Genomic DNA, 270,745 nt, shown 5'->3' with positions numbered 1-270,745 from the left:
TGTACGAGACGAGGTAATTATATTAGAACTTGATTCGTTTGAAAAAAATTAACCGTACAGCTATAATTGATTTTAGTTTAATTTACTCCGTCAGTTATGTTAGGTAAAATCAATTAGAGTATGAATCAATTTCGGTAATCTATTATCTCAAAACTTATTTCCACTCTTTTCTTAAGATTATTCAAAGTAAACCGGAACTTCCACTCCAAGCTTTGGCATATGGAATAGAGTCGGTAGCACCAGTTGGTTCTATTAGTTCAAACGTTTTATATAACTCTTAAATTCAGGCAGTGAGTGTGGATAATTTAATCAACGGTTAAGGATACCCAAGAAAATAGATGGGGTATAGCGGAGATGCAGGCTCGATTTCTTTCTTTACAAGATTCCGGATCCTATCTTATTGGAAATAGTAAAATAAATAAGGCTAGCCTTCTTCTGAGCCAAGATTAAACGCAGTATCGGAGACCTTTCCACGGATTTTAGTTTCATAACCAAAGGCAAGGAAGGACAATCCCTAAAATTTTCACTATTCTCTTTTCTCTCTCACGACTTCTTTTTTAACGGTAACACTTCTGCGCATGGTTATCTCCACCAGCGTATTATAGTCGATCTTTTACTATTACTGTTTATTGTTTCGACAAAAATTTATGTTGTACATCATAATCCGCGTTGTCTGTCATATCACGTTGGAAGAACGTTGCTGCAGTTGCCTCCATCAAAGCGTTGTCAGGAGCAAGGTTGTGAGAATCGGACCAGTTAATGAATCAATGAGACAACTAGTTCATTGATTCAGTAGTTCAACCGATATTTAATCGGAGTTCAACCGGTTTAATTAAATATAAATAAAATTATTAAAAATAATATATAATTTTCAATATTTAAATTTAATAATTTCTAAATCTAAAAATTTTAATATGAAAATAATTTTGAAGTTATACTTCAACATGAGACTAAAAGTGTTATACCTCAAAATTAGATATTAACAGGTTTCTCAAAAATACCAACCCTTAATACATTAAAATACTCAGTAAAAACACTAATAGAGATAATACATTCATAATAATTAAGACAAGATCTCCATTATTTAGAAACAAATGGTACCAATAAAAATAAAAAACCCTCTAAACTATATTCTCAATAATTACTTAATTCTAGAAATTTCTACCATACCAAGAATGATTTTACGTAGCCAAGGAGAACACAACATATAAAGAGATTAACAAAAAAATACTTCAATACATACCAAGAATGACTTTATGTAGCCAAAGAGAACACAACATATAAAGAGATTAACAAAAAAATACTTCAATGCAGGAACATGTCCGTGAATGTCATGATTGATTGAATTGGGCGAAGGATTTGTGAATGCCATGATTGATTGAATTGGGCGAGGAATTTGTCATAACTTCAGAAGCGAATCCAAATCCAAGATCTAGAAATCCAAATTACAAATTACATCCAACAATTATAGCAAAATTCAAAATGATAACAATTCAGAACCCAGGAGATTATATCAATTTATACAGCATTCAAAATAAAAAATTATATTCAGCAAACATATTCATCATGAAGCAGCAAACATATTCAGAAGTAGCAAAACATATTCAAAATCATGAGTAAATATATTCAAGCACAGAACTCATAATCAGAAGGCAGCAGAACATATTTAAGTACAGAACTCATAATCAGAAGGTAGCAAGTTCAGAAGGAGGCGAGATCAGAAAATCAAAATCAAGAAGCATAGAACTCATAAATCATCATCAGAATTCAGAAGGAAGCAAGTTGACCCATAGAGCAAGCGAGCTCATAAATCATAATCAGAACCCAGAAGCCCAGAAGGCAGCAAATAAATCAAGAAGCCAAGAAGTCAAGAATAGAGTCTTACCGGTGGCGAGTGAAGACGCGGTGTCGGCGACTTTCGGCGACGAGGAGGCGGGCTCCGCGAGCTTGGCGACGACGAGGCGGGCTCAGCGAGAAGCAGAACGCGGTGGTGGTCGCGGCCGTTGTGGATGGCTGTGGGTGGCTCGGTGGTTTCTCGAATCTGGAGATTGGTGGCAATGGTGGGTGCAGAACGCGTTGGTGGTTGCGGCTGCTGTGGATGGCTGTGGGTGGCTGTGGGTGGCTCGGTGGTTTCTTGAATCTGGAGCTTGGTGTCAATGGTGGGTGCAGAACACAGTGGTGGTCGCGGCTGCTGTGGATGGCTGTAGTTGGCTCGGTGGTTTCTCGAATCTGGAGCTTGGTGTCAATGGTGGGTGCAGAACGCGGTGGTGGTCGCGGCTGCTGTGGATGGCTGTGGGTGGCTCGGTAGTTTCTCGAATCTGGAGCTTGGTGGCAATGGTAGGTGAATGGCTGCTGAATGCACTTGGAAAGGGGAAAGGGAAAACTGATTAGGGTTAGTGGGTGCACTGGGTGTCTGACTGTCTGGGCATAGTTATCAAAACCGAACCGGTGATCGAACCGGTCAAGTTATTGGGTTACTGGGTTACTGGTTCAACCGGTGGGTTACTGGTCGAACCGGTTAACCCGGTCACTAATCAAGCTATTAGGTCACTGGATCATTGTTCCCGTACAGTTGTTTTCATGTGAAGTTGATATTTAAGAATCGTTAGATGATTTGACAAGTTTGACTAAATTATCATTTAACGATTTTCAATTATCAACTTCATATGAAGACAAATGTATGTGAGTCTTTACCTATTATTATATACTATAAATATTTATTGAAAAAATAATATTAATAGATATCGTATAATCATGAAAAAATAAATAAATTGTGATTAATAAAATTTATTTATTTATCTTTTTAATTTATATTAAATATAAAAGTATAGTTAAATAAAATATAAATTATTTAAAAATGAGTGACATTAAAATGAAAATAAATTGAATATAAGTAAACTAAAACATTCTATATGTATTGTAATTTGTACATATAATGACAAGAAGCATTGTAGCCTGGTGGTCATGCTAGTGTCCTTACTATTTTTAGGTAAGGGGTTCGAACCCCAACCATCACATTTTGGATTTTTCCAAAATCAAAGCATGATACTTGGCAGCGAATGAGTATATGGAGCACGGTGGAGTTACGGAACGCTGGTGCGCCGTAGGTTCTCCTTCAATTGCGACCGAGCGGTTCGGTCGAACCGATGCTCACCGGGTTTGACCGGTTTTTGCCGGTTTAGTACGGGTTTGATCGGTTTGTTCCAGTTCTCTACCTTAAGCGGTTAGAAGTTTGGTTAGGTCCGGTTCACCGGTTTTTCGATCGAACCGGCCGGTCCGGTCCGGTTTTGCTAACTATGTGTCTGGGTTACGCATTATGCCTTTCTCCTTTTTTTTTTTAAAAAAAAAGCCAAAACGACGTCGTTTGGCATCTCAGGGTGCAAACCATAAAACCGCCAAAAAATCGGACAGTTCTTCTGGTTCATCGGTTAACCGCCGGTTTGACCGATTTTTTCACCGATTTTCTGCTAATCGGTTTTCGACGTTATCCGGACCGGCTAGGTGACCGGTTCCCGGTTATTCCGATTGAACCGGCCAATCTGGTTCAGTTTTCAGAACAATGGTCAGGAGTATTCTTCTTGTTATTATTATGTTTGTTGATGGTCTTTTTTGTTAAGTTAAGAATAATTTTTTGGTTAGATTTTGAATGTTGTTATTTAGTTTTGGATATTTTTTTATAATAATTTTAGATATTTTCTTTTGTCAAGTTTTAAATATTTCTTTTGATTAGGTTTTGAATGTTCTTTTACAATAATTTTAGCTATTTTTTTTGTTGGATTTTGGATATTTCTTTCCTTCCTCGTCCAGGGTCCTTGTTCCTCACCTAGGATCATCATTCATGGCCAGAACAATGCCGCTGCTGTGGCGCAAGAAACACTCATCTTCGTCGATTACACCGTCCTCGCCTCCGGCCGTAACTTCTTATAAATCTAGATATTTTTTGTCAATAATTTTGAATCTTACTTTTTGTTAGGTTTAGATGTTTTTTTTTCAATATTTTGAATGTATTTTTTATTATAAGGTTAGTTGGTTTGTTAAAAAGTTGGTTGGAAGGAGTGTTACTTACCTAGACGGCTAGACTTTTTCTTACTCTATTAGTCTCTATATTTTACTTTAGAATATTTCATATTTATCTTAAGTCAAATACAAAAGTGAACATACATTTTAAAAAAGTTTTGTATTATTTAACAAAAAATAGTTAGAAGGAACCTAATTGAAAACTTTTATCTAATATAAAACTTAATTACAAATTTTTAAACTATTAGGACTTAATTAAAAATTTGATAAAACTGTAAGGACTGACAGAATAATTTTTTTTTATTAAAGATGGGGAGACTCGAACCCACAACCTCTTAAATGAGTATGGAGAGATTATGTCATTTGAATTATAACTCATTAGCACTGACAGAATAATTAAATCTTTATTTTATATTTATTATATTATATAAAAAATAAAAATAACTAATATTGATTTGTGGTGGTTGTCATGTATTTTATTACAATTGTATATGCTAGTAAGTATTATAGATAGTCAATAATATTAATTATTTAAAATATTTAGTTAACATAATTAATAATATAAATTAGGACAAATTACTTATTTAAATTGTTTAAAAATTATAATTATCAGAATATAATTTTTTAATATTAAAGACGCAAATCAACATTTAAATATAGCATTTGAAAATTAAGATTTTAAATTTTAAATTTTAAATTTAGAAAGTTTGTAGTTTAGAATTTGAAATTTAAGATTTAAATTTTAGATATAGAATTTACGGTTCGTAGTTTATTATTTGAAATTTACGATTTAAATTTTAAACTTTAAATTTTAAATTTTAAAACCTAGGACTTATAAATTTAAAAGTTGAAAATTTTTTACTTGTTCTAAAGTGCATTAACATTTGTTTCATATTTTTATGTAAAAAGTCATATGTATTTCTCTATTTTAATAAAATTAGACTTAAAAATAATGTTAAGAGAACTATATTTAAAATTTTAGTTAAGATTGAATAGATAACTCGTAGTTTTTGTATCAGATTATAGATTGTAGTTTAGACTTGTAATATTAGAATTTAATTTGGGTGTGGTTATTTTTCTCACATTATGCAGTCAAGTAGGTATATTTATAGCGTTTAGACAAAATAGAATATGCCTTTGCATGAAAGGATCATACCTTATTTGGAAAGGGTTAGTTTGTACTACTTGGCTAGGTTGAACACGTGTTAGTTCTGGTTGGATGAGCCCCTGGTCAGTGTATTCATTGAGAGGTGGCGTCTTGAGATGCACACCTTTCATATGCCATTCAGAGAGTGCATCATCACGCTGTAAGATGTGGCATATCAGCTGGAATTGCCCATCAATAAAAAGGCTGTATATGGGTGCCTTACAAAATTTGACCAGTTTATGGAGGATGGCAGACCGGCTTGGGTATGATTTCAGGAGTTATTCAGCGAGCTACCGCCGGCGGATAAGGTCAAGCATTTCACAGTTGTTCATACCCTGGGTCGAGGTGTCCGACCCGGGATGTTCGACAGACAAAGCGACCGACCTCTTCAGGTCAGGACAACCCGACCTCTTCCCAAAGAGCTCGGTCAAGTCCCCAGGAAAGCCCAGAGAATGGCCCAAATAGAGGAACACGCCTCAAATCCTAAGGCGGCCCAAGCCTACAGAGAGAAGGGCGGTTCCCTTGAAAATAAGATGACCTCACTTAAAGATAAGATAAAGATAAGGTAAGATAACTAACTTATCTTATCCACAGAAGGCCACATCTCACCATTATAAATACACTGGAGCACCCAGGTATAACTCATACTCTGATTCTACTCAATACCTGTTTAATACCCTTGCTAACTTAAGCATCGGAGTCCCTTGCAGGTACCCCCCACCCTCCGGGGACGAAGGATCAGCAGCACTTTCAGTCCCACAAGTCGGACACGCCAGCTCCGGCCGCTATACACCTACCGGACACGTCGGCTCCGACCAACACAGAAGATCTCGATCGAGATCGACCTACAGTTTCAGGTAACCCTCGGAACATTGGCGCCGTTGCCGGGGAACCTGGAAGTCATCCCAACACCATGGCGGACAACCATGACAACGGCCACGACTCAGGTTTAGAAGATAGAACGCCACACAAAAACACGGATGCTATACTTAAAGATACTCCGGAATCCAATGGAGATAAAAATTTATCAAATCCCGGGGTGATAGAAGCACTTCAAAATCGATTGAAGCAACTTGAGAAAGAAGCCCAACATCAATGCGAAAAAGAAGAGGATCTACGTCGGGAGATAAGGCGGCGCCGAGAATTAGAAGATAAGCTTATGAAACTCGAAGCCGATCTCAAAACTAAAGCTACACGACCCTCCACAGAGGATAGCTTTCAGAAAGATCAAGATCCATTCACCAGGGAAATTATGAAGAACAAAATCCCAAAAGATTTCAAACTTCCGGATATGACTCTATATGACGGCACCTCGGATCCCAACCACCATCTCAGCAACTTCAGGAGTAGAATGTACCTCACTGACGCCTCAGATGTAGTTCGCTGCAAAGCCTTTCCAACAACTCTTACCAAGACAGCCATTAGATGGTTCGACAACCTACCTCCAAAATCCATCTCGAGTTTCGACGACCTAGCCAAAAAGTTCCTGGCCCAATTTTCCATACAAAAGGACAAAGCTAAACACGCACCCAGCCTACTAGGGATCAAGCAAGGAGATCGGGAGAGTCTTCGCAACTACATGGAAAGATTCAACAAAACATGCATGGATATACAAAGTCTACCAACAGAAGCTGCCATCATGGGTCTCATAAATGGCCTACGAGAAGGACCATTTAGCCAATCTATATCAAAGAGGTACCCCACATCCCTAGACGAAGTACAAGAACGGGCGCAGAAGTACATCAACATGGAGGAGAATTCTCGACTTGGGGAAGCCTCGAGGTTCGGTTCTGCCTACCGAGATAAAGATAAAGAATCCAGGAAAAAAGAAGATCGCTCCGGAGAGAAAATTAAAAAATATCATAACTACACCCCTCTTAGGGTATCCCTGGTAGATATCTACAAAGAAGTCTGCCATACGGAAAAAATACCCCCAGCTCGGCCACTTAAAAGCAAAAGGGGAGGAGGAAATCGGAACGAATAATGTGAGTACCATCGAGTCCGAGGACATTCCACCAACGAATGCTTTGACTTGAAAAATGTCATAGAGAAATTAGTTAGGGAAGGAAAACTAAATCGGTTCCTGGCCAACCGGGACGAAGAACCAAGAAAAAGAAGAAGGGATGAAGATGTCAGACGATCTGAACGATCACCCCGCACGCCGGAAAGACATATCCACATGATACACGGTGAATTTGCTGGAGGAGGAATCTCCAAATCATCCCGCAAGCGACACCTCAAAGAAGTGTATCATGTCGAAGGCAAGAAAGAGGTGCCAGACATCCCAGCAATCACGTTTACCAAAGAAGATGCATCCGGAATCATCTCAGGACACGACGACCCCATGGTCATCACAATCATATTGGAAAACGCCAACCTCCACCGCACATTAATTGACCAAGGAAGCTCCGCCGACATCTTATTCAAAACTGCCTTTGACAAACTCGGCTTAGAAGAAAAAGAGCTAAGAGCATACCCGAACAGCCTGTTCGGACTTGGGGATACCCCAGTACAACCACTGGGATACGTATCGTTACATACAACCTTCGAAAAAGGGAACCAATCCAGAGCACTTAAGATAGATTATATCGTGGTCGACGTAAGCTCAGCCTACAATGCCTTAATAGGTCGGACAACGTTAAATCAACTCGGAGCAATAGTTTCAACTCCATATCTATGTATGAAATTCCCAACTACAGAAGGGATAGCTACAATAAAAGCAGATCAAAAGATGGCGCGTCGCTGTTATAACGAAAGTCTAAATCTCCGAGGCGAAGGAGGAGAGTTCCACACGATCGAACTCGGCGGAGATCAGAGACGAGAAGAACTCCGCCCACGACCCGAAGGAGAAATAGAAAGAGTCCAGATCGGAGATACCTCGGACAAAACAACTAATATTGGCACGATCCTGAAAGGAGACGCAAAAGAATCGCTAATACGGTTTCTACGAGATAATGTTGATCTCTTCGCATGGAAAGCTACCGACATGCCGAGCATAGATCCCGAACTAATGAGCCACAAGCTGGCAGTCTACCCAGGATCTCAGCCGGTACAACAAAGACGAAGAAAACTCGGGCCAGGCCGGTCTCAAGCTGTAGAAGAACAAGTACAAGCACTACTAGAGGCAGGGTTCATAAGAGAAGTTAAATACCCACTATGGCTAGCAAACATCGTCTTGGTGAAAATGTCAAATGGGAAGTGGCGAATGTGCACCGACTACACCGACCTCAACAAAGCCTGCCCAAAAGACCCTTATCCACTCCCAAGCATCAATGCTCTAGTCGATGCCTCATCAGGATATAAGTATCTCTCATTCATGGACGCATACTCAAGCTACAACCAGATTCCAATGTATCCACCGGATCAAGAAAAGACCTCGTTTCTTACACCAAAAGCAAATTATTGCTATATCGTAATGCCTTTCGGCCTTAAGAATGCGGGAGCCACTTATCAAAGGCTAATGAATAAAGTCTTTTCAGACCACATCGGAAAAATCATGGAGGTCTATGTGGACGACATGTTGATAAAGACACAAAGTGAAGAAACATTACTAACCAACTTGGTTCAAGTGTTCAACACCATACGGAAGCACGACATGCGGCTCAACCCGGCTAAATGCACCTTCGCAGTAGAGGCAGGAAAATTCCTGGGCTTCATGCTCACACAAAGAGGAATCGAGGCAAATCCAGATAAATGCTAGGCCATACTCAACATGAAAAGCCCGACCTGCGTTAAAGAAGTCCAACAACTCAATGGGAGACTGGCGGCCTTGTACAAATTCCTAGCAGGGTCAGCAATAAGATCCCTCCCCTTCTACGCTACCTTAAGGAAGGGAAAAAACTTCGAGTGGACAACGGAATGCGAACAAGCCTTCCGAGACTTTAAAGAATTCCTGGGACAGCCCCCCATCCTATCTCGACCACGAAAGGGAGAACCACTCATACTATACCTCGCTGTAGGAAGTCGAGCAATAGCCTCAGCACTAATTAGAGAAGATGAAGGGGGACAACAACCCATCTACTTCATTAGTAAAGCACTACAGGGGTCAGAGCTGAACTACCAGAAAATAGAGAAGTTCGCCTACGCTTTGATACTCATATCCCGACGACTTCGTCCATACTTCCAAGCGCACACCATCATATTTAGGATATCAATAATTCTCAGATTTAATTGTGAAAAGTAGAAGAACATGAAATAAATACTTGTTTTGCAGTAATGGAGAACATGTTGAGGTTTTGGAGATGCTCTATCTTCTGAATCTCTGCTTTCTTACTGGCTTCTTCTTCAAGCACGCAAGGCTCCTTCCATGGCAAGCTGTATGTAGGGTTTCACCGTTGTCAATGGCTACCTCCCATCCTCTCAGTGAAAATGTTCAACGCGCTCTGTCACAGCACGGCTATTCATCTGTCGATTCTCGATCATGTCGGAATAGAATCCAGTGATTCTTTTGCGTCTGTCACTAACGCCCCACAATCGCAAGTTTGAAGTTTGTCACAGTTATTCAATCCCTGAATCCTACTCAGAATACCACAGACAAGGTTTAGACCTTCCGGATTCTCAAGAATGGCCGCCAATATATTCTAGCTTATACCACGAAGATTCTGGTTAAGGAATCCAAGAGATATCTACTCAATCTAAAGTAGAACAGAGGTGGTTGTCAGGCACACGTTCATAGGTGAGAATGATGATGAGTGTCACGGATCATCACATTTATCAAGTTGAGGAACAAGTGATATCTTAGAATGGAAGCAAGCGTAATTGAATGAAAAACAGTAGTAATTGCATTAATCCATCAAGACACAGCAGAGCTCCTCACCCCCAACCATGGGGTTTAGAGACTCATTCCGTAGAAGGTACAATATGAAATGTGTAAAGTGTCATGAGGTAAAGATACAATGTCAAAATGTCCTATTAATAGTGAACTAGTAACCTAGGGTATACAGAAATGAGTAAATGACGTAAAAATCCACTTCCGGGGTCCACTTGGTGTGTGCTTGGGTTGAGCATTGAAGCTTTCATGTGTAGAGACTTTTTCTGGAGTTAAACGCCAGCTTTTGTGCCAGTTTGGGCGTTTAACTCCAATTTTTGTGCCAGTTCCGGCGTTAAACGCCGGGAATTCTGAAGCTGATTTGCAACGCCGGTTTGGGCCATCAAGTCTCGGAAAAAGTATTGACTATTATCCATTGCTGGAAAGCCCAGGATGTCTACTTTCCAACGCAATTGAGAGCGCGCCAGTTGAACTTTTGTAGCTCCAGAAAATCCACTTCGAGTGCAGGGAGGTCAAAATCCAACAGCATCTGTAGTCCTTTTCAGCCTCTGAATCAGATTTTTGCTCAGGTCCCTCAATTTCAGCTAGAAAATACCTGAAATCATAGAAAAATATGCAAACTCATAGTAAAGCCCAAAAAAGTGAATTTTAACTAAAAACTAATAAAAATATAATAAAAACTAACTAAAACATACTAAAAACATACTAAAAACAATGCCAAAAAACGTATATATTATCTGCTCATCAGAAACCGACTTCGTTAGGTTGATCTCTTCTAAGTTGTTTTTGTAATCCTCTTTCTTGGACCTTTGTTAGGTCTCTTTCAGGGATTACTTTTACAACTTGTTTTGTAGGAAACCGACTTCGTTAGGTCGATCTCTTCTAAGTTGTTTTTGTAATCCTCTTTCTTGGACCTTTGTTAGGTCTCTTTCAGGGATTACTTTTATAACTTGTTTTGTAGGAAACCGACTTCGTTAGGTCGATATCTTCTAAGTTATAGCAATTCCTCTTTAATAGGGTTGTCCAGACCTCTTTCCAGGGATTTGCTGATAACTTGGACTGGTTTGATCCAATTTTTTAATATTCGGCCAGTCTTTTTTAAGTTATTATATAGCAATCCATAAGACCTCGTCAGGTTCTTTTTTGGGATCACTTTCGATAACTTCCTGCATTATTCTGGGTTCATCTTTTTCCGATTTGTAGATTGTGGTTTCTGTCCTGGTTTAATCGACCTTTAGGTGAATCGCGTTTTCACCTTTGTCGGTCGATTATTCCTATCAAGATCGTATAGTGAATCTGTTCTTCACTTCTTGTTCGATTTGTTGCTTTATAATCGGACGATGAATGCTTCAGATTAATGCGTCTTGAGCATTTGTAGAATATCTGAAATGTATTTTTATTTAAAGAAAGTGCAAATATATACAGGCGGGAGTTTTTCATACCATTAAGTCGGATTAAATCTCAATCTTGACGCCTCATTAAAAAACCTTTTCAGGAAAAAGAGTGCGTCTTGTGATGAGACCTTTATCTAACTATAGTACCTTCTTAGGTTACAGGCGTGCCATGATCTAGAGAGTTCTCGTCCCTCGAGTTCGGACAGCCTGTAGTAGCCCTTCCCAAGTACTTCTGTGACTCGGTAGGGTCCTTTCCAATTAGCTGCCAGCTTTCCTTCTCCAGGTCGAGTTGTTCCAATATCATTTCGGATTAAGATGAGATCGTTCTCCGTGAAATCTATTGGCACTACCCTCTGATTATACCTGGAAGCCATTCGTCGCTTTAGTGCTTCTTCTCTGATCCGAGCTCTTTCTTGGATTTCTGGAAGTAGGTCGAGCTCTTCTCTTTGGAGTTGAGAATTTGTTTGCTCATTGTAGTGGAGTACTCGGGGAGATCCTTCCTCGATCTGTATTGGAATCATTGCCTCCACTCCGTATGCTAGTCGGAATGGTGATTCGTTCGTGGTAGAATGGGGAGTCGTCCGATATGCACGTAGGACTTGTGGAAGTTCCTCGGCCCAAGCCCCCTTTGCTTCTTGTAGTCTACGTTCAACCCAGCCAATATGACTTTGTTGCCCGCTTCGGCTTGTCTGTTGGCTTGGGGATATTCGACGGAGGTGAACTGGTGTTTTATATTCAAGTCGGCCACTAACTTTCTGAAGCCTGCATCTGTGAATTGGGTGCCATTATCTGTGGTTGGAAGTATAATTTGATTTTTAAAGTGTTCTTGGTGTTCATCTTGACATTCAAAGTTTTCTTGTTTGTTCTCTTTGTTTTGATCTAAAATTTCTAAGTTTAGTGTCGATTTGTTGTTTTTCTCTTCCCTCATTAAATTTTAAAAAATCAAAAAAATATATTTTCCTTATTTTACTCATAATTTTTGAAATTTTGCATTAAATTAGTCAAAGATTTTCAAAATCATATCTTTTTTTTAGTCAAGTCAAAATTCTAATTTCAAAAATTGATCTTTTCAAATTTTTTTCAAAAATCAAATCTTTTTAATTTATTCTCAATCATATCTTTTTCAATATAATTTTCAATCATATCTTTTTAATTGGTAATTCCAAAATCTTTTTAATTAATTAATTAATTTAGTTTTCAATTTGCTTTGATTTTATTTTTTGAAATTTTATTTTATTTTCAATTTATTTTATTTTATTATTTTCGGTCACTTTTAATTAAAATAAAAAAATAAAAATAAAATAATATCCGCATCATCTCCCTTTCTCCATCATGGACCTAAGTGGAATTGAGCAGTCCAGAAGGACTCTGGGGTCATATGCTAACCCTATTACAGCTGCATATGGGAGTAGCATCTGTGTACCTCCCATTAAAGCAAGCAGCTTTGAGCTAAATCCTCAACTCATTATCATGGTGCAGCAAAATTGCCAGTATTTCGGTCTTCCACAGGAAGAACCTACTGAGTTTCTGGCACAGTTCTTACAAATTGCTGACACAGTACGTGATAAAGAGGTGTATCGGGATGTCTACAGATTATTACTGTTTCCATTTGCTGTAAAAGATCAAGCTAAGAGGTGGTTGAATAACAACCCACAGCAAGTATAAAAACATGGAGACAGTTATCAGACAAATTCCTGAACCAATTTTACCCCCCAAAAAGGATTACACAGCTAAGGCTGGACATCCAAGGCTTTAAACAAGAGGATAATGAATCCCTTTATAATGCCTGGGAGAGGTATAGAGGTATGCTAAGGAAATGCCCCTCTGAAATGTTTTCAGAGTGGGTACAGTTAGACATCTTCTACTATGGGATTACAAAAAAAGCTTAGATGTGTCTAGACCACTCAACTGGTGGATCTATACATATGAGGAAGACGATTGAAGAGGCTCAGGAGCTCATAGATACGGTTGCTAGAAATCAACATCTATACTCAAGCAATGAGTCCTCTACAAAAGAAGAAGCTATGGCAGTAGCTACTGATCCTAATCCTCAAGAACAGATTGTTGAGCTTAATCAGCAATTACTCCTGATGACAAAACAGTTAGTAGAATTTAAAGAGATGCTCCAAGAAACCAAAATTGCTAACAAGAATATAGAATCACAGTTGAATCAGACAAAACAACAGCCATCTAAACAGATAATAGAAGAATGTCAAGCAGTTCAACTAAGGAGTGGGAAGACATTGAATAATTCAGCTCAAAGTGGCAAAAAGCCAAGAAAGGAACAACTGTCAAAGGATAACCAAACCACTACCCAAAATCCCTCTGAGGACAGTAAGAGCCCAGAGAGGAATGATTCTGACATTCAAACGCCAGAAAAGGGTAAGAAAGTGGCGTTAAACGCCCAATGGGTAGCCAAGTCTGGCGTTCAAATGCCACAAAGGGGTCAGACACTTGCAAGTACTGATAACAACCCCCTTAAGCAGGCTTCTCCAACCACTTCTATAGGAAATAAACCTGCAGCAACTCAGGTTGAAGAATATAAAGCCAAGATGCCTTATCCTCAGAAACTCCGCCAAGCGGAACAGGATAAACAATTTGCCCGCTTTGCAGATTATCTCAGGACTCTTGAGATAAAAATCCCATTTGCAGAGGCACTTGAGCAAATACCCTCTTATGTTAAGTTCATGAAAGAGATCTTAAGTCATAAGAAGGATTGGAGAGAAACTAAAAAAGTTTTTCTCACTGAAGAATGCAGTGCAGTCATTCTGAAAAGCTTACCAGAGAAGCTTAAAGATCCAGGAAGCTTTCTGATACCATGCACATTAGAAGATGTTTGTACCAAGACAGCTCTATGTGACCTTGGGACAAGTATCAACTTAATCCCTACATCCACTATCAGAAAGCTCGGCTTGACTGAAGAGGTCAAACCAACCCGGATATGTCTTCAACTTGCTGATGGCTCCATTAAATACCCATCAAGCATAATTGAGGACATGATTGTCAAAGTTGGGCCATTCGCCTTTCCCACTGACTTTGTAGTGCTGGAAATGGAGGAGCACAAGAGTGCAACCCTCATTCTAGGAAGACCCTTCCTAGCAACTGGACGAACTCTCATTGATGTCCAAAAAGGGGAAGTAACCCTGAGAGTCAATGAGGATGACTTCAAGTTAAATGTTGTCAAAGCTATGCAGCATCCAGACACATCAAATGACTGCATGAGCGTTGATATTATTGACTCCTTGGTGGAAGAGATCAATATGACTGAGAGTCTCGAATCAGAACTAGAGGACATCTTTAAAGATGTTTAGCCTGATTTGGAGGAACCAGAGGAAATAAAAGAACCTCTGAAAATTCCTCAGGAAGAGGATAAACCTCCTAAACCCGAGCTTAAACCACTACCACCATCCCTGAAATATGCATTTCTGGGAGAAGGTGACACTTTTCTAGTGATCATAAGCTCTGCTTTAAATCCACAGGAAGAGGAAGCACTAATTCAAGTGCTAAGGACACACAAGACAGCTCTTGGGTGGTCCATAAGTGATCTTAAGGGCATTAGCCCAGCAAGATGCATGCACAAAATCCTATTGGAGGATGATGCTAAGCCAGTGGTTCAACCACAGAGGCGGCTAAATCCAGCCATGAAAGAGGTGGTGCAGAAAGAGGTCATTAAGTTACTAGAGGCTGGGATTATTTATCCTATTTCTGATAGCCCTTGGGTGAGTCCTGTCCACGTTGTCCCTAAGAAGGGAGGCATGACAGTGGTTCATAATGAAAAGAATGAACTGGTTCCCACAAGAACAGTTACAGGGTGGCGTATGTGTATTGACTACAGAAGGCTCAATACAGCCACCAGAAAGGATCATTTTCCTTTACCATTCATAGACCAGATGCTAGAGAGACTAGCAGGTCATGAATACTACTGCTTTTTGGACAGCTATTCAGGTTACAACCAAATTACAGTAGATCCTCAGGACCAAGAGAAAACAGCATTTACATGTCCTTCTGGAGTATTTGCCTACAGAAGGATGCCTTTTGGTCTGTGCAATGCACCTGCAACCTTTCAGAGGTGCATGCTCTCTATCTTCTCAGATATGGTAGAGAAATTTCTGGAAGTCTTCATGGATGACTTTTCAGTATTTGGAGACTCATTCAGCTCCTGCCTTAACCATCTAGCACTTATTCTGAAAAGATGCCAAGAGACCAACTTAATTTTAAACTGGGAAAAATGTCACTTTATGGTGACTGAAGGGATTGTCCTTGGGCATAAAATTTCAAACAAGGGAATAGAGGTGGATCAAGCTAAAGTTGAAGTAATTAAAAAATTACCACCACCTACCAATGTTAAGGCAATCAGAAGCTTTTTGGGGCATGCAGGATTCTACAGAAGGTTTATAAAGGATTTTTCAAAAATTGCAAAATCTCTGAGTAATCTGCTAGCTGTAGACACACCATTTATCTTTAATAAGGAGTGTCTGCAGGTGTTTGAGATTCTGAAAGCTAAGCTGGTCACAGCACCAGTCATCTCTGCACCAGACTGGACATTACCATTTGAACTAATGTGTGATGCCAGTGACCATGCCATTGGTGCAGTATTGGGACAAAGGTATGATAAGCTTCTGCACGTCATCTATTATGGCAGCCGTATTCTAAATGATGCACAGAAGAACTACACAACCACAGAAAAGGAGTTACTTGCAGTGGTTTATGCCATTGACAAGTTCAGATCTTATTTAGTAGGATCAAAAGTGATTGTGTACACTGACCATACTGCTCTTAAATACTTACTCACAAAGCAGGATTCAAAATCCAGGCTCATAAGATGGGTGTTGCTTCTGCAAGAGTTTGATATAGAAATAAGAGACAAAAAAGGGACAGAGAACCAGGTAGCTGATCACTTGTCCCAGATAGAATCAGTTGCTGGGACGTCCCTCCCCTCTACTGAGATCTCTGAAACCTTTCCGGATGAGCAATTGTTTCCTATTCAGGAAGCTCCATGGCTTGCAGACATTGCAAACCATAAGACTCAAGGTTCTCCTTCTACCACCATGGAGAGGAAGCATGAAGAGCTTCTCTCAAAACAGAGTCAAACAGAGCCCCCACAGTCAAACTCTAAGTTTGGTGTTGGGAGGCCACAACCAAACTCTAAGTTTGGTGTTGGGAGGTTCCAACATTGCTCTGAACATCTGTGAAGCTCCATGAGAGCCCACTGTCAAGCTACTAACATTAAAGAAGCACTTGTTGGGAGGCAACCCAATGTTATATTTATCTATTCTCCTTTGTTATTTTATGTTTTCTATAGGTTGATGATCATGGGAAGTCACAAAAACAATTGAAAAAGTAAAAACAGAATGAAAAATAGAAAGAAAAATAGCACACCCTGGAGGAAAAGCTTGCTGGCGTTTAAACGCCAGTAAGGGCAGCAAATGGGCGTTTAACGCCCAGTCTGGCACCATTCTGGGCGTTTAACGCCAGAAAGGGGCACCAGACTGGTGTTTAACGCCAGGAATAGGCACCAAGCTGGCGTTAAATGCCAGAAATGGGCACCAGCTCGGTGTTTAACGCCAGGATTGGCAGAAAGAGCATTTTTGCTCACCACTTGGTGCAGGGATGAATTATCCTTGACACCTCCGGATCTGTGGACTCCCAGGATCTCCACCTACCCCACCACTCTCTCTCTTCTTTCTTTTTTTGCTCGAGGACAAGCAAACCTTCTAAGTTTGGTGTGGTAAAAGCGTTGCTTTTTGTTTCTGCATAACCATTTATGGCACCTAAGGTCAGAGAAACCTCTAGAAAGTGGAAAGGGAAGGCAAAAGCTTCCACCTTCGAGTCATGGGGATGGAGAGATTCATCTCAAGGGATGCACTTTCCTCCACAAAACTATTGGGAGCAAATCAACACCTCCCTAGGAGAATTGAGTTCCAACATGGGACAACTAAGGGTGGAGCACCAAGAACATTCCATCCTCCTCCATGAAATTAGAGAAGATCAAAGAATCATGAGAGAGGAGCAACAAAGAAAAGGAAGAGACATATAGGAGCTCAAGCACTCCATAAGATCTTCAAGAGGAAGAACAAGCCGCCATCACTAAGGTGGACCCGTTCTTTTATCTCCTTGTTCTTTGTTTTTCTGTTTTTCGAATTTTTATGCTTATGTTTATCTATGTTTGTGTCTTATAATCATTAGTGTCTTAGTGTCTATGCCTTAAAGTTATAAATGTCCTATGAATCCATCACCTTTCTTAGATGAAAAATGCTTTAATCACAAAAGAACAAGAAGTACAGGATTTCGAATTCATCTCTGAAACTAGTTGAATTAGTTTGATGTGGTGACAATACTTTTTGTTTTCTGAATGAATGATTGAACAGTGCATATGTCTTTTGAATTTGTTGATTAAAGAATGTTAAACTTGTTGGCTCTTGAAAGAATGATGGAAAAGGAGAAATGTTATTGAGAATCTGAAAAATCTGAAAAATCATCAGATTGATTCTTGAAGCAAGAAAAAACAGTGAAAAAAAAGGGAGAGAAAAAATATATTTAATAAAAAGTGATCCAAGGCAAAAAGAGTGTGCTTAAGAACCCTGGACACCTCTAATTGGGGACTCTAGCAAAGCTGAGTCACAATCTGAAAAGGTTCACCCAGTTATGTGTCTGTGGCATGTATGTATCCGGTGGTAATACTGGAAGACAGAGTGCTTTGGGCCACAGCCAAGACTCATAAAGTAGCTGTGTTCAAGAATCATCATACTTAACTAGGAGAATCAATAACACTATCTGAATTCTGAGTCCCTATAGATGCCAATCATTCTAAACTGCAAAGGATAAAGTGAGATGCCAAAACTGTTCAGAGACAAAAAGTTATTAGTCCCACTCATCTAATTGGAGTTAAGTTTCTTTGATATTTTGGAGTCTATAGTATATTCTCTTCTTTTTATCTTATTTGATTTTCAGTTGCTTGGGGACAAGCAATAATTTAAGTTTGGTGTTGTGATGAGCGGATAATTTATACGCTTTTTGGCATTGTTTTTAGTATGTTTTTAGTATGTTTTAGTTAGTTTTTATTATATTTTTATTAGTTTTTAGTTAAAATTCACTTTTCTGGGCTTTACTATGAGTTTGCGTATTTTTCTGTGATTTCAGGTATTTTCTGGCTGAAATTGAGGGACCTGAGCAAAAATATGATTCAGAGGCTGAAAAGGACTGCAGATGCTGTTGGATTCTGACCTCCCTGCACTCGAAGTATATTTTTTGGAGTTACAAAAGGCCAATTGGCGCGCTCTCAATTGCGTTAGAAAGTAGACATCCTGGGCTTTCCAGCAATATATAATAGTTCATACTTTTCTCGAGATTTGATGGCCCAAACCGGCGTTGCAAATCAGCTTCAGAATTCCCAGCGTTTAACACCGAAACTGGCACAAAAATTGGAGTTAAACGCCCAAACTGGCACAAAAGCTGGTGTTTAACTCCAGGAAAAGTCTCTACACATGAAAGCTTCAATGCTCAGCACAAGCAGACACCAAGTGGACCCCGGAAGTGGATTTTTACGTTATTTACTCATTTCTGTATACCCTAGGTTACTAGTTCACTATTAATAGGACCTTTTGACATTGTATCTTTACCTCATGACACTTTACACATTTCATATTGTACCTTCTACGGCATGAGTCTCTAAACCCCATGGTTGGGGGTGAGGAGCTCTGCTGTGTCTTGATGGATTAATGCAATTACTACTGTTTTTCATTCAGTACGCTTCCATTCTAAGACATCACTTGTTCCTCAACTTGATGAATGTGATGATCCGTGACACTCATCATCATTCTCACCTATGAATATGTTCCTGACAACCAACTCCGTTCTACTTTAGATTAAGTGGATATCTCTTGGATTCCTTAACCAGAATCTTCGTGGTATAAGCTAGAATATATTGGCGGCCATTCTTGAGAATCCGGAAGGTCTAAACCTTGTCTGTGGTATTCTGAGTAGGATTCAGGGATTGAATAACTGTGACGAGCTTCAAACTCGCAATTGTGGGGCGTTAGTGACAGACGCAAAAGAATCACTGGATTCTATTCCGACATGATCGAGAACCGACAGATGAATAGCCGTGCTGTGACAGAGCGCGTTGAACATTTTCACTGAGAGGATGGGAGGTAGCCATTGACAACAGTGAAACCCTACATACAGCTTGCCATGGAAGGAGCCTTGCGTGCTTGAAGAAGAAGACAGTAGGAAAGCAGAGATTTAGAAGATAGAGCATCTCCAAAACCTCAACCTGTTCTCCATTACTGCAAAATAATTATTTATTTCATGTTCTTCTACTTTTCACAATTAAATATGAGAATTATTGATATCCTGACTAAGAGTTACAAGATAACCATTGCTTGCTTCAAGCCGACAATCTCCGTGGGATCGACCTTTACTCACATAAGGTATTACTTGGACGACTGGTGCACGAAATTGTGATCAATACTTTTCACAACTCAAATAATCCCCGGTAATGAATCCAAAAACTTGGTGTTCAATACCATGGCATAAACACAACTTCGCACAACTAACCAGCAAGTGCACTGGGTCGTCCAAGTAATAAACCTTACGCGAGTAAGGGTCGATCCCACGGAGATTGTTGGTATGAAGCAAGCTATGGTCGCCTTGTAAATCTTAGTCAGGCAGACTCAAATGGGTAATGGTGATATATGAGTAAAACATAAAGATAAAGATAGAGGTACTTATGTATATCATTGGTGAGAGCTTCAGATAAGCGTATGAAGATGCTTTGTCCCTTCCGTCTCTCTGCTTTCCTACTGTCTTCATCCAATCCTTCTTACTCCTTTCCATGGCAAGCTTATGCAAGGGTTTCACCGTTGTCAGTGGCTACCTCCCATCCTCTCATTGGAAATGTTCAACGCACCCTGTCACGGCACGGCTATCCATCTGTCGGTTCTCAATCAGGCCGGAATAGAATCCAGTGATTCTTTTGCGTCTGTCACTAACGCCCCGCCTTCAGGAGTTTGAAGCACGTCACAGTCATTCAATCATTGAATCCTACTCAGAATACCACAGACAAGGTTAGACCTTCCGGATTCTCTTGAATGCCGCCATCAGTTCTTGCCTATACCACGAAGACTCTGATCTCACGGAATGGCTGGCTCGTTTGTCAGGCGAGCACTCGGTTGTCAGGCGATCAACCATGCATCATGTATCAGGAATCTAAGAGATATTCACCCAATCTAAGGTAGAACGGAGGTGGTTGTCAGTCACACGTTCATAGGTGAGAATGATGATGAGTGTCACGGATCATCACATTCATCAAGTTGAAGAACAAGTGATATCTTGGACAAAGAACAAGCGGAATTGAATAGAAGAACAATAGTAATTGCATTAATACTCGAGGTACAGCAGAGCTCCACACCTTAATCTATGGTGTGTAGAAACTCCACCGTTGAAAATACATAAGAACAAGGTCTAGGCATGGCCGTGAGGCCAGCCCCCAGTGATCAAAAGATTCAAAGATCTCAAGATGATCTAAGATCCAAAGATGAAAATACAATAGTAAAAGGTCCTACTTATAGGGAACTAGTAGCCTAAGGATTACAAAGATGAGTAAATGACATAAAAATCCACTTCCGGGCCCACTTGGTGTGTGCTTGGGCTGAGCAATGAAGCATTTTTCGTGTAGAGACTCTTCTTGGAGTTAAACGCCAGCTTTTGTGCCAGTTTGGGCGTTTAACTCCCATTTTGGTGCCAGTTCCGGCGTTTAACGCTGGGAAATCTGAGGGTGACTTTGAACGCCGGTTTGGGCCATCAAATCTTGGGCAAAGTATGGACTATCATATATTGCTGGAAAGCCCAGGATGTCTACTTTCCAACGCCGTTGAGAGTGCGCCAATTGGGCTTCTATAGCTCCAGAAAATCCACTTCGAGTGCAGGGAGGTCAGAATCCAACAGCATCTGCAGTCCTTTTCAGTCTCTGAATCAGATTTTTGCTCAGGTCCCTCAATTTTAGCCAGAAAATACCTGAAATCACAGAAAGAGGATTACAAAAACAACTAGGAAAAGATTGACCTAACGAAGTCGGTCTCCTACAAAGATAAGTTATAAAAGTAATCCCTTAAAGAGACCTGGCAAAGGCCCAGAAAAGAGGATTACAAAAATAACTTAGAAGGGGACCAACATAAAGAAATCGGTTATCAGGCACCAAAAACACAAAACAAAAGTGAAGAAACCGAAAAACAAGTTGCACCCCCCACAAGTCACGACCTCAAAAGGATCCAAGCTACAAACAAAAGTACGAAAGCAATCTAAAGAGGCCAAACAGCAAGATTCCAACAGACACCCTGCTAAAGCACAATGAAAGCATAGTATGATAAAGCTTCAAAGAGGCCACCAAAATCAACCACAGAAAAACCATTTTGTTTTCAAAATAAAGTTACTAAAAATAGCAACTAGAGTATCAACAGTCAATAAAACATCATTCACAAAAACAAGTTCAAACGCCCACAAATCGGACTATTTACACAAATATTCAGAAAAAAGATCAGCTAAGATCGGGAGCCTTCCTGGCAGCATCAGTACGGGGAGAAGGAGAGCGAGTCTGAAGGGGCACACAATCTACAGTTCCATCATCCCGGTTCAGAATCTGGCAATCCGGATCAGACGTAACGGGAGGAACTGAGGAGGTCGACACCTTAAGAGAAGGCACTGGGGGAGGGTCAGCATCATCATCATCCTGGTCATCAGGGATAATTTTACCATCCCTCACAACATTGTCCAGGCTGACAAGAGTCAAGTCGGCATCAGGGGCAACAATTCGGAACTGCTCTATAAGGTTCTCGGAGGCAGCAGTTACGCTGCCCACAAGGTGACCCTGAAGCTCGCCATAATTAGCCCGAGCAGTTTCTAACTCATCGCGGAGGCGCATTAATTCCCTATAAGCTGAGACATAGCTATCCTTATGCTTCAGGGCCATGTCCTCAGCCAACTTCAAAGAAGCAGCCAAGGCAATTGAGCTGGCCTTCTCACCCTCCAGCTCCTTCTCCACCTTCGCCAACTTCACCTCCAACTCCTCCTTCAGACCCTTGATTCGATCAAATTCCGACTTGGCCTCCTCCATGAAGGATTTTGTGGCATGAATCGGAATCCCCTGAACTGTTCGAAAAATAGCCGCACCCATATGAGCCATCTTCACACTACTTTTGGTGATAAAATCCAGATGCTGAAGAAGAGACACGTCGTCCATGGAAAGCCCACCATAGGGGGCAATTTGCTGGTCAACAAACTCGATAGCATCAAAGTCCGGGGCATCCAGCTTGAAGGGCTCGGATGTCTTTTGCTTTTTTAAGGGAGGGAAACCAGAAGCAACGGCAGAAGTCTGAGGAGGATCGACCTGATGAAACCGAGGACTTGGTCCAACCTTTGATCAAAGTTGACCCTTCTAGTGTAAGGATGTTCATCTCCTTGCATCATAGGCAAGTTGAACGCCAACCTTACATTTTCCGGACTAAAATCCAAGTATTTTCCCCGAACCATAGTAAGCCAATTCTTTGGATCCGGGTTCACACTTTGATCATGGTTCTTGGTGATCCATGCATTGGCATAGAACTCTTGAACCATTAAGATTCCGACTTGTTGAATGGGGTTGGTGAGAACTTCCCAACCTCTTCTTCGGATCTCATGTCGGATCTCCGGATATTCACCCTTTTTGAGTGAAAAAGGGACCTCGGGGATCACCTTCTTCAAGGCCACAACTTCATAGAAGTAGTCTTGATGCACCCTTGAGATGAATCTCTCCATCTCCCATGACTCGGAGGTGGAAGCTTTTGCCTTCCCTTTCCTCTTTCTAGAGGTTTCTCCGGCCTTGGATGCCATAAATGGTTATGGAAAAACAAAAAGCAATGCTTTTACCACACCAAACTTAAAAGGTTTGCTCGTCCTCGAGCAAAAGAAGAAAGAAGAGAGTAGAAGAAGAAGAAAATGGAGGAGACGGAGGAGGCTTATGTTTTGGCCAAAAAGGGAAAGAAGTAGTATTTAGGGTGTGTGAAAATGAAGAAGTGAAGAAGGGTTTATATAGGGGTGAGGGGAGGGGTAGGGTTCGGTCATTATGGGTGGGTATGGGAGGGAAAGTGGTTTGAATTTGAATGGTGAGGTAGGTGGGGTTTTATGAAGGATGGATGTGAGTGGTGAAGAGAAAGATGGGATTTGATAGGTGAAGGGTTTTTGGGGAAGAGGTATTGAGGTGATTGGTGAATGGGTGAAGAAGAGAGAGGGTGGTGGGGTTGGTGGGGATCCTGTGGGGTCCACAGATCCTGAGGTGTCAAGGAAAAGTCATCCCTGCACCAAATGGCATGCAAAATCACGTTTTGAGCCAATTCTGGCGTTAAACGCCGGGTTGATGCCCATTTCTGGCGTTTAACGCCAGGTTCTTGCCCTTTCCTGGCGTTTAACGCCAGTCTGGTGCCCCTTTCTAGCGTTAAACGCCCAGAATGGTGCCAGACTGGGCATTAAACGCCCACCTGCTAGCCTTACTGGCGTTTAAACGCCAGTAGGTTCTTCCTCCAGGGTGTGCTGTTTTTCTTCCTGTTTTTCATTCCTTTTTTTGCTTTTTCAATTGATTTTGTGACTTCTCATGATCATCAACCTACAAAAAACATAAAATAACAAAGAAAAATATATAAAATATAACATTGGGTTGCCTCCCAACAAGCGCTTCTTTAATGTCAGTATCTTGACAGATGGCTCTCATGGAGCCTCACATTTTCTCAGAGCAATGTTGGAACCTCCCAACACCAAACTTAGAGTTTGAATGTGGGGGTTCAACACCAAACTTAGAGTTTGGTTGTGGCCTCCCAACACCAAACTTAGAGTTTGACTGTGGGGGCTCTGTTTGACTCTGATTTGAGAGAAGCTCTTCATGCTTCCTCTCCATGGTGACAGAGGGGTATCCTTTAGCCTTAAACACAAAGGATTCTTCATTCACTTGAATGATCAGTTCACCTCTATCAACATCAATCACAGCCTTTGCTGTGGCTAGGAAGGGTCTGCCAAGGATGATGGTTTCATCCATGCACTTCCCAGTCTCTAGGACTATGAAATCAGCAGGGATGTAATGGTCTTCAATCTTCACCAAAACATCCTCTACAAGTCCATAAGCTTGTTTTCTTGAGTTGTCTGCCATCTCTAGTGAGATTCTTGCAGCTCACACCTCAAAGATCCCTAGCTTCTCCATTACAGAGGGAGGCATGAGGTTTACACTTGACCCTAAGTCACACAGAGCCTTCTTAAAGGTCATGGTGCCTATGGTACAAGGTATGGAGAACTTCCCAGGGTCCTGCCTCTTTTGAGGTAATTTCTGCCCAGACAAATCATCTAATTCTTTGGTGAGCAAAGGGGGTTCATCCTCCCAAGTCTCATTTCCAAATAACTTGTCATTTAGCTTCATGATTGCTCCAAGGTATTTAGCAACTTGCTCTTCAGTGACATACTCATCCTCTTCAGAGGAAGAATACTCATTAGAGCTCATGAAAGGCAGAAGTAAGTCCAATGGAATCTCTATGGTCTCATTTTGAGCCTCAGATTTCCATGGTTCCTCATTGGGGAACTCAGTGGAGGCTAGTGCACGCCCATTGAGGTCTTCCTCAGTGGCGTTCACTTCCTCTCCTTCCTCTCCAAATTCGGCCATGTTGATGGCCTTGCACTCTCCTTTTGGATTTTCTTCTGTATTGCTTGGGAGAGTACTAGGAGGGAGTTCAGTAATTTTCTTGCTCAGCTGTCCCACTTGTGCCTCCAAGTTTCTAATGGAGGATCTTGTTTCAGTCATGAAACTTTGAGTGGTTTTGATTAGATCAGAGACCATAGTTGCTAAGTCAGAGGGGTTCTGCTTAGAATTCTCTGTCTGTTGCTGAGAAGATGATGGAAAAGGCTTGCCATTGCTAAACCTATTTCTTCCACCATTATTGTTGTTGAAACCTTGTTGAGGTCTCTCTTGATTCTTCCATGAGAAATTTGGGTGATTTCTCCATGAAGAATTATAGGTGTTTCCATAGGGTTCTCCTAGGTAATTCACCTCTTCCATTGAAGGGTTCTCAGGATCATAAGCTTCTTCTTCAGATGAAGCATCCTTAGTACTGCTTGGTGCGTTTTGCATTCCAGACAGACTTTGAGAGATCAAATTGACTTGTTGAGTCAATATTTTATTTTGAGCCAGAATGGCATTCAGAGTATCAATCTCAAGAACTCCTTTCTTCTGACTTGTCCCATTGTTTACAGGATTCCTTTCAGAAGTGTACATGAATTGGTTATTTGCAACCATTTCAATTAGTTCTTGAGCTTCTGTAGGCGTCTTCTTCAGATGAAGAGATCCTCCAGTAGAGCTATCCAAAGACATCTTGGATAGTTCAGAGAGACCATCATAGAAAATACCTATGATGCTCCATTCAGAAAGCATGTCAGAAGGACATTTTCTGATCAATTGTTTGTATCTTTCCCAAGCTTCATAGAGGGATTCTCCATCCTTCTGTCTGAAGGTTTGGACTTCCACTCTAAGCTTACTCAATTTTTGAGGTGGAAAGAACTTTGCCAAGAAGGCATTGACTAGCTTTTCCCATGAGTCCAGGCTTTCTTTAGGTTGTGAGTCCAACCATATCCTAGCTCTGTCTCTTACAGCAAAAGGGAATAGCATAAGTCTGTAGACCTCAGGGTCAACCCCATTAGTCTTGACAGTGTCACAGATTTGCAAGAATTCAGCTAAGAACTGATGAAGATCTTTCAATGGAAGTCCATGGAACTTGTAATTCTGTTGCATTAGAGAAACTAATTGAGGCTTAAGCTCAGAGTTGTTTGCTCCAATGGCAGGGATAGAGATGCTTCTCCCATAGAAGTCGGGAGTAGGTGCAGTAAAGTCACCCAGCACCTTCCTTGCATTGTTGGCATTGTTGTTGTTTTCGGCTGCCATGGGTTCTTCTTCTTTGAAGATTTCTGTTAGGTCCTCTACGGAGAGTTGTGCCTTAGCTTCTCTTAGCTTTCGCTTCAAGGTCCTTTCAGGTTCAGGGTCAGCTTCAACAAGAATGCCTTTGTCCTTGTTCCTGCTCATATGAAAGAGAAGAGAACAAGAAAATGTGGAATCCTCTATTTCACAGTATAGAGATTCCTTGAGGTGTCAGAGGAAAAGAAAAATAGAAGGAAGAAGGAGAAGAGTTCGAACTTAGTCAGACAGAGTTCGAATTGTGCATTGAGGAGGAGTGGTACTCCATAAATAGAAGGATGTGAGAAGAGGGGAAGAGCTTTTTCGAAAATTGATTAAAAAGATTTTAAAAACATTTTGAAAAACTTTAATTTGATTTTCGAAAATCAAGAGTGAGAAAGATATCAAGTAATTTTTGAAAAAGATTTTGAAATTAGAAATCAAAATGATATGATTAAAAACTGTTTTGAAAATGATGTGATAAAAAAGATATGATTAAAAAGTTATGGTTTTAAAAAGATATGATTGAAAAGATATGATTTGAAAACAATTTAAAAAAAAAAGATTTGATTTTAAAAATTAATGACTTGCCTAACAAGAAAAGATATGATTCAAACATTAAACCTTCCTCAACAGAAAAGGCAACATACTTTGAAATGTTCAATCAAATCATTAATTGTTAGCAAGTATCTTTGAAAAAGGAAAGAAATTGATTTTGAAAACATTTGATTGAAAAGATATGATTTGAAAAAGATTTGATTTTGAAAAACTTTGAAAACTTGAAAAAAAGAATTGATTTGAAAACAAAATCTTCCCTCTTGTGCCATCCTGGCGTTAAACGCCCAGAATGGTGCACATTCTGGCGTTTAACGCCCAATGCACTACCTTTTTGGGCGTTAAACGCCCAACCAGGTACCCTGGCTGGCGTTTAAACGCCAGTCTGTCCTTCTTCACTGGGCGTTTTGAACGCCCAGCTTTTTCTCTGTGTAATTCCTCTACTGCATGTTCTGAATCTTCAGTTCCCTGTACTATTGACTTGAAAATAGAACCAAGATCAAATAAACAATGCATGCAAGACACCAAACTTAAAATTAGACACTAGACTCAAACAAGAAACATAAAATATTTTTGGTTTTTTTTTTATGATTTTGAAATTTTTTTGTGCTTTTTCGAAAATTATATGGAAATAGAAAATGAAGGTTTCAGAATTCTTAATTTGAATTCCAGGAATCATTGCAATGCTAGTCTAAGACTCCGGTCCAGGAATTAGACATGGCTTCACAGCCAGCCAAGCTTTCAAAGAAAGCTTCGGTCCAAAACACTAGACATGGCCAATGGCCAGCCAAGCCTTAGCAGATCATTGCTCCAATAGCAAGATTGATAGAGATCAACAAGCTCTTGTGATGATCAGTTGAAACCTCGGTCCAATGGGATTAGACATGGCTTCTCAGCCAGCCAGATTTCAGCAGATCATCATGAAACACTAGAATTCATTCTTAAGAACTCTGAAGAAAAATACCTAATCTAAGCAACAAGATGAACCGTCAGTTGTCCATACACAAAACAATCCCCGGTAACGGCGCCAAAAACTTGGTGCGCGAAATTGTGATCAATACTTTTTACAACTCAAATAATCCCCGGTAATGAATCCAAAAACTTGGTGTTCAATACCATGGCATAAACACAACTTCGCACAACTAACCAGCAAGTGCACTGGGTCGTCAAAGTAATAAACCTTACGCGAGTAAGGGTCGATCCCACGGAGATTGTTGGTATGAAGCAAGCTATGGTCGCCTTGTAAATCTTAGTCAGGCAGACTCAAATGGGTAATGGTGATATATGAGTAAAACATAAAGATAAAGATAGAGGTACTTATGTATATCATTGGTGAGAGCTTCAGATAAGCGTATGAAGATGCTTTGTCCTTCCGTCTCTCTGCTTTCCTACTGTCTTCATCAATCCTTCTTACTCCTTTCCATGGCAAGCTTATGCAAGGGTTTCACCGTTGTCAGTGGCTACCTCCCTCCTCTCATTGGAAATGTTCAAACGCACCCTGTCACGGCACGGCTATCCATCTGTCGGTTCTCAATCAGGCCGGAATAGAATCCAGTGATTCTTTTGCGTCTGTCACTAACGCCTCGCCTTCAGGAGTTTGAAGCACGTCACAGTCATTCAATCATTGAATCCTACTCAGAATACCACAGACAAGGTTAGACCTTCCGGATTCTCTTGAATGCCGCATCAGTTCTTGCCTATACACGAAGACTCTGATCTCACGGAATGGCTGGCTCGTTTGTCAGGCGAGCACTCGGTTGTCAGGCGATCAACCATGCATCATGTATCAGGAATCTAAGAGATATTCACCCAATCTAAGGTAGAACGGAGGTGGTTGTCAGTCACACGTTCATAGGTGAGAATGATGATGAGTGTCACGGATCATCACATTCATCAAGTTGAAGAACAAGTGATATCTTGGACAAAGAACAAGCGGAATTGAATAGAAGAACAATAGTAATTGCATAATACTCGAGGTACAGCAGAGCTCACACCTTAATCTATGGTGTGTAGAAACTCCACCGTTGAAAATACATAAGAACAAGGTCTAGGCATGGCCGTGAGGCCAGCCCCCAGTGATCAAAAGATTCAAAGATCTCAAGATGATCTAAGATCCAAAGATGAAAATACAATAGTAAAAGGTCCTACTTATAAGGAACTAGTAGCCTAAGGATTACAAAGATGAGTAAATGACATAAAAATCCACTTCCGGGCCCACTTGGTGTGTGCTTGGGCTGAGCAATGAAGCATTTTCGTGTAGAGACTCTTCTTGGAGTTAAACGCCAGCTTTGTGCCAGTTTGGGCGTTTAACTCCCATTTGGTGCCAGTTCCGGCGTTTAACGCTGGGAAATCTGAGGGTGACTTTGAACGCCGGTTTGGGCCATCAAATCTTGGGCAAAGTATGGACTATATATATTGCTGGAAAGCCCAGGATGTCTACTTTCCAACGCCGTTGAGAGTGCGCCAATTGGGCTCTATAGCTCCAGAAAATCCACTTCGAGTGCAGGGAGGTCAGAATCTAACAGCATCTGCAGTCCTTTCAGTCTCTGAATCAGATTTTTGCTCAGGTCCCTCAATTTAGCCAGAAAATACCTGAAATCACAGAAAGAGGATTACAAAAACAACTAGGAAAAGATTGACCTAACGAAGTCGGTCTCCTACAAAGATAAGTTATAAAAGTAATCCCTTAAGAGACCTGGCAAAGGCCCAGAAAAGAGGATTACAAAAATAACTTAGAAGGGGACCAACATAAAGAAATCGGTTATCAGGCGCCAAAAACACAAAACAAAAGTGAAGAAACCGAAAAACAAGTTGCACCCCCCACAAGTCACGACCTCAAAAGGATCCAAGCTACAAACAAAAGTACGAAAGCAATCTAAAGAGGCCAAACAGCAAGATTCCAACAGACACCCTGCTAAAGCACAATGAAAGCATAGTATGATAAAGCTTCAAAGAGGCCACCAAAATCAACCACAGAAAAACCATTTTGTTTTCAAAATAAAGTTACTAAAAATAGCAACTAGAGTATCAACAGTCAATAAAACATCATTGTTTTTAGTATGTTTTTAGTGTAATCTAGTTAGTTTTTAGTATATTTTTATTAGTTTTTAGTTAAAATTCACTTTTCTGGACTTTACTATGAGTTTGTGTGTTTTTCTGTGATTTCAGGTATTTTCTGGCTGAAATTGAGGGTCCTGAGCAAAAATCTGATTCAGAGACTAAAAAGGACTGCAGATGCTGTTGGATTCTGACCTCCCTGCACTCGAAGTGGATTTTCTGGAGCTACAGAAGCCCAATTGGCGCGCTCTCAACGGCGTGGGAAAGTAGACATCCTGGGCTTTCCAGCAATGTATAATAGTCCATACTTTGCCCAAGATTTGATGACCCAAACTGGCGTGGAAAATCAGCCTTAGAACTTCCAGCGTTTAACGCTGGAACTGGCATAAAACTTGGAGTTAAACGCCCAAACTGGCATGAAAGCTGGCGTTTAACTCCAGAAAAGGTCTCTACACATGAAAGCTTCAATGCTCAGCCCAAGCACACACCAAGTGGACCCGGAAGTGGATTTTTCTGTCATTTACTCATTTCTGTACACCCTAGGTTACTAGTTTACTATTAATAGGATCTTTTGACATTTTATCTGTACCTCATGACACTTTACACGTTTCTTTGTGTACCTTCCATGGCATGAGTCTCTAAACCCATGGTTGGGGGTGAGGAGCTCTGCTGTGTCTTGATGGATTAATGCAATTACTACTGTTTCTCATTCAATCATGCTGCTTCCATTCTAAGATATTACTTGTCTTAAACGGATGAATGTGATGATCCGTGACACTCATCATCATTCTCAACTATGAACGTGTGCTGACAACCACCTCCGTTCTACCTTAGATGAGTAGATATCTCTTGGATTTTTTAACCGGAATCTTCGTGGCATAAGCTAGAACTGATGGCGGCATTCAGAGAATCCGGAAGGTCTAAACCTGTCTGTGGTATTCTAGTAGGATTCAATGATTGAATGACTGTGACGTGCTTCAAACTCTAGCAGGCGGGGCGTTAGTGACAGACGCAAAAGAATCACTGGATCTATTCCGGCCTGACCGAGAACCGACAGAGATAGCCATGCTGTGACAGAGCATAGGAACGTTTTCACTGAGAGGATGGGAGGTAGCCACTGACAACGGTGAAACCCTACATACAGCTTGCCATGGAAGGAGCCTTGCGTGATTGAGGAAGAAGACAGTAGGAAAGCAGAGATTCAGAAGATGGGAGCATCTCCCAAGCCTCAACTATTCTCCATTACTGCATAACAAGTACTTAGTTCATGTTCTTGCTTTTCACAATCAATCCTGATAACTTCTGATATCCTGACTAAGATTACAAGAAACCATAGCTTGCTTCAAGCGACAATCTCCGTGGGATCGACCCTTACTCACGTAAGGATTACTTGAGCCTCAACCTATTCTCCATTACTGCATAACAAGTACTTATTTCATGTTCTTTTGCTTTTCACAATCAATCCTGATAACTTCTGATCCTGACTAAGATTTACAAGATAACCATAGCTTGCTTCAAGCCGACAATCTCCGTGGGATCGACCCTTACTCACGTAAGGTATTACTTGGACGACCCAGTGCACTTGCTGGTTAGTTGTGCGGGGTTGCAAAAGTGTGATTGCAATTTCGTGCACCAAGTTTTTGGCGCCGTTGTCGGGGATTGTTCGAGTTTGGACAACTGACGGCTTATCTTGTTGCTTAGATTAGGACTGTTTTATTTCTGTTGGTTTAGAGTCTTTTAGTTGAGTCTAGTTTCATATTCTAAGTTTGGTGTCAATTGCATGCTTTTGTTTTTCTTCTAATTTTCGAATTTGCATGTCTTTAGTCCCTTTTTGATTCATAAAAATTTTAAGTTTGGTGTCCTCTTTGTGTTTTCCTTTAAAATTTTCGAAAAATTGTGTTTGATTTTCTAAAAATTTTAAGTTTGGTGTCTTTTTGTTGTTTTTCTCTTTCCTCTTTTCAAAAATCAAATCTTTTTCAAAAAAAAAAATTTCAATCATATCTTTTTAATTGCTCTTTTCAAAATCTTTTTAATTGACTAATTGATTCAGTTCTCAATTTGCTTTGATCTTATTTTATTTGTGATTTTCGAATTTTTTGTTTTAATTTTCTTTTGTTTTATTTTTTTTTTCGTTTAACTTAAAAGAAAAGGAAAATATATTTATCTGTTTGCAATCCATATCATTTCCCTTTATCCATTATGGAACTAAGTGGGATTGATCAGTCCAGAAGGACTCTGGGGTCATATGCCAACCCCATTACAGCTGCATATGGGAGTAGCATCTGTACACCTCCCATCAAAGCAAGCAGCTTTGAGCTAAATCCTCAACTCATTATCATAGTGCAGCAAAATTGCCAGTATTCCGGTCTTCCACAGGAAGAACCTACTGAGTTTCTGGCACAGTTCTTACAAATTGCTGACACAGTACATGATAAAGAGGTGGATCAGGATGTCTACAGACTATTACTGTTTCCATTTGCTATAAAAGATCAAGCTAAAAGGTGGTTGAATAACCAACCTACAGCAAGCATAAAGACATGGAAACAGTTATCAGACAATTCCTGAATCATTTTTACCTCCAAAGAGGATGACACAGCTAAGGCTGGACATCCAAGGCTTTAAACAAGAGGATAATGAATCCCTTTATAATGCCTGGGAGAGGTATAGAGGTATGCTAAGAAAATGCCCCTCTGAAATGTTTTCAGAGTGGGTACAGTTAGACATCTTCTACTATGGGCTTACAGAAAAAGCTCAGATGTCTTTAGACCACTCAGCTGGTGGATCTATACACATGAGGAAGACAATTGAAGAAGCTCAAGAGCTTATAGACACTGTTGCTAGAAAACCAATACTTATATTCTAGCAATGAGTTCTCTCCAAGAGAGGATGTCATGGCAGTAGTCACTGATCCTAATCCTCAAGAACAGATGATTGAGCTTAATCAACAGTTACTCCTGATGACAGAACAGTTAGCAGAATTTAAAGATATGCTCCATGAAACTAAAGTTGCTAACAAGAACATAGAACTGCAGTTGAATCAAGCAAAACAGCAGATGTCTAAACAGATAACAGGAGAGTGTCAAGCAGTTCAATTAAGGAGTGGGAAGACACTGAACAACATCACTCCAAAGAGTAAAAAATCAAATAAGGAACAATTGACAGAGGATAACCAAACCACTGTTCAAAATCCCTCTGAGGACAGTAAGAGCCCAGAGGAATGTTATTGGCGTTCAAACGCCAGAAAGGGAAGGAAAGATGGCGTTAAACGCCATTCCTTGCCCAGTTCTGGCGTTCAGACGCCAGAAAAGGGGGAAAAGTTGGCGTTAAACGCCCATTTCACCCAATCCTGGCGTTCAGACGCCAAGGGAGGATCAGACACCTGAGAGTGCTGATAATAACCCCTCTAACAAGGCTTCTTCAACCCCTTCTGTAAGGAATAAACTTGCAGCATCTAAGGTGAAGAATATAAAGCCAAGATGCCTTATCCTCAAAAACTCCGCCAAGCGGAACAGGATAAGCAATTGCCCGCTTTGCCAGGACTATCTAAGGACTCTTGAAATAAAGATTCCGTTTGCAGAGGCACTTGAGCAAATACCTTCTATGCTAAGTTCATGAAGGAAATCTTAAGTCATAAGAAGGATTGGAGAGAAACTGAAAAAAGTGTTTCTCACTGAAGAATGCAGTGCAGTCATTCTGAAAGCTTACCAGAAAAGCTTCAAGATCCTGGAAGCTTTATGATACCATGCACATTAGAAGGTGCTTGCACCAAGACAGCCCTATGTGATCTTGGAGCAAGCATCAATCTAATACCTGCATCCACTATCAGAAAGCTTGGGTTGACTGGAGAAGTCAAACCAACCAGGATATGCCTCCAACTTGCTGATGGCTCCATTAAACATCCATCAGGCATAATAGAGGACATGATTGTCAAGGTTGGACCATTTGCCTTTCCAACTGACTTGTGGTGCTGGAAATGGAGGAGCAAGAGTGCAACTCATTCTAGGAAGACCTTCCTAGCAACTGGACGAACTCTCATTGATGTACACAAAGGGGAAGTAACCTTGAGAGTCAATGAGGATGAGTTCAAGTTGAATGCTGTAAAAGCTATGCAGCATCCAGACACACCAAATGACTGCATGGGTGCTGACATTATTGACTCTCTGGTAGAAGAGATCAATATGACTGAAAGCCTAGAATCAGAGCTTGAGGACATCTTCAAGGATTCTCAGCCTGATCAAGAAGAACCAAAGGAAACAAAGGAATTTTCGAAAATTCCTCAGGAGGAGGATAAGCCTCCCAAACCTGAACTCAAACCACTACCACCATCCCTGAAGTATGCATTTCTGGGAGAGGGTGAAACTTTTCCAGTGATTATAAGCTCTGCTTTAAATCCACAGGAAGAGGAAGCACTGATTCAAGTGCTAAGGACACACAAGACAGCTCTTGGGTGGTCCATAAGTGATCTTAAGGGCAATTAGCCCAGCTAGATGCATGCACAAGATCCTGTTGGAGGGTAATGCCAAACAGTGGTTCAACTACAGAGGAGGCTAAATCAGCATGAAGGAGGTGGTGCAGAAAGAGGTCACTAAATTTAGAGGCTGGGATTATTTATCCTATTTCTGATAGCCCCTGGGTGAGCCCTGTCCAAGTTGTCCCCAAAAAGGGAGGCATGACAGTGGTTCATAATGAAAAAAATGAACTGGTTACAAGAACAGTCACAGGGTGGCGTATGTGTATGACTACAGAAGGCTCAATACAGCCACCAGAAAGGATCATTTTCCTTTACCATTCATAGACCAAATGCTAGAAAGACTAGCTGGTCATGATTATTACTGCTTTTTGGATGGCTATTCAGGCTACAACCAAATTGCAGTAGATCCTCAGGACCAAGAGAAAACAGCATTTACTTGCCCTTCTGGCGTGTTTGCCTACAGAAGGATGCCTTTTGGTTTGTGCAATGCACCTGCAACCTTTCAAAGGTGCATGCTCTCTATCTTCTTAGATATGGTAGAGAAATTTCTGGAAGTCTTCATGGATGACTTCTCAGTATATGGAGACTCATTCAGCTCCTGTCTTAATCACCTATCACTTGTCCTGAAAAGGTGCCAAGAGACTAACCTGGTTTTAAACTGGGAGAAATGTCACTTTATGGTGACTGAGGGAATTGTCCTTGGGCATAAAATTTCAAGCAGGGGAATAGAGGTGGATAAGGCAAAGGTAGAGGTAATTGAAAAATTACCACCACCTGCCAATGTTAAGGCAATCAGAAGCTTTCTGGGGCATGCAGGATTCTATAGAAGGTTTATAAAGGACTTTTCGAAAATTGCAAAACCTTTGAGTAACCTGCTGGCTGCTGACACACCATTTGTGTTTGACACACAGTGTCTGCAGGCGTTTGATACCCTAAAAGCTAAGCTGGTCACAGCACCAGTCATCTCTGCACCAGATTGGACATTGCCATTTGAATTAATGTGTGATGCCAGTGATCATGCCATTGGTGCAGTGTTGGGACAGAGGCATAACAAACTTCTGCACGTCATTATTATGCTAGCCGTGTTCTAAATGATGCACAGAAGAATTACACAACCACAGAAAAAGAATTACTTGCAGTGTTTATGCCATTGACAAGTTTAGATCTTATCTAGTAGGATCCAAAGTGATGTGTACATGACCATGCTGCTCTTAAATACTTACTCATAAAGCAGGATTCAAAACCCAGGCTAATAAGATGGTGTTGCTTCTGCAAGAGTTTGATATAGAAATAGAGATAGAAAAGGGACAGAGAACCAAGTAGCTGATCATCTGTCCCGAATAGAACCAGTAGCTGGGGCGTCCCTCCCTACTACGAGATCTCTGAGACTTTCCCAGATGAGCAACTCTTTGCCATTCAGGAAGCTCTATGGTTTGCGATATTGCAAATTATAAAGCTGTGGTTCATACCCAGGAGTACAGCAAAGTGAGAAAGAAATTAATTTCAATGCCAAGTACTACCTCTGGATGAGCCATATCTCTTCAAGAGATGTGCAGACGGAGTAATCCGCAGATGTGTACCCAGAGAAGAAGCACAAAGAATCCTATGGCATTGCCATGGATCACAGTATGGAGGACATTTGGAAGTGAGCGAACAGCCACTAAAGTCCTCCAATGTGGCTTCTACTGGCCTACTCTCTATAAAGATTCCCGAGAGTTTGTGCGTAACTGTGACAGTTGCCAAAGAGCTGGTAACCTGCCTCACGATATGCCATGCCTCAACAAGGAATATTAGAGATAGAATTGTTTGATGTATGGAAATTGACTTCATGGGGCCATTCCCACCATCATACTCAAACATTTACATTCTGGTGGCAGTGGACTATGTATCTAAGGGGTAGAAGCAATTGCTACACCCACTATGATACCAAGACCGTGCTGAAATTCCTCCAGAAACACATCTTCAGCAGGTTTGGTGTCCCCAGAGTACTAATCAGTGATGGAGGCACTCATTTCTGCAATAGACAGCTATACTCTGCTATGGTTAGATATGGAATTAGCCATAAAGTGGCAACTCCGTATCATCCACAGACAAATGGGCAAGCTGAAGTCTCTAACAGAGAGCTAAAAAGAATCCTAGAACGGACTGTGATAGCCCGAAGAAAGGATTGGGCAAAGAGCTTGGATGATGCTCTGTGGGCATACAGAACAGCATTCAAGACTCCTATAGGAACTTCTCCATACCAACTGGTGTATGGGAAGGCCTGTCATCTGCCCGTGGAACTGGAACATAAAGCCTACTACGCTACCAGATTCCTAAACATGGATGCTCAGTCAGCTGGTGAAAAAAGATTGCTCCAGTTAAATGAGCTAGAGGAGTTCAGACTCAATGCCTTTGAAAATGCAAAATTTATAAGGAAAGGCAAAGAAGTGGCATGACAAGAAATTGTCAACCAGAGTCTTTGAGCCAGGACAAAAAGTTCTGCTCTTCAACTCTAGGCTCAAATTGTTTCCAGGAAAACTCAAATCCCGGTGGAGGGGTCCGTATGTGATCACAGGAGTGTCACCATATGGATATGTTGAGCTTCAGGATAGTGATTCTGACAAAAAGTTCATTGTTAATGGACAGAGAATCAAGCATTATCTTGAAAGCAATTTTGAGCAGGAATGCTCAAAACTGAGACTTGAGTGAGTCTCAGTAGAGGTCCAGCTAAAGACAGTAAAGAAGCGCTTGCTGGGAGGCAACCCAGTCATTAGGAGGTTATTTGATTTGTTTTTACAGAGGCAAGTATCAAAAATGAAGGAATTCACAGAGTTACAGAAGGATTCAGCTCAGAAAGCAGAGAAAAAGAGCTTGCTGGCGAAAAAAACGCCAGTAAAGGGCATTTTGGGCGTTAAACGCCAGAATGGGCACCATTCTGGGCGTTTAACGCCAGGTGTGCAGCATCTTGGGCGTTTAGCAAAACGCCCAGTGATAAAGGAATTCTGGCGTTTAACGCCAGCCAGGGCACCTGGCTGGGCGTTAAACGCCCAAAAGGGGCAACAAATGGGCGTTAAACGCCAGAATGGGTGCCATTCTGGGCGTTTAACGCCAGAAAGGTGGGGGGACCACAATTTTGTTTTCAAATCAATTTTTTCAAACTTTCCTTTTCTTACCCATACTCTTCTACATAAATACACTTCAACCTTTCATCATTTACTTTCAATTCTTCAAAAAATCAAAATCAATCTTCAAAGCTCCCAAATCAATCCCAAATCTTGTTCAAAAACTCACCATTCTCTCAAATTCTTTCCATATCTTCTCAAATCTTCTTTCAAATTTTTCTTTTTTTTGAAATCTCTCCTCCCCACTTTTTAAATACACGTTTGGACCCCTCATTGCCCACACCATTCGAAATTGCTCCTCCTCTCTCTCTCTTCTTTCCTTTCTTTTTGCTTGAGGACAAGCAAACCTCTAAGTTTGGTGTGCTTTTCCGAGATCACTAAGCCAAGATTCATCAAGATCATGGCTCCTAAGGGAAAACAAACCAATTTAAGAGGAAAGAAAGAGAACAATCCAAAGAATCTTTGGAATCAAGAGAAGTTCTTAACCAAAGAACATGAAGACCATTATCACAAAATAATGGGTCTGAGGTCAGTGATCCCGGAAGTAAAATTTGATCTGAAAGAAGATGAATATCCGGGGATCCAAGAGCAAATTCGAAACAGAGGATGGGAAGTTCTAACCAATCCTGAAATAAAGGTTGGAAGGAATATGGTTCAGGAATTCTACTCAAATCTGTGGCTAAGAGATAAGCAGAGAATGACTGGAACTGCTTACCATACCTACAGAACCATGGTCAGAGGGAAAGTTATGTACTTCCATCTGGACAAGATAAGAGAGATCTTCAAATTGCCTCAACTGCAAGATGATCCTGACTCCTTTAATAGGAGAATGGTGAGAGCAGATAAAGGGTTGGATCAAGTTCTAGAGGACATATGCCTCCCTGGAACTAAGTGGATAACCAATTCAAAGGGTGTCCCGAACCAACTCAAGAGGGGAGACCTCAAACCAATTGCAAGAGGTTGGCTAGACTTTATTGGGTGTTCCATATTGCCCACTAGCAACCGTTCTGAGGTCACTATCAAGAGAGCAGTGATGATTCATTGCATTATGCTTGGAAAAGAAGTGGAGGTGCATCATGTGATTGCTTGTGAAATCTACACAATTGCAAATAAGAATTCCACTGAAGCCAAACTGGCTTACCCAAGCTTGATCTCCTTGCTCTGTAAAGAGGCTGGGGTAAAGATGGGAGTAGATGAGTTCATACCCATTGAACATCCAATCACCAAAAAGTCAATGGAAGGACAGACACAAGACAACTCTATCAAAAGGAGGGCGTAGGAGTTCCTCCCTGAATTTCCTGAAATTGGCTACTGGGCCAGCCTAGAAGCATCCATCAACAAGTTGCAAGAGACTATGGAGCAACTTAAGGAAGAACAGCAGAATCAGAACTGCATGCTCTGCAAATTGCTGAAGGAGCAAGAGAAGCAGGGGCGTGAGCTCCAAGAGATGAAACGCCAAAAGCTCTCCCCTCAAGCTGAGGGAGCATCCACTTCTCAAAATCAAGGTTGTTGAGTCCTAACTCTGTGAAAACCTCTATCATTAGGAGCCTAGTTTAAATTTTTGTCTTCTAATTTTTTTTCTCTTTTAGTTTCATTTTATATCTATTTTTTTGAGTCTTGTTCTTAATTCATAATTAATAAAATTTAAAGATTATGCCTTAAAGTTATGAATATCCTATGAATCCATCACCTCTCTTAAATGAAAAATGCTTTAATCACAAAAGAACAAGAAGTACAGGATTTCGAAATTTATCCTTGAAACTAGTTGAATTAGTTTGATGTGGTGACAATACTTTTTGTCTTCTGAATGAATGCTTGAACAGTGCATGTGTCTTTTGAATTTGTTGTTTTGAGAATGTTAAAATTATTGGCTCTTGAAAGAATAAGGAGAAAGAGAACTGTTATTGAGGATCTGAAAAATCATCAAATTGATTCTTGAAGCAAGAAAAAGCAGTAAATACAAAAAAAAAATTTTTTTTCGAAAAAAAAAAGAGAAAAGAGAAGAAAAAGAAAAGGAAAGAAATAAAGTTGTGAACCAAGGCAAAAAGAGTGTGCTTAAGAACCCTGGACACCTCTAATTGGGGACTCTAGCAAAGCTGAGTCACAATCTGAAAAGGTTCACCCAATTATGTGTCTGTGGCATGTATGTATCCGGTGGTAATACTGGAAGACAGAGTGCTTTGGGCCACAGCCAAGACTCATACACTAGCTATGTTCAAGAATCATTATACTTAACTAGGAGAATCAATAACACCATCTGAGTTCTGAGTTCTTATAGATGCCAATCATTCTGAACTTCAAAGGATAGAGTGAGATGCCAAAACTGTTCGGAGGCAAAAAGCTACTAGTCCCGCTCATCTAATTGGAACTATGTTTCTTTGATATTTTGGAGTCTATAGTATATTCTCTTCTTTTTATTTTATTTTGATTTTCAGTTGCTTGGGGACAAGCAACAATTTAAGTTTGGTGTTGTGATGAGCGGATAATTTGTACGCTTTTTGGCATTGTTTTTAGTATGTTTTTAGTGTTATCTAGTTAGTTTTTAGTATATTTTTATTAGTTTTTAGTTAAAATTCACTTTTCTGGACTTTACTATGAGTTTGTGTGTTTTTCTGTGATTTCAGGTATTTTCTGGCTGAAATTGAGGGTCCTGAGCAAAAATCTGATTCAGAGACTAAAAAGGACTGCATATGCTGTTGGATTCTGACCTCCCTGCATTCGAAGTAGATTTTCTGGAGCTACAAAAGCCCAATTGGCGCGCTCTCAACGGCGTTGGAAAGTAGACATTCTGGGCTTTCCAGCAATGTATAATAGTCCATACTTTGCCTAAGATTTGATGGCCCAAACCGGCGTGGCAAATCAGCCTTAGAACTTCCAGCGTTTAACGCTGGAACTGGCATAAAACTTGGAGTTAAACGCCCAAACTGGCATGAAAGCTGGCGTTTAACTCCAGAAAAGGTCTCTACACATGAAAGCTTCAATGCTCAGCCCAAGCACACACCAAGTGGGCCCGGAAGTGGATTTTTCTGTCATTTACTCATTTCTGTACACCCTAGGTTACTAGTTTACTATTAATAGGATCTTTTGACATTTTATCTGTACCTCATGACACTTTACATGTTTCTTTGTGTACCTTCCACGGCATGAGTCTCTAAACCCCATGGTTGGGGGTGAGGAGCTCTGCTGTGTCTTGATGGATTAATGCAATTACTACTGTTTCTCATTCAATCATGCTTGCTTCCATTCTAAGATATTACTTGTTCTTAAACCGGATGAATGTGATGATCCGTGACACTCATCATCATTCTCAACTATGAACGTGTGCCTGACAACCACCTTCGTTCTACCTTAGATTGAGTAGATATCTCTTGGATTCTTTAACCGGAATCTTCGTGGCATAAGCTAGAACTGATGGCGGCATTCAAGAGAATCTGGAAGGTCTAAACCTTGTCTGTGGTATTCTAAGTAGGATTCAATGATTGAATGACTGTGACGTGCTTCAAACTCCTAGCAGGCAGGGCGTTAGTGATAGACGCAAAAGAATCACTGGATTCTATTCCGGCCTGACCGAGAACCGACAGATGATTAGCCATGCTGTGACAGAGCATAGGAACGTTTTCACTGAGAGGATGGGAGGTAGCCACTGACAACGGTGAAACCCTACATACAGCTTGCCATGGAAGGAGCCTTGCGTGATTGAGGAAGAAGACAGTAGGAAAGCAGAAATTCAGAAGATGGAGCATCTCCAAAGCCTTAACCTATTCTCCATTACTGCATAACAAGTACTTATTTCATGTTCTTTTGCTTTTCACAATCAATCCTGATAACTTCTGATATCCTGACTAAGATTTACAAGATAACCATAGCTTGCTTCAAGCCGACAATCTCCGTGGGATTGACCCTTACTCACGTAAGGTATTACTTGGACGACCCAGTGCACTTGCTGGTTAGTTGTGCGGGGTTGCAAAAGTGGGATCAACAGTCAATAAAACATCATTCACAAAAACAAGTTCAAACGCCCACAAATCGGACTATTTACACAAATATTCAGAAAAAAGATCAGCTAAGATCGGGAGCCTTCCCGGCAGCATCAGTACGGGGAGAAGGAGGGCGAGTCTGAAGGGGCACAGCATCTACAGTTCCATCATCCCGGTTCAGAATCTGGCAATCCGGATCAGACGTAACGGGAGGAACTGAGGAGGTCGACACCTTAAGAGAAGGCACTGGGGGAGGGTCAGCATCATCATCATCCTGGTCATCAGGGACAATTTTACCATCCCTCACAACATTGTCCAGGCTGACAAGAGTCAAGTCGGCATCAGGGGCAACAATTCGGAACTGCTCCATAAGGTTCTCGGAGGCAGCAGTTACGCTGCCCACAAGGTGACCCTGAAACTCGCCATAATTAGCCCGAGCAGTTTCTAACTCATCGCGGAGGCGCATTAATTCCCTATAAGCTGAGACATAGCTATCCTTATGCTTCAGGGCCATGTCCTCAACCAACTTCAAAGAAGCAGCCAAGGCAATTGAGCTGGCCTTCTCACCCTCCAGCTCCTTCTCCACCTTCGCCAACTTCACCTCCAACTCCTCCTTCAGACCCTTGATTCGATCAAATTCTGACTTGGCCTCCTCCATGAAGGATTTTGTGGCATGAATCGGAATCCCCTGAACTGTTCGGAAAATAGCCGCACCCATATGAGCCATCTTCACACTACTTTTGGTGATAAAATCCAGATGCTGAAGAAGAGACACGTCGTCCATGGAAAGCCCACCATAGGGGGCAATTTGCTGGTCAACAAACTCGATAGCATCAAAGTCCGGGGCATCCAGCTTGAAGGGCTCGGATGTCTTTTGCTTTTTTAAGGGAGGGAAACCAGAAGCAACGGCAGAAGTCTGAGGAGGATCGACCTGATGAAACCGAGGAGTAGGAATTACTTTCCTCGGCCCAAGGGAACTCGGCACAGGAGGCTTCACTGGGACCTGTGACGATCCCTCGCCGGCCACCTTGACCGAGATGTTCAGAGCAGCAGTTGCCTTCTTTGCCCTTTTGAAGGCCTTCATGGAGTCGTTGTTCTTTGACATCTCTACAAATACAGAATTAGCCACAGCAAAGCGTTACGGTCACAAACAAGAGGAGAAAAAATTAAGAAGCAAATATAAAAGACAAGTCAGACAAATACCCAAAACAGTTCGAACCAAGGACGGGTCATTCAAAAACCTTTTGGTATTAAGATGGGGTGGTTTTCCCCACAGATCCTCAAGAACAACAACAAAAGCACGCTCAACATCATCAAGCATCTCCCAGGTATAGCGAGACACTCTCTGGTGCACGAAATTGTGATCATCAATGGCGCCATCAACATGGTACGCTCAATTGCAATCTCAACTCTTTATCACAACTTCGCACAACTAACCAGCAAGTGTACTGGGTCGTCCAAGTAATAAACCTTACGCGAGTAAGGGTCGATCCCACGGAGATTGTTGGTATGAAGCAAGCTATGGTCACCTTGTAAATCTTAGTCAGGCAAACTCAAATGGTTATGGATGATGTATGAATAAAACATAAAGATAGAGATAGAGATACTTATGTAATTCATTGGTGAGAATTTCAGATAAGCGTATGGAGATGCTTTATCCCTTCTGTCTCTCTGCTTTCCTACTGTCTTCATCCAATCCTTCTTACTCCTTTCCATGGCAAGCTGTATGTAGGGTTTCACCGTTGTCAGTGGCAACCTCCCATCCTCTCAGTGAAAATGTTCAACGCACCCTGTCACGGCACGGCTATTCAGCTGTCGGTTCTCGATCATGTCGAAATAGAATCCAGTGATTCTTTTGCGTTTGTCACTAACGCCCCACAATCGCGAGTTTGAAGTTCGTCACAGTCATTCAATCATTGAATCCTACTCAGAATACCACAGACAAGGTTTAGACCTTCCGGATTCTCTTGAATGCCGCCATCAGTTCTAGCTTATACCACGAAGATTCCGATTAAGGGATCTAAGAGATAAACATTCAAGCCTTGTTTGCTTGTAGAACAGAAGTGGTTGTCAGGCACTCGTTCATAAGTGAGAATGATGATGAGTGTCACATAATCATCACATTCATCATGTTCTTGGGTGCAAATGAATATCTTGGAATAAGAACAAGCTGAATTGAATAAAAGAACAATAGTAATTGCATTAATACTCGAGGTACAGCAGAGCTCCACACCTTAATCTATGGTGCGTAGAAACTCCACCATTGAAAATACATAAGAACAAGGTCTAGGCATGGCCGTGAGGCCAGCCTCCCAATGATCTAAGAACTAGATGTCCAAAGATGAAAATACAATAGTAAAAGGTCCTACTTATAGAGAACTAGTAGCCTAGGGTTTATAAAGATGAGTAAATTACATAAAAATCCACTTCCGGGCCCACTTGGTGTGTGTTTGGGCTAAGCATTGAAGCATTTTCGTGTAGAGACTCTTCTTGGAGTTAAACGCCAGCTTTTGTGCCAGTTTGGGCGTTTAACTCCCATTCTTGTGCCAGTTCCAGCGTTTAATGCCGGGCAGTTTTGAGCTGATTTGGAACGCCAGTTTGTGCCATCAAATCTCGGGCAAAGTATAGACTATTATATATTGCTGGAAAGCCCAGGATGTCTACTTTCCAACGCCGTTGAGAGCTTGCCAATTGGGCTTCTGTAGCTCCAGAAAATTCACTTTGAGTGCAGGGAGGTCAGAATCCAACAGCATCTGCAGTCCTTTTCAGCCTCTGAATCAGATTTTTGCTCAGGTCCCTCAATTTCAGCTAGAAAATACCTGAAATCACAGAAAAACACACAAACTCATAGTAAAGTCCAGAAAAGTGAATTTTAACTAAAAACTAATAAAAATATAATAAAAACTAACTAAAACATACTAAAAACATACTAAAAACAATGCCAAAAAGCGTATAAATTATCCACTCATCACAACACCAAACTTAAATTGTTGCTTGTTCTCAAGCAACTGAAAATCAAATAAGATAAAAAGAAGAGAATATACAATGAATTCCAAAAACATCTATGAAGATCAGTATTAATTAGATGAGCGTGGCTTTTAGCTTTTTGCCTCTGAACAGTTTTGGCATCTCACTCTATCCTTTGAAATTCAGAATGATTGGCTTCTTTGGGAACTCATAATCCAGATAGTGTCATTGATTCTCCTAGTTAAGTATGATGATTCTTGAACACAGCTACTTATTGAGTCTTGGCCGTGGCCCAAAGCACTCTGTCTTCCAGTATTACCACCGGATACATACATGCCACAGACACATAATTGGGTGAACCTTTTCAGATTGTGACTCAGCTTTGCTAGAGTCCCCAATTAGAGGTGTCCAGGGTTCTTAAGCACACTCTTTTTGCCTTGGATCACAACTTTATTTCTTTCTTTTTCTCTTTTTTTTCGCATATACTCTCCCTTTTTTTGTATTCACTGCTTTTTCTTGCTTCAAGAATCATTTTTATGATTTTTCAGATCCTCAGTAACATGTCTCCTTTTTCATCATTCTTTTAAGAGCCAACATTCATGAACCACAAATTCAAAAGACATATGCACTGTTCAAGCATACATTCAGAAAACAAAAGTATTGCCACCACATCAAAATAATTAATCTGTTATAAAATTCAAAATTCATGCAATTCTTCTCTTTTTCAATTAAGAACATTTTTCATTTAAGAAAGGTGATGGATTCATAGGACATTCATAACTTTAAGGCATAGACACTAAGACACTAATGATCATAAGACACAAACATAGATAAACATAAGCATGATTTTTTGAAAAACAGAAAAATAAAGAACAAGGAGATTAAAGAACGGGTCCACCTTAGTGATGGCGGCTTGGTCTTTCTCTTGAAGATCTTATGGAGTGCTTGAGCTCCTCAATGTCTCTTCCTTGCCTTTGTTGCTCCTCTCTTATGATTCTTTGATCTTCTCTAATTTTATGGAGGAGAATGGAATGTTCTTGGTGCTCCACCCTTAGTTGTCCCATGTTGGAACTCAATTCTCCTAGGGAGGTGTTCAGTTGCTCCCAATAGTTTTGTGGAGGAAAGTGCATCCCTTGAGGCATCTCAGGGATTTCATGATGAGTGGGATCTCTTGTTTGCTCCATCCTTTTCTTAGTGATGGGCTTGTCCTCATCAATGGGGATGTCTCCCTCTATGTCAATTCCAACTGAATAACAAAGATGATAAATGAGATGAGGAAAGGCTAACCTTGCCAAGGTAGAGGACTTGTCCGCCACCTTATAAAGTTCTTGGGCTATAACCTCATGAACTTCTACTTCCTCTCCAATCATGATGCTATGAATCATGATGGCCCGGTCTATAGTAACTTCGGACCGGTTGCTAGTGGGAATGATTGAGTGTTGGATAAACTCCAACCATCCCCTAGCCACGGGCTTGAGGTCATGCCTTCTCAGTTGAACCGGCTTCCCTCTTGAATCTCTCTTCCATTGGGCGCCCTCTTCACAGATGTCTATGAGGACTTGGTCCAACCTTTGATCAAAGTTGACCCTTCTAGTGTAAGGGTGTTCATCTCCTTGCATCATGGGCAAGTTGAATGCCAACCTTACATTTTCCGGACTAAAATCTAAGTATTTCCCCCGAACCATTGTAAGCCAATTCTTTGGGTCCGGGTTCACACTTTGATCATGGTTCTTGGTGATCCATGCATTGGCATAGAACTCTTGAACCATTAAGATTCCGACTTGTTGAATGGGGTTGGTAAGAACTTCCCAACCTCTTCTTCGGATCTCATGTCGGATCTCCGGATATTCACTCTTTTTGAGTTTGAAAGGGACCTCGGGGATCACCTTCTTCAAGGCCACAACTTCATAGAAGTGGTCTTGATGCACCCTTGAGATGAATCTCTCCATCTCCCATTACTCGGAGGTGAAAGCTTTTGCCTTCCCTTTCCTCTTTTTAGAGGTTTCTCCGGCCTTGGATGCCATAAATGGTTATGGAAAAACAAAAAGCAATGCTTTTACCACACCAAACTTAAAAGGTTTGCTCGTCCTCGAGCAAAAGAAGGAAGAAGAGAGTAGAAAAAGAAGAAATGAAGGAGATGGAAATGGCCTTGTGGTTCGGCCAAAGGGGGAGAAGTAGTGTTTAGGTTGTGTGAAAATGAAGGAGTGAAGATGGGTTTATATAAGAGTGGAGAGAGGGGTAGGGTTCGGTCATGTATGGGTGGGTTTGGGAGGGAAAGTGGTTTGAATTTGAATGGTTAGGTAGGTGGGGTTTTATGAAGGATGGATGTGAGTGGTGAAGAGAAAGATGGGATTTGATAGGTGAGGGGTTTTTGGGGAAGAGGTGTTGAGGTGATTGGTGAATGGGTGAAGAAGAGAGAGAGTGGTGGGGTAGGTGGGGATCCTGTGGGGTCCACAGATCCTGAGGTGTCAAGGAAAAGTCATCCTTACACCAAGCGGCGAGCAAAATTGCTCCCTTTGCCAATTCTGGCGTTAAACACCGGGCTGGTGCCCATTTCTGGCATTTAACGCCAAGTTCTTGCCCTTTCCTGGCGTTTAACGCCAGTCTGGTGCCCCTTTCTGGCGTTAAACGCCCAGAATGGTGCCAGACTGGGCGTTAAACGCCCATTTGCTAGCTTCACTGGCGTTTAAACGCCAGCAAGTTCTCCTCCAGGGTGTGCTGTTTTTCTTTCTATTTTTCATTCTGTTTTTGCTTTTTCAACTGATTTTGTGACTTCTCATGATCATCAACCTACGGAAAACATAAAATAACAAAGGAAAATAGATAAAATATAACATTGGGTTGCCTCCCAACAAGCGCTTCTTTAATGTCAGTAGCTTGACAGAGGGCTCTCATGGAGCCTCACAGATACTCAGAGCAATGTTCAAACCTCCCAACACCAAACTTAGAGTTTGAATGTGGGGGTTCAATACCAAACTTAGAATTTGGTTGTGGCCTCCCAACACCAAACTTAAAGTTTGACTGTGAGGGCTCTATTTGACTCTGTTTTGAGAGAAGCTCTTCATGCTTCCTCTCCATGGTTACAGAGGGATATCCTTGAGCCTTAAACACAAGGGATTCTTCATTCACTTGAATGATCAATTATCCTCTGTCCACATCAATCACAGCCTTTGCTGTGGCTAGGAAGGGTCTGCCAAGGATGATGGATTCATCCATGCACTTCCCAGTCTCTAGGACTATGAAATCAGCAGGGATGTAATGGTCTTCAACTTTTACCAGAACATCCTCTACAAGTCCATAAGCTTGTTTTCTTGAGTTGTCTGCCATCTCTAGTGAGATTTTTGCAGCTTGCACCTCAAAGATCCCTAGCTTCTCCATTACAGAGAGAGGCATGAGGTTTATACTTGACCCTAGGTCACACAGAGCCTTCTTAAAGGTCATGGTGCCTATGGTACAAGGTATTGAGAACTTCCCAGGATCTTGTCTCTTTTGAGGTAATTTCTGCCTAGACAAGTCATCCAGTTCTTTGGTGAGCAAAGGGGGTTCATCCTCCCAAGTCTCATTACCAAATAACTTGTCATTTAGCTTCATGATTGCTCCAAGGTATTTAGCAACTTGTTCTTCAGTGACATACTCATCCTCTTCAGAGGAAGAATACTCATCAGAGCTCATGAATGGCAGAAGTAAATCCAATGGAATCTCTATGGTCTCAGTGGGAGCCTCAGATTCCCATGGTTCCTCATTAGGGAACTCATTGGAGGCCAGTGGACGTCCATTGAGGTCTTCCTCAGTGGCGTTCACTGCCTCTTCCTCCTCTCCAAGTTCGGCCATGTTGATGGCCTTACACTCTCCTTTTGGATTCTCTTCTGTATTGCTTGGAAGAGTACTAGGAGGGAGTTCAGTAATTTTCTTGCTCAGCTGTCCCACTTGTGCCTCCAGATTCCTAATGGAGGACCTTGTTTCAGTCATGAAACTTTGAGTGGTTTTGATTAGATCAGAGACCATGGTTGCTAAGTCAGAGTGGTTCTGCTTAGAACTCTCTGTCTGTTGCTGAGAAGATGATGGAAAAGGTTTGCCATTGCTAAACCTGTTTCTTCCACCATTATTGTTGTTGAAACCTTGTTGAGGTCTCTATTGATCCTTCCATGAGAGATTTGGATGATTTCTCCATGAAGAATTATAGGTGTTTCCATAGGGTTCTCCCATGTAATTCACCTCTTCCATTGAAGGGTTTTCAGGATCATAAGCTTCTTCTTCAGATGAAGCATCCTTAGTACTGCCTGGTGCATTTTGCATTCCAGACATACTTTAAGAAATAAAATTGACTTGCTGAGTCAATATTTTGTTCTGAGCCAATATGGCATTCAGAGTATCAATCTCAAGAACTCCTTTCTTCTGATTCGTCCCATTGTTCACAGGATTCCTTTCAGAAGTGTACATGAATTAGTTATTTGCAACCATTTCAATTAGTTCTTGAGCTTCTGTAGGCGTCTTCTTCAGATGAAGAGATCCTCCAGCAGAGCTATCCAATGACATCTTGGACAGTTCAGACAGACCATTATAGAAAATACCTATGATGCTCCATTCAGAAAGCATGTCAGAGGGACACTTTCTGATCAATTGTTTGTATCTTTCCCAAGCTTCATAGAGGGATTCTCCTTCCTTCTGTCTGAAGGTTTGGACTTCCACTCTAAGCTTACTTAATTTTTGAGGTGGAAAGAACTTTGCCAAGAAGGCATTGACTAGCTTTTCCCAAGAGTTCAGGCTTTCTTTAGGTTGTGAGTCCAACCATATTCTAGCTCTGTCTCTTACAGCAAAAGGGAATAGCATAAGTCTGTAGACTTCAGGTTCAACCCCATTAGTCTTGACAGTGTCACAGATTTGCAAGAATTCAGCTAAAAACTGATGAGGATCTTCCAATGGAAGTCTATGGAACTTGCAATTCTGTTGCATTAGAGAAACTAATTGAGGCTTAAGCTCAAAGTTGTTTGCTCCAATGGCAGGGATAGAGATGCTTCTCCCATAGAAGTCGGGAGTAGGTGCAGTAAAGTCACCCAGCACCTTCCTTGCATTGTTGGCATTGTTGTTGTTTTTGGCTGCCATGGGTTCTTCTTCTTTGAAGATTTCTGTTAGGTCCTCTACAGAGAATTGTGCCTTAGCTTCTCTTAGCTTTCGCTTCAAGGTCCTTTCAGGTTCAGGGTCAGTCTCAACAAGAATGCTTTTGTCTTTGCTCCTGCTCATATGAAAGAGAAGAGAACAAGAAAGTATGGAATCCTCTATGTCACAGTATAGAGATTCCTTAAGGTGTCAGAGAAAAAGAAAAATAGAAGGAAGAAGTAGAAGAATTCAAACTTATCAAGAGAGATGGAGTTCGAATTGTTCATTGAGGAATAGTGTTAGTCCATAAATAGAAGGATGTGAGAAGAGGGGAAGTAATTTTCGAAAATTAAGTAAAAGATTTTAAAAACATTTTGAAAAATACTAATTGATTTTCGAAAACTAAGAGTGGAAAAGAAATCAAGTGATTTTTGAAAAAGATTTTGAAATTAGAAATAAAAAAATATGATTGAAAACTATTTTGAAAAAGATGTGAGAAAAATATATGATTGAAGAGATATGATTTGAAAATAATTTAAAAAGATTTGATTTTAAAAATTAATGACTTGGCTAACAAGGAAAGATATGATTCAAACATTAAACCTTTCTCAACAGAAAAGGAAACATACTTGAAATATTGAATCAAACCATTAATTGATAGCAAGTATTTTTGAAAAAGGAAAGAAATTGATTTTGAAAAAGATTTGATTGCAAAGATATGATTTGAAAAATATTTGATTTTGAAAAATTTTGAAAACCTGAAAAAAATTTGAAAAAAAAAAGCACAATCTTCCCTCTTGTGCCATCTTGGCGTTAAACGCCCAGAATGGTGCACATTCTGGCGTTTAACGCCCAAAGCACTACCCTTTTGGGCGTTAAACGCCCAACCAGGCACCCTGGCTGGCGTTTAAACGCCAGTTTGCCTTCTTCACTAGGCGTTTTGAATGCCCAGCTTTTTTTTATAATTCCTCTGCTGTATATTCTGAAACTTCAATTCTCTGTATTATTGACTTGAAAAGACACAAATTAAAAATATTTTTGGATTTTTAATAATAAGGAATAATCAAAATACAACTAAAATCAAATAACAATGCATGCAAGACACCAAACTTAGCAGTTTGTATACTACTGGCATTAACAAAATGAGGATGCTTATGAGAAACAACAAAACACTCAAGTCAAGAGAATTTAAAGATTAGAGCAAGGAAATCATCAAGAACAACTTGAAGATTAATGAAGACACATGAATGAATGCAAGAAGAACAGAAACATGCAATTGACACCAAACTTAACATGAGACACTAGACTCAACAAGAAACATAAAATATTTTTGGTTTTTATGATTTTGTAATTTTTTTTTGGATTTTTTGAAAATTAAGTGAAAAGGAAAAATAAAAATATCAAAATTATTAATGAGAATTCCAGGAATCATGCAATGTTAGTCTAAAGCTTCAGTCTAAAGAAATTAGACGTGGCTAAACAAGCTTCAGCAGGACATTGCATTCAAGAGCTAAATTGATGAAAATCAATCAGCTTTGGTGATGATAAGAACATCACCTTGAAACACTAAAATTCATTCTTAAGAACTCTGAAGAAAAATACCTAATCTAAGCAACAAGATGAACCGTCAGTTGTCCAAACTCGAACAATCCCCGGCAACGGCGCCAAAAACTTGGTGCACGAAATTGTGATCATCAATAGCGCCATCAACATGGTACGCTCAATTGCAATCTCAACTCTTTATCACAACTTCGCACAACTAACCAGCAAGTGTACTGGGTCGTCCAAGTAATAAACCTTACGCGAGTAAGGGTCGATCCCACGGAGATTGTTGGTATGAAGCAAGCTATGGTCACCTTGTAAATCTTAGTCAGGCAAACTCAAATGGTTATGGATGATGTATGAATAAAACATAAAGATAGAGATAGAGATACTTATGTAATTCATTGGTGAGAATTTCAGATAAGCGTATGGAGATGCTTTGTCCCTTCTGACTCTCTGCTTTCCTACTGTCTTCATCCAATCCTTCTTACTCCTTTCCATGGCAAGCTGTATGTAGGGTTTCACCGTTGTCAGTGGATACCTCCCATCCTCTCAGTGAAAATGTTCAACGCACCCTGTCACGGCACGACTATTCAGCTGTCGGTTCTCGATCATGTCGGAATAGAATCTAGTGATTCTTTTGCGTCTGTCACTAACGCCCCACAATCGCGAGTTTGAAGCTCGTCACAGTCATTCAATCATTGAATCCTACTCAGAATACCACAGACAAGGTTTAGACCTTCCGGATTCTCTTGAATGCCGCCATCAGTTCTAGCTTATACCACGAAGATTCCGATTAAGGGATCCAAGAGATAAACATTCAAGCCTTGTTTGCTTGTAGAACAGAAGTGGTTGTCAGGCACTCGTTCATAAGTGAGAATGATGATGAGTGTCACATAATCATCACATTCATCATGTTCTTGGGTGCAAATGAATATCTTGGAATAAGAACAAGCTGAATTGAATAAAAGAACAATAGTAATTGCATTAATACTCGAGGTACAGCAGAGCTCCACACCTTAATCTATGGTGCGTAGAAACTCCACCATTGAAAATACATAAGAACAAGGTCTAGGCATGGCCGTGAGGCCAGCCTCCCAATGATCTAAGAACTAGATGTCCAAAGATGAAAATACAATAGTAAAAGGTCCTACTTATAGAGAACTAGTAGCCTAGGGTTTATAAAGATGAGTAAATTACATAAAAATCCACTTCCGGGCCCACTTGGTGTGTGTTTGGGCTGAGCATTGAAGCATTTTCGTATAGAGACTCTTCTTGGAGTTAAACGCCAGCTTTTGTGCCAGTTTGGGCGTTTAACTCCCATTCTTGTGCCAGTTCCGGCGTTTAACGCCGGGCAGTTTTGAGCTGATTTGGAACGCCAGTTTGTGCCATCAAATCTCGGGCAAAGTATAGACTATTATATATTGCTGGAAAGCCCAGGATGTCTACTTTCCAACGCCGTTGAGAGCTCGCCAATTGGGCTTCTGTAGCTCCAGAAAATTCACTTTGAGTGCAGGGAGGTCAGAATCCAACAGCATCTGCAGTCCTTTTCAGCCTCTGAATCAGATTTTTGCTCAGGTCCCTCAATTTCAGCCAGAAAATACCTGAAATCACAGAAAAATACACAAACTCATAGTAATGTCCAGAAAAGTGAATTTTAACTAAAAACTAATAAAAATATAATAAAAACTAACTAAAACATACTAAAAACAATGCCAAAAAGCGTATAAATTATCCGCTCATCACTCTCACATCCCTTTGCCACTCCAGAGGGAAAGAAGGTTCATCATTTTCATCAAGAAAAAAAGGGGCGAGCCCCCTCGACAGCACAAACCTTAAAGAAGTAATTCTTGAAGTCCTTGAAGGACTCATCATACATAGCAAAACTTTGTGGCCCTGGGCGGACCTAAAGGAAACCCAAGAAGCTTTCTTTTTTGAAGAACCGCCAGGCTTGGCAGAAACAAACAAATAAAGGAAAAGAGTCTAGGAAGGTGTTACATCTAATTCACGGCAGAGAAGTTGAAAAATTTTAATAAAACCCCAGGAATTGGGGTGAAGCTGAGATGGAGCAATATTACACGACCACAACAGGTCGGTCTCAAAAGTAGTAAAAGGAAAGGTAACGTTCAACTGGCTGAAGAAGTATTCATAGGCATAGAAGAAGGAACGCTCCTTCTCAATGGAAGTCGAAAAACAAACCCTCTCATCAGAATCAGGAGCAATAAGCTCGTAATCCTCTTCACGAGCATTGATACCACAAATCCTATGGCGCTTCCTCAGCTCTGTGCAAAACTCAGCATCCACAACAGAAACACACAACAAAATAAGGGAGTCCAGCCAATCGGACATCCCCTCGGAAACTCTGAAAGACATCTCTACAATGTTATTGCGAGAAGACATGAGGCCAACTAATCCTACAAGTAAGAAAAGAATATGGGGTTACTAAAAACATCTCGGACAAGGGAGAAAACAACTCAATACGATACAGGCGAAACAAACAGAAAAGGAAAACCCCAAGACTCAAACCAAAAGCCTTGGGGCATCCTTTGGAGGCAATAATCAAGTAAGGTTTCTAGGAAAATCTACAGCTCCTACCCCAGCATTTCTCAAACAAGGAAAAGACTTCAAACAAGCAAGCATTTTCAGAAGCATAAAGTCATCACAGTTTACCAAGCAAAAAGTATTCCCAAATGTCAAAGCACGCCAAGTAGAAATCATTAAAGGTACAAACTTTCTCAAAATCAGAAACAAAAAGCAACCAAGCAAAGCGAGGAACAGATGCAGATTCTCTAGCAACAACAAAACCCTAGAAAGCCTCGACGGAAATGCCAAAAGAACGCAAGTAAGCCAAGGAAAATGCATTTACAGCGACAAACAAACGCAAGATCACGAAAAGGTTCAAGCTTTCAAGCATGCAAAAGTCAAAGCTTCGCCAAAAAACTAAAAGTGAAGCCGCGAAAGAAACAAGAAAGTTAGTACCAACCTGGAAAAAGCAGCAAGCTTCAAAAGAAAACTGAAGATGGAAGACGAAATCTGGGAATGCCTCCTCACAAGCAAAGGAAAGAACGCGAACAAAGGGTAATGTCGCAGGGATAAACGCGAAACTCCAGATGAAAATAGAAAGCTCTAGAAACGCCAAAACGACGCCGTAAAAACAGAAGAGTGGAGAGAGCGGAGAAAAGAAGTTATGAAAAGGCGAAAGAAGAGAAACCGTTTCTGGGCTTTCAAAATCAAAATAAAGAGCCAAAAGGGAAATGGGGCAATTAATGCTAAAATTAAGGAAAGCATTAAACCCTCGCACGTTCCCAAAGCGCCGATATAAAAGCGCGCACTTTTTAGAGGAAACGTTCTACATTCAAAAGCTGCTACAAAGGAATCGACAAAAATGCTTGTGTTCGGCTTCACCAAAAAAGGACCGAAGTCAATGACTCGACCTCAAAAAGAAGACCGAGCTCAAGCAGGGGCACTATTCATACCCTGGGTCGAGGTGTCCGACCTGGGATGTTCGACAGACAAAGCGACCGACCTCTTCAGGTCAGGACAACCTGACCTCTTCCCAAAGAGCTCGGTCAAGTCCCCAGGAAAGCCCAGAGAAGGGCCTAAATAGAGGAACACGCCTTAAATCCTAAGGCGGCCTAAGCCTACAGAGAGAAGGGCGGTTCCCTTGAAAATAAGATGACCTCACTTAAAGATAAGATAAAGATAAGATAAGATAACTAACTTATCTTATCCACAGAAGGTCACATCTCACCATTATAAATACACTGGAGCACCCAGGTATAACTCATACTCTGATTCTACTCAATACCTGTTTAATACCCTTGCTAACTTAAGCATCGGAGTCCCTTGCAGGTACCCCCCACCCTCCGGGGACGAAGGATCAGCAGCACTTTCAGTCCCACAAGTCAGACACGCCAGCTCCGGCCGCTATACACCTGCCGGACACGTTGACTCCGACCAACATAGAAGATCTCGACCAAGATCGACCTACAGTTTCAGGTAACCCTCGGAACAACAGTTTACTTCACATGGTTTCATGAGAGGTTCATGGTGCTACCAGCGGATGCGGGTGAGGATACTGTACGCATATACGCACGTGCATACATATGATGTTTCTATCCAGTCAGCTGTTTGGTGACAAGAGTGCGAATTGGGTGCATATTCGGTGGTTGCCATTTGTGGCGAGGCTTAACGAGATGGGCACTTATAGTTGGGGTTTAGCTGCGTTGGCATGGCTATATCGATGTATGTGTCAGTGGCCAACAAAAATATCACGAACTTGGCAGGCCCCCTACAGCTACTATAGTCTTGGATCTTCTGGCGATTTCTCACTCTCAGGCCACATGAATTTGACGACTTTTCTTTTCCGTTGGCATCCAGGTATCGATCGATGCACTTAGGGTTTCATTATTTGTTTCAAGTTATTAACATTTTAGATCCCAAATTAAAATTCATATCACATTATTATCTCCAGGTGGGCCACTTATTTACCCACATCTGACGGAAAGGAGTAAAGAATTATCCAGTTTTTCCTTGCATTAGACTAGTTGGGTGGTCAAGATGTAAGTTGATTGTATGTGGTTTGAAGTTTCATTACTTGTTCCCTGACATGTCTGTATATAGTGTTCTAATGATAGATTCTGTTGTCATTTTCAGATTGTGTGAGAGCCTTATATTGCGCTTGACGTACTTGCCATTGTTCATCTAGAGATTCTAGCTGAAGAGTACAGTCGGTTATGGGGGGCGTCACTAGCCTGATATATTTTGCCATGATTGAGTGACATCAAGTGGATAGGGTGGTCCCACAGCTCGGCGGCGTATAGCATGTACCTGACCTAGCCCTTAACATAGACTGTCTTAATGACAAGGATGGTAGGGGTGGAGATAGGTGGTTCCCTACTTATTTTCAGACATGGCATTTGCATTTGGATAATAGAGTTGATTCTATCCTGAGTATCCAGAGAGTGGCTGATCTAGGTTCGTCTGCGGAGTTCTTAGACTGGTGGTACCGTGTAGCACATAGATTTCTGTTGTTGGATGCCGCATTGGCCGATCCTAGGGTGGAAGAGATTCCGAATGATGCCCTCCATAGAAGGTTGTCGCAGGCGCCCACTAAGGTACTAGTGCCGGACATGCCTGATAACAGGCGTGTCGAGTGGCGTGACGTATTGGTACATGGACTATTGATTGGGAGTGGCGATGGCTGAATGATATGATACAGGAGCAGAAAGCTGGTGGTGACGGCGGAGAACAGAGTGATCACCGTGTGTGTCGGTCTCGTGCGAGGCGTCAGGGTGCTGGACTTGGGAGTGCAGCAGTTGGGCACAATGATAGCCCCGTCGGCACAATGCATGGTCACCAATTTCATCATGGTGCTGGTGGAAAGATCTTCACAAAAATGACATGACAGTCAAGCTATCGATGATCGCTTGAAATCGAGGTAGCCAAGCAACTATGAGGTCCATTGTACCTTCTAACCTCCCAGGTACTCTTTCGTTGCCGAAGTGTGATGCGAATCAGCCATGTGCAACCTTTATCAAACTCCTTGCATCTTCCATGGTTAAGATGATCTGACACTATCATCATGTACGCAACTCCATGACGGATGTTATAATCCTTTACACTGAACACAACTTTGTCCTTACTTTGGAAAGATTGGCTATTCTGAAAGTCCATAGCAGTATTTCCCTCATGCGATCCTTGACCCCCTAACAATAGGATCTATGTCTGGTTGTTGGCTGATGGCATCCAAGTTCAGGGTTGAGTGTAAAGCACGCGAAATTAATAAATAATTTGTCAATAAATTAATTATTATTCAAAGAAATTAGAAAAATCAATTTTTATAATTTAGAGGAGTAGAAATATTAAAAATACGAATTTTAACACTAATTTTAAAAATTTAAACCCAAAACCAGACTAACGAACCGAATTGATTGGACCGAACCCAAACGGGCCCAAGGCCCACCGTATAAAAGCCTTGCAACTGACCTTCCTCCCCATTTTTGGCATTGGAATCACGTTGCAGAAGAGAGAAGAGAGAAATCGGGGAGAGAACCCTAACGGCTCCAAAAATTCAATCGTTCGTAACTTTCAATCCGGAGCTCCGATTGATGAGCCGTTAGTGACCACGTGTTCATCTCAAAATTCTCTTCAATTATATTTGAACAAAGTGGTAAGAAGTTTGTATTTCTTTCCCAAGTATTCCACTTCTCAATTTCATGGATTTTGAGTTTGGATATTGAGAAATTGAATGATTTTGATGATTTAGGTGAACTCTAGCATTGAAAAATCACTGGATTTTGTCCAATTGATCCGTGGGTAAGGTAATAAATTGTTGAACCCTTGTGAATCATTGAGTTAGTGAATCCTATGATGATTATAGTGATATTGTGTGAATTAGATTGTGTTCTTGTTGATTTAGAGTTTAATTGGGCGGTTTGAAATGAAATCCAGGTAATTAAGCTTAAGGATTTGATGTTTGGATGCTTGGAGCTTGTGAAAGGAGAGGTTTTTGAAGAGTTTCAATCTTAGGAAAGAATCGGCCAAGGTATGGTTTTGTTTTTTTGTAGTTAATATTTAATGTCACGTGAAAACTTAGGCTAGAAGACCTTAAGATAGGAATGAATCGAATGAATTATTAATGGATTGTATAAATGGTATATGATCTGTGATTCAATTTTGTGAACGGTTTGTTACTGGAGTTAGTTAGTTTCTAGAAAAGATTTAATATTAAAAATGAGTTTGATTTTGAAATAATTTGATACTGAAAATGAATCGAATGACTGAGAAGAGTTTGGTTTGGTGGTTGGGACTCTTGAAGGGTGATAGAAGAACGAATTTTAGAGGATATGCTACCGAAAGTTTTATGAAAAATTGGAGGTTTTATTTGAAGTGGTTATTTAGAAAGGTTTGGGTTTATGGATTTTATGATTTGATTTTGAGTTTAATTTATTTTGAACAGAATGGATTCAGTTTTGAGTATGATTTTTTTATGAATGATGATGACATTGAGACTAATTGTTGACTCTCTGTCACAAGATGTAACTAGGCACTTTAACACCCCGGGTTCCCCCATGGGCATGCATATATATATATATATATATATATATATATATATATATATATATGGATTTTGAATATTATATTATTGAGCTTGGAGTTTGACTCAATGGATATTATTTTTGAGCTTGGGGATGCGTGCACAGAAGGACTATCCAATGGTTAACTACCAAGACATGTCGGGTTGGCTATATAATCGACAGATGAGACTCATCAGCCATAGGACAGGCATACATCATATGCATTTTTATGTTTTGCTTGAATGTGTATTGTTTTGGTTTGCTTAATTGCTTAACTTTGCCTATCTGCTACTTGTTCTACTTGCTGTAATTGCACATCTATCTATGTTTCCTTACTTGAATTGTATGTGTTATTTTCTCAGAGATCCCTCTTGGCGGAGGTGAGAAAAGAGGTTGTTCCACCGGTGATTTAGAGGAGACAGAAAGTGAAATGTCAAGTTAAAGTTAGATTAAGATTAGATCGATAGAAGGTGCAGAGTTAGAATAGGGCTGGGACCCTTAGTTAGAATAAATTTTAAGATTAATCTGAGTGTCGAAGTTCTAGGAATGCCTCTGGCTTTTTCGAGACCTTTTATATTAACTATGCGGGTACCTTTACTATGCTGAGAAGCCCCACTTTTAATTCCATACATATTTCTATTGTTTTTCAGATGCATGTCTTGAGGCATCTCGTTGAGCATCTATAGACCTTCCTTACAAGCGAAGAATTGTCGTTTGTGCTATTATATTTTGTTTTAGGCTATGTATATATGTATATAGAATCTCCACATGTATATTTTGTATTTTGTCCCTCCTAGAGTTTGACTTGGAGAAACATGTGTTTATTTTGTAGTTTGAGTTATATTTTGGGTATATATATATATATATATATATGTATGTATGTATGTAATTACATACTCTGGCTGGCCTTAGCTTCGCAGATTGAGTTTGGAGCTTGATATCTGTATTTTGGAACTCTGATTTGTATATTATGTTTTTAGCCTTCTTTCGATCTTACCTATTCGTTTTACGATTAACCTTGCAAGGGTGACACGATTTTCTGTTTTTACTTTTGCTTAACTTTTTCTTCAAGGCTCCTAATTATAAATTCTTTCAACTATATTTATGTACGTATTTTACTTTTAAAGGTCGTAATACCTCACCAACTCTACTTTACGACTTAAGCGTAAGGCTCTATGTGGTAAAGTGTTACATTATGGTATCGGAGTAGTTCGTTTTTGTAGAGTCTGAGGGACGAACTAACTATGCTTCTGAGCATACTCTGAGTCGTGTTTATGAGCTATTTAGGATATTTGACTGATACACTTAGATAAAGTTCACGAGCATGCATTTGGGACTTTGAAGCATTAGACTTGAGATATTGAGACTGGTCACCTTAATATCACTTGTTTGATGTGAGCAGGAACCAAATGGCGCCTCAAGAATGCAGTCGTAGTCGAGTACGTAGAGGTAATGAGGTAACCGTAACTGTAGGTAGTCTGACTAACTTCGTAACTGCGATGATGAACGTGATTGCTGCCGTTAATGCTACTAGTATTGCAACCAACCGAGTAGTGGATAGGATGAGGCAATAAGTTGGAGATGGAAATAAAGGTAATAATGGACATGATGGAGGGAGATAATATTCTGAATACAGTGGTACCAATGAAGATAGTGAGTTTTTCGAAGTTAGTTAACACGGGACAAGTAACGGGAGAAAGCTCAAGAATGACTGTAGTGGCAAGGAGTGATCGCCGGGAATCCTACACAAAGAAGAAGGGAAATAATATCACACCAAGGAGCCGGAATTTCAAAAGGAAAGGTTATGTTTTTTTGCATCTTCAGGACCAGCACAATAACCAAGGGAACGACAACCACCAAAGACCTGGCAAGGAAAAATAGACGAGTACTGAGCCGAATAATTTAAAGTTCCCGAAATGCAAAAGGTATCAGCAAGAAAAGTCGTGCAGGGCCGGGCTAGGTGCATGTTACAAGTGCAGGGAACCAGGGCATATGTTTTGGAATTATCCACATAGGAAAGGTCGGGATGCAGCTAAATCTGATTCTCAGACCCGAGATAATTGTGAACTAGTAGCTGAGTTTTTAACTATCTTGCGTAATATTGGTATGTAGCATTCATTCGTAACGCATGACTAACTTGTGAGAATCGTGATTTCCAAATGAATGATCAACCAATGACTACTAGTTATTGAGACAGACCGATATTTGGTTAACATAGCGGAACTGCTAGGTTCTTGGAGGATTATAATTAGAGTGACCCAGCGGAAGCGGGATGAACTATTTTGAGCATTCAATTTGAGTTATATCTAAGGAATCGAAAGTGTTTAAAGTTGTGCGAGATTATTATTGGAAATCCAGAAATGATGAACTGTGAGGAAGAGGCATGACACTATTTTAACCTTTAGCTACTAATTGGTTAGGTGGCAAGAGAAAATGAGTTTGCGATAGACTTAATGGCGGGAGCTGGATCAGTTTCCATTGCATCGTATAAGATGACATCATTAGAATTGGTAGAACTTAGAATCTAGTTGAAGGGAGTACTGGAAGAGAAATTTGTCCGACCAAGTATTTTTCTGTAGGGAGCGCCGGATATATTGGTAAAGAAGAAAGACAATAGCTGGAAGCTTCAGGTGAGAAAAAGAGTGTGCCAACTGGTAGGCGAATTTGTGATCATCAACAATGGCTCCAAAAACTTGGTGCTCTAGAACGTGAATCACACTTTGTCACAACTCCGCACAACTAACCAGCAAGTGCACTGGGTCGTCCAAGTAATACCTTACGTGAGTAAGGGTCGATCCCACGGAAATTTTTGGTATGAAGCAAGCTATGGTTGTCTTGTAAATCTCAGTCAGGCAGATTCAAATTGGTAAAGGTGGTTTTTGAAAATATAAAGATAAATAAAACATAAGATAAAGATAGAGAGACTTATGTAATTCATTGGTGAGAATTTCAGATAAGTGTATGGAGATGCTGTGTTCCCTTTGAATCTCTGCTTTCCTACTATCTTCATCCAATCATTCCTACTCCTTTCCATGGCAAGCTGTTATGTTGGATTTCACCAGCGTCAATGGCTACCTCCCGTCCTCTCAGTGAAAATGGTCCATGTGCGCTGTCACCGCACGGCTAATCATCTGTCGGTTCTCAATCGTGTTGGAATAGGATCCAGTGATCCTTTTGCGTCTGTCACTACGCCCAGCACTCGTGAGTTTGAAGCTTGTCACAGTCATTCAATCCCTGAATCCTACTCGGAATACCACAGACAAGGTTTAGACTTTTTGGATTCTCAAGAATGCTGCCAATGGATTCTAGCTTATACCACGAAGATTCTAATCTCAAGGAGTTGAAGGCTCTGTTGTCAGGAGAGACAATCAATCACGCATGAGGCAGGAATCCAAGAGATACACGCTCAATCTTAGGTAGAACGGAGGTGGTTGTCAGGCACGCATTCATAGGTGAGAATGATGATGAGTGTCACAGATCATCACATTCATCAAGTTGAAGTGCGAGCGAATATCTTAGAACAAGAATAAGCTTGAACTGAATAGAAAATAGTAGTAATTGCATTGAAACTCGAGGTACAGCAGAGCTCCACACCCTTAATCTATGGTGTGTAGAAACTCCACCGTTGAAAATACATAAGTGATGAAGGTTCAGGCATGGCCGAATGGCCAGCCCCCTAAACGTGCAACATATGATCCAAAGATCTAAGAATGATCAAAAGATTTTAGATACAATTGTAAAAGGTCCTATTTATAATGAAACTAGCTACTAGGGTTTACAGAAATAGATAATTGATGCAGAAATCTACTTCCAGGCCCACTTGGTGTGTGCTTGGGCTGAGCATTGAGCTTTTCATGTGTAGAGGCTTCTCTTGGAGTTAAACGCCAGATTTTACGCCAGTTTGGGCGTTTTAACTTCAGAATATGGTAGAGAAGTGGCGTTTGAATGCCAGCTTGCATCATCAAAACTCGAGAAAAGTATGGACTATTATATATTTCGGAAAAGCCCTGGATGTCTACTTTCCAACACAATTAAGAGTGCGCCATTTAGAGTTATGTAGCTCCAAAAAATCCACTTCGAGTGCAGGAAGGTCAGAATCCAACAACATCAGCAGTCCTTTTTCAGCCTCTGAATTAGATTTGTGCTCAGGTCCCTCAATTTCAACCAGAAAATACTTGAAATCACTGAAAAATACACAAACTCATAGTAAAGTTTAGAAATGTGAATTTTGAATAAAAACTAATAAAAACATCGCAAAAAGTAGCTAGATCCTACTAAAAACTACCTAAAAATAATGCCAAAAAGCGTATAAATTATCCGCTCATCACAACACCAAACTTAAATTGTTGCTTGTCCCCAAGCAACTAAAAATCAAATAGGATAAAAAGAAGAGAATATACTATAAATTCCAAAATATCAATGAAACTTAGCTCCAATTAGATGAGCGGGACTAGTAGCTTTTTGCTTCTGAACTGTTTTGGCATCTCACTTTTTCCTTTGAAGTTTAGAATGATTGGCATCCATAGGAACTCAGAATTCGGATAGTGTTATTGATTCTCCTATTTCAGTATGTTGATTCTTGAACACAGTTACTTTATGAGTCTTGGCCGTGGCCCTAAGCACTTTGTTTTCCAATATTACCACCGGATACATAAATGCCACAGACACATGACTGGGTGAACCTTTTCAGATTGTGACTCAACTTTGCTAAAGTTCCCAGTTAGAGGTGTCCAGAGCTCTTAAGCACACTCTTTTTGCTTTGGATCACGACTTTAACCACTCAGTCTCAAGCTTTTCACTTGGACCTTCATGACACAAGCACATGGTTAGGGACAACTTGATTTAGCCGCTTAGGCCTGGATTCTACTTCCTTGGGCCCTCCTATCCATTAATGCTCAAAGCCTTGGATCCTTTTTACCCTTGCCTTTTGGTTTAAAGGGCTATTGGCTTTTTCTGCTTGCTTTTTCTTTTTCTTTCTTTTTCTCTTTTGTTTTTTTTTTTTTTGCCATTTTTTTTGCAAGCTTCTTCTTTTTCACTGCTTTTTCTTGCTTCAAGAATCAATTTTATGATTTTTCAGATCATCAATAACATTTCTCCTTTTTCCTTATTCTTTCAAGAGCCAACAATTTTAACATTCATAAACAACAAGATAAAAAATATGCATTATTCAAGTATTCATTCAGAAAACAAAAAGTATTGTCACCACATCAATATAATTAAACTAATTAGAACATTCTTTTCATTTAAGAGAGATGATGGATTCATGGAGTTATTCATAGCTTTAAGGCATAGACACTTAGACACTAATGATCATGTAGTAAAGACACAAACATAGATAGAACATTAAGCATGAAAATCGAAAAATAGAAAAATAAACAAACAAGGAGATTAAGGAATGAGTCCACCTTAGTGGGGGTGGCGTCTTCCTCCTCTTGAAGAACCAATGGTGCTTTTGAGCTCCTCTATGTCTCTTCCTTGCCTTTGTTGCTCCTCTCTCATAGCTCTTTGATCTTCTCTAATCTCATGGAGAATGATGGAGTGCTCTTGGTGTTCCACCCTTAATTGGTCCATGTTGTAACTCAAGCTTTCCTAGGAAGTGTTGAGTTGCTCCCAATAGTTGTGTGGAGGAAATTGCATCCCTTGAGGCATCTCAGGGATTTCTTGATGAGGAACTTCCTCATGTTCTTGTTGAGTGCCATGAATGGGCTCTCTAGTTTGCTCCATCCTCTTCTTGGTGATGGGCTTGTCCTCTTCAATGAAGATGTCTCCCTCTATGACAATCCCAGCTGAATAGCAAAGATGACATATGAAATGAGGAAAGGCTAATCTTGCCAAAGGTGAGGACTTGTTAGCCACCTTGTAGAGTTCCAGAGGTATGATCTCATGAACTTCTACTTCTTCTCCAATCATGATACTGTGAATCATGATGGCCTGATCCACAGTTACCTCAGATCGGTTGCTAGTGGGGATGATAGAACGTTGGATGAACTCCAACCATCCTCTAGCCACAGGCTTAAGATCCGATCTTCTCAATTGAACCGGGTTGCCTCTTGAGTCTCTTTTCCATTGAGCTCCTTCTATACATATGTCCATGAGGACTTGGTCCAACCTTTGATCAAAGTTGACCCTTCTAGTGTAGGGGCGTGCGTTTTCTTCCATCATTGGCAAGTTGAACGCCAGCCTCACATTTTCCGAACTGAAATCTAAGTATTTTCCCCGAACCATTGTAAGCCAATTCTTTGGGTTTGGGTTCATACTTTGATCATGGTTCCTAGTGATCCATGCGTTTGCATAGAACTCTTGAACCATTAGGATTCCGACTTGTTGAATGGGGTTGGCAAGAACTTCCCACCCTCTTCTTCGAATCTCTGGATATTCGCTCTTTTTGAGATTAAAAGGGACCTCAGGGATCACCTTCTTCTAGGCCACAACTTCATAGAAGTGGTCTTGATGGACCTTTGAGACGAATCTCTCCATCTCCCATGCCTCAGAGGTGGAAGCTTTTGCTTTCCCTTTCCTCTTTCTAGAGGTTTCTTTGGCCTTAGGTGCCATAAATGGTTATGGAAAAACAAAAAGCAATGCTTTTACCACACCAAACTTAAAATATTTGCTTGTCCTCGAGCAAAAAAAGAAAGAAAGAGGTAGAAGAAGAAGAAAATAGAGAAGATGGAGGGTGTATGTGTTTCGGCCAAGTGGGGAAGGAGGTGTTTGTGATGTGTGAAAATGAAGAAGTGAAGAGGGGTTTTTATAGGGAGAGGGAGTGTAGTGGCCGAATGGTTTGGTTGGGTTTGGGAGGGAAATGATTTTGAATTTTAAAGGTGGGTGGGGTTTTGGGGAAGAGATATGGATGTGATTGGTGAAGGGTATTTGGGGAAGGGTTATAGAGGTGATTGGTGAAGGGTATTTGGGAAAGAGTGTTGTAGAAAGGTGTGAAGAGGAGAGAGAGTGAGTTGAGGTTGGTAGGGATCCTGTGGGATCCACAGATCCTGTGGGGTCAAGGAATTCTCATCCCTGCTCCAATTGGGCATATAAACTCCTTAGAGTGCAATCCTGGCGTTTAAACGCCAGTCTGCTGCCTTACTCTGGCGTTTAAACGCCACCTTTCCTTCCTGTTCTGGCATTTAAACGCCAGCTTCTTGCCCTGTTCTGGCATTTAAACGCCAGTTTTTCTTCCTATTTTGGCATTTTAACGCCAGCTTCCTGCCCTGTTCTGGCGTTTAAACGCCCAGAAAGGTGCCAGGCTGGGCGTTTAAACGCCCATTTTGCTACCCTTACTGGCGTTTAAACGCGAGTAAGTTTTTCCTCCAGGGTCTGCCATTTTTTTATTTTTGATTTATTATTATGAGTGTCTTTTTGACTTCACATGATCATCAACCTAAAAGAAAACATAAAATGACATAGATAAAATAAAATAAAATTAGATAGAATAAAATAAAATTGGGTTGCCTCCCAATAAGCACTTCTTTAATGTCAATAGCTTGACAGTGAGCTCTCATGGAGCCTCACAGATGATCAGAGAATGATTGAGATTTCTCAACACCAAACTTAGAGTTTGGCTGTGGCCTCCCAACACCAAACTTAGAGTTTGAATGTGGGGGCTCTATATGACTCTGTATTAAGAGAAGCTCTTTATGCTTACTCTCTATGGTTACAGAGGGAGAACCTTGAGTCCTTACTACAAGGCATTCTTCATTCACATGAAGGATCAACTCTCCTCTGTCAACATCAATCACAGCTTTTGCTGTGGCTAGAAAAGGTCTCCCAAGGATAATGGATTCATCCTCATCCCTCATAGTGTCCAGGATTATGAAATCAGCAGGGATGTAAAGGCTTTTAATCTTTATCAACACGCCCTTTACTAATCCATAAGGCTTTTTCATAGAGCTGTCTGCCAGCTCTAGTGAGAATTTTGCAGCCTATACCTCAAAGATTCCCAGTTTCTCTATTACAGAGAGGGGCATCATGTTTATCCCTGATCCCAGGTCACACAGAGCTTTCTCAAAGATCATGGTGCCTATGGTACAAGGTAATAAAAATTTACCAGGATCCTTTCTCTTTTGAGGTAAAGTTTACTGAACCAATGCATTCACTTCATTGGTGAGCAAGGGAGGTTCACCTTCCCAAGTCTCATTACCAAATAATTTGGCATTCAGCTTCATGATTGCTCCTAAGTATTGGGCAACTTGTCCTTCAACGATGTCTTCATCTTCTTCAGAAGATGAATAATCATCAGAGCTCATGAATGGTAAAAGGAAGTCCAATGGAATCTCTATGGTCTCTGTATGAGTCACAGATTCCTTTGGTTCCACATTAGGGTACTCCCCACTGTTTAGTGGATGTTCCCTGAGGTCTTCCTCATTGGGATTCACGCCCTCCTCCTCCTTCTCAGGTTCGGCCATTTTGATTACATCAATGGCCTTGCACTCTCCTTTTAGATTTTCTTCTGTATTGCTTGGGAGAGTGCTGGGAGGAGTTTCAGTGACCCTTTTACTCAGCTGGCCCACTTGTACCTCCAAGTTTCTAATAGAGGACCTTATTTCAAACATGAAACTGAAAGTGACCTTAGATAGATCAGAGACTAAGTTTGCTAAGCTAGAAGGATTCTGCTCAAAATGCTCTGTCTGTTGCTGAGATGATGATGGAAAAGGTTTACTATTGCTAAACCTGTTTCTTCCACCATTGTTATTATTGAAGCCTTGCTTCTGTGGACCCTTCCATGAAAAATTTGGATGATTCCTCCATGAAGAATTATAGGTGTTGCCAAAGGCTTCACCCATGTAGTTCACCTCTGCCATTGTAGGGTTCTCAAGATCATATACTTCTTCTTCAGAAGTTGCTTCTTTAGTACTGTTGGATGCATGTTGCAATCCATTTAGACTCTGAGAGATCATATTGACTTGTTGGGTCAATATTTTGTTTTGAGCCAGTATGGCATTCAGAGCATCAATTTCAAGAACTCCTCTCTTCTGGGGCGTCCTATTACTCACAGGATTCCTCTCAGAGGTGTACATGAATTAGTTATTTGCAACCATCTCAATGAGTTCTTGAGCTTCTGCAGGCGTTTTCTTTAGGTGAATGGATCTACCTGCAGAATGGTCCAGTGACATCTTAGAGAAATCAGATAGACCATCATAGAATATATCTAAGGTGGTCCATTTTGAAAGCATGTCAGAAGGACACTTTTTGGTCAACTGCTTGTATCTTTCCCAAGCTTCATAGAGGGATTCACCATCTTTTTGTATGAAAGTCTGAACATCCACTCTAAGCTTACTCAACTTTTGAGGAGGAAAGAACTTGGCCAAGAAGGCCATGACCAGCTTATCCCAAGAGTCCAGGCTATCTTTAGGTTGTGAGTCCAACCATGTTCTAGCTCTGTCTCTTACAGCAAAAGGGAAAAGCATAAGCTTGTAGACTTCAGGATCTACTCCATTAGTTTTAACAGTATCACAGATCTGTAAGAACTCAGTTAAAAACTGATAAGGATCTTCTGATGGAAGTCCATGAAACTTGCAGTTCTGTTGCAGTAGAGAAACTAATTAAGGCTTTAGCTCAAAATTGTTTGCTCCAATGGCAGGGATTGAGATGCTTCTTCCATGGAAGTTGGATTTAGGTGCAGTGAAGTCACCAAGCATCTTCCTTGCATTGTTATTGGGTTCAGCCATAGTTATTTCTTGGGCTGCCTCCTTTTCAAAAATTTCAGTGAGGTCCTCTTCAGAGTTTTATGCTTTAGCTGCTCTTAGCTTTCTCTTCAGAATCCTTTCAGGTTCAGGATCAGCCTCAACAAGTATGCCCTTGTCTTTGTTCCTGCTCATATGAAAGAGAAGAAAACAAAGAAAATATGGAATCTTCTATGTCACAGTATAGAGATTCCTTTAGGTGTCAGAGGAAAATAAAAATAGAAGGATAAGGGAGAAGAAGAATTAAAACACTCAAGGAGAGATGGAGTTCGAATTGAAAATAGAGGAAGAATGTTAGTGTTTAAATAGAAAAAGATAGAAGTGAGAGGATTTTCAAAAATCAAATTAGAATTTAAAATAGTTAGTTAATTAAAAAGAATTTTTGAAAAATGGTTAATGGTTTTCAAAAATTAAAAGTGAGAAGGTAGTTAGGGGGTTTTGAAAAAGATAAGAAATAAATTTGAAAAAGATAAGAAGTTAGAAAAAGATTTTTGAAATTAAAAATTTTTAAAAAAAATGAGATTTAAAAAGATATGACTACAGAAGATATGATTGAACCTTATTTTGAAAAAGATTTGAAAGAAAAATTAAAAAAAATTGATTTTTTAAAATTAATGACTTTATTAACTAGAAACTTAAATATATGATTCTAAATTTCAAGTATTGAACCTTTCTTAACAAGAAAGTAACAAACTTGAAATCTTTGAATCAAGATATGATTGAAAAAATATTTTATTTTTGAAAAAGATATGATTGAAAAGATATGATTTTGAAAAAGATAAGATTTGAAAAAAAAAATGTGATTTTGAAAAATTATGAAGATTTGAAAAAGATTTGATTTGAAAACAACATTCCCCTTCTAGTGTCATCCTGGCGTTAAACGCATAGGAGCTGCACATTTTGGGCATTTAACGCCCACTTGCTGCATGTTTTGGGCATTTAAATGCCCAGCCAGGTACCCTGGCTGGCGTTTAAACGCCAGTTTTCCTTCTTTACTGGGCTTTTTGAACGCCTAGCTTTTCTCTGTAATTCCTCTGCTTTCTGTTCTTGGATCCTCATTTTGCTATATCATTTACTTGAAAGGATATATTTTCAATTTTGAAAAACAACAAAATGAGTCAAAACATATAATTCTTGGATCAAAACGCAAGATATATGCAAGAATATTATGAATGTCAAGATGAACACCAAGAACAATCTTGAAGATCAAGATGAACATCAAGAGTTTAGTTTCCTTAATGAAAGAAAACATGTAAGACACCAAACTTAGAATTTTCTCATATTTGGGCCATATTCTTTGCAAGAATGCACATGTAAAACATCATGCAGTGCAAAACAAGAAATAATAAAGATCAACCAAGGAAATTCATCAAGAACAGCTTGAAGATCATCAAGAACATTATGCATGTTTTATTTTCGAACATTGCAAGACAATTAAATTCATGCAAGTAACACCAAACTTAAAATTTGGCACTAGATTCAAACAAGAATCATGAAATATTTTTGGGATTTTAAAATTTTATGATTTTTTTGTATTTTTTCGAAAATTATATGAAAGAGAATAAAGAAATTCAAAAATTTTTAATAAGGATTTCAGGAATCATGCAATGATAGTCTAAAGCTTCGGTCCAGGAATTAGACATGGCTTACTAGCCAGCCAAGCTTTCAGTGAAAGCTTCAGTCTAAAACACTAGACATGGCCAATGGCCAGCCAAGCTTTAGGATACAAATCAGACATACAACAGCTAAATTGATAGGAACCAACATGCTCTTGTGATGATAGGTTGAAGACTTGGTCCAAGAGATTTAGACATGACTTTACAGCCAGCCAGGCTTCAACATATCATCATGAAACTCTAGAATCCGTTCATAAAAATTTCGAAGAACATAGAATAAATATATTTTTTTTTTGAAAATCTTTTCGAAAAAAAGCTTTAAAATTAAAATAAAATTACCTAATCTGAGCAACAAGATGAATCGTCAGTTGTCCAAACTCGAACAATCCCCGGCAACGGTGTCAAAAACTTTGTAGGCGAATTTGTGATCATCAACAATGGCTCCAAAAACTTGGTGCTCTAGAACGTGAATCACATTTTGTCACAACTCCGCACAACTAACCAGCAAGTGCACTGGGTCGTCCAAGTAATACCTTACGTGAGTAAGGGTCGATCCCACGGAGATTGTTGGTATGAAGCAAGTTATGGTTGTCTTGTAAATCTCAGTCAGGCAGATTCAAATTGGTAAAAGTGGTTTTCGAAAATATAAAGATAAATAAAACATAAGATAAAGATAGAGAGACTTATGTAATTCATTGGTGAAAATTTCAAATAAGTGTATGGAGATGCTGTGTTCCCTTTGAATCTCTGCTTTCCTACTGTCTTCATCCAATCATTCCTACTCCTTTCCATGGCAAGCTGTTATGTTGGGTTTCACCGGCGTCAATGGCTACCTCCCGTCCTCTCAGTGAAAATGGTCCATGTGCGCTGTCACCGCACGGCTAATCATCTGTCGGTTCTCAATCGTGTTGGAATAGGATCCAGTGATCCTTTTGCGTCTGTCACTACGCCCAGCACTCGTGAGTTTGAAGCTTGTCACAGTCATTCAATCCCTGAATCCTACTCGGAATACCACAGACAAGGTTTAGACTTTTCGGATTCTCAAGAATGCTGCCAATGGATTCTAGCTTATACCACGAAGACTCTGATCTCAAGGAGTTGAAGGCTCTGTTGTCAGGAGAGACAATCAATCATGCATGAGGCAGGAATCCAAGAGATACACGCTCAATCTTAGGTAGAACGGAGGTGGTTGTCAGGCACGCGTTCATAGGTGAGAATGATGACGAGTGTAAAAAATCATCACATTCATCAAGTTGAAGTGCGAGCGAATATCTTAGAACAAGAATAAGCTTGAATTGAATAGAAAATAGTAGTAATTGCATTGAAACTTGAGGTATAGCAGAGCTCCACACCCTTAATCTATGGTGTGTAGAAACTCCACCGTTGAAAATATATAAGTGATGAAGGTTCAGGCATGGCCGAATGGCCAGCCCCCTAAACGTGCAACATATGATCCAAAGATCTAAGAATGATCAAAAGATTTTAGATACAATAGTAAAAGGTCCTATTTATAATGAAACTATCTACTAGGATTTACAGAAATAGATACTTGATGCGAAAATCTACTTCCGGGCCCACTTGGTGTGTGTTTGGGCTGAGCATTGAGCTTTTCATGTGTAGAGGCTTCTCTTGAAGTTAAATGCCAGATTTTATACCAGTTTGGGCGTTTTAACTTCAGAATAGGGCAGAGAAGTGGCGTTTGAATGCCAGTTTACATCATCAAAAATCGAACAAAGTATGGACTATTGTATATTTCTGGAAAGCTTTGGATGTCTACTTTCTAACGCATTTGAGAGAGCGCCATTTAAATTTCTGTAGCTCCAGAAAATTCACTTCGAGTGCAGGGAGGTCAGAATCCAACAACATCAGCAGTCCTTTTTCAGCCTCTGAATCAGATTTATGCTCAGGTCCCTCAATTTCAGCCAGAAAATACCTAAAATCACAGAAAAACACACAAACTCATAGTAATGTCCAGAAATGTGAATTTCGCATAAAAACTAATAAAAACATCCCAAAAAGTTGCTGGATCCTACTAAAACTACCTAAAAACAATGCAAAAAAGTGTATAAATTATCCGCTCATCACCAACGCATCTTTGCGAGTCAATCTTACGATCTAGCCTTTCTTTTGCAACTTGCATTAGAATTCTATCTTGAATTTCATCTTGAAAAATGAATTGATCATCTTCCCAATTCTATTCCTTAATTGCATGAATCTTGTCTCTTCCGAGATGAGCCTGAGCTTATCTTTGTATAACTATGTAATCCTTGAATCTTAGGATCTTGCTGTGAATGGAGTTGCTCTCTTTCGTAAAATGTATTCTTCTAAAATCCACTGAATTTTACCTGGTTCGCTATGCCTTGTTCTCTTTATCAAGGTCTTGATTTAAATTTTTTTTTGAGATGTACCTTAGTTCCTCTTCTTGTGCATTTCGTTATTTCTGTACAACCCTGTTTGACGGCATATAATACCTTCTTCTAATCTCTTATGAAAATCGTTCATGTTGCTTGTTCGTCTCTTTAAACCTAACATCTTTTCAAAAATCAACTTGTGTTGGAATTTGTGTCGCGTACAACTCCTAGATGCAACCATTAAGACTTCTGAATACGGGAATAAATATGCGACATCAAGAGGAGTTTTGGAGATTTAATTCTTGCTGACCATATTACCTATGATTAAGTTGACGCACTAGGGTGCACCGCTTGTTTGGATGACTGAATGCGAATAAAGCTTTCATACCTTGAGAGAAAAGATTAACCTCAGTGCCGGTATTCGTGATACCCAAACCTAATAAACTATTGGGAATTATTGCAATGCATTACCAAATGGCTTATGACGCATGGATGCAATATTGTAATATCGAGACAGACGCCCTAAGTAGGAAGCCTCTGAACATTATTTGAATGATGATTAAGAAAGAATAACTATTAAGTAAGTTTGGAGCCTTAAGTGGGCTGTTGAGAAAGTGGATGAAGATATCAGACTGAACCTACTACAAAATTGCAAGAGATTGTAAGGTCGAGAATTTGGAGAGCACAGACAAATGATAAGAAGCTACCAAGGATGTTGAAGTCTGTTGAACAAGGAAATCAAGAAGAAGATCGAGGGAGACAAAGAAGGAGTTGAAGGTACAACAGAGTAATTTGCATGCCAAATGTTGTAAGTGGAGGCGTAAACTGTGGCCTGAAGTTCTCAAAAGCTGATTTTTGAATTCATCCTAAAGTTACTAAGATGCACCAAGAATTAAAGCAGATGTTTTGGTGGCCTGGGGTGGAAGGTGGCGCAACATCACTTGCGACCAAATGGCTGACGTGTCAGAAGGTGAAGACAGAGCATTGGAGATTGTACGTTAAGAAGATAGTAAGGTTCACAAGGTGTTAATCGCTTCTGTGTTAGTGTGAACCCGAAGAATCAAGCGTTTTAGGTCCCGAAACAATAGCTGAGATGACGAAAAACAGATCAAGTAAATTTGAGTTAAGATTCTCATTACGAAAAGTTGACATAATAGTTATGCGGACCTGAAAAGGAAACCTTTTCAAATTGTAAGAAGGAAGTCATGTATACGTGAATGTTATTATAATAAACTGGAACCGATGAGCAATCAAAACTGAAGCCAAAGTGGGATGGGACCTGAGTTAGTGGTAGAAACAGATCGTTTTAAATCCTGAAGAGAATCAGACCGGTGGCGTATCAGATAGCTCTGCCACCGTATCTTTTGAACCTGCACGATGTATTTTACATTTCGCAGTTTCGGAAATACACTTCTGATACTAGCCACATCTTAGAACCTGAATAAGTTCAATTGAAAGAGGATCTGATGCTTCAAGTGACTCTGGTTCGAATTGACGATACTAGTATTAAGGGATTACGCAGAAAGAAAGTCTCATTAGTAAAGGTTGATTGAAGTCGAGCTGGAATTGAGGAATACACTTGGGAACTTGAGTCAAAAATGAGAGAAGACTACCCGCACCTATTTTAACTGAATATGAATTTTGGGGGAAAAATTCTTAATTAGGTGGGCAGGATGTAAACCCTGTGAAATTAATAAATAATTAGCCATAGATTAATTATTATTCAAAGAAATGAGGAAAATCCATTTTTATAATTTAGAGGAGTAGAAATATTCAAAATATGAATTTTGACACTAATTTTAAAGATTTTGACCCAAAACCAGGCTAATGAACCGAATCAGTTGAACCAGACCCAAATCGGCCCAAGGCCCACCGTATAAAAGCCTTGCAACAAACCTTCCTCCCTGTTCATGTCCTGGGTCGAGCTGTATGACCCGGGCTGATTGACGACAAGTCAACCGACCTCTTCAGGTCAGGACTATCCGACCTCTTCTCAAAGAACTCGGCCTAATCACCAGGAACGCCCAAAAAGGGCCCAAACAGAGGAACACGACCCAAGTCCAAGGGCAGCCCAAAGCCTAGAGAGATAAGGGCGGTTTCCTCAAAAGATAGGATAACTTAACTCAAAAGATAAGATAAGATAACTATCTTATCCCATAGGAAGATCACCCCACATCATTATAAATACACTGGAGCACCCAAGTATAACACATACTCTGATTCTACTAAAAACCTACATAATACCCTTGCTAACTTAAGCATCGGAGTCCCTTGCAAGTACCACCACCCTCCGGTAACAAAGGATCAGCACCACCACCAAGTCCAACAAGTCGGACACGGCGATTCCGGCCACCATCATCAAGTTGGACACGACAGCGCCGACCAGTACAGAAGATCTCGTCCGAGATCAACCTACTGTTTCAGGTAACCCTTGGAACATTGGCGCCGTTGCCGGGGAACCTGGAAGTCATTCCATCATCATGGCGGACAACCTTGACAACAACCACGACTCTGATCTAGAAAACAGGACGCTGCATAAGAACGCAGACACTACACCAAAGGATACTCCTCAACCAAACAAAGATAAAAGTCCACCAAATACAGAAATCATGGAGGCACTTCAAGCTCAACAAGATTGCCTCAAACAACTCGAAAAAGAGGCTGAGCATCAATGGGAGGCTGAGAAGGACCTTCGAAGGGAAACTAGGCAACATAAAGAGTTAGAAAACAAGCTCTTAAGGCTTGAAGCCGATCTAAAAACCAAGGCTACTCGATCCAGTCATGAAGATAACCCCTGCAAAGAGCAAGACCCATTCACCAAAGAGATTATGAAAGCCAAAATCCCTAAGGACTTCAAGGCTCTCGACATGACCTCGTACGACGGCACATCAGATCCAAGCCATCATCTCAATAATTTCAGAAGCAGAATGTATCTCATCGATGCCTCAGATGCAGTCCGGTGCAAAGCCTTCATGACTACCTTAACAAAGACAGCAATTAAATGGTTCGACAATCTGCCCCCAAGGTCCATCGCAAGCTTTGACGACTTAGCGGGAAAGTTTCTTGCCAGATTCTCCATCCAGAAGGACAAAACCAAGCACGCCCCTAGTCTATTAGGAATCAAGTAAGGGGATCGGGAAAGTCTTCGCAACTACATGGAAAGATTTAACAAAGCATGTCTGGACATACAAAGTCTGCCAACTGAAGCAGCCATTATGGATCTCATCAATGGCCTACGAGAGGGACCTTTTAGTCACTCTATATCAAAGAAACACCCCATATCTCTGAATGAAGTGCAAGAACGAGCAGAGAAGTACATCAACATGGAAAAAAACTCTCGACTAGGCGAGACCTCAAAATCCGGATTCTCCTACTCCTCCCGAGATAAAGATAAAGACTCCAAGAAAAAAGAAGATCATCATGGAGAGAAGATTAAGAAATACCACAATTACACCCCTCTTTGGGTGTCTCTTGTGGAAGTGTACCGAGAAGTATGCAACACTGAGAAGATTCCACCACCTCGACCAATTAAAAGCAAAAAAGGAGGCATAAATTGGACGGAATACTGTGAATACCATTGAATCTATGGCCATCCCACCAACGAGTGCTTCGACTTGAAGAATGTCATAGAAAAATTGGTGAGAGAGGCGAGACTAGATCGGTACTTAGCCAGTAAGACAGATGAGCCTAGAAAAAGAAGAAGGGATGAAGAGGTCGGACGAACTAAACAACCACCTCGCACCCCGAAGAGACATGTCCACATGATACATGGTGGATTTGCGGGAGGAGGAATCTTCAAATCATCTCGCAAAAGGCGCCTTAAGGAAGTATATCACGTCGAAGGAGGAGCAGGAGCACCCGACCTCCCTACTATTACTTTCACTAAAGAGGATGCAGCTGGCATCATCTCGGGACATGACGATCCCATGGTCATCACTATCATACTGGCCAACGCTAATCTCCACCGCACACTGGTGGACCAAGGAAGCTCGATTGATATCTTGTTTAAAACCGCCTTTGACAAACTCGGCCTAGAGGAAAAAGAACTTAGAGGATATCTGAACAACTTATTTGGATTAGGAAACACTCCAATCCAACCACTTGGATACATCTCACTACACACAACCTTTGGAAAAGGAAACCGGTCAAGGACACTCAACATAGACTACATCGTGGTCGACGTAAGTTCAGCTTATAATGCCCTAATAGGTCGGACAACCTTAAATCAGCTCGCTGCAGTAGTCTCAACTCCACATCTATGCATGAAGTTCCCAACTACAGAAGGGATCGCTACGATAAAAGGATACCAGAGGACAGCACGTCACTGTTACAACGAAAGTCTGAACCTCAGAGGCAAAGGTGAAGAAATCCACACCATCAAACTCGGGGGAACTCGAGGTCGGGAAGAACTTCGTCCACAACCCGAGGGCCAGATAGAAAAGTCCAGATCGGAGATGTCCCAGATAAAACAACCAATATTGGCGCAATCCTAAAAGGAGATGTAAAGGAGTCTCTCATACAGTTCTTAAAAGATAATGTTGACCTCTTCGCGTGGAAGGCCGCAGACATGCCGGGCATAGACCCCAAACTAATGTGCCACAAGCTGGCAGTATACCCAGGATCTCGGCCAATACAACAGAAGTGTCGGAAACTCAGACCTGAAAGATCCCAAGCTGTGGAAGAACAGGTACAAGCTCTACTGGAGGCAGTATTCATAAGAGAAGTAAAATATCTGCTATGGTTAGCCAATGTTGTCTTAGTGAAAAAATCAAATGGGAAGTGGCGGATGTGCACCGACTACACCGATTGACCTCAATAAAGCTTGCCCAAAAGATCCCTATCCACTCCCAAAATTGACGCTCTGGTGGATGCCTTCTCCGGATACAAATACCTCTCGTTTATGGATGCTTATTCGGGATACAATCAAATCCCGATGTATCTACCTGATCAAGAAAAAACCTCATTCTTAACCCCAAAAGCAAACTACTGTTACATCATCATGCCATTCGGACTCAAAAATGCAGGAGCCACCTATCAAAGATTAATGAACAAGGTCTTTGTAGACCATATCGGGAAACTCTTGGAGGTATATGTGGATGACATGTTAGTAAAACACAAAGCAAAGAGTCATTACTGTCCGACCTCGCCCAAGTGTTCAATACCATAAGAAAGCCTGGCATGCGACTTAACCCTGCAAAATGCACCTTCACGGTAGAAGCTGGCAAATTCTTGGGTTTCATGCTCACACAAAGAGGAATCGAAGCAAACCTGGATAAGTGCCGGGCCATACTCGACATGAAAAGCCCGACCTGCGTCAAAGAAGTGCAACAACTCAACGGGCGACTGGCAGCCTTGTCCAGATTTCTAGCCGGATCAGCCATAAGATCTCTCCCCTTCTACGTCACACTAAGGAAGGGAAAGAAGTTCGAATGGACACTAGAGTGTGAGCAAGCCTTCCAAGATTTCAAAAGATTTCTGGGACAACCACCCATTCTTACCCGACTGCGGGAAGGAGAAGCACTCATATTATACCTTGCAGTAGGAAGTCGAGCAGTAGCCTCAGCACTAGTCGGAGAGGACAAAAGTGGACAACAACCTATATACTTCATCAGTAAAGCACTAAAAGAGTACGAGCTAAACTATCAAAAGATAGAAAAGTTTGCATACGCTCTCATATTAACCTCTCGACGACTTCGCCCATACTTTGAAGCTCACACCATCAAAGTTCGGACCAACCAGCCCATGAAAGGCATTCTTATGTTGATTCGTCTAGAAGTTTATTTAAAAAACTAAGATGCTACCTGGTATGGTTCAGCAACAACTCCGATTGAAAACGCCTTGCTTTTTAGATGATCCCTATAGAAAAGGAGTATTTTTACAAATATACGTTTGTTTTTTCTAGTTATTTCGTTCTCTATTAATCCTACATTGGGCAGTCGAGTTGTCCGAATTTGATCTTCAATATGAAGCTTGGACAGCCATCAAATCATAGTATCTGGCCAACTTCATTGCAGAGTACACTGACACTCCAAAAATCCCCACAAATTGAAATCTCTATGTGGACGGCTTTTCAAATAAAACCAGAAGTGGAGCAGGTGTGATAATAGAAAGTAATCAGGGAACCCAAATAGAACTCTCCCTGAAGTTCGAGTTCCCTGCTTCCAATAATTAGGCTGAGTATGAGGCGCTATTGGCTGGTTTAAAGCTGGCTAAATAGGTCGGAGCCCAAAAACTGGTTGTCTTCAGTGATTCATAGGTCGTCACCTCGCAAATAGTAGGAACCTACCAAGCCAAAGATCCTACCATAAAAAAGTACCTGGACAAAACCAGGGAACAACTCGGACAATTCCAGGAATAGGAGATCCGACATATACCGCGGAAACAGAATGCTCGAGCTGACGCACTCTCAAAATTAGCCAGTACCAAACCAGGGGCCAATAATAGGAGCCTCATCCAGGAAATACTGCATAACCCGTCAATCTTAAAAGAAGAAAAAGTTCTAGCCATATCCGGTCAGGATCAAAGATGGATGACTCCCATAATCAGCTACCTCAAATCAGAGATACTCCCTACAGATAAGAAGGAGGCAAAGAGGTTAAAGCGGGAGGCACAGTATTACACCATCATAAACAATATCCTATATAATAGAGGGATTTCGACGCCTCTACTAAAATGTGTACCGACCTCTAACACAAAAGAGGTCTTGGAAGAGATACACAGTGGCACATGCGGCAACCACCTCGGAGCACGAGCTCTTGCCAAGAAAGTACTCCGAGCCGGATTCTTTTGGCCGACTTTGCAAAAAGAAGCCACCGAATTCGTTAAGACATGTCCACCATGTCAAAAACATGCTAACTTCCACATCGCTCCACCAGAGGAACTCATCAGCGTAACATCACCTTGGCCATTTGCAAAGTGGGGACTCGACCTCCTCGGGCCCTTCCCCCACGGATCGGGATAGGTCAAGTTCTTCATTGTAGAGGTAGATTATTTTACAAAATGGATTGAGGCAAAGCCCATAGCCAATGCCACAGCGCAAAGAAGTCAGAAATTCTTATATAGAAACATTGTCACAAGGTTCGGGGTTCCTTACTCCATTACCACGGACAATGGCACTCAATTTACAGACGCGGTCTTTAGAAAGATGGTGGCTAAATTGAAAATAAAGCACCAATTCACATCCGTAGAACACCCACAGGCTAATGGACAAGCAGAAGCTGCCAATAAAGTCATACTAGCTGGGCTAAAACGGAGGCTACAGGACGCAAAGGGAGCCTGGGTTGAAGAGCTCCCACAAATCCTATGGGCCTATCAGACAACTCCACATTCCACCACAAAGAAATCACCTTTCCGATTGGCTTACAGAATGGAGGCAATGATACCGGTAGAGATCGAAGAAGGATCTCCCAGAACGATCCTCTACAGTGAAGAAGCCAACTCCCAACTTCAAAAGGAAGAGCTCAACCTACTCTCAGAAGTCCGAGAAAAAGCTCGGATCAGAGAAGAAGCGTTAAAACGTCGCATGGCCTCAAGGTAGCATCGAAAGCTAGTACAGCGAAGCTTCGCCAACAATGATCTCATCCTAATCCGAAATGATACCGGAACAAGTCGACCCGAAGATGGGAAAGTAACGGTTAACTGGAAAGGACCCTACCGAGTCACAGAAGTACTAGGAAAGGGCTACTACAAAGTGTCCGAACTCGAGGGGCTAGAGCTACTAAGGTCATGGCACGCCTGTAACCTAAGAAGGTATTATAGTTAAAAGGTAATAAAAGATCTTAGGACAAAGGTGCACTCTTTTTCCTGAAAAAGGTTTTTTAATGAGGCACAAAGCCAAGATCTGCAAAATTACCTAAACTTAAAGACAGGTGAGCACTCCCATGTATATATTTGCATATTTTCTATTTTAAATAAAGTTTTTTCAGATTTTTCACAAATTCCCTTTATCAAGACGCATTAATTTGAAACGCAAAAATTCATCACCCGATTATAAAGCTACATATCGGCAAAAGTGAAAACCAAAATCACTGCTCGATCGCGATAAGGCCAACAAAGATGAAAGCCGAATTCATCAAAGGTCGGCCAAAAGAAGATCAAAATCGGCAAAGATGAAAAGCGACCAAAATAGAAATAATGCAAGAAGTTATAAAAAGTGATCCATAGAAAGAGGCCTGACGATGTCTTAGAAAAATGGATTGCTAGAAATAACTTAGAAGGGACCGACATGACAAAGTCGGCCCAAAAAAGCTACAAAAAGTTATAAAAAAGAGACCAGACAAGGTCCAAACAAAATGGATTACTAGAAATAACTTAGAAGGGACCGAGAGGAAGAAGTCGGCCGAAGCCAATTAAAGCGACTGAGTTATAAAAAGTAAACCCAAGGGATTACCAAAAACAAAGACGGTCAGATGAAAGGCGTGCGCTAGAAAGGATACAGCTCAAAAAGCCATGACCTCACCAAAATCAAAGTATTCTATGGGAGTACTAAAAAGAATAAGTCGAACAAAGCTAGCCTCAAAAGCCATTTTGACTAAAGCAGAAAGTAAATAAAGGCCATCAAAAGAGGTCGGACAACAAGAATCCAACACTCTAAAGATTTCTGGAAGTGCTAACAAAGCTGCAGACAAGCATATCACAAAGAAACAAAGCAACTATAATAAAAGACTCAAGAGGCCACCCAAAAAGTCGACCTCAAGAACTTAAGAAACTACTTTGTTTTTCTAAACAGAGTTGCTAAAGAAAAGCAACTAAAATATCCAAAGTCAAAAGACCCACAAGCCGGGCCACTGAGATTCAAAAGCAAAATCAAGAAACTACAAGGGATGCAAAGACTCCCCAGTGGCAGCATCGAAGGACGAGTTACGAGGGGGGACAGCGTCAACAGTCCCATCCGGCCAGTTCAGAATCTGAACATCAGGATCCGACTCAAGACGACTGACCTCAGCTGCGGGAGTTGAAGAAGTCGGAGCAATAGAAGCTTTGGTGGATGGCACAGGAGGTGGATCTACATCTTCATTGTCGTCATCTGAGCCATCAGGGACAATCTTACCATCTTCTACAACATTTTCCAAGCTAAATAGGGTGAGGTCGAGCTCAGGCACGAGAACTCGAACCTGAGCCTTCAAGTTCTCATAGGCAGAAGTCACACTGCCCACAAGATGGCCCTGGAGCTCGGCGTAATCAGAATGAGCAGATTCCAGCCTCTCTCTAAGCTCCACCATCTCACCATAAGTCCGGATATAGCCTTCCTTTTTCTTCTATGCCATCTCCTCAGCCAGATTCGCAGAAGCCACCGCAGCAGTAGCCCGAGTTTTCTCACCTTCCAACTCTTTCTCCAGCTTTGCCACCTTCTTCTCAAGTTCCTCCTTCAACCCCTTAATCCTATCATACTCCGACTTGGCCTCCTCCATGAAAGCCTTTGTTGCATGAACCGGAACATCCTGAGCAGTCCAGAACAAGGCCGCTCCCATATGCGCCATCTTAATGCTATTTCGGGTGATAAAATCCAAATGACGAAGAATGCAAACATCATCCGTAGGTACGACACCATAAGGAGCAATTTGATGATCAACAAACCCACAGTATCAAAGTCGGGGGCATCAAGGTTAAAGGGCTCAACAGTCTTTTGTTTTTTCGGCTGAGGACCAATAGTATGAGAGGAAATAGTAGCAGAACTTTGAGGAGGATCAACTAAATGAACTGGAGGATTATGGACAACCTTTCTCGGCCCAGACATGTCCGAAATGGGTTTCTTAGGAGGGACCTGAGAAGATCCTTCCCCCATAGTCTTGGCCGAAATGTTCAGAGCGGTCGTAGCTTTCCTCGCCTTTTTAAAGACCTTTATGGAGTCATTGTTCTTTACCATCTCTGAAAAACACAGCAAAAACCAAGTTACAAAAGTGGAAAGAAAAAAACGAAATCAACAAAAACAAAACAAAGCAAAATAGAAAGGAAGTCGGTCACTACCCAGCTCAGCTCAGAGAAGTGAGGGATCCCCTAAAAACCTCTTAGTATCAAGATGTGGAGGCTCCCCCTAGTTCTCCTCCAACACATGTACTAGAGCCTGCTCAACCTCATCTAACATCTCCCAAGTATGTCTGGAAACAACTACATTCTTTTGCCAATCTAAAAGAAAGGCGGGCTCGCCATTTTCATCCAAAAAGAAGGGCCGATCTCCTTCAACAGCTTGGACCTTGAAAAAATAGTTCTTGAAATCCCTAAAAGACTCATCATACATGGAAAAAACTTTTTTTTCCCTGGGCGGTGATGAGCGGATAATTTATACGCTTTTTGGCATTGTTTCTTGGTAGTTTTTAGTAAGATCTAGCTACTTTTTAGTATATTTTTATTAGTTTTTAAGAAAAATTCACATTTCTGGACTTTACTATGAGTTTGTGTATTTTTCTATGATTTCAGGTATTTTCTAGCTGAAATTGAGGGACTTGAGCAAAAATCTGATTCAAAGGCTAAAAAAGGACTGCAGATGCTGTTGGATTCTGACCTTCCTGCACTCTAAATGGATTTTCTAGAGCTACAGAAGCCCAATTGGCGCACTCTCAATTGAGTTAGAAAGTAGACATTCTGGGCTTTCCAAAAATATATAATAGTCCATACTTTGCCCGAGTTTTGATAATGAAAACTGGCGTTTAAACACCAACTTTCTACCCTATTCTAGCATTAAACGCCAGAACTGGCGTAAAAGCTGGAGTTAAACGCCCAAAATGGTACCATAACCGGCGTTTAATTCCAAGAAAAGTCTCTACATGTGAAAGCTTCAATGCTCAGCCCAAGCACACACCAAGTGGGCCCGGAAGTGGATTTCTGCATCATTTACTTATTTCTGTAACCCTAGTAACTAGTTTAGTATAAATAGGACTTTTTACTATTGTACTCATATCTTTAGATTATCTTTAGACTTATCTTTAGATCATTTTGCACTTATGGGAGCTGGCCATTTGGCCATGCCTGGACCATTATCACTTATGTATTTTCAACGGTGGAGTTTCTACACCTCATAGATTAAGGTGTGGAGCTCTGCTGTTTCTCATGAATTAATGCAATTACTACTGTTTTCTATTCAATTCAAGCTTATTCTTATTCTAAGATATTCACTTGCACTTCAACCTGATGAATGTGATGATCCGTGACACTCATCACCATTCTCAACTTATGAACGCGTGCCTGACAACCACTTCAGTTCTACCTGCGAAAGCTAGAACGTGTATCTCTTGGGTTTCTAATCAATGATTCACATCGTTTCCCCTCTGACAATGGGGCATCTGAATCTGCGATTAGAACCTTCGTGGTATTGGCTAGAAACAATTAGCAACATTCCTGAGATCCGGAAAGTCTAAACCTTGTTTGTGGTATTCCGAGTAGGATCTGGGAGGGGATGACTGTGACGAGCTTCAAACTTGTAACTGTGGGGCGCAGTGACAGTGCGCAATAGGATCATTGGATCTTATTCTGACACGATCAAGAACTGACAGCTGATTAGCCATGCGGTAGCTGTGCCTGGTATTTTTCATCCGAGACGAGAAATTTGACAGTTGATTAGCCGTACAGAAACCGTAGAGGACCATTTTCACTGAGAGGACGGGAGGTAGCCATTGACAACGGTGATCCCCAACATACAGCTTGCCATGGAAAGGAGTATGAATGATTGAATGAAGGCAGTAGGAAAATAGAGATTTAGAAGGAATAACGCATCTCCATACGCTTATCTGAAATTCCCACCAATGAATTACATAAGTATCTCTATCTTTATTTTATGTTTATTTATCTTTTACTTATCAAAATCCCATAACCATTTGAATTCGCCTGACTGAGATTTACAAGATGACCATAGCTTGCTTCAAGCTGACAATCTTCGTGGGATCGACCCTTACTCACGTAAGGTATTACTTGGATGACCCAGTGCACTTGCTGGTCAGCTGCACGGAGTTGTGAAAAGTGTGAATCACGATTTCGTGTACCATGTTTTTGGCGCCGTTGCCGGGGATTATTCGAGTTTGGACAACTGACAGTTCATCTTGTTGCTTAGATTAGGTATTTTTCTTTTTATTTTGTTTTTCAGAATTTTTAAGAATGAATTCTAGAGTCTCAGATGATGCTTTTATCATCACAGGAGCTAGTTGATTCCCATCAATTTGGCTGTTGTATGTAATGTCCTGCTGAAGCTTGGTTGACCATGTCTAATCTTTTTAGACTGAAGCTTTAGACTAACATTGCATAGTTCTTGGAATTCTTATTAAAAATTTTGAGTTTCTTATTTTCTTTTCCAAAAATAATTTTCGAAAAAAATACAAAAAAATTATAAAATCATAAAATCAAAAATATTTTGTGCTTCTTGTTTGAGTCTAGTGTCAAGTTTTAAGTGTGGTGTCAATTACATGTTCCTATTTTTCTTGCATTTTTCGAAATTTTATGCATCATGTTCTTTATTGATCTTCAAGTTGTTCTTGAGAATTTTTTGTGTTCTGATCTTTAAATTCTCTTGTTTTGTATGATTTGTTATTTTTCATATGCATTCTCAATTTGTTAGTGTCCATAGTATACAAACTTCTAAGTTTGATGTCTTGCATATTTTTCTTTTCTAAAAATTTTTCAAAAATATGTTCTTGATGTTCATCATGATCTTCAAAGTGTTTTTGATATTCATCTTGATATTCAAAGTGTCCTTGCATGCATTATTTGTTTTGATCTTGCATTCTTATGTTTTAATTCATTTTGTTGTTTGTCTCTCTCATCATTAAAAATAAAAAAAAATTCAAAAATATATCTTTTCAAGTCAATAATATAGGGAATTGAAGATTCAGAACATTCAGCAGAGGAATCACAGAGAAAAAGCTGGGCGTTCAGAAAAACGCCCAGTAAGGAAGCATTTCTGGCATTCAACGCCAGCCAGGGTACCTGGCTGGGCGTTAAACGCCCAAAAGGGTAGTATTTTGGGCGTTAAACGCCGGAATGGATATACCATTCTGGGCGTTTAACGCCAGGATGGCACATGAGAGGAGATTTTGTTTTCAATTCAAATATTTTTCAAATTTTCATGTTTTAATTCTTATTTTTGAAATCATATCTTTCAAAATCAAATCTTTTCAATCATATCTTTTTCAAAAATCAAATCTTTTTCATTTTTCTTTTACTATTTTCAAAAACCTTGCTAACAATTAATGTTTTGTTTCTAAAATTTCACGTTTGTTACTTTCTTGTTAAGAAAGGTTCAATATTTGAATTTTAGAATCATATCTTTTAGTTTCTTGTTAGCCAAGCTATCAATTTTAAAAATCAAATCTTTTCAAATTGTTTGCCAATCATATCTTTTTAAACCATATCTTTTTCAAATCACATCTTTTTAAAATTCTAATTTAAAAATCTCTTTCTAATTTCTTATCTTTTCAAATTTATTATTTCTTATCTTTTTCAAAACTACCTAACCACTTTCCCACTTTTGATTTTCGAAAACCATTAACCATTTTTCAAATTTTTTTTTAATTAACTAATTGTTTTAAATTTTGATTTGATTTTTGAAAATTACCTCTCTCTCATTCCTTATATGTTCGAATTCGCCTCTATCTACCTCACCCTTCTATTCTTATTTTTCTCTGACACCTTAAGGAATCTCTATACTGTGACATAGAGGATTTCTCTTCCTATATGTTCTCTTCTTTTTCATATGAACAGGAGCAAGGACAAGAACATTCTTGTTGAAGCTGACCTTGAACCTGAAAGGACTCTGAAGAAGAAGCTAAGAGAAGCTAAAGCACAATAATCCAGAGAAAACCTTACAGAGAATCTCGAAAAAGAAGTAATAGCCGAACCCAACAACAATAACAATGCAAGGAAGATGCTTGGTGACTACACTGTACCAACTTCCAACTTTCATGGAAGAAGCATCTCAATCCCTGCCATTGGAGCAAACAATTTTGAGCTAAAGCCTCAATTAGTTTCTCTGATGCAACAGAATTGCAAGTTTTATGGACTTCTATCAGAAGATCCTTATCAGTTCTTAACTGAATTCTTGCAGATCTGTGATACTGTTAAGACCAATGGAGTTAATCCCGAGGTCTACAAGCTTATACTTTTTCCTTTTGCTGTAAGAGACAGAGCTAGAATATGGTTGGACTCTCAACCTAGAGATAGCCTGAACTCTTGAGATAAGCTGGTCACGGCTTTCTTAGCCAAATTCTTTCTTCCTCAAAAGCTGAGCAAGCTTAGAGTGGATGTTCAAACCTTCAGGCAGAAAGAAGGTGAATCCCTCTATAAAGCTTGGGAAAGATACAAGCAACTGACCAAAAAGTGTCCTTCTGACATACTTTCAGAATGGACCATCCTGGATATATTCTCTGATGGTCTGTCTGAATTATCTAAGACATCATTGGACCATTCTACAGGTAGATCTATTCACCTGAAAAAAATGCCTGCAGAAGCTCAGGAACTCATTTAAATGGTTATAAATAACCAGTTCATGTACACCTCTGAAAGGAATCTTGTGAATAATGAGACGCCTCAGAAAAGGGAGTTCTTGAGATTGATACTTTGAATGCCATATTGGCTCAGAATAAATTATTGACTCAGCAAGTCAATATGATTTCTCAGAGTCTGAATGGATTGCAAGATGCATCCAACAGTACTAAAGAAGCATCTTCTGAAGAAGAAGCTTATGATCCTGAGAACCCTACAATGGCAGATGTGAATTACATGGGTGAAGCCTATGGAAACACCTATAATCCCTCATGGAGAAATCATCCGAATTTCTCTTGGAAGGATCAACAAAAGCCTCAACAAGGCTTCAATAATAATAATGGTGGAAGAAATAGGTTTAGCAATAGCAAACCTTTTCCATCATCTTCTCATCAACAGATAGAGAATTCTGAGCAGAGACCCTCTAGCTTAGCAAACATAGTCTCTGATCTATCTAAGGCCACTCTCAGTTTCATGAATGAGGCACGATCCTCTATAAAAAATCTGGAGGCACAAGTGGGTCAGCTGAGTAAAAGAGTTACTGAAACTCCTCCTAGCACTCTCCCAAGCAATACAGAAGAAAATCCCAAGAGAGAGTGCAAGGCCATAACCTTACTTAGTGTGGCCGAACCTGGAGAGAGTGAAAAGGCAGTGATTCCCAGTGAGAAAGACCTCAGGGAACGTCCACTGGCCATTAAGGAGTACCCCAATGAGGAACCAAAGGAATCTGAGGCTCATACAGAGACTATAGAGATTCCATTGAACTTTCTTTTACCATTCATGAGATCTGATGACTATTCATCTTCTGAAGAAGATGAAGACATTGCTGAAGGGCAAGTTGCCCAGTATTTAGGAGCAATCATGAAGTTGAATGCCAAGCTATTTGGTAATTAGACTTGGGAGGATGAACCTCTATTGCTCATTAATGAACTAAATACTTGGGTTCAGCAAACTTTACCTCAAAAGAAACAGGATCCTGGTAAATTCTTAATACCCTATACGATAGGCACCATGACCTTTGAGAAGGCTCTGTGTGACCTAGGGTCAGGTATTAACCTCATGCCACTCTCTGTAATGGAAAAACTAGGAATCTTTGAGGTACAAGCTGCAAGAATCTCACTGGAGATGGCAGACAAATCAATGAAACAGGCTTATGGACTAGTAGAGGACGTGCTAGTGAAGGTTGAAGGTCTTTACATCCCTGCTGATTTCATAATCCTAGACACTGGGAAGGAAGAGGATGAATCCATCATCCTTGGAAGACCCTTCCTAGCCACAGTAAAAGCTGTGATTGATGTTGACAGAGGAGAGTTGGTCATTCAGATGAATGAGGACTACCTTGTGTTTAAGGCTCAAGGATCTTCTTCTGTAACCATGGAGAGGAAGCATGAAAAGCTTCTCTCAATACAGAGTCAAACAAAGCCCCCACATTCAAACTCTAAGTTTGGTGTTGGGAGGCCACAACCAAACTCTAAGTTTGGTGTTGAGAGGCCACAACCAAACTCTAAGTTTAGTGTTGAGAGGCCACAACCATGCTCTGATTATATATGAGGCTCCATAAGAGCCCACTGTCAAGCTATTGACATTAAAGAAGTGCTTATTGGGAGGCAACCCAATTTTTATTTATCTATGTTAAATTTCCATTTTCCATTATTATTTTATGTTTTCTTTAGGTTGATGATCATGTGGAGTCACAAAAATAACTACAAAAATCAAAGCAAATTCAAAAACAGCACACCCTGGAGGATGAGCTTACTGGCGTTTAAACGCCAGTAAGGGTAGCAGTATGGGCGTTAAACGCCCAGTCTCGCAGCATTTTGGACGTTTAACACCAGAAAAGAGCACCAGACTGGCGTTTAACGCCAGAAAGAAGCACCAGTCTGGCGTTTAACGCCAGAAATAGGCTACAACTTGGTGTTTAACACCAGGAAAGGTATAAAAGCTGGCGTTTAACACCAGTAACAGGCAGCAGTCTGGCGTTAAACGCCAGTATTGCATACAGAGGGCGTTTACACGCCTAAATGGTGTAGGGATGAGAAATTATTGACTCCTCAGGATCTGTAGACCCCACAGGAGCCCCACCTACCTCAACTCGATCTCTTTCTTCTTCACACATTCTAATACCACCCCATCACCTCTTCACCACTCACATCCACCTCCTCTTCCCCAAAAACCCCACCTACCTCTACATTCAAATTCAGATCCTTTCCCTCCCAAACCCAACCCTAACACACGAACCCTACCCCTCTCTCCACTCCTATATAAACCCCTCATCCCTCCTTCATTTTCACACCTTATAAACACTTTTTCTCACCCTTGGCCGAACCACTCACCCCCCTCTATCTCCCCATCTTCTTCTTCTTCTCCTCCCTTCTTTCTTCTTTTGCTCGAGGACGAGCAAACCTTATAAGTTTAGTGTGGAAAAAGCATTGATTTTTGTGTTTCCATAACCATTTATGACACCTAAGGCCAGAGAAACCTCTAGAAAGAGGAAAGAAAAGGCAAAAGCTTCCACCTCCGAGTCATGGGAGATTGAGAGATTCATCTCAAAGGTCCATCAAGACCACTTCTATGAAGTTATGGCCAAGAAAAAGGTGATCCCTATGCAATTCAGCTGGAATTGTCATAGAGGAAGACATCCTCATTGAAGAGGACAAGCCCATCACTAAAAAGAGGATGGAGCAAATAAGAGAGCCCACTCATGGACCTCAACAAGAGCATGAGGAAGTCCCTCATCAAGAAATCCCTGAGATGTCTCAAGGGATGTATTTTTCTCCCCACAACTATTGGGAGCAACTCAACACCTCTTTGGGAGATTTGAGTTCCAATATGGAGCAACTAAAGATGGAGCACCAAGAACACTCTATTATTCTCCATGAAATTAGAGAGGATCAAATAGCCATGAGGGAAGAGCAACAAAGGCAAGGAAGAGACATTGAGGAGCTCAAGCACTCTATAGGATCTTCAAGAAGGAGAACTAGCCGCCATCACTAAGGTGGACCCGTTCTTTAATTTCCTTGTTCTTATTTTTCTGTTTTTCGATTTTTATGCTTTATGTGTTATCCATGTTTGTGTCTTCATTACATGATCATTAGTGTCTAGTGTCTATGTCTTAAAGCTATGAATGTCCTATGAATCCTTCACTTTTTTTAAATGAAAAATGTTCTAAATACAAAAGAACAATAAGTACATGAATTTCGAATTCATCCTTGAAATTAGTTTAATTATTTTGATGTGGTGGCAATACTTTTTGTTTTTCTGAATGAATGCTTGAACAATGCATATTTTTTATAGTGAAGTTTATGAATGTTAAATTTGTTGGCTCTTGAAAGAATGATGAGCAAAGAGAAATGTTATTGATAATATGAAAAATCAGAAAATTAATTCTTGAAGCAAGAAAAAGCAGTGAAAAAGAAAAGGCTTGCGAAAAAAAAAGAGAAAAAATTGGCGGAAAAAAAAGAGAAAAAGAAAGAAAGAAAATAGAAAAGCAAGCAGAAAAAGCCAATAGCCCTTTAAATCAAAAGGCAAGGGTAAAAAGGATCCAAGACTTTGAGCATTAATGGATAGGAGGGCCCAAAGGAATAAAATCCTGGCCTAAGCGGCTAAATCAAGCTGTCCCTAACCATGTGCTTGTGTCATGAAGGTCCAAGTGAAAAGCTTGAGACTGAGTGGTTAAAGTCGTGATCCAAAGCAAAAGAGTGTGCTTAAGAACTCTGGACACCTCTAACTGGGGACTTTAGCAAAGCTGAGTCACAATCTGAAAAGGTTCACCCAGTTATGTGTCTGTGGCATTTATGTATCCGGTGGTAATACTGGAAAACAAATTGCTTAGGGTCACGGCCAAGACTATAAAGTAGCTGTGTTCAAGAATCAACATACTGAACTAGGAGAATCAATAAAACTATCTAAATTCTGAGTTCCTATATATGCCAATCATTCTGAACTTCAAAGGATAAAATGAGATGCCGAAACTGTTCATAAGCAAAAAGCTACTAGCCCCGCTCATCTAATTGGAACTAAGTTCATTGATATTGTGAGATTCATTGTATATTCTCTTCTTTTTATTCTATTTTGATTTTTAGTTGCTTGGGGACAAGCAACAATTTAAGTTTGGTGTTGTGATGAGCGGATAATTTATACGCTTTTTGGCATTGTTTCTAGGTAGTTTTTAGTAAGATCTAGGTACTTTTTAGTATATTTTTATTAGTTTTTAATCAAAATTCACATTTATGGACTTTACTATGAGTTTGTGTGTTTTTCTGTGATTTCAGGTATTTTCTGGCTGAAATTGAGGGATCTGAGCAAAAATCTGATTTAGAGGCTGAAAAAGGACTGCAGATGCTGTTAGATTCTGACCTCTCTGCACTCGAAATGGATTTTCTGGAGCTACAGAAGCCCAATTGGCGCACTCTCAATTGCGTTGGAAAGTAGACATCCTGGACTTTCCAGAAACATATAATAGTTCATACTTTGCCCGAGTTTTGATAATGCAAACTGGCGTTTAAACGCCAACTTTCTACCATATTCTGGCGTTAAACGCTAGAACTGGCATAAAAGCTGGAGTTAAACGCCCAAACTGGCACCAGAACTGGCGTTTAACTCAAATAAAAGTCTCTACATGTGAAAGCTTCAATGCTCAGCCCAAGCACACACCAAGTGGACCCGAAAGTGGATTTCTACATCATTTACTTATTTCTGTAACCCTAGTAACTAGTTTAGTATAAATATGACTTTTTACTATTGTACTCATATCTTTAGATTATCTTTAGACTTATCTTTAGATCATTTTGCACTTATGGGAGCTGGCCATTTGGCCATGCCTGGACCATTATCACTTATGTATTTTCAACGGTGGAGTTTCTACACCTCATAGATTAAGGTGTGGAGCTCTGTTGTTTCTCATGAATTAATGCAATTACTACTGTTTTCTATTCAATTCAAGCTTATTCTTATTCTAAGATATTTACTTGCACTTCAACCTGATGAATGTGATGATCCGTGACACTCATCACCATTCTCAACTTATGAACGTGTGCCTGACAACCACTTCCGTTCTACCTGCGAAAGCTAGAGCGTGTATCTCTTGGGTTTCTAATCAACGATTCACATCATTTCCCCTCTGACAATGGGGCATCTGAATCTGAGATTAGAACCTTTGTGGTATAGGCTAGAAACAATTGGCAGCATTCTTGAGATCCGAAAAGTCTAAACCTTGTCTGTGGTATTTCGAGTAGGATCTGGGAGGGGATGACTGTGAGTCTGTGACGAGCTTCAAACTCACGATTGTGGGGCGCAGTGACAGTGCGCAAAAGGATCATTGGATCTTATTCCGACATGATCGAGAACCGATAGCTGATTAGCCATGTGGTAGTTGTGCCTTGTATTTTTCATCCGAAACGAGAAATTCGACAGTTGATTAGCCGTATAGAAACCTTAGAGGACCATTTTCACTGAGAAGACGGGAGGTAGCCATTGACAACGGTGATCCCTAACATACAGCTTTCCATGGAAAGAAGTATGAATGATTGAATGAAGGCAGTAGGAAAGCAGAGATTCAAAAGGAATAACACATCTCCATACGCTTATCTGAAATTCCCACCAATGAATTACATAAGTATCTCTATCTTTATTTTATGTTTATTTATCTTTTACTTATCAAAATCCCATAACTATTTGAATTCGGCTGTCTGAGATTTACAAGATGACCATAGCTTGCTTCAAGCTGACAATCTCCGTGGGATCGACCCTTACTCACGTAAGGTATTACTTGGACGACCCAATGCATTTGCTGGTCAGCTGCACGGAGTTGTGAAAAGTGTGAATCACGATTTCGTATACTAAGTTTTTGAAGCCATTGCCGGGAATTGTTTGAGTTTGGACAATTGACGGTTCATCTTGTTGCTTAGATTAGGTATTTTTTTATTTTGTTTTTCAGAATTTTTAAGAATGAATTCTAGAGTCTCAGATGATGCTTTTATCATCACAGGAGCTAGTTAATTCCCATCAATTTGGCTGTTGTATGTAATGTCCTGCTGAACCTTGGTTGACCATGTCTAATCTGTTTTATCTATCAGTAAAGGGAACTATCATGCATCAAACATGCCAAAAGGGAAATCATCAAAGACGCAACCTTTTTTCAGAATCAAATAGTTCATCACTCAAAAACTTCAAAGGCGAGGACATAATCAGAAGCAATAGCAACATTTAAAACCCTAGAAGCATAAGCTAGCAGGAAGCGAGAAAAAGTGTACATAAAATTGAAGAAGCCCTAGAACAGCACACATGGCAGAAGCAATCAGATGAAGCAAGGAAAGAAAGATTCAAACTTTCCAACTCTTCCAAGCAAAAGATCAAAACTTTCTCAAAATCAGAAGAACGATATAGGAGAAAGAAGACCAACTTGTAGCAGGGAGATAAATGTTGAAGAGATTGAAGCAACAACAAGGCCACACCAGGCGATCACCTTTTCGAACAACAGAACGAAGCACTAATAGTCACCTCCGAAAGCAAGGAAAAACGCAAAAACGAGAAAACTTGGGAGCAAATGAAATTGAAGAGTCGTAGACGCAAGAACAGAAGGGTAAAAGATGGAAGCAAGAGGAAAAATTAAAAGCAAAGTCTTTTGGAAAATTCAAAATGAAAAGAGGGAAACGGCAAAAAAGAGGAGTTAATGGGCTTTAAAAACCCTCGCGCATTCCCAAAGCAAGAAACACACGTTTTAAACCAAAAGGAGTGAAGGAAAATGCTTCACATTCAAGAAGACCCAGACACCCAAAATGCTCGAGCTCGGCTTCCCCGAAAAGGATCGAAGTCTAAAAGACTCGACCTTACAAAGACCACGCTCAAGCAGGGGCACTGATTAATGACAAGTCGACCGACCTCTTCAGGTCAGGACTATCCGACCTCTTCTCAAAGAGCTCGGCCTAATCACCAGGAAAGCCCAAAAAGGGCCCAAACATAGGAACACGACCCAAGTCCAAGGGCAGCCCAAAGCCTAGAGAGATAAGGGCGGTTCCCTCAAAAGATAAGATAAGATAACTATCTTATCCCAAAGGAAGATCACCCCACACCATTATAAATACACTGGAGCATCCAGGTATAACGTATACTCTGATTCTACTAAAAACCTGCTTAATACCCTTGCTAACTTAAGCATCGGAGTCCCTTGCAGGTACCACCACCCTCCGGTAATGAAGGATCAGCACCACCACCAAGTCTAACAAGTCGGACACGGCGGCCCCGGCCACCATCATCAAGTCGGACACGACAACGCCAACCAGTACAGAAGATCTCGTCCGAGATCGACCTACAATTTTAGGTAACCCTCGTAACACCCCATTTTTGGCATTGGAATCACGTTGCAGAAGAGAGAACTCAGGGGGAGAACCCTAAGGTCTCCAAAAATTTAATCATCCGTAACTTTCAATTCAGAGCTCCGATTGACGAGCCGTCAGCGGTCACGTGTTCATCTCGGAATTCTCTTCAATTATATTTGAACAAAGTGGTAAGACGTTTGTGTTTCTTTCCCAATTATTCCCCTCCTCAATTTCGTGGATTTTGAGTTTGGGTATTGAGAAATTGAATGATTTTGATGGTTTAGGTGAACTCTAGCAGTGGAAAATCACTGGGTTTTGTCCAATTGATCTGTGGATAAGATAAGAAATTATTGAACCCTTGTGAATCATTGAATTAGTGAAGCCTATGATGATTATAGTGATATTGTGTGAATTAGATTGTGTTGATGCCAGGGCATCCAGGCCAGTTTCACTAACCTTTTCTTTACAGTTTTAGGGTAGTTTCATATATTTTCTTAGGAAATAAGCAAGTTTTGGGTAAAAGAACACTTACATCTTGATTTAGGCAAATATTGTGAATTTTACATGATTTCATGAGAATTATGCAAGGATTGAATGACAAATTGGATAATGCATGATCTCATGACTTGGATTAGAGCTTTGATGCACTTTATTTGTTTAATTTCAGGACAAAGAAAGCAAGGAAGAGCCACGTTAGTAGCCACGTTAATCTAATTAACGTGACCACTAACGTGGAATGGGAATGAGCTTGCAACGTTAATGAGAAAAGTGATCGCCAATAACACCCTCGAAGCCATCATAACCCACGTTAATTGCCACGTTAACTACATTAACGTGGTAGTTAACGTGGAGGAAAAGAGAGCTCCAGCGTTAGTGGTAAAAGTGAATACCACTAACGCTCCAAAGTGGCAATTAGCCACGTTAAGAGTCACGTTAACTCAGTTAACGTGAACTCTAATGTGGAAGGGGAAGACAATGCCAACGTTAGTGACACTCACCTTTGTCACTAACGTTGGACTAAGCCAACATTGCCCACATTAGTGGTCACGTTAAGACCACTAACGTTGAAGTTAACGTGGAGCCAAGCATGATGAGCCAACGTTAGTGACACTCACCTTTGTCACTAACATTGGAGATGGCAATCATCACCACGCTTGCGATGGACCAAGAGGCAACGTTAGTGGTCACGTTAGTGCCGCTAACGTTGAAGTTAGCGTGGACCATTTTGGTTAGAACATTAGTGAAAAAGGTGATTGTCACTAACGTTCTCGAACCCACATTTTCACTTAACGTTAACACCACTAACATCCTAGCTAAAGTCCATGCCTACTTCACATTTTCTCTGCAAGTAGAGCTGAGCCCATTGAAGATTCCAAACTGCTTCAACTTAAGATCAAAGGCCCATATCCAAGACTTGCAGAATTGACTAGAAGATCAAGAAGAGTAGTATATATAGGAGTAGTTTTGAACTAGGAAAGAAGCTGGCATATTGGAGAGAACTACACTTTGTATATTTTACTTTTCCTGTAACTTCTAAAGTTAGAATGTATCTTTCTTCTTCTTCATTTCCATTTTCCAGAGCTATAAACAGCTAAACCCCTTTCATTGGGTTAGGGAGCTCTGTTGTAATTTGATGGATCAATTATAGTTTTCATTCTTCTTCCTCTTTCTTTTCTCTTGATTTTACTAGAAAGCTTTCGATCTTCATCTAATTGGTTTGTTATCTTGGGAAAGAAACTCTTTATAATTGGATCTCCTCTGAGCCTTGGAAAAGGGATGAGGAGATCATGCTAGAAATGCTTTCTCATGTTGGACCAAATTGGGGTTTGGATGGGTATAGTGACATATAACCCTACCAACACTTTGATTTGGAAATACATGTGGTATAATCAGTGACCATACTTCATCTCTTCCCATGAGTAATTAAATCAAGGAATTAGGCAATTGTTCAAGCTTAGAGAGATTGGATTGCCAAGGAATTGGGATCCAATCACTTAAGATTGCCAAGGAGATCAATGATGCATTGATTGAGGAAGAGATGAGAATGAACTTGATTCGGAGAATGCAATATCTCCTAAACCCAATGAATTCCTCATTTCTGATCTTACCCATTCTCTTTACTTTCTATTATTTACTTTCATGCTCATCATCCCAAATCTCCATTTAAGATTCTGCAATTTACTTTCTGTCATTTACTTTCCTGCCATTTAATTTTCTACAATTCTCAATTCAATCTCTGCTTAGCTCAACTAGAACACCCCTCCAATTAAAATTTCTTGACCAATCAATCCCTGTGGGATTCGACCTCACTCTATTGTGAGTTTTTACTTGACGACAATTCGGTATACTTGCCGAGGGAAAATTGTTGAGAGACAAGTTTCCTTGCATCAAGTTTATGGTGCCGTTGCCGGGGATTGATTTTGAATCAACAATGATTAAGTTGGAGGATCACTAGATTGAGCATTTTTTTCTTCTGTTTATTTTATTTAGTCATTTACTTTCAGTTTCAGTTACTTCTTTCCCTTCTCCCATGTACCCTCTTATTTTCCTGTGTTATTTATAATTTTATTCACTAATCCACTAACTGTTTGATAAATTGCGTCACTCACACTAACAGTCATTTTAACAAGAATAATTTCTTCGATTTCTTTCTTGCTATGTGCTGTGTTGGGTGTATGACAGGGAGAAGAAGCGGAGCTTCAACACCCTTTGATTCTAAATCTGAGAGGACCTTCCTTAGAAAGAGGAGGGAAGCAAGGTGGAAAAGAATTGTTGGAGCTGAGGAGGAGGAAGAGGAATACTTTGAAACAAATATAAAGGAGAATATGGAAAACAACCATGAAGGAGAGGTTCATAACCATGCCAGAGAGGGCCCTGTGAATCATGCCGGGCCAGAAAGAAGGGTTCTAGGATCTTACATCAATCCAAACCCAGGAAACTATGGAAGTAGTATCCAAAACCCAACCATACATGCCAATAACTTTGAGTTAAAATCCCAGCTCATCACCCTTGTTCAGAATAACTGTTCATTCGGAGGAAGTGCCCAAGAAGACCCAAATCAACATCTAACCACCTTCCTAAGAATATGTGACACTGTGAAGTCTAATGGTGTTCACCCAGATGCCTATAGATTGCTCTTGTTCCCCTTTTCACTCAGGGACAAAGCATCTAAATGGTTAGAGTCCTTTCCGAAGGATAGTTTAATAGCATGGGAAGATGTGGTGAACAAATTCTTGGCAAGGTTCTACCCTCCTCAAAGAATCAACAGGCTGAGAGCTGAGGTACAAACTATCAGGCAACAAGATGGTGAGACTCTCTACGAGGCTTGGGAGAGGTTTAAGGACTTGACAAGAAGGTGCCCGCTGGACATGTTCAATGAATGGGTACAACTGCACATCTTCTATGAGGGACTCTCATATGAATCAAAGAAGGCAGTAGACCACTCATCTGGGGGATCTTTAAACAAGAAAAAGACCATTGAAGAAGCCATAGATGTCATTGAGACTGTAGCTGAGAATGACTACTTCTATGCTTCTGAGAGGAGCAACACTCGAGGTGTGATGGAGCTAAACCATATGGATGCATTGTGGCTCAAAACAAGATGATTGCCAAGCAACTGGCTGACCTTACGAAGCAAATGAAAAAGAATCAAGTTGCAGCAGTCACCACACAATCATCAACCCAAGGAGGAGTGAACACAGACGAAGGAGGTGACTAGGAGCAAGCCAACTATGTTGGTAACTTACCCAGGCAAAACAATGATCCATATTCCAAAACTTACAACCCTGGTTGGAAGAACCACCCTAACTTTGGGTGGGAAAATCAATAAGACCAAGGCCAAGATCAGAGACGTCACAATCACCATCCCAACAACAATGCAATCAACCAACACTCAACACAGAGGCTATATCAACAACCATCCAACCACACTTCTCAACACCCATATCAAAACTAGCATGATCACTCTCATCCTTCTAACCCAAACCCACCATCATACTCTGAGGATAGACTCTCCAGAATTGAAACTCTACTTGAAGGTCTATACAAGGAAGTCCAGGACAACAGAGTGTTCAAGGATGAGGTGCGAACCAATATCAAGAACCAAGGAGATACCATCAAGAGGCTAGAGTCCCAAGTAGGATATCTATCCCAGCAGATTCCTAAGTCTACTGACAGTTTCCCAAGTGACACAGAGAAGAACCCCAGAGGAGAAGTAAAGAAAGTAAGATGGGAAGAATGCAAGGTGATCACTACTAGTGATGAAGGGAGTGTGAAGGAAGTAAACACACAAATAGAATATCTTCAAGACAGTCCAGAATATAAGCATGAAGAGAGAGATCAGGAACCCAACCCTCCACAGAGGGAGAAACTAAAAGAGAAAGAGGTTCTGAACCCATATGCACCTTTCCCCCAAAGACACAAGGGTGGTGAAGCAAGAAGAATATACTCAAGGTTCCTTGACATGTTTGCATCTCTTCATGTAAACATATTATTCATTAAGGCTCTCCAGCAGATGCCTTCATACATTAAGTACATAAAGGAGCTGCTGACCAAAAAGAGTTCACTGAAAGGTGGGCAAACAATACTGATGAACAAGGAGTGCAGTGCTCTCATTCAACCACAGCTGCCAATAAAAAAAAGACCCAGGGAGCTTTCACATCCCTTGTGCTATATGCGAAACAAAGATTGACAAAGGGCTTTGTGACTTGGGAGCAAGCATCAACCTAATGCCTCTCTCCCTCATGAAGAAGCTTCAAATCACTGAGCTAACTCCTACTGATGTGATCATCAAATTGGCTGACAAAACTCAAAAACATCCAATAGGAGTAGTTGAAAATGTGTTGGGAAAGGTTGGGAGCTACTACCTCCCCACAGACTTTGTTATCCTGGAAATAGAAGAAAGTCATCTCTATCCAATCATCCTAGGGAGACCATTCTTAGCCACAGCCAGGGCACTTATAGATGTGGAGCGGGGAGAGCTAATCTTAAGGATACATGATGAACAACTCACCTTCAATGTCTTCAGACCTTCACAAGAAGCGGGTCAAGAAAACAAAGAATCAAGAGGAGAACACAATGAAGCATTGGTGAAAGAAACAAGCACTGAAGCACAAATAACACACTTGGAAACCCTACTGGTTAGCAAGCAATATACTCAGAAGGAATAACATTCAAGGGTAACCCAAGGGGAGCTAGACCCACCAGAATCATACAAAGCTAGCAACAAAGACTCCCTGGAGAAAGAGTCCATAGGAAGCAAGGCAGCATCAAGGGAAACAAGAAATAAAGTGCCCAGAAGATGGAGAAATAAGAAGATCTACATAGAGGATTTCTCTCCAGGAGATGAAGTGATTTCTGCTCATTTTCCACTCATTCTACCTCATCTTCCCACCATCCCATCTCAGCTGCCTCAAGTGTACACCATCAACAAAATTCTATCCTTGGAACATGTGGAGCTTCTTAACAAAGCCACTGGAGACAGATACACTGCAAGAGGGGAAGATTTGAAGCACTATTAACCACCCTGACAAGGGTCAACCGTCAAGCTAATGACGTTAAAGAAGCGCTCCATGGGAGGCAACCCATGATTTATATCCTTTCTTTTAATTCCTTAGTAGTAGTTAATAAAGTAAGATCATGAATTCTAAACCAACTTTGACAAACACTTAGCAGAATCCTTATATGCAACATATAGTGAACAACAAGTTTGGTGGTCAAGGCACACTAAGATGGCATGAACACAACCCATGTCATGTTAATCTTAGAGTCTTGATCAAACCCTTTTACACCACACGATCACAAACTAAGTTTGGTATCACCAATATTGCATATATGAACATTAAATAAGTCAGTTGTTTCGTTTTCATGAAGAGCATTTAGTTAATTAAAAACAAAAATTTAACAGTAGCTACTTCATACTTTGAATCTTCCCACAAAAAAATTCAATTAACTATCTGCATTCCTTTTGTCTTGTATAGGAAATGAAAAGGGGGATTGGAGTAGATTGATGGAACAACCAAAGAAAGAAGGTTCGGCCACTATACCAAGGGAACTACACACTTGTCTTCAAAGAGGAGCACCTAGGGAAGTGTTGCGATGCAACGTTGGGACAAGGATCACCTTGGAGACCGAATCAATCAATTCATAAAAGTGGTGACCCTTGTGCTCATTTCGTGCCAAACCCCAACTGTCAACTATTAAGTTGTACCATCAATCCACACCCTTCAATCACCTACCATTCCCTTATATAAACCACTTCAAACAACACCCTTCTATTTCAATTCTTCACCCTCGAAACATACACCATATACTTCATCCTCCACCAAAAGTTTCATACACACTCTCATAGCCACATCTGGTGAGTCGCAGTCATACCAACCATCACTCATGGCATCGTCGAGCTCTAAAAGAAGAAGAGGGAAGGAGCCTATGGAACAACGTCCCTTCGATGAGAAGAAATTCAGAAGCTTATACCATGCATTACAATACGGGTGGATAGTTGACAAAGAAGTTATATATGAACTAGGCTTCCAAGTGAGGAGAACTGAGTGTCCCGAAATCATGGAGAAGGTAGAGAAGAGAAGATGGGAACTCCTCACTGATCCAGTCACGAAAGTAAGCGCGACCATGGTAAGAGAGTTCTACGCGAATGCAGTCAGGTACGATAAGGCAGATGACTCCTATACGAGTTTCATGAGAGGGGTAATGGTGGATTTTAGTCCCATGAGCATCATGAGGGTGTTAAAGTTGTGAACCATACCCTTTGAAAAAGAGAGCTATCAATCAAGAATAGACAACAGTCCCAACCACGACCAGATTGTGAAGGACATCTGTGTGCAAGGAGTGGATTGGGACAGAGATCCCAATGGAAAACCCAAATTTATAAAAAGAGGAGACCTTCTTCCTGAGGCTAAGGTTTGGTTCAAAATTGTAAGGAGAACCATCCTCTCTACCGGAAACAACTTAGAAGTGAACCTTAAGAGAGCAACAATGGTGCAATGTATAATGAAGGGAGGAGAAATCAAGGTTCATGAACTCATAGCTCAAGGGATTCGGAAGTTTGCTGAGAAGTGTGATTCTGGAGGAAAGTTAGGCTACCCAAGCACCATTTTCCGCCTGTGTGAAAAGGTTGGGGTAGTGTTTGAAGAGGAAGACCCTGAGTGGATAAAAGTTGGCATCCCAATTATAGTTCGATGGATGCATGCTGTTGCAACCCCCTACCTCAACGAAGACCAAGAAAAAGAGCAGCTCATCAAGTTACAGAAGGACAAAACCCGGAGGAACAAGCCCCAACCACTTTGAACATGCACCAATTACAAGAGGCCATAGATAACCTATCCAGGCAATACATGGAGAACCAAGGGGCACAAAAAGAGCTTCAATTACAGATGATGAATCACCAAGAGGAATCATTTTCTAATTGGATGAATCAGCAAGGTGAGTGGCAGAAGTAATTGATGGAGCAGCAGCTAGAACAAGGAAGACAGTGGGGAGAATCTTTCAACTTAATGAACCAAAAGCAAGATCAACAGCAAGAAGCCATCCAAAAGCTAATTAACATCCAAGCACACCAAGGTGCACACATTCATGATATGCACCGAAAACAAAACGAACAGGCAGATATATTTGATGAGTACAGAGCATTCTCAGTAGGAGTGTATATGAGCGAGACGGGATATCACATAAACACTCAAGATAGGCTCGGATACTTAGTCGGACAACTGCCTGTGTTGCACCCTGGAATCACAAGGTATGAGGATGTAAAAGATGAATTAGCACGAGAGAAAAGAGAAAGGGCTGAAAAGAGCCATAAATTAGTAAGAAAGGCACTAGAAGATTGGAAGAAAGCCAGAATGACAAGAATACAGGGAAGCACAAGTGGACACAAAGAAGACAAGGAAGCAAAGGGACATGAGCATCCTCATGAGTAAAAGGTGGTGGAGTTCCCTTTTTGTTCTCTACCTTTTCAATTTTTAAATAAGGAAAATCATATATGAAATAGAACATGCTTCCATGGTAGTTTAGGATTTTCAATTCAGCCTTTGAGTTTTCATCGCTTAGGTCTATGCTTACTAGTCTAGTGTCCCTGGCTTTCATTTTCATCTTGCTTACTTGTATGCTTGTCCTTCAAGTCAAATAAAAAGAGATGTTGTGAAAAACAAGAGTGGCGTTTAATTTGTGAAGTAAGTTCTTAAGCTTGTGGTGTAGTAATTAACTAGCTAAGTTGGTTCACCAACAAGGTAGGAAGGCAACTATCTGTCATGAATCATATGCTTGAAACACACCTCATGAGACTAGTTAAATAACAAGATCCTAATAAGAAAAAGGGAAGGAAAAATGAAAGTTGAGAAATAAAGAAAAAGAATAAGAAATAAGGCTAGGCACCAAGGGTTGAATCCTGAAGCATGTGTCTGTGGTGTTCTTGTGCAAGGGATATGCTTGGATGAATAAGCTCTCAGGGGTGCCTTATCACTTGGTAACTTGGGTTAACTAACTCGGGATTATCAGCTGAAAGTCCACTATCAAGAGTAACCTTTGCTACAAAACACTTAGTAACCCAAAGAGGTGCTGGACACCAAGGTCTCAAGAAAGAAAATAACAAACCATGTGCCTGTGGTGTGTATGCATGGGGAAAAGAGACTTGAGGGAGTAAGTCCTTAGGAGTGTCTTAACGCCTAGCACCTTGAACCAACTGATTCGGGAGTGCTGGCTGAAAGCTTATCTTAAAGAGTCGCCCCCTCACAAAGCACCTAGTCTAAGAACACAAATAAACCTTGAAAAAACAACGGGATCAATGAATAAAAGTCTCATAGAGTGCAATCAAGTGAGTATTCCAGGGCATGATAAAGGCCTGAAAGCCAGTAAAGGAATTAACCTAAGTTGCTATGCATGAAACCCCATAAAACCAAGGACTTGACTTCCACAATAATGACTCATTTCTCTTGTCATTTCATTCATCATTCTCATGTTTCAGTACTTGGTAGGGACAAGCAAGCTTTAAGTTTGGTGTTGTGATGCCAGGGCATCCAGGCCAGTTTCACTAACCTTTTCTTTACTGTTTTAGGGTAGTTTCCTGCATTTTCTTAGGAAATAAGCAAGTTTTGGGTAAAAGAACACTTACATCTTGATTTAGGCAAATATTGTGAATTTTACATGATTTCATGAGAATTATGCAAGGATTGAATGACAAATTGGATAATGCATGATCTCATGACTTGGATTAGAGCTTTGATGCACTTTATTTGTTTAATTTCAGGACAAAGGAAGCAAGGAAGAGCCACGTTAGTAGCCACGTTAATCTAATTAACGTGACCACTAGTGTGGAATGGTAATGAGCTTGCAACGTTAATGAGAAAAGTGATCGCCAATAGCGCCCTCGAAGCCATCATAACCCACGTTAATTGCCACGTTAACTACATTAACGTGGTAGTTAACATGGAGGAAAAGAGAGCTCCAGCGTTAGTGGTAAAAGTGAATACCACAAATACTCCAAAGTGGCAATTGGCCACGTTAAGAGTCATGTTAACTCAGTTAACGTGAACTCTAACGTGGAAGGGGAAGACAATGCCAACGTTAGTGACACTCACCTTTGTCACTAACGTTGGACTAAGCCAACATTGCCCACGTTAGTGGTCACGTTAAGATCACTAACGTTGAAGTTAACGTGGAGCCAAGCATGATGAGCCAACGTTAGTGACACTCACCTTTTTCACTAACGTTGGAGATGGCAATCATCACCACGTTAAGAGCCACGTTAACTCAGTTAACGTGGACTCTAACGTGGGAAGGAGGGGCGTTTAGAGCATTAGTGACAAAGGTAAGTGTCACTAACGCCCTCGAGGCTAAGGCATGCCCACGTTAAGAGCCACGTTAACTCAGTTAACGTGGACTCTAACATGAGAAAAAGGGAGCTTAAGGCAACGTTATTGGCAAAGGTGAATGCCAATAACGCTTGCGATGGACCAAGAGACAACGTTAGTGGTCACGTTAGTGCCACTAACGTTGAAGTTAACGTGGACCATTTTGGTTGGAACGTTAGTGAAAAAGGTGATTGTTACTAACGTTCTCGAACCCACATTTTCACTTAACGTTAACACCACTAACGTCCTAGCTAAAGTCCATGCCTACTTCACATTTTCTCTGCAAGTAGAGCTGAGCCCACTGAAGATTCCAAACTACTTCAACTTAAGATCAAAGGCCCATATCCAAGACTTGCAGAATTGACTAGAAGATCAAGAAGAGTAGTATATATAGGAGTAGTTTTGAACTAGGAAAGAAGCTGGCATATTGGAGAGAACTACACTTTGTATATTTTACTTTTCCTGCAACTTCTAAAGTTAGAATGTATCTTTCTTCTTCTTCATTTCCATTTTCCAGAGCTATAAACAGCTAAACCTCTTTCATTGGGTTAGGGAGCTCTGTTGTAATTTGATGGATCAATCATAGTTTTTATTCTTCTTCCTCTTTCTTTTCTCTTGATTTTACTAGAAAGCTTTCGATCTTCATCTAATTGGTTTGTTATCTTGGGAAAGAAACTCTCCATAATTGGATCTCCTCTGAGCCTTGGAAAAGGGATGAGAAGATCATGCTAGAAATACTTTCTCATGTTGGACCAAATTGGGGTTTGCATGGGTATAGTGACATATAACCCTACCAACACTTTGATTTGGAAATACATGTGGTATAATCAGTGACCATACTTCATCTCTTTCCATGAGTAATTAAATCAAGGAATTAGGCAATTGTTCAAGCTTAGAGAGATTGGATTGCCAAGGAATTGGGATCCAATCACTTAAGATTGCCAAGGAGATCAATGAATGCATTGATTGAGGAAGAGATGAGAATGAACTTGATCCGGAGAATGCAATATCTCCTAAACCCAATGAATTCCCCATTTCTGATCTTACACATTCTCTTTACTTTCTGTTATTTACTTTCATGCTCATCATCCCAAATCCCCATTTAAGATTCTGCAATTTACTTTCTGTCATTTACTTTCCCGCCATTTAATTTTCTGTAATTCTCAATTCAATCTCTGCTTAGCTCAACCCCTCCAATTAAAATTGCTTGACCAATCAATCCCTGTGGGATTCGACCTCACTCTATTGTGAGTTTTTACTTGACGACAATTTGGTATACTTGCCGAGGAAAAATTATTGAGAGACAAGTTTCCATGCATCATGTGTTCTTGTTTATTTAGAGTTCAATTGGGCTGTTTGAAATGAAATCTAGATAATTAAGCTTGAGGATTTGACGTTTGAATGCTTGGAGCTTGTGAAAGGAGAGGTTTTTGCAGAGTTTCAATCTTAGGGAATAATTAGACAAAGTATGGTTTTGGTTTCTCGTAATTAATATTTAATGTCACGTAAAAACTTAGGCTAGAAGACCTTAAGATAGGAATGAACCGAATGAATTATTGATGGATTGTGTAAATGGTATATGATGTGTGATTCGATTTTGTGAACAGTTTGTTACTGGAGTTGGTTTGTTTTTAGAAAAGATTTAATATTAAAAATGAGTTTGATTTTGAAATAATTTGATACTGGAAATTATTCGAATGACTGAGAGGAGTTTGGTTTGGTGGTTGGGACCCTTGAAGGGTGGCAGAACTCCGAGTTTTAAAGGAGATGTTGTCAAAATTTTTATGAAAAAATGGAGGTTTCGTTTGAAGTGGTTATTTAGAAAGGTTTGAGTTTAAGGATTTTATGATTTGATTTTGAGTTTGATTTATTTAGAAAAAATGGATTAAGTTTTGAGTATGAGTTTTTTATGAATGATGATGACATTGAGACTAATTGTTGACCTTCTATCGCAAGATGTGACCGGACACTTTAACTTCCCGAGTTTTCCTATGGCCATGCATATATATATATATATATATATATATATATATATATATATATATATATATATTTTATTGAGCTTGGAGTTTGACTCCATGAAATATTATATTATTGAGCTTGCAGTTTGACTCCATGGATATTATTTTTGAGTTTGGGGATGCGCGCACAGAGGGACTGTCCAATGGTTAACTACCAGGATATGTCGGGTTGGCTATATAATCGACAGATGAGACTCATCATCCATAGGACAGGCATATATAATATGCATTTGTATATTTTGTTTGAGTGTGTATTATTTTGGTTTGCTTAATTGCTTAACTCTGCCTTTCTGCTACTTGTTCTGATTGCTGTAATTGCACATCTATCTGTGTTTTCCTTACTTGAATTGTATGTGTATGTTTTCTAAGAGATCCTTCTTGGCGGAGGTGTGAAGGGAGGTTGTTCCACCGGTGATTTAAAGGGTCTAACAGAAAGTAAAATGTCAAGTTAAAGTTAGATTAAGATTAGATTGACAGAAGGTGCAGAGTTAGAATAGGGCTGGGACCCTTAGTTAGATTACTGATATTATTGATTTAGAATAAACTTTAAGATTAATCTGAGTCTCAAAGTTCTAGAAATGCCTCTGGCTTTCTCGGGACATTTTATATTAAATATGTGGGAACCTTTACCATGCTGAGAACCCCCGCTTCTCATTCCATACATATTTCTGTTGTTTTTCAGATGCAGGTCGAGAGACATCTTGTTGAGCATCTAGAGACCTTCCTTACAAGCGAAGAACTATTGTTTGTGCTGTTATATTTTGTTTTAGGCTATGTATATATGTATATAGAATCTCCGCATGTATATTTTGTATTTTGTCCCTCCTAGAGGTTGACTTAGAGAAACGTGTGTTTATTATGTAATTTGAGTTATATTTTGGGTTATATATATATATATATATATATTTTGCTTTTGCTTAACTTTTTTTTCAAGGCTCCTAATTATAAATTCTTTCAACTAAATTTATGTACGTATTTTACTTTTAAAGGTCGTAATACCTCGCCACCTCTGCTTTACGACTTAAGCGTAAGGCTCTATGTGGTAGGGTGTTACATTGAGAAGTGTGGAGGATGTTACTTGACGGTTCCTGGTGTATTAGTGGGTTAGTCCGGGTATCCTCATCACTATCCCCAACAATGTCAACAGGCTCTTTGTCTGAATCATCCTCTCACATTGCGTTTTTAGCTCGATCCGGTACACATTCACTTGCAATGTTCGAAGTTAGATGGGGTGCCCTAGCTATTCTGACTGCAACAGATGAAGGTTCAGCCAACAAACAACCAGACGCAATGACAGGCATCGAGGTATAAGCACCCTCCACCATAGTCGACTGAGGATTCAGCGTTGATGTCCAGAACTGCCAACGCCATCTTCCAATTTGGCATATAGCTCGTGTATTCTCACTTCCAGAAAATTTCGCCGACAATGAAACAAAACCTGCATATCTTCGTCGGCCCCTATCACAAATGTTTCATAGTTTACACCAGTTGATACAACTGTAATAGGAATCCTGTAGAACAACTTCTTCACCCACTTTGTCCCACACACCTCCACCTTTTGCAATATACTTGTTTTTAGCTCTAACAACGTATTTGATAACAGAATAAAAACACTCACTAGTTCTCTATCAGTAAACTTAAAATCGTGCCTTTTCCTATTTTAAATTTTTTCAGAGCATTGCACTAGAACTAAAAAAACTCTCCTTACTCTTTATTTTTGAAAATGACAATCTACTACTACACCATTGCCAGGATATGGGGTATTTATAGACGTTTCTTATATAAAGAAATTGCTACAGGGTCACATGGTTTCTAAGCAACACATTTGAGAAAAAATCACTAGAGCCTATCGCGTTTTCTTCACGTTCAGCTTCCTTCAGAAACCGCTACACCCTGTAGCAATTTACATTGAATCACTACACCACCATATCCTCCCGCGGTTTTTATAATAATGTAAATGTTGTATTTGCATCTGCAATATTGAAAATTTATATTTTGATAATTATGATTTCTAAACAATTTAAATGAGTAACTTGTCCCATAAATTATGATTTGATTTCTTAAATTTGTAAAAATTAATTTTTAATATTTAAAAAAATACATATTTTTTTGTGATTAGAATTAATTGTAATTAATTAGTGTTAGTCTTATATTTTATTTAAATATTTTAATATGTATTATTTTTTATTATCGTCTATTTTATTACTACTTAGTATATTTAGTGTTGGTTTGAGTGCCATTAAATCAATAAAAAAAGATTTTTTTAATTAATTTTTTTTATTTTTCAGTGTGTTTGACAAATTTTTAATAGTAAAAATAAAATATTAAAAAAATATATTTTTTTGAGAGATTACAATTTATATCTTTTTTTAAAAGATATTTTTTAAAAAAAAAAGATCTTTTTTACATAATAAATAAACAAAAAAATACTTTTATCTTATTTTACTTAAATATAAAATCACTTTTATTTTTATAAAAGATCTTTTAAAAAAATATTATTTAAAAAAATCTTTTTAAAAAATGACGCTCAAATAAGCTTTTAGTCGATAAAATTTAATCAATACAAAAGATATTTTTGGATAGCAATAAAAATTAATAAATACACCTCGTCATTTTTTTTCCTAAATTGTGCTATTACTTATAGTCTATCAAAATCTTTCAAATACAAACGCTTGTTGAATAATTGTTTTGTTTTATGTATCATTGATCCAAACCTACAAGATAAAGCAATAATATGCTTACATATATTGTCATTTAGCTTTTTAAGTTGAGTTAATATTTAAAATAGTTTTTAAATTTGCAGCTAAATTTTAATATTATTTTTAATTTTAAAATTATTTTAAATTTATCTCTAAATTTATCACGGTTATTTCTAAAAATTTTTTAATGACAAAATAATAACATAATTTAAATGGATACCACAATAAAAATCACATTAAATTGATAAAATGTCAGTTTTATTTTTGACACTCAAATAAAACATTAAAATACCCTAAACAGTGTTGTTTATGTTTTATTGAGAACCAAAAATATAATTGTGAATCTGCGATGTTTTATCAATCTAGTGTAACTTCCGTTCATTTTGTCAACGAAAAATGTTTTAAAGACAACAATTATTAAATTTAAAGACAAATTTAAGACAATTTTAAATTAAAAAATAATATTAAAATTTGATTATAAATTTGGAGATTATTTTTTAGAAGGGAAAAGCTCAATATACAAGCGATTAGGGCTTGTAACTATTACAAGTTCATTAACGTCTAATCCACCAAAACGCACTGCAACTCCTACGTCACTTACACGCACTGTATAAAGATCCTGCGTTTGTATAACTACCAAATTTAAAAGATTTGTTTCCTTCTTTGTTTTCTTTCTTTCCGAATTTCATCGTTCTTCTTCTCGCGCGTCTTCCCCTGGTTTTTCGATCGTTCTTTTTCTCTCCTTTCTCATTGGTTTGTTCTTCGTTATTGACGTTAGTTCCTCTCTCTATAGCTCCAGTTTCGTTTCCTTTTCGGTTTTCTGGTTTCTAAAATCAAAGTTTGAACTCGTTTTGAAGATAATGGATGATTCAACCTCATATTGTCAGTTGAATCAGGGCGAAGTGGATTATGAATTTGAATCTAACGAAGTTCCTGAGGTTTGATTTACATACGATTACTCTGAATTTTGTTGCGGTAATTTGTATAGCATTGTGTAGCTGAATAATTCGTGAACATTGACTGTGAAACTTTTTCGTGAACATAAATCTGTGGATTGAATGTAATGTATTAGTTTTGATTGATTATTTGGAATTTATAGTAGACGCTCGGGTGTAGATCAAAACTTTTTTGGGTGTATTTTTTCGGGAGTGTGGGTGTATTTACAGTTTATGGCTTTTTCTGTTATTTTAGCTGAGTTGTTGTCGTTCGGGTGTTTTATATCAGACATGATTGGGTGTGTTTTTAGTTTTTATCATGGTGTATTCTGCAGCTTGTGTATTTACAGCTTATGACTTTTATTGTCATTTTTAGTTGAGTTGGTGCTGTTCAGGTGTATTATATTAGCAATAATTGCGTGTATTTATAGTTTTTGACATGGTGTATTCTGCAGCCTCTCTCTGTTGTTGATGGCCAGTTTGTTCTGAAGGTTGGAATGACCTTTACCACCCTTGAAGATGCTGGAAAATTTTACAGGAACTACGCCAAGGCTGCAGGTTTTTATACAAGAGTTCGGAGCACAAATAGGAAGGGAAACGAGATTAAGAATCAATTGATTACATGTAGTAGAGAGGAAAAATGGAACTCTCATAGCAAAGATTCATTTGATAGGAATTGGAATGATTTTCTGCTAAATTTTGGTCTTGTGGACAACAAGTGGCTTTCAGGTAGTGTTGGGTTAAAATTTGCAGCAGAGGTGTAAATTTAATTTTTATCGGGTGTATTTATAGTCTGTGTTTGGGTTTATTATGCAGATCTCTATGCAGACCGTCATATATGGGTTCCAATCTATCTGGATCACCACTTCTGGGCAGGGATGAGAAGCACACAAAGGAGCGAGAGCATGCATTCATTTTTTAACAAGTTTATTATCCGGAACAGCTCGCTTATTCAAATCGTCAAACAATACGATAATTACCCTAAACCCTAAAATTCAATGATTTGGGTATAGTAGGTTGGGTGGTTTAGGGTTTAGGGTTTAAGGTTTAGTGTTTTAGGGTTGTAGGGTTTAAGGTTTAGGGTTTTATGGTTTTAGGTTTTAGGTTTTAGGGTTTAGGGTTTAATTTTTAGGGTTTAGGGTTTATGGTTTAAGGGTTTAGGGTTTTGGGTGTATAATCAACATTCTTTAGGTGTAAAATGCCAGGTTATGGGTGTATATTTGGTTTGATATTTTCCTTTATATTATAGTACCTGTAAATCAAACATTTTGAATACACCAGAGAGAGTTTAATTATGGAAAAAAAATTTACTTATAATTGGATCAAATATATTTACACCATGTGTTCAATTTCTTACAAGAGTATATAACAGTTACATTAATCAGTGACAATATCATTAGAATCACTTCTCCTCGCTCATATTTCTGAATTTCTCACTCAACAGATGGGTTGCACACTTTAGGTCCTTGATTTGCTGTAAACAAAGCAAATTAGAGTTAGATATATTTCTATTATGAAAAACTGATTTGATCGAAGACATATATTTGTTCTTACATTTTTTTCAGCTTAGTTTTTGCCTTCCATTTTTACTGCAATGAAAAATACACCCATAGATATTAGTCAGATACACCCATAGATCAACCACATACACGCAAACCGATTTTATAAGTATTTAATAAGATCAGTTCAAAATGATGTTCAATTGACTCAAACAACGATAAATATACAAGCTCAAGCAATATTACAATGTCAAGCAATATACACCTAAGGACAAGCAGTATTAGAACATTTGAAACAGTTGACTATATTAAATTATATGAGTTCAGAAATATACACCTAACAAATTACGCCATATACACCCAACAATCAACCATATACACCCAACACATTACACCCTATACACCCGACAAATTACTCAATATACACACAAAAATCAATTAGAAGAAGAACTAGAACAAGAAGAATAGTAAAAGCTAGAGCAAGATGAACGGTAAAAATTTAGATGAGGCACATACACCCAAACCGATTTCATAAGTATTTAATTAGATCAGTTCAAAATTATGTTCAATTCACTGAAACATGGATAAATATACAAGCTCTAGCAATATTACAATGTCAAGCAATATACACCCAAGGACAAGCAATATTAGAACAGTTGCAATAGTTGATTATATTACATGATATGGGTTCAGGAATATACACCCAACAAATTACGCTGTATACACCCAACAATCAACCATATACACCCAACACATTACGCCATATACACCCAACACATTACGTCATATACACCCAACAATCAACCATATACACAAATACAAATTACTCCATATACACCCAATAAATTAAGCAATATACAGCGAAAAATCAGTTACGAGAAGAACTAGAACAAGAAGAACAGTAAAACCTAGAACCACTTTGAAGAACAGTAAAACCTAGAGGAACTTATAAGAAGAGTAAAACCTAGAATAAGAAGAACAGTAAAAACAGTGATATGAGATTTAGAACAAGAAGATCAGTAAAACCTAGAAGAACATAGAAGAACAGTAAAACCTAGTTCTTTGATTTCGAAATCAGAAACAGAAATGTGAAAAATGTACAAGATGAGTAAAACAATAACGCACCTTGAATAATTTTTTGTTGATGGTTTCTGCTATTATTCGCGACGAGTTCGAACGTCTCTTCAGTTTGGAATGTTGCTCGAAACTTGAGGATTTGTGTTATCTTTGAAGGAGAAGAGGAAGATTGAGCTAAAACGGGCGGTTTTTTCGAAGCGTAATCGTTTGAGTGACGCCGTGGAATTGACGCTCCATTTAAAGGGAGAGAGTGCGCGTGGATTAAACCTGGGTTGGACCAACTTGTAAGAATTGTATGCGTTATTTGCATGTATGTGTAGCAGGGCCCTTTTTAGAATTAATTCTTTTAAACTCAACGTATCACAAGGTTTACGCTCTTGTCTCAGTTTATATTTTTATAATTTTACTTTCTTATAAATCATATTTATAATTTTCTTTTTGTTTTATGTATCATGTAGCTGCAGTAGAGTTGTGTGAAACTGTGAATAGAGGGGAAGCTATTGGGTAAGTGGATAGACTCCACAGGTAGAGCTGGCAATTCGGGTAGGGTAGGGTACGAGTTTAGAGTGTATCTTACTCTACCCTACACGCACCTCATATATAACACATATTTTATCAAAATATCTTTATATTAGTGAAAAAAGTGAAAGTTGAACCCACAACCTCTCTTATGTAATGACTTATAATAAGTGAACAATCACTAAACTAGTTAGTTAATTTAGTAATTTAGAGCATTAATTTTTTATTTTTTATGTTATTAATACGTATAAAATTCGAAATAATTGAATTTTATATTTATTTTGAAAAAATTTGATATTTCTGCAGGTAGGGTAGAGTAGAGTAGGGTTTAGAATTTTAGGGTACGAGTAGGGTTAGGGTTGAGAGATTCTCAACCCGCAGATAAGATATGATAGAGTTTTAATAAAATTTTTAACCCGCGGATAGAGTTAGGGTAGGGTCCAAATTCTATCCTACCCTACCCATTGCCAGTCCTATCCACAGGAGACTAAAAATTATAAAAGTCATCTCGTTATCATTGCAAATAAAGCGTGTGAAAATTAATAAATGGCCTACATGTCCAATATGTACTTGGTTTGTGTGGAAACTAAAACACAAATTAACTACTAAAATAATATCCAAAAATTTATATAGTTAATAAAACGAATTTTAAAAAATATTAATAATAAATAAATTTTTAAAAAATTTAAAAAGTTATAAAAAAATTAAATATTAAATATATATTTTAAAAATTAAATTTTGATATAATTTTTTATAATTATAATTAAAAAATAAAATCTTTTTATTCATAAAATTTATTAATTTTTTGCCAAGTGAATTTTTTTAGAAAATTTTTTTATTGTGAATAACTATTTTTTTAAAAAAATAAAAAAAATTAGAAATTAAATTTCGTTCTAAATTTTTTTTTGTATCTTTTAAATATTTATTCAGATGTTACTATAAAAATTTAGATCTAATAGATATTATTTACTAAATATAAAATTTTTTGTTACTTATAAAAAATATAATATTTATTATTTTTTTGTCATATTTTTAAATTATTTAAAAATTATTTTGTCAATAATATTTTTTAAAATATTTTTGTCAACGGTTGGAATACCAATTGGTAGTTAACCTTTAAAATAAAAAGTGAATTGGCTCTTTGCCTAAAAATATTGATGTTTCTCATCTACGAAATTAAAGATTTTGTTGATAAATGTATTTGTGTATATTGGAATTATAAATTACGTATTACCAATAATTATATTGTCTTGTGATATTTAAATATGTGAATTCTATAGTATCTATAATTTGATGTCTAATTTTTGTTTAATTTATTTTTATAATAAATTTTAAATATTTAATAATTATTTATTTTATATTTTAAAATTAAATATTAATTTTTAATCATTTTTATTAAGTTAGACAAATATTTTTAGACATCCTAACATTCACCGTTCAAATAACACAAGTTAAAAAAGAAACTGAAATGCTGGAAATTACTCTAATTGGTTTGTTGCTTTATTTTTTGTAATTTTTAATGATTTTATAAGCCTAATGAAATGTGCATAAAAATTATAGTAAAGGAAGTTTACAGAAAGAGTGGCTTCACCATTGCTACGACAAAAACGCGCTTATCATATACAACCAGAAATTATAGAAAACTGTAGCTGTATGAAACAATACTCTCTATAGAATCCATAGAATACTGACTGCAAAAATGCATTATCATGTTTATATGTTAGTACTATCTTAAATTCATGGAAGAACTGGCAGATACCTTGTTTTGCGTAAGTATATGATCAATGTCTTCTGGTAACCACTACCTACTTCGTTTGCTAGGATCATTTGGAGATTATTGAACCATAATCTCTCTACTCATGTCTTGAAGCAAATTATGCATGGCAAACATACTATTCTCATCTGTTGTTATCAAAGATATTTCCATCATTACACGCTTCGGCATAATAAGTTAATAACCCTGGGTTTTTAATGAATTTGTTACATACTATCCTCTTTTTCCTTTAAAGAAAAAAAAAAACATCTAAAAAATTATTCTTTTTCATGAAATCTAAACTGTCATAAGTTATTTTCAATTTATCAAAATTCTGGCACGTGGGATGCTCTTTACTTTTTCATAGCACTACGCCGAATTTCAATAGGTCTTCTTTACATATACAAATTCAATACTTCAAGTGCCAATGGAAGACCACCAATATATTTGACCTCTTCATTGGATAAACTCAAATACCCTTCGAGTTTTTTTTTTTTTTTTTTTTGGGTTTAAAACCTTTTAAACAAAAGATCAAATTTAAAACCAATAGTCATTAGGTAATCGACCAGTTAGTTTTTCTTTTCTTTAATGTTTCTTCTTTTATTAGATTTTGATGGTAATGAGTAACTAAGAGTAAGTGGATTGAATCTTAACTTCACTTTTTATAGAATATTGCTGATGTCTTTTTCAAAGAAACTTTACGAGATATTTTTATTTTTGTCTCGTAACTAGTTGAGAGACATTTTTCATTTTATCTCCTGAGTGACAGAAACAGAAAAAAGACAGAGAAAAAGAAATAATACCAGATATATCCTGCTTCAGCTACTAGGTGTAATGTAGCTTACATCCAGTCTCCATCATAACAGTGACGAAATTTTACTATCTTTTAACAGATTACAAATACCAATTCTTTTCCCTAGGATCTACCCAATCCTATCTGAGACAAATCCAGATTTTAAATCCAATCTAAATTTGACTAGGACTCAAATCTAGCTTTCAACAGCAAAGTACTAACCCAACTTGTAAAGGACTAGGACTTACTATAGTTTTAAACTGCAAAGTGCTAACCCAACTTATAAGAAAATCCCCTTAAGATCATGACAACAAAACAAAAATACATACAAAGAATTTCTGAGATAACTATGATTTTTTCTTTAACTCTCTGCCATTTTTCACTCATTTGCTTTTTTTTACAAAACCTCATATTTTGCCTTTTACTAATGAAACTCAAACAAACTAAACTGAGAAAAAGAAATATTCAATGATAGCCATGAAGGAGAAGAATATACAGCTCAAAGAGCTATGGGAACCCAAACGTGTGCTCTCACTCCTTACTCCAATCCTTGGCCATTCACCCCGATTATAGAGGAGTGAAGCTTCCAGGGCTTGAAACCTTCTTTAACACATTTTGGTTCTCTTCTCCCAATGAACAGATGCAGCAGCGGCATAATAGAGGAGAGAGAAAGGGTAAAAGCAGTGACATGCAACCTTATCTTTAGTCCTTTCTTTCAACCTTTTTCTTCATGCATCTTAAATCTGAGCCGTTGAACTTGACTTTGTCCCAAAATTTTGATTCTGATCGTTGATGAGCATCTGACCCAAGATGGCTTCACATTTTCTATTTTTGCTTCTTCCATGCTTGAGACTTTAAAGCTTTTCTCTTCTTTGTAGCATCAAAAAGGAAATAAACTTTTTTATGTGCCTTTACCAAGATAGATTTGCTTCTTGATCGAAACCTTTCGTTTTCTTTCTTGAAAAAAATCTTTTAGCCTTTTTCCATAGACCTTCCTTCTGTGGCAAAAATCTTTTTAGCCTTTTTTCATAGACCTTCCTTTTGTGCCTTCCATTTTTCTTCTTTTTTCTTTGAATAAGTGATGTGACCGAAATAAGAGAGAGGAGTAGAGAGAAGAGAAAAATTTTCGGTGGAAGCTTTTCAAGAAAATCAAATTGAATTGAACTAAATTTGGAGTTACAGTTACCAATGCATGGGAAACATATGAAGCTTGGTCTCTTGGGTTTTCTTTCTTTAATTCATCACACTTGGTTTTTGGGCTACTTTACTGCTTGGGTTTGGTTTCTTTTATTTGGCCCTTTTTGTTTTTTCTTTATTCAACCACTTGTTTTCAATCAATTCGGTACAAAGTTGAATTTGTTTATTGATCAAGATGAGCTTGCATTGTTTAATTGGGCCATAATTAATTTGCTTTTCTACTCACAACATGTGGCTTGTTTCCTTTTTGTTCAGCCATTTTCCATTTTGGATCAAGATTTGGAGTATTAGTGTGGGCTTGTTTTTCATATTTTTTGGATCAATGGGAATTAATTAATTTTTTGCACACAAACACAACAAAATCATACAAACAAATAATCCAATAATATTTAGTCATCATTTTAATCATAGTTTAGTTCTCTAAACTCAACAATCTCCCCCTTTGATGACAAACATTATTAAATAAATTGAACTTGAATGGGAGGAATTTTTAAAAACTTCCCTTTGATGTTTTCTTTCGTTTGAAGCTCCCCCTTTCTTTTGATCTCCAAACTCCCCTTAAATATTTGTTTTTCATAACTTGTACAATCATATGTCAAAGTTTACAAGGCTCTTATCAATTCATAAAAATCATCAGCAAGCCTTAAAACAAGTATAAATCAGCGCTCATCCAAATATTAGTTAAATGTTATTTATTCACAAGCTCAGACGCTAAGCTATAAACAAAATTCACAACCAGATCAAATTACAGATTTTTAAACAAAAATTCAAATAATAAACAGCAGCTTCAAACATCATCATCATAGATCAAAATAAAAACAAACAACATTCTTTCAATTCATTTTTTTCTCCCCCTTTTGTCATTAAGGAGGGATACCTGCATGAAGAAACAGTTCAACACATATGCAAAAAGTGTAGAGCAGGTAAAAGTGTAAAAGCTAAGTTACAGTCACCCAACAGAGTTTAACAACTAAAATCCAAAATAGAACAAAAACTAATGATAAACCAATGTTTCAGAAATAGTTTTTCAGCAGCAACATCATGGAGTTGCCTTAACCAAAAACTCAGATACCAAAACAAACAAAAGTTATAAAAAGTATAAGCAATATTCACAATCAGAGCAATATGCATAATCATGGCTGCGTGAAATAATAGTTTAAAACAAAAAAATTGCAGTCAGTCTCAAGCATCATAAATTTAACTGTTTCAAATTATTTTTCACACATTACTTACTCCCCCTTTTGGTTATCAAAAAAAGAAAACCTGTACAAAAAAAGTTCAATATGCAAACCACGAGAGCAAAATGGATAATAGTGTTAGTGTCATTAGAAATTATAAGAAATTGTATCATCCGAAAACATATTCTAAAAAAATTAGCAGCATCAATTAGGCTAAACATCAGATCCCTCATCCTCAGTGGCAAGAGGATCTTCTTTTTTTTTTTCAAAATCGTGTCCTTGGTTGCCTTTGTGTCCTTTTTCTTAGATTACTTTATAGCACCACTACTCTTAAGATATAAAATTCTGTCTTAGATTTCATTACTCAGATTAACACCAAAATACTCAAAAATACATGTTAAAAATATTCCATATATAAGAAAAAATGGGAGTAGTGAAGAAGATGAGAAGTTATCATAATAACTGCTTTAGATACTAAAAAATCCTTTAAAAATACAAACCAATTTAATAAAATAGGATTCAAGAAATTTTGAATTTTAAAAACAATGCAAGCAGTTTTGAAATGACAAGTCAAATAAAAATTGAAAAGAATTTGAAACTGATTTGACTTGAAAAATGTTGAATGCAAATACTCTCCTTTTTTGGTGTATGTAATCAAAACAAGCAATGAAACCCACTTCACAAAACAAACAACTTTCTCTTGGGTATAGTGGTGATTTTAAGGAAACACATTTGACCACCAAGAATTTAGTTCAGATCCAAATTCATTTAAAATTATCAACACATAGTCTGAACTTCATGAAACCTAGAGGAAATCATCATCTGCCTAGTTTTGTCTCCCTGTAATCTGAGAGATAAAAATAACCAGAAAAATCTTTAAACATATTTAATTCAAAAACTCAGCAATCAACAGTCTCTAGAATAGTTCTTAATTTACAAAATCTATCTTCATATAGAGGTTTTGTAAAAATATCAACCAATTGATCCTCAGATTTCACAAATTGTATGTCAATTGTTCCCTTTTGCACATGTTCTTTTTATGAAATAAAATCTTACTTTAATGTGCTTAGTTCTTGAGTATAAAACATGATTTTTTTTAAAAAAATTATTGCACTCAACTTGTCCCAAAACATAATGATACTATTGACTTGCAATTTGTAATGTGCAAGTTATGTTTTAAACCAAGTCAATTGAGAACAAGAGGAAGTTGAGATATATTTGACCTCAGCCATTGACAGAGAAACAGTAGCTTGCTTCTATCTTGACCACACATTCAAGGATTGTCCAAGAAAGCAACAAATCCCTGAAATTCTGCTTCTATTCACACGATCTCAGCAAAATCTGCATCACAATACTCAGCTACACAAAATTCATTAGTTTTAGAATACCATAAACGGAGGTCGGATGTGCCTTTAATATATCTAATAATTCATTTAATAACTGAAAGATGTGATTCCTTTAGGTTGTGATTGAAATCTCTTTAGGTTGTGATTGAAATCTAGAACACACACCCACACTATGAACAATATCTGATCTAGAGGAGGATAAATATATAAGAGATTCTATCATTCCTCTATACCTTGTTTTATCAACATCTTTCCCTTTTTTCATCATTTTCAAGTTTGGAATTTGGATGCATAGGTATACTCATTGGTTTAAAATTTTTTAAATCAAATTTTTTTACTAATTCCTTGGTATATTTACCTTGGTGTACAAAAATTCTACTAGGAATTTGTTTGATTTAGAGTCCTAAAAAAATGTGATTTCTTCCATCATACTCATATCAAACTCACTAGTAATTAATTTTCAAATTCATCACACAGGGCTTCAAGTGCCAATCCAAATGCAATGTCATTGACTTAAACTTGAACAAGTATAAAATGATTATTAGATTCTTTAATGAAAAGAATAATAACTGCAATATCTCTTTGAAAGTCATTTTTCAATAAGAAAAAGATAAGTCTTTTATGCCAAGCTCTTACAGCTTGTTTCAAACCACAAAGAACTTTAAAAGATTTAAAAATATAGTTTGGAAAATCTTTATTTTTAAAAATGGGGGTTGAGCTATGTATACTTTCCTATCAATAAAGTCATTCAAAAAAAAAAGCACACATAACATCCATTTGGATGGAAAAAGTTTAAATTCTTTATGGGCAGTATAGGCAATCAATAATTTATTGCTTCCATTTTAGCTATTAGAGCAAACGACTCATTAAAGTGAAATTTTTCCTCTTGATCAAACCCTTGAGCTACTAATCTAGCTTTATTTCTAATAACACTACCAACCTCACCCAATTTATTTTTAAAGATCCATTTGATACATGTTACCTTCTTACCATTTGGATAATGACTAGAATCCAAATCTCAATTTTCTCAAATTGAACCAGCTCTTCCTCTATTACTTTTATTCAAGAGGGATCTTCAATTATTTTTTTATAGTTTGGGGTTCCACTTATGATGTAAGAGCGAAGTTATTGAGTTTGGCTCTCTTTCTACTTGAAAATCTTATGGTAACTCCATGAGAGGGATCTCCAATGATGAATTCATGTGGATGGTTCTTCAAGAACTTCCATTCTTGATTTTGGAGAGGTGATCTCAGGTTGAGTATGAACATGATCAATTTCATTGAGATTTTTAGAAATCTTTGTGTCAGGAGGAGATAAAACAAAATCGTCTTGTAGATTCTGGTCTGCAGAATTGTGAACAGCATCTTTCATTATAGGTTTAGATTTATATTTTTTTTTTAATTCTATTTGAATTTTGTGCAATCTCAGTTCCTGCATCAATTTTTTAAACAACACTTGAAATGGGGTTAGAATCACAAAAAAAATTATATGTATGAACTCCTCAATTATTCTATGTTCCTTGATGTAAACTCTCTAAGCTTTACTAGTGGTTGAATATCCAACAAAGACACCTTCATAAGATTTTAGATCAAATTTTTTAAGATTTTTTTTAGTGTTTAACACAAAACTTTTGCATCCAAAAGTATGAAAGTACTTAAGATTGGGTGGTACTCCTTTCCAAAGCTCATATGGTGTTTTCTTTAGAACTTTTCTAATGATAGTTTGGTTCAAAATATAGCTTCAACCCAAAGAAATTTTGAAATTTCATTTTTCACAAAGTATAGCCCTAGTCATTTTCTTGAAGGCTTCTATTTCTCCTTTCGACAACCCCATTTTATTGAGGTGTTCTAGGACATGAAAAATTATATGAAATACCAAATTCATCACAAAATATTCAAAGTGTTAATTTTCAAAGTCCTTTTCATGATCACTTCTTATGAAAACAATTTTCAAAAAAATTTCATTTTGGATCTTTTTTCATAGAGTTGTAAAAGCAAGAAAGATATCATTCTTATGAGTTAAAAAAAGAATCTATCCAAACTTAATATAGTCATCAAACACCACTAAGCTATAGTGCTTACCACCAAGACTTTGAGTCATTGTAGGATCAAAAAGATCAATATGTAGCATTTTCAATATTCTTTTGGTTGAGATGTCATCCTTGGGTTTGAAAGAATTTTATTTTTTTTATTTTTTTTAGTTTGTTTATCCAATTGACAAGTATCACAAGTGATGTCTTTGTCAAATTTTATTTTAGGAAGACTTCTAACCAAATTCTTTCACAAGTTTAGAAACTTGAAACATGCTTGCATGTTCAAATTTCTTGTGCCATAACCATTTTTCAGATTCCATGGAAGTAAAATAAGCTATATTTTGTTCTTTTAGTTCCTCTAAAGTTATTCCATACACATTATTGCATCTTTTAGCTTCAAACAATATTTCCACAGATTTTTTTTTCGTACCACCAAACATTCTAATTTCTTGAAAATAATCAAATAACATAAATCACACAATTGGCCAATGCCTAGAAGCTTGTGTTTCAACCCTTCAACCTATGAAGCACGGATTCGCTCATGGTGCCGGCATATCCGTGTCGGATGCGAATCCGATGCCGACACGCGGTGAATACGTCAAACGAGCGTATCGACAGCATGTCTTCTTGCAATGCAGAATTTTGGTGAAGCGGTCACGAATCCGAACGAGTCTGACCCGATTCAGATGTTCATGAGACGAATCTTTCTGCAGGACTGCAAATTGTTTGTCTTTGATGGCTTACTTACTCACTAGCTTAGCTGTTCTTGGTTCTCTGCGTTATATTGAAGAAGAAGAAGAATAGAAGATACAGAGGAATGATGGACTTGAAGCCGTGATGTTTGCGGATGATGGACTTGGAGGAGAAGAAATTGATACATTTTCTCTTAGCGAGATGGCAAGAGTAGATTAAAGTTTTTTATTTTTTTTAATAATTACATAATTTTAAGACTTTTTTATGCAACTATATTTACTTTTTTATTTACAATATGATATTTTATTAATTTAATATATTATTTAAATTTTAATTCACAACGTATCCTAAACGTGTCGTATCCAATTTTTTATAAAAAGAACGTGTCGGCATATCCGTATCGTGTCGCGTCCGTATCGCGTGTCGTATCGGTGCTTCCTAGCCTTCAACTCAAAATACATCATCAATAAAAGTTGAGAAATTCTTACCAACCTTACCTATGGTCACACGTTTTTCTTTACCATTGTCACTGGAAGTCACAAAGCCTCCATCTTATTTATAAGCTTGATGAAAAATATGGACTTTTCAATCCTGTGCCTAGAGCATCTAGTATCACATATCACTATTTATCTTGGATGCTAGGCAAAACTACACAAATCTTGTAAATGACCTTAGGTATCTAAACTAATTTGGATCCTTTGAAGTTAATCCTTCATGGTTGTCCAAGTGTATTAAAATCACAAACAACCTTATATGTTTTGTTTCCTACTTTTCTTTTGTTAATAAAGTATTAAGAAAAAGAGTGACTAGGTTTATTGCAATTAAAACAGAGATTTGTGTGAGTATGTTGCTGAGAACGATATAAGGTATGATGCTGATGGTGATCAAATGACTTGAATTTTCTGGTATTTAAACAAGGGTGCATTTTCTTTAAAAAATTCATTTCTAACATTAGTACCTCCTCTTGTAAAAAAGAAAAAAAAATTCTTAAACTATAATTTCTTAACACAAATGGGTTTCTAGAATGTGAGGCCTTTTTGTGAAAGAAGGGTTTTCTAAAGACGGCCTCATTGTTAGAGATGTAACCCAGACTAGAGTTATTTGAAGCATGTTCAAAATTTGAATAAGATGCATTTTTATCAAAATATAGCTTTTCAAAATCAACATCAAAGTTAGATGAATAGTCAAGACTAGATTTATCAAATGATGATTTTATTTTTGAAGATGATGCTGTGAATTTTGCAAGTGATTTTTCAAAAAATTGCATCATTTTTTTTTTTGTTACATAGCCTAAACCTGATTTTTCAAACAATGATCTTTGATTAGCAAGTAATTTGTCCAAGTTGCTTGAACTATGTGTAAATTTTTCTAAATCATTATTCAAACTTTTGATCATTTTATTTAATCTTTTATTTTCAGCAACAAGTTCTTGAGAATGATCAATAATGTGCTTTCCTTTGAACTTTTCAATTTCAGATTTAAAAATCTATTTTCTTCAATGAGATCAAAAGCACATTCGGTCTCATTCATCTTTTCTTTCAAGAACTTAATTTCAGCTTTACATTTGTTGTATTTATTCAGCAATGTTTCAGAATGGTGAGTGAGATCATCAATAGTTATATGCAAATCATCAAGAGATAAGTCATAGTAATTTACCTCTTCTTGTTGATCTTCATCAGTCATGAAACAGATTTGTGCTCTATCTTTGGAGTCTTCTTCTTCATCTGAGTGAATCTTGAGATCCTCCCAAGAAGTCATAAGTCCCTTCCTTTTCGATTCCTTTGAGTTGTCACCTCTTCTTCTTCCTTTGAGTCTCATCATCCTTCTAAGTTTCATAGTAAAACATACAAACTCGTCATCTTATAAATAGTTACTGGATTCATCATCCAATGATTCAGTGCAATATTTAAGAGCCAGTTCTTTCTCTTTTTTTGTGAGTGATTTCTATATGCTAGTAACTTTCCTCTTAACTCATTATAGGTCATTTGACTTAGGTTACTGCTTTCACAGATAACAATATCCTTAGTTTTCCACTCTATTGTCAAGCTTCTCAAGATTTTTCTCACTAGCATCTGTTCAGAATGAGTAATCTCCATAGCATCCAAGCTGTTAATGATGATAAAGAATCTCTCAAACATGTCATCAATTGATTTTTCTTCCTTCATAGAGAACATCTTATACTCTTTGCTCAGTATGTCACTTCTGGGTTCTTTTACTTATGTGGTGCCCTCATGTGTGACTTGGTGCTTATCCCAAATTTTCTTTACTATTTTGCATCTTGGAACCTTCAGGTATTCCTTGAAGTTGATTGCACAGTTCAACATGTTGACAGCCTTGACATTTAGTTCCACCTCCTTTTTTTTCTCATCTTCATTCCAATCTATTCAATAGTTGTAATTTTTCCTATTGAAGGATGGAGGTCTATTGTTGGATTGTCCTTCTGTTAGAGTATAAGCCATTGTGTTGAAATTCATGTTGTCCACTATCAAGATCTTTCCTCCAAGCTATGAAGCTTGATCTCTTTGAAACCAAGTTCTGATACCAATTGATGAGAATCAGTGGTTAAGAGAAAGGGGGTTGAATCTTAGCTTCCCTTTTTGGTGAATATTGCTTCTACCTATTTCAAAGAAACTTCACGAGATATTTTCACTTTTGTCTCGTAACTAGTTGAGAGACATTTTTCATTTTGTCTCCTGAGTGATAGAAACAGAAAAGAGGCAGAGAAGAAGAAATAACACCAGATATATCCTGGTTCAACTACTAGGTGCAATATAGCCTACATCCAGTCTCCATCATAATAGTGACGGAATTTCACTATCTTTTAACAGATTACAAATACCAATTCTTTTCCCTAAGATCTACTCAATCCTATCTAGGACAAATCCAGATTCTAAACCCAATATGAATTTGACTAGGACTCAAACCTAATTTTCAACAGCAAAGTACTAACCCAACTTGCAAGGGACTAGGACTCACCCTAGCTTTCAACTGCAAAGTGCTAACCCAACTTGCAAGGGAATCCCCTCAGGATCATGACAACAAAACAGAAATACATACAAAGAATTCCTGAGATAACTATGGCTTTTTCTTTAACTCTCTGCCTTTTTTCACTCATTGCCTTTTTCTTACAAAATCTTACACTTTGCCTTTTACCAATAAAACACAGACAGACTAAACTGAGAAAAAGAAATATTCAATGATAGCCATGAAGGACAAGAATAAACAACTCAAAGAGCTATAGAAACTCAAACATGTGCTCTCACTCTTTACTCCAATCCTTGGCCGTTTACCCCTATTATAGAAGAGTGGAGCTTCCAGGGCTTGAAACCTTCTTTAGCACATTTTGGTTCTCTTCTCCCAATGCACAGATGCAGCAGCGGCAGGACAGAGGAGAGAGAGGACAGAGGAGAGAGAGGGTAGAAGCAGTAATATGTAACCTTACCTTTAGTCTTCTCTTTCAACCTTTTTCTTCATGCATCTTAAATCTGAGCCGTTGAACTTTACTTTGCCCCCATGTTTTGATTATGATCGTTGATGAGTATCTGACCCAAGATGTCTTCACGTTTTCCATTTTTGCTTCTTCCATGCTTGAAACTTTGAAGCTTTTCTCTTCTTTGTAGCATCAAAAAGGACATAAACTTTTTTATATGCCTTTACCAAGATAGATTTGCTTCTTGATCGTCGCCTTTCGTTTACTTTCTTGGCAAAAATCTTTTAGCCTTTCTCCATAGACCTTCCTTCTGTGGTAAAAATCTTTTTAGCCTTTTTTTATAGACCTTCCTTCTGTGCCTTCCATGAATGAGTGATGTGACCGAAGCAAGAGAGAGGAGAGAGAAGGGAGAAACTTTCGGTGGAAACTTTCTAAGGAAATTAAATTGAATTAAATTTGAAGTTGCAGTTACCAATGCATCGGAATTTGGTTCTTGGGCTACTTTACCGCTTGGGCTTGGTTTCTTTTATTTGGCCCTTTTTGTTTTTTCTTTATTCAGCCACTGGGTTTTCAGTTAATTTGGTACAAAGCTGAATTTGTTTATTAATCAAGATGAGCTTGTTTAATAGAGCCATAATTAATTTTCTTTTCTACTCACAACATGTGGCTTGTTTCCTTTTTCTTGGTTCAACCATTTGCCAGTTTGAATCAAGATTTGAAGTATTAGTGTGAACTTATTTTTCATGTTTCTTGGGCCAATAGAACTTAATTAATTTTCTGCATACAAACACAATAAAATTATACATACAAATAATTCAATAATATTTAGTCATCATTTTAATCATAATTTAGTTCTCTAAACTCAACAGATTTCTTTATTTTTAATATAGTTTTCCTTCCAAATTCAACAAAAGCAAATGATAAGTGCCACTTACACTGATGCATAGGGAGGAACAAGAGATGCACAAATTCTGTAACTGTATTGCTATGATTATTAAAAATCTTTCAGGAATTAAACTAATGTGACATATTTTTCAGGGGACTAAGTTGGATATATTATAACTTGTAAGGAACTAAACGGGTGACAAACATTATTGAGAAATCAAGTCGATAGTTTGGTTTATAATCTGCTTCTTGAAAAAAAAAATAATGCAATTGATCATCTCAATGGTTGAAGGTCCTTTTGGACCTGTATCAACCAGTTGTCAAAGTTATGCATTTTTTTTAAATGTAAAAGGCTAAGTTTATAATAACAAATTACATCTTCCATTTAAGAAAGTGTTTTTTAAATATTTTAGCACATATATTAAGAAATTATTAAAATTTTCACAACTAAAGGGGAATAAACTAATTAATATCACCTTAAAGCTCTAAAAACATCAGAAATTAATAGAAAATATTATTTATTTATTTGGTTGCTAAAAGGACACTTACTCTATAAATAACATCACTTTTAGCTTATAATATCATGTTCTTTCATAATCTTCATTATCCTAACTAGGATGATTAACCATTACTACATTTTCCCTATTGATCATAACACCAATTAGATATTTTCATGCCCTTTGAAGCCTTGTATCAACATGTTAGTGATATGTGTGTCCATAGGAATGATTGCAAGTGTAGGTGTTCTTTGGAACAAGAAACAAAATGCTAAAAAAGCAAAGAAGGTACAAAATATGGAGGGATCATCTCCATCAGTAACAAATTTCAAAGTTTGCAGTCAAGAATATTTTGGAGCTCATCCAAGCACAAACACCAAGCAGAGGAAGCATAGCTTGGTGACAGAACGAAGACTGTGAACATAGACTCTTCTCTTTGTGGAATCTGATTGGTTAATGAATGTACTATGGCCTAGACTACAGGAAACAAATATGGGACGAACCTTCAACCTTGGCACAAAGACCTTACTTTATTAACTTGTTTCTGTCCACCAAGAGATTTTGTGATATACACGTTAGAAACAATAAAATACTGTAAATGGTTTTTTTGGTTATATACACCATCGATAGAGTTGTTTTTATGCTCTTCATGTTTAATTTCCATCTTTTTTATGCTATTAATTGTAGAGAAAAAAATCTTTATCTTTTTTCATTAACAATCTCACAGAATAACCATCAATCGATTGAATAAGAAAAAATACAAAATTCAATCGATTGAATATGAAAAAACCCAAAAGCAATTCAATTGATTGTGTTACATTTCCAATTGATTGAATACGAAAAAACTCTTATTCTAGTACGAAATTCAATCAATTGTGTTGTATTTTCAATCGATTTTTTGACACCACTTGTTTTTTACCAATTGATTGGTGTCAAATAAATCGATTAAATTAAAAATAAATACGATTTTGCATTGCCAAAATATTTATGGAGGTCATGATTAATGGAAGATCCATTTCGTTATTGTTTTTAATTGTTAATAAACATAAATGATAAATAATAAAATAAAAAATAAATTTTAAAATTAAATAATAGATGAAGGATTAATTTGTAAATAAAATTAAATAAAAACTATTTAGTAATTATTAATAAAATTAAAAAATATGGAACCATTTAATAGTTCAAACTTTATGCACCGTCAAATATTTTGTATAGAGACATGTTTTGGTTTGTAAAAGCTAAAAATTACACTAAGTGGATGTCGCTAATAATAGGCAAAACTCTGCCAAATTTTTTTAAAAATTTAATAATTAAGTTTTGTTATTAGTTGAATCTTAGGTTGTGTAATACCCTAATTATCATAAATCTTATCTCGCGTTGTAAAGCAAAGGTTAATCAAATGTTACGACAGTTCTAAACTCATACATATAATATATAGAAAGAATTAATATAATCTAGAAGTTCGATGAAGGATATAACTCAAAAATAGGATGAAAAAGCGCAAAAACGTACACACGAAGCTACTAACTTAACGCACAAGATATAGATATAATATAACAAAAGATAGGAGTATAATAGTATAAGAATCTAGCCATGGCTCGCGGAGCTTAAGCCGGCTAACTATATATAATCCATAAAGAGATATGAAGGTAAAAACAGCTTGCACAAGTTTTCTCTCTCAAAGATAAGCCTCGAGGCAAAACTACATACAAAAAATGAGAGATATAAACAAAAATCAACAAAAAGACATCCAGAACATCCAGGATCCTCCGCTCTGTCACCATCAGTACAACTCACCGAGGTGGGTTGCGACCTACATCTGAAAAACAACAACAAAAATATGGTATGAGAACTTCCGGTTCTCATTATAGTAACAGTACCCAGTGATGTAAGATATAAGACCCCGGGACGCCAGAGGCAATCCTAGAACTTTATATCCATCACAAGATTTATCTTAAAGCATAACTAAAACATTAAGGAATAAATTAAACTTTAACATAATCAAAGGGGTAGTCTATCTTAAAGGATTTTTTAATCTAACAATTCTCCGCTATCCCACAGCCTTCACCAACCTATCCTCCATGCGATCCCATCGCCACCACCTTCTGAACCTCCTCAATCCCAGTAGAAAGCACAATTAATATTAATGCAAGCAAAACACAAGTATAGGCAGGTTTGGTAAATAATTTAAGAAGGTACTTAGACATGTTATACAATTAGGCAAGCAACTACAAGTCGGAAAAGCAAACAAACAGATAGAAGATGCATATGATGAATGCCTGTCCTATTGGCTGTGATATCGCATTGTCGGTTCAACTGCCAACCCGACACATTTTCATGGAGATGTCGCCTTTCGGAATCATCATTGGGAACGCCCGAGATATGGTGTTCGGAACATCGTCCAGGATTTTGCACCTGCACGCTCTAGTGATCCGAAGGGATGCGAACGAAATACTCTTGCCACGGACCTCACATCTCAACACAAGCAGGACGAACCACCGCCCTTATGCCGCCGCCGCTACCTCAACAGGCGGGATCCAACCTCGTCCCTGCCGGGTGCATAGCGTCTCAACAATATCAGTATAAAACAATAGTTCAGTGGTTTTCAGAAAACATTTTTCAGTATAACATGGATCCATTATATCATTCCGAGTTCTCAACTCATCTCAACCACTGACCATTCAACATTTCCATTCCGAACTCATTAGTTCGTCAATTTCTCAATTCAGGTATCTTTCTCCCTTCTCATTTCACCAGACCCATCCTCAGTACACCAAAATTCTAAACCTCCGTTTTCTAACTTTCAAAAATAATACCAAATCAAATCTCCTAAGACCTTTTTCATGTTTTAATGCCCGATATTAAGCCCAAGAGTCTTAATTAGGTGTCACAGATACAACCTTGTTGAAAAAGAGAAATAGTTTAAAAACAAAGTTTAAGTTGTAAAATAGGGCATGTGCGTACGCACAGGGGTGTGTGCGCACGCCCAAAGAGATTTTTAAAACGTGTGCGTACACACAGATACAAAATTTTGCAATTCTATTCGCTCACACAAGGCGTGCTAGTGCCCTCAACAGAATGCCCTTCCCAACGTGTGCACACACAGGGCTGCGCGTGCGCACAGGTTTAAAAATGCACGGGGTGTGCGTGCGCACATACCAGAAATCACAAAATTCTGCAACATTCACAGAATTCAGATTTTAACACCAAACTTTCAACGATCATATCTTTTTCTACAAAATTCAGATCTCCACAAAATTTAAACAATTTTAAAGCTTGCTAAATTATCTTTCATTTGATATAAAAATCGTTTAATTTCAAAAACTGTAACTCAAGATATGATCCGTCAAAGTTCACTAAAATCCATTTTTATCAAAATTCACTAAGTGCTCAAAACTTCAAAATTTACCACCAAACCAAATCCAAGCCTAGTCCATCTCACCATAAAACACTACTAAATATTATACTCTACCCTTCCATCACATTTTGACCAATTCAACACCTCTATCCATTAATTCCACCTTTATAACCCAACAATTCCATAATTTGCATCTCAATAATCAATAATAACAACTTGGACCAAATCTCACTACTCATAAGCTTCATTTGTCATACCTCATCATAATTTTCCTCTCAACACATCAAAACCATCACAAGCATTAACATCATCACACATTATCAATTTAACAACACCATCATGCATTCTAAAATCCAACAATCATCAATCTCAATCTCAATCTCAATCTCAATCTTCAATACTTTATTATCAACATCAACATTATAATTCATCAAATCATCATACAATAATTCCAACAACCAATTTAATTTAATCCTCTCCTATGGGTCACTAGCTTAAGTGTCCAAAAATATTATATATTACATAGAAGAAACCAAAACCATATCTTAACCGATTCCCAATATGCGCTAAAACACCAAATTGACCTCAACCAAGCTTCCACAAATTCTCAAACTCAATCAAGCCACCAACCAATCTCCAACAAGCATCAACAATCAATAGCCCAAGCTATACACATCAATGTACGACAAATTAATACCTAGGGTTCTTAATTATTCAATTTCACAAGGGATAAGAGTGAGCTTACCTTACCCACAGTTGATTAGGACAAAACTTGCTAAAACCAAGTGCTAGAGTGTACCTAAACACCCAAAACACAAGATTTAACTCAAAACCAAAACCTCAAAATTTGAATTTCACAAGGGTACGAAACTGGGCAGGGAATTTCGAGTTCTTACCTACACAAGTGGGATAGAACTAACGGACTCGTCGAGAGCTTCGGGTAGCCGCTGATGGCACCCAAATCAAAACACTGTAGCTCGAGTTATGGCCGCCGGAAGTTGTGTGTGAACAGTAACCTTACTCTTTTCTCCTCTCAACTCATTTCAGCATGCAAACTTGGGTTTTGTGATGTTATGTTCTGAATAAACTTTATTAATGATCTTATATATAGTTGGGTTTGGCCCCAATTCAACCCGTTAGCGTTTTTAGCCCGTTTGACATAACTTTGAGCCAAACCTTTAAAATTAACGCCCAGTTTTTTACTTTAAATACTTTCCTAAGGTTTTTCACTGTTTTTAATTTTTCGCGCACAGTACCGGACAGAGTTAAACCAGTTCGGCTGCCGATTCGCGGTTTTACTCGATTTTTCGCAGAAAATACATTTTTTGTCTCAAAAAAATCTACTAAGTCCAAAAATCATATTTAAATCCTTTAATTCTCATTCTAAATTTTCAAAACCTAATTTAGACAATATCAATTATTTAATTAAACGGTTAATTAGTCTCGGTTCTTACAGGTTGTTTATGGCAAAATAATTCCAAATCGTTTGTGGATGTATAATAGGGATAACAAACAACGGGAAGAGGGAAAGTCGCTAGAAACTTCTGATATAATATTCCACCTTTATCATAATGGATTCAAAGATGCGTACTGGTACGGACTGATTACGAAGAAGTTAATGAGTAGAGAATCAATCAGTCTGTACCTAATGCAAATTGGGTTGAAAGTTTGGTCAAGGAGGAATAAGTTGGTTAGAAAAACAACTATAGAAGACTTGAATTGGGAAGGTATTTCACTTATTGGCCAACATCAAACCCTCAAATAGAGTTTAGATCTTTAGTAATTCTTTGTCTGTCAAATTAAAAAATACTGTAGACAAAAAAAATAATTAATAAAATTTATTTATAATTTTATACTAAATTTTTTTATATTTTCATTCTCAATTTTTTTAATCATTTGTTTTAATTATCTCCGAAAACATTAACGAAAAACTTCAAAATTATACTATTGAGTATCATGTACTAGAAAAATATCAATAAATTAATATAGTTTATTTCTCAACATTCACATGATTTGTTTATAGAAAACATTCATACCAATAAATAAAGAAGAATTTATCTTCTTAAAATTGATTATATTATATGATAAAATATATAGAAAAATATTCTATTACATACAATGTTAAAAAATACATAAGTTAATATGTAAGAAAAGGGCTAATTTCACAAAGCTTTGTTATTATTGTATATTCTTCTTTATTTCTTTTTTAAATAATGATATTGAATTATATACAAATTATAAATATTTTTTTTACAAACGAATTTTCAAATTCATATATTATCTAATTAATCCCTCAACACTACAACATTGTTAAATCTGTAGTATATATAGTCACCAAAAAAAAAAGTCACCAAAAAAATCTGTAGTATATATAGTATAATAATTAGCTTTCTGCGCAATAAGCAGAACCTAGTCTAGCTATACTATTAAATTTGAAATGAAATTTGTTATACACTTACATGTACTACTTCGACTTTTAGTTAATATTCCCTTCCAAAGTATATTGGACTTACAAAAGTTAAGACTTAAGAATTAATCTACACAAATCAGTTAAGAGCATTTTAGTAAATAATTATTGTTCATCCAAAACAAAATGTACAAATGTAAAATATGCCACCTATTTGAATGGAGATGATAAAAATATATTTTTATAAAAATATTTTATTTAAAAGTGTGACTTATTTATTTAACCACATTTTAAATAAAGATAACACTTTTATAACGTATGAAAATTTAACCCTATAATATATTATCCAAAGTTAAAAAAAAAAATTTCTCCCATAAAAATAATTATAAAATTTTCATTGAAGTATCCACTTTAAAATATATCCAAGCGCTTCACTAGTTCTATTTTTGCAAAAGTATTAACTTTTTTTTTTTTTTAGTTTAGTTTGCTCAAAAGTGGCTTTTGCAAAAGTATGAATTCTTTATCAAGAATTGCAGATCAAAACACTTTGAAAACTTAGAAGAATAACAATTAAATTAACATCGGTGCTCCACAGAGCCAGCAGATTTTACCCTTCCCTCTGTAATGAACATGAATCTAGACTTGTTATGCTGTACAACTCTCACTGATGCAGCAACAAAGTTAAAATAAAAATAAAAAAAATCGTCAATCTCTAACTGCATCTTCTTAACACCCATCTCACTCATAGAAAGCAATTCCCAATTCCCTATAATCTCATTGCAACAAACTACAGCATGAATCCAGTATAAACACCTTTCTAAAAACTTTCAAACCAAAAAGTCAAAAACCACTCACACATGAACATAAACACAGCCTCCAAATGCTCACATTTTCTTCTCCAGAGCAAGTTAGCAACCCAGTTGATTTTATCTTTTTCAGTTTTATACTTTTCATATCCATGGACACTCGCAATACCCACATCACACAAATTCACCTCTATTAAAACCCAACTCGTGTATTTTTTCCCCCATAGAATAAAAAAAATAAAAGAATCAGAAACAAACACCAAATACCTACATTATGTAAACTCAATTTCTCTTCTGCATGAATCATTTCTTCACGCTCAAACATTAACCCAAGCCAAGAGAGAAATGAGCACCTGAATTCTGGGGACAAACTGAAGCCAGTTGAGCTAAATATGAAAGTGGCTTAAATGACAGCTTCAGTAGACAATTCTCCATACAAAAGCTTCATATTTAGAGAACCATTTAGCTCAAGAGGTTTAAACTTGGCTATCATACATGTAATATATGTATAAAGAAAAACCTCCTTCAAGAGCTATAAGAACTAAGACGACGAAGAAGAAGTGTTGTGGGAATGCAAAGGGAAGAGAGGTAATAGTTCAGGTGGGTCAGAGCCAATAGCAACATGTTCTTCCTCTTTCTCCTCCAGCGGAGACAAACACAAAGAAGGGGCAACCATGAGCATCTTTTTCCTAGAATGAGAAGGAGAAGAAGGTGGGATGATGTTCATGTTCATGTAAATATCTTGAATGTCTTGCTTGCACACCCAACGAGCCCCAGAACTCTGTACTTTCATTCGAATACCAGGTGGAAGCGATAGTCATGGCAAAATTGGTCAACAAAATAGTCACTGGTCAAGCAGAGGATGAAATGCTGAGAATGTTTAGTTTGACGCATCTTAGTGAAACTCTTTTTGATAAATTCTTCACCGTTGCAAATCACCGACGGACGTAGAATAGGTGGCATATAATTATGTCAAGTTGGGCATAATCGGAAATAGAGAGCAAGTGCCATGTTTTCATGATGTGGCAATGTGATTGATACTCCATTACCCTGTTCCTGATGCACAAACCACGATGGAATTACCTCCCCTTTGATCAACCTTACTTGCTTATGTGCGACCCACATTTGCAACAAGTCATCAGGATCATGGTTAGTTGATGTTGCAAAGACAAATCATGCCTTTGATGCAACATTTGAATTCCATGCATCCAGTGATTCACAATCTCGTGCATTTAACTCTCTTATACTTGATGGAAGCTCTAGTAACACTTTCAGATTATGGCACTTATCTAGATTCAGACGTCTAAGCCTGGGGAGTTCATGGATATTTATTGGAACCTTTACAAAATTGTTTTTTGATAAGTCCAAATCCGTCAAAGAAGGTAAGTGGCCAAGATTGTAAGGCGATGACTCTTGAGATGTGAGAAAACACATGGATAATATCAGAGTACCCAATGAGGCCAGAGTAGACAGAGAATGCAAAGATTGAAGGACATTTTGGCAGTAAGAAAGATTCAAATATGTGAGGGATGTTAACTCTTGAATGTTGTTTGGAAGGAAAGTAAGTCTTTTGCATTTGTCTAAAAGTACAACTTGTTTAGGCCAACTAGACATCCAACCGTTGTGGGTAGTTCTTCTATGGCTGTTCCGCACAAAGAAAGAATTGATAAATGTTTCATGCATTCTCCAAATTCTGGAAGTTTCCTCATGCTTGTGCAGCCCCCAAGGAGGAATGCTAGGGGGCCAGCAGAAATTGTGATATGTAGCCATCAGTTAGCCATCATCAATATTTTTAATGGTATGAGATGACATCTAATGATGTAGGATTACTCATTTTTTTTTTATGGTTAAGTGCTAGTCCCCTAAACTTTCTCTTAAGTTTAACAAGGCTCTTGTGGTGTGCGAGATACAGGGAATATCACTCACTTCTTCAAAACTTTCAAGATTAAGTGTTTCCAGATTGAGAGCCTCAGAGAGATCTGGAGCAATTAGACAGATTTAAGTACTTCAGTTTTTCCATAAACTAAACAAAATAAAGAAACATCACAACATTACTATCCTTGCAAATGTTTATCTTGCAGAAAAATTTAATAGAGCTCTGGATGAAAAGGTTCACCTTTTTTCCATGCCATACTTGTACAATGCTGGAGCTACAAGACAAATCAATTTCAACAAGTTCATAGTTCTGACTTCTGATCTATAAAGGGCAGAGTTTCCAATGGACAATATGTCCAGCGCAAAACTCTTAATGAACAAGGAATGTTGCTAATAATGGGAGCTTTAACACCATTTAAAATGAGGAGCTTTAGCTGACATATATTTGAAAAAGACAAATCTCTCCAAGACTCCAACGCGCTATATATTTTTCTTGATAGATATCCTTATTGCCTAACAAAACAATGCTATGAGTTGCTTCTATTCCCTACACAACAAATCAATGAGAAGTCATTCAGTTATACTGAATTGATATCTTTTTTTAATTACAATGATAGAATACTAAATGCTTATTTTTATTTTTATTTTACAGCCTTATAATTGTGAAAATTTTTTCAATTACCTTGTTTTGTGTAAGAATAATGTTGACGTCCTTGTAGCTCTGTAACCTGCTATGCTTGCTAGGATCATTTGGAGATTCTTGAATTAAAATATGTTTGCCCATTTTTTCAAGCAAATCATGCATCTCCAATCCACCATTCTTATTTATAGTGAGTAGATATCTATCAATCAAAGTAGCCATACCAATCTCAAGATGATAACCGCACCATTTTAATATATTTATTATAGAATCTTCATTCCATCCTTTAAAAAAATAAGCAATATCTATAAAGATATCCCATTTCCATGGAATCTAAACCATCATAACTTATTTTCAATGTATATGAAATATCGACATGTGGAAAGCTCTTTATTTTTTCAAGAGCACTATGCCAAGCATTGATGGGTCTATCATTGATGGACAGATCCAAATATTCTTCTGTAAGATTTTGTTGTTTAAAATCCTTGAGACAAAAGAGGTCAAAATTCACATATATACATTCTTTGTTTACGCTGATATATTCTATGACGTTCTTCTTGCAGGTGCAACACTTCTGCTATTCATTTTTCCAATATTGTTCATAGCTGTTTTGGGAAGTATCTACCTCCATATAGCAAAGAAATACAATTCATTCAAAATGGAAAGGTGAAATATTTTTTCTTATTCTTGAATCCCAATTGATTTTAATTTTCTTATTCTTCTAAGTTCTAGCCATATCTACTTCTGCTAAGTAATAAGTATTTTAAGGTACTCTGTCCATCCATTTTTTCAAGTACATTCATAAATTGATATATTTCGGTGTAATTTGTTTCTTGATAAAATAATTGAAGAATGTATCAGAAAAATAAAAACGTCTTATCAATGGATGTAGTATTCTTATAACATAATTAGAGTATTCCCAGTTCTGATGATTGGTTTAAAATTCCTTGAATTCTTTGCACCACTCCAGGAACAAGAATGGGAAGAAATGTGAGGGAGTATTCATAGGGAAGCGTCCAATGCTTGTGAGAGGCCCTTTTGGCATTGTTTCTGGCACAGAACTTGCCTTGTTGTTCATGTTCATTGTGCTACTAGTTTGGTCCTTTTCAAATTATCTAAACAACAGCTTTGCCAAAATTTCTCTGAAATCAGCAGCAGAAGATGGAGTAAAAGTGTAAGAATATATATATTCCTATCAAACTCAGAAATTTTGTATATGAATTAATTTTCATAAGAGCATACAGTCATTTAGTGTGCTATTCATATAGGAGAATGATGGCGAACACGTGGAATTTAAGTGCAACTCTCTATATACAAATAAACATTCTAAGTTGCTATATGTAATATGTATGTATTAAGCCTTTAATGAATTGTAATTGCAGTTGCATCAATTGAATATTTGTTGAATATTTTGCAATTAAATTAAAATCATAATACAATTACATACACAATGAATTGAGTTTTACACATATTTGCTCTATGATATGGATATATATTCTAAGTTATTTAAGGATTATAGTTTTGATTATGGTCTCAATCATGAATTTTGTTCATTAGTGTGCAATTAAAGGTAATAATAATATAACTTTTATGCGATCTCAATCGCAATTTGGAACATTTTTCTAAATGTTATTTCTGTTTTAATAACTAGGATTGGTGGTGAAGGAAGTGATTTTTGTGTTTTCGCAGATGGCAGAAGAAACTAGATAAATCAGCACTAATGTTGGGGAAAGTTGGGAACATATGCTTGGCAATGTTGTTTTTCCCAGTGACACGTGGCTCCTCATTGTTGCCACTGGTTGGTCTAAAATCAGAGAGTTGCATAAAGTACCATATTTGGCTTGGAAATATGCTCATGACAATCTTCACTGCTCATGGCGTTTGCTACATCATTTATTGGGCAGTGACTAATCAACTTTCAAAGGTTCGTCAAAATAGTCCCCTACTTTTTCTCTCCCCTTTTCAGACTTGAAAAATGGTAGATTCTCAACTCATGGAGTCAATTCATGGTGCATTTTGAAATTTGATGGAGTAAAATATAGGGTTGTTGACTGATAAATGTGAAAAATAAATCAAGTTTGCAAACTAATGATATGTAGTCTAAAACTTGAATCACACTGTATTCATGAAACTTTCAAAACTTGGATTCAAAAGAAAAGAAGAAAGTACCAATTCTAAGGGCATGTTTAATTCTTGTTTATCTTTTTCTTTTTAATGTATTATTGGATTTTAGGATCTTGTGAAATAAAATTAATTAAATAAAAGAAACTATACTGACTAACTAACTATTTGTAGCACAAACAAGTTAATTTACTACTATTGTGCTCTATGCTAGTCACTTGGATATTTTTTAATCATTTTGTTATCTACTATAACATAGAACTATAGATTCATGATACTATTACTATTATTCTCAATGCAGATGCTAGAATGGAAAAAAACAGGGATATCAAATGTAGCAGGAGAGTTAACTTTGCTAATTGGTCTTTTAATGTGGCTTACAACATTCCCTCGCATTTTCTACACACACCACCTCCACATCCTTTTCATTGTGTTGTTCATCTTTCATGTGGGAATCTCCTATGCTTGTATTATGCTCCCTGGTTTCTACCTCTTCTTGGTTGATCGTTATCTAAGGTTCTTGCAATCAAGACAGCGAGCTCGGTTGGTTTCTGCTCGTGTTTTGTCATGTGAAGCGGTAGAACTTAACTTCTCTAAGACCCATGGTAAGATAAAATAAACTAGATGTTTAGTCCCTTAGATTTTGTCTCTTAATTGTTTAAAGATACAGAATACTAATTACAGACACCAAAATCATAGAGGGTGTGAGAGAGATGGGAAAAAAAAAATCAGTTTTTCCTATTCTTGGGACTCGGGTAGGTTTAAAAAACAGTGTGTGCAAATACATTATCACTTTCTGCAAACAAATTTATATAAAATAAAAGATCAAGTTGAGGTTGCATGCTTTTTTAAGAACCAGAGTATTATCACATATATTTTCTAAGGACTAAACTAATAAAAAATCTTTCAGGAATTTGACTAATGTGATGTATAATTTTCAGGGGACTAAGTTAATATATTATAAATTTGTAAGGAACCAAACCAATGTCAAATATTTTTGAGGGATCAAGTAGATAATTTGGTTTATGACTTGCTTCTTGAAAAAAAAAAGCTCAAATTTCAATGATAAGAATTTTTATATATTGTTTTTAGTGCTGATGTGGCTATGTATATTTTTTTGGCAGGGTTGACATATAATCCCACAAGTATTGTGTTCATAAACATACCATTTATTTCTGATAGTAACTTGGAGCCTGAAATTCTAAGTGTTGTCATTAAGAGTGAGGGAGCTTGGTCCCAGAAACTCTATCAGATGCTTTCAATACCATCTGCAATTGATCATCTCAATGTCCATGTTGAAGGTCCTTATGGATCTGTATCTACCGATTATCTAAGGTTTGCATTTTTTTTAATATTATTAGAACAATAATAAATAGTTGTGTTAGAGTAATAATAAGTAGTTGAGAGTTAGTAGTTAGTAGCTAAATATTTATGAGGTTAGTTTGAAAAATGCTTATAAATAGCATGCCTCTTTATCATGTAAACCACAACTTTAATATATATCTTTTATTTTTTTATCTCTATTTTTCTTGTTATGGTATCGCAAAAAGAGCTCTGTTGGTACCTATGGTGAAAACTTCAAACCCAAATAATCAGCCTTCATTGTCTTCTTCTCCTCTAATGGCAGAATCATCTTCTAATATAGCAAAAGATCCTACTAGCCCTTTCTATATTCATCTTAGTGAAAATCCAACATCTGTCATTATTACTCCTGTCTTTACTGGCAGTAACTATCATTCTTGGTGTCGATCCTTTTCTATAGCCATCATCTCCAAAAATAAATATGGCTTTCTCACTGGTTCTATTCCTTCTCCTCTAACTGATGATCCTCTGTTTCCAATATGGGAGCGTTGTAATAATCTAGTGTTATTTTGGCTATTTCATTCTCTCTCCCTCTATTACCCAAAGTGTTGTTTATTTTTCTACTACCTCTTCTGTATGGACTGACCTTAAAGAGCGTTGTTCCCAAAGTGATCTTCTTCGTATTGCAGAATTACAAGAAGAAATTTATGCTCTTAGACAAGGAAATCAGTCAGTAACAGAATTTTATACCTCTTTGAAGACATTGTGGGAAGAGCTTGATAACTCACGTCTTCTTCCTGTCTGTAATTGTCCAGCCAAAACACATTGATAGCAAGATTTTATTATTCGATTCCTTAAAGGTCTTGATGAGCGTTTTTCTATAGTTCGATCACAAGTTCTTCTTCTTGATCCTCTTCCGCCTGCCACCAGGGTTCACTCTTGTCGTTCAACACGAACGTAAACTTCAAAACGCATTGGAATTTTGGACGATCAATGAACCATTGCTACTGCCGTAGAAGCTCGTCGTCCTCTTGGCCGTGATCGTGGGTATGCCTCTTTAAACCCAGGACGCGGCACCGGCGGTTCCTCGAAGATCTGCTCTTACGGTGGTAAAGGGGGGCACACCGTGGATGTTTGTTACAGCAAACGTGGCTACCCTCCCGGCCACCCGCATCATCCAAGGAGACCACGATTCCTTGATCGTGCCTCTGCCTCACTTAATGCCAATGTTGTGCGGACACCGCCTCCTGACTTTCCCACGCCGCCAGTTTCCTCTCATTAGTCTCATGCCCTAGTTCATGAAGAAATGACTCCTCAGAGAACACATACAGAGCAAACTTTGGGCCTTACTCCAGTCCAACACAACATCCTTCTAGCATTTTTGAAAAAGGCTGATTGGTTTGAGTAGCATGAGAGAAGGGTTGTATGTTCTTGAAACCTCCATCATAACAAATAATTCTTTTCCTACTTATACAATAAACAACACTCATTCAACACCCATTACACCTTTCAATTTATGGCACTTTCGTTTAGGATATCTTTCTGGACAAAGATTAAAATTTTTACACAGACAATTTTCCTTTATTTTTATGCCTCATGATGAGCCTTGTGATGTTTGTCATTTTTCCAAGCAAAAGAAACTTTCATTCTCTCCAAATTTTAATAAAGCTAATGTAATTTTTGAATTATTGCATTTTGATATATGGGGACCGTTTTGACAAAATTCAATCCATAATCATAAATATTTTTTAAATATTGTTGATGATTTCAGCCGTTTTACTTGGGTAGTTTTATTGCAATCAAAAAGTGAAGTACAAAATCATGTCAAGAATTTTATTGCATTGGTTGAAACGCAATTTAACTCCAAAGTTAAGTATATACGTTCCGACAATGGACCGGAATTTCTCTTACATGATTTATTTTCTTCAAAGGGCATAATTCATCAACGTAGTTGTGTTGAAACACCCGAATAAAATGGGATAGTGGAACGTAAGCACCAACACATTTTAAATGTGGCCCGTACTCTCATGTTTCAATCTAATTTACCTCTATCATTTTGGTCCTATGCTATCAGTCATGCAGTTTATCTAATTAATCGAGTCCCTTCTTCTATAAATAATTTTAAAACTCCTTTTGAAATTTCATTTAATAAATCTCCTAATTATAATGATATAAAGGTTTTTGGTTGCTTATGTTATGTATCAACTCTCATGGCTAATCGTTCTAAATTTGATCCAAGGGCAAAGAAAGCTGTTTTTCTTGGTTTTAAAAATGGGATTAAAGGGTACGTTGTTTACACTTTGGAAAATAAAAAGTTTGAAATGTCCAGAAACATTGTTTTCTATGTAATGCTAATACCTTTTCCTACTAGTACTAAATCTGTTTTAAACATACCAAACCCACACATGTCCGAAACAAAACAATTCCATGAAACACCAACTGAACAACTCATTTCCCTTCCCATTGGGCCTGAACCATTACCCATTGACCCACCCATACTTCATCATCAACTTAATACACCTCAGTTCATCTCTTCTCCTCTTTCACAATCCTTAACCTTGTCTTCTGCTTCCCAATCAGACATAATCTCTCCTAAACCGTCCTCAACCATTCATCCTATCATCCGTCATAGTCTCCGTCAAAGACATCCCCCCAATCGTCTCGCTGACTATATTTGCGGCTCTTCTCTCACTACCCCAACTCCATCATCTTCAACTTGTAGGTATCCTATTTCTTCTGTTCTGTCTCTGACCTCTCTTTCCCCTTCTCATCAGAAATTCATTTTATCCTTGCATTCTGAAATTGAGCCAAAGTCTTTTCAAGACGCCAATAAATATTCTTATTGGCGCAGTGCTATGAAAAATGAACTTGTTGCTCTAGATTTGAACCAAACTTGGTCTGTTGTGGATTGTCCTCCTGGTGTAAAACCCATTGGCTGTAGATGGGTATATCGGATCAAGCGTTGCCCTGATGGTTCTGTGGAATGCTATAAGGCTCGTCTTGTAGCAAAAGGATTCACACAAACAGAAGGGGTAGATTTCTTGGAGGCTTTTTCTCCGGTAGTAAAACCAGCTACAATCCGACTTGTATTAGCTCTGGCTTCCATGAAGAGGTGGCCTATCCATCAACTAGATGTTAACAATGCTTTCTTGCACAGAGGTTTATCTGAAGATGTATACATTACCTTATCTCCTGGAATCAGTTCTAGTCATCCAAATCAGTGTTGTAAACTGCTGAAATCACTGTATGGTTTGCGCCAATTAAGTTGTATGTGGTATGAAAAATTATCCAAACTTTTAATTTCTTGTGGGTACCAGCAGACTCTATCTGATTACAGTCTTTTTGTCAAATTTATTGGTGCTGAAGTTTCTATCTTATTGGTGTATGTTGATGACATTGTTCTCACTGGAAATTCTATTTCTGAGATGGCTACCATTAAATCTATTTTAAATCAGCATTTCAAAATCAAAGATTTGGATACTCTTAAATATTTTTTGGGTATTGAAGTTGCTCATTCTGCTCAAGGAATTTTTTTGTCTCAAAGAAAATATTGTGTTGATTTATTGGAAGATTCTGGCTTGTTGGGTGCTAAACCAACATCTGTTCCCATGGACAGTTCTTCAAAGTTACATCAAGACAATAATCCTTTGCTTCCCGATCCTTTAATTTATCGTCATCTTGTTGGCCGCCTCCTCTACCTTACTACTACCCGGCCTGACATTACATACGCTACACATCAGCTTAGCCAATTCATGGTTTCTCCTACTGAATCCCATTTTCGTGCAGCAAATCAGATTTTGAGATACTTGAAGTCTAATCCAGGCAGAGGTCTTTTCTTTCTCCGTGACTCTTCTGTTCATATATGTGGATTCAGTGATTCTGACTGGGCGGGTTGTCCAGATACTCGTCGTTCTTTAACTGGTTATTGTTTCTTTTTGGGAAAGTCTTTGATCTCTTAGAAAATAAAAAAGCAATCCACTGTTGCTAGGTCTTCAACAGAAGCAGAATATAGCGCTCTTGCAAACACCACCTGTGAGCTCCAATGGTTGATTAATATGCTGCATTTTCTTCAAATTCCAACTGATCGCACTCCTATTCTTTTTTGTGATAATCAGAGTGCTCTACACATTGCAGCAAATCCTATTTTTCATGAGCGAACTAAATACTTGGAAGTTGATTGTCATGTGGTCCGTCAAAAGGCTCAAGCTGGAATGGTGAAATTTCTTCCTGTCTCTTCTTCAGGACAATTGGCTGACATCTTTACTAAGTCATTTTCCCCTCATCTCTTTCATCTTAATCTCTCAAAACTAGGAGTTCTTGATATTTTTCATCCTCCAACTTGTGGGAGCGTATTAGAACAATAATAAATAGTTGTGTTAGAGTAATAATAAGTAGTTGAAAGTTAGTAGTTAGTAGCTAAATATTTATGAGGTTAGTTTGAAAGATGCTTATAAATAACATGACTCTTTATCATGTAAACCACAACTTTTATACATATCTTTTATTTTCTTATCTCTATTTTTCTTGTTAAATATAAAGCCCAAGTTTATATTAACAAATTACACATCCATTCATGAATAAGTTTTTTTTTCCGCATATATATATATATATATATATATATATATATATATATATACTTTTCACAACTAAATAGGAAAAAACTAGTTATTATCACCTTAAAGCTCTAAAAACCTCAGAAATTTATGGAAAAGTGTTTTTCAGTTGCTAGCAAGAAAGTTACTCTCTAAATAACATCACTTCTGGCTTAGTCTAAAATGATTGTTTATAATTTCTTACAACTAGAATGAGACCCGCGCGATGCGCAGGACGATAAATTAATGATAGTATATAATAAATATTAAAAATTGGTATATTTTGTAGAAATAAATTTAATATGTGTAAATTGAAGTTAAATTTAAAAGGTGTTTTATTTTAAATAATTTGTAGTACAAAGGATTTAAATGTTGGAGTTGTACAAAGTAACATTTTTATTTGGTGGTTTGATTTTTGTATTTGTTTTAGTTGATGGACTTAGTCATCTTATGTGGCGCTCGTCCTCCTTTTTTTAGTTGGTAGTTATAGTTGGTGCTTTCTTCTTTTTGTCGTAGGTTCTTGTGAAGACATGTTCTTTATGAATTGTTGAGTTTGATGCACTTTCTATTGTGTTATTTGGTTCCATCTTTATATGTATGTTCTTCTTCTGAAGATGTGTCTTGAATTTGTATGGTTTTCTTTCTCCTTAATCTCTTGACGGGGTGGTGCTTCAATGTCATTATTTTTCTGAAATGTCATTAGATTTAAAGCAGTTGTGTCCAATAAGTTTTTTGTGTCGCCATCAAATAGTACAAAAGTTGTTGTAACACTTTGATCTAAAACCTTTAATTGAATTTTGAATCTAAAATAAGTATTGGGCTAACAACTAATAATTTGATAAATGAGATTATGAAAAATATATAGAGTTACCTTATTGTTGGATATTGTGGTATTTGATTACATGTGCCACGCAAATGTAGTTGTTTCTTTTTTATATATACTTTCTTCTGACACTTTTTACATTTAACACAATTTCATCCTAATTTGTCATCAATTTCGTTTATAGTTGCTAAAATTGTGAAGATCTTTTCCTATTTCAATATTCAATTTATGTTATCATTAGGTATATGGTATTTGAGTAAGTATGAATGTATGATGCATGTTGTAATTTTTTTTTTGTCATACCTGATCATCAGATTCTCATTACATGGCCATTAGATCTAATCGTTATGCTCTTGAAAGAATGATGCTCTATTGAGTAAGTTTGAGATATGCAGTTCGAAAATAAATTTTTTGTGCTAAATTTGTTGTTATGTGAAGAAATAGTGATAAGAGACTTATATATGTAGTTTAAATGGTATGGAATTTAAATACTTATAACGTAAAATTTATTATGATTAATAATATTATGACATTTGTAATATGGATGTTTGTTACCGTGAGTTATTTATAAAAAATTAATAAATTAATTGTTACGGTTATAAATTTATTGTATTGTTTATAACGGTAAGATATAATAAATATAGGAATATGAATTCAATGTATTTGGAGGTTACAAATTTATTAGATTCTATTTTTTAGTTTTTTATTTGTATATTTTATTTTTTTGCTGATTTGAAAATAATAGTTGATTTGGCAAGAATTGAGTCATTGATTTTAAAATTGTGCCAAATAATAATTATTCTAAAGTTGGCAATGCAATTGACGTAGTTAATGACCTAAACTTATGGAGTTGCGGTCAACATAATTATTGTAATAATTATATATTTAGATTTATATCCATGCATGATACATCTTATATGTACAAATATACTCAATAAAAGCTAAAAGTTAAATATTTTTAGTAAAAAAAAAGAAAATAGTTAATTAGTGTTTTGAGGTAAACATGCATGCATGATGCATCTTATATACTACAAATGTATCTAATATGAAAATGTATGTCTAATATCATATATTTTTTAGTTTCGTTTTTATACTCTTTTAATAATTTGTTTTTTTTTTAGTTTTTAAATATTCTTTTCAAAATTTATATTGGTAAAATAAAATAGAATTTGTTAATAATAAGTAAAAACTACAATAATAGTTCTTTGTACCTAGTGTTACTTCTAAAAATTAAAATAATTTTTTTTACCAAACATACAGAGACTCGAACTGGCGACCAATATGAAAGACTATGCTATTTGAGATATAACTCATTGGCAAAAATTAAAATGATTATAATAAACATAATTATAATAATAAAATATAATTTTTATTTTTTAAACTTTTAATTTATAAATTAATTGTTGCGGTTATAAATTTATTGTATTGTTTATAACGGTAAGATATAATAAATATAGGAATATGAATTCAATGTATTTGGAGGTTACAAATTTATTGTATTCTATTTTTTAGTTTTTTATTTGTATATTTTTTTTTTTGCTGATTTGGAAATAGTAGTTGATTTGGCAAGAATTGAGTGGTTGATTCTAAAGTTGTGCCAAGTAAACAATATTGCTGACATGACATTAGTAGGAAAAAAGAAATGTTTCAAAAGTAATGTGGTACATTCTTATGTATCTACTTTTATATATTAAGAATAGAAGTAATAACTCTGCTTTCTATTCACCAGGCACGAAACTCTTGTGATGATTAGTGGAGGCAGTGGCATCACCCCTTTTGTGTCTATCATCAGAGAGCTAATATATCTAAACATAACATTGAGATACAGAACTCCAAAACTTACCTTAATTTGTGCATTTAAGAAGACCTCTTGTCTCTCAATGTTAGATATGATCCTCCCAAGTTATGGAATCAACGGTGACATTTCTAGTTTGCAACTACAAATTGAGGCTTACATCACAAGAGAGGAAGACCTTAAACAGAATAATAATCCAATTCCCCTTCAATCCATATGGTTCAAGCCTAACCAAAAAGACTCGCCTATTTCTACTATTTTAGGACCAAATAGTTGGGATTGGGTTGGTGCTATAATATCATCTTCTTTTATAATCTTCATTATCCTAATTGGGATGATTAACCATTACCACATTTTTCCTGTTGATCATAACACCAATAAAATATTTTCATACCCTTTGAAGTCTTCTATCAACATGTTAGTTATATGTGTGTCAATAGCAATGGGTGCAAGTGTATCTGTTCTTTGGAACAAGAAACAAAATGCCAAAGAAGCAAAGAAGGTACAGAATATGGAGGGGTCATCTCCATAAGTAGGATCAACAAATTTCAAAGTTTGTGACATAGAAAGAGAATTGGAAAGCCTACCAAACCAAATCCTTGCCAATGCTACAAATGTGCATTATGGTAGAAGACCTGACCTAAGAAGTAAGTCACTTCACTTTTTTTTTTTTGGGCAAATTACTATGTAGTTTGTAAACTGTAACACTAATTACTTTATAAATATAAAACTAACCTCAATTTAAGGGAATCTTTATTTTAAACTATAGCCTAGAGACATATCAAGGGTATGAAATTGCTCCCTTTTCTTTTTTTCTGTCTTTTATTTGCTTTTATTTTTTCTTTTCTGAAGGATTACTGTTGGAACTGAAAGGGTCAAATGCGGGGGTTCTTGTTTCTGGACCCAAGGAAATGAGGCAGGAGGTAGCAGCTATTTGTTCATCTAATTTGGCTGAAAATCTGCACTTTGAGTCATTTAGCTTTAATTGGTGATTTTACTTGAATTGTTAGAAGATATAAAACGTTTAGCTATTAGCGAGAATTGATCTTAGCTAGCTTATTTTGAGTTAGAATCTTTGTTATTTTTTGATAGTGTAAATTGGTTATGTAACAAATGTTAGATCCTAGTTCCGAGCTACCACCAATGACAGTACTTCTAAATTCTAATAGTCTCTTCTGCTTTTTAGAAAATAAAATCTGTCATAAGGAGCATAACAAAAAAGGTAAAAGGGTTTTAGTTTCATATCATTTTTCTAGACCCATACATGGTTACATCAAACTCAAATTTACACAACACCAGATGGATATTGACATGGACTGAATTTTTGCCTTGCTAAGGTTTCCACAACCTTTGAAAATTGATGTTTCAAGTTTCCAGACCCGAAAATTGAGATCACTTTAGTTCCAGGGGAAACTAATAGTGATGTACTCTAGCTCCTTCAAAAACCAATTGAAAAAATGTGAATGTTATGAGCTCTCAAGATACATTCTTCTAACAAAATTAAATTGAGCTCCTGGCAAATGGACATAACTTTTTTCTCTACCAAAGTTGTTCACTTCAATCACATCATCTGCAAATATATTTGTCAAACACTTTTCCCTTCACGCCTTTGCCTTTCAATCTCACTTTTGCTCAAATCTACGATATCCTCAATAGGCACCCAGCCAGTGCTTAATATTTTGGTATGAAAAAAAGGATAATCAGAAAAATCTTCAGGTTCACCTTGGCTGATTCCTGGGCCTGGGGCTGAATCAAAAGTTTAAAGTTTAAAACCCGAGATCTCAGCGACATTCATCATTGAAGTAATCATTGGTCAAGCAGAGAATGTAAATGTGATAACCTTTGCACATTCTATATTTTCTCCAAGGGATGATGCATCAATTACCATGTCTAACAGATAAATTAAACAGCACTGATTTATCAAATCCCCCAAGACACTGTATAAAACAAGAAACATAATGCAATACCCATTAACCTTTGATTCATATGGCAATCAAACATTAGTAATCAAAGTTCTGATGAGGTACATCAAAGCCATAACCCACAGAAGTAGGAAACATATAGGTTATTCTTTATCAATAATGGCAGATCAAAACAGCTCGAAACTTACAAGAATGGCAACTAAGTTGACATTGGTACCCTCCATGGCCTGCAGATTTTCTCTTTCCCTCTGTAATGAATCTCAATCTGGGTTGTCAAACAAGTTCTATGCTGCAGCAACAAAAAATTCAAACCATCCTCAATATCAAGCGCCATCTTCTTAAAAATCCTCAAACCCAATAAAAAAATTTATTGTAACCTCATTGGAGCAATTTACACATGAAACCAAGATTAAAATATTTGTCCCAAGACATTCAAAAAAAAAAAAAAGCTGTCACACATGAATTCAAATAAATCCCCAAATGCTCAATTCATATTCCTCCCCACCCATCTTTTTCCATATTCACAATTTGAAACACGTAATTTAACACAAAAACACATTCCCAGTAATCAGATAACAAACTCTCCTCTATCCGAAACCAACATATTATTTGTCCTAAAAATTGAAAGAAAAGAATTGCAAACTAAAAGGCAAAGTTCAAATAGCAATATTGATATAAAAAAGATTTACATTTCTTTCTAGATGGATGCAATGAGCTGTGTCAAAAGCTTCAGATCTGGGGAACCATTTAGCTGAGGAGATCTAAGCTTGGCAATGATACATGTAATATATTGAGAAAGCTGCGTCATGAGCTATGAGAACTGGGATGCAAAGGGAAGACCGGTAAGAGTTGAGGTGGGTCAGAGCTTTTGCGAAATGCCAAATGGCGAATAGCGCCCTCCGCTATGGCGGCTCGCTCTATCTCTTCTTCGTACACTGGAGGGCCAACCACCAACATCTTATTCCTAGAAGTTGAAGAATGTGAGATCATGTCCATGTTCCATTCAAGAGTTTCTTTTTCTTTTCCCTGTTTGGGATTTTGTTTTCTTGAAATCTTGAATGTCTTGCTTGCACACCCAACGTGCTCCACATCTCTTTACTCGGATATCAGCTGGAAATAACATTTGGAAGCGATTGTGTTGGCATAACAGCTTACTAAAATAGTAACCGTTCACGCACACAATGAACAAATTAACTCGACGAGACCGCACGTATAAACTCGCGTTGATGAATTCTTTACCGTTGCAGATCACCGATGGCTTTGCTGCGTCAATATTTTTTTTTTCAAATAGGAAACAGAGAGCAAGTGCGATGGTTTCAATTGAAGGGCAATTCTGCGGGAATGACACTGATACAATTCTACCTTCTTCCTGATGCTCAAACCATGCTGGAATTTCCTTCCTAGGGATCAACATTTGCAAGAAGTCTTGACGATCTTGGCTAGCTGATTCGGCAAAGCCACAACACGCCTTTGATATAACATCATCAACATTCGATGCATCCAGTGAATAACAACCCTCTGCGTCTAATTCTCTTAGACTTGATGGAAGCTCTGGTAAAACCTCCAATTCGGAGCAATCCCATAGCCACAGACGTGTAAGTCTGGGAAGTTGATGGATACTTATTGGAACTCTTAAAAACCTGCTCCAAGATAAATCCAAATCCGTCAACGAGGCTAAGTGGGCAATATCATAGGAAAGGGTCGACTCTTGTCTAGATGAGGTGTCAGAATCATCATAATCAGCTCTGACTGTGAGGGACTCTAACCCACCTAACACCAACTTTTTAAGGCCAACGAAACATCCTAGTGAAAGTGATAAGCGAAGACCAGTAATCTTGCTGCATCCAGTTAAGTCCAACTCAGACACGCCAGCCAAATTTCCAAGCGTCGGGGGTAGCTCTTCTATACCTGTATCTTCCAGAATAAGAATCGATAACTGTTTCATGCATTCCCCAAATTCTGGCAGTCTCCTCAAACTACTGCAGGAGTATAGATCTAGTCTCTCGAGTGAACTCATCTCCAATTTATCTCCAAGTGTTTCAAGACTCCCACATATCCCTAAATTCAATTCAACAAGGCTCTTGTGGTGTGCGAGAGATGGATGAAAATAATTCAGCTTCTCACAACTATTAAGATCAAGCGTTTTAAGATTGGGAGCCCCAGAAAGATCTGGCATTCTCCTCAAACTACTGCAGGAGTATATATTTAGTTTCTCGAGTGAACTCATCTCCAATTTATCTCCAAGTGTTTCAAGTCTCTCACAATATCCTAAATTCAATTCAACAAGCCTTTTGTGGTGTGTGAGAGACGGGTGAATATAATCCAGCTCCTCGCATCCCCAAAGATCAAGTTTTTTAAGATCGGGAGCCCCAGAAAGATCTGGCGTTTGCTTCAGCCGGAGGCACCATGACAGATCTAAGTGCTCTAACTTTTCTAGAACCTGAAAAAACATTAAAAAAAAAAACTCATATGGTTAATATTTTAGCTGGAAATGTTTATGCAATAAAATTTGATAGAACTGTTGATGAAAAGGTCTACCTTCTTTCCATCCCATAACTCTACAATTTTGCTATAAGACAGATCAATTTCAACAAGCTCATAGCGTTGATGATCTGTAAGGGGCAGAGTTTTCAGTGGACAAAATCTCCAGCGAAATACCTTTAATGTACAAGGAAATGAGGAATATCGCAGAGAATGGGAGCTGTCACGCCATCTAAAATGAGAAGCTTTAACTGGCACATTTTTGAGAACGATAAATCTCTCTGATTCACTTCAGTCTCGCTATACTTCTTACGTAGAACGATGCCATGAGTTGCTTTAGTTTTCTACACATACAGGTAAATAAATAAATAAACAATTAAAAAAACCAATGAAAAAACTATACTGATTGAGATAACAACAAAAACAAAAAATAGTTTTTAGTTACCTAGATATAATATCAAATACATTGTCGAATTCTTATTTTAATTCTATGCATCCTATAGTTGAGAAAAAAATCGACACTTACCTTCTTTTGAGTAAGTACAAAATCAACATCCTCGTAACACCACAATCTGCTACGCTTACTAGCATCATTTGGAGATTCTTGAATTACAATTTGTTTGCCCATTTCTTCAAGTAGATCATGCATCCCCAGAGTAACCTTCCCGTATATATTCTTCTCTAATGTGACCAATGATCTGCTAATCAAAATATGAAGACCAATTTCAGCCTGATAACCACATCCTTCTAATATCATTGTTACATAATCTTTCTCATCTCCTTTAAAGAAACAAGCAATATCTAGAAAAATATTCTTTTCCATATCATCTAAACCCTCGTAGCTTATTTTCAAAGCACCAATAATTTCAGAATGTGAAGACTTCTTTATTTTTTCGATAGCACTATGCCAAACCGCCATAGGTCTACCACTAAGATAGGAACCCAATACTTTAAGTGCCAATGGAAGACCACCACTGTACTTGACCACTTCTTCAGACAAATCCAAAAACCCCTCTGTAGGCTCCTGCTGTTTAAAGGCTTTCAGACAAAAGAGGTTAAAGGCTTCACTTTCCACTAACCCTTCAACCTTATAAGTTTCAAGCACCTCTTGTTCCTTTAGCACCTCTAAGTCTCTAGTGGTAATCATTATTCTACTTCCCGGACCAAACCAATCTTGCTCCCCAGCCAAATCTTCTAATTGTTTTTCATGATTTACATCATCAAGAACAAGAAGTACCTTTTTGAGACGTAAAGAGTTTTGAATTATTGTCCTCCCATCATACTTGTTATGAACGGCATTTGAACTTATATTCATTTGATCAAGAAGTTGCTTTTGAATGTGAGTAATATCTTTTTTCTCGCATTGCTCCCTTACATCGGCAAGAAAGCAAGTAACTTCAAATCTACTTCGAATGGTTTCAAAGACAGCTCTAGCAATAGTGGTCTTACCCATGCCGCCCATTCCCCATATACCTATAAAGCGAACATCATTCAATTCAAGGCCAATTAGAGTAATCACTTGTTCCACTCTTGATTCAATCCCCACAAGATTCTTCATTGAAGATGGCAACTTAGGAATCAATATTTCAAATATATGTTGAGCAATATTTTCCACAAGTACTGCTTCGTCCCTGTTTAGGGAAAGAGAATTTCTTTGTAAGTCTAGCAACACAAAAAAAATAAAGCAACAACTTTTATTATATAAAAGAAATTTTGTAATAAGATAAAGGAAGACAATACAACACAAAACAACCGAAGTTTAGAAAAACAATTTTCTTTTACAAAAGTTATTTGTAATAAGCTATATATATTTTTCAGGTAATTTATTCATTTGATATAGATTTTTGTAAATTTATTTTAATTTGATATCTGATTTATTGAATTATTATTAGTTAGGTGGCATACTAACAAACCGTATTATACGAAAGAATTTCAAGTTATATAAATCATCATAAAATTAAAAACTCTTGATATCTATTATTGAATTTGGAAAACTTTAAATTATTGTGATGATCAAACATTATTAAAAATATTAATTAAAAATTATTAATTAAATTTTGGCTTTAAAATTATTTGTTTAATAATTTCTATTTTGTGTGCAGAATTTTGATCATTGGACATAAGCAACATAAAGTCCAATATGTTAAAAAAATATTCAGCCTTTAGTCCAAAAATATTTCAAGCATTGTAGCTGAATTATTCTTGTATTGCAAATGTTAATTGAGCTAGGAAAACGAATGAGAAACCCAAAAACTTTTATTGAGAAACCAACATCATCGTGGTCCGATTTTGAAAAGAAAGGAAAAGAAGAGAAGTGGTTCAGTTACCCACTCTCTCCTTTGATGGATTTCAAAGTTAATTAAATTGATTTCCTAACTCTCTCCTAGTCTCCTTTGATGGATTTCAAAGTTAATTAAATTGATTTCATACATAGGTAACAGAAAAGAGAAAATTCAAATTGATTTGATTGTTTTTAATACTTCACACATTACTATACATAGAGAAATGGAAGTAGAATTTAAGTTGATTTAATTTCATTCATTGCTTCTAAAAGTTTTTTCTTTATTCTTTCTCTTCTCTCTCTTGTTTTTAGTTGTCACTTCTATCAGTGAAAGAAGATGGTAGAAGCTATCAGAAAAAATCACAGAGAAGCTAGGAAGAAGCAAAAGGCTAAGGTGATGATGGCCTTTGTAAAAAAAAGATCCAAAGCATGGCATGGCTGAGATCTTTTCCACTAAAGACAAGATGTGGAGAAGAAGCTTCAAGATCTCAATGCCTAAAGTAGAAGCAATTCGTTTCGGTCGAAGAAGATCTCTGAGGTGAAACTCGTTTCCACTTTTGTTCATCCATCACATAAGGTAGCTACTGTAGCTATGTGAAGAAAGAAGCAAAAATGGAATAGATAGAGCTGTCAAAGATCAATAGTTCATCAAGGATCAGAATTTTTTCTTGGGGACAAAGTCAAGTTGGAAGGCTCAGATTGATGGAGTTTGATGAGAAAGGATGAGAGAGAGGTACATGCATGTTGATTTGAGAAAAAAAAAATGTTTCTTGACTAGTTATGAGACAAAAAACAAAAATATCTCTTGAAGCATTCTTAAAAGGCAGAAAGTGATACTCAACAAAAAAGAGCTAAGGTTCAACTTTCCTTCTCTTAGCCACTGATAACCATCATCTATTTATGCCTTTTAAGAAACCAAAAAGGATAATGCAATATATATTTTTGAGAAATACTCCAAATTAGTTCTTAAAATTTTTTTAATAAGACATTTTAATTCTAAAAAATTTTTAATTTCTAAATTAGTGTTTAATTTTTATTTTGATAGACAAATCAATTTTCACATAACATTATTTGTCTCTATAAAAAAAACTAATCTTAGAATTTTAAAAATTTTTAGGAATCATTATGTTTGTTATTAAATAACGATATGTATTGTTTTGTTTAACTTTTTAACTAAAATTTAATATGAGAATTAATGTCTAATAAAATATAAAGTTAGAAACTGATTTAATAGTTAAAATTTGTTAAAAATTAATTTTTTTACAAAAAATATTTTTTGGAATTAATTTGGATTATTACGCTGTATTTTTAGCATTTATTATAATATCATTCTATCTATTTTTATCATATGAAAATTGATACAAATCTATTATATAAAATGAGCTTATGACATATTGGTTTTTATGATTGTGTCACGCCAATAATTTTATATAGATGATAATTTTATAATTTTACAAAATAAAAATAAAAAATTTCCATATAATAATGATACAAAAATAATTAAATTTAACAGCTATTATTAATATTATTCTATTAAATTAAAAAAATAATGATTAAATATAATTAATATCTATATTAAAACTATAATAATAATAATTTTCACATTAATTACAAATATTAAACTATATACAAATTAAAAATATTTTTATAAATGAGTCAAAAAATTTAACATTAATCTACATATTATCTCATTAATTTTTAAATAATATAATATTTTTAAATTTATATTATATAATATAATTAATTTCATAATATTAATATTATTTAAATTAATTCCATTGTGGTATCATATTATTTTATTACGAGATCTTTATTTAATATGTAATTTCAAGAAAAAAAAATTGTGGTAGACGAAAATAACCATAATTATTATTCTATCATTATTATATTTAAACTCAAATTTATAATAATTCGTTCATAATGTGACTGTATCTACGTTGAAGAAGAAAAGAAATTATTCCATGTATTACTATAAACTTTAATTCAAATATTTATTTTCAAAAAAAAAATCTATTAAAGATTGATTTGTCTAACTGAATGAAAAGAAATAAAAAGCTAATTTGACAATAAATTTTTTCTAAGAACGAAAATTATGAATGTAGGGTAGATATGGTTTAAATCTATTTTGCAAAACAAATCATATGAACCAGAATATAATTTGTTATTATTTAATTTTATTTTTTCAATTAAAAATTAATATGTATATGAAAAAAATTTAAACATTATGGCTAATTTTTAGTATACTGTTACCATTGTTGTTTAAACATTGCATTCTATTTGCTTTAGAAAAATATTTAAAGAAAAAATTTCACTCTCATCCTCTACGAGATGTTAAAATGACACTTTCTTTCCCTCTATTTATAAAATATATATTTTGCTCCCTTATGACTTTTAAAAAATTTTTTCTTTAATCCATTTTAAATTTTTTGTGTTAACTAATGTTAATTTTATCCATTTTTCAAAAAAAATAAATTATTTTTTACAAAAATATTCTTTAGCAAAAATTTTATTTTTTTGTCATTAATTTTTCTTACCAAAATATTTTTAATAAATTATTTTTTTATTGATTAAATTATATTTTTACCAAAATATTTTTAAAAAAATTTAATAATTAAATTATTTTTTTCTAAGAGATCCTTCAATAATTTTTTTAATTATTAAATTATCATTTTACCAAAATTTTTGTTAACAATTTTCTGGTATTTTACTATTAATTTTTTGATATCAATGTATATTATTTAAACATTAAATAAAAAAGTCTTACCATTGTTAATATGTATAACAATTAATATATATTGATATTAAAAAATAATTTTACTAAGATTTTTTTTAATATTAAAATAATATATTGATATCAAAAAATTAATAGTAAAATATAAAAAAAATTATTAACAAAAATTTTGGTAAAATCATAATTTAATAATTAAAAAATTATTGAAGGGTATCTTAGAAAAAATTATTTAATTATTAAATTTTTTTAAAAATATTTTGATAAAAATATAATTTAATCAATAAAAAAATAATTTATTAAAAGGTATTTTGGTAAGTAAAATTTAATACAAAAATAAAATTTTTGTTAAAGGATATTTTGTAAAAAATAATTTATTTTTTCTTAAAAAATGAATAAAATTAATCTTAGTTAACATAAAAAATTTAAAATAGATTAAATATGAGATTTTTTAAAAGTTATAAGAGAGAAAAATGTATATTTTATAAATAAAAGAGAGGAGAGTATCATTTTAACATAAGGAAGGAAAGTGAAATTTTCTCATATTTAAAATGTAGCATTACAAAATAATAATACTATAGCAGATAAATTGTAGTAATAAGATGAGTAATAAGTTAATTAGTTTAGCTTACTCATTTTTGGAGGTCCAACCGAGATAAGTCTCAAAGTGGTCCCTGAAGTTGCACTCGAGCCTTATAGTAGTCCCTGAACTTAAAAGTTACTCATATTCATCCCTGAAGTTGCACTCCGGGACTCAAACTCGTCCTTCCGGCAATTTCTGCCCACCTGGCGCTACCGAAAAGCTGAGTTGGCCTCTTTCCTGACACGTCGGCATAACAGAAACGACGTAGTATTTGCTGTGGTGCCAAAATGACATGAAACGACGTCGTTTCACGCTAAAAAGCCCCCTTCCTCAACATTACCCTAACGAATTGTCTCTCCCCTCTCAAATCACAACACAAACACAGAGGTCTCTTCTTCTCCACTACACTCATCAATGGCGTCTGTGCAATTGTCGTTCACGCCACCTTCCTCTCTTTCGGCTACCTTCTCACCGCCACGGCCCCTAAACCCTCTTCGATGACGCCCTCTCACATTCCTCCACTGGTAACACTTTCACTAATTTTCCGTTTTGTTCTCTCTTTTTTCTTTAACAAAATCATTTAATTTCGATATATTTTATCTGAATTATCCAAATATCATTAATTATTACTCTTCTTTAGTGAAAGCAATTGAAAATTCTGTTTTCTATTTTCACTTCTTTCTTTGTGAGAACTAGAAAACATAGAAAGTAAAAAGGGAAACCAAACGTGCCCTAAGTTTGTAGCACTACTATGTAGAACAATTTTTATCTAATCGGTGTAAGAGAGTTTTATAGGATTATTTGTTCTTGAGTTGATGATTTATTGAAAATCATCAAATACTGATATGTGATTGATTGAGTGAATCATAGAGGTTCATTATTTAGATTATAAAGTAAATTTGAACTTTCTAAGGTGGTAGCTGTTAATAAACATGATAACCACAAATAATGGCAATTCATGCCGAAAAATTGCACTATCCTTAGACTTCTATACTAAACGAAGGATTAGGCTATGCAATCTAATATGAGGATCAAGTCAATTAAGCTGAAGTTAGAAGATATCTTGTGGTATCAAGAGAAGATGTAGCAAATTGATATATACATCCTGAAGCTTATAATTAGCATTTATTGATAATTTTTAATAGTGATTTGTGATTGTGTGTAGAGGAGGTGTCTGTAGAGAATTGGAACCAACTTGACCAAGAATATGTCTTTGTTTATGTCAATCCAAAAAAGATTTCAAATAAAGTGCTGGTAAAGTGCCTCGTCATGAATGAGAAGTTACTCATTGATGCCTTGAAGGAAGGGTCTTCTGACCCTGCACACCTTGAGATTTGGTAAGCCTTTTTTTCCCCTACAAGCTATAAATTCTTCAAGAGTTTTCTTTCATTTGCTGCATTGCAAAATTAAAATTTTTGTAACTGACCAACCTGGTTTTCTTTGTTCGTGTTGAATTGGGTTGCGTTGGAGTTTGGAGCTTCTATTTGTAGATGACTTATTTTATTACTCTTTTTAATTAAATAGAATTTCCATTCTTGATAGAGGAAGACCAGAAACTAAAATATAATGGCTATGGTGGGGGCAAAAAATCATACATGATTTGTAGTAAAAACTGAAGTATTGAATTGTGATTTGAAAACCTTTTGAAATTAGAGTTTGTATTCTGTATTGTCAACTTTTACTCTTTTTTCCATTCCTTTCTTTGTCACATCAAATATTAAGACAGAATAGTTAAGGGAATAAAAAAATCACAATAAATATTTTGTATATTCGTTCTATGCTACAAATTTTAAGCTTGTGTGTATTAAGTTTTGTTGCTCAAAGGTTATCAGCTTTTTTTTCTGGGTGAAGTCGGATATGTTGTGAAAATTAAAATCTTTTATGGTTAATCGTACTTCTTGTGAATTTATGGTTATGTCATGATCTGGTGCTTTGATTTTTCTACATACAGTGTTAGGGATTATACTATAGCAAATGAAAGCAGCAATTATTCTGAGCAGTTCAAGAATTTAGAGCAGCTACTGAGAAGACTAAATCAGGATATCTTAGCCAAATTAGCCAATTGTTTTGTTATGTTTTATTTAATAAGCCTTCTTCTTTTGACTTTTTTGTGTGCATTGTGCTAAGTTGTGTAGTACTTTCTCTTTTATTTTTGTTTTTCAATCGCCTTCAATACCTGCTTTCTTGAAATAACTAATGGAGTCATTGTTTCATAGATATACTGTTTTCAATACCTTCAATAGGCTGCTGTTTATATGTGCTAAATTATTTCTGGACTATTGGTGGTTATACATGCTGCATAATGTCCTGTTTGTATGTAACAGTGCTGTTTAGGGACTAGTCTGATGTCACTTACATAAGTTTATGGACTAGTTTGATGTCACTTATAAAAGTGTATGAACTATTTTGGTGCTCGAAAATAATTGTCTGACAACTTTTTATAAAAGTGTAGGAATAAAAAAGTGGGGTCCCGATGTGGTCTGGTGACCCAGACTATGAGAAGTTCGAAGTTCATGGCTGGCCAACCAACATAGTTGTCGAAGTTCATGATGTGGTCCCTCTAAAAAGAAAGTTCTCCAAACATGATGAAAAAATAATTTCAGGAAGTAGCAATCCAACAGGAAGCAGTCAACCAGCAAGGAATCCCTCACCTAACCCTATGCAAGGTGCAACACAGAGGAATGTTACAAGGCTTGCAAACTTCATGAAGTTTGTGTCCACCCCTGGATTCAAGGAACCCAAGCACAAAAAATGAAGATTAGGATGATCATGTTTAGGGACAGGGGACACATGGTGTCTTTGTGTATCTATTTTGCTGAAGTTTTTTTTTACCATGTATGCTTTCTTAAACATTGTCCTAGTGTTTGAGATTTTAGTATCTGAAACTTATGAGATCAAAATGTTAACAACTTTGATATACTTGGTGTTTTAGCTCTATAATGCCTTTTCTGGATGAAACATTACCAATATGAATTATGATTTTCTTGAATTGAGTTTTGTTAGCTTTTTGGTTAAATTTTGTCCTGTGTTAGAGAATTAAGAGTAATTCAGACCCTGTCCGTTTCCATTTCATTGAACAGAAGTATGCATATAATCAAACACTTTAATTTGCATTTCTTTCAAACAAAAGGACAGGAACAAGTACATGAACAACATATGCATATAACATGCATGTCATTTGTTTTTGGCTAGATACAGTTGACCCTGTTGTCTATCCAATTTTAATACAAAAACACCAACTACAATCAGCAGCATGAACACAAACATCAAACCCCCCCAATTTTAGAACCCTAATTTCAGCCTCTAATCTACCAAATTTTCAAGCAATCTTCATCTTCTATTTTTTATTGTCAACTGAATGCCTTATTTAATCATCACATGCTATGACATCTTCTTCCAAAACTTTATCAACCCACAAAAACAATCCACACCATTTCTTATCCACAATCTGCACAGCCAAAAAAATTCAGTTAGCAAATTTTATATCCATGAATATAGCAATCAACAATAATAATACTTACATTGTAGTTTGGGCAACCCAGGAACGGTCTCCCTGGATTAGAATCCATCCCTGACAATCACAGCACTGGTCTCGACCCACAGCCACACCATTCTGGCAAACGCGATTCTCTGTTTCTATTCATTCTCCTCATGATGCTTCCAAATGATCGTGGGTTGTTCGAGCTTCCAGTTGCATTGCTCGCGCTTGCCATAATAGTCGGGCTTCAAATATGAGGAAGACAAGAACAGAGAAACGAAGAGAAGAGAAGACAGAGCGATGTGGGCTTCAAAATTGGGGATTAGGGTTTTAACTTGATTTGAGGGACCAAATTGATTCCGAACAGTTTACTTTGCCACATCAGCTAACCGTTGTAATGCCCACTTGTCACGAAGCCTGCCAACTCAGCTTTTCGGTAGCGCCAGGTGGGCAGAAATTACCGGAAGGACAAGTTTGAGTCCCGGAGTGCAACTTCAGGGATGAATATGAGTAACTTTTAAGTTCAGGGACTATTATGAGGCTCGAGTGCAACTTCAGGGACTACATTGAGGCTTATCTCAGGTCCAACCAGAATGAGCAGCTACTTGTGTTAGCGCATCTCTCCATCTCTTGACTTTCTTACGGTCATGTCTCTGTTGGTGTTTCTTGAAAGCTTCTTTAAAGATTCCTCTTTGATGCCTCACATCACAAGGCTCCACACCGTAAAACACCGGCACGATGTGTTGCCCCAGCTTGCTGTTGCACTCCATGATCTTTAGGAGCTCATCCAAGCACCAAGTGGAGGAAGCGTAGTCCGGTGAGAAAACGATGACTGCAAACATCGACTCTTCAATTGCTTTGAGGAGTTCTTTTGAAATAACATGGCCTTTGCGAAGGTTTTTGTCATCTTTGTAGGTTGTGATTCCCTTTCTGTTGAGGGCCGCATAGAGATGGCCAGTGAAGCTTTTGCGAGTGTCTTTCCCCCTAAAACTCAAGAACACGTGATAGGTGCATGATCGTGGTGGTGGGATTGAAGCGGAAGAAGAGGCGGATGCCATAGTTTAAAGCTTGAAGAGAAGTGGACTGTGGTGTATGTGCGTTTGTATGTGGTTAACACTAAACTGTTAATTAATTAATAACAAATTGTTTGTGAAGAGAGAAAGGAAAGTAAGCGGAAGCTGCTGGGTGCGAATACATGCCCAAAAATGTAAATGAATTTCATTTATTTATTTATTTCGAATAAAAAAAATAATAATTAACTATATAGTCATCTCTTTTTTATCAGTCCAAATAAAGCGCGTAGAAATTAATAAATGAAGCGAATAAATTATTATGAGCAATGCTAGGAAATCAAAAGGGTATTAGTCAAAAAACAGCCAAAATATTTTTGGTGAATTTAAAATTTTTACGAATTAATATATATGGATGTTTTTTCTGTTAAGTATCAGAATGTTTCTTTTTCATACTAAATGGATGTTCTTTTATATATTTTTTCGAATTTTTTTGTATTGTAGATGTAAATGCCTCTATTTCTTTAAAAATTTCATTTTTTTTAAATTTTATAGATATTTAATTATTTTTGCTAAAATATAATTAGATATTTCTTTAAAAGTATTATGATGTTTTTTTTCATATTAAATGAATGTTTCTTTTATATTTTTGTTTAAATGCTTGTAACATCCACGAAAAATTTTGTTTATAACCTGGTTGGTGACATTTAAATCTAAGATTACAAAGGAAGAGAAGTTTGTTGTCCCTAACAAATCATCTACATAGGATGATAATGATATTTATGTGGTAACAGAAATCAATTAGTGAGAAGGTGGATCTAGATTGAACTTGACAGATTCCCTCTATATGAGCTCCTTGACATCCTCTTTTTTGCATGTTAGATGCTCAAAGTCAAAACTGAATGGCCTCGGACAAACCGGCTCATCATTGATGGCCTCCGTCGCCTCCTTAGATAGCACAATCGGCCTCAGGCTTATGCCGGAGCTACTCGGTCTCGACGCGTCTGTTCCTGTCGCTGTTGACGCCGGCTCCGAGGGGGAAGTCACGTGCGCTGACGCGCGAAAACTCCGAGACTCGAACCCGAGTCCGAACATAAGGTTCACAATCTCCCGATATGGCAAAGACAGTTTCGACTAGAAGCGGAAGCAATTGAAGGAGTGGGTTGCGGTGGGGAGGCGGAGAGGGCTTGACGGTGAGAGAGAGATCTGTGTATGTGATTATTAGAGTTAGGTAGATTAATGTGAGAAAGAAAATGAAGGTTTTTATAGGTTTTAATTATGTTTAGTTAACCAATTTTTAATTTTTTAAATTTTGAATTTAAAAAATTTAAAATTAATTATTAATATAAATTAATGTGGTTTTGTTTAGTTTTTGGCTGGTAACCTTTTGGTTCTATATATTTTTTCAATTATTATTTGTATCTATAAAAGATATAGACGCTGATAAATGTACTCATATAAAAATAAAACGATAATTATAATTACGGAAGATGGTTTCTTTATGCTAAGAGTATCTTAACCGATCAATAGAAAATATTAATTGTCATTTTCGTGATACTCTTGGCACATAGAAAATATTTTTCGTGATTATAATTGTCATTTTATTTTTATATGAATACATTTATTAGCGTCTATATTTTTAATGGATACAAATAATAATTTACTCTAAATAAAGACTACATGTCAAAAAAAAGTTAATTGGTTTTTTGCCTAAAGTATTATTTCTCATATACGAAATCAAATGTTTTGTTGATATATTATATGTATTTCTGTGTATTGGAATAATGAATTGACGTATTGCCAATGATTTTATTGTTTTATATGTGATATTTTTTATAGAAAATGATCTTTCATAGAAATTAGTACCGAAACTACTTAAATAAGATGCTTCAATTGGAATAGTCTATCTTGTATTTCCTTTTGTAACTTAAAATAGTACTATTATTATTATTTAATTTTTTGGAAACTGCATGAGAAGATTTCTTTTCCTATTTTCTTCTATTTTCCTTTTCTTCGTTTATTTATTTTGTAAAATTAGTTCCTTTCTAATTAACTCGTAACGAAGTTAACAAAAAACTCACCTAAGTTAACTGTCACATAGCATTAAATCATTAGACAAGCTTACGTGACAGAAAAATGTTCAATCAATTTGGCATTTTCAATGGAGGACCAATTTGATTATGGGATAAAACTTGACGAACCAATTTGATTATTGTTTCTATTTAGAGATCAATTTAAAAAACTATTTGTACTATTAAATTTAAAAGTTATGTTATGATAACTGGAAGCTACAGCTTAAGCGACTTGATATGAAAAAATTTACTTTAACAATGAAATCTATTTAGAGTAAGTAAAAATTTGTCTAATTTATGGCTTATCATACGATCTGATATATAAATATGTAAAGAATTTTTTAAATAAATAAATAAAGTTGATTTTAAGAAAACATTTTAAAAGAAATTGAATTTGAAGGATTGCTTTTGAAACTAAAAGGGTTAAATATGGGGGTTCTTGTTTCTAGACCCAAGGAAATGAGGCAGGAGGTAGCGGCTGTTTGCTCATTTAATTTGGCTAAAAATCTGCACTTTGAGTCTTTTAGCTTTTAACTGGTGATTTTACTTGTATTACTAGAAAATGTGAAATGCTTAGCTATTAGCCAGAGTTGATCTTAGTTAGCTTATTTTGAGTTAGAATTTTGTTATTTTTTGAGCTAGAAAATGTAACTCTGTCATAAGGAACACAATGTTAGATCCTAATTCCTAACTACCACCAATGACAATGTGTCTAAATTCTAATAGTCTCTTTTGCTTCTAGAAAATAAAATCTGTCATAAAGAACACAATAAAAAAAAAAGATAAAAAGGTCTTTTAGTTTCATATCTTTTTTTAGAATATTAACATACAAACAGTTTAATATTTTATAAATCTAAATCATTTCATACATGGTTACATCAAACTCAAATTTATATAACACAAGATACAGATTGAGATGGATTAAATTTGTGCATTGTTAAGGTTTCTATAGCTTTTAAGCACTCCTATTTTAAGTTTCTAGACCCAGAAAAACGAGATCACTTCAGTTCTTGGCCAAACTCATATTTGTATACTTTATTTCTTCAAAAACTAATCAAAATCGAAAAAGAAAAAGCGAAAATATTATTAGCTTTAAAAGTTATCTTTCTGACAAATTTAAATATAGGATTAATGCAATGCTGCTTCAATAGAGGAATTTTTTATTGGTATAAGATTATACCAGAAATCATCCTTAAATCCATACCTTTTTACATTAGTCTTAGAAGTACTCACAGAGCATATCTAAGAGCCTGTACCATAGTGCATAATTTTTGCCGATGATATTATCCTTATGGGAGAGTCAAGGGAAGACTTAAATAAGAAGTTAATTTTCGGAGAGAAACTCTAAAAGTGTATGGTTTGCATACGCGCATATGACGTAGCAAGACGAAATATATGAAATGTAAGTTCGGTAGTCGAAGGAAAAATCCTAATATAGAGGTGAAGATTGGAGAAAACATCCTATGAAAAGTTAAAAGTTTTAAGTATCTTGGATGCATCATATAGGATAATGGAGAGATTGAACATGATGTAAATCGAGTTAAGCCCTATTTTGGTCTCTGAGATTGGTGAGTTGCACTAATTTAGTCCTCCAGATCCCGATTACACTAAATTAGTCCCCTAGATTCGAAAAAATGCACCACGTTAGTCCTTATCGTATTTTCCGTCACCGGAGCACTGACGCCGTTAGTGACGTGGCCAAATCTTGCCACGCTGGACACACTAACGGTTAGATGACGTGGCTTAAAATTTGATTAGCTCCAATGTAGTCCTTATCCCCTTTTTAAAACCTAAATTCATCCTGTGACTTCATCATCTTCTTCTTCCCATTTCTTTCTGGTTCTTCATCTCCTACTCCCTTCCAAGTTTAGCATTATGATTGCAAGTGGGAGCCAGAGTTCCATGCGGTCCAACACAAGGAGTTCCAGTCGAAGTAGAGCATCGAGTGTTCCACAGTGGTGTGGGTGTGGGTGCCGCCCTGTTCTTCGGTGGTCCACAACAGAAGCTAACCCTAACAAACCATTCTTTGGGTGCCCTAACTACAATGTTAATGGTAAAAGGTGGTGTGGTTTGTTTGTCTGGGCTGACATTGGAGAAGAAGACCTCGGAAGAAGGGTAATTTCTACTGTAGATGGTGACCAAGTTAGGCTGAATTTGGCTTGGAGAATTGAAAAATTAGAGGCTGAAGTTAGAACTAAAAAAATGTACATTTTATTTTTGGCTTTGTTTATAGTATTTGTTGCTGGTTTCATGTTGGTAGTTAAAGCTTGAAGATGATTTTGTTTTACTGTGGTCACGGTTTGTGTAGTAGAAGAAAAAAAAAGTTTCATTCTCAAATTTTCAAGTTGTTAGTCATTGCATAAATGTGAAGCAAGTTGTTTTCTGTCATCCAATGAAATTGTTGAAAACAATTGCAAAAAAGAGATCTGAAGTTGGAACAAATTGTCATAATAATAATAATAATAATAATAATATGTTACCATATCAATAAGTTTCAACAAAAGTAACAATACCCCTGCCATATTAATGACAACTCTCCCAGAAAAGTAAAGACTAGTCCGAAATCCAAAATACACCCATGCTAAAGGACAGAGAGTGCCATCATTGTTATATTGTATCCAAATATATAAACAGTCTACTACCATAAATACAGGCAACAAAACAAAAAATATGATTCACAAAAAGATTCGCAGTTTCATCCAAAATAGGCTGCACAGATCAAGTACATCTTCATTTCTTCTTCCTCGGTGGCTTGAAGCCAGGGGTTGGGACAAATTTCAGGAAGTTGGCCAGTCTGAAAGATGTGGCTGAGCTTGCTCCTTGTAGTGGATCCATAATGACCGATCCTGATGGTGGTGGTGAGGACCTCCTCCTTCTGGTCTGCAACTTGGATGGCCTCGCAGGAGGATCCTGTTTCATTTAAATAGGACATAAATTTAGTTGAATGTGCACAGCAATATTAACTATGATTTGTGAAACTAAATGCAACTACCTCTTGACTATGTTGGGACTATTGTGCATCCGAGTAGTTTGGTTAGGAGAGGTCGATCTCAACTACCTGGGCATCAACCGGTGCAGGTGCTTGAGCAGGGGCTTCTGGAGGTGCCTGAGTAGGGGCTTCTAGAGGAGCTTGAGCAGGTGCTTGGGCATTGGGTTTTGTCTTATTAGCAGCGACAGCTGCAGCTGCAGCAGCAAGAGCTTGAGCAACATCAGCTGCTCTTTTTTTTGGACAACCCCTCTTTGTATGCCCTTTCTGTAGGCAGTAACTGCAAGTAAAGGGTTTAAGCTGTCTCTTTAGAGTCCTATTCATCTTAGATTTCTTGCTTCCTCCATTGCCCCCGTCTGCATCCTTTCTCCTTTTCTTTGTGAGTGGTCCAGTCTTCTTCTTTGTCTTTGGAGCTTGTGGTCTATTCTGTTCAGATTTCTCCCAAAGAGATTGTCCAGGTAATGGATTTATATAATGTGCATAAGTGTCTCTATATGCGTCCATGGTGAGCCACTTATGACAGAAATTTTCAGGTCTCTTATTCACCCTTACGAGAGCCGCACATGCATGCACACAGGGCATTCCTGAAGTAATTAACAAAGTAATGTGTTATTAAAGTATTCAATTATTTGCAAATAAAAAAGATCTAAAGGCTGGTTAATTACCCATTAACATCCAAAATTGACATGTGCACAGTCGCTTGCCCAAACCACTACCATGTTAGTTGGATGACCATGCACTTCAAACTTCTCATACTCATCATCTCCAGTTCAGATTGGCATCCAACTTTTAGACTCCTTCCTGATCTTGTCCAACCTACTTTGAACCACTGGTGGTAGCTTTCCCACATGGTTGGCTAGCTTAACTTTGTTTTTAGCGTTTGTTCTCATGACAAACATTCTGACCTCCTCAAGTAGCGAGATGATTGGCTTGGCCCTTGCTTCTTTAATTCTTGCATTTAATACCTCGCATGCGTTATTGCAGATGTTATCAAGTTTAGGAGCATGACTAAATGCTGACTTTGTCCACGAGTCCCTAAGCCACTTGTTCAGGTAATTCCAGGCCTCTTCGTTAATTTTCTTAATCTTCTTCATGTTGTCAGAGAAATCTTGATAAGTGGTTGATCTTGCGCATTCCCAAAGTAACCCCCTTAACTCTAAATCTTTTCACTGCTTGTTAAAATTCTTTTATAAGTGCCACATGCAGAACCTATGGTGGACATGAGGCATAACCTCCTGGACTGCAGAAAGAAGGCCCTGCACGTAAACACAGTATATGTCGTGATACATAATAGTCCTTGAGATTTGGCCAATGAACCCATAATAGTCCCTAACATTTGTTTAATGAACCTGAAATGGTCCCCCACATTTAAATCGTTCCCTATTTCTGTCCCTATGTCACATTATCCATAAAGAATACTATAAACAAATATTCCCCTCAGTCAATACACAGCTTTTCAGGCCAACATGTCAACAAATTAACGAACAATTTACATTAACTAGCAATAGGATATACTTTATTAACTTTTTGTAATAATATAGTATATTAGGAAAGGGCAAGGTTTATCTTTTGCATGTCGCTCATGAAGCACCATTTGTTTTCTTTATAGTCTCCGAGGTCCTCATAGAGTAGCTCTAGAAAACACCTCCAATTCTCCGTATTCTCCACATCCACAATTGCCCATGATAATAACATATATGTGATGATTTGCGTCTTGATCCACTGCTGATAGAACCTAACCTCCAGTTTGTGTTTTAAGAAATGCCCCATCTAAACCAATCAATCTCCTAAAGCCTGCCTTAAAATCATTCTTGCACCCACTAAGACATACATACATCCTCTGAAAGATCACCTCTCCATCTGGTTGTGGGATGGTGTTAATTCTAACTGTATGTGGTAGTGGGATTATCTTTTTAGGGTGTTGGGTTATTAGCACCAGGATCTGTTGGTTCTGTGCTCTTGGGTGGTGAAGTATTATGCTTTGGTTCATTGTTGTTGGAGAATGGAGTCTCATTAGCAGGGGTAGTAGGTATATTAGTTTGGTTTGGGATCTTGTCGGGTTCATCACTAACCACTCTGAGCTCATCATGGTCACCCTCAACATAAACAACAATCTCATTCCCCTCAAGAATTTCTGGTGATAAAACTGCATGCTCAAGGTAAACATAAACCAGCCCTTCATTCTTTTCAGCCATGGAACACATCTCTCTCAACTCATCATCAGAATTCAGAGCTCTTAAACCATTGTCTAAACTCTTCCCGGAAACATGCCACCAACATTCTCCTAGCTTATCATATCCTAGTTCTTTATAATAATTTCTTACCCAAAATACATCTAAAGTATCTACATCAATGTCATCAACGCATGCCTTCTTATCAGGAGAATATATAGTCATCCATTTTTCATCTTTCTGAAACTTTTCCTTCCCCGATGGTGGAACATAATATCTAACTGCACATCCATCTGCATGATTCAAATTTTTTTTTCATCACCTGTTCCACACAATGATCACTTTAAGATAGTTTTCATCAACTACATTCATACATGGCATAGAGATATATCAAAATAAAACACAGTTATCCACCATCGGAACAGAGCATGAAGACAAACCCCTAACAGTGCCACACAACATCGAAATAAAATCCTAGCACAAAATTCACTACAAACTTTAGGGAATAACAATATACAAAGCAATAAACCATGATCAACAACCATCAAAGCATTCCCTAAAATTAAAAAAAATAAAATTTTAATCTCTCCACTAACCTCGGTGACGGAACAGAAGCTCCTTGTAGCGGTAAACCAACTCTTCAAACAATCGTACAATGTTCACTCGTGTTCCAACAGTCTCCAGAAATTCTATTGCAGTTACCCATTCCTATTTTGAGTCACTCATGGAAGAGAAACGTTTTTCCACTGCGTTACTCATGGAGGAGTTGAAGACGAAGACTGGAGACAAAAGAGGGATATGCAAACATTTTGTTTTCCATCACATACAAACGACGAACCTCAAAGGAGTTTTTTAGTGCCAAATCAGAAATGACGCCGTTTCAGTGTGTCCAGCGTGGCAAGATTTGGCCATGTCACTAACGGCGTCAGTGCTCGGGTGACGGAAAATACAATAAGGACTAACGTGGTGCATTTTTTCGAATCTAGGAGACTAATTTAGTGCAATCGAGATCTGGAGGACTAAATCAATGCAACTCGCTAATCTCAGGGAACAAAATAGGGCTTAACTCGATGTAAATCATAGGATCCAAACAAGTTGGTCAAAATGGCGGAGTGCGTCTGACTTTATATGTGACAAAAAAGTGCCTCTAAAACTTAAAGGTAAATTCTATCGCACTGCTATTAGACCGATTATGCTTTATGGTACAGAGTGTTGGGAGGCCAAAGGAGAGCACGAACATAAGTTAAATATGGCAGAGATGAAAATGTTAAGATGGATGAGTGGTCATACGCGATTAGATAGAATAAGAAATGAAAATATAAGAGAGAGAATTGAAGTAGCACATATTGTGGAAAAGATGGTAGAATTGTGTTTTAGGTGGTTTGGATATGTGAGAAGAAAATCGACAAAATACCCGGTCAGGAGAGTGGATGAGATGAAAGATGGATAAGGGGTGAAAGGCAGAAAAAGACTTAGGAAGATCATTTGTGAGGTGATCAAACGATATCTACATATAAATAATTTCTCTATAGATATGATACATGATAGAACTTAATGACGTCATTTGATTCATGTAGTCGATCCCACCTAATAGGACAAGAATTTGTTATTGTTATTGTATAACCTTCAATTAATTATAGGATGAGACGGTAATAATATCATTTAATATACATATTAATTGTTATGATCGTGAATATTAATAATAATAATCACTTAAATTATTTTTAAAAAAAATTTCATAACTTTTTTTTATTTCGTAACCTTTAATTAATTATAGGATGAGACGTTAATAATATTATTTTTATTTGTACCCAATAAAAAAGTCTGATGATAATATTTTTTTGTCGAAATTTTTTTTATAGAAATTTATCCAAAAAAAATCAGACAATAACAAGCATATTTTTTTCGATAACTAACTCAAAATTATCATTCTCTCTTTTCATCTCTTTAGCGTCATCTCATTCTCATAATTTAATTTATTTATCTTCTTTCTGGTCACTTTCATTCTCTTGATTTCTATGTTGCTAAACTCAAAAATTTAGGGAAAAAATTCACAACCTACTCTTATTTTCTTAATTTTTCCTTTTACTAAACATAAAAATTCTAAGAGTTAAGTATGTTTTGATCCCTAAGATAAGGTTTAAAATTTTTTTTATTTTTAATTTTTTTTTTACATACAAAATTGTCCCTAAAATTCAACTTAATTTTAAAATTATCCTTCGAATAATTATACCCTCACCTCCTATCACAATTTTGTCATCTCTTCTCTTATTCTGCTTCTTCATCTTCTTCATCTCTACTCAGTAATTTCTATAAATTTATTTCTATGGTAATTTCTCAAACTCGAATCGGGATTAAATTCAAATTCGTTTACAAAACTTGAATTCAGATTATAAAAAATGGACTAAAATATTTAAAAAAATTCAAGCAATTTACATTAAAATTTATGCAATCTTAATAAACAAATTCAGCAACATCCAATATTCCAAATTCAAACTAAATCAAAAATAAAGATTCATCCGATCAATAGAACATGCATTGCCGCAACATGAACACATCTAAGATCCATATCATTAATAGATAAACTCGATCTTTTTTTTAACACATAATTTTTTTTCATTTTTCTTTTTAACGCGTTTCTCTCTCGGAAGACCATGACTAATCAACAACCTCATATATACTTTTCCTATATATATAAAGAGAGAGAGAGTCGTAAGACCATGACTAATCAACTAACCCTAGAAATATATACACCAACTTTATTAGTACGAATGCAATAAGCCAATAATAACGGTCTTCCCATTCAATAATGAACGGCTGCATAGATAATTTTAGGGTCAAAAAACAAGTTGCATAGATAAATGTTGGGTTGCCACGAGTATAATGATCATCGGAAAAGTTCTGCATGGCTTGTATGCTCTACAAGTACATTAAACAAATACGCGTTGCTCCACGTACGTTGATTACACGCGCTATATAATATCCCGCGTATATCTAACTACCAAATTTAAAATATTTGTTTTCTTCTTCGTTTTCGATATTTTGAGATTTGGTTGTTCTTCTTCCCGCGCGTCTTCCCTCCTTCTTCTCCATCGTTCTTTTGCTGTCCTTTTCTCACTGGTATGTTCTTCGTTTACGTTACCTTTTTCTCTCTCTGCAACTCGACCTTCGTTTTCTATTTTGATTTGTTGTTTTCTGAAATCAAAGTTTGAACTCGTTTTGAAGATAATGGATCATTCAACCTCTGATTGTCAGCTGAATCCAGGCGAAGTGGATTATGAGTTTGAATTTAACGAATTTCCTGAGGTTTGATTTACATAAGATTAGTATGATTTTTCTTTCAGTAATTGGTATAGCATTGTGTAGTTGAAAAATTGCTGAACATTGACTGTGAAAGTAACACGTTAACATGAATCTGTCCATTCAATGTATTAGTTGTGACTAATTACCTGGAATTTATAGCAGACGCTCGGGTGTAGATCAATTCTTCTTTAGGTGTATTTTAGCTAGAAGTGTGGGCATGGACGGATCCAGAAATGATATTATGGGGGGCCAAAAACACATATAATATTAAAAATTATGTAAAAAAATTATATAATATAAGATGTATTACAAAAATATACCGACAGAGAATATATTTTAAAGTAAAAAAAATATGTGTATACTTTTTATTAACAAAGTGGTCGAATTTTCGTATCATAAAATTCACCAATAATAGAATTTGTGTCAAATTTTTCAATAATTTTCTTTTCAATATAACTAAAAGATAATTAGCAAGAAACTTATCTTTTATTTTATTTCTAAGTTATTTTTCACAATATTCATAGTTGAAAAAGATCTCTTAATTGTAGCAATTGAAACAGAGAAAATTAATACCAAATAAATAAAAAAAGACGGCCACAAGAAGAAAAAGAATTCACTTGATGAGATTTGAAAATTTTTATTTAATTAAAAAATATTAGTAATAATATCTTTTTCAGATTTCTTTAATATTGTTACTTACTTTGTAGATATTAAAAATTATTAATATTTAAATTAGACTGAACTTTTATTTATACTAGACAAAATAATAAATAATTTTTTAAAAAATTAAATTATACATAATAACTTATTACTATTAAAAAAAGTTGGGGTGGCCGAGGCCGCCACTCGCCCCCCCTATGTCCGTCCCTGAGTGTGGGTGTATCTACACTTTACTGGTTTTTTGTTATTTTAATTGAGTTGTTGTTGTTCAGGTGTATTATATCAGACACGATTGGGTGTGTTTTTAGTTTTTGACATGGTATATTCTGCAGCCTGAGTATTTACAGTTTATGGCTTTAAAGGTCATTCTGTAGTTGAGTTGTTGCGGCTCGGGTGTATCATATTAGACATAATTGGGTGTATTTGAATCATATCTATGGGTGTATTTACAGTCTGACACGGTGTATTGTGCAGCCTCTCTCGGTTGTTGATGACGAGCTTGTTCCGAAGGTCGGAATGACCTTTACCACCCTTGAAGATGCTGGAAAATTTTACAGGGACTACGCCAAGGCTGCAGGTTTCTCTACAAGAGTTCGGTGCACAAATAGGAAGGGAAACGAGATTAAGAATCAACTGATTACATGTAGCAGAGAGGAAAAATGGAAATCTAAAATATCTCCAACCGAGAAGACCAATCTGACAGCCGGTCTAAACTGTCCTGCAAGAATTTATATACACACATTGAAGGATGTCGGTGCTTGGATCATTTCAAAGGTTGTGCTGGATCATTCACACCCCTGCTGTCCAAGCAAAGCAGAGATGCTCAAACAGCACAGGGAACTAAGCATGTCCATTCGTCGTTCGATAGAGAATAACGAGGAGGCTGGTATCAGACCAAGCAAAACCTACCAATCATTTGTTGCTGCTGCCGGGGGTCACCGCGAGTTAAACTTTATCGAAAAGGACGTGAGGAATTACATTACCAGGGAAGTGCGGAATGTTTCCGAACAAGAAGATGCAAAGGAATTTGGGAAATATTTCTTAAGAATGAAAGATAAGAATCCGAATTTCTTTTTTGAGCTCGAACTTGAGGAGGATCAATCGATTAAGCTGGCTTTTTGGACCGATGCCAGAAGCAGAGCCGCCTTTGACTATTTCGGAGACGTCATTTCATTCGACACCACCTACAATACAAACAGGTAACAAACTGTCCCTGTTTATGATGCTAAATTAATTTATTTTTACGAATCCGCAGCAGAGGTGTATATTGGCTGTTTCATTGGGTGTATTCGAAGCATTTGTTAGGGTGTACCTAATGATTTTGCATTCTGGACCATGGTAATTTGTTTCAGGTATAATTTGGTCTGTGGTTCTTTTGTCGGGGTGAATCACCACGGTCAGTCAACACTTCTCGGATGCTCTTTGATGAAGAACGAAGAAATTGAATCATTCAAATGGTTATTTCAATGCTGGCTTCGTTGCATGGGAGGAAACGCTCCGAAAGGGTTTCTCACCGATCAGTGCGCATCAATGAAAAGGGCTTTAGAGGCCTGTATGCCAACAACAGTTCACTGCTGGTGTATTTGGCACATCATGAAGAAGATTCCAAGCAAATTAAACGGGTACAAGGGACATGCGGATATCGAACAAGAAATGAGCCATGTTGTTTGGAACTCTCATAGCAAAGACTCATTCGATAGGAATTGAAACGATTTTCTGCTAAATTTTGGTCTTGCGGACAACAAGTGGCTTTCAGGTAATGTGTTTTTAAAATCTGCAGCAGAGGTGTAAATTGTATGTTCTCTCGGGTGTATTTTACAGTTTGTGTTTGGGTGTTTTATGCAGATCTGTACGAAGACCGTCACATATGGGTTCCTATCTATCTGGATCACCACTTCTGGGCAGGGATGAGAAGCACACAAATGAGCGAGAGCATGCATTCATTTTTTAACAAGTACATCACCCGGAACAGCTCACTTATTCAGTTCGTCAAACAATACGATAATTGCCTCGGAAGCAGGGAGCAAGCAGAGAGAGAATCAGACGCTGCAGATTTTCATACGGTCATACCGTGTGCAACCAAATCCTCCATTGAAGCTCAGTTTCAAGATGCGTATACTCATGCAAAGTTTAGGGAAGTTCAAGCGCAATTCAAAGGAAAGGCGAATTGCATCACCAGATTAAAGAATTCCGCTCTAGGCTATTCAATATACGAAGTCGGAGAACAAGTTTCCAGCTCAATATTCAACAAGTTCGCTGTTACCTACGACTCAGTCGCAGCCGAGGTAAAATGCCAATGCTTATTATTCGAGTCAAGAGGGATACTGTGCCGTCACGCACTAAGCGTGTTAAGCTTCGAACAAGTAAGCCAAGTGTCCCCTAGATATATACTGGAACGATGGAGCAAGAAGGTAAAGAGGTGACACACACACATCAAGAGCAGCCACGACGAGCCACTAATGGAGCCAAGAAGCAAGAGGTTCGACCAATTGGTTTTTCGTTCGCAAAATATTTTCGAATTTGCCTCCGAATCGGAGGAGCTGACTGCAATTCTACACCGTACGTACGATAACGTCATGGCCGAGATGGAAGCATTAAAAGCCAAAAGGAAGGGGAGATCTTCTTTATCCCACGAAGATGCCAACTTGGAATCCGTTAACGAGCTTCAAAGCCCGCCAAGGATTCGAACAAGAGGACGTCCAAAAAACAGGCTAGGTTCAAAGCTAGAGAAACAGATTGCAAATGCCACAAAGAAGAAGAAGACGAAAGTTTTAAGCGAGGTACAAGGAAATGTTCTTTAAATTTGTGGCAATTGAGTTTATTTTTGTCGTTAATAGTTTAGCTAATGTGTGAGTGTTATATTCAGATAAACGTGTTTGATGCTGCATCAGCGGCGCATTCAAATTCCAACCAATATCAAGGACACGTTATGAATTATCAGCTCAGGGTACCAGCGGCAGGGGATAATTCTTTGGGTGTATAGTTTTATAGAATATGGGTGTAAAAGCTCTGTTTCTTTTGGGTGTATTTTTGTTAATTCACAATTTACATATAGACACATATATAGATACATATAGAACAAAAGCTGTAAAAATTCGCAGGTTATGGGTGTATATTTCATTTGATGTTTTTCTTCATATTTTAGTACATGTAATTCATACATTTTGAGTACAGCGCAGACAGTTGGCTGTATAGTTTACGCAATCTTGGGTGTATTATTAGACTTGCGTTGGGTGTAACAGTTTATAATTTGCGTTCACCACCTGTAATACAGTTTTTAAATACATCACAGACAGTTTACCAGCACAGATAGTTTAACTATGGGAAAAAATATACATGGAATAGAAGTTGTTGATAATTGGCAAATATTTACATCATTTGTTTAAATTACAAACTATGCAGCAGTTGGATTACCCAGTTTCTATATCAGCAGAATTAATCTGACAAAACGGACTCAATAATACAGAGGATGGCTTCGACGGCCTTATAGCACTACTCTCTCTAATTGCCCGATCTCTCTGTTTATTCATCTCACTGAATAGTATCCGGGAAGCATACTCCACTCTATAGTGGTCCACCTCCTCCTACAATTAAAAAGTATATTCTCTTTAAACAGCAATATTAATTCAGTAAAGTAATACAGAGTTATATAGTTCTAAAGACAGTTACCTGTGGCCAATTATCCCATTCATACTTCCCCTTTTTGATGTTTTCCGGCTCAATTAACTCAAGCCACTTCATAACGTAGATAGCGCAGTCATAGCTGAAAACGAAGAAAATAAATTACAAGTCTCATTTAGGAAAGTTTAATGTTCAGACTCACAAATTTATACCTTGTTTTTTGCCCTGATATTTTAACATATGATGCTTTAATTTCCTTTTCCTTCTCGCCTTTCTCCAGAGGTTTTCCGCCGGCATATGTTATCAATCTTGAAAATACATATCCCTTAAATACCAAAACAAATCAGTAATACACCCGAATGAATGCACAGGATACACCCAACTGAATATGAAATATACACCCAACACAACCTTCGAAATAGACCTATCTATTAAAGTAAAGAAGACAGAGGCAACTTACAGTGAATTTATTAATGTCCTTTCTCTCATCGCTTGGAGCTTTTTTGTGTAGCGGGTCAAGTATTTGACATTTCCGCTTTGTTGTATTTATTAGCCATAACCACCAATGTCCCGAGTGGCAAACAGGAGCAAAAATCTGAAGGATTGCCACATTTCAACAGTGTGTTATTTTATTTGGCATATAATTAAATAAATAAGCGTACTAACAAATTTAGCAAACGAAAACTTACATATGGATGCGAACTTAATTTTTTTCTATCTATGAAGTGAATGAAACTCGGGTAGGCTTCCACCCTGAATTCCTTTTCCGTTTTCGGGGATATGAATTCCCCCTTTGAGTGATCCGAAAGTGCCATGCTCTGCAAGAATTGCGAAACAAGAAATGAAATACTGAAAATACACAACTTACACCCAATCGAACCCAAAAAATACACCCAAATCATTGCAGAAAATACACCCAAAGTTCGTAGAAGTAACACTTACCACAATATCGGGGGGGAGACAGTATATTTGTTCCTGAAACCTCTTTTCATTTTTCTGGTTTAGGATGAGGCAGATGGCAGATACAATCTAGAAATATATGCCGAAATCAATTTTACATTAATAAACATTGCAGTTTACTTTGGTGTAAAAACATTAATGTTAGTCTAATATTACTTGAGATTCTATATCACTTTTTGCCTGGAGGGATGCAAGGTGCGATCTGATCAAAATGTATTCTCCTTTGCCAATCAGATTGCAAATCTCCTCATACTCGTCAGTATTGCCATTTGCGTCTTCCTTCAGTCTCGTCCCCCAGATGTAGCACTTTTGTTTCATATCATCTGTAATTTGATTTATTCCTCCTGGAGTTTCAAACTTTGCAGAACTTTCTCCCCCAGTCTCCCTCTGAATTTGTGGACTTTCGTTTGTTCCCTTCGCCGCATTGCTTGCTAATTTTTGGACCAAAGTGTCTAATTGTTCTAGCATACTTGCAGTTTCTGGAGATTTTTCCCTTTCTGTCTCCTGCGTTGACGCCCCCTCCTGGCTTGAATCAGTCAGTCCAAGGCTGAATGATGGCATCCCTGAATCTGTTTTAGGAACATAGGTTACTGTCCGTGCCATCATCAACAGGGCAGCAGCGTCTTCTGCGGCTGGATGACTGTGTCATGATGTATAAGAATAAGAGTAAGAATAATAATATACGGATGATAAGCAAAGATTGATTTTAGTCTGATGAACTTACATTTTAGTTGGAGCTGGAGGAAGCGTGGGTGTGGTTTCTTGAAGTTTCTTGGGGGATTCAGGAGTGCTGCACAGTAACACAAAATTAATCATGGCGTAAAGAAAAAATTGATCAGGAACAATATACACCCAAACTGTATGCAAACATACACCCAAACCCTAAACAAATATACACCCAATACTATTTCTTACTTTTCTGTAGTCCCTTCAATCCGTAGCATAGGGGTTGGTTCGAAATCTGTCTCAGGGGTTGTTTGGGATGCCGGCACAAAAACCTGGATCGGGACTCTAAACAAGAAGAAAAATGAAAGGTTAACAACGCCTTTGAAAATAATAAGGTTATAAGGTTGAAATATTCTTGGAAAACTCACATTGCAAGCGCTTCCGACGGTATTTGTTCCCTCACAACCATCATATTCGAGTCAGTCGGACTCAACCTAAAATAACCCAAAAAAGGTAAAAAATACACCCGAACAATTCAAAAATAAGACAGGCTTTGGTTTTTGAGAACTTACATAGTTGCAGTTTTTGCTTTTTTTTGCTGTCTTTTTTTTCTTGAATAAAATAATAAAGGGCTTTTTTTTCTAAAAAAAATATATACAGAATTAGAAGTAGAAGGTAATAGAAGAACAAAAGTAACGGTTATTTGAAAGAGAAATTACATGCTCTGCGATGGCTGGTTTACGCTACTCTGTTCTGTGCGTCCTTGAGAGGAAGGATCATCACTTCCCAAGTTCACAGCCGGTAGTCTAAACAGATTTCATGTTATTCAGACAAAATAAGATACAGGTATAAAATACACCTAAATGAATGCACAAGATACAACCAACCGAATGGACAATATACACCCAACAAAACAAACGAAATATCCCTAGTAAACAACATACACCCAACTTGATCCACAAAATAAACCCAAATGTTTCCAGAAAATACATCCAAATCATGATAACAAGATTTTATTAAATAATAAAGGTTCTTACGTTTCAGAGGACACATAGCGACCTTCTGTCGATCGCAGGTCAGCTAGGTTCTCCCTGCGAAACAAGATACAATTATTAGCAAACAAAACAGACAAAAATCTCAAATACACAGCCCCGCAAGACATACCCCTCTGCAGCAGATTTATCAACGTTTCCCCTTAGCCATTCATCGATTTCGTCACTTGATATTTCATATCTCTCACTACATTCATAAAATAAGATGTTAACAAAAATAATTACGATGATAGACCGTAATATAGCTTACGAGGTACTGTACCCGTCAAAGTATTGATCTTCTTCAGGAGGTGAATCCTCCACAACAACTTTTTTCTTTTCTTGTTGTGTTCTGGGTGGAAAAAAAAGAATACCAATCAGAAATAAAAAATTAATTTTATCACAGAATATTAATGAAAGAAGTGCTTACTCTTTTGGTGTTGTTTTTTGTTTTTTCTTTTTCTTCTCCCTCTCCGCAGGTGATGATTCTTCACTCCTATAAGTTAATAATAGACACTTCAATTAATACACGAAATCTTTATAATGAAGCCAAAAGAAAGGAGTAATAATTTCAGGACATTACTCATCACTTGGTTCAGATTCAGATTCTGAATCAGAATCTGACTCCTCTTGCCTCTGCTTTCTTTTTCTGGAGTCCATTCTGGAAGGCAAACAATCATCATTTAGAACATACTAAAAATACACCCAAATGAATTCACAAGATACACCCAACTGAATATTAAATATACACCCAACGCAGCAAACGAAACACACGCTGCTTAATAAACTACATACACCCAACGTGATCAAACAAAATACACCCAACTCGAAAAAGAAATTACACCCAAGTATGGTTCTTACTTTTTCCCCTTTTTGCTGGGGTGTTTTCTTCCTGAATCCTCTGAGTCTTCTTTAGCCTCAGACTCAGAGGTAGAAGTGTCACTGTCAGTAGTTTCTGTCTCCGAAGACGAAGTTGGACTCGCCTTCCTTTTTTTGTTTTTTTTTATTTCTTATTTTTTTTCTTTTTTTTCTTTTTTTTTTCATTTTTTCTCTTGTCTCTGCGATCTTCAGAATCCCCTGAAACATGAGATATTTTAGTTAGCAGCATTCAGGTAAATAAAATACACCCAACTTATTATGTTTACTTACCAAAATTTCCTGTCTTTCTGCAGACATTCTTTCCACCAACTGCTCCTTAGTCCAGTTGGCAATCCAGGGCTTTGGTGGTCTTTGAGTCCTGTTTTTGCCTTTGTTTTTTGAAAGATGAAAGTAGATTATCATGAGGGCGAAGAGGCAGCCATTAATTGATTTCTTCTTCTTCTCCTGGTAGTCTGTGATGCCCTTGACCATGAAGGTCAAAACATGCCCCCCCCCAGTTTCTCTCTGATATGCCGTCCATCTTAAAAATTAGGGCCAGGTGCACGGGCGATATTTTGTTTATCGTCGTTAGCAAAAGGAACGCCATCTGTATGTAGAGGATGAATATCCTCTTGAACATCAGGCATTCCTCTTCGTTGCCAACGCCAATTTCCATCATTTCATCAGTAAGACTTTTGAGGGTCATACCCTGGAATCTTCTATAAATTATTTTGTCATCATCAGAAAGTTTCTTATACTCAACTTTCTCAGGAAATAGATCTCCTACAAAAAGGAAGACAACAAAGTATCCAAGTCGGTTCAAAAACACCCAAGCATCAACTTATATAGACCCAAGCAACAACTTAATATACACCTATAATTTTAAGCTAGTTACCTGTTGCATTGATGCCAAGTGCATGACCTATTTTTCTTGGTGTTATTTGGAAAGAACCATATCCTGTCTTCAGTTTGTTCTCCCCAAGTTTGAAGTTGTTTGCCAGCTCCCTTAAGAGTTGGTGATCCACCCTTAGTGGTGGGATGTGCATCAACCCACCGAATCCAAGATCCCTCACAATTGCCTTCTTCTTCTCAGTCATGTTTCTGAACTTATCACTCAGGAGATGTGTGGCACACTTAAGGTCTTTTGTTTGGTTTCTTGCTGCCATTTTCTCTGAAACGAACAATACACCCAAAGATAACAGTAAGATACACCCATATATATATGAGTCAGATACACCCATTAATAACAATAAGATACACCCATTGATAACAGTAAAATACACCCATATATATGATTCAGATACACCCAAAGATATCAGCAAGATACACCCATTGATAACAGTGAGATACACCCATAGATATTATTCAGATACATGCGTATAGATATTAGTCAGATCACTCAACCATGCTTCAATATCAAGCCACATTACAAGGTTAAGCAGTATACACCCCCGAATCTACGGAATAAACCCCAAAAAATCAACAACAATAACAGGAGAACTTAGAACAACAACGTAGAACGACGTAGAACTTAGAAGAACGACGTAGAACTTAGAACATTGTAACAAAGAAGCAAGAATAATAGTAAACCCTAGAAGAACGACGTAGAAGAAAAGTAAAATATACAGGAATCTTAATGAACTTACGTTGAGTATTGTTGCTTTGTTTTCTGTTCAGATTCTTCACGGAGAGTTTGATGGAGGTTTCGAAGAACGATTTGTATATTTTGAACTTTGATTTTCGCTCGAAAATGGGAGGGTTTCCTTGTTTTCGAAGTGCCTTGAGAAATGGAAGAAGTGGAAGAAGTGGAAGAGTCTGCCATACGTAACCGCTTGAGTGTTGAGCGCGTGACTTTGACGCGCCATGTTATCTCTTTTGGTGCGCGTGATTTCTCTTTGGGCTGGGCCAACTTGTATGCTTGTAGGCTTGTATGTGTAGCAGGCCCGAATGATCATATATCCAGATGAGTCTCGTCATTTTTTTCCACAAAATCTTGTTATTTTTTAATAAAAAATATTTAGAAAATAATAAAAAATAAATTTAATAAAATAATTAAAAAATATTTTATTTATATTTTTTAAATATTATTTATTTTATTTTCTATTCTTTAATTATCATTAAAATAACTAAATAATATTATATATAATAAATATATAATTATAAATGTTATATATATAAAATTATAAATATTAAAATATATAAAATAATTTTATATTATTATTTCTCTAAAATATATTATCGTTTGTTAATATAATTACGAATAGTGCTATTATTATTTAATTTCTTGGAAACTGCATGAGATTTCTTTTTCTATTTTCATCTATTTTTCTTTTTGTAAAATTAATTCCTTTCTAAGACCCATTAACGAAGTTAACGAAAAGCCTCACCTAATTTAACTGTCACATAGCATTAAATCATTAGGCAAGCTTACATGACAGAAAAATGTTCAATCAATTTGGCATTTTCAATGGAGGACCAATTTGATTATGGGATAAAATTTGACGAACCAATTTGATTATTGTTTCTATTTAGAAATCAATTTAAAAAGGAAAATTATAGGTTACCAACATATTATACGCCAACTTCTGCCAACTCTTATTTATATTTGTGTTTCACGAAAGTGTGTTCGTAGATGTGTCTAGTAATTAATATATTTTAAATACATATATAAAGAGACACATCCAAAAAATATATCTATAAAGACACTTCTATTAAACACAGTTATAAAAAAGACATTTTTATTAGACACATCCACGAACACACTTTCATGAAACACAATTATAAATAAGAGTTGGTAGAAGTTGGCAGATATGTTGTTGGTAACGTAGCGGATCCGATTTAAAAAACAATTTATACTATTAAATTCAAAAGTTTTGTTATGGTAACTAGAAGCTACTGCCACTTGATATGAAAAAATCTTAGAATTCAATCAAGATATTTTTTCATCGTGATATGGCTTTTGGCCTACGCGGAAGGAAGAATTTAAGGGAAGATTTTTCTATATTGGCTGCTGGAAATTACTTTAAAGCCTTGCTCTCAAGTACTCAATAGTAATGCTCACGCTTTTTTTTTTTTTGTGTGAGAGAGAGGAGTGTATCCCAGAATTATGAGAGCAGAAAAGTGTTTGATATTGTTATGGGAGCTATAAATCGGTGTCTCCGATTTGTTAAATTTTTTAAATAAACAATCACAAATCGAACGGTTCGATTTGTGATTTCGAAAATAATTTTTTTTTTTGAAATCGGACCGTCCTATTTTTATTTTAAAAAATAAAAAAATATCAAATACAAATCGGACCTTTCGATTTGTAGTTTAATTTTTTCTTCAAGCAAATCGGACCTTTCGATTTGTAATTTATTTTTTTCATCAAACAAATCGGACCGTCCGATTTAAATAAAACACCATATAAAAAAATACCTAATTTTTCAATAACAATGTATTATACATATATTTAACCAATATAAAAAAATTAACCTGATGCTCAATATAATACTCTAATTATTCTATTCCTAAGTCCTAACTACCACTTTGATCAATTTTCCACTGAATTTCGTTTCTGTTTTGTTTTGATATTTTTGGCAATGTCAATTGTCAACAACTAAAAATTGACTACTTAGAAAGCGTTAACCAACCCAACCCCCTTTATTTATGGTTTTATTTATTTATTATATTTTTTTAGTTTTTCATCATATGTGTATTAACTATTAGCTATTAAGTATAATTTGCCCCTTTATTTTTAAGTACACCCTAGAGAAACATCAAAGAATAAAATTGCTCTCTTTATTTATTTAACTGGAAATTTCATAAATTGTTTTTGTATAAAAAAATATAAACATTGGAATAATCTGAATTAGCAGGATTATATTCTCTAATAGGATATAGAATTTGTATAAGATATTAACTAAATTTTTAATATAAAAAAATTATTTTATTTTTAAGTAATCTTATTATTATTAAAAGAACATGAAATTTTATCTTAACGAAGAGACCTATTTAAAGTAAGTAAAAATTCGTCCAATTTATGCCTATCATACAATTTGATATATAAATAGGTAAAGACTTTTTTAAATTAATAAATAAAGTTCATTTTAAGAAAACATTTAAAAAAAAATTGAATTTGAAGGATTGCTTTTGAAACTGAAAGGGTCAAATGTAGGGGTCCTTGTTTCTGAAAGGGTCAAATGTAGCGGCTGTTTGCTCATCTAGTTTGGCCGAAAATCTGGATTTTGAGTCCTTTAGCTTTAACTGGTGATTTTACTTGTATTGCTAGAAAATGTAAAATGCTTAGCTATTAGCCGAGTTGATCTTAGCTAGCTTATTTTGAATTAGAAATTTTGTTATTTTTTGATAGTGTAAATTGGTTATGTAACAAATGTTAGATCCTAGTTCCTAACTACCACTAATGACAATGATTCTAAATTCTAATAGTCTTCTTTGCTTCTAGAAAATAAAATCTGTCATAAGGAACACAACAAAAAAAAAAAACAAAAAAGAAGATAAAGAGGTTTTTTAGTTCCATATCTTTTTCTAGAATATTAACATACAAACAGTTTAATATTTTATAAAATCCAAATCATTTCATACATGGTTACATCAAACTCAAATTTATATGACACCAGATGCAGATTGACATGGACTAAATTTGTGCATTGCTATGGCTTCCACAGCTTTTAAGCACTGATATTTCAAGTTTCCAGACCCAGAAAAATGAGATCACTTCAGTTCTTGGCCAAACTCATATTTATATACTTCATCTTCTTCAAAAACTGATCAAAATTGGAAAGAAAAAGTGAAAATATTATTAGCTTTCAAAGTTGATCGTTTTGACAAATTAAATAGAGCTCTTGGGAAATGACCATACCTTTCTTCCCTGCCAAAGTTGTTCACTTCAATCATATCATCTTCAAATATATTTGTCTCACACAAATCCATTATCTCAGCTCTTTATTCATGTCAAACACTCTCTCTCCTTCACTCCTTTGCCTTTTAATCTCACTCTTGTTCAAATCTTCAATATCCTCAATAGGCACCCAGCCAGAGCTCAATATTTTGACATTGTAAGTAGGATAATCAGAAAAATCTTCAGGCTCACCTTCCTCACACTCAACCTGTGGCCGGATCAAAAGTTTAAACCCGATATCTCGGCGAAATTCGTCATCGAAGAAATCATTGGTCAAGCAGAGAATGTAAAGGTGATAACCTATGCACATTCTATATGTTCTCCAAGGGATGATGCATCGATTACCATGTTTAACAGACAAATCAAACACCACTGATTTATCAAATCCCCAAGACGCTGTATAAAACAAGAAACATAATGCAATACCCATTAACCTTTGATTCATAAGGCTATCACTTGGGTGTTGAACGGTGCTACAACATTTCCATGTTTTTGATGGACAAAAAAAGATGGAATTTTGGTCCCTGGGATTAGCATTTGAAAGAAGGACAAACCAGCACGACCATCTTGATCTTGGAAACTTGAATATTTGAAGGCATTACAAGTGATTGATATAACATCGGATTCAAATATGTTCAGTGATTTACACCCATATGCATCTAATTCTCTAACACTATGTGGAAGTTTTCTCGGCAGAAACTGAATACGATAGCATCCATTTAGCCTAAGGGATCTAAGCTTGGAAAGTTTATGAATGCTTATTGGGATGTTAACAAATGAGTGACCACTTAGATCCAAATGCATCAGTGATGGGAAGTAGCAAAACAAAGTTTGAGAGAAAGATGTTTCACTTAGACAACAGCCACTCAAGTTTAGATTATTCAGGAAAGGGAGGGTTGAGATAAGAGATGGTAATCCACGAAGGCAATAACAAGAGCCAAGATTCAAGTTCTTGAGGGACTCTAACCTATGAATGGTATCAGGAACACAACCAAGATTTCCACAACCCTCTAAGTTCAAATCTTCAAGGCCAACTAAATTTCCAAGTGATGAAGGTAATTTTCTTATAGGAGTTCTACTTAGAGAAAGCCTTGACAATTTTCTCATGCATTCCCCAAACTCTTGGGGATTTTCAAAACTCTCACAACGCTCAATGGTTAGCTCCTTCAAGGAACTCATCTCCAATTTACCTGGAAGAGTTTTAAGCATTTCGCAGTAGCTCAGATTTAAGTGAACAAGGTTCTTGTGGTGAATGAGGGATATGTGAACCTCGGTTAGGCTAACACAACCTTGAAGATCAAGTGTTTCAAGAACGGGAATTCCAGAAAAATCGGGTGTCTGCTTTAGGTTTCTGGAGCTACTCAAATCCAAGTACTTCAACTTTTCCAAAAACTGATAAAAAAAAACACACACACAAATTCCAAAATATTATAGTCTTTCATAATGTCAATGTGGTAAAATTAAATTTGAAGAGCTCTTGATGAAATGATCTAACCTTTTTTCCATGCCAAATTTGTTCAAGCTTGCTATGTTGCAATTTGATTTCAACAGCTTCATATGGTTGATTTAACAAGCGGAGAGTTTCCAAAGGACAAAAATCCCAATGCAGAACTTTTAATGAACTAGGGAAGTGGTTGAGGCCAATGGGACGTCTCATGTATGATAAATTGAGATATCTTAACTGTGTTGTCTTTGAGAAGGCTTCAATGCTCCAATGTGCTGAGAATGGCTTACTCTGAAACCAATAAAATTTATCATGTCCAAAGCTTAGACCCATACTTTGAATTGCTTCTGTTCCCTGAACAAAATAAACATGACAAATAATAAATTTTACAATCAACTGAGATATCTAAAACATGAATAGAAGGAAACTTGGACATTGATACAACTTGAGGAAATAAAAATGTTTATTTTCATAACAGATCAATCAGTTGTAAAGGAAGTTTCACCTACCAGATCATTTGTCAACACTTGATGAATATCATCTTCAGACCACAACCTGCTCCGCTTGCCAGGGTTACTCGGAGATTCTTCATACACAATATGCCTCCCCATTTCTTGAAGCAAATCATGCATTTCTAACTTATTATCCTGATCCAAAGTTACCAAAGCTTTATCAATCAATGTAACAATTCCACTTCTAATATCACTTCCAACTCCAACATAAAAATCACACATTCTTAATATATGTATTGCTTCATCTTTTTTCATTCCTTTGAAGAAACAAGCAATATCAAGAAAAATATTCTTCTCTGTTGGCATCAAATGATTGTAGCTTATTTTCAATGCATTGAGAACTTCAAAATGTGGAAAGTTCATTATTTCCCTAATGGTACTATGTCAAAAGTCAGCATTTCTTCTATATAGATAGGAACCTAAAACCTCAACTGCCAAAGGAAGACCCTTGGTGTATTTCACAACTTCTTTAGATAAAGAAGAATAGCCTTCTTTAGGTTCAAGTTGTTTAAAGGCTTTCCAACAAAATAGACTATAAGCTTCTTCTTGATCTAACCCTTTAACTTCATAAGTTCCATGGACTCCATGTACATCTAGCACGTGCATATCTCTTGCTGTGATTATTATTCTACTTCCCAGTCCAAACCAATCTTGATTCTCGGCTAAATTCTCTAATTGGCTCACCTCACTTACATCATCAAGGACAAGAAGAACCTTCTTATTGCACAAAGCATTTTTTATTATCTTTTTCCCATCTTCTATGTCGTGAAAATGACTAGTTATGTTTAAAGATGCAAGAAGGTCTCTTTGTAAGTGCAGAAAACCATTTTTTGCTGACAACTCTCTAACATTCCTCATGAGGCAACAAATTTTGAATTCTCCTCGGATGGCTTCGTATACTGTTCTAGCGATTGTTGTCTTACCTATGTCACCCATACCCCATATCCCTACAAAGCGAACATCATTCAACCCGATACCTACGAGTTTAATCACTTCCTCCAACCTTGAAGCAATCCCAACATGATTCTTAGTGCAAGATGGCAATTTTGGAATTAGCTTTCTATGTATATGTTCAGCAATGCTTTCCACAAATCTTGCCTCATGTCTGGAAAATCATACTTATTATTTGTCAACCAAGAAACACTAGCAAAATAGTTTAACCAGATTTTTCGTTATCAAAATTAAGCAAAGATAAAATTTTCTAACATAAAACTATGTAATATAAATATTATAACTTCTTGAACAGTCATTTAGAAAAAAAGTGGGAAAAAAGCTCTTCAGGTGTTAGATGGTTATCAACTTATCACTAAGGACAGAAACTTAACTAATAAAATATTTAGATTTAATATTAGTTTTAACTACCATTAAATTCTTGTTTATACAGTGAAAATTACTAGAAAGCATTTAGATTAACATAGTGAGTGATGGTTTCAGTGGCTAAGAGAAGGGGGGTTGAATCTTAGCCCCTTTTTTTGTTTCTGAACACTTGCTGACCTTTGAGACCAATTCAGGAAACTACTTTTCTTTTTATCTCGTGACTAGCCACGAGAATTTTTCTTTTGTCTCGTCCCCAGCCACGAGACTTTTCTTTTTGTCTCGTCCCTTGACACGAGATATTTTCGGTTTTTGCTCCTGAGCAGTAGAGACAGAAATGGAGTAGAGAAGAGAGAACAATACACCCAGATATATCCTGGTTCAGCTGCTAAGTGCAGTGCAGCCTACATCCAGTCTCCATCACAACAATGATGGAATTTCACTATAATCAATTTGATTACAAACTGTAAAGTGCTAACCCAACTTACAAGGGGATTCTCACAGAATCATAAAACACAACATAAATGAACAAAGGAACTCTAAGACATCTATGGCTTTTTCTTTTAATTTTGCACTCTCTGCCTTTTTCCGCTCTATGGCTTTTTTCATACAAATCTCACTGTTTACCTTTTTCCATGAGACTCAAGACATGACAAAATTAAGCAGAAAAATACTAAACAGAATACATTAAAGGAGAAGAAAATCTGTAAGCTTAGGTAGCTATGAGAATCCTGTGCCTTGTACTCTCACTACTTACTTCTAACTCCTTGCTCCAAACAATGGCTGTTCTCTCTTTTTATAGAAGAGGGAAGCTTCCACATTTGAAACAAAAAACCAAGCTTAACTTCTTCTTCCTTCAAGAAACAGATCCGGTTCGGCCACAGAGAGAGAAGAGATAACCATGCAAAACCCAACATGCAATTACCTCTAGTCCTTCCTTGGTCATCACTCTTCATCAATCCGAGCGCTCCATCCTTGGCTTGCTCTCCAAGATGGATTTCTGGCCCTTGATGCTTCATGATGATGATAACTTCTTCTGCTTCAATCTCTGCCTCTTCCATCACTTCGCCACTCTAGCTACTTCCTGTGGTGGTTGAGCAGTATTAAAGACAAGCCATGCCTCCAAGAATCTCTTCTTTACTGGCCGAATCTTCTTCTACCTTTTTTGGTATGAAGGAGCCAAGATCTTGTCACCATATCTTACCACTCATGGTTCAAAATCTTAACCACAGCATACTTTTTTCTTTTTATGTTTTCTTGCCATCATTGTGATGGTCTTGTAGAGTGTTCTTCCTTCTCTTCGGTAGCTCATTTTTGCTTCCATGGTTTCCTGGTTATTGACCGAAAGAAAGAAAGAAAGAAATGAGAGAGAATGAACAACTTGAAAGGAAAGTAATTAAATGAGTTAATCAATTCAATTGAAAAAGTGCTTTTACTTCCCTTAGAGTAGTGTGTAGCTTTGAGCACATCAATCATGTCATTCCTTTTCTCTCTCATAGTTCCCATGCTATTAATGATATTTGAGTGAATTTGAAATCCATCATGTGGCAAGCTTTGAGATCCGTTAGAGGACATATGGCAAATGATAACATTTGCTTTCTTGATGAGTTATTTTCAGATCAAGCATGGGAAACAATTTTGGGCTTGGAGCATTTGAAACTCATTCTGGCCCAAGTAATTTACTTTCCATTCAGTCATAAGAAGCTAACTTCATATTAATGCTGAATTTTAATCATTGGGCTAGCAGCATTTTCTTTTGTTTCGGCCAAAATCAATTCAGCCAAACTCATCATGTATACTTGCATTAGTCAAGGCTGAGTATAATTGGGCTAGCACCAGAATTTTATTTTCGGCCCAATTAAAAATCTGCAACAAAATTATTAATAATCATATGTTAAATGAAAATCAAATTAATAATTTTGTAATTACATATTTAATAATATTTAGTCATCACAAATATTAATTTAGAGTTTTCCAAACTCATCAATCTCCCCCTTGATGACAAACATTATTAAAATTGAAATGGAAAGAGATTTAAAGATTGAGTAAAGAATACTCCCTTTGTATTTGAATTTCTCCCCCTTTCTAATTGTCACATGGCTCCCCCTTAATATATGCCATTTTTACCAAGGGAAGCACTAACCTGTAACAATTTAATCAAGTTTCAAGTAGCAATGTTATTCAACATGTTTATTTTGAAATGTTGAATGCTTGATTTATGAGCAGAGTGTGATGACAATCAAAACTCATTTGTTATCATAAATTGATTTTCTACTCAAACTTTATACACATCAAAAAATTTGTTCAAAAAGATTTTTCAAATATTTCCCAATCAAGATATCATAGCACATTATAAAGGTAAGGAAAATATTTTTGAAACACACATGATCACATCAAAACATGACAGTTAGTTTAAAGGAACTGCCAAAAATATTATCAACCCAGTATGTTCACCAAAACAATCAGAATCTATAGAAGCATGCATATTTTCAGCAAGATAACTCAACAACTAGGCATTTATCAAAACACATGCATTTCAAAACTAAATGCATTTCCAGCAGCAGTGATCATAGTGAATCAATTATTATCAACATAACATGCATAATAACATGTGTTCTTTTAACAAGGGTGATCATGAATTTTCAAACGAAAATTTCATCCCCTATTTTCCACCTCTGTTTTTCAGATTTCAATTTTCAGCTTTTCTCCCCCTTTTGTCATCAAAGGGGCACCTGCAAGAACATAGGAAGCAGAATATGCAAAACGTAACCCAAAATATAATCTAACAGTGTTCACAGTATTTCAGAGTTATGCTACTAGTAGTATCCAACAAAAATACAGAAACAAATTTGAGCCAAATTGTGCCAATATCAAACAGTAATAGAAGTTTAATCATCAGAGAGATTAAAGTCCGAATCCTGAGCCTCTGCCTCACTATCCACTTCATCATCAAGGCTCTCCATCATTAGGCTAACCCTCTCCTTGCATTTCTTCCAGGCTGACTCATTCTCATATGACAGTTTGTGAGCAGACTTGTGAAATTGAACCATGAGTTCGGACATGTTGGAGAATTCTGTGAGAATGCCTCTAAGAGAATGGGTTTCCTTTGAGGATTCTGGCCGGCTCTCAAAGTCATCATCAGAGGCCACAGATTTCTTTCCCTTTTTAACAGCGCCGCCTCCTTTAATCATTGACACTTTGTTTTCCACTGCCTCATTCAAAAGGTCAATCTTAAAAATTCAAAGATACTGGTTAAGAACATACCATAGGGCAGATTTGCCTTTTTGGTGCTCTTTACCGAATCCCACATATGACGGATCATAAGATAACCAAAAGAAATTGGAGTAGATGTAACAAGTGCAAAAATGATTAGGGAATCAGAAAGTGTTACTCTGTTGTGAGAACCGCTCTGAGGGGTCAGAATGTGTGTGATAATCCTGTGAAGCAGAGAGTTGGTTGGTCCGAGAGCTTTATGTGTAGGGGTAGTGCCATCCAAGCCAGAGAGATTCTCACAGATGTGTTGTAAAACAACCTTGTAAGTGACACCGACTTGTGAGTCCCACCTTTCGGCCATGTATGCTCGCGGCCCTTCTTCCTTGTAGCCTAAGGCCGTTCTAATGGTAGCGGTATCAAGAGTAATGTGAACTCGCTTCACATATAAATGTATGGTACCATCTATGAGTCTCATGTTGGCGTAGAATTCTCGGACTAACCCTGGGTAAACTGGCTTCTGGATGTGAAGCAGAGGAGTCCATTGAAGCAGTTCAAAGAGAGGAGACACGTTTATCCCCTTGCTGGTCAGAGAGTCAAGTTTGACGAGGTAAGTGGCACAGAGATGACGCTTTTCTAGGACCTCTTTGTGGAATTCATAGGAAGCATAGGAATTGAATCTGGCAGGGTCAAAATAAGAATGTGTTTTGCCAAACTTGTTCTTGAACTCCAAGGATTCCAAGTTTGAGGGTTCCTTGGTGTCGTGTAGAGCGAAGCCCTTCGTCTTCTGAGCACTCTTCCCGGGTGTGGTTTTCTTTTGTGGTGATGGTGGTGGAGATGGGATAGGTGATGTGTGAGACTCTTCTTCTTCTTCCATGGGAACTTTGTCTTTCTTCTTCCTTGAGGAGGTTTTTGTGGCAAAGACCTTTCTTCTCATGGTGTCGGTTTGCTTTGAGGGAGGTGAAGGAGAGGATTATGAGGTAGAGTGAATATGAATGTGTGTGTGAGATTGTGGTGTGGTCGGTTTTGAAGAGAATAGAAGTCTTTCAATTTTCCTGGGAGCAGTTTTCTTTTTCATGGTAGGGAGAATAGAGAAGTTGAATATGAAAGGGTGAGTAAGGCTGAAAGGAGTGAGGGAGGAGGGAGGTTAGTGGTGCAATAAATGTGGAGTGAAGAGAGAGAGAGGAAGGGGATTAAATGACCATTAAGTGGCGGTTAATAACCAAGGAGGTTTCAAAAACTGAACAAGGGAGTTTCCTTGAATCAAGGGATTAGTTGGGAGGAAAGATTTGATTTGACAACATGCTTCTTCCAACAAGATTTGATAAGACCACCAAGAGATTTAGTGATTTTATTTTTCAAAATGATGAGGAACTTTCAAAACCGTCATGGTGGGATCAAAGAATTTTGGTGGGGCCCATAAAACTTGAATTCTGCGTTGCCTCCCCCTTTAACATAGCTCCTTCATCATTCCTACATTTTTATCTCGTCCAAACCTACGAGACAAAACTGAACAGAATCATCTTTTCACAGATTATCAATGAAACTTAAATCAAACATTCCTAAACTTTTTCTCAATGTACAGAATCTGTCTTCATAGAGGGGTTTTGTAAAAATATCAGCAATTTGATCTTCAGATTTTACAAATTGAATATCAATAGTACCCTTTTGCACATGTTCTCTAATGAAATGATATTTTATCTCAATGTGCTTGGTTCTTGAGTGCAGAACAGGATTTTTTGAAATGTTTATAGCACTCATATTATCACAAAATAAGGATATACTATTGATTTTTAATTTGTAATCTTCCAATTGTGTTTTTAACCAAATTAATTGAGAGCAACATGCAGATGCGGATATGTATTCTGCTTCAGCTGTGGATAGAGCCACTGTGGCTTGCTTTTTGCTTGACCACATATTGAGTGAGCTTCCAAGGAAGCAACACATGTCAGATGTGCTTCGTCTATCCACTCTATCTCCCACATAATCTGCATCACAAAACCCTACTGCACAAAAGTCATCAGATTTAGGATACCATAGCCCATAATTACAAGTTCCCTTAATGTATCTAATGATGCTTTTAACAGCCGTAAGATGGGATTCTTTTGAGTGAGATTGAAACCTTGAGCATACACCCACACTTTGAACAATATCCGGTCTAGAGGAGGTAAGGTACATGAGTGAACCTATCATTCCTCTATACCTTGTTCATCCACATCTTGGCCATCATCATCCTTTTCAAGTTTTGTGTTAGGATGCATTGGTGTACCCATTGATTTGGAATTTTCAAGGCCAAACTTTTTGATAAACTCTTTTGCATACTTTCCTTGGTGAATAAAAGTACCACTAGGAGTTTGTTTAATTTGGAGGCCAAGAAAGAAAGTAAGCTCTCCCATTAAGCTCATCTCAAACTCACTAGTCATGAGTTTTCCAAACTCTTCACACAAGGATACATTGGCCGATCCAAATACAATGTCATCAACATAAAATTGAACAAGGAGTATATCATCATTAGATGCTTTAATAAATAAAGTAGTGTCGGTGGTACCCCTTTGAAATTGATTTTTCAACAAGAAGGCACTAAGTCTTTCATACCAAGCTCTTGGAGCTTGTCTAAGGCCATAAAGATCCTTAGTTAATTTCAAAACATGATTTGGAAACTTTTTATCCTCAAATCCGGGGGGTTGAGCCACATACACTTCTCTATCAATAAATCCATTAAGGAAAGCACATTTAACATCCATTTGAAACATTTTGAAACCCTTATGGGCAGCATAGGCAAGAAGCAACCTAATTGCTTCCATTCTAGCTACCGGAGCAAAAGACTCATCAAAATCTATTCCCTCTTCTTGATCGTAACCTTGGGCCACTAATCTAGCCTTGTTACGAACAACTTGTCCATCCTCACCAAGTTTATTTTTAAATACCCATTTAGTACCCGTTACTTTCTTACCATCCGGATGGGGTACTAGTGTCCAAACCTCATTCTTGTCAAATTGAGCAAGCTCTTCTTGCATTGCTTTAACCCATGATGGGTCTTCAAGAGCTTGTTGAACATTGTTGGGCTCGATTTGTGACAAGAGAGCAAGATTGCTAGGTTTGGTTTGCCTTTTGGTGGAGGATCTTGTGGTTACACCTTGAGAGGGATCACCAATGATGAAGTCATGAGGATAACCCCTCATAGACTTCCATTCTCTAGGTTTTCAGACAGGTGTTGAGCTTTGATGAGCTTCTGTTGGTCTCACTGTTTCAGCTTTTCGTGCCTGCTCAGGAGACAAAATGGAAATGTCTCCTTCAATCTGACGAGACAAAACTGGGCTGCCAGAACCTTCATTCTTGACAGATTTGGGATTTTCTTTGCTTGTTCCAACTTCTTCACCATCTGAATCATTGTCTATCACAGTATTAGAAATTAAGTTAGAATCACAAAAGGTAACATGTATGGATTCCTCTATAGTTCTATGCTCTTTAAGATAAACTCTATATGCCTTGCTTGTGGTGGAATATCCAACAAACATTCCGTCATAGGATTTTGGATCAAACTTTCCAAGGTTTTCCTTATTATTGAGTACAAAGCATTTGCATCCAAAAACATGAAAGTACTTAAGATTTGGAGGGGTTCATTTCCATAGCTCATAAGGGGTTTTCTTTAACCCTTTTCTAATGATTGTTCTATTCAAAATATAACATGCTGTGTTCACAGCTTCAGCCCATAGAAATTTAGGAATCTCATTATCACATAGCATAGCCCTAGTCATCTCTTGAAGGCTTTTATTCCTTCTTTCAACCACCCCATTTTGTTGAGGGGTTCTAGGACATGAAAAATTATGAGAAATTCCTAAGTCATCACAGAATTTTTCAAAATCTTGATTTTCAAATTCTCTTCTGTGATCACTTCTCAAATGGGCAATTTTCAAATCCTTTTCATTTTGAATTTTCTTGAAAAGAGTGGAAAATGCATGAAAAGCATCATTCTTATGAGCAAGGAAGAGTACCCAACCAAATCTAGAGTAATCATCTACCACCACAAGACCATAGTGTTTACCTCCTAAAGTTTGAGTTCTAGTAGGACAAAAAAGATCAATATGTAACATCTCCAATAGCCTTTTGGTTGAGATTCCATCTTTTGATTTAAAAGAGGATTTTACTTGTTTGCCCAATTGGCAAGCATCACAAGTAAGATCCTTATCAAACTTGATGTTTGGAATTCCTCTTACCAAATTCTTTTTGACTAGCTTAGAAATTTGATACATGCTAGCATGTCCCAACTTTCTATGCCAAAGCCATTTTTCAGATTCAAGAGATGTAAAGCATGTTACATTTTGTTCCTTTAAATCCTCAAGAGTTAATCCATATATATTGTTACATCTTTTGGCTTCAAATAAAATATCCCCAATTTTCTCACAAACAACTAAGCAAACAAACTTCTTAAAAATAACTTCAAAACCTAAATCACACAATTGACTAACACTAAGTAAATTATGCTTCAAGCCATGTACAAGAAGGATATCATTTATACAAGATGAGAAATTTTTACCAACTTTCCCAACAACCACTATTTTCCCTTTTGCATCATCACCAAAAGTGACAAGTCCTCCATCATATTCATCCATCTTTATGAAGAAGGTTGTCTTTCCGGTCATATGCCTAGAACATCCGCTGTCCATATACCACATATTCTCCTTTCGTTTGGATGCTAGGCACACCTATAAAACAAGCTTAGGTGACCTTAGGTATCCAAATCTTCTTGGATCCTTTTACGTTAAACCATCTCCTATGTCCTAAGCCATTGTAATCAAAAACAACTTTATAAACCTTTTCACCAATCATTCTTTCACCAAAAAAACATTGAATAGGAAAGTGTCCATTTCGATTGCATAATCTACAAAACCTTGGAGTTGCTGTTTTGTTAAAGTAGGTGGGGTCTTGAAATTTTGTATCATTAGAGGATGAAGCAATGTTTTCAAAATGAGATTTTTCAGATTTATAAAATCCCAACCCAGCTTTATCATAAAGAGGTTTTTGACTAGCCAAAATTTGATTAAGATTTTCAGAACTTTGAGTGAACTTGGCTAGGTCTTCCTTAAGTCTTTTAACCTCTTTAAGCAACTCTTCATTTCTTTTAAAACAGTCTACATATGCAAGAATGGAATGATCACTTTCACAACTCCTGGTTTGGGCTCTTAACTGCTTATTTTCTTCAACAAGATCACAAGCAGTTTCGGCCTCTCTCACTTTTTCTTTAAGAAAACTGTTTTCAGCTTTAAGAATGGTGATTTGTTGTTCAAGTTCTTGATTTTCCAGCAGAAAACATCTTATTTTTTTAGAAAGGTGGTCTATCATAAGATGAAGATCTTCAGTGTTAGGGTTATGAAAGACTACCTGATCAATGTGATCTGCCATAAGACATGGTTGTGACTTGGTCTCGATTTCTTCATCATCATCATCTGAGTCATTTTCCAAGTCTTCCCATGAAGCCATCAGTCCTTTCTTCCTTCCTCTTTTTGGTTTCTCCTCCTTTTTTAATTTTGGACAGTCAGATTTGAAATGCCCCATTTCCTTGCAGTTGTAACAAGTTACTTTGCTAAGGCCTTTGAGCTTCACCATTTTCCTGAATTTTTTTGCAAACAATACAAATTCATTTTCAGATGAGTTATCACTGGATTCATCATCCAGAGGGTTAGTGACAGAAGAAAAAGCTATTCCTTTCTTTTTTGAATCTTTTTTCAAGTAGGTGTTTTCAAAAGCAAGTAAATTTCCTCTCAAATCATCATAGGTCATAGAGTCAAGACCACTACTCTCAGAGATAATTAAAGCTTTTGTTTCCCACTCTTTTGTGAGACATCTCAACACTCTTCTCACTAGCACAGATTCAGGATACTTGATTCCCATAGCATCCAAGCCAACAATGATGGCGTTGAAGCGTTCAAACATCTCATCAATAGATTCTCCTTCCTTCATTGCAAACATTTCGTACTCTCTGTTTAACATATCAATCCTGGTCTTTTTCACAATGGTTGTTCCTTCATGAGTGACTAGGAGTTTATCCCAGATTTCCTTTGCTGTTGTGCAACGTGATACCCGTCGGTACTCCTCAAAGCTGATAGCACAGTTGAGCAGATTGATGGCCTTGGCGTTGAGCTCCACCTTTTTTCTATCTTCATCCGTCCAACTTGCTTCAGGTTTAAGAGAAACAACTCCTTCAGCACTTGTAACAGTTGGATATTGAGGCCCTTCCTGGATGATCTTCCAAAGTCTGTAATCCACTGCTTGTACAAATATCTTCATCCTCTCCTTTCAATAGGTATAATTTTTCCCATTGAAAAGAGGAGGTCTGTTGCTTGATTGTCCCTCGGTCAGGTTGTAGCCCACCACATTCGAGCCACTTTTTTCTGCCATGAGGATCTTTACTCCAAGCTGCAAAGCTTGATCTCTTTGAGACCAAGCTCTGATACCAATTGATGGTTTCAGTGGCTAAGAGAAGGGGGGTTGAATCTTAGCCCCTTTTTTTGCTTCTGAACACTTGCTGACCTTTGAGACCAATTCAGGAAACTTCTTTTCTTTTTATCTCGTGACTAGCCATGAGACTTTTTCTTTTGTCTCGTCTCCAGCCACAAGACTTTTCTTTTTGTCTCGTCCCTTGACACGAGATATTTTTTATTTTTGCTCCTGAGCAGTAGAGACAGAAATGGAGTAGAGAAGAGAGAACAATACACCCAGATATATCTGGTTCAGCTGCTAAGTGCAGTGCAGCCTACATCCAGTCTTTATCACAACAATGATGGAATTTCACTATAATCAATCTGATTACAAACTGTAAAGTGCTAACCCAACTTACAAGGGGATTCCCACAGAATCATTAAACACAACATAGATGAACAAAGGAACTCTAAGACATCTATGGCTTTTTCTTTTAATTTTGCACTCTCTGCCTTTTTCTGCTCTATGGCTTTTTTCATACAAACCTCACTATTTGTCTTTTTTCATGAGACTCAAGACATGACAAAATTAAACAGAAAAATACTAAACAGAATACATTGAAGGAGAAGAAAATCTGTAAGCTTAGGTAGCTATAAGAATCCTGTGCCTTGCACTCTCACTGCTTACTTCTAACTCCTTGCTCCAAACAGTGGCTGTTCTCTCTTTTTATAGAAGAGGGAAGCTTCCACATTTGAAACAAAAAACCAAGCTTAACTTCTTCTTCCTTCAAGAAACAGATCCGGTTCGGCCACACAGAGAGAGAAGAGATAACCATGCAAAACCCAACATGCAATTACCTCTAGTCCTTCCTTGGTCATCACTCTTCATCAATCCGAGCGCTCCATCCTTGGCTTGCTCTCCAAGATGGATTTCTGGCCCTTGATGCTTCATGATGATGATAACTTCTTCTGCTTCAATCTCTGCCTCTTCCATCACTTCGCCACTCTAGCTACTTCCTGTGGTGGTTGAGCAGTATCAAAGACAAGCCATGCCTCCAAGAATCTCTTCTTTACTGGCCGAATCTTCTTCTACCTTTTTTGGTATGAAGGAGCCAAGATCTTGTCACCATATCTTACCACTCATGGTTCAAAATCTTAGCCACAGCATACTTTTTCCTTTTTATGTTTTCTTGCCATCATTGTGATGGTCTTGTAGAGTGTTCTTCCTTCTCTTCGGTAGCTCATTTTTGCTTCCATGGTTTCCTAGTTATTGACCGAAAGAAAGAAAGAAAGAGATGAGAGAGAATGAACAACTTTAAAGGAAAGTAATTAAATGAGTTAATCAATTCAATTGAAAAAGTGCTTTTACTTCCCTTAGAGTAGCTGTAGCTTTGAGCACATCAATCATGTCACTCCTTTTCTCTCTCATAGTTCCCATGCTATTAATGATATTTGAGTGAATTTGAAATCCATCATGTGGCAAGCTTTGAGATCCGTTAGAGGACATATGGCAAATGATAACATTTGCTTTCCTGATGAGTTATTTTCGGATCAAGCATGGGAAACAATTTCGGGCTTGAAGCATTTGAAACTCATTCTGGCCCAAGTAATTTACTTTCCATTCAGCCATAAGAAGCTAACTTCATATTAATGCTGAATTTTAATCATTGGGCTAGCAGCATTTTCTTTTGTTTCGGCCCAAAATCAATTCAGCCAAACTCATCATGTATACTTGCATTAGTCAAGGCTGAGTATAATTGGGCTAGCACCAGAATTTTATTTTCGGCCCAATTAAAAATTTGCAACAAAATTATTAATAATCATATGTTAAATGAAAATCAAATTAATAATTTTGTAATTACATATTTAATAATGTTTAGTTATCACAAATATTAATTTAGAGTTTTCCAAACCCATCAGTCAGCAAAAATAAATGAAGAACTACTTACTGATGTTTGGGGTCGCAACCCGAATAACTAGCAATTTGTGTCATAGCATCTCTCCATCTTCTAACCGTCTCACTGCCTTCACCAAATCTGTGTTCATGTTTTCTGAAAGCTTCAGCAAAAGTTCCTTTTTGGTACCTCACATTAGAAGGCTCAACACCATAGAACACAGGCACAATCTCTAGCCCCAAGTTATGTTTGCATTCAAGAATCTTCAGGAGCTCATCCAAGCACCAGGTGGAGGATGCACAGTTTGGGGAGAGAACAATAATGGCAAACATAGATTCTTCAATAGCTTTGACAAGTTCATGTGAAATAACGTCACCTCTCTCAAGATCTTTGTCATCTCTGAAAGCTGTGATTCCCTTCCTTTCGAGCGAGGCAGATAAATGATCAGTGAAACCTTTGCGAGTGTCTTCACTCCTGAAACTCAAGAACACGTGATACGTCCATGTTCTTGGTGAAAGAGTAGAGGAAGAAGAGATTTCAATGACAGCAGATGCCATATATATGGTGAACTATGCCACTACAAGGTTGCAAATTTGTAATAACATGTTCTGTTGTGGTGTGTGTATAAGTATAGGATTGATGCAATGCTGCTTCAATTCAAGCAGTGTTCTGTGAAAACAGGAAAGTGAGTGGAAGCTGCTTGTGTAACTTGTATCAACATAAGGCTTTGCTTTGTTGACTTGTCTGGAAAAGACAAAAAGGTGAACTGGTCATTGCCTGGAAATGATATAACATTTTACTATTTTCATGTGTGTGTTTTTGAGTAAATGGATGTGTTAATCAATAACTATATGAGACTGATTATAATTTATAGTTAGCGTTAAAGAAAATAAAATATTCTCTGCAGATACTTGGATATTTTGCACTTTGGTTATATTATTTATGAAATTTGTTTATAAACATGAATCATATTTGATTATATAACTTATAAATTAAGTTTGATTATAGATTTGAACATAAGACTACTACTTTCTTATACAAGTGACATGATTTACGGCTGATTTTTGGATCATATGGTTGTAATATAATAATAATAATAATAATTTTAAGATATATTTTCCCCCTATTACTACTATTAAAAGTTGTGTAAAAAAGCAAGAAAACTTCGTATAAAAAGTGTCTTCATCGATGCCATCAGAAGCCAAGTAGAAATTATTATGGTTGGACGCTGATGAACACGAAAATAAAGTAAATGGAGCCTACATGTCCAATATCTAATTGACGAGTGACGTCAAATATAGCATCCTTTTTCCTCTTGGCAAGATCATTGTTGTTTCACATTTCCAACTCCCAACACTTGTGTCTTCAATTACCTAAAAACAATGAGTTGAAGGCCGTGAAGTGAAACGATTTTGCAACCACTGAATGGAAGCACATGCAAAGCAGATATCCTTTGAAGAAAAAATTTAATTGGATCCAAGTAATTATGTTTGTTATCGGTTAGTTAATTATCAGTAGTAGGAAATCTTTTATGAAGTAAGCAGCATGTATATAACCACCCTCCATTTCAGAAATGAATGAGAAAATCATACTCACTTCTCATGATTCACCTTCTCTAGTCTAAGTAACTAGTGCACTAACAACGTAAATGAGAAAGTAGCGATAGCAGAATCAATAAGTTCTACTATGAATGTTGAGCTATCAGAATTCAGAAGCATAACTAATATATACAAATGGATTGCTCATGCTTTTACAATAAAAGACATATTATAAGATGTGTATTAAGAAGTCAAAAGTGACATAAAGAACAACTAATAGCAGCCCAAAACATATATACACCCTTCACTTGCTGTGTTTGTGCTGGAGATTTTTACATTTCTTTCTGGGTTCATATCCCAGCTGGATGGATGCAATGAGGTGTGTCAAAAGCTTCAGATCTGGGGAACCATTTAGCTGAAGAGATCTAGGCTTGGTAATGATACATGTAAGTATGTAACATATTGAGAAACCTGTGCCAAGAACTATGAGAACTAAGTGCCGTGGGAACTGGGACGCAAAGGGAAGAGAGGTAAGAGTTCAAATGGGTCAGAGCTATGAGAAGTTGACAACTAAGTGCTGTGGCAGCACGCTCTTCCTCTTGTTCATAGTGGAGGGGCAACCACTAGCATCTTATTCCTAGAAGCTGGAGAATGTGAGATCATGTCCATATTCAGTTCAAAGAGTTGCTTTTCTTTTCCCTGTTTGGGATTTTCTTTTCTTAAAATCTTGAATGTGTTGCTTGCACACCCAACGTGCACTCCTTTGTCTTTCAATCTCACTTTTGTTCAAATCTACTATATCCTCAATAGGCACCCAGCCAGTGCTCAATATTTTTGGCATGAAAACAAGGATAATCAGAAAATATTCAGGTTCACCTTAGCTGACCTGTTCCTGCAGCCGAATCAAAGGTTTAAACCCCATATATCGGCGATATTTGTTGTCATTGAAGTAATCATTGGTGAAGCAGAGAATGTAAAGGTGATAAGCTTTGCACATTCTATATGTTCTCCAAGGGATGATGCATCAATTACCATGTCTAGCAGAATAAATTAAAAACCACTGATTTATCAAATTCTCAAGACACTGTATAAAACAAGAAACATAATGCAATACCCATAAACCTTTGATTCATATGGCAATTAAACTTTAGTAATCAAAGTTCTAATGAGGTACATCAAAGACATAACCCATAGAACTAGACAACATATAGGTTATTCTTTATCAATAATCACAGATCAAAACAACTCGAAACTTACAATTAAGTTCGCATTGGTACTCTCCATGGCCTGCAGATTTTCTCCTTCCCTCTGTAATGAATCTGAATCTGTGTTGTTATTCTTGCCAAATTTCACCCTATGCTTGCCAAACAAGTTCTATGCTGCAACAATGAAAAATTTAAACCATTGTTAATCTCAAGCGCCATCTTCCTAAACACCCTCCAAAACCCAACAAAAAAATTTTATTATAATTTATAACCTCATTGCAACAATTTACACATGAAACTAAGATTAAAATATTTTTTGCAGGATATTAAAAAAAATAGAAAAGCTATCACACATGAACTCAAATACAACCTCAAAAATAAAACACAACTTCAAATACTAATATTAACACAGTCGCACATATCCAGTAATCACATAACACAAACTCTCCTTTTATTTTTCCTAAATATTGAAAGAGAAAGAATTACAAAATAAAATACAACTTCAAATACTAATATTATATAAACTCCAGATTTTGGGTTCACATGGCTGTTGGATAGATGCAATGAGGTCTCTGAAAAGCTTCAAATCTGGGGAACCATTTAGCTGAAGAGATCTAATGTAATAAAATTTGATAAGGTCTACCTTCTTTCCATCCCATAACTGTACAATTTTGGTATAAGTCAAATCAATTTCAACAAGTTCATATTGTTGATTTGTAAAGGGTAGAGTTTCCATTGGACAACCTTTCCAGTGCAAAACCTTTAATGTACAAGGAATATTGCAGAGAATGGGAACTTTCACGCCATCTAAAATGAGAAGCTTTAGCTTGAACATATTTGAGAAAGATAAATCTCTTATATCCAAATCTGTCCACTTCATGTAAGGTAAAACGATGCCATGAGTTGCTTCAAATTCCTACATAGAATATTTATTCATTATGGGTTCTTATTTTAATTCTATACATCATACAATCCTAAAAATATGGCACATACCTTGTTTTGTGCAAGGACACGATCAACATCTTCATAAGACCACAATCTATTACGCTTGCTTTACAATATGTTTGCCCATATCTTCAAGAAGGTCATGCATCCTGAGTATATCGCCACACTCATCGTCATTTGTTCTGGAGAGCAAAGATTTATCTATTAAAGTAGCAATGCCAATTTCTCAGCATGATAACCACACCCGTTTAATATATTTGTCACATTCTCTAAATATTCTCCTTTGAAAAAGCAAGCAATATCTAAAAAAATATTCTTTTCCAAATGATCTAAACCATCATAACTTATTTTCAATGTATTAAAAATTTTGTTATGTGGACAGCTCTTTATTTTTTCAATAGCGCCAAACATGAATGGTTTGTCCACAAAGGTGAGAACCCAATACTACAAGTGCCAATGGAAGGCCATTACAATAGGTTTTGGCCTTCTAAAAGCATTCAAATAAAAGAGTTCAAGTGCTTCATTTTGCTCCAACCCTTCAACCTTACAAATTCTATTCACGGCTCCATGCACTTCTAGTACATGTGTATCTCTAGTTGTGATTATTATTATGCTTCCAGGACCAAACCAGTCTTGTTCACCAGCCAAATTTTCCAATTGGCCTTCCTCGTCTACATCATCGAGAACTAGAAGGACATTCTTACGGCGTAAAGAGTCACGAATAATCCCTTTTCCCTTAAACTCGTCATTGAAAGTACCTGAATTTATGTTCATGCTAGCAAGAAGTTGCTTCTGTATTTGAACAATACCTCTTTTCTCACGTGTCTCTCTTACATTGACAAGAAAGCAACTAGCTTTAAATTCACTTCGAATGGTTTCATAGACTCTTCTAGCAATAGTTGTCTTAAAACAACAAGCAATATCTAAAAAGACATTCTTTTCCATGAAATCTAAACTGTCATGACTTATTCTCTTCAACACGAATGCTCTTTACTATTTGAATAGCACTATTTCAATACGATGGCAATACTTCAAGTGCCAATGGAAGACCACCAATATATTTGACCACTTCTATGGATAAACTCAAATACCCTTGGACGGGTTTTTATTGTTTCAAAGCTTTTAAACAAAAGAGATCAAATTTAAAACCAATAAAGTCATTAAGTAATCGACCACTTAGTTTTTGTTTTCTTGAATGTTTTTTCTTTATTAAGTAATCGACCACTTACTCTGATGCATAGGTAGGAGGAACCAGGGAATGATGCACAAATTCTGTAACTATACTTGTAAGGAAGTAAATTGATATACTTGTGACATATTTTTCAGGAATTAGACTAATGTGACATATTTTTCAGGGGACTAAATTGATATACTTGTAAGGAAGTAAAGAAGGTACAAAATATAGAGTGGTCATCTCCATCAGTAGGGTCAACAACTTCCAAAGTTTGTGACGTAGAAAGAGAATTGGAAACCCTACCAAGCCAAATCCTTGCCCATGCTACCAATGTACACTATGGTGCAAGACCTGACCTAAGAATGGGCAATTTGCTATTATTTTGTAAAATATAACACTAATTACCTTTATAAATATATCACTAACCTCAAGTGAAGGGCATTTTATTTTAAACTATAGCCTAGAGACACCAAGGGAATGGAATCTAATTTGGTTGAATAGGTTACACACTCACACATACCACACCCAGACACACATGATATCCCCTTTTTTGGTCAAGTTAGCACATGATGAAGCTCGAACCTGAGACCTCTTTAGTAGGAAAGGGAACTTGTGCCACTTGAGCTAAGGCTCATTGGTGCTTTAACTGGTGATTTAACCATTAGCAAGAGTTGATCTTAGCTAGCTTATTTTGAGTTAGAATTTTTGTTATTTTTTGATAGTGTAAATTGGTTATGTAACAAAAGTTAGACCCTAGTCCCTAGCTACCACTAATAACAGTGCTTGCTTCTAAATACTTGTAGTCTCTTGCTTCTAAAAAAATAAAATCTGTCATGAGGAACACACACAAAAAATAAATAAAAAGGTTTTTAGTTCCATATCTTTTTCGAGAACATTAACATACAAATAGTTTAATCTATTCTTAATATATAAAAGTAGATACATAAGTATGCACCACATTACTTTTGAGACATTTCTTTTCTCTTACTAATGCCATGTCAGTAATATTGCTTACTTGGCATAACTTTAGAATCAACCACTCAATTCTTGCCAAATTAACTATTATTTCCAAATCAACAAAAAAATAAAATATACAAATAAAAAACTAAAAAATAGAATCCAATAAATTTGTAACCTCCAAATATATTGAATTCATATTCCTATATTTATTATATTTTACCGTTATAAATAATACAATAAATTTATAACCGCAACAATTAATTTATAAATTAAAAGTTTGAAAAATAAAAATTATATTTTATTATTATAATTATATTTATTATAATCATTTTAATTTTTGCCAATGAGTTATACGGTTATACATCAAATGGCATAGTCTCCCATATTGGTCGCGAGTTCGAGTCTCCCATAGTCTTTGTATTTTTGGTAAAAAAAATCATTTTAATTTTTAGAAGTAACACTAGGTACAAAGAACTATTATTGTAGTTTTTACTTATTATTAAAAACAAATTCTATTTTATTTTACCAATGTAAATTTTGAAAAGAATATTTGAAAACTAAAAAAAAACAAATTTATTAAAAGAGTATCAAAATGAAAACAAAAAATATATGATATTAGACATACATTTTCATATTAGATACATTCGTAGTATATAAGATGCATCATGCATGCATGTTTACCTCAAAACACTAATTAACTATTATTTTTTTTTACTAAAAATGTTTAACTTTTAGCTTTTGTTGCGTATATTTGTACATATAAGATGCATCATGCATGGATACAAATCTAAATATATAATTATTACAATAATTATGTTGACCGCAACTCCATAAATTTAGGCCATTGGCTAAGTCAATTGCATTGCCAACTTTAGAATAATTATTATTTGGTTAGAATCAATCACTCAATTTTTGTCAAATCAACTATTATTTTCAAATCACCAAAAATAATATATATATATAAATAACTAAAAAACAGAATCCAATAAATTTGTAATCTTCAAATACATTGAATTCATATTCCTATATTTATTATATCTTACCGTTATAAACAATACAATAAATTTATAACCGCAACAATTAATTTATTAATTTTTATAAATAACACACTAAAGATAATAAACATCTATATTACAAATGTCATAATAATATTATTAATCATAATAAATTTTACGTTATAAGTATTTAAATTCTATAACGTTTAAACTACATATATAAGTCTCTTATCACTATTCCTTCACATATCATCAAATTCAGCACAAAAAATTTATTTTCGAACTGCACATCTCAAATTTACTCAATAGAGCATCATTCTTTCAGAGCAGAACGATTAAAAATCAAATAACTATCCAAGATCTAATGGCCATGCAATGAGAATCTAATGATCAGGTATGACAAAAAAATCACAACATACATCATACATTCATACTTACTCAAATTCCATATACCTAATGATAACATAAATTGAATATTGGAATAGAAAAAGATCTTCACAATTTTAGCAACTATAAATGAAATTGATGACAAATTAGGATGGAACTATGTTAAATGTAAAAAGTGTCAGAAGAAAGCATATAAAAAAAAAGAAACAACTACATTTGCGGCACATGTAATCAAACACCACAATATCCAACAATAAAGTAATTCTATATACTGTTCATAATCTCATCTATCAAATTATTAGTTGCTAGCCCAATACTTATTTTAGGTTCATAATTTAATTAAAGGTTTTAGATCAAAGTGTTACAACAACTTTTGCACTATTTGATGGCGACGCAAAAAATTTATTGGGCACAACTGCTTCAAATCTAATGACATTTTAGAAAAATAATCACATTGAAGCACCACCCCATCAAGAGATTAAAGAGAAAGAAAACTATACAAATTCAAGACACATCTTCGAAAGAAGAACATAAATACAAAGATGGAACCAAATAACACAATAGAAAGCGCATCAAACTCAACAATTCATGGAGAACATGTCTTCGCAAGAACTTACGACAAAAAGAAGAAAGCACCAACTCTAACAACCAACAAAAAAAGGAGGACGAGCGCCACATGAGATGACTAAGTCCATCAACTAAAACAAATGCAAAAATCAAACCACCAAATAAAAATGTCACTTTATACAACTCCAACATCCAAATCTTTTGTACTACAAATTATTTAAAATAAAACACCTTTTAAATTTAACTTCAATTTATACATATTTAATTTATTTCTACAAAACATAACAATTTTTAATATTTATTATATATTATCATTAATCATTCTAGTATTTTATAAATTCAAATCGTTTCATGCATGGTTACATCAAACTCAAATTTATATAACACAATGCAGATTGACAACAACTGAAGTTGTGCATTGCTAAGGCTTCCACAGCTTTTAAGAACTGATGTTTCATGTTTCCAGACCCGGAAAAATGAGATCACTTTAGTTCTTGGCCAAAATCAAATTTGTATACTCCAGCTTCTTCAAAAACTAATCAAAATTGGAAAAAAAATGTGAAAATGTTATTAGCTTTCAAAATTGATTCTTCTCAAAAAATTAAATAGTGCTCTTGGGAAATGGCCATACCTTTCTTCCCTGCCAAAGTTGTTCAGTTCACTCACATCATCTTCAAATATGTTTGTCTCACATATATCCATTATCTCAATGCTTTTGTTCAAGTCAAACAGACTTTGTCTTTCATTCTTTTGCCTTTCAATCTCACTTTTGTTCAAATCTTCAATATCCTCAATGCATGTCCAGCCAGTGCTCAATACTTTGGCATGATAACAAGGAAGATATTCGAACTCTTCAGAATCAAATTCCCCATACTCAACCTCTGGCCGAAGCAATAGTTTAAACCCCATATCTCGGTGAAATTCTCCCCTGAAGTAATCATTGGTCAAGCAGAGAATGTAAAGGTGATAACCATCACACATTCTATATGTTCTCCAAGGAATGATGCACCTATTACCATTGCTAACAGACAAATTCAACTTCACTGATTTATCAAATCCCCAAAACGTTGTATAAAACAGGAAACATACTGCAATACCCTTTAAATTTTTATTCAGACGGCAATCACTTGGATATGGGACTAGTGCTTGTGCTGCATCATTACCATTCAGTGAATAATTGACAAACAAAGATGGAATTTTGGTACTTGGGATCAGCATTTCCAAGACCACACCTTGATTTTCTTGATCCTGGCTACTAGAAGATTTAAAGGCAGTGCAAATGGTTGACAAAACATTGGATTCAAGTATGTTCAGTGATCTACACCCATATGCTTCTAATTCTCTAATACTAGATGGAAGTTTTGGCAGAAACTGAAGACAACCACATCTATTTAGCTTAAGGGACCTAAGCTTGGAAAGTTCATGAATGCTTATTGGGATATTAGCAAACCAGTGACCACTTAGATCCAAATGCATCAATAATGGGAAGTAGCAAAATAGATCATGAGAGAAAGATATTTCACTCTGATAACATCCACTCAAATTTATATTACTCAACAAGGGGAGGCTTGAAATTGAAGATGGTAATCCATGAAGGTTAAAACAAGAGCCAAGATCCAAGTTCTTGAGGGACTTCAACCTATGAATGGTATCAGGAACAGAATCAAGTTTTCCACAACCCTTTATGCTCAAATCTTCAAGGCCAACTAAATTTCCAAGTGATGAGGGCAACTTTCTAATAGGAGTTCCACTTAGAGAAAGCCTTGACAATTTTCTCATGCATTCTCCAAACTCTGGGGGATTTTCAAAACTCTCACAATGCTCAATGATCAACTCCTTCAAGGAACTCATCTCTAATTTACCTGGAAGAGTTTTAAGCATTTCGCAGTAGCTTAGATTTAAGTGAACAAGGTTCTTGTGGTGTATGAGGGATATGTGAACCTCAGTTAGGCTATCACAACCTTGGAGATCAAGTGTTTCAAGAATGGGAACCCCGGAAATATCAGGTGTCTGCTTTAGGTTGCGGGAGCTACTCAAATCCAGGTACTTCAGCTTTTCCAAAAACTGATTAAAAAGAAAAAAAACACAAATTTCAAAATATTAGTCTTTCATAAGTCAGTATGGTAAAATCAAATTTAAAAGATCTCTTGATGAAATTATCTAACCTTTTTTCCATGCCAAACTTGTTCAAGATTGCTACGTTGCATTTTGATTTCAACAGCTTGATATTGTTGATTTAACAAGGGGAGAGTTTCCAAAGGACAAAAATCCCAATGCAGAACTCTTACTGAACTAGGGAAGTGGTTGAGGCCAAGGGGAAGTTCCATGTATGGTAAACTGAGATATCTTAACTGTGTTGTTTTTGAGAAGGCTTCAATGCTCCAATGTGCTGAGAATGGCTTATTCCGAAACCAATAAAACTTATCTTGTCCAAAGCTTAGAACCATACTTTGAATTGTTTCTGTTCCCTGAACAAAATAAACATGACAAATAATAAATTTTACAATCAACTGAGATACCTAAAACATGAACTTAAGAAATAGAAGGAAACTTGGATATTGATAAAACTTGAGAAAATAAAACAAATAAATGTTTATTTTCATATCAGATCAATCAGTTGTAAAGGAAGTTTCACCTACCAGATCATTTGTCAACACTTGATGAATGTCATCTTTAGACCACAGCCTGCTACGCTTGCCTGGGTTACTTGGAGATTCTTCATACACAATATGCCTCCCCATTTCTTGAAGCAAATCATGCATTTCTAACTTATTATTTTGATCTAAAGTTACCAAAGCTTTATCAATCAATGTAACAATTCCGCTTCCAATATCACTTCCAACTCCAACATAAATATCACACATTCTTAATATATGTATTGCCTCATCTTTTTTCATTCCTTTGAAGAAACAAGCAATATCAAGAAAAATACTCTTCTCTGTTGGCATCAAATGATTGTAGCTTATTTTCAACGCATTGAGAACTTCAAAATGTGGAAAACTCATTATTTCTCTAATGGTACTATGCCAAAAGTCAGCATTTCTTCTATATAGATAGGAACCTAAAACCTCAACTGCCAAAGGAAGACCTTTAGTATATATCACAACTTCTTTAGACAGAGAACAATATCCTTGTTTAGGTTCAAGTTGTTTAAAGGCTTTCAAACAAAACAGATTATAAGCTTCTTCTCGATCTAACCCTTTAACTTCATAAGTTCCATGGACTCCATGTATATCTAGCAAGTGCATATCTCTGGCTGTGATTATTATTCTACTTCCCGGTCCAAACCAATCTTGATTCTCTGCTAAATTCTCTAACTGGTTTAGCTCACTTACATCATCAAGAACAAGAAGAACTTTCTTATTACACAAAGCACTTTTTATCGTTGTTTTTCCATCTTCTATGTCATGAAAAGAGCTACTTATGTTTAGACATGCAAGAAGGTCTCTTTGCAACTGAACAAAACCATTTTTTGCAGACAACTCTCTAACATTCCGCATGAAGCAACAAACTTTGAATTCACCTCGGATGCCTTCATATACTGCTCTAGCTATAGTTGTCTTACCTATGCCACCCATGCCCCATATCCCTACAAAACGAACATCATTCAACCCAATACCTATGAGTTTAATCACTTCCTCCAACCTTGAAGCAATCCCAACACGATTTTTAGTGCAAGATGGCAATTTCGGAATTAGCTTTTTATGTATGTGTTCAGAAATGCTTTCCACAAATCTTGCCTCAAGTCTAAAAAGATCATAAAGTGAAGAAAAGTCATACATCTTGCTTGTCAACCAAGAAACACTAGGAAAATAGTTTAACCGGTGTTTTAGCTTTCAAAATTAATCAAAGATATAATTTTCTAACAAAAATATGTAGTATTGAACAATCATTCAGAAAAAGGAAATAGCACTTCAGCAATTAGATGGTTATGATTTACACCAAAACCCTTTAACTACCAAAATACGTTGATTGTATTTTAATTTTAGTTATATCTAAAATCTAGTTAACAAATGTTATAGTGATAAGTACTAGTATGCATTCAGATTAACATAGTAGAAAATAAATGAATAACTACTTACTGATATTTGGAATCCCAACCAGAATAACTAGCAATTTGTGTGAAAGCATCTCTCCACCTTCTAACCTTGTCACTGCCTTCTCCAAATCTGTGTTCATGTTTTCTGAAAGCTTCAGCAAATGTTCCTTTTTGGTGCCTCACATCAGAGGGATCAACACCATAGAAGACAGGCACAATCTTTTGAAGCTCATCCAAACACCAAGCAGAGGAAGCATAGTTTGGCGAGAGAACAACTACCGCGAACATAGACTCTTGAATTGCTCTGAGAAGTTCAAGAGAGATAACTTGACCTCTCTCAAGGTCCTTGTCATCCTTGAAAGTTGTGATTCCCTTCCTTTCAAGCGAGGCACATAAATGATCAGTGAAGCGTGTGCGAGTGTCTTCACCCCTGAAACTCAAGAACACGTGATAGGTCCATGATCTTGGTGGAGGAGGAGTGGAGAAAGAAGAGGCTTCTGCAGCTAAAGATGCCATGTTGTGTGGTGTGAATTTTTTTTTTTTATGCAATGCTGTGTTTAGCAGTGTTGTGTTTCTTAAGTATTATTAACAAAGATTAAATAAATATCATGGTTTAGTGCGTGTGAATAGAGAGGAAAGTGAGCAGAAGCTGCATGGGTAGCTTCCATGACAGGAAAGGAGAAAGGAGAGGGTGCAGAATAGCTGAATAAGCCTTTACTTTGGTCATTTGTGTGGAAATTCAAATAAAGGTGCATCGCTAATAAATAATTAAAAAGGAAATTGGGTTGTTGCATCTAGATAAAGATCATATTGGTCTTCCATTTGCAATGTCTTCTTTTAACTATAATGGAATAACTCATAACAAGAGTCTTCTTCGTATGTATCCAGAAATTCTAAATTAATGGATAACATTTTATATCAAGAATTTCATCATTCGTATTTAATTTTTACTATTATTTAGTTAGTGTATTTAATATTTCAAAAGTCTAATAATAATAAAAATAATATACTTTAACATGAGTTTGATGTCTACACCACTTTTTTCCTCTTGCTTAAAGTTAAAAATAACGAAGATAAAAAACAAACAGAAAGAAAAATAGAGGGAAAACAAATTGATGTAGATGCCAAATCATAAGTTCAAATTAAATAACATTTGATCTGAACATCTTGAGGACAAGGCCTTATCTTTGTTCTGTGCCAAAGTTGCTTTATATTACTAGATTGTAGTTTTATGTCAACAACTTGATATGAATGATTTGCAAGGGGCAAATTTTCTGAAGGACACTCACTCCAATGGAGGACTTCCAATGATCTTGGAAGGAAGTCGAGGCCAAGGGAAAGAAAGATTCATGATACGTAAACTTTTGATTGCATTATATACAGAGATTTGAGACTCTGACATAATATGCAAGTAAACTAAGTATGATTTTTAATCTCTAGACAATGATTCATTGTTTATACGACCTCCTCATTCTGTATTTATATTATAACTTTGAATGGGAAAAAACGTATTAAGTTTATAGACATTGTTTTGTCAAATTTGATAAGAGATCTGTTCTTTTTCATAAAATAAAATATGTAATATAAATATTAAGTTCTTCTACAGTTAGATAATTAGCATCTAAGCATTATCTACCAATATATAATCTTGCACTATTTGATTCATGCTTCATGGTAGGTCAATGTCACATAAAAATGAGTCAAGAAGTTGCAGCTGTTTGCTCATCTAATTTGACTAAAAATCTACATTTTGAGTTCTTTATATTTTAACTGGCGATATTACTTGTATTGTTAGAAGATGTAAAATGTTTGGCTATTAACAGGAATTGATCTTAGCTAGCTTATTCTGGGCTAGAAATTTTGTTATTTTTTAACAGTGTAAATTGGCTATATAACAAAAGTTAGATCCTAGTCCCCATCTACCACCAATGACAATGCTTTCTAACTAATCTTCTAGGTTTCTTACAAAAGAAAATGAGTCATCAGGAACACTAAACCAAAAGAGATAAAAAGGTTTTTAGTTGCATACTTTTTTCTAGAATGTTAACATACGAACAATTTAGTTTATTATTTTATAAATCCAAATTGTATCTATACATGATACATCGTTACATCAAACTCAAATTAACACAACAACACTAGATGCAGATTGACATGGGCTAAATTTGTGTATTGCTAAGGTTTCCACAACCTTTAAGAACTGACATTTCAAGATTCCAGACCCAAAAAAATTTTATCACTTTAAGTTCATGGGGGAACTCATATTGCTGTACTTCAGCTCCTTCAAACACTAATCAACACTAAAAAATGTGAAAATGTTATTAGCTTTCAAGATTTATTCTTCTAACAAAATTAAATTTAGCTCTTGGCAAATGGCCATACCTTTTTTCTCTACCAAAGTTGTTCACTTCATCAATCACATCATCTTCAACTATATTTGTCTCACATAAATCCATTATCTCGGCTCTTTTGTTCATGTTCACGCAGATAATTTGGTTCATGACCTGCTTCTTGAAAAAAAAATGTTCAAATTTCAATGATAAGAATTTTTATATATTGTTTTTAGTGCTGATGTGGCTAAATATATATATTTTTTTTGCAGGGTTGACATATAATCCCACAAGTATTGTGTTCATAAACATACCAAGCAAGCATATCAAAGTTGCAGTGGCATCCATTAACAGTTACTTCTAATAGTAACTTGGAGCCTGAAATTCTAAGTGTTGTCATTAAGAGTGAGGGAGCTTGGTCCCAGAAACTCTATCAGATGCTTTCAGTACCATCTGCAATTGATCATCTCAATGTCCATGTTGAAGGTCCTTATGGACCTGTATCTACCGATTATCTAAGGTTTGCATTTTTTTTAATATAAAGCCCAAGTTTATATTAACAAATTATACATCCATTCAAGAATAAGTGGTTTTTTTTTTTTTTGCATATATATATATATATATATATATATATATATATATATATATATATATATATATATATTAAGAAATTATTACAATTTTCACAACTAAATGGGAAAAAACTAGTTATTATCACCTTAAAGCTCTAAAAACCTCAGAAATTTATGGAAAAGTGGTTTTGGGTTGCTAGCAAGACAGTTACTCTCTGAATAACATCACTTCTGGCTTAGTCTAAAATGATTGTTTATAATTTCTTCCAAAGTAATAACTCTGCTTTCTATTCACCAGGCACAAAACTCTTGTGATGATTAGTAGAGGCAGTGGCATCACCACTTTTGTGTCTATCATCAGAGAGCTATATATCTAAACATAACATTGAGATACAGAATTCCAAAACTTACCTTAATTTGTGCATTTAAGAAGACCTCTTGTCTCTCAATGTTAGATATGATCCTCCCAAGTTATGGAATCAACAGTGACATTTCTAGTTTGCAACTACAAATTGAGGCTTACATCACAAGAGAGGAAGACCTTAGAATAGTCTCTTTTGCTTCTTAGAAAATAAAATCTCTCATAAGGAACATAACAAAAAAGGTAAAAAGGGTTTTAGTTTGATATCATTTTTCTAGAATATTAACATACAAACAATTTCATAATTTATGAATCCAAATAGTCCCATACATGGTTACATCAAACTCAAATTTACACAACACCAGATGCAGATTGACATGACGCCTTGCTAAGGTTTCCACAGCCTTTAAAAACTGATGTTTCAAGTTTCCAGACCCGAAAAACGAGATCACTTTAATTCCTCAGGGAACTAATATGTAATATCGTTTCAGGTTTCTGGGTTCACATCGCAGTTGGATGGATGCAATGAGCTATGTGAAAAGCTTCAAATCTGGGGAACCATACATGTAATATATGGAGAAACCTGTCATGAGCTATGAGAACTGGGATGCAAAGGGAAGAGAGGTAAGAGTTGAGGTGGGTCAGAGCTTTTGCGAGATGCCAAATGGTGGATAGGGCCCTCCGCTGTGGTGGCTCGCTCTTCCCCTTGTTCATATAGTTGAGGGGCAACCACAAGCATCTTATTCCTTGAAGTTGAAGAATGTGGGATCATGTCCATGTTCAGTTCAAGAGTTGCTTTCCTTTTCCCAGTTTTTGATTTTGTTTTCTTGAAACCTTCAACGTCTTGCTTAGTCACCCAACGTGCTCCACATCTACGTACTATATCAGGATCGAAAAAATCTGGAAACAACAATTGGAAGCGATTGTGTTGGCATAACAGCTTACTAAAATAGTAACCGTTCACGCACACAATGAACAAAGTATCTGAACTATCCACCACGTATAAACTCGCGTTGATGAATTCTTTCCCGTTGCAGATCACCGATGGGTAGGTTTCGTCAATCAAATCTGATACAATTAGGAAACAGAGAGCAAGTGCGATGGTTTCAATTGAAGGGCAATTCTGCGGGAATGACACTGATACAATTCTACCTTCTTCCTGATGCTCAAACCATGCTGGAATTTCCTTCCTAGGGATCCACATTTGCAAGAAGTCTTGACGATCTTGGCTAGCTGATTCTGCAAAGCCACAACACGCCTTTGATATAACATCATCAACATTCGATGCATCCAGTGAATAACAATTCCCTGCGTCTAATTCTCTTAGACTTGATGGAAGCTCTGGTAAAACCTCCAGGGAACGGCAATCCCATAAGTTCAGACGTGTAAGTCTGGGAAGTTGATGGATACTTACTGGAACTCTTAAAAAACTGCCCATACATAAATCCAAATCCGTCAACGAGGCTAAGTGGGCAATATCATAGGAAAGGGTCGACTCTTCTCTAGATGAGCTGTCAGAATCATCATAATCAGCTCTGACTGTGAGTGTGAGGGACTCTAACCCATCAGTTTTCTGTGGAAGACTATATAACACCAACTTTTTAAGGCCAACGAAACATCCAAGTGATAAGAGAAGACCGGTATTCTTGCCAAAACAATTTAAGTGCAACTCAGACACGCCAGCCAAATTTCCAAGCGTTGGGGGTAGCTCTTCTATACCTGTATCTCTCAGACTAAGAATCCATAACTGTTTCATGCATTCCCCAAATTCTGGCAGTCTTCTCAAACTACTGCACCAGCTTAGACCTAGTTTCTCGAGTGAACTCATCTCCAATTTATCAGCAAGTGTTTCAAGACTCTTACAATTCATTAAATTCACTTCAACAAGGCTTTTGTGGTGTGCGAGAGATGGATGAATATAATTCAGCTCCTCACATCTATGAAGATTTAGTGTTTTAAGATTGGGCGCCCCAGAAAGATCTGGCAGTCTTCTCAAACTACTGCAGTTATCTAGATATAGTATCTCGAGTGAACTCATCTCCAATTTATCTCCAAGTGTTTCAAGACTCCTACATTCACATAAATTCAATTCAACAAGCCTCTTGTGGTGTGTGAGAGACGGGTGAATATAATCCAGCTCCTCGCATCTCGAAAGATTAAGCTTTTTAAGATTGGGAGCCCCAGAAAGATCTGGCGTTTGCTTCAGCCGCTTGCACTGTGACAGATTTAAGTGCTCTAACTTTTCTAAAACCTGAAAAAACATAAAAAAGAAAAATCACATGGTTAATATTTATGCTGGAAATGTTTATGTAATAAAATTTGATAGAACTGTTGATGAAAAGGTCTACCTTCTTTTCATCCCATAACTCTACAATTTGGCTATCAGACAGATCAATTTCAACAAGCTCATAGCGTTGATGATCTGTAAGGGGCAGAGTTTTCAGTGGACAACTTTTCCAGTGAAATACCTTTAATGTAAAAGGAATATCGCAGAGAATGGGAGCTTCCACGCCATCTAAAATGAGAAGCTTTAACTGGCACATTTTTGAGAAAGATAAATCTCTCTGATTCACTTCAGTCTCGCTATACCGCTTATGTAGAACGATGCCATGAGTTGCTTTAGTTTTCTGCCAATACACGTAAACAAATAAATAAACAATTAAAAAAAAACCAATGAAAAAACTATACTGATTGAGATAACCACAAAAATAAAAAATAGTTTAGTTACGTAGATATAATATCAAATACATTGTCAAATTCATATTTTAATTCTATGCATCCTATAGTTGAGAAAAAAACGACACTTACCTTCTTTTGAGTAAGTACAAATTCAACATCCTCCAAACACCACAATCTGCTACGGTTACAAGCATCATTCGGAGATTTCTGAATGACAATTTGTTTGCCCATTTCTTCAAGCAGATCATGCATCCCCAGAGTAACCACCACACTGTATTTATTCTTCTCTAATGTGACCAATGATCTGTTAATCAAAATATCAAGACCAATTTCAGCCTGATAACCACATCCTTCTAATATCTTTGTTACATAATCTTTCTTATCTCCTTTAAAGAAACAAGCAATATCTAGAAAAATATTCTTTTCCATATCATCTAAACCCTCATAACTTATTTTCAAAGCATCAATAATTTCAGAATGTAAAGACTTCTTTATTTTTTCGATAGCACTGTGCCAAACCGCAATAGGTCTACCATTAAGATAGGAACCCAATACTTTAAGTGCCAATGGAAGACCACCACTGTACTTGACCACTTCTTCAGACAAATCCAAAAACCCTTCTGTAGGCTCCTCCTGTTTAAAGGCTTTCAAACAAAAGAGGTTAAAGGCTTCACTTTTCACTAACCCTTCAACCTTATAAGTTTCATGCACCTCTGGTCCCTTTAGCACCTCTAGGTCTCTAGTTGTAATTATTATTCTGCTTCCAGGACCAAACCAAGCTTGCTCCCCAGCCAAATTCTCTAGTTGTTTTTCATGATTTACATCATCAAGAACAAGAAGCACCTTTTTGAGATGTAGAGAATTTTGAATCATTCTCCTCCACTCATCCTTATCATGAACAGCATTTGAACTTATCTTCATTTGTTTAAGAAGTTTCTTTTGTACGTGAGTAATATCTTTTTTCTCACATCGCTCCCTAACATCGGCAAGAAAGCAAGTAACTTCAAATCTACTTCGAATGGTATCAAAAACTGCTCTAGCAATAGTTGTCTTACCAATACCGCCCATTCCCCATATGCCTATGTAGCGAACATCATTCAACTCAAGACTTATGAGGCTAATCACTTGTTTCACTTTTGAATCAATCCCTACAAGATTCTTCGTTGAAGGTGGCAACCTTGAAATCAATATTTCAAATATATGTTGAGCAATGTTTTCCACAAGCTCAGCTTCGTCCCTATTATTCATGGAACGAGAATTTCTTTGTAAGTCTAGCAACACAAGAAAAATAAAGCAACAACTTTTATTATAAAAAAGAAACTTTGTAATAAGATAAAGGAAGACAATACAATACAAAACAACTGAAGTTTACAAAAACAATTTTCTTTTACAAAATTTATTTGCAATAAGCTATATATATTTTCCAGGTAATTTATTCATTTGATATAGATTTTTATAAAGTTATTTTAATTTGATACCTGATTCATTGAATTATTATTAGTTAGGTGGCATACTAACAAACCGTATTATACGAAAGTATTTCTGGTTATATAAATCATCATAAAAAATTAATAACTCTTGATATCTATTTATGCCTATTAAGAAACAAAAAAGGTTAATGCAATATATGTTTTTGAGAAAAATAATGCTACACATTCAAGTCTTTTTGTTAACTAAGTTCAATTAAATTGATCTATCATAACAAAAATCAGTTATGACTATTGATTAGTATTATTTCAAATTTTATTCTTTAACTTGGTTGGACTTAGTTCGTAAAAAGATTTAAATATGTAGCATTACTTTTTTGAGAAATACTCTAAATTAGTTTTTAAAATTTTTTAGTCTGACATTTTAGTTATTAACAAATTTTAAATACTAAATAAAGTCTCTAAATTTTTATTCCTAAAGACAAATCGATTCTCATATAAGATTATTTGGGATTTGTATCCTCTAAATTTTTTATTTCACTTTAAAGGATAAAGTGTAATTTCTTATTATCTATTTCATAAGTGGGACTAAAAAAATTATAATAAAAAAAATATTTAAGGGTGAGAGGTCATATTTTACTCTCTCAAATAAAAATCTAAAATTTAGAGAATTCAAATTCATTATTTGTTTATATGGAAGAACTCATCCTAGAATTTTAAAAATTTTTAGTGATCATTATGTCTATACTCTATATTATTAAATAATGATATGCATTGATTTGTCTAATTTTTTTAATCAAAATTTAAGACGAAAATCAATATGTCTAATAAAATATAAAATCAGACTAATTTAATAGTTAAAATTTGTTGAGAATTAAAATTCTTTTTAGGACTAATTTGGGTTATTACGCTGTATTTTTAACATTCATTATCAATATCATTCTATTGTGATTGATTCCATGCCTTCATGGTGTTAACATATTATTTTATTATTAGCTAATTAATTTTATTTCGAGAGTTTTATTTCATATGTAATTCAAGAAGAAAATTGTGGTAGATTAAAATAACCATAATTATTATTCCATGATTATATTTGAAATAAAATTTATAATAATTTGTTCATAGTGTGATTGTATATTACTATAAACTTTAATTCAAATATTTATTTTTTCTAAAAAAAATCCACTAAAGATTGATTTGTCTAACTGAATGAAAAAATAAAAAGCTAATTTGATAATAAATTTTTCTAAGGACTAAAATATTCAACTAAAATTTTTTTAGAAATATTTGATTTGATTAATGTATTATTCTAAAGTCTAAACTATGGATGTAGGGTAGATATGGTTTAAATCTATTTTGACAAAAAAAAAAAGTCATAGGAACCAGAATATAATTTGCTATAATTTAATTTTATTTTTCAATTAAAAATTGATATGTATGTACAAGAAATTTAAACATTGTGGCTAATTTTTAGTATACTGTTATCATCGTTGTTTAAACATTGCACTCTATTTGGTTTCGAAAAATATTTAAAATGTAGTATTATAAAATAATAATATTATATAATATTAAGAGTAATATCTCTTATCGATCTTAAAAAAATTTTAGTGAAAACATTTTAATTATGCCATCTACCGGAGCAATTTTAACAAGCAGATCTATGTTATTTGTTCAAAATGGTATGTATAATGATTGCAGTTTTGTTTACATGGATATGGATCTAAAGGTTTGAACAAGAGTAATGACTAGTTTAACTTACTGATTTTTGGAGGTCCAACCAGAATGAGCAGCAACTTGTGTTAGTGCATTTCTCCATCTTTTGACCTTCTCACTGTCATGTCTCTGTTCGTGTTTCTTGAAAGCTTTTTCAAAGGTTCCTCTTTGATGTCTCACATCACAAGGCTCCACACCGTAGAACACCGGCACGATGTGTTGCCTCACCTTGTTGTTGCAGTCCATGATCTTTTGGAGCTCATCCAAGCACCAACTCGAAGAAGCGTAGTCCGGTGAGAAAACGATGACTGCAAACATCGACTCTTCAATTGCTTTCAGGAGTTCTTTTGAAATAACATGGCCTTTGCTAAGGTTTTGGTCATCTTTGTAGGTTGTGATTCCCTTCCTGTTGAGGGCCGCATAGAGATGGCCAGTGAAACCTGTGCGAGTGTCTTCTCCTCTGAAACTCAAGAACACGTGATAGGTGCATGGTCGTCGTGGTGGGATTGAAGTGGAAGAAGAGGCGGATGCCATATGTTTGAAGTTTGAAGAAGTGTATGTATCTGCTGAACAAGAGTTGTGGTTATGAACACTAAAAAATTAATTAATAACATCAATTAAGAAACTCTTTGTGAAGAGAGAAAGGAAAGTAAGCGGAAGCTGCTGGGTAGTGATGAAGGAGACAAAAGGTTGAGTGGGCAATGAATACTGAAGACGCGTGAATCTGTGATAGCGGTACACCTTTTATGTAAAGGAGGGATTTTATTTATTTATTTCCTCGAGTTTTCATCTATTTCTCAAAGATTTTTACTGATGTCTATTTTATTACATTACTACTTCCTCTGTTTCACTTATTTTTATACTCGGAATGATTTATTATTTCACTGTCATAACTCATAACATAAAGGGTGAATTACAATTACATCCCTATCATGTAAGACATAACTAGTTTGACCATTTTACCGTGCAGGAGATCATTAGATTATGTTTGAATAACACTACAAAATTCTTTCATTTAAATGGAATAAACTATTACATGTATTTATAAGGTTCTTTGTATGAGACGAGGTAATTATATTTAGAACTTGATTCGTTTGAAAAAAATTAACCGTACACCTATAATTGGTTTTAGTTTAATTTACTCTCACTCATGTTAGGTAAATTCAATTAGAGTATGTACTAATTAACAGGACGGAACTAGATAAAATATTAAAAAAAATTAAAAATATTTATATAATAAAATAATATTAAAATAAAATTTTAAAAAAATTAAATTAAAATTTACATATAATTTATATGTAACAAATTAAAATAAAGAGAGACTATTGTCCACCTTCTTTACTACGTAGTTCTGCCCCTGCTAATCAATCAAAGTAACCTATTATCTCAAAACTCAATTTTACTCTCTTTTTTCAATTAAAAAAGAACAACTAAAACCTTCATTATTCCTTTTTCTCTCTTACGACTTATTTTTTGGAGAGATTCTATAGTGCTTACTAAGAAAATCAACATAACATATTATTTTTATGTGTCAATTGTTGATTGGAGACTATTTTTTTAAATGAAAAAGAAAAAAAAGATTAAATTAAAGTAATAAAATAAAAATTTTATTATAATAGTTTATTATAATAATAAAAAATTTGAAAAAAATTTTAAATAAATAAATTAAATATTTTATTTATCAAAATATATTATTACAAGAATATTTATTAATTAATGTAATATTATTTATTCTATTTATATTAAAAACAAGATGTATATACATATATTTTGTTTACACTATAAATAAAATAAATAAAATAATATAAACAAAATATTAAAAAAAGTCTATTAATGTCTGAAATAATAATAAGTATAAAATTAATTAAAATAATAAATATTTAATATTTTTTATTATAAAATTGTTAAAACATAAATTTAGATGAGTTATGTAAATCGATTTTATTTTTTAAAATAATCTAAAATAAACTATAAATACTATCTTTTTAGTTATCCAATAGTCTATCATAAAAATTAAATAGATATATAAGTATCTCATTTACATTTTAAATAAAATTGACTAAAAAAAATTTAATACGTATCTCGTTTACATCCTAAAAAAATTAAATTAAATGTCTTTCTATGACCGTAAGAATTTTTTAGTCAGGTTAGGATTGCTGCATCGTAGCACCATCATGAATAAAAAAGAAATAAATTATTATTTATTAAAATTATATTAATTTAATAAAATTAAAAATTATTTAATAAAATTAAAAATTATTCAATAAAATTATTTATTATATCATTTCAATAATTTTATCAAATTTAATTTTAATGAATATAAAATTAATTTAGATATTTTATGAATTAAAATATCAATGCTTAAATTTTTGTATTAAAATTTATAATAATTAATCAAATTATTTAAGTTTAATTATTTTTTATGATAAAAAAATAAAACGAGGACTCATATTACATTTGTACAAATAACAACGCTTAAAAAATTATACAAGATCAATAGTTTAGAGCCAATTATTAATTTCTTGTAGAGCCTTTTTTTTTTCGTCGTACTTAGGATGTAAACGAGATATATATTAAACTTTTTTTAGTCAATTTTATTTAAAGTTGTAAATGAAATATTTATATATCTATTTAATTTTCATAATAGACTATTGGATAACTAAAAAGACAGTATTTATAGTTTATTTTAGATTATTTTAAAAAATAAAATCGATTTACATAACTCATCTAAATTTATGTTTTAACAATTTTATAATAAAAATATCGAATATTTATTATTTTAATTAATTTTATACTTATTATTATCATTTTAGATATTAATAGATTTTTTTAATATTTTGTTTATATTATTTTATTTATTTTATTTATACTGTAAACAAAATATATGTATATACATCTTATTTTTAATATAAATGAAATAAATAATATTACATTAATTAATAAATATTCTTATAATAATATATTTTGATAAATAAAATATTTAATTTATTTATTTAAAAAATTTCTCAAAATTTTATTATTATAATAAACTATTATAATAAAATTTTTATTATACTACTTTAATTTAATCTTTCTTTTCTTTTTTTCATTTAAAAAAATAGCCTCCAATCAACAATTGACGCCCAAGGACAACATATTATGTTAATTTTCTTGGTAAACACTATAGAATCTCCCTATTTTTTAATGCACTTCTCCGCATGATTGTCTCCACTAGCGCATTATAGATGGTCTTTTGCGATTACTGTTCACTGTCTCGACAAAAATTTGTACCGTACATCTTAATTTGTCTGTGTCGTCTGTCACATCACGTCGGAAGAACGTTGTTATAGTGGTCTCCATCAAAGCGTCGCCATGAGTATTCTTCTTTTTTGTTATTGTTATATTTGTGGATGGTTTTTTGTTAAGTTTGGAATTTTTTTATTAGGTTTTGAATATTCTTTTTTGCAATAATTTTAAATGTTTTCTTTTGTCAGGTTTAGATTTTTCTCTTGTTAAGTTTTGAATGTCTTTTTTCAATTATTTTGACTATTTATTTTTATTAGGTTTTGGATATTTCTTCTCTTCTTTGTTCAGGGTTGTCGTTCCTCACCCAAATTCGTTGTTCATGACCAGAACAATATCGCTACTGTGGCACAGGAAATACCCATTCTCATTGAATACATCGTTCTTGTCTCTGGTCGTAACTTCTCACAAATTTAGACGCTTTTTTTAATGATTTTAAATATTTTTTTTGTTAAATTTCTTAGATGTTTTTTTTAATATTTTAAATTTATCTTTTTGTTATAAAGTTAGTTGGTTTATTAAAAAATTGGGTGAAACTTGAATAAAAGTTAGCTATCTAAACTTTTTCTTACTCTATTGATCTCTATATTTTACTTTTAGAATATTTCATTTTCGTCGAATACAAAAGTGAACATACATTTCAAAAAAGTTTTGTATCATTTAATAAAAAATAGTTAGAAGAAATCTAATTGTAAACTTTTATCTAATATAAAGCTCAATTACAAATTTTTAAACTATTAGAACTTAATTAAAATGAGTAAATAGTCAAATTGGTCCCCGAAAGATAGCCCGATCTCCAAACGAATCCCCGTAAGAAAAAGATAATAAAAATTGTCCCCGAAAAATTTAAAATTGGTAACGTTAGTCCTTCCGTCAAATGTTTGAGTAACGGCATGAACATATGCTGACCTGGCCGTTAGTGTGACACGTCAGCGAAGGCTTAAACGGCGTCGTTTTCGTTGCTCCCCGTTACAACGCTTGGGTTTTCATCCCTGTTTCGTATTCTCACTCTAGTTGCATCCTTTTTTCTGAAAAGAAAGAACCCCTGCAATCCCTTCGTCTTAGTTGTTTTCTCCAGGAAGACGAAGCATTGAACGGCAACGACCAGGCTTGATCGACGACGACAGTGTGCTGGAGTTGTTGGTGACCGATTTGCGACGACGTTGGTCAACCGAAAAGGGCACTCCATCGCCTTGCGTGAGAGGTAGGTTAGCTTTCTTTTCTTATTTTGTGAGAGTGATTGTGGTTTTAGCTCCTGATCAATGTGGTTGTATTATCGTTGAAAATCCATTGTTACTGTTTGCAATGTTAGGGTTTAGGAGAATGTGTTAAGGCTTAGGGCTTTGGTGATTATCCATGATATGACCCTACTTTTGGATTCTTGAGAATGTTGTTTGTGCTCTGTGTAGCTGCATGTGTGTGTGTTAGATTCATTTTGGGAGTTGATGTTGAATATGCTTTCCCTCTCCATGAAAAAAATTTGCATCAGTTGTGTGTGTTGCTATTTTGGTTTCAGATAGAAGGTCCCCCAATGACCTTTGTATTTCACCATGGTGGGAAGTTCCAAACAGATGAATCAGGCTATCTGTGTTATGAACCAGATAATACTGAAGTATTAATGGGTGTAGATTCAGACACTCTAGACGTTTTCTTTGTGAAGGGATACTACAAGGAGCTGGGATATGCTGAGATGAACAATTGCTTATGGAAAGTTTCTGGAATGCTGCTGGATAATGGGTTGAGGAAGCTAGAAAATGACACTGATCTGTTGAAATTGGTTAAGGATTGCAGGAGGAATCATCACCTCATCAACATCTATTTTGAGCATGTAGTGTCTAAGCCACACGTGGTTGACTGTAAGAGCAAGGATGATGATGAAGTACTTTGTTTGCCAACCATCCCTGAAGAAGCAGAGAAACTGAACAAGGACCACAATGATGCAATGTCCCAAGATTACTGTAAGACAACAAAAAAATCACCTAAACCAAAAAGAGCCAAAACTCAGCCCACACCTAAGCCTACTCCTCAGCCCACACCTAAGCCTACTCCTCAGTCCACACCTAACCCTACTTCTTAGTCCACACCTAAACCCACTCCTCCGCCCACACCTAAGCCCACACCTAAAGCCACACCTGAGCCAACTTCTTAGCCCACACATCAGCCCACTCCTGAGCCCACACCTAAGCCTACTTCTCAGCCCAACCCCAACTCACACGTACGCCCACACCTAAGTCCATTCCAAAGCCCAAAACCAAGCCCATGCAAAAGCCCGTCCAGCAGCCCAAACCTTGGACTAAAACCCAGGCTGCTAAAGGGAGTGGCAAGGCTACAGCAGCCGACAAGATCAGCAAGAAGGTGAAAGCCACAACCAGATCTGGAAGGTAGGTTAAGGCAACTCCAGTTGCAGATGATAGTGAATCTCATGATTCATATGATAGTGCTGAAGACAGTTTGTACAAGCCTCCAAAAGTTACAGGAGATTTCATATACAGTAGTGATAGTGATAGTGAAGTTGATAGAGTAGAGTCTCCTAGGGCCAAGAAAGTAGATCACAGAGATAAGCATAGGCCTACTACTGACATAACAAGGGACAAAGCTATTGACACTGATGACTCTAGCTATGAGGACATCGAATCTGATGAATGCTCTGATGGAGGTATTATATAATTATTTCTATATCTGTTATTGAATTTACTTGTTTAATAGATCTGATTCAACTATTTTTTTTTCTACACAAATCTTATGGTATTTTCATGTAATTTCAAAGTCAGATGACAAATTTGATTAGGAAGAATCATCAGATGGAGATGAATGGAAGTCAGAAGATTCTGCCCATGAGTTAGACTCTGAAGATGAAGGGCCAGTTGTGTATCCACATTATAATGACAAGGCCAAATTTGGTGATCTGAAGTTTGAGGTAAGTATGATTTTCAAATCCAAGCAACATTTTATGGCTGCCACTAGAGATTACACTATACAATGGGGTAGGAATATTAGGTTCTGTAAGAATGACAAGGTTAGAGTCAGGGCGGCTTGTAAGTGTGAAGATTGTCCATGGGTAGTATATTGTAGATACAACCCCAGTGATGGTTCCTGGCAGATAAAAACACTAGTTGACAATCACACTTGCGCAAGAAAGCGAAAAAACAGAGCTGCTACATTGGAATGGACTGTGAACAAGTTATACCCAAAACTTAGGAAGCACCCTAAGATGAAGCATAGGGAGGTGTATGAGTGATTTGTTAGGAAGTGCAACGTGAAGCTGAATAGTTCATGCATTACCCGAGCTCTTAAGGCATCTAGGAAGATAGTTGAAGGGGATGAGATTGCTTAATACGGGTTGATATGGGATTATGCACATAAATTGCTCACTGCCAACCTAAGTTCCACAGTTCAAGTGGGTGTGATTCCCATAACTGATAATCCGCCTCAGTTCGAGAGATTTTATGTCTGTCTAGATGCTTGTAAGAAGGATTTCAAGGCAGGCTGTATATATAATCCGCCTCAGTTTATATTTTTATGAGTTTTACTTTCTTATAAATCATATTTATAATTTTCTTTTTGTTTTATGTGTTTGAATTTTTTTTTGTTTTCCATGGTATTCCTCAGTTCGACAGGCCATAAGGACTAATCTGTCGCGGTACTGAGCTTCATTTAAGGGTTTGTCGCTGGCCAATGAGTTACTGCATGCACAAGGCGGAATTTGAACCCCCGACACTTACTTAAATGGACTAGTGAGCTAACCACTAGACCAACTCAACTTGGTTATATGTTCGAACTTAATTTGAACCAATTACAAATATTTAGATTTTTTAAATTTTAAATTTTATTTTAAAAAATAAAATGTAATTTTTTATTTTTATTTCATAGATAAAATAAAAAACATATAATAAAAAAATACATTCAAAAATAAAAAATTATATTTTATCTTTTAAAATAAAAATTTAAAATTTAAAAAATTTAAATTCTAATTACAATCGGCTAGTTGTCCTTTTATAATAATAATAGATAGTTTCATGTATCTGCAGCAGAGTTGTGTGAATAGAGAGAGGAAAGTCAGTGAAACTATGGAAGGGGAAGCTACTGGGTACGGTATGTGGGTTGGCTCCACAGGAGACTAAAAAGTAAAAAGTAAAAAGTAAAAAACTATTAAAGTCATCTCGTTATCATTGAAAATAAAGCGTGTGGAAATTAATAAATGGAGCCTACATGTCCAATATGTCCTTGATTTATGTGAAAATTAAAACACGAATAAATTATTAAAATAATATTAAAAAATTTATATCACTGACAAATTAAATTTTAAAATATATTAATAATAAATAAATCTTAAAAACCTAAAAAAATATATGTTAAATATATATTTTAAAAAATAATTATTTTTAAAAATTTTATTTATAATAAATGATCATATTATTTTAGAACAAAATAAAATGGAGATCAATTTGTTTTGAATTTTTTATATTTTTTAAATATTTATTTAAATATTTTTATAAAAATTTAGTTCTAATTGATAAATTATTTGTTAAACATAAAATTTTTTATTTATAAAAAATATAATATTTATTAATTTTTTATCATATTTTTAAATTATTTATGAATTATTTTATCGATAACATCTTTTAAAATTTTTTTATTAGTGGTTAAATCTTTGAAGTATAACCTTTAAAATAAAAGGTAAATTAGCTCTTTGCCTGAAAATATTTATGTTTCTCATATATGAAATTAAATGTTTTGTTGATAAATGTATTTGTGTATATTGGAGTTATAAATTACGTATTACTAATGACTATATTATCTTGTGATATTTAAATAGGTGAATTTTATAGTGTTTGTAATTTGATATTTATTTTTTTCAACTTATTTTTTATGATAAATTTTAAATATTTAATAATTTTTTATTTTTACATTTTTAAAATTAAATATTAATTTTAAATTTTTTAATAAATTAGACAAATATTTTTAAGCATCATAACATTCACTATTTAAATAACAGAAGTTAAAAAAAAATGCTCTTTCGAAGAAATTAGTTCCGAAATGCTGGAAATTACTAGGAAGCTTTAAAGTCTTGCTCTCAGGTACTAAATAGTAATGTTCAGTAAAATACTTAATAGTTAATACTCTCATTGTTTTGTTGCAGTTATTTTTTGTAATTTTTAATGATTTTATAACCCTAATGAAACGTGCATAAAAATTAGAGTTAAGGCTAGGAAGTTTACGGGAAGAGTGGCTTCACCATTGCTGGGACAAAAACGCGCTTATCATATACATTATCATGTTTCTATGTGAATACTATCTTATATCATGGAAGAACTGGTACATACATTGTTTTGTGTAAGTATATGATCAATGTCTTCTGGTAACTACTACCTACTTCGTTTGCTAGGATCATTTGGAGATTCTTGAACCATAATCTCTCTACCCATGTCTTGAAGCAAATTATTCATGGCAGACATACTATTTAAATCTGTTGTTATCAAAGATCTTTCCGTCATTACACTCTTCACCATAATAAGTTAATAGCCCTGGTTTTTTAATGAATTTGTTACATAGTATCCTCTTTTTCCTTTTAAAAAAAAAAAGCAACATCTAGAAAGATATTTTTTTCCATAAAATCTAAACTGTCGTAAGTTATTTTCAATTTATCAAAAATTCTGGCATGTGGGATGCTCTTTACTTTTTCAATAGCACTATGCCGAATTTCAATAAGTCATCTTTACAGTTTACATATGCAATAATGCAAACTTAATTCTTCAAGTGCCAATGGAAGACCACCAATATATTTGACCTCTTCATTGGATAAACTCAAATACCCTTTGAGGTTTTTCTTGTTTAAAAGCTTTTAAACAAAAGAGATCAAATTTAAAACCAATAGTCATTAAGTAATCGACTAGTTAGTTTTTCTTTTCTTGAATGTTTCTTCTTTACTAGATTTTTTTTATTTTTAAAATATAGTTTTCCTTCCAAATACAACAAAAGCAAATGATGGGTGCCACTTACACTGAGGCATAGGGAGGAACAAGAGATGCACAAATTCTGTAACTGTATTGCTATGGTTATAAAAATCTTTCAGGAATTAAACTAATGTGACATATTTTTCAGGGGACTAAGTTGGATATATTATAACTTGTAAGGAACCAAACTGATGACAAACATTATTGAGAAATCAAGTCGATAGTTTGGTTTATAATTTGCTTCTTGTAAAAAAAAAATGCAATTGATCATCTTAATGGTTGAAGGTCCTTTTGGACCTGTATCAACCAGTTGTTTAAGGTACGCATTTTATTAATGTAAAGGCCAAGTTTATAATAACAAATTACATCTTCCATTCAAGAAAGTGTTTTTTAAATATTTTAGCACATATATTAAGAAATTATTAAAATTTTCACAACCTAAGGGGAATAAACTAATTAATATCACCTTAAAGCTCTAAAAACATCAGAAATTAATGAAAAAGTTTATTTATTTATTTATTTTTTTTGGTTGCTAAAAAGACACTTACTTTCTAAATAACATCAGTTTTAGCTTATAATATCATGTTCTTTCATAATCTTCATTATCCTAATTGGGATGATTAACCATTACTACATTTTCCCTATTGATCATAACACCAATTAGATATTTTCATGCCCTTTGAAGTCTTGTATCAACATGTTAGTGTTATGTGTGTCCATATAGGAATGGTTGCAAGTGTAGCTGTTCTTTGTAACAAGAAACAAAATGCCAAAGAAGCAAAGAAGGTACAAAATATAGAGGGGTCATCTCCATCAGTAACAAATTTCAAAGTTTGCAGTCAAGAATATTTTGGAGCTAGCTCATTCAAGCACCAAGCAGAGGAAGCATGTGCAATAACTTGACCTCTCTCAAGGTTCATGTCATCTCTAAAACCTGTGATTCCCTTTCTTTGCAGCGAAGCATAGACATGATCAGTGAATCCTTTGCGGGTGTCTTGTCCCCCAAAGCTCAAGAACACATGATATGTCCATGATCGTGGTGGTAGGAATGGACTAGAAGAGGCTTTGCCTATAGCTGAAGCCATGTGCAGCTTGTAGCAGTGTGGTTTGTTGGGTGCTTGTAGACTAAGGAACAAGAGATAAGATCATGGCATGCGTGTGTGAAACTGTGAATATAGGAAGTTTGTGGAATCTTATTGGTTAATGAATGCACTATGGCCTACACTACAGGAAACAAATTTCGGAGGAACCTTCAACCTCGGCACAAAGACCTTGCTTTATTGACCTGTTTCTGTCCACCAAGAGATTTTGTGATATACACGTTAGAAAGAATAAAATACTGTAAACATGGTTATATTTTACTAACCTTTTTTTTTATTTATTTTTTGATGAATATTAGATGACAAGTAAAATTTATTTTTTTAATTAATATTTAGTTATTAATATTTAAAAATATAAACATATTATTAATAATATAAATTAAAAATATGTTGTTGAATTACTAAATTAAAAAAATAAAATTAATAGTTAAAAATAAATAAATAATAACAAAAAACAACAAATTCTGCCGGTAAATTTAATTTATGCAAAGAAATGATGACAATAATTAACAAATCAAGTCGACTCCTTTATTTATGATTTTATTTATTTACTTCTTATCACAATAGAAACAAAATAGAGAAGAGAAGAAAAATCTCTTTAGATCACTAAAAGAAACGGTCTTCCAATTCAAAAAGGACTGAGCTAAGTGGCATCTTAACTCCAGCACTAGCAACTCATAAACAGGAAATAGTCCAGCAAAAAGTAGTGAACTAAAAATGAATTGAGCGGTGAAATGCTAAAAGTAAAAAGGGGTGCATAAGAAATAAACTTCACCATGAATGCTGACGTACCAGGAGCATAACCAATATACTATATATAAATGGGTCTGTTCATATTTTATACAAAATCAGCGAAAAAAAAAGGAAAAAAATGTTACACAATTTGGATTGAAAAGTGAAGAGAATAATGTACTCCTAAAAAATATTTGCATACGTCTGGCCGCAAAATTTATGGTATATTCATGAGATTAGCACTAGCAAAATGACTTGTGATGAAAATCGTTATGGTTAACCAGAACACAAACAACGTTTGCTTGTCACCACAATCAAATATAAAGAAATTGAAGTGATGCATGGTCCATATTGTTGAGCTTAGTTTGATTTTAGACTAATATATGATGATAAACATTGATTGAGTTAAAAGTTCAATATTGTTTAATATGTGTTATATTGTGGCTGGTCCATAACTCATCTCACACAGCCAAACAATAAAGCTAGTTTATTCTTTTGATGCTTCAAGCAAATGAACAAGCCCAAAGCATATTAACATAACACCATTCAGCAAAATAGAAGGCCATGTATTTGCTAAGTGAATAATTGGGCAGCTGTTTTCATCATGAGAAAATAAGGACAGCTGGAGCAAAAAAGAAATAACAACACGATAAGAATAGCTGGGACAATCTCGTCACTCCAAGGATAACAGTAAAAAAAATTTTAGTAATAGAAGAACAAAATACAAACTTGCAAAATAACAGAACTAGTGGTGTTACTCCTCAGACAGCAGGGATAATGGAGCAAAAAAAAAAAGCAAAACCAAGAACAACAGAGGTAGTGAACAGGTTCCTCAACCAGTAAAGAAAGTGGAGTAGAATAGAATAAGGACTGCATGCCAGCTGAAACAGCTTCAACGAGTAGCTGAGACAAGGTAAATTGGAGAGCAAGCTAAATATATAAAACCAACATCATTTAAACATTTGAAGAGAAGAAAAAGAGAGCAAATTCAGAGCATCATCTATTTTTACTTGCGCTGAATTCTTTTTCTTCTAATAGTGTTTAATTTCTGATATTCTTTGCTATAGTTTTCTTGTGTCATCTTTTGTATTGAGAAAAGGCTGAATATGTGAGTGAAAAAGTCAAAAGAGAAAAGACAAGAGTGATGCATGTAAAAGCCACTGAAATTCTGTATAATTAAATTGTTGAACTAGGATTAGTTTCCCTTGCCAAGTTGGGTTAGCACTTAGCGATGAGTTTTGAATCTGTGTAAATTCTCCTTCCAAGTTGGAACGTCACTTTAGGTTGCTAAATTTTGGTGAAGAAAACTTAGAGGTAGATACTAGTTGAATTAGGAAGTAATTCAATAGTATTGGTGAATGTAATTAGTGAATTATAGTGAAAATTCCACCAAGGTTTGTGGTGAAAACTGGACGTAGGATTCATTGCACTTAAAATTCGAAGCAGAATACATGCTGGTCTCTTTCTCTTCTTCCCTTCTCTTTTTTTGTTCTGTACATGAGACAAAACAAAAAAAATTCTGCTTCCGTAAAAATAAAACTTGAAAAGCTAATTTTATGCAAATTTGATTCAACCCCTTCTCAAATTCAATCAATACCATCACATATGTTTGAAATAAAACCTATCAGAGCTTTCATGCAGACATATAACTTTGTCAGCAAGAAAACAACATGTATATCAAGCAAAGATGACATGTACATTTACTCTCATTTATCTTCAACCATTGCAAAAGTGTTCTCTTCCAATAATAAATCCTGAATGAGTCTGCAGTGGACATATAATAGGAAGTAATCACATGTTTCGTACATGAGAATGCACATTGTGAGGAGAAAACTAGAAAGAGAATCTGTAATATCTAAAAAGAAGAAAGCACAGGTCAAGAAAATGAAGCCTTTCCATAAAATGGCAAAAGATAAATTAACCACAAAAAATCTATGATACTCTATCTCCAGTAGATACATTTCGCCACCTTTTTAAATGGAAGATTAGATAATTGAAGGAGAAAATAATAAATTAAAAAAAAAAGCCTCTCAACAGGCTCGGAGAGCTCTTCTCTGACATCAGGTAACTAGTACGAATATCTCTGGTCATGAAGTCTGCATCTCCAACCAAAAACTCTAACTAATTCCTATTTATGGTTTCCTGTTCATAAAAAATAATCTTACATCAATTTTATGTCATAAACATTAAATAAGAATTAAAAAGTTTTTCTTTTCTCTAATAAAAGAGATAAACTTTATTTTCTATTGTGGTCGTATTTATTTTAATTAATTAAAATAAAATAAATTAATATAATTATTAAATAATTAAAATTTATAAATTTAAAAACTTCAGTTAAAAATTAATAGTATTAAAAAAAAAATTATAACTTCATAATTATTAACATCAATAAGAAGTCATAAATAATAAAAGGAAAAGTATAGGTAACCAATAATATTGGTGAACAATAGATATATCAGATGTTCATTTCACTAAGTGTATGGATGGTTATTCTAATATTAAGATTTAGGTGGGTAATTTAAAGATACAGTATTTTTATTTTATTGGTGGTTGTTCATATTGTTCAAGAAAGTCATTGGTTACCTAGCATAATCCATAATAAAAACAACAAATAACAATACATCATTTCAGTTTGAGTAATGTTATACATTCAAGTCTTTTCATAAATTAAGTCCAATAAAATTAAATAATAAGACTTAGAATAATGTTAGTTATAACTGATTTTTATTATATTAGATCAATTTGATTGAATTTGGTTTAAAAAAAAATTGAATGTAAATAGCATTATTCTTTGAGTTTAATTAATTAATAATATTGTTTTAATATTTTCTTTAAAAAAAATTTTAGGCATACGACAAAATTTAATTGTTCACTCAAAAAGTCTTGTTTAGAGAGACTTGAGATAAATAACAAATTTTGAGAAGTGTTAGGAGATCAGCAATTTTATCGATTGGTCATTAATAATGTTTTTAATAGTGTGAGATTATATTTAATAATAGGAGATTACTCATTTTTTTTCTTTTTATAATTAAATACTAACCACAAAATACAAAATTGCTTGCACTAAACTTTTTCATAAATTTTGATAATCTACTAACATTTTTTCGATTTAAAAAAAAAGGATCCAACAAATTTCTCCTCCAATGCTAAAAGCAAGTTTCTCTTACTTGTATGTCAGAACAGGAACTCTAATGCTCTCAAGTCTCAATGTCTTCCCCATACACCCAACGGGCCCCACAGTGCTGTACTTGGATATCACGATCACCGGAAAATGACATTTGGAAGCAATTGTCTTGGTGGTCTTGGAATAACAGACTACTAAAACAGTAACGGCGGCAGAGAATAAAATAATGCTGAGAATGTTCAGCCTCCTTCACCGTAATTAAACTGTTGTTCCCGAGGAACTCTCTACCGTTGCAGGTCAGCGAAGGATGCGCGGGAAATGACGAAGTCCAATTGCCGCGAAACCGGAAACAGAGACCAAGTGCGATGGCATTTCTTTCGTTACGTGGGGATGGGACTAATACGCTGTTATCTTTTCCCCGACGATCAAACCATGGCGGTATTTCCTCCCCTGACGTCAGAATTTGCATTTGCATGACGTCATCACCATCTCGCCTCTCTGATGCTGCTTCTGCTACAAAGACACAACACGCCTTTAATATAGATATGCAACTGGATGGATGCAGTGACCCACAATCCCGTGCGTGTAACTCTCTCAGACTTGGTGGAAGCTCTGGCAGAACCTCCAGATTATGGCAGTTATCTAGCTTCACACGTCTTAGCTTGGGAAGATTATATATACTTGTTGGAACCCTAGCAAATTTGTTATAAGATAGATCCAAATCCCTCAATGACTTTAACTCGCCAATATCGAAAGTGGTCAAGTCTCTAGATTTGGGAAAGCATTGGAATAATTGCAGGGTTGTCAAACGGGTTTGACTCTTGAGAGAACGCAAAAGTTCAATGAGATTTGGGCATTCATCAGAAACAGAATCATTCAAGCAGGCAGGGGATTGGCATGAATGGCATCCCCATAACCTCAACGTGGTTAGGCCACCTAGGCAAAGCCTTAGACTACCAGGACAGAGGACCTGATGTCTACACCTCTGGTAAGTGGGACGATACGCTCAATGTTTCTTATTTTGATGCCCTAAGCACTGTCTGCATCAATATCCCTTTCATGGAAGGTAACACTCCTACTCACAAGTCTCTTGGTCCTGTCCGTGCCCAGTTGGATCGGATTGTAAATCACATAATCTTACCTCAGAGCGGCTCTTTTCAACGTGTTTCATTTTGTAACACACTGGTTTTGTATGCATTGCTTTCAAAAACCCCCATTTCCTTTGCTTACTTGCTTGTAAGACATATGTATGCTTGTGTTAGTACCAAAAATGCATTACCTTATGGTATGCTTCTTACAAAAATTTTTCAATATTACAATGTTGATTTTGGGGCTGAAGTTGCAAAAGAGTGTAACTCATATATCAAAGGGGGTGGTGTAGTAAAGAAAACAGCTCCCAAGCGTCGCCGAACTGATGATAGCACTGATGTTCCCTCTGTTGATGAGGATCCTCTGATTCCCCCATCCACCTCAACCACAGTCCGGACCATGACGCGCATCATGAAGAATGTCCTTGAAGAATTCCTCAATCTGACAGATCTTCTTCTCCATCATGGTGCTGAGCGCAAAAGGAATCAAGTTTTGGAGGAAAATGCTCTCAAAAAGATTAAGGGAAGGATTCGGATTCTGAGAGACTTTGTGGAGGACATCGAGGTTGGCCTCACAACTTCTGACAATGAGGGGGAGGACGATGGAACCTCTGATGAATCCAACTCTGATGCCTAGCTTCTTATTATCTCATCTGCGACTGTGACTTGTTTATTTTGAACTTGTTTCTTTTATTTTGGATGACTGTAAAAACTTTAACTACTCTGCTACTTATACTATATGCACCAGCCACTAACCAATTTTGTGCAGGTTTTTCCTTTCCTCCCTTGATGACAAAAGGAGGAGAAAAGAAATGAAATGTTAATTTTGGCTTAGGGGTTAATAGTGATAGTTAAAAACACTGATGCTCTGTGGTGCTAGTTAACCAGTAATGCGCATAATGCTGCCTTGTGTTAATTGTTCTGTGTCATTGTTGCTGTGATATACTGCTTGGGAATATTTGTATTGGCTGCTTTTAAGTTCTTTTCAGGTAAGCCATGATCAAGGGGGAGTAATGCTGGCATTAAGGGGGAGCTACTCACAATTCAAAAGTCATCAAAGGGAAGTGTTCTTAACTCTTTCAAATTAAGTCTTTAAATTTCCCTATTCTATCATGTTTGTCATCAAGGGGGAGATTGTTGAGCCTAGTTTGATTTTGGGTCAATTTATGATGACAAACATTTAGTTGGGTTAAAAGCCCAATATGATTTAATATGTGTTTTAGTGTGGCAGGCCCAAATGCACCAGCTTATGTTGCCTCAGCCCAAGACTAACAAGATTCAGACATTCAAAGAACTACTACTCCTCATAGCACCGTTCAGAAATCAAATGGCTATGTGTTGGCAAAAGAAAAAGGGCAGCTGTCTACATCATGAATAAAACAAGACAGCTGGAAGAAATTGGTGTAAACAACACATCAAGGACAGCCAGTACACTCTCACCTCTCCTAGGACAAACGGTAAAGCAAATTTCAGTAAAGGGAGAGCAAAACACAAACTTGCCAAGCAGCAGTGGTAGTGGGTGAAGCTCCTCATATGGCAGAGATCATGGAACAGGATGCAAAAGAAGAGCATGCCAAGGAAGGAAGAAACACTAAGGACAACAGAGGTAGTGGTCGAGCTCCTCGGACAGCAGAGGTGGTGGAGCAGCATGAAGAAAGGACTGCATGCCAGCAAGGACAGCTCCAACGAACAGATGGTACAAGGAAATGGAAGAGGCAAAAATGAAGGAAAGGTTGAAGATGTATAAGAAGCATCACTTCATCATGTGAAGTCAAGAAAAAGAGAACACACACACACAGAGCACCATCTCATACATTGAGCTGGAATCTTTTTCTTCTACTCAAGCTTAATTCTGATCTTTGTGTTATGGTTGTCTTGCGTTATTTTCTGTTTTGAGAAAAGGCAATTATGTGAGGTTCAAAAGCCAAGAGAGAAAAGGCAAGAGTGATGCAAAATAGCCACTGTTTCTTCTGATGTAATTTGGGTGTATGAACTAGGATTAGTTCCCCTTGCCTAGTTGGGATAGCACTAGGTGAAGTCTGAATCTGTTTGATTCCCCTTCCAAGTTGGGACAGCGCTTTGGGAAGAAAGCTTAGGGGTAGATACTAGTTGAATTAGGAATTAATTCAATAGTATTGGTGTATGTAACCTGAAAATTATAGTGAAAATTCCACCATGGTTTATGGTGGAGACTGGACGTAGGATTCATGGCACTGAAAATCCGAACCAGGATACATGCTGGCCTCCTTTCTCTCTTCTCTGCTCTTTTAATGTTCTGCGTATGAGATATTTTCAAATAATCTCCTGCAACTTAAGCTTCCACTGCAACAGAGTTTGAAACTCTAAAGTTTAAGTTAACTTGATTCAACCCCCCTTCTCAAGTTCATCTAGAACCATCAAAGTTTTATGTGAGTTCCAAGCATGAAGCATCATAATTCACACGTCTCAACAATTTTTGGAAAAATTGGCACGTACCTTGTTCTGTTTGAGTACACGATTGATATCATTGGCAGACCACAACCTGCTAAGCTCGCTACCATCATTTGGAGACTGGCTTACAATGTTGTAGCAAGTCATGCATCTCCAACTTATCAGATACTATAGTAACCAAAGATCTTTCAATCAAAACTTTAATATCAGCCTCTGGATTATAGCCACGACAAGTTACTAATAAATCAGTAACTCTCTTTTTACGCTCTCCCTTAAAGAAGCAGGCAATGTCTAAAACAATTTCTTTTTGTACAGAATCTAAGCCATCATAGCTTATTTTTAGATTATTTTTATAGCTTTCTCCAATATCCGAATCTAGACCATTTTTTAGTTTTTCCAACTCACTACGCCAATAACCGACGTCTCTGCTTCCATTAAAATGTTTACCCAGTACCTTAAGTGCTAATGGTAGACAAGCGGAATGCTCAACAATTTCTTGGGATATTTCCAAATAACCTTCATTAGGTTGGTCCTGATTAAAGGAATTTAAACAAAAGAAACGAAGGGCTTCTTCTTGGACTAAAGTTTGAACCTCATAAGTTGCATGCACTGCATGCCTTTTAAGTAGGTGCATATCTCTAGTTGTAATTATTACTCTACTTCCAGGACCAAACCAACCTCGCTTTCCAGCCAAATTATCCAATTGGCTTATATTACTTGCGTCGTCAAGAACAAGGAGAACTTTCTTTTTGCATAAAGCGTTTTTTATTACTTCTCTCCCCTGATTCTCATTATTTAAAGTACTCTTAATGTGACACTGAGCAAGAAGGTCAATTTGTACTTGGACTAATCCCTTTTTCTTGCAGTTCTCTCTAATATTTTCAAGAAAACAACAAACTGTGAATTCATTGTATTCCATAGATTTATAGACAGCATGAGTGATAGTTGTCTTACCAATGCCACCCATGCCCCATATGCCTATAAAACGGACATCATTCACCCCAATATCTGCAAGTTTAATCACTTCCTCCACCTTTGAAGCAATCCCAACAAGTTTTTCATCACAGCGTGACAATTTTGGGAAGAGCTTTGTATATATGTGTTGGGCAATGCTTTCCACCGTCGTAGCCTCGTCTTGCCTATATAGGAAAGAATGTTTTTTTGTTAAAAAATAATGCTTCCTATGATATATGATGTGTGTTTTATCCACATAATTTGCAACAGAAAACGAAATTAGTGATGAGTTTTGCTTAACTGATTGTTGGAGTCCCATCCAGCGTAACTGGCAACTTGTATTAAGGCTTCTCTCCATCTCTTGACCTTCTCACTGTCTCCTCTGAATCTCCCTTCATGTTTCCTGAAAGCATCCTCAAAGGTTCCTTTTTGGTGCCTCACATCACAAGGGTCCACACCATAGAACACTGGCACAATCTGTAGCCCCAGGTTGTTCTTGCACTCAACAATCTTTTGGAGCTCATTCAAACACCAAGCAGAGGAAGCATAGTTTGGTGACAGAACGACGACTGCAAACATTGACTCTTCTTGCCTCGCCTTGGGGAAGGTTTTTGTCATCTTTATAGATTGTGATTCCCTTTCTGTCTAGTGCGGCATATAGATGGCTAGTGAATCCTGCACGAGTGTCTTCTCCTCTGAAACTTAAGAACACGTGATATGTGTATGATCTTGGTGGAGGAGAAGTAGAAGAAGAAGAGGCTTCACTTACAGCAGCGGATGCCATACGTACCGTCATCAATGCAAGCTTCAAAACTGTATAACTGGATATTTAATTTGTATGTCCGGCAAAGTTGTGGTTGAGGAGGTAAAGGGAAGTGAATGAAAGATGCTCAGAGGAGAGTACGAAAACACAAGCTTTAGAAGGGATATGAGTAATGAAGATCCATCATATGGAGTGCGTGTATATATATATATATATATATATATATATATATATATATATATATATGCACGTGTATGCCTTCGCTACAGGAAATTAATCGACTGAGAAATCATTGTTTTCACCTTTTAAGGTTGAGTATTGGACAACGACCTTGTCAACAGACCCGGTCATATGAATGACCTTGTCTGATCTCTTTCTTGATGCCATTTCGGGAGACAACCATAATAATAGCCAATTATTAGTTGGGCTCCAAACAAATCCAAAAAAAAAACATCTAAAATCAATTAAAAAAATATATAAAATCTAAAAAAAAAATAAAACATTTAAAACTAAAAAAAATATATTTAAAATATAATAAAAAATTCTATAATATTCAAAATCTAAAAAAAAAATTTTTAATAATTTTTAATTATTAATTTTATGTAAAATTTATTGTACGTCTGTACCTAGTTTCTATGTACTTTTTGTTTTACCCAACTAGCGTGATTGCTAATCATTCAACCACATTTATTTCACGGTAACATAATTTATTTTCATCTAAATATAATGGAGCCATGTGGCATGCCAGAGAAAAAGTCTTCATATAGCTCTCATATATATTTACTAAGCTAACATATATAGTATAAGGTGATTGCTAACATATATAGTATATTTACTAAGCTAACATACATGAGTAATGCTAGAGGGACAACAACTTGTATGATTTATAGTCATTAAATAGTTATTAATGATGTTTTTAATAGTGTGAAATTAATATGAAATTTTATTCAATAACTCTTTTTTATTTAATTACATATTAACCAGAATTTAATAAAATTGCTAGCCCCTAGACTTTTTTAGCATATACCGTGTAAATGGTCATTCAATGAACACGGTTGCATGGATATTTAACTTTTAGGGTCAAAAAACAAGTTGCGCTAATAATAAACTCTACTATAAATGTAATACCCAAACATAAAATAAATAAATAAATAAATAAAAATAAAAAGAATAGTTAGTCAAGTGGGATCAAGGTTCAGAAAACCGGACCGGTCATCAAACCGCTCTAGTCACTGGTTCACTGATTTACTGGTCTAATCGGTTAAACCGGTGATTCAACCGAAAAAACCGTTTAGAGTAGAATAATAAATAAATTATAAATACACTTCCTAAAATATAATTATAGTCTGATATAAATCTTAAAATATCTTCGAAATTTAAAACACTACATAAAATATCACCAACCAAATACATATGATCTTATCAAAATCCAAACTCAAAAGTTAAATAGTAATAAAAGCATATGTAAATATTAAATCCCAACATCATGGTTTATCAATCAAAATCCGCAAGAACTTGTTGCAAATCTGCTTCGGTGGGATGATCTTCACCTTCATTCCCACCCTGATCAGCAGAAGAAAGAGATGCAGCATAAAGACCACTACTACAGAGAGAAATTGTTATCAGCAGTTGCTTCTTGATTAATACTATCTTCCATAACTAAAATTAATAAAACATATATGAAATTAAAAACAGCCACAGCAATAAACATTAACAATTCTATCTACACAATGAACATTAACAATTATGCAGAACAAATATGCAAAACCGAGTCAGTTTCTAGCATTAACAAAGTACAAAACATTAACAAATTTGAGCTACAAAACAAAAATTTGAGCAACACACAGAAATTGAACTACAAACACAAATTGAACTACAAACACAAATTGAGCAACACACAGACATTCTGCAGCAAACCAAGTTACCAACAAAGAGAAATTGAGCTGCAAATCAAGTTACCAAGGTTCAGAAATTGAGCTGCAAACCAAGTTACCAAGAAACTCAAACACAAATTGAACTACAAACACAAATTGAGCAACACACAGAAATTCTGCAGCAAACCAAGTTACCAACAAAGAGAAATTGAGCTGCAAATCAAGTTACCAAGGTTCAGAAATTGAGCTGCAAACCAAGTTACCAAGAAACTCAAACACAAATTGAACTACAAACACAAATTGAGCAACACACAGAAATTCTGCAGCAAACCAAGTTACCAACAAAGAGAAATTGAGTTGCAAATCAAGTTACCAACAATCAGAAATTGAGCTGCAAACCAAGTTACTAACAAATAGAAATTGAGCTGCAAACCAGGTTACTAACAAAGAAGTTCACAGAGGCAAAGAACACATATGAGCAGAGGAAGTCAGTTCACAGAGGCAAGTTGAAGTTCACAGAGGCAAGTTGAAGTTCACAGAGGCAAGTCGAAGTTCACAGAGGCAAAGAAGTGAAGAACAAAGATGAGCAGAGACGAGTTACTCACCGCGCGACGATGAAGACGATGGGACGGGGCAGATGAAGACGAGGCAGACGGCTGGCTACTGGGCAGGGAACCGGCGAAGAAGGAGGTTTACTTGGGCTGACGACCAGGCGACGGCAGTTGCGCTGTTGACCGGTGACCGCGGCGACGAAAGAGGGGGCGGTGGCAGGCTAGGGTTCGGGCGTGGAGGCTTCTCTCATTCTCTGTTCTCTTCTCTCACGAAGATGAACAACACACAGAATTAGGGATTCGAGGGAAGAAACGGGGGGTGCTTGGGGTCACCGGGTCAGGGTGCTCTTCGGGTCGGGTCGGGTTAAGGGGTTCTTTTTTTTAATTAGATAATGAAACGACGTCGTTTATGAAGAACCGGCCGGTTACCAGTTCGGTCCAACCGGCCGGTTTTTGGCCAGTTCGCCGGTTCTTTTCAAGACAGTTTCTGCAAGAGGACCGGACCGTTTGCATTGCCGGTTCACGGTTAAACTGGTCGAACCGGCCGATTCGATCCGGTTTTCAGAACATTGAGTGGGATACATCATACATGCCCCAACTATATCTCATTTTCCTAAAGGTAATGCTACACAATGAAAACTGAAAATTTGATGAATAATGAAGATTACATTTTTAATTTAATAAAAGAAAAATCTATCAAAAACAATTTGTTATGTGCAATGTATATATTTTTTTTTCTAAATTTAGTAAAAAAATTTACTCTTTACTTAATTTTATTTTTCACAAAAAAAATCTCTTTTCCTAATACCCATGTCTATTTCTCATTCCTTTATCTTTCATTTATTCTTTTTCCACTCCTTTTCTAAGACCACAAACTCCCTTTCTCTATTTCTCTTCTCTTCTAATTTTTCCTTCTTTGATACTTTATAACATACTTCCACGCACAATCCATCACATACTTTTAATTTAATTAATATTCTTAGAATTTATTTTATTTTAATATATCATTTATATAAAAAGAAAATTTTATTTTTCTCACAATCCATTAATAGAGCTCAAGTTGAATAAGTGCAAAAAATCTCTTAATTTTTAGTTGTCAAAAGAAAAAAATAAAAAATAACAGCTAACCAAATATTATAATCAAAGTTCTAAATTATATCCAGGTACATCAGACGCAGCTTAAAGAATTAGTATGTGTTTGAATTTCAGTTTGCAAATGGGAATTTGTATAAAAGTGATTTTGCAAATTTGCTTTTGATGAAAAGTAAGTTTGTGTTAACGTGATTTATATTTGGCAATCTTTATATCAAAATTGATTATAGTAAAATAAATGTTGTTTGGATTATACTATTCAAAATCACTTTTAGATGAAAAATTACTAAAAGAGACATCAATTAAAAAATAGAATTCATATGAACAAGAAATAATAAGAATACCATAAAAAAATTAATAACATACCTGTGAGAGATGAGAGATTAGAATACTTAAAAAATAATATAAAAAAGGTCAATGATAACAATAAGTAAAAGATATAAAAGAACAAAATCAAATAAAAATAAAAAAGACACCTCACATGTGAAACATAAAGAACAGTAAATGATAAAAAAAAAATTCATATGAACTAAAATACAGTAAAAAATAAAAATATAAAAGAGAGTACTATACATTTTATAATGTCAAACAAAAAGATAATATTTTATAATTTATTTTAGTTCCATGAGTACTCTTTAATTTAGTATATTTTGGAATATAAATTTTTATTATTTATAACTCTTTTGTTACTTATAATTAGTATATAATAAAAATAAAAATAAAATTCAGTAAAAAGTACAATAAAAATAAAAAGCAAAAATAAAAAAATTATGTAAACATAGTATATAATAATTACAACTAACAATATATTATATCATATGAACAAAAAAATTATAATAAAAAAATAAATAAAATTTATATAAATAAAAAATAAAAAATTATATATAACATAAATATAGTACAATAAAAAATAGAAAAAAATAATTTATATAAACAAAAAGTAATAAAAATTAAAAAATAAAATAAAAATATAACAATAAAAAATTAAAAAAATAACATCAGAATACTAAAAAAACATAAAAATCAAAATATGAAAGAAAAACAAAAAAATAATAAAAAAATAAAATCTTTACCTTGGCAGTGATGGAAACAAATATGAAAGAGTTTGATGAAAAAACAAAATCTGTAACGAAGAACATAAAATAAACTTACAAAGAACTACTGTGAAATTATGTGAAATTATGTGGTTATAGGCATCCTTTTTATGGAAGAAATAAAGGGTACAGTTGGTATAGATATGAATTAAATTTTTTACCTAATTCCTCCAAGGATAGTTAATCTTCCCAGCCAGAAGCTTGAATTTTTAGCTTTACCTGAACGTACGTTCAAGAGATGAAAGCGCTTTTGGGTTAGAAATTCCAAAAAATTGTCAAACATAACAATGAAACGTTCAAGACGTTCAAACGAACTTTTTTACTCCTTAACGTGAATCCCAAACACACCCTAAATTAAGTTGGCATTGATACTCTGTACTCTCCATGGCCTGTAAGATTATATCTCCTTGTCAAATCTCACTCTATGCCTGGTCAACAAAATATTGAAAACATATTGTCGGGCTCAAGCGTTAAAAAAACAATTAAATTGGTCTCTTAATTTTTATGTAATGATTAACCTCCCAGTTTGTTTTGAACTATATGAATTAACTTAGTTCCTTTTTAGGTGACCAATCAATGACGTTAAAAAAACTGAGGTACATTAATTGTGTAACATCGTGTCATAGGCAACCACCTTATATTGCCGCATGTAGGAGAGTTTATGTAATGTGAGCATTTGGAGGCTGTGTTTATGTTCATGTGGGGTGCGTTTTCGACTTTTTGGTTTGAAATGTTTTTGGAAAGACTTTTAAACTGGGTTTCATGGTGCAATTTGTTGCACCGAGGTTATAGGGAATTGCTTTTTATGGGTGAGAGAGGTGTTATGAAGATGCAGCTAGAGCTTGACGATGTTTTTTTAACTTTTGTTGCATTATCATGAAGTGAGATTTGGCAAGCATAACAAATCAGATTTATGTTCATTACAGAGAGAAGAGAGAAGGGAAAAATCTGCACGCCAAGTGGAGCATCAATGTTAATTTAATTGCCATTCTACTAAGTTTCCAAGTGTTTTGACATGCGATTACTGATTAAGAATAACCTCCGTGTAAGCAAGGCATTCAAGATTTGAGCAAAATGGAAAAGCAACTAATGAGCAAACTAACTCAGAAAAATGTTAACACTTCAGCAAAAACAAAACTAGTGAAGCGCTTGGACATATTTTAAATCTCAAAAATAGTACACTAATTTATTTATAATATATATTTTGTATTTCAATGTGTATTTTATATTAGTACTTATTTTGGTGTATACCTCTCTTTTAATTGATTTGTGTAGATCGATTCTTAATTTTTGTAAATCCAGGATATTGTAATTTATAAAATTCTTCAAAAGTTATAATTTTTTCTTTTCTATATTACGAATTGAATCATCCTATTAAAGTAGTTTTCTTATTAGTTTCTGCGAAAGATCATTTTCTTAAGTTGTGTTGTTTAAATATCACAAAAGACAACATATTAATATATTATAATCATTGGCAACAGATTAATTAGTTATTTCAATACACATATCAACATCACATTTGATTTCATATATGATACATCGATACTTTCCAGGCAAGTTATGTTTAATTATTTACAAAAATGAACCACATATTCGACATGTAGGCTTCATTTACTTTATTAATTTCTACGCGCTTTATTTGAAAAGTCGAGCGCATTTTTTAGGGAGTGGATCTTTTCTAGTGGAAAAAAAATTAGATGATATCAATTGTTTAATCTTACCCTTTATTGCTCTCTCTCATATTTATTTTTAGTCTTACTTATAAAATTAATTGTGAGAGATCACACTTTATTTCAAATGTTAAAAAAAATTGAGAGAATTCATTTCCCAATCTCTATACAAAATTTCCTTCCTCCTTTTCACAGCATGAACAGTAGAATTTGCGAAGAAAAATAATGTTTAATTTTACAACTCTTTTGTATATCTCTTCCACACTTCCTTTTATGAAAGGTGGTGCATCATGCATGTTTACTTGATAGTTTTTAGTACTCAGCATCGCGTGGACCTAAGCCACAACCGAGTAGCTTCCACTTTCCTTTCTCGATTCACACAAATTCCTATTGAGCGGTCTGCTAATAATAAAACTAAGGGTAATAAAACCATTACTCAACCACCACTCTGCTGTTGCCTTGTTTGAGATACATTTTTTCAAGCTTGAAACGTATGGCGTCCTTTGTAGGCGATGAAGCCTCTTCTAGCTCATTAATGGCACGACCATGCACCTATAAGGTGTTCTTAAGTTTTAGGGGAAAAGACACTCGCAAGGGATTCACTAGCCATCTCTATGCCGCACTCGTCAACAGGGGAATCACAACCTACATCGATGACAAGAACCTTCGAAAAGGCGATCTTATTTCCGATGAACTTCTCAAAGCAATTGAAGAGTCTATGTTTGGTGTGATAGTTTTCTCACCAAACTACGCTTCCTCAACATGGTGCTTGGATGAGCTCCACAAGATTGTTGAGTGCAACAACAACCTGGGGCTACAGATTGTGGCAGTGTTCTATCATGTCAAGCCTTGTGATGTCAGGCATCAAATTGGAGCCTTTGAAGAAGCTTTCAAGAAACATGAACTCAGATTTGGACAAGAAAGTGACAGAGTTAGAAGATGGAGAAATGCGTTAAAACAAGTTGCCAGTTATTCAAATTGGGACTCTGAACAATTCAAGTAATTTAACTCACTATTAAACTCATTTGTTTTGCTGTCCTAAATTACGTGCCATAAATATGAATACAGGCTGTCATCTTTCTTTTATGATGTGAGCAAAATCTAAATCTTGGAGCTGTATAATTTGGATCTGTTCTAAATCAAATATCTTTCAGATTATAGTAGTTTTAAAACTTACACGCATAGTCATATTCCAATCGCCGGTTTTATACTTCTATCAACTAATGAGGTTATATTCGACTTCTATAGCCCTTATCAAAGAAAAAAAAAATCAACTTCTATAGCTAACAATTAACCATTAACCAATGTCGTAATGAATTCGTTTACATTTAAGGTGTGATGCTATCTGTTTACATCTAAGAGACGATGTAACATAATTGTTTAGAGGAGGAAGAATGAGACTGAGTTGGAAAGAATATTAGAATGACAGGTTTACTAATTTGCTATTAACATTATGGAAAATTTAGATATCATCTTAGTTATCAAGAATTTAACTTTAATCAAGAATTTACCTCTCCACAACTTTGATATCAATTTTTTTGTATTCTAATAGATAAATAGATAGATAGATAGATAGATGGATAGATGGTTAAACAGATGTGCAGTGGAAACTATTAAACAATGGAAAAGTCTAGGGGGTCAGCAATTTTATTGAATTTTGGCCAGTATGTAATCAGTAGAGAAAGGTGAGTCATTGGATGAAATCTCACATCAATCTCACACCATTAAATCATTATTGATAGCACAAAAGTTGCTGGCCCCTATCATTGCTCTTAAACAAATTCAGAAAGAATAGAAATTTTGGAACACTTATATTATTCTCCTTAGGATTTGGTTTTCCTATTCTTAGAAGTTCTTTTTCTATAAGAAAGGTTATTGTTACTTTATTTTGGTTTTATTTATTGCCAAACTTGACACAAAAATTGCTTTCTTGTATAGGAACGAGGCCACACTCGTTGAAAGTATTACTCAGCATATACATGAAAGATTGATTATGAAATTACCATCTTCTATGAAGAATCTCGTAGGGATTGATTCAAGGTTGGAACAAGTTGTTAGACACATTGGTCTTGGGGGAAATGATGTTCGCTTCATTGGCATATGTGGAATGGGTGGCATAGGTAAGACAACTATTTCTAGAAGAGTCTATGAAACCATTAGAAGTGAATTTAAAGCTAGTTGCTTTCTTGCCAATGTAAGAGAGACATGTGAGAAAAGAGGTATTGTTCAAATCCAGAAACAACTTCTTGATCGTACGAACATAAATTCTGATACTAGTTTCCACGATGAGTTTGAGGGAAAAGCTATTATTTGTGACTCTTTGTGCCACAAGAAGGTCCTTCTAGTTCTCGATGATGTAGACGATGGAGGCTTATTGGAGAATTTGGCTGGTGAAAAAGATTGGTTTGGTCCTGGAAGCAGAATAATAATCACAACTAGAGATAAACATGTACTAGAAGTGCACGGAGCAGTCAATAGAATTTGTAAGGTAGAAGGGTTAGAGCAAAATGAAGCACTTGAACTCTTTTGTTTGAAAGCTTTTAAAAGGCCAAAACCTGAAGAAGGGTATATGGATTTGTCCAAAGAAGTGGTTGAGTATTGTGATGGTCTTCCGTTGGCACTCGTAGTATTGGGTTCCCATCTTTGTGGACAAACCATTGATGTTTGGCGCAGTGCTATTGAGAAAATAAAGAGCTTTCCTCATGACAAAATTTTTAATACATTGAAAATAAGTTATGATGGTTTAGATCATTCGGAAAAGAATATCTTTTTAGATATTGCTTGCTTTTTCAAAGGACGTGAGAAAGATTATGCAACAAATATATTGAGAAGGTGTGGTTATCATGCTGAAGCTAGCATTTCTGCTTTAATAAATAAATCTTTGCTCAGTATAATAAATGATGATAAGTATGCCGATATGTTGGGGATGCATGATCTGCTTGAAGATATGGGCAAACATATTGTAATTCAAGAGTCTCGTGATGATCCTAGCAGGCGAAGTAGATTGTGGTCTTACACGGATGTTGATCTTGTACTTGCACAAAACAAGGTATTTGCCTTTTTCTTTTTAACAATTGTATGATGTATAGAGTTAAGATAAGAATTTGATACTGAATAAATATTCTATGTAGGAAAATGAAGCAACTCATAGCATCGTTCTATATAATATGTACTCGGAGATTGAAAGAAATTGGGGAGATTTGGATATAAGAGATTTATCTTTCTCAAATATGTTCAAGCTAAAGCTTCTCATTTTAGATGGCGTGAAAGTTCCCATTCTCTGCAATATTCCTTGTACATTAAAGGTTTTGCACTGGAAAGGTTGTCCAATGGAAACTCTGCCCTTTACAGATCGACGATATGAACTTGTTGAAATTGATTTGTCTTATAGCAAAATTGTACAGTTATGGGATGGAAAGAAGGTAGACCTTTTCATGAAAAGCTCTATGAAATTTTATTACATAAACATGTCCAGCAACAAATAGTAACCATGTGGTATTTCTTTTATGTCTGTTTTTTTAGGTTCTAAAACTGTTACAGCACTTGAATCTATCCTTCTGTGACAAGCTGAAGCAAACGCCAGATCTTTCTGGGGCGCCCAATCTTAAAACACTTAATCTTCATAGATGTGAGGAGCTGAATTATATTCATCCATCTCTCGCACACCACAAAAGCCTTGTTGAATTGAATTTAATGAACTGTAAGAGTCTTGAAACACTTGCTGATAAATTGGAGATGAGTTCACTCGAAAAACTATATCTGTTCTCCTGCAGTAGTTTGAGAAGACTGCCAGAATTTGGGAAATGCATGAAACAGTTATCGATTCTTAATCTGACACTTACAGGTATAGAAGAGTTACCGACGACGCCTGGAAGGTTGGGTGGCGTATCTAAGTTGGACTTGAGTGGATGCAGAAAGCTTACTAGTCTTCCCTTATCACTTGCATGTTTCGTTGGCCTAAAGAAGTTAGAGTTAAGTAGATTTGTGGAGCTTAGTTGTGTTCCATACAGCACTCATGGGTTAGAGTCCCTCACAGCTTATGATAAGTCTGACAACCCAAATATAGTTGGACTTTTGTGTTCTCTCTCTCGGCTCACCTCTTTGAGTACCCTGAAATTATACCGATGTTTTCCCACTTCTAGAAAAGAGTGGACCCTTTACTACAATCTTGGCCACTTAACGTCCTTGACGGATTTGGATTTATCACGCAACTATTTTTTAAGAGTTCCAATAAGTATCTATGAACTTCCCAGGCTTACACGTCTGAATCTAAATGATTGTCGTTTTCTGAAGGTTTTACCAGAGCTTCCATCAAGTCTACGAGAATTACAGGCGCAGCGTTGTCATTCACTGGATGCATCCAACGTGAATGATGCGATATCAAAGGCGTGTTGTGGCTTTGCAGAATCAGCTAGCCAAGATCGTGAAGATGTCTTGCAAATGTTGATCCCTGGGAAGGAAATTCCAGCTTGGTTTGAGCATCAGGAACAAGATGATGGAGTATCAGTGTCATTCCCGCATAATTGCCCTTCAACTGAAATCATGACGCTTGCTCTCTGTTTCCTATTAGATGGTTTCACGTTCTTACAAGAACAGCCATCGGTGGTCTGCAACGGTAAAGAATTCATCAACACGAGTTTATTGAAGATGCCGCTGGGGACATCTTCTAAGCAATTGTTCATTGTCTGCCTGAACGGTTTCTGTTTTAGTGAGCAGTTATGCCAAGACAATCGCTTCCAAATGCTAGTTCCTTGTTGTGGTTACTTTAACAATATCCGAGTGCTTAGATCTGGAGCATGTTGGGTGTTTAAGCAAGACATTGAAGGTTTCAAGAAAAGAAAATCCAAAACAGGGAAAAGGAAAGCAACTCTTGAACTGGATATTGACATGATCTCACGTTCTTCACCTTCCAGGAATAAGATGTTGGTGGTTGCTCCTCCACTGTATGAAGAAGAGGAATAGCGTGCCGCCACAGCTGAGGGAGCTATTTGCCGTTTGGCATCTCGCAAAAGCTCTGACCCACCTCAACTCTTATCTCTCTTCCCTTTGCATCCCGCTTCCCACAGCACTTAGTTCTCACAGCTCATCAGCTTAAATCTCTTCAGCTAAATGGTTCCCCAGTTTTGAAACTTTTGATAGGCCTCATTGCATCCATCCAACTGCCATGGGAACCCCAGAAAGAAATATAAATCTTGGGCACAAATGGAACAAGTGAAGGGCGTATATATATTTGGCGGCTGATACTAGTCGTTCTTTAGAGGTCTTGTGCTTACGAAATTTGGGAATTTGTTTCTTATGGAGAATTATATCTACTGAAGCTCTCCTTAATGTCACCTTCAAGGTTGCTTCAGTTAGTCCTCAAAAATCAGGTAATTTATTCTACTTTTTATGTATCTATCTCGCTTGGCTTCAGTTAAGTTGAAATTAAGATTAATTCAGTTTATATAAATCTAAGTTAAGAAACTTATGATTCTCTTGTCATATCACACTTAGGGAAAGGCGAAAGAAGAGTGCAAAAATAATTTATATTGTTGAAAGAAGTAAAAGTAAGAAAGAAGGCTTTTTTTTTGTTACGGAAGTAAAAGTAGTGATATATCTTAATATTGTAATTTTTTGTATTTTTCAAAATTATGGAAAGTACACAAATCGGAGGGTCTGATTTCTGTACCTCAATTTTTTTTAATTTTTTTTAATACAAATCGGACGGTCTGATTTGTGTACCTCTCACAAATCGGATACGGTCCGATTTCTACTTCTCTAATTAAACGATTCCATATTTGAGAATAACACCCCAACAATCCACATTTAAAAAAAATACCATTACAACTCCAATATTAAAAATAAAAAGTTCAAGAAAGAAAAGAAAAGAAAAGAAAGAAAAAAGATTAAAAGAATGGAGAGCAGAGACCAAAGATAAAAAGACTCTAAAAGACCGTATGCTATATGAGAACAAATGAAATATATTGTTTGGGCCTTAGTGCCAAATGTTTAAAGGCGGAAACACCCACGAATTTGCGTATGGGGATAACCCACGAATTATTGTGTGCTGATCTTGGGGATGCCCACGAACTGATGATCGTTGTTTTCCCTTGTGCATATATTAATGGCATTGAGCTTTGCGCCGATTGCCAGTAGTCCTGAACTGATGGTACTCTTAACCATAGACATGTGTGCACAAAGGACACAATGAAAAACCATATCTGAGACTGGTTCTTAAGTAATGTCGGGTTGCAGGGTATAAATTGACACATGAGCTCATGATCTGCACAAGACTAGATATGCATCAGAGAATATTTCTTTGTGATGTGTTTTCTGTGTATATGTGTGGGTGCTTTGTATGTATTTTATGACTGTATGACTTCTATGTTCTTTATATTGAATGTATTCTGTTGTTGTCGCTGTTGGCTAATAATAGTAAAATGAATTTAACTTCTAACTTTGGCACTATTAAGGACTCCCCAATACTTACCCCTTCTTTTCAACCCTTTCAGCTATAGGTGCGAAAGCTTATTGCGAAACTGCAAAAACATAGAAGTGCTTGTTTGCAACTACAGGTGCGAAAGCTTATTGCGAAGCTGCAAAAACATAGAAGTGCTTGTTTGTAAGTTGAGTCGTTAGAATTTATTTTTCCCTCGTTTTGTTAGTTGAACTTTTATTTCAGAGGGGTAGACTTGTATTTGTTGTTCATTGAATAACTATAATGTATTGCTAATAATCATGTGATTATTATTGATTGGAAGTCTTTGATGAATAATTTTTAATGAATAAAAATAAAATTTACTAACTTTTTTCTAAAATTGAGAACATATTAATGTCGTAAAAGCTTATTATTAAATAGATAATAAAAGAAAGGGCAATTTACTTAAATAAATAAAAAGGGGGATTTATTTACGTAAATGTACAAATCTGTTTGTTGTTACGTTTATGTGCAAAACGGATTTATATGTAAACCGTGGCAACCCACCACGGTTTCTAAACATGCATAAACCGTGGGAGGTCACCACGGATTAGGAGCAAAAATTTGTAAGAGTAAACCGTGGGAGGTCACCACGGTTTATGAAGGCAATTTGGCAAGCATAAACCGTGGGGAGTCACCACGGTTTATGAGGAAACATTTAATTACATAAAACCCGGTGGGTCACCACGGTTTATGTGTGGTAAATAATGGCCAGAAAATCTTGTTAATTTTATGTCCAATAGAAAATGAATTTATTAGCACAATAAATTTATTAGCATAATCTTAAATTATGTCTTATCAACAACAGCTTTTTATAATAGAAAGAGTACAATAAAAAAATCAGATAATACTAAGAAAATGATTTTTATAGTGCTTAAAAAATTGATGTCTATTTACTAAAAAATAAATTAATATTTAATTTAAAATGATGAAATTTAATAAATTTAAAATATTTAAAATTTGTTATGTAAAATAAATTAGAAAAAAATTAGACTCCAATAATAAACACCATGAAATTTTTGGATTTTTTTCTATTATAAAATAAAAAAATATTTTTAAAAATAAATTACACTAACATTAATGTTTGGAATCTGTGTTTTTATTTTTTATTTTGAGTTTTTATGAAGTTTTCAAAATCTTAGACGAACTTATAAAAACTACTCAAAAGTTCGTTTAAGCTTAAGGTGACCTCTCTCATTATATTCATCTTTATTTTTCATTTATAAAATAAAGATTTATTACACTATAAACATATTAATGAGTACAATAAATAATTACTTGTTAATATTGGTATTAATATTCATTAACATGCTTTTGATTAAATCTTTATATAGATTTAAATTCATATAAGTGTATATTGATATTAGTATTTGTTAAATTTAAAATAAAAATATTTATTATGTTATAAGAATATTAATGAGTACTCTAAAAATATTAATAAGTAATTATTTATTACGTTCATTAATATTTTTTATAGTATAATAAATATTTAAATATAGTGTAAAATGAAAAATAGGATAAAATGAAAAACTAATTGATAATACATGTAAAAATTTTTATAGTATATTAGTCAATAATACATAAAGAGAACGAAAAAATTTTATTATAAATATTCAATAGAAATAGATGATTTTTTTTTTCTTTATAAAATGTACTATATAGTGTGTATTTATTAGGCTGCCTTTGTTTTCAACAACAAAATAGGATAAGACACTGAAAATAGGACAGGACAAGACACTGATGGATAGAGACACAAATTTTGTATTCTTGTAATTCTGCTTGGTGATAAACTAGAACAAATTATGAAAATCTAATTTATTCTCATTTTTTTCATTTAAAAAATTTGAGATGAAAAAAATAGAATAGAGAAAACGTTTACCCAAATGTGCAAAACTGATTCTTGTTACCTGCATGTGCAAAAAGCTATTTCTATGTAATTCGTGGCAACCCACCACTATAAAAATCATTTTCTTAGTATTATCTGATTTTTTTTATTGTACTCTTTCTATTATAAAAAGCTGTTGTTGATAAGACATAATTTAAGATTCTGCTAATAAATTTATTGTGCTAATAAATTCATTTTCTTTTGGACATAAAATTAACAAGGTTTTCTGGCCATTATTTACCACACATAAACCGTGGTGACCTACTGGGTTTTATGTAATTAAATGTTTCCTCATAAACCGTGGTGACTCCCCACGGTTTATGCTTGCCAAATTGCCTTCATAAACCGTGGTGACCTACCACGGTTTACTCTTACAAATTTTTGCTCCTAATCCGTGGTGACCTCCCACGGTTTATGCATGTTTAGAAACCGTGGTGGGTTGCCACGGTTTACATATAAATCCGTTTTGCACATAAACGTAACAACAAACAGATTTGCACATTTACGTAAATAAATCCCCTTTTTATTTATTTAAGTAAATTGCCCTAAAAGAAAACATGTTAATAAACAATTATGACGTAGTAGAAGTTTGGTCGTTACACCCGCCATAATTTATTTTGAATTTTTTTTTTCAAGTTAACTATGATAAAAAATAAAATTTGAATTTGATAACCAATTAATTATAAAAAATACCTGATAATCAATTGAAGAACAAAAATTATTAGGACACGTGTAAATTATGATCGTTAGCAATTAGTTAATAAGACTGTTATGAAGTAAGCACCATATATATAACTACCTTGCATTTCGGTAATGAATGAGAAAATTCTTCTCACTTCTCCATGATTCACCATGGCTAAGTAAAGTAATTAGTGCACATGAAAAAACAACGTAAATGAGAATGCCTTTCCAATTCAAAATGGATTGAGCTAATTCTATCATCATGGTAGCATACAGGGGAAAAGTAGCAAATATGAAAGCAGCAAAAAAATCCATGGTACTCTTCACCCGATGGAGAAAAGTACCGATTCCAGAATCAATAAATTCCACTATGAATAATTGATTATTGAACTATCAGAAGTTCAGAACTCAGAAGCATAACTAATATATACAAATGGATCTGCTCATGCTTTTACAATAAAAGACATATTACAAGATGTGTATTAGAAAGTTAAAAGAATAATGAAATCCTCAAACGTACACAAGCCTTCCCACAAATACTTGTAAACTCTATCTATATACCCTACTCTTATTCAATGGACAACCACCAATATGATTTGCAATGTTCTCAGGTCTCTACAATCAAGTGATGAAACCCATTCAGCAAATTGCTTCAAACAATCATTAGTATAAACAATATTATCAATAACGGTTCTTTGGAAATTAAAAGCTTTTCCTGCCTTTGTTATAAAGGAAAACATGAGTTATTAATTAAGCCAATAACAAGAAATGACTAGGATTTTATTTTAAGCCACTACCACCAGTACACCGTGTGTTGCTTTGTGATGAGAGGTCCCTGGATATTCTGAAACATACCGCAAAGAACCACTATCACTCTATTTAGCAGGCTTTTACACCATTGCTGTTAAGATCATGTCAACGAATCCAAGCATACCTCAGAACTTCTTAACAGAGTAGGCAGGACAAGTATCCATTCTATAAGCTTAACAAAGCACATGTGAGTAAGGAGAAAGTTAAGCATGCAACCGGCTCTGTGATTTGAAGCTGATAACACAAAATAATGTCGTTAGTGAGCTAAAAAACTAGGCAAAGAAAGCATTAGAATATATGTAGTTATGTACCCAAGTTTCAGCACTAACTATCAAAGTTATTGCACCAGGATATAAATTGGCTTCAGCACTTATGTTAATTATCTGCATTAACCCTTCATAAAACTTCATCATACATATTTAAATTTTTATATCATTTTCCTGATCATGTCACAAGATTTTTATTAGAAAAGAAGTTACAGCAAAGGAGGAAAAATACAATGATTCCTCCAATGCCAAGAAACTTTATAGAGCGTAATTGATCACATTTATTAGATTGAAGCAACAAAATTTTCTAGTACATCCATGCCTTTTCAGTCAATGTATCTTGCCTTCAGAAAATCATATTGTTCAAATCTCTACTTTATAAGATACCTATATCCCATAATTCTATCTGAATTTGCAATTTACTAGCAACTTAATATTGAAGTCTGCAGCATGGTACAATCAATTTATGATTACTACATCAACATTAACATATCTTTTAGAAATTTCACAAAATAAAAGGAAATATCTTACACCAATATTAAGACCACAACTCATTTTCGACAACCATAAGATTAGAAGTTTTCAAATTAAAGAAGGATACAAAATCAAAACTAGAAAGGCACCTGCACTGCTAATCTTTTGATACAATTCAAGATGAACTTGATTGAAAAATGGAAGATATAAAGGTATCTAGGCACAGAGATTTGCTTTTGTCCAATGTGTATTGTTTTCTTTGAAAGCTGGACTTTGACATAGTTGCAAAGGAAAGATGTTTGCAAATTGAAAAAATGCATCTGTTTTAAGACAAGAATCAGCATATTAAAGGCTTAACAAGTAAGAACTTTAAAGAATGTGTGATTAAAAATTAGCTGTTAATCAAACATTAGTAATCAAAGTTCTAACGAGGTATATCAAAGACATACCCCACAGCACTAGACAACATATAGGTTATTCTTTATCAGTAATCGCAGATCAAAACAACCGGGAACTTACAAGAATTGAAACTAAGTTGACATTCGTACTCGCTATGGCCTGCAGATTTTCTCCTTCTATATGTAATGAATCTGACTCTGTCTCATTATTCTTGCTAAATCTCACTCTGCTGCAGCATCAAAAGATTAAAAAATTGTCAATCTCAAGCGATCTTCCTAAAACCGTCCAACATAGTAAAAAAGTCGCCATAACCTCATTGCTACAATTTCCACATAAAACCAAGGTTAATTTTTTTCTCCTCAAGATATTGAAAGAAAAAAGAAAAAAAAAAAAAGAAAAGCCATCTCACATAAACTCAAATACAACAATCCAAATGCTCAATTCATATTCGAAACCTGCAATTTAACACATGCACATTCCCAGTAATCACACAATACAAACTTTCCTCTATCAGAACCTGACACAGTATCTTTTCCAAAAATTGAAAGGAAAAGCATTACAAACTAAACTACGAACTTCAAATACTCATATTTATATAAACTCAACTGATCTTCGGCTTGAATGATTTCAGCTTAACCCAAGCCAGATATATCCATAAAAATAGAACCGATTACCTGATTTTTGAGCACTAACTGAAACAACCTGAAAGGTGACATAAAGAACAACTAATATCAGCCACAAATATATCTACGCCCTTCCCTTGCTCCATTTGTGCCCGAGATTTACATTTCTTTCTGGTATCACATTGCAGTGGATAGATGCAATGAGCTCTGTCAAAAGCTTTGGATCTGGCGAACCATTTAGCTAAAGAGATCTAAGGTTGGCAATCATACATGTAATATATTGAGAAACCTGTGTCATGAGCTATGCGAACTAAGTGCTGTGGGAAGCAAAGCGAAGAGACGCAAGTAATGTGGTAGCACACTCTACCTCTTGTTCATACACTGGAGAGTCAACCACGGCCATCTTATTTCTAGAAGCTGAAGAATGTGAAATCATGTCCATGTTCAGTTCAAGATTTGCTTTTCTTTTCCCTCTTTCATATTTTCTTTTCTTCAAAAGTTGAATGTCTTGCTTGCACACCCAACGTGCTCCAGATCTTTTTACTCGGATTTCACAACAATCACTGGGAAACTGCAGTTGGAAGCGATTATCTTGGCATAACAGGTTACTAAAACTGTAACCATTCAGGCAGAGAATGAGCAAAGTCTTATAATATGATGACATTGACACCTTCAATAATCTCGTGTTGATGAATTCTTTACCGTTGCAGATCACCGATGGCTGTTCTTCAGAGTATTCGTCACCATCTAATAGGAAACAGAGAGCAAGTGCGATGATTTCAGTTGAAGGGGATGAGAGTGATACTCCGTTATGTTCTTCCTGATCCTCAAACCATGCTGGCATTTCCTGATATAACTCAGGCATCAACATTTGCAAGAAGTCTTCACGATCTTGGCTAGCTGATTCTGCAAAGACACAACACGCTTTTGATATAGCATCATATACCTTGGATGCAACCAGTGAACAACAACGGTCTGCTTGTAATACTCTTAGACTTGATGGAATCTCTGGCAAAACCTCCAGAAAACGGCAATGATATAGCTGCAGACGTGTAAGTCTGGGAAGTTCAAGAATACTTATTGGAAGTTGGCAAAAATCATTGTCCGATAAATCCAAATCCGTCAACGACGCTAAATGGCCGAGATTGTAAGAAAGGGTGCCAAAGCATACGTGTAATTTCAGGGTACTCAAAGAGGTGAAGCAAGAGAGAGAACACAAAAGTCCAACAATATTTGGGCTGTCAGAATAATCCTCAACTGTGAGGGACTCTAACCCATGAGTGCTGTATGGAACACAACTAAGCTCCATGAATATACTCAACACCAACTCCTTTAGGCCAACGAAACATCCAAGTGACAAGGGAAGACTAGTAAGCTTGTCACATCCACTTAAGTCCAACTTAGACACACCAGCAAATTTTCCAGGCGTCGTGGGTAGTTCTTCGGGTAGTTCTTCTATACCTGTATCTGTCAGAATAAGAACCGATAATTGTTTCATGCCTTCCCCAAATTCTGGCAGTCTTCTCAATCTACTGCAGCCATATAAATTCAATTCAACAAGGCTTTTGTGGTGTGCCAGAAACGGGTGAATATAATTCAGCGCCTTACATTCACTAAGATCAAGTGTTTTAAGATTGGGAGCCCCACAAAGCTCTGGCGTTTGCTTCAGCTTATGGCAGTTGGACAGATTCAAGTGCTCTAACTTTTTTAGAACCTGAAAAAACATAAAGAAGTATCACATGGTTACTATTTTTGCAGGAAATGTAATAAAATTTGATAGAGCTCCTCATGAAAAGGTCTACCTTCTTTCCATCCCATAACTGTACAATTTTGCTATAAGAAAGATCAATGTCAACAAGTTCATAGCTTTGATCTGTAAAGGGCAGAGTTTTCATTGGACAACGTCTCCAGTGCAAAACCTTTAATGTACAAGGAATATTGCAGAGAATGGGACCTTTCACGTTATCTAAAATGAGAATCTTTAGCTTGCACATATTTGAGAATGATAAATCTCTTATATCCAAAACTCTCTGCTTCCCCTTAAACCCCCACTCCATCTTATTATATAGAACAATGCTATGAGTTGCTTCAATTTCCTATACACACACAAATAAATAAACAATAGAATATTAAATACATTGTCAAATTGTTATTTTAATTCTATGCATCCTATAGTTGAGGAAAACAATACTTACTTTCTTTTGAGTAAGTACAAAATCAACATCCTCATAACACCATACATATAATAGTTACTCATTATCGAATTCTTATCTTAATTCTATACATCATACAATCGTTTAGAAAAAAAAGGAAGCATACCTTGTTTTGTGCAAGTACAAGATCAACATCCTTGTAAGACCACAATCTGCTTTGCTTGCTAGGATCGTCGCGACATTCTTTTATTACAATATATTTTCCCATATCTTCGAGCAGATCATGCATCTCCAATGTCTCCTTGTAGTACTCACCAATAGCGAGCAAAGATTTATTTATTAAAGCAGCAATGCTAGCTTCTACATGATAACCACACCTTTTCCATATATTTGTTGCATAATCTTTCTCACGTCCTTTGAAAAAGCAAGCAATATCTAAAAAGATATTCTTTTCCGAATGATCTAAACCATCATAACTTATTTTCAATGTATTAAAAATTTTGTCATGAGGAAAACTCTTTATTTTCTCAATAGCACTACGCCAAACATCAATGGTTTGTCCACAAAGATGGGAACCCAATACTACAAGTGCCAATGGAAGACCATCACAATACTTAACCACTTCTTGGGACAAATCCATATACCCTTCTTCAGGTTTTGACCTTTTAAAAGCTCTCAAACAAAAGAGTTCAAGTGCTTCGTCTTGTTCTAACCCTTCAACCTTACAAATTCTATACGCTGCTCCATGCACTTCTAGTACATGCGTATCTCTAGTTGTGATTATTATTCTGCTTCCAGGACCAAACCAGTCTTGTTCACCAGCCAAATTCTCCAACAAGCCTCCATCGTCTACATCATCAAGAACAAGAAGAACCTTCTTATGGCATAAAGAGTGACAAATTATCCCCTTTCCCTCAAACTCATCATCGAATCTAGTATCTGAATTTATGTTCATACAATCCAGAAGTTGCTTCTGTAGTTGAACAATACCTCTTTTCTCAGATCTCTCTCTTACATCCGCAAGAAAGCAACTAACTTTAAATTCGCTTCGAATGGTTTCATAGACTCTTCTAGCAATAGTTGTCTTACCTATGCCACCCATTCCACATATGCCAATGAAGCGAACATCATTCCCCCCAAGACCAATGTGTCTGACAACTTCTTCCAACCTTGAATCAATCCCTACGAGATTCTTCATAGAAGATGGTAATTTCATAATCAATCTTTCATGTATATGTTGAGTAATGCTTTCCACGAGTATGGCCTCGTTCCTATACAAGAAAGCAATTTTTGTGTCAAGTTTGGCAATAATGAAAAACAAAATAGAGTAACAATAACCTTTCTTATATAAAAAGAACTTCTATTAGAACTTAGAAGAGGACAACAAAATCCTAAGGAGAATAATATAAGTGTTCCAAAATTTCTATTCTTTCTCAATTTTTGTATTTTGACTATTTTCTAATGCACATATATTTAACTCTCTCTCTCTCTCTCTCTCTATCCGATTTATAATACACAAATTTTGATACCAAAGTTGTGGAAAGTTAAATTCTTGAAAAAAGTTAAATACTTGATAACTAAGATGATCTCAAAATTTGCCATAATGTCGATAGCAAATTAGTAAACTATTCTAATATTCTTTCCAACAAAATCTCATTCTTCCTCCTCTTTAAACAATTACGTTACATAGTTTCTTAGATGTAAACGGGTAACATCACACCTTATATGTAAATGAATTCTTTACGTTACTGACCCACTGATTAATAGTTAATTGTTAGCTATAGAAGTTGATACCTCATAAGTTGATAAAACTATAAAACCAGCGACTGCTTTAATTTGGAATATGACCATATGTGTAAGGTTTGAATCTATCATAAATAATAGTTGGTAACTTCAATGATGACAGATGATTTTGTGAACAGTTAAATAGTTTGATATGTTTAACTAAACACCATCGGTGAAACATGAAAATGTCATCATTGATCACCTAAATAATATTGTTTAGATCTGAAAGAAATTTCATTGAGAACTGATCCAAATTATACAGCAAACACATCCTGATAAGATTTAGATTTTGCTCACGTTATAAAGGAAAAAAAGACAGTCTATATTCATATATATGGCAAATAATTTAGGACAACAAAACAAATGAGTTTAATGGTAAGTTAGCTTACTCGAATCGTTCAGAGTCCCAATTAGAATAACTGACAACTTGTGTTAAGGCATTTCTCCATCTTCTAACTCTGCCACCTTCTTTTCCGAATCTGAGTTCATGTTTCTTGAAAGCTTCCTCAAAGGCTCCAATTTGATGCCTGACGTCACAAGGCTTAACATGATAGAACACTGCCACAATCTGTAGGCCCAGGTTGTTGTTGCACTCAACAATCTTGTGGAGCTCATCTAAGCACCATGTGGAGGAAGCATAGTTGGGTGAGAGAACTATCACACCAAACATAGACTCTTCAATTGCTGTGAGGAGTTCATCCGAAATAAGATCGCCTTTGCGAAGGTTCTTGTCATCAATGTAGGTTGTGATTCCCCTATTGACAAGTGCAGTATAGAGATGGCTAGTGAATCCTTTGCGGGTGTCTTCTCCCCTGAAACTCAAGAACACCTTATAGGTGCACGGTCGTGCCATTAATGAGCTAGAAGACGCTTCAAGCTTGAAAGGCTGTATCTCAAACAAGTCAACAGCAGAATTGTGGTTGAATACTGATTTTATGACCCTTAGTATTATTATTAGCAGACCGCTCTAAAGGGATTTGTGTGAATCGACAAAGGAAAGTCAATGGAAGCTACTGGATGGTAGGTAGGTTTCACGCTGAGTACTAAACAAGTGGACATGAGAGTGTAAGTTTTGCAGAGTTAAGAAACGGAGTTAACTTGTTTCTTTACTCTCTCTCTTAGGGAATCATTATTTTTTTCAATTTCTCAAATCTCAATCTCTTTCCTAGCGGGTAGTGTCTAGTGTGACCAGCCACTCTTACAGCCAAAACTTCCATAGCTTCTCCTTCCTTTCTTTGCAGACAACATTTCAATCTGTGCTTCTCCGTTGCTTTCATTCACAGTCATGACCCTTCCTTCACTCCTCCATTGGAAGTAGATCTGAAGACCCACGAAACGAGGTGTGACATCTTCCTTCATCACTGAGTTGGTGTTGCAGTTGCCATGACTTTGCGTCCCTTGCTGTCGTCGACAATCACATTGTGCCCCTCCTCCCACACCTCCTCCATACGCCACTTTCCTTTTATTTCTGAGGTAAGATTTGGGATTTTTTTTTTTTCCAATTCCTTAGTTTTTTTTTTTCTTCTGATGAGTTTTCTTATTGTGTTGCTGTTGTTATGTTCAACATTTTTTTGGAGGGATTTTGTTCAATGTTAAGGTTCGTTCAGTGTTATTACATATTAACATTTATGCTTAGTGGGAAAATAGATGAAAAAAACAACTGAATGAAGTGTTGCTGTGTTGGAGAGACATCTCCTGACCAGAAATTAAAAGAATTAAAGCTTACTTAAGATCAAATTGAGATGCTATGAGGTGTAGAGGTGTCGCCGTCTAAAATGAGTTGTGACTACAGGAAAATTGTTTTCTAACAAGTCTAATCGATTCAAATATAAGTTAAATAAAAGAGCATAAATATTTTTAATAATTTGATAAGTACTAGAATGAATAGTTATATATTATTTTAAAAAGGGTTAACCATTAAAAATGTCTCAGAATAATTCAAACGCTAACAAAAATGCACCGAATTTTATTATCGACAAAAATACATTTAAATAATTTAAAAACACAATAATAATACCAAACAGTAAATATATATTTTCAAAAAATACCTTAGAGATTTAATTTTGATGTAATTTTTTGCAAGAATGATTACAAAAATAAGATATTATTATATGTAAAAATTGGTGATATTTTGTTAAGTATATATTTTTTTATAATTTCTTTTGTTAACAACTAATAATACTTTTAAAAAATTATAAAACAATATATACATAATAAAAAATCACCAAATTTTAAGAATAATAATATCTCATTTTTATAATCATGCTTGCAAAAAATTACATCAAAATTCAATCTCTAATATATTTTTAAAAATACATATTTAATGTTAGTTTTTTTTTGCAAGATTATCTAACATTAAATATGTATTTCTCAAAAAATACATTAGAGATTGAATTTTGATGTAATTTTTTGCAAGCATGATTAAAAAAAAAGATATTATTATCCTTAAAATTTGGTGATTTTTCGTAGAGTATATATTTTTTTTGTAATTTTTTTATTAACAACTAATAATACTTTTAAAAAATCATAAAAAAATATGTATTTAAAAAAAATCACCAAATTTTAAGAATAATAATACCTCATTTTTTTAATTATGCATGTAAAAAATCACATAAAAATTCAATCTCTAAGATATTTTTTAAAAATATATATTTATTGTTGGGTATTGTTGTTGTATTTTTAAATTATTTAAAAACATTTTTGTCGATAGTAAAATTCAGATGCTTTTTTGTCGGCGTTTGAAAAAATTGGGGGCGTTTTTTGTGGTTAACCCTTTAAAAAAAACATAAAATAGATCAATATGATTGAATTCTGTCGGTAACATATGTTTTTTTGAAACATACAACATCCAGGAACTCAAGAAGTAATAGATACTCATTATAGATTACTACTCTTGAATTATGTATTCAAGCATTTATTCTTGAAAAATATTTTTAAAAAAACCGAATGAATTTTGCAATCCAATGACTAGACAATACATTTATAATCCACATGCGACAATATAAACATTATTATTTTATTCTTTGTTTCATCCATTATTTGTATTGGTTCCACTAAAATATATATGTAATAATCCAAATGCAACTCTTATTTTTGCTATTCAAATTTATGGGTTTTTGATTCTTAATATCAATCCCGGTATCATATAAAAAAATTGAGTAATATTTTTAGCATTTCCAAGAAGTAATTAATTAAATAGTTGGAATAACTAATAAGTGAATCAATAAGGAGTTTTCACCATACTTGGTTTGATTTCTATACTTCCAGAAATCAAACCAAGTGCTGAAGATAGTTCAAATCCAAGAAACTTCACTCTTCTATAATAAGAGTGAACGGTCAAGGATTGAAGTGAGAGGAAAAGAGCACTAGTTTCGGTCTTCATAGTTTCCTGAGCTATTTTTGTTCTTCTCCTTCATAGTTTTCATCTTGTTATTTTTTTCTCAGTTTAGTCTGTCTGAGTTTTATTGGTAAAAGACAAACATAGTGCGGTTTGTAAAAAAAAAACAGTGAGTGAAAAAGGCAGTGAGCTAGACTTGGAGAAAAAAACTTAAGTTATTTCAGAAATCCTTTCTAAGTGTTTCTATTTTGTGTTATGATCTTGAGTGGATTCTTTTGCATGTTGAGTTCGCACTTTGCTATTAAAAGTTAGGGTGAGTCACAGTCAAGTTCAGGTTGAGTTAGAATCTGGACTTGTCTCAGATAAGATTGGGGTAAATTTTAAAGAAAATTGCTGATTGTAATCAGTTGAAAAGATAGTAAAATTTCATCATTGTTATGATGAAAATTGGATGTAGGCTATATATATTACATTGGATAGCCAAACTGAATACATTCGTGTGTCATTCTCTACTCTTTTCTCCGTAAGAGACAAAAATAAAGTGTCTCCTGATTTTTCTACTCAGCAATGTTTCACTATAACAATTCTTACAAACAACTCGGTTCTGTCTCCTATTGTGTAAGGAGACAAAATCAAAGTATCTCCTATGTTTTTTCTACAAAAAGTATAGTTACAAACAAAATTTAAAAAGAGGCCAAAATTCAACTTCTTTCTCTTAACCACTAATAATCATGCAGATCACTTTTTATTTCATTAATAGAATCATGCCAGAAATCATCATTTCTTCCACATAGGTCGGAACCTAATACCTCAATTGCCAATGGAAGAGCTTTAGTATAGTTGACCACTTGTTATATATTTGTTCAACAATGCTTTCCAGGAGTTTTGGTTCATGGCAGCCAAGGAGGAAACTATGATTTTTAATCTCTAGATAATGATTCAGAGTTTATACGACCTCCTCAATTTGTATTTATATTATAACTTTGAATTGAAAAAAGGGTAATAATTTTATACAATTTTTTTATCATATTTTCAAATCTTTTAAAATTTTATTTGTTGTTAGTATCTTTTAAATTTTGTTTTGTCCGTACTACGAACTTTCAGATATTACTTTAATAGTTTACTCTAACTTTTTTTTAAATAAAAAACGCGACTAACTAACATCTAACAAAATTAAAGAACAATTCTAGAATGAAAAAGCAGAAAAGAAAGTCAAAGAAGTACAAAAAGTTTTTCACAAAACAAATAAAAAATACATTATATACTCAAATTCATCCTTTTTTATTTTGTTGAAGGGAAATGGGAGTATCCCCACCTGATGTTGGTGCAAGTCGGGGGCACAACCCGACATATAGTTCTATGTTCTGTATGCAAAAACTATTGCAGATTCAGGGGACTAGCACCGATAGCAGCGATTTGTGAAGAAATTCATGTTTTGCTTGTTGCCACAATCAAATCCAAAGAAAGATGATGCATGGTACTTATATTTGAGACAATCCATCTGAATTTCCAAAGGAAGCTGTTCGCTTGAATCAGTGGACAGATACATGTTTTGTTATAATTTATAAAAGTATGCATATCTTGACCCAGCAAGTAAAGAGAATCTGTAATCTCAACAAAAGATCCATGAACCACAAAAATATGCCACATTCTTTCTTTTATTAGATAAGCTTGGCCGCCTCCTCAAATGGAAAATTATATAATTTTATTTTAGGGAAGAAATTACGTTTATCATGAGTGCATTTCATCTTAGGTGCTAACCTTTTACAAAATAAATAACAGGAGGAGAAGGTGAGATGTTCATGTTGCTGTTTCAGTTCCAGCTTTCATCAAATCTTGAATGTCTTGCTTACATACCCAGCGGGCTCCTGAACTCTCTACTGTGATATCTCCATAATAATCATTAGGAAATAACATTTGGAAGAGATAATCTTGGCAAGATTGGTCAACAAAACAGTCACTTCTCAAGCATAGAAGGAAAAAATGCGGAGAATATCCAATCACCGGCATTGCAAGTAAAGTCTCGGTGATGAATTCTTCGCCATTGCAGATAACCGAAGGCTCTCCTCTGATGCGCCTTGATGTTGATCTCAATCGGAAACAGATAGCAAGTGCAATGGTTTCAGTATGTGGAAATGTGGCTGTTATTCCGTTACCTTCTTCCCTATGGACAAACCATGATGGTATTTCCTCCCCTGAAACCAACATTTGCATGACGTCATCACCATCTTGGCTAGCTGATGCGGCGAAGGCACAGCACGCCTTTGATATAACATCATTGACATCGGATGCATCCAGTGACTTACAACGCGATGCCTGCAATTCTCTCAGACTTGATGGAAGCTCCGGCAAAAACTCCAGATTACGGCAATCATTTAGGTCCAGATGCCTGAGCCTGGGAAATTCATGGATGCTTATTGGAACCTCCACACATTTGTTCCACGATAAAAGCAATGAGGTTAGAGTAGACAGAGAATCCAAAGATTGAAGGAGAAGATTTGGGCAGTCAGAAACATCCAAAGCCGTGAGGGACTTTAATCCAGATATGGTGTCTGGAAGGCAAGTAAGCCTTTTGCATCCTTGTAAGTCCAACTCAGATAGGCCAACCAAATTTCCAATCGTCGTGGGTAGCTCTGTTATGCCTGTACAACTCAAAGTAAGAATGGATAACTGTTCCATGCATTCCCCAAATTCTGGCAGTTTTCTCAAACTATTGCACTCATATAGATCTAGTTTTTTGAGTGAACTCATCTCTAATTTATCTCCAAGCGTTTCGAGACTTCCACACTTGATTAAATTCAATTCAAGAAGGTTTTTGTGGTGTATGAGAGATTGGTGAATGTCATTCAGCTCTGAACAGCATGAAAGATCAAGTGTTTCAAGATTGGGAGCCCCAGAAAGATCAGGCGTTTGCTTCAGGTTGTGGCTGTTTGACAGATTTAAGTACTTCAACTTTTCTAGAAACTGAACAAAAGAAATATCAGAGCATTACTATCTTTGCTGTAACTGTTAATGTAATAAAACTTGATAGTGCTTTTTGATGAAAAGGTTTACCTTTTTTCCATGCCACACGTGTACAATTTTGCTAAGATACAGATCAATTTCAACAAGTTCATAGTGTTCATCTGTAAGGGGTAGAGTTTCCATTGGACAACCACTCCAATGCAAAACTCTTAATGTACAGGGAATATTGCAGAGAATGGGAGATTTCACGCCGTCTAAAATGAGGAGCTTTAGCTGACATATGTTTGAGAAAGCTAAATCATTCCAATACAGTTCATCCCGCTTGTCGTATAGAATAATGCTACGTGTTGCTTTAGTTTCCTACATCAAAGAAACAGTTGAAAAGTCTATGCTGATTGAAACAAAATAATAATAATAACAACTAAATAAATTGTGTCCTTAGTTACTTAGGTAGTATATTAATTCTATACATTTTATAATTGTGAAAAAGAGTGGGCACCTACCTTGTTTTGTCTAAGTACAAGATCGATATCGTCTTCACACCACAGCCTGCTTCGCTTACTAGCATCATCTGGAGATTCTTGATTTACAATAAGTTTGCCCATTTCTTCAATCAGATCATGCATTCTCAGAGTATCCTCCCCGTACTTATCCTGCTCTAATGTGACCAATGATCTATTAATCAAAATATCAATACCAATTTCCGCATGATGACCACATAATTTTAATATCTTTGTTGCATAATCTCTTGATCTTCCTTTGAAGAAACATGAAATATCTAGAAAAATGTTCTTTTCCATAGAATCTAAACCATCATAGCTTATTTTCAATACATCAATAATATCGGAATGGGAAGAATTCTTTATTTTTCCAATAGCACTATGCCAAACTTCAATGGATCTGCAATAAAGATAGGACCCCAACACTTTAAGTGCCAAAGGAAGACCGCCACTATAATTGACTACTTCTTTGGACAAATCCAAAAACCCTTCTGTAGGTTCTGGCAGTTTAAAAGCTTTTGAACAAAAGAGATTAAAGGCTTCAATTTCCACTAATCCTTCAACCTCATAAGTTTCATGCACCCCTTGTTCCTGTAGCAAATGTTGGTCTCTGGTTGTAATTATTATTCTGCTGCCAGAACCAAACCAATCTTGCTCTCCAGCTAAATTCTCTAATTGCTTTTCAAGATTTATATCATCAAGAACAAGAAGAACTTTTTTGAGACGTAACGAGTTTTGAAGTATTGCTCTCCCATCATACTCGCTATAAAGAGCAGTTGAACTAATACCCATTTGATCAAGAAGTTGTTTTTGTATGTGAGTAATATCTTTTTTCTCACATCGCTCCCTTACGTCAGCAAGAAAGCAAGCAACTTCAAATCTACTTCGAATAGTTTCAAAGACAGCTCTAGCAATAGTTGTCTTACCTATGCCGCCCATTCCCCATATGCCTATATAGCGAACATCATTCAATTCAAGGCCTATGAGAGTAATCACTTGTCCCACTCTTGAATCAATCCCTATAAGATTCTTCATTGAAGATGGCAACTTTGGAATCAGTATTTCATGTATATGTTTAGAAATGCTTTCCACAAGTGCTGCCTCATTGAAAGATATTTCTTTGTAAATCTAGTTAGACAGAGAAGGTGAATAAAGAAACAACTTTTTCTTTAGAAAAAAAAAATTATAATAAGAGAAAGATAAACAATGCAAACTACAAAAAAAAAAATCTTTTTTTTATCCACGTACTAGAAACTTGTGAATCACACCAGTCCAGTCCAGTTACAATATGGTAGCGTTTGTTTTCAAGTACTGAGATAGAGACAGAGATTGGTACTAATTTTTTTTTCTCTGTTTCCAAAATTTCAGTATTTCAGTATTTCCAAAACTTAGGGACGCAGGGGACTGAAATTTTTAGAGATGAAGACTGAAACTTTAATAACATTTTATACATAAAATACTTTCATTTCAATTAATTAATTACAATTTTACTCTTTGTGCAAATTAAATTAGAGTTTCATTCTTATTTCAATTCCTGTCTCCCATTTTGCACCAAACAGAATACTGAGATTTGTTTCAATCCCTGTCTCTTAGTCTCTGTCTCTCAGTCTCAGTCTTTCTGTCTCTGTCTCTCCACCAAACGATAGTGTTATCCTTCGCTCATATTGCCAAACTGAGTCTCACTCTCACCTTAATGTCTAAAATTCCCTCATGAGTTTTAGTCTCAAGAAAATCAGTTATAACGAAAGCTGTATTTAAATTGAATTATTACTTGAAAATAGTTAATATCATAATTCTATGTATATTATATTGTTAAACATTTTTAGTTATTTATACTTGATATTCCTTAATACCCTCAATTAGATGCCATATTATTAAACTTTTATATTATGTTCTCAAATCCTTAGATCAAAATATTCTATCAAACCTTGAAAATAAAAAACACAAAAACACAGGCAACAGGTTTTAGGCTAACATATAATTAGTATTTTTATTTTTGTTTACGTGAAAGTTAAGTGAAACAGATACTCAAGAAGAAAAGTAGACTGTCAGTTAAAATAAGATTGTTGCCTATATGTTTAGATAAAAAAAAAAAAAAAAAAAAAAGCTGAAAAAGAGTAAAACAACTAAGCCATTTAGTTTCAACTTTCAACTATCTCTGAGCTTTTGAATCTAATAATATAATTAAATTAATTTTTTACTAAGTCACCTCCCATCAATTTAATTTAACTTTTATAATTAAAATCTCTCTAATTATCTTATTTTAAAATCTAGTCTCTTATTTTATAGGAAAAGTACACCCACCTAAATTTTGGTGCCGCTAGGTATCCTATCAAAATTTATCCCTTAATTAGTTATTATATATAAAAATTTAATAAAATAATTATAATAATTATTTCTATATATTATATCTCAAATATTCTTAATTTAAATTTTAAACTTCAAAATCATATTCCCTTAAATTTAGAATATTTAAATTTAAATTTAAACCTAATAAAAAAAATAACAAACTAAAATTAAATTCTAACTAAATTAAAATTAAAATAATACTATCAAAATTATTTTTTTCGGTTCTAAGTGTGGTATATAATTATTTAACAAGAATAATAAACACAATTATTTTTGGATAAATTTTGGATGTATTAAAAATTTATTTAGAAATCTTATAATTTTAAATGTGTTAAAAAATTATTTATGTTAAAAAAATATAAGCATGAATTTAAACAAATTTTGAATGTGTATCAAAAGTATTTTGTATGTGTTATCTTATTATTTTGAATCTATCAAAAAATTATTTATATTAAAAAATTATAAACACGAATTTTAGATATGTACCAAAAATATTTTGTGTATTATTATCTTATTATTTTGGATGTTATAAATATAAGTAAAATAATAAAAAGAATACCAACAAAATAATCAGTGAGACAAAGTAATGTTGAAGCATAATAATATAGCTTTTCAAAATAACAATATTACTGGATATAAATAATAAATTTTTTTAGTGACATTTTTTCTTAACTTATTATTTCCTTGGATAAATCTTTCACTGTTTCACAATTAAACAAACATATATAATTATTTACATTATCTGTAGCGGATTAACTAAATTAGCAAACTAAATATATTTACAAATTTTTATAATTCAGTTAAAAATATAATTATATTATTTCTAATTTTGAAATTGAAAACAAATTGTGAAAATGGCTAAAACAACCATATTTTCGATGTTTTTTCTATTTAAAAACAAGACACAGTTCTCAACAAACCAATAATTACATTTCTTAAAATATAAAACATTGAAAATAAAAATATTTAAAAAAACGAATAAAAAAAAATTCCACAAAACTTTGAACATGCACAGAATAAGAAGTCAAGTATTAGTTAGCTTACCGATTTCTAGGGTGCCAACCAGAATAAGCAGCAACTTGTGTTAACGCATTTCGCCATCTTTTAACCTTTTCACCGTTTTGTCTCTGTTCGTGTTTCATGAAAGCTTTTTCGAAGGTTCCTTTCTGGTGCCTCACATCAGAAGGCTCTACATCATAGAAGACCGTCACGATGTGTTGCCCTAGCTTCTTGTTGCAGTCAAGGATTTTGCAGAGCTCATCCAAAC

The 270,745-nt window shown here is 36.0% G+C and overlaps 7 protein-coding genes, 2 non-coding genes and 5 pseudogenes across 20 annotated transcripts in view; 4 read left to right on the top strand and 10 right to left on the bottom strand.

The window, feature by feature from the left end:
- The first annotated feature begins 25,760 nt into the window (after positions 1-25,760).
- LOC130978794 (small nucleolar RNA R71) lies at positions 25,761-25,868 on the top strand. Its single transcript, XR_009086408.1, has one exon. It is a non-coding gene; the product is annotated as a small nucleolar RNA R71 (small nucleolar RNA).
- Positions 25,869-67,292: 41,424 nt separating this feature from the next.
- LOC130977524 (small nucleolar RNA R71) lies at positions 67,293-67,400 on the top strand. Its single transcript, XR_009085213.1, has one exon. It is a non-coding gene; the product is annotated as a small nucleolar RNA R71 (small nucleolar RNA).
- A 65,931-nt stretch (positions 67,401-133,331) lies between these two features.
- LOC130975684 (probable WRKY transcription factor 19) lies at positions 133,332-135,279 on the bottom strand (annotated as a pseudogene).
- Positions 135,280-135,433: 154 nt separating this feature from the next.
- LOC130975683 (ferric reduction oxidase 2-like) lies at positions 135,434-146,682 on the top strand (annotated as a pseudogene).
- A 143-nt stretch (positions 146,683-146,825) lies between these two features.
- LOC130974392 (TMV resistance protein N-like) lies at positions 146,826-160,374 on the bottom strand (annotated as a pseudogene).
- A 14,247-nt stretch (positions 160,375-174,621) lies between these two features.
- Positions 174,622-178,826, bottom strand: LOC130975682 (uncharacterized). Its single transcript, XM_057900436.1, has 19 exons — positions 178,793-178,826; positions 178,505-178,720; positions 178,227-178,304; positions 178,074-178,139; positions 177,927-177,995; positions 177,777-177,851; positions 177,650-177,703; positions 177,332-177,418; positions 177,041-177,106; positions 176,862-176,957; positions 176,671-176,736; positions 176,103-176,586; positions 175,929-176,015; positions 175,676-175,804; positions 175,447-175,581; positions 175,199-175,311; positions 175,035-175,128; positions 174,780-174,949; positions 174,622-174,628 (listed from the first exon to the last, which is right to left on the bottom strand). Exons 3-19 carry the CDS (start codon positions 178,301-178,303, stop codon positions 174,622-174,624), a joined length of 1,875 nt encoding a protein of 624 aa, XP_057756419.1. The 5' UTR covers position 178,304; positions 178,505-178,720; positions 178,793-178,826.
- LOC130972932 (uncharacterized) lies at positions 178,819-180,193 on the bottom strand. The gene is made up of 3 exons (XM_057897275.1): positions 180,148-180,193; positions 179,397-179,672; positions 178,819-179,284 (listed from the first exon to the last, which is right to left on the bottom strand). The coding sequence occupies exons 2-3, from the start codon at positions 179,665-179,667 to the stop codon at positions 178,944-178,946; spliced, it is 612 nt and encodes a 203-aa protein (XP_057753258.1). The 5' UTR covers positions 179,668-179,672; positions 180,148-180,193; the 3' UTR covers positions 178,819-178,943.
- Positions 180,194-183,261: 3,068 nt separating this feature from the next.
- Positions 183,262-198,935, bottom strand: LOC130976281 (disease resistance protein RUN1-like; annotated as a pseudogene).
- A 7,351-nt stretch (positions 198,936-206,286) lies between these two features.
- Positions 206,287-210,555, bottom strand: LOC130973790 (disease resistance protein RUN1-like). The gene is made up of 5 exons (XM_057898454.1): positions 210,049-210,555; positions 208,606-209,713; positions 208,132-208,434; positions 206,598-208,030; positions 206,287-206,501 (listed from the first exon to the last, which is right to left on the bottom strand). The coding sequence occupies exons 1-5, from the start codon at positions 210,519-210,521 to the stop codon at positions 206,495-206,497; spliced, it is 3,324 nt and encodes a 1,107-aa protein (XP_057754437.1). The 5' UTR covers positions 210,522-210,555; the 3' UTR covers positions 206,287-206,494.
- Positions 210,556-213,510: 2,955 nt separating this feature from the next.
- LOC130973893 (TMV resistance protein N-like) lies at positions 213,511-219,784 on the bottom strand. Of its 2 annotated transcripts, none has more exons than XM_057898579.1 (4): positions 219,134-219,784; positions 216,077-217,184; positions 215,617-215,895; positions 213,511-215,519 (listed from the first exon to the last, which is right to left on the bottom strand). In XM_057898579.1, exons 1-4 carry the CDS (start codon positions 219,619-219,621, stop codon positions 213,855-213,857), a joined length of 3,540 nt encoding a protein of 1,179 aa, XP_057754562.1. In that variant the 5' UTR covers positions 219,622-219,784; the 3' UTR covers positions 213,511-213,854. The 2 variants fall into 2 exon arrangements, with proteins under 2 accessions (XP_057754562.1, XP_057754563.1); XM_057898580.1 differs by having other exon boundaries at positions 215,737-215,895.
- Positions 219,785-236,659: 16,875 nt separating this feature from the next.
- LOC130975681 (TMV resistance protein N-like) lies at positions 236,660-238,535 on the bottom strand (annotated as a pseudogene).
- Positions 238,536-245,139: 6,604 nt separating this feature from the next.
- Positions 245,140-251,461, top strand: LOC130974179 (TMV resistance protein N-like). The gene is made up of 5 exons (XM_057898943.1): positions 245,140-245,794; positions 246,734-247,844; positions 247,927-248,217; positions 248,318-250,164; positions 251,287-251,461. Exons 1-4 carry the CDS (start codon positions 245,289-245,291, stop codon positions 249,755-249,757), a joined length of 3,348 nt encoding a protein of 1,115 aa, XP_057754926.1. The 5' UTR covers positions 245,140-245,288; the 3' UTR covers positions 249,758-250,164; positions 251,287-251,461.
- A 2,720-nt stretch (positions 251,462-254,181) lies between these two features.
- LOC130974180 (TMV resistance protein N-like) lies at positions 254,182-262,062 on the bottom strand. 10 transcript variants are annotated; one of them, XM_057898949.1, is made up of 7 exons: positions 260,718-262,062; positions 258,710-259,814; positions 258,193-258,486; positions 255,888-258,104; positions 255,518-255,688; positions 254,753-254,862; positions 254,182-254,662 (listed from the first exon to the last, which is right to left on the bottom strand). In XM_057898949.1, exons 1-4 carry the CDS (start codon positions 261,179-261,181, stop codon positions 256,701-256,703), a joined length of 3,267 nt encoding a protein of 1,088 aa, XP_057754932.1. In that variant the 5' UTR covers positions 261,182-262,062; the 3' UTR covers positions 254,182-254,662; positions 254,753-254,862; positions 255,518-255,688; positions 255,888-256,700. The 10 variants fall into 10 exon arrangements, with proteins under 10 accessions (XP_057754932.1, XP_057754934.1, XP_057754930.1 ...); XM_057898951.1 differs by having other exon boundaries at positions 254,182-254,433; XM_057898947.1 differs by having other exon boundaries at positions 254,182-254,862; positions 255,888-256,086; positions 256,177-258,104.
- A 2,754-nt stretch (positions 262,063-264,816) lies between these two features.
- LOC130976001 (disease resistance protein RUN1-like) overlaps positions 264,817-270,745 on the bottom strand; it is a 6,240-nt gene continuing 311 nt past the window's right edge. The window contains exons 1-4 of one of the 2 annotated variants that reach the window (XM_057900725.1): positions 270,523-270,662; positions 267,133-268,257; positions 266,720-266,989; positions 264,817-266,629 (exon numbers count right to left, since the gene is read on the bottom strand). In XM_057900725.1, the coding sequence (XP_057756708.1) occupies positions 265,466-266,629; positions 266,720-266,989; positions 267,133-268,164 (2,466 nt within the window). In that variant the 5' untranslated portion in view covers positions 268,165-268,257; positions 270,523-270,662 and the 3' untranslated portion in view covers positions 264,817-265,465. Of the gene's footprint in view, positions 266,630-266,719; positions 266,990-267,132; positions 268,258-270,522 lie in introns of both variants that reach the window. The other variant, XM_057900726.1, reaches the window with a different exon arrangement.

The sequence above is a fragment of the Arachis stenosperma genome, chromosome 4, assembly GCF_014773155.1.
Source record: "Arachis stenosperma cultivar V10309 chromosome 4, arast.V10309.gnm1.PFL2, whole genome shotgun sequence".
In the NCBI taxonomy this organism is placed as follows: domain Eukaryota; kingdom Viridiplantae; phylum Streptophyta; class Magnoliopsida; order Fabales; family Fabaceae; genus Arachis; species Arachis stenosperma.
This window is presented reverse-complemented; position numbering and strand designations above follow the sequence as displayed.

Excerpts from the sequence above, each read along its gene's own strand:
- LOC130975682 (XM_057900436.1), bottom strand. The coding sequence starts at position 178,303 with ATGGACTCCAGAAAAAGAAAGCAGAGGCAAGAGGAGTCAGATTCTGAT. Across the intron at positions 176,958-177,040 it reads CCGTCGGAAGCGCTTGCAAT|AGTCCCGATCCAGGTTTTTG; the intron begins GTGAGTTTTCCA and ends CTTCTTGTTTAG. Across the intron at positions 175,582-175,675 it reads AATTAAGTTCGCATCCATAT|ATTTTTGCTCCTGTTTGCCA; the intron begins GTAAGTTTTCGT and ends GCAATCCTTCAG.
- LOC130972932 (XM_057897275.1), bottom strand. The coding sequence starts at position 179,667 with ATGGCAGCAAGAAACCAAACAAAAGACCTTAAGTGTGCCACACATCTC. Across the intron at positions 179,285-179,396 it reads ACTTGGCATCAATGCAACAG|GAGATCTATTTCCTGAGAAA; the intron begins GTAACTAGCTTA and ends TCCTTTTTGTAG.
- LOC130973790 (XM_057898454.1), bottom strand. The coding sequence starts at position 210,521 with ATGGCATCTTTAGCTGCAGAAGCCTCTTCTTTCTCCACTCCTCCTCCA. Across the intron at positions 209,714-210,048 it reads GGTTGGGATTCCAAATATCA|ACTTGAGGCAAGATTTGTGG; the intron begins GTAAGTAGTTAT and ends TGATCTTTTTAG. Across the intron at positions 208,031-208,131 it reads AAGTTTGGCATGGAAAAAAG|TTTTTGGAAAAGCTGAAGTA; the intron begins GTTAGATAATTT and ends CTTTTTAATCAG.
- LOC130973893 (XM_057898579.1), bottom strand. The coding sequence starts at position 219,621 with ATGGCATCCGCCTCTTCTTCCACTTCAATCCCACCACGACGACCATGC. Across the intron at positions 217,185-219,133 it reads GGTTGGACCTCCAAAAATCA|GGACGAAGCTGAGCTTGTGG; the intron begins GTAAGTTAAACT and ends CATGAATAATAG. Across the intron at positions 215,520-215,616 it reads AGTTATGGGATGAAAAGAAG|GTTTTAGAAAAGTTAGAGCA; the intron begins GTAGACCTTTTC and ends ATGTTTTTTCAG.
- LOC130974179 (XM_057898943.1), top strand. The coding sequence starts at position 245,289 with ATGGCGTCCTTTGTAGGCGATGAAGCCTCTTCTAGCTCATTAATGGCA. Across the intron at positions 245,795-246,733 it reads TGGGACTCTGAACAATTCAA|GAACGAGGCCACACTCGTTG; the intron begins GTAATTTAACTC and ends TTTCTTGTATAG. Across the intron at positions 247,845-247,926 it reads TTGTACTTGCACAAAACAAG|GAAAATGAAGCAACTCATAG; the intron begins GTATTTGCCTTT and ends TATTCTATGTAG.
- LOC130974180 (XM_057898944.1), bottom strand. The coding sequence starts at position 261,181 with ATGGCACGACCGTGCACCTATAAGGTGTTCTTGAGTTTCAGGGGAGAA. Across the intron at positions 258,487-258,709 it reads TTGTACTTGCACAAAACAAG|GAAATTGAAGCAACTCATAG; the intron begins GTATGCTTCCTT and ends GTGTGTGTATAG. Across the intron at positions 258,105-258,192 it reads AGTTATGGGATGGAAAGAAG|GTTCTAAAAAAGTTAGAGCA; the intron begins GTAGACCTTTTC and ends ATGTTTTTTCAG.